A 278,943-nucleotide genomic window follows, 5' to 3' on the forward strand; every position below is an offset into this window, starting at 1 on the left:
ATAATAAATGATATGCCACCCAATTCCTAGCAACTCTGGGCAGTTATCTTCCCTCTTGGTGACATCTTCCCTTGGGATTAAATTTCGGTGTGGGAAGCCAAGGAAGCTGGAAAGATTTAGGACATAGACACATGCCCCTTGGTCGTCTTGTAGCTAAGAATTACACCAACCATCCATGAACATTTTGTTGAAATGTTCTTCCTGGGGTGGGGAGAAGCAATTTCTTTTTCATCAGATTGAATGAGGACAATTGAACAACAAAGAAGAAAATTTTAATACAGCACACTGCAGTGTTAAGTGTCTGCTTCTTGCAAACTAAAAACGTTTTCTTCTTTGCTTTAACTTTTTAAAGCAGTCAGCTCTCTCCCCAAGGAATTACAAATAGGTGCTTTGTGCATGACCCCACATCTTCAGAAGCATCTTTTTGCCCTCAAATCTGAAGTGAACCATAGCCCTAGAAATTAGTTGATTTTACTAGCAGATGCTCAGTGAACTGGCTGAAAGGGAATAGTTAAGAAAAAGTTGGGGCTGGGAGAATTCTAAACTGAACTCGGCTAGACTCTTCTTTACAAAAGGGACAACGGACATTCTTGTAACATTTAAAAGCTAACCGCTTTATCACGATATAAGCTTTCATGGATCATTATCCGCTTCATTGAATACATGGAATATTATCCTGAATGAGGAGAACAGTATAAACTTTGCTGTGGAGGAGGGAGGAATAATAAAAGGAATGTCAGAGAGAAATAAAATGTAGAAAGCACAAACAGTGCAAATAATCTACAGATAATGGCTATTAACAAAAGAATTGTTGGATGTTATAGGCATGCATTGATTAGCTATTTAATGCACAGAGTGTAATAAAAGACCTTGGTCTTTGTTTAATCCATTAGAAATGCTGTTCAATCTTCTAATACATTCTAATTTAGCTGCTTCACAATCAAAGTGGCCTTTGCCATTTTTTTGCTCAAGGGTGGCATTAGTGGCAGAATGTCCTGAGCAATTCTGATAAATCTTTGCTCAAGACCTTCTGTCTATTAGTCCATGTAATAAAGATGACACCTGTATATTCCAGTTAAAAGAAGCAGGAGCTGAGGAAGTGATGCATAGCCATAAAGACAGTATGAAGACACTGCCATATTATGCTGGCACTTATAATCTAATAGAACTCTAATATCTGGAACCAAAAGTTGTTTCTATTATTATTAAGAAGTCACACATAATGAATTTGATAATAAGACTTGATATCAAGAATGAAGGTTGATAATGGATATTGTTTCTGAGTTATTTTTATAATATTCTCCATAGATACAAATGAATGACATACACTTGCCTCCCTGTTGAAAGATCTTATCTAAAATATAACTATGTTTATATTTTACATTTAGTGAAGAAAGAAGAGAGAGACAGACATCTTTACAACAGATACAACAATGAAAACCTGTACTCAGTAATCAGTTCTTCAGGACAAGTTGATTGTGGCCGGTCGCTCCACAATCTTACCAACTGTCTACCACACTCTAGGTCCAGCTTGGAATGTCCCCAGAATATAATAATTGAGAATAATTATAAAATAAATCCCTATTTCTCCCCTCTCCCCCTAAGGTTGGTAAGTGTACCATGCATTTTGTTCTAATTAACAGTGAAGTTCTTTATCTGGCTGCACTAAAAGAGACTGCTTTATTGACCAGCAAAGGGCAGATGTTTTATATATCTTGTCAAATACTTGTCTACCTTAAAATCTTCTTAACAGGTAGTGAGCAGAAAAACACCCGTGCAAAAATAGTTAGCACCCACTCCTCCATATAAATGTAAGGCAGAATTGCATTTTTTTTTTTTTTACTGTAAATAAATTGTCATGCTGGTTCCAACCTGCAGTCATAGGAGACCAAGGTGACCCCTTTTTAGAGCAGACCTCAAGAGAAAAGGTACAGACCAGTGAGGACTTGGAAACGTTAGACTTCAAGAAAGTCCAGTACCCACTTTTCATAACTACATTCCCATTAATACCCTAAGTCTATAACTTTCAGAAATCTGAAGGGCAAATATTACATTTGGTACAGATGCATGTAACAAAGCTCTAACAGAAAGAGGCATGTTGTTATTTTCCTGTTATTTTAGATTGCCTTTTCCACAGTTTCTTAACATTAACCATGCTGGTTGGGTCCCAGGGGAGTGAAGTCCAAAGCATTTTTTTCTTATGCTTTCAAGTTACTCTTGACTCCTGGCAGCTGCCTGGAAAAGTCCCTGCAGTATTCTTGGCAATATTTGTGGAAACGGCTTGCCCTTGCCTTTTTCCTAGAGCTGAGAGAGAGTGACTGGCCCAAAGTCACCCAGCTGGTTTCATTCCTAAGGAGGGACTGGAACTCACAATCTCCCAGTTTCTAGCCTGGTGCCTTTAACCATTACACCAAACTGGCTTTCCCAAAACATCTAACATGTATTCTATTGCCTAACCCTAACTTACTACTTCGTCAGTGAAAATGTCAGGAGATTAAAACTGTTCAGACTGGGTCAGAATTCAGAAGACAGACTAGATGAAGTACACTAGTGAAATATAAGGCTCAAGGTACTTCTGCATACAGTGCTGGGGGCTGAGCTGTCTGTAACTAACCCAGAAAAGATTTCAAGGCTATAGCAGATAGTTCAGTGCAGATATCAACTCATTGTGCAGCAAGTGTAAAGAAAGGCAAATTCCATGCTAGGGAGCATTAGGGAAAGGGATTGAAAATAAAACTGCTGGCGTTGTAATACAAATCTATATCCACATCAGGAAAACTCTGTTCTAGTCACCAGATCTGAAAAAGGATATAATAGAGTGGAAAACACGCAGAAGCAGGCAACCAAACAGGCTTCTCGCAAGAAAATGCTAAAACGTTTGGGACTCTTTAGCTTGGAAAAAAGATTAGTGAGGACTTGATTGCAGTGTGTAAAATCAGATGACTGAGCAAGGCCATGACTGTAATGTATAAAATCACCCCTGGCATCAAAAAAGTGGGCAGGGAGAAGCTTTTCTCCCCCTCTTAAAACACTAGGGACAGGGTCATCCATGGAAGCTGCTTGGAAGGAGACAGACACACAGCACATAATTAATCATAGGAATTTATTACCACAAGGGAATTTGCTGAGGGCCAATAACTTGGAGAGCCACTTTGGTCTAGTGGTTAAGGCATCAGGCTAGAAACTGGAGACCCTGGGTTCTAGTCCAGTCTTAGGCACAAAGCCAGCTGGGTGACCTTGGGCCAGTCATTCTCTCTCAGCCCTAGGAAGGAGGCAATGGTGAACCACTCCCGAAATCTTGCCAAGAAAACTGCAGGGACTTCTTCAGGCAGTCACCAGGAGTCAAAACTGACTGCCTTGAAGACACAAAAAACAAAGAAGCAAAACTATCTTGGATGGCTTTAAAAGAGGGTTGGATAGATTCCTGGAGGACAGGTGCATTAAAAGCTATTTATCTTAAAGAATACCTCTGAGTTGGGGGCAGGCAGCATGCCTTCAAATAGCAAGTGAAAGGGAGTAACAATAAGAGAGGCGCATGTCAACATCTCCTGCTTGTGAGCATGGCAAAGTCTTCTGGTTGGCCACTGTGAGAAACCAAATGTTGGACCAGGATGAGCCTTGGCCTCATCCTGGAGGGCTATTTTCACATGCTTATGGAGCTCATGGGGAACACTAGGTGACTTCGAGCTGTTCAAAAATCAAAGCCTGGCACCACCTTTTTAGACTAATTAATTTTATTATAAGTCATAAGCCAATGTTAGTCTAAAAGGGGTCTGCCAGGCTCTTTCTGAATTTTGGCTACCATGGACTAACACAGCTCTCCTCCCATAATACCTGACTTGGGCCATCCGCTATGTCTCAGTCAAATTACATACCTCACAAGCTTTTTATGGCAGTAAAGTGGAGATGGCCCTGCCCGGTGCCTTTAGCTCTCAGAGGAAAGGTGAATGGCAAAGAGTGTAAATGAAATTGCAGAAGAGCGATTCCCAAAGGCAATCTAAGTAGACATGTAGACTGCCCTCCGAGGCGGCTTGTTTTCCCGAGAAAGGAGCAGGTCAGCCCCATAAATTTGCACAACGCAGCCCCACGAATCCAACGCCCTCCCACGAGTGCAGTTGCCCTTCCCGATCAGCCTCGACCACTCAAGCTTTGTCTCAACTCCGACCGTCCGCCCGCTGAATGAGACCCGTCCCAGGGATCCGCCGCCGCGGCGGAGCGCGGGGCGGGAAAGACTTGGGAGGAGACCCAGCCATTGGCCGCCCGGAGCGCCGTCGGTGAAGCGGGAGGAGGCGGCCAGCGCGCGGCAAGTTCGGGGGGAGGCGACTGGCCCCACTTGCTCCGCGTGCGCCCGGAATGGAGCGTAACTTGAGCGGCGGGCTTGGCAACGAGTCTGCTCAGGCAGCTACGGGTAACGGGGGGGAAGCGGCGGCGACCTGGGTTTTTGGCGCGGTCCTCTCTGTCATGTGTGTGGCTGGCGTGACGGGCAACGTGTACACCCTGGCGCTGCTGTGGCGCTCGGGTCGGGGTGCCCGCGGAGCACCTTTGTCCGGCTCCATTGCCAGCCTGGCGCTGGCCGACCTGCTGTACCTGTGCTCCATCCCGTTCATCGTGGGCACGTCAGTGGCGCAGGACTGGTACTTCGGCGAACTGGGCTGCCGCTTTCTGCTCAGCCTGGACCTGCTCACCATGCACGCTAGCATCTTCACGCTGACCGTAATGTGCACTGAGCGCTATCTGGCCGTCACCCGGCCCTTGGCCATGCGGTACCGGGCGCAGCGCTTCCGCAAAATCACAGCCGGCGCCGTCTGGGGCATCTCGCTGCTGCTTGCCCTGCCCATGATGCTGATGGTCACCTTGAGCCAGAGCGGCGATGGCAAGCATATTTGTGCCCCGACCTGGAGCCCCGACGCCTTTCGGCTCTACCTGACGGTGCTTTTCAGCACCAGCATCCTAGCCCCAGGGCTGCTCATTGGCTGCCTCTACGCCCGCCTGGCTGCCACTTACCTGGAGTCGCAGAAGAACCCACCGCGCAAGACGGAGCCCAAGCGCTCTCCTCGCCAGAAAGTTCTCATCCTGGTCTTCACCATTGTGCTGGTCTTCTGGGCCTGCTTCCTGCCCTTCTGGATCTGGCAGCTGGTGTCCCTCTACCACGGTCCCCTCGGGCTGCCGCTCCACATCCAGAAGTATATCAACTACCTGGTCACCTGCCTGACATATAGCAATAGTTGCATCAACCCCTTTCTTTATATCTTGCTCACTAGGAACTACCGAGAGTATCTGCGAAACCAGCATAGGAACTTCTACCGCTTCACCTCCTCCTTTTGCAAGAAGGGCTCCAACTTGCAGTGTTCTTGGAGACAATCATCCTCTTCAGGCACTCAGTGTGAGTCTGGGACAGAGGGCCTGGGCATGGCTGTGTTGAAGGACTGCAAATGAACTTTCTCTCCCTCTTGTTTGTTGGGAGCAGTTTCCAAGCACCGTCCAGGTGGGCCTGAGCAAGGTAAGGTTTCCCATGTGGATGGCCTGTTCTGAAGTTTTCCCAGAGTGAACTAAGAAAGCAATTTTATTTCCTCAGTAACAAACTTTCTTTAAAGTGGATCTTACTCCCCTGTAAAGTATACATAGGATTATGTGCTTTTTAAAATTCAAACATAAATTTTAAACATGTGTTAACTTAGAAGTGACACAGATTACATGCCATAAGACTTTGGTGTAAATTTAAGCATATAAATCAAGAAGCTCTTCTTTTATTCATTAAGATAGTTCCTAGTAAGTGTTACCGTAATATAAAAAGCTCTCAGGTTGTAGAAAATGGGAGAGAGCAACTATTATAATACCTTAATTTAGGCAGAGGTTTTTTTTTTAATACCTTGGAGTCATATGAGTCAGCACATATAAATCTTAGCAAAGAAATAACTTTTTTTTTTAATGTAGGGCCAGTCCTATCCATACACAGAGACATATTTCATCTTAAAAGGGCTGTATCACATATGTCTCAGTTTTGTTGTTTTCTTATGCATGAATGTTTTAATACAGTAGATGATTTTAAAGGTCCTTTCAGAGATAAAATAATAATAAAGATCCCCAATTTAAACTGCAATCTTATATTTAATTACTTGGGATTAAGTACTTTTGAACTCAGTGCCGTTTACTCCTAAGTATGTATGTATTAGTTGTGTAGTACAGTGCTTAACGTTTTACATGTTTGTTGATTTATTCTATAGTAATCTTTCCAAAGGGTGCACCCACCGTAGTTTTTTACTTTACAGTCAGTATTTTGAAAACAATGGCTATAATAACCTTAATGATGCAGTGACAATGGGCTAGGCAAAGTTTATTGCAGGATAAATGATTTTACTCTACAAGTGCTAGTCTTTTAGAAGAGTATTATTTCAGGAACTCAATATCTTTAGTAAACATTCTACCAAGATATACAAAAGTATCAGTTTGTTCTGGTTTTTCATCATTTATGTATAACTTGCAACAGTTCAGTTCTCCCTGTCAAGCACAACTATGGTGGCCTTTGATACATTAATTTTCACATCCATACACTTTGTTTTGTCATACAATTTAGCCAACATTTATTGTAATAATTTTAGTTCTCAGCCAGCAATATGACATCATCTGCATATGAAAGTACATGCATATTCATGTTCCCAAACAACACACCTCTAATGTCATTGCAAGTATTATTATTGGTACAGTATTAGTATTATCCTAAATCAGTTCATTGCAAGATGAAGCCCTCTTCAACTGACTATGCTAGCACAAATCACATAATAATTGTAATAGTTTAAGAGGCACAGACACCACTATGCTGCAGGGAGGAAGGTAGGCAAGCAGCAGCCCTAACTGATCCTTATGGCTCAATTTCATGCAAAGGGTCTCTCGTCCGGCTATATGTGACAGCATCCTTAAAGATCACCAGAGACTTCCAGATTACCACAGCCATGTACCCATCCCTGCCCTGGAATTGCCACTGAAATCTGGAAGGGCACATCTTCAGGGGGAGATCCCACCTCACCTCTCCAAACCCAGTCAGGTTTCAGTAATGCATGTCAGCTTGGCCCTTTCATCCATGAACAAGTCATGGATGCAGTAAGCTTTATTACTGTACAGGCTGACATAGCATTGGTTAAGCTATGATGGTGAGAGAAAGCTTCTCTGAAAACAAGTGTACAACTTTTTTAAAAGTCAAGGTCCACCTTTGGTCTTTGAGTAGCCTGCAGGGCTATATTTGATTTTTAATTACATCTAAAATAAATGATTGGAATAAATGTAATTAAAAGGTAAAGTCTCCTTCAGGATGAGCTCACCACCTTGGTGACTTCATGGATACATCCATATACTGTAGTTCCTTGGCAACAGTACAGAACTGATTTGCCATTGTCTCCTTACAGGATTTTTTTTTTTTTTCAGTTTCCCAGTTTAACTCATAGACCTGGTATTCCTTAATTATCTCCCATCCACATCCTAGCCAGGGCCAGCCTGCTTAGCTTCCCAACCTAGACAAGATTAAGCAAGTGCTGTCATGTGCTGAGATTAATGTCACTATTCTCCACATATTTGATTATTTTTCTTTTGCATTAATAATTATAACTTGGTGACAGCTTTTAAAGGGTTTTTGCAGCTGTGCTCAAGGCTTTTAGGCTGTGTGTGGCCCTGGGGGTTCTAAGGTTATCCATCCCCACCTTAAAGGAATAGGAGGCTAACAATCCTACAACTCCTTTGGAGCCTGGCTAAGGAGTCTAAGCCTTGCCTATAACACCTTTGCCCTTTGGCTAACTGTAGGCATCTTCTCTCCCCCTCATCCCAACTTTTATCTTTTTCAGCTCATTCTCAACTACCCCCCACCCTAGTTTTTCTACTTTTTTCCTATTTCTGACACTTTGCATGTTGTTTTTTTCTGCTCTACACCTTTACATGTTTACTCTTAACTTCTTCCCAGGCCTCTACCTTTTCCAGTTACACTTTTTTCTGCTTTTTTATCTGCTGCTTTTGTTCAGCCCCAAGGCCTCTGAATTCTTTGTTTATTTCCCTACCTCCTGGGATTCCTTCCTATTAACTCCAGGTTCTCCCCATCACCCAGTGCAAATGATATATGAGATCTTTTCCCCCTTTGAATTGTAACAATAGATCTCTTTACTCAGATTAAAGAATGGCAGTTCATCTTTTAAATATTAGTCATCGTTCATTGCCACTGTTTGTCCTAACTCAAAATTTCAAGTCCTCACAGACTACAGGAATACTTGAACTGTTATGAAACTGATGTTGTCCTAAGTGTCTCTGCTTCAGAAGCCACTGCCTTGCTCTTCTTCGCTAGTCCTGGTCCTTATTGAACAATCAAAGGAGAACATCTCAATCAAATCAAAGACTGTGGCTGAAGGTCTCATTCTTTGTTACCAAATGCCCATGGCTTCCACTTTCATCACCAACCAGGAGACTGCCAGGGCCCATCTGGAGCCCTCATTCATATTCCTGGACTTCTCACTCATCTTCCTGTTTCCTTCTACTCCACCCTGCCATTGCTCTTTCTGTCTGACACATACTAATTTTTAGAGGCAAGGCTTTATAGGCAAGCCTTAGACTCCATAGACCTGGAACTAGCGAAAGAATCCATGGCAGCAGTACTACCCAACACACCTGACCTAACCAAGTACACTAAGATCGAAATACCCAGGATTATGGACCTCTTCAACCTTATTCATTGTCCTAAGTGTCTCTGCTTCAGAAGCCACTGCCTTGCTCTTCTTCGCTAGTCCTGGTCCTTATTGAACAATCAAAGGAGAACATCTCAATCAAATCAAAGACTGTGGCTGAAGGTCTCATTCTTTGTTACCAAATGCCCATGGCTTCCACTTTCATCACCAACCAGGAGACTGCCAGGGCCCATCTGGAGCCCTCATTCATATTCCTGGACTTCTCACTCATCTTCCTGTTTCCTTCTACTCCACCCTGCCATTGCTCTTTCTGTCTGACACATACTAATTTTTAGAGGCAAGGCTTTATAGGCAAGCCTTAGACTCCATAGACCTGGAACTAGCGAAAGAATCCATGGCAGCAGTACTACCCAACACACCTGACCTAACCAAGTACACTAAGATCGAAATACCCAGGATTATGGACCTCTTCAACCTTTGCCTCACTACCTATTTTCAGTCTGAGGGACAAATACACCAACAAATCAGAGGAATACCCATGGGATCACCACTCTCAGGACTTATTGCAGAGATTGTAATGCAGTATCTAGAAACTATAGCTATGTATGAACGTTATTCAGATGAGCACAAACACACTGCAGCAACCCAGAACAGCAGAAAAAGGAAACAGACCACCTATATAACATTTTCCAATAAAATGGATACTCACGCAACTTTATCAGAAAGTGCCTGATCACTTAACCCACTACAACGCAACCAACACAAGCTATGAAAACAATAACACTGCCATACATCAGAAACATCTCAGAAACAACCAACAGACTATTACAACCACATGGCATCACTGTAGTACGAATTCCAACTAAAGCCCTCCGAAACATCTTAAGTAAACCAAAAGACCCAGTAGCCCAAGGAGAAAAAACAGGAGTCATCTACAACATACAGTGTAAGAATGTAACAGCCACTATGTAGGCAGAAGGCTAGCAGAGCACATCCATGAACACCAACTAGCAGTCAGAAGACACGATGAAAACTCCTTAATCTCACAACACTTGGACAGACTTAACCATAGTTTCAGCTGGGAAGCTGTCAGCATCTTAGACCAAGCTAAATCTGAAAACGTGAGGGAATTCCTGAAAGCTTGGTATTCACACAAGTCAGCCATCAACAGGCACATAGAGATAAGCAACATTTACACACTATTCAAAAGAGACAATAAAAGGGAAGCAAAAAGACCAGAACACCTCCTTGCCAGCAATCAACACCCAGATAAGCAGGGATTAACACTAGGATTAACACTGGACAAACAATCAATCAGTAAACAACAGCCTAATCAAGGAACTATCAAGGAGAAAACCACACCCCCACCTACACTGGCAGGGCAAGCTACTGTATATAAACAGAGAGCAAACCCCACTCCCTTCTAGCACTGAAAGTGTTACCTAGCTGGGTAATGAAACATCTGCAATCAAGCAACCAAGCTCAGAGAACCCCAAGGACTCCACAGTTCAGCCTTGAGCCACATATATTCTCTTCTATTGGTAACACTCTATTTTTTGTTTTTTCTCCAGTGCCCTTATCAAACAGTGGTGCTGGTTGCTTTCCTTCTTTGTTGGCTTATACTTTAAATGGTTTGTATGCTGGGCAGACCAAAGTTGTAGATGTGCTAGATATCATGGTTTTTCTGGAGACTCTAGAACACTGAGGCGCTCAAAGACAATAAAAAAAAAAGAGGTTAATAAAATACAGATTTGCGGGGAAGGGGAAAGTTGACAACAGTGACTGATACTGAGTTCCTGAAATTAGACTTAATGATGATCAGATTTGTTTCTGATATAACAGTCCTGAAGTAATTTGAAATCACTGAGTCATAGCAATATCCCTTTTCTTTTAGAGCATGCTTAATACTATACTTATTTCATAAATATCTTCTGGAGAGTTATAAGTCTTTGGACCTGTTCTTATGTGCTTATCTTTAATAATTCATCGTGTGTCTGTATTAGTGATTTCAATTGTGAAGTAATACATTTGGAAAGGATGTATAATTGCATTCCATTCCCTCCCCCTTATTTGCCACCAGCCAGCAACTGTCTGGTGAATTAAGATGGCCTTTTCCAACTAGCCCCACGCTGCTAAGCCTCGCTCTTACTGGAAACTAAGAAGAAGCTATTTAGATTTTTCTTCTCTGATGGAAGGCTGCAGCAGTCAAATGCCTGGTCTCCTGCTGATGTTCCTATATTGAAATATAGAGCCGCACGGGGCTAGATGGGAAGTGGTGAAGCTGGCTGTGAGATGTGCTCTTTAGCATGGAGTCTACATAGAGATGGTTTTGTCTATTTGGGATAAAACTGATTTTTGTGGTGAGCAGCTTTCAAAGTGTCTTACTATTACCGTGCTGGCTGGGGAATTCTGAGAGTTGAAGTCCACACATCTTAAAGTTGCCAAGGTTGAGAAACACTGCTCTAGTGTGTTGACTGTAAGTTGACACCATAAGATAAAGCTGCTACATTATATCTTCCAAGTCACTTTCATGATATGTGAAGCAGTCCTTCTTAAATGATGTAATTGGTTTGCTTATGAGGGTCACTGTATGTGACATTTCACCAAACTATGTTAAAATGGGTATAGGAAAAAAATGGGAACATCTGTGTTTGCTGTTACGCATGAAGACTGTGTACCTGCAGGAACATGACTTGGGATCCACTGATAACTAAACATTGTTTGTTTCGTGGAATCATAGAATGTAAAGGTTAGAAGGTAGCTTGGCGAACCCCTGTACAGTGCAGGAATCTATTAATATAGAGTAGAAAGATGTGATATAATTGATCTTTACTCCATCTTTCTACTGTGATGAGTGCTGCCAATAAACCTCCCCAACCTCAACGAATTTAAAAAGTTTTTTTTTACAAAATTACCATTAATGTTCATGGAATAAAATCATTTAAAAATCAAAGTCTAACAAAAAATGCATCTGTACATATTTTTTAAATGGTAAGAGGATAGGGAGGCCAAATGCATCTCCTGCAGCAATGTATTTAGTCACTTGGAAACAGTGCAAGATATGGCCAGTAAAATGGGCTTTGGACGATAGGAACAACATAGCTATTAATAGCTGGAGAAGTTCATATCAGCAGAACTGGCCCATTTGATAGTCAGGCTCTAGGACATTTAGGGCTTTACAAATCAAAATCAGCACCTTAAATTGTGCCCAGTAAGTAATTGGCAGCCAGTACAGATTTTACAGCACAGTTAACAGTCTAGCTGCTACATTTTGCACCAATCACAGCTTCTGGATACTTCTGTTGCAGTAATCAAGGAGAGGCTGTATCCTAGGTGTAGAAAACTCTTGCCAAATCCAACAGCTCCAGAAGGGTTGCAGCTGGTCTATCTGATGTACTTCTGCAAAAGTGCTCATTGGCATACAGTAGCACTGCCTGCAAATCCACTCACAGCTTAAGCTGAAGAAGTTCTCCCAGGTTGCATCTGCTCATTCAGGAGAAGTGCACGATGTTCCAGACAGTCTGAATCTCAATCCCTGAGTCCTCATGTGGTGGAAAAGAGAGAGGGGTTCAATACCTGAATGCCTGCGGCAGTTTTCTGCATCAGTGTTTGTGCGTGTAGACAAAACATAATATATTTCTTATTTCTTAAGTGTGAAGTAATAACTGGCTGTAGCAATATTTGTTTCACCTTTAAAAATAAATGGTTTGGGTGGGCTTTTTGAATTTTCATCCCCTTTTTTCCTGCATGTTCCTTTGTTGGTCTGAGATTGTTCTTTATTGCTAACTCCACTGATTTGTCCCCTATTCCATCTGAAAAGAGAAAACAAGCCCTTTTAAGTATATATGGAATATTTTATCTTGATCTTAAAAGGAGATCAGGATTAATTTTAATTTGCTGTATTTCTCCTGATGCTTTGTTTTTGTTTTTCTAAAGAAAAACAGGCAGGAGCTTTGACTTCCCTTTCCTGTTTGTTTTAAAGTAAAATACTCTATCCATAACTGAATATAGAAACTATACATTTTCAATGGCTGCATGATGCTTTAGCACTTGAAAGAAAGCATTGTGTCCATGAAGTTCTCTTGATCTGCTTGGGCCAGTTGTGACTCAGGTGCAACAACCTCCCCCTCCCCAATTATTTCCTGTTCTGGGTTTGGCCAAAACAAACCTCCAAATAGTTTGGGTGTTTTGGCATGTGGAATTGTTAGATTCAAGCCTCCTAGACAGCAAAACCTCTGGGTGACCACTAGTTGGCAGTAGAGAAACACCCAAAACTCTAACATCTTGTTGCATTCTAGTGGTTGTTTCAATACTTGCAGCCCACAACTGATAACCCTACCCTTTAAGTTTCCTTGAAATCGGAGCAGCCATTTTCCAGAAATATCATGTTTTCCTGCCATTTATGAGTGGGAGATGCAAATAAAGATATAGCTATAAGTCCTAAAATAGGCTTGATATAATTTATAAAAAAGAAGGGGCGGGGACCTCATATCCAACCGAAAACAAGAAAAAAATAATTGTTGCATACATTTTGCATCATCAACCCAGCTGGTCCATTAATATTTTTTAGTATAGCTTTGTAAATAGATCTACAAAAATTACTGGAAGACAAGCATTTATGCTAATCCACTTGGTAAGAGTGAATGATCATGTTCTTAATTAATAGCATATGAACCATGTCGTAAAGGCATTTGCTGAGTTTGTCACAGCTTCTCTGGCAGCTCTCCTAGCATTCATACAAATCCTTGTTTTCTTGCCTTGCGTATTAACTGCTTCTCTCCCCCCTTTTAAGTACTCATTGTTAATTTGATATTTGAAATTCTTCAAGAATGCAGCTCTGCAATTTCCGAACAAAGTATATTCAGTGCCATCGCCTTTATTATTTACTATGTATTTATTTGAATTATGGATATGCTGCCTTTTATGACATAAATTCTACAAAAATATCTTAGATGCAATTTCACCAAGAATAAGCAAAAGCAAAAAAAATATTTGGGGAAAAGCATTTGCAAAAACTCCAGAGATTTAACCTCCGAGGACAGGGGGTGGTAATAGTTTGTGGAAAGTAGAGAAGTGTCTAGCTCAGTGTTTCTCAACCTTAGCAACTTTAAGTTGTGTGGACCTCAACTCCCAGAATTCCTCAAGGGAGCAAGGGAGTTGTGGGAGTTGAAGTCCACACATCTTAAAGTTGCCAAGGTTGAGAAACACTGGTCTAGCTGAACAGGCTTCTGTGTTGGTTGTTTCTTGCCTAGACTACAGATGGCATGAATAGAGCGAATAGAGCTCCAGATAGTGGATTCCTTATTGCAATCCAAGATTTGAGTCTCCATGCATTCCTCAATAAAATGGACTAACCCAGGTTCTGAGCATGCATTAGAACATTCTTATCCAGCCCTTGATCATTTTTCTGGAAGTGCCCATAGGTTAAATACTTTTCAAACTTCCTTAATCTGCAGGACCTTTTTTTGTCAATCTCTTTGTCTCAAGATGTACATTAGACAGCCAGTGTGGTATAGTGGTTAAGACATTGGGCTGGGCAGGCTGACCTCTGTTGTCAGCAAAAAAGTTTACTGGGTGACTTTGTATCAGTCATACTCAGCCCAGCCTAACTCACTAGGCTGCTGCTGCAGGGAAAAATAGGAGGGATTGCTATGTATGCTGCCTAAAGTTCCCAAATAAAAGCTGGGTTGTAAATCTAATAAATGAATAAATTTGGTAAGGAGAGGAAGGCAGGAGGCTATAAAGCCTTCTGGTGCAATCCAGTGCTTGTCTACTCAGTATGAAATCCCATTGTCTTTAGCAGAATTTATTTTCTGATAACCGTGTACCCGATTGCAGGTTTATCTAACACACAGCAGAATCTCTCCACTAGATTATGTTGAATCTACCTCAAATCTGCATGAAAAAGTTCAATCAGAGCTTTACTTCCATAGCTGCAAACCCAAGCATTAAAATTCATAAAACAAAAACTGTCTTCTGGAATTATTGTTCACCCATTAGTAAATGAAGCAGGATGCTCTTAGGAAAAGATGTTTAATCTTTATTTCTATCAGGACATGAACAATAAAGCAAAATAGGAAGAGATGCACATGGCACTTCACCAGGAATGTACTTTATCTGAAGCTACTTTATTTGCATTCTTAAATTAACTGGAAGTCTGTGAATTCTTAATAGAAGAAATGGGGGGGGGAATCTCTTAAGCGGTGTGAGGTCAGGATGGCAACTTTGCAGGGGTCAAGACAGTGATGTGGTTGATGCCATTGAAAGGGGTGATTTTTCTGGGGTTAGGGAAGGTTCTTGAGGTTTTGCACATAAATAAAGCCTTCACTTCTTCTTTTTTAATCCTGCCCCAAATAATGGAAAACTGAATTCTTTTTTTTTAGCAGTTAGCCATTGAAATTGATAGCAAAATTTCTGGGAGCTGGAAAAAAAAGGCATTGAGAGCCACTTACAGCTTGCTAGTCTCAAGATGTCCACAGTAATGTAGATGCAAGCTTAGTTAAGGATAAACAAAACGTTTGCACCTTAAAAAATTCTGTCTTGTGCAAATGTCCAACACTTTCAGTACCAAACCAGCAAATTAGTACATGAGCAGTTTACCCTTTGCCTGAGCAGAAATAGCTTAGCATGAGGACCAAGACCAAAGCTGGCAGTTTTAAAAGAAAAAAATGGAATTGCATTAGTCCATTGTGTTGCATGACTCCTGTTGAGTTGTTAGATACTACTTTTCTGTCAGGTTCAGCCACACGAGAGAGTCCGGAAATCAGCTCTGCTTCTTTATTAGCTTGCACCTAACAGACAGAATCTTGCCAGACTAACTCTAATTCCCCAACGAGAGCAACAATAACCATCAAGCCCTTAGGGAGGGGCCAGACTCTTTCTCTTGACTTTCACACAGTCCAGCTGTGGGCTGAGGAGATGCTTGGAATGTCACTTCCCCCCCTCTGTAACCTTGAAGCTCCCTTCCAGAATCCTCCCCGCTCATGCCTTCCATCACATTTTCAGCCTCTACAAGGATAGCAGTATCCGCTTCTCTGGCAAGCTGCTGTAGTGACACATTGAAAAAGACAGTAGAGATTGGTTCAGGACCAATATGAGATTGATTCCATATTGATTGATAGATTGATTTTCCTTGCTTTTTTTTTTTTTTTGGAAGCTGCAGTAATGGCATAGACACATGGGAAAAATGTTACCATTTGTTGCTAAAACAGCACTGTGTCCTCTTTCTCTCTGCAGATTGAATTCAGAGATTTGTGCTTGTTAATTTCCTGGAGAGCTGTTCCTTGTTTTGGTTCCTATGCAGACATGCACAAAGCGCCCTGGTTTTGGTTTAGATAAGTTGCCAATATCTTTATTGCTTTTGTGGTGTGAAACTGACTGTAGCATGGTTCCTGTCTGCCAAGATAATAGCAAAATAGCAAACTGGACAAATAGTGCAGCACTGCTCCAGTTTCTCTGAGTGGAAATAAGGATGAGGAATGTGGGGTTGTCTCAAACGGCTGGTGGTGAAATGCATTCCAGTGGCTCCCATGCCTAGAAGCAGTACGAAGAAAGGGTGCGAAATGGGTATGACAGCCAGTCTGGACAGAAATGTACTTGTAAGACATTGCCACATCTCAGATTTGGAAGTCTTGTGGTTGTCCAGTGTCCAACAAGAATGGGCTTTCTTGTGCTGAGAGACTTGTTATACTGAATATCTGTACTAAGCAAGAAAACATATACTGCTGAAATGAAGTCAGTGAATGAATAAGTATGACCCTGTAAAGATAGTGAAAAATAATGCATGTTTCAACATAATGGAAGTAATTTCAATAATATAAATTTATGGCCTTGTAGCATAGAGGTGTATTACTAGAGGTTTCAGCCTTTCTGTCTGCCCTATGGGAGACTAAACAATCTCACAGAAGATAAACCAAATCAAAATTTATTAGAAAAAGTAAACTGTAAAAAACCTTTTTAAACTTTAAATATCCAAAATACCAACATTCAAAACAAAAAGAAAATATAATGCTCCAAGCGGATTACAGTATGGTGTTGGTCTACTGCAAATCGGAATTTTCATAGCAGAATCTTGAAAGGAATGTTGCAGGGATTTTAATTTGTTACAATTCATCATAAGGTTATGATTACAACCTCATGTTCAGCCTGAAAAATGGGTAAAGGTTGAAATTACATGGAATTAATTAGCATGTACAGAGAAATTTTAAAAATAAATAAACTTGACTTAGTGCCACGGAGAAACTTAAAAACAGTCTAAATCCTGTCCAGAAACATGTACCTTCTTCTACAGAACGAAGCATTTTTCTTAAAGGAAAAACCCTCTGATTTCTTTTAACTACCCTTCCCCTTTTCCTGGAAATTTAGAACTTTCTAAATTTCTACTTCAGAACTGAGGCTGGTATGGGAAACTGTGCTTTTCCCATCCTCTATTCACAGCTTCTGCATGAGTTCTACATCAAGATTTAAAACAACCAAACTTTTTATATTACCTCCCAGAGAGAGAGGGGGGCTGAGGGTATCTGTGTTGTGTATGGACAAAGGACATCTCTTTTTCTTGTTGAATGTGTATTGACAAATTGAGCCTGTCTAGCAAGCAAGGAAGTGTCATTCACAATAGCTAGTTTTTCCTTAACTCTTTTCATGTTTGAAGCTCTTGGACTGGAATTTCCCCCATTTCCTACAGAGAAAAAGGTAGACAGCTATAAGATGTCTTTTGACATCTTTGATAAGAAGGTTTGATAAGGAGCTGTCTGCCTAGAAACACCCCAAATTTCAATATTTAGCTTGTGCAAACTTAAAAGAAAAAAAAAAAAAAACTAGCCTTGTTACATGGCAGATAGGGTTACCTGCCCCTGGACATGTTCCAAGGCCCTGAGTTCTGATATTGCTTCTCAGGCACCAAGAAGGATAAAAGCCATATTCTAATTACACAGGAAAAGACCCCGTACAAACAACTGCTAAGTATGGTAACCTCCTACACATAAAGCCAGAACTGAAAAGTCTATTATACTATTAGTTTTGGCTCAATGCAAAACATTTTTAAACATCTGGAATGTATCAAAACATTGTGAGGAACATAGAAAATTCCTTCTTCCTTATCCTTTCTACCCACTTTGGCTATTGTGCCGGTGGCTTGCATCCAAATGAAATTCTGAGCCAATGAGACTTGGTGCCAAAGGGTTATGCCAGAATCAACAAGTGATTATGCTAAAATAGCAAAGAAAATTTACATGATTAACTTTAGTAGTATTAGAGTTTCACTGTAATTATTGTGCTGATCATAAAGACACAAATCACTCCATTAAGTCTTTTAATACTTAAAAATGTGATTATAAAAGGGACCTATTAGGCCCCATGGAAGAGAGAGAATACCGTCAAGCAACTATTACTTTTCAACAATTTTAAATGGATTATATGCAGAATGAGGTTTAAAATACTCCTGAGATGTTTTCCGTATGGGCATATATGTGAAAACATGTACAGCCATGTATATAATCATGTGTCTATTTTAGCACAGTTACACAAGTGAAATAGTCCTTGTCTTAGGCAGCATGAAAGGAGAGATGTATGGCAGTTCTGTGAGAGCAGTGAACAAGGGCAAAAAAACCCAACCCAAACCAACAACAACAACAACAAAAAACCATCCAAAGCAAGTTGTATGATTTCAACTATCTTGTTAACATTCTCATGGTGATGTAAATCAGCATTAGGCATCTAAGCAGCAAATTATCAGTGAGAACCAAATTACTGAAGGGAGTAGAACGCCTCTATTCTAATCTCCTATGGGATGTAACCTGAGCATGATAAGAGAAAGAGCTTCAGTGTGGCTCCATCATAAAAAAATAATAACCCCCCTCCTTTTTCATATGTTTTGCAACTGCTTTATAATATGGCTTTACTTTTTTAATATAAAGGGGTGCATTGATCATCTGTGACTTGGAAGCTAATTTTGATCTGTGCAACTGATTCCACTTTTAACTTAAATCGGCAGATTAGAACCTACCTTTAATGTTTACAATACATAGTATTCTTCCCAGCCACAAACCAGAAAGGCTGCTTATCATCTGAGGTCTAATTTTCCACAGACTCTCACTCTCCTTCTCCACTAGCTGTAAAGGTAAACAAGCTTTCAGCCTTGCATCTATCTAGTGTGGTAGCCCCTGTATTTTATTCTACTTGTACGTGGGGATGTGTGCTGGAGAACAGTGGGCATGCACTTGATATGTTAGGGCAAGGTCTACCTTATATAGCAGCCTTCCCCAAACAGTTGGACTACAACTCCTAGGATTCTCCACCACTATATCTTAAGGCGAGTAAGTTGGAGAAAATATAGCTTCATTTATATGTCAGAATCAACAGGAAAATGATCTGCAGATAGTCAAAGTGGACATGAATGGGGCAGCCAGCTCGGGATACAGCTTGTCACAGAAAATTAGTGCTCTCACTGTTACTGTGTTTTTCTCTCTTGGCATAGAGAGAGAAAGACGGTGAGAGATAAAGAAGCAGAGTGGAAAATGCAGAGTGGAAAATGCAGGGGAAATAACATGTAGGGAGGGGGGGCAAATCAGGAGGGGAGATAAAGGGAGCAGTTTTTCTTCCAAGTGATTAAAACAAAAGCTCAACTGACTTGAATGGAAGGGGTTCTCTCCTAGGTAAGGGGGAGGCTTTTCTTTCCAATGCAAGTAGGGAGATACTGCTTCATTCTCATTGCCAACTTAGGACTGAGCTGTTAGCATGTACTCTTACTCTCTGTATTTATCAATGACATCATGCCAGAGCTGCAGAAGACTAAGCAAATCATATGGTTGAGTGTACGTTCAAACATCCACAGTCTACTATTAAAAAAATTGCAGCATGTGGAAATAAAACTCTTAAAGTCAGCAGCATGGATGGTGGCAACATGGATGGTGAACAAAAATAAATACTTTTGCTTTCTTTACTAAATGTATTCTATAGAGCATCAGTTAAATAGTGTCAGTTAAACTATAAATAGATCTTGGAACAGTTCATTGGGGTTTGCATATGCCAAAGGAATTTATGTCAGTCAGGCATAGATGATTGTAATGATAATTATGAGACAATTTAATTCTTCTCTGGAAAGCAAATTAAATTTTGTTTAGAAAACAATTTTCTCATTAGTATTTGAGTGGAAGATCTATAGTGAAATACAAAGCCCTAATCTTGTCAGAGAATGAGAGTGCATTCAGAATATATAATGTAGATTTCCTTGCTACTTGGATGCTTTGCAACTTGCCAGAAAAAACTGGACAAACAATAAAAACTGAGAGGAAGCAAGTGGGAAGAAAAATCTCAAGTGCCAGTAAAATGTTTTCTCTAAAAGTTTGATAGGTTTTAGACAAGATCCTATATCAAGGACTCTGCAATTGCTGGCTGAAACACATTGATTAGAAGTCACTGTCTCAGACAACTACACGTTTTCTGTTTGAAGGAGGCACTATAAGCATATTCTCAAGTGGCTGCAAGAGAGAAGCCAAACACTTTTCCCTTGACTTCTCATTGACCAAAGTGAATGTTGAAGCGGTCTAGCAAATATGGAAGTATTCCTTCAGTTGCCTGTATAGTTTAACCATGAATTCCTGTTAATTAACTTGATCAGATTTTTTTGGGGGGGGGGAGAGAATAAAATAGCTAATATTGAGAATGAATGAATGAATGAATGAATGAATGAATGAATGAATGAATGAATGAACTAATTTAAGACAAGTGTCTTATAGTTCAGTGGAAATCAAATCAGGCAGCTTCTCTGGCTGGAAAAGTTAGTTGGTGGGCTGGATAAGGGTTTTTTTTTTTTTTTTTTAAAGGCATATTAGGTATTCTGTTTTCTCACAGAATGTGTGTACCTGAGATGACTTTACAGATTGTCTAGTCAAGCTCTTGCTCAGTGCAGAAATTCACCGAACCATTCTTGGCAGGTGGCCATCCAGGTCACATTTGACAAACCTCCAGTGAGCAGGAGTCTACATTCTTCTAGGCAGAGGAGGACTGTTCATGAAAGAGAAAATGTCTTGCTTCATACCTGAAACAAATCATCAGGTTCCAGAAGTTCTGCTAAACTGTTTGAGATCAGCCATGGTTCAGCAGAAAAAGACAGGATATTTTTGCTATTTCTATGTTTCAGCAAAACAAAATCCAGAGGTCTCCTGGGATGATTTTATTGAACTAGTAAGGCAATCACTCCTTCTTCCCACTTGCATGGACCACCCCCCCATCTTCCCGGTACCTTCCCTTTAGGGTTGTACAGTGCTTTGGATCCGAAGCAGAAAAAGTGCGTACATTGCACCTGTTAGCACCTCTTTTAAAAAGCCACTTCTTTTCCTGGACTGCGTGATACCTGTGAATCTCAGGAAAATACCTCTTTGAAGTAAGGAGGTACCGACTCTGAAACACTGTACATCCCTTTCTTTCTCAGCCACTGCTAATGTCCCAGGATGGCATACTGCATTTGTTCACCTAACCCCCTTCTTCCTAGCGCCTATCCTATGTCAACACTCATGTCTGTGCATCTGATATCCAAGACCCACCACCCCAGCTTTGGCTGTTTCCCACTTCCTAACCCCTTACCACTTCTGCCCACAATCTTTTGGTCTATATCTGGAACAAAACAGACATTTCATGTTGAGACCTAAACCCTGAAGTACATTTTTCAGTTTGAGCATGATCACCCCAAGCCAGCTGTTCTGTTTATGGAATGTTTTGCACATCCTTTTCCAATGTTTAACAACAAATTTGTCCTGACATTCCTGTTGGTCCTTGTCGCAACCTCAGGCCTAACAAATTATGGTGTCAAAGTGCCATCCCAGCTTCAAGATGGGGAGAAATGGGAGTAGGATTAATACAGTACTGGCAAGACAGAGTGGCCTTGGGTTCAGAAGCCAAGAATCCAATAACAAATACCGTGTTTAGTTCTCAATGGGGGTTACACTGGAACTGGCTTATAACCTGAAGGTCTTTCTGGACTCACAGCTCTTGCTTGATGAGCAGATGGTAACCATAGCCAGGAGGGCCTCTACATAGCTCTATCTTTTTTTTTTTTTATAATGTTTTTTTTATTTTTACAACAAACACAAGACAAACATAAACAAACAAAAACATAAAAAGGCATAAAAAAGCATCTTCCATTTTATACCGTGTGTCAACCAGTTAAACTCGTTGGTGCCCCTTTCATAATCTTAAATTCTCATATCATCTATTCAAAATATACTTGTATACTTATCAATTAACAATTGTTAATCATTCATAGCTAATCTATAAAATCATATATTACAAAAAATTTTAACTTTCAATAGGATTAGTAATACATCTCCATCTATCTATTATATGTGTATATATATAATAATTAATATCAAATTTCTATTATAAAATTTCCTAATCTATTACATTACTATATTTTCTCATCTAATCATTAATAAAAACAAATCCCGTGTCATATAAAATTGCTTATCTTCTTACTCTAATTTCAAATCTCAATTTAACTCATCTCTGCACATTCCATAATTTTGAATAACTTCCTCCTGCATAACAATATCAGTTACAATATCAATTACAATTCTAACCAAGTTACAGTTCTAACCAGATTTCACTACATGTTATACAATTTTTAACTATATATCTCAAATTTATACTTTATTCCAGCGCTTGCATAATTTTGAGTTCACCCTTTTCATTCAATATCCCAAAATATCTGGCTGTTCATTCCTTTTTTCTATATTATTGGATAAGAGAAAGCAATAATAAGTGTCCTTTTGAACATTCTGTTTTTGGAAGCTTCTGTCAGTTCCATCATTGTTATATTCCCCTGATTTTCTCTTTAAACATCTGCAATAGTTTCTTTCAATATTGTTTTACTTCTTCTTTTTGTACATTCTCTTAGTACGATTTTCCATTATAATCTTGTATAATCTTTTTCTCACCCTCAGTGCCAAGAACAAATCTGTCTCTCTTCATTTATCAGTTGATTAACCCTTTTAATTCTCAGTTTATAGGCCTCACAATAATTCCGTTTAATGTTTCTGATTTCTTGTACTATTTCTTCCTTTTCCAATGATCCCGTTTTATGTTTAATTAAGTCCATTTTAGCTTTAATATCTTTTTTCTTTTTTTTTTTTTTTTTTTGAGAATTTCTGCAGCTCTTCTTCCAATTTTTTATAGTCATCCTCAATAGTTTAAAGATCTTTTTCTGCATTGTGTTTCTCGTATAGTCTATTATCTTGATAAACCTTCATTGAGTCAAAGGATTCTTTATCTTTGTTCTTGCCAAAAATAAGAGAAAAAAAGAAGCAAAAGGAGAGAAAAAAAAAAGAAGGAAAAATAAAAAGAAAAGGAAAAGAAGGAAAAGGCTAAGCCTCTTTAAAAAAAAATCCATCTGGGGGGGGGAATAGAGAGCAAAGCAGAGCTTCTAGCAGAAAAAAGAGCTACTGCCACTAATCAAGGCTCTTGTGACTGGCTCAAACTTTCCATCTTAATGTTTTCAAAGTCGCTTTCAACTCCACTTTCTTATTTATAGTTACGGATGGCACCTGTATAAACATGCACATCCCACTATCTTTTTAGAAAGCACAGGGTCTTTGAGCGTGCGTCACAATGAAAAAAAGCACTAAGTCGCGCCTCTAAATGGCAGTGCAACTTTCTTTCATTTACTTTCTCTTAACTCCACTTTCCCCATTTCAAAGTCAAAAAGATATAAATTTCTTATAACAATAAAGAAATCTTAGTAAAATAAAGGCTTAAAATAAAGAGTTATTGAGTATTAAAAAGAGAAAGCCAATCCAGTTAAAAATATATTTTTTTTAAAAGAAAAACATCTTGTCAATTCCACTAAAAAGGGAAAGTTGAAAAGAAAAATTTTCTCCCCCTTCTTTTTTTTAATAGGGTTCAATCTCGCCGCTTAATCCACTTTTCTTCACTTTTAAAAATCTCTTTAAGTTACTTAAGGTGTTCTCTAAGAATAGTTGAATAGTAAAAGTCCATCTCACCCAGTTGACACCCTTCTCTTCCATCTTCCTTTGGAGCTGTCCCGGCTTTCGCAGCCATTTTTGGCTGCCTCTCCTCCGCCGGCTTCAAGAGCTTCTCCCCGGATCGATCTGGGACTTGCGGCGTCCCTGAGATCCGCGGGACGCGCCCTTTGCGTTCGCCATCTCTACGGGACGGCTTAGGTCCATCGGGACCGTCCGGGAGAGGAGATATCGGCTGCCATCCTGGGAGCCCAGGATCGCCCGCCGTATCGCCGCGACGCCAGCTCCGCCCTCCTACATAGCTCTATCTTGTTCACCAGTTACCACCTCTCCTTGAATGAGAAGCTCTACTCACAGGCATTCATGCCTCAGTGGAAGAGAATATAAGTAGCTCAGGTTTGAACTGTGGAGTTCTTGGTACTCTCTGAGCTTGGTTGTTTGCTTGCAGCACTGATATTACCTAGTTGGGTAATGAAATGCCTGCAAGCAAACAGCCAAGCTCAGAGAACACCAAAGACCCCACAATTCATGTCTCAGTCACCTCTCAACTGGACTATTGCAACATCCTACATATGGGACTGCCCTTGAAGAGCTTCTGAAAGCTACAGTTGATCTAAATAGTTACCGGGAAATTCCAACTCGCCCATTTAACACTAGTACTCCACGAGCTGCACCAATTGGTTCCAGGCACAATTCAGGATGCCTGCCATCACCTTTAATACCTCCATGGCTCAAAATGTGGATATGTGTGAGACTGCCTACTCCCAATAGTATCTGCCCATCCATTACAATCAGGTAAAATGGGCTCCCTCCACATGTCTTCACCAGGGAATGTCATCACCAGGGAACTGTGGCTTCTCAATTCCTACTCCCTTTCTATGGAACAGCAGCTTAGACAAATGGTCTTTTCCCTACTGGTTTTCCAGGCATCACTGAAACATGGTTATTCCTTCAGGCCTTAAAGATTGAAATGTTACATACATGGCTTGCAATACAAAAAACCTGTACCAGAGTTCTGTGTGTCAGATCATGCTGAATTTGTTAAACTTTGAACTTGATGAGCATTTAACATCTAATCCTTAAGAACTGTTGTGTGAAAGGTGTCTCACTGGTGTGGATAAACTTTGTAAATATGGCTTGTCCCAACTACTAGTCTGATGGAGACTGTTAAGGGTAGGATGGAGAGCTGCATTTATGTTTTCTTCACAACTTATGAGATTTTTATGCTGAGAAATGTACATTTCATATATTAAAACGTCACTCATAATATGACAGGATGCAAAATAATGCTTTCAACTTAAAGCACTTTCCTATATAACTTGATTGGAAAACATTTCCCACAGTTAAAGAATATACAATCTAGAGAAGTTCTTAAACTTTTCCTTTGGCAGAAAGGATGCCACTGAAATATTTATTCTAATAATTGCAGTACAATTTGGATGAGTCAAGCCTATTGTTTCAATTCCAAATGTTATTTTTTAAGCTCTGCCAATTTTATTTTTATGTTCAGAAAAAAAAAATCTTGAATTGTTAGAGGACTTTGAAGTTATTTTACACTACTTGATAATTGAATAACTGAGCCAGCCAAGACAGTGTTTATTCCAAGGCAAATTTTAATGGACTTTAAGATAATAAGACTAAACAAGCTGATGAGCCTTTTTTTCCCCAGGCAAATAGAGAAATTGACACACTATCAAGCACATTATTCAGTAGTTTTATTTATTCTGAACAGCATCCTCTTCCTGTTTATTATGTGAAATCATGGCTCAGATCATATACAACTGGTTTCTACAGGGATAATATTTCCAATCATCAAAGCATGTGGCTCCTTCCAAGGAGGAACATATTGCAACAAGGATTTAGAACAAAAACCTGATACTTTGCAATGTCCACAGAATTGCAGGATACTCTTGTGTAACACTGCAAATGATTAAGGCTATAAATCAGTTGTTTCATAGGTGTTCCAGTTTTTTTCCAAAATATAAATAACACCGTGGAAAGATGAAGGATTGGTGGGGTTGGGAACAAGGCATGACAAAACTCCTTCTTTGCAATATATTCCTGAGTTGATCTGTCAACATATTTCATAGGGCACCACAAATTGTGATTTTGCAAATTAATGAAAGGAATATTTGAAGTGACTACTAAATGATGGAATGATAGTATTTCCAGCCCTATTGTGCAGTACCCTAAGAAGTTGGAAAGGAAAAGCCGAATCATTTTTTATTACTAACTTATAAAAGCAATGTTATAGGAAACTTAGAAATATGGACTTTAAGGCACTGTTTTTGCAACACTTAGAAGGAAACGAAATTAAAAAGAAAAACACACACACATAGACAATTTACTTCACACAAAATTCAATGGAATTTACATGGTAATTTAAACGTTTCTTTTTCCCTCCCGCACAGTTTCTCTTGCCAATCCATCTGGCCGCTGCCTGTTACGTTAAAACAGGATCCCTGATACCATGGTCAGGATTGCAGGTAAAAGAAATGGTGATGGCATAACGAGTGCCCCAGTGGACCTTTTCAACATGATGGAGGTTCTCTGAGCCAGATGTGAAAAAGGAAACCCGGCCTGCAAAACAAGAATCTATAGTCAGGAGGGGAACAAGATGCAGATCATTTACCTGACTACTGATTCCTAGGATGCTATCATCAGCTACTCATCCAGGGACATCAACCATCCAAGATTTGACTGTTGTCTGATGGTAAAGCTACCCTGTTCCCAGATCCAAATATTGCTGTACAAGAAAGTCTGATAAGTATTTTTTTTTAAATGTGTATATGCTTAGTTCTGGAATTATTAAAAGAAAGGTTTCTTTTGCAGGACAGCAAACAAACAAACAAACCTCCTTTGAGCACAGTCTTAGTGAATAGGACTCTTGATTAGGACTCTGCATTGCTTTGGTTTTGAAGGGGAAAAGGTAACCCCTATCAACAACTCCTTAAACCAAATAGGTCTTGTCCTGGAATCAGCTGCTACAGATGGTGGTTCTGAGAAAAGATCCAGCTCTTTTAAAGAGTTGCCAACAAGTGCTAAATGAGCATTCCTGTGGACCCCAAAGCATTTTTTTTTTTCATGTACCATCTGAAGTGTTGCATGGCCTACCCCTGATTCAACTCTGTGCCTTTTCTAGAATGAAGCCTTCTAGCAGAGATTTGGTTTATCTTTTTTCTTACATTCTAGACTAAACCTACCCAACAGCTACTTTAATATGTAGAGAATCCTATCTCCCCATATTAAAATAGACTACTAGACCACTTATGTGGGCTATGTAACATGCTTGGATTGCTTGCTTATGTATTGAGCACTCTAATGGTACAATCAAAATCAATTCAGGTGTGCCTGAATCTTTAGTGGTTTTGTGAGAGCACAAGCATAGTACAGAGACAACAATGAGAAACAGACTACTGCGCCCACCCTAAACAAAGTGGCCGTTGGATGGTGCCATAAATAGATAAACGTTGCGTCACTTGGTGAAGAAAAAGAGAAGCTTGCTCTGTACACTTGATTAGGAATAAGCAGTAAAAATGTTTAAAGAGACTGAATAAAATATACGGCAATGTATGAATTTCCTGTGAAAATTATGGGTTGTATGGCACACAACTTAAATGCTGTACATGGTTCAGTGAAACTATTTAGTCAGCAGGGCACTGTCTCATTATTCAACACATAACTGAATTTGAATATACATTTTTTCCATTTGCTAGGAAATATTCAGCAAGCACAAAATAAAAATGTTGTATTTAAATTTTGCATATTGTTGCTTTGATTTCATAATATCAACCGCATTAAACAAATTGGCGGTAATATACAGCAAACGTGTGCCAAAGATTTTGGGGTAGGAAAAGAAAACTATCACATTATGAAAAGGAGATGCAATTTCTGTTACCAGAATAGAAATCAACATTCCAGTAACTGAAATTTCTGATTGTGAAACTTGCCTGTTGTTGGAGTGAATGTGATACTGAACATCAGATTCACGCTGCAATACTGAATCGGGCTGGGGGGTTAACACTATCTTCTCCCTTAGTTGCCTTACTTTCACAAGGGCATCCTTCTTCCAGAATAGCAGAAACAGCAGTTATTTGCACTGTCTTCTACACATCTTTTAAGAAGCCATGCAGATTTACAGTGTAACCCAAGAGTCAGATGCACTGCAGGTTAAGTCTCTACAGTGAGGATGTACAACTTCTGCCACCTCTAGGGTTGCAGTCCAAAAGCAGTGGGACCACTTCTAATTTATTGTATTATGGTGGAGAGGGTTATAATAGCAAAATTACAATAGCAAAAGAGGCGCCTTTTTATTCGTATGAAGACTGCTTTTTTAAAAAATGAAGAGGGAAGGTAAGGTACTTCTGGCTGTTTTTTCCTCCCCACTAGTAGAAAAGGAAGGTCTCAATATTCTAGTTTCCTCTACTAAAGGACTTATAGCCATCTTTTCTTTGGGAAGACAGTGCAGGGAAGTTGGAGTGGGAGGTCTGGGAAGGATGGGCAGAGGGAGGCTAAGGAAGCAAGGAAGGCTAGAAAGAAGCAGAGAGGCAGCAAGATAGTGGAACGGTTAGGAAGGCGGGGGAGAAGAAGCTACACACAGATCGAGAGGGCTGGAAGAAACAGCAATGGGAAGCAGCACACGGGCCGAGATACAGTTGGGGATTTCAAGAAAATGGAGGGGGCACTGCAGGCCACAGCAGACAATAGTTACGTTACACATTTTGCATTCTTTCTATGGAACACCAGCAGAAGATTCCCCAGGGAGGGATTATGTTGCTTTAATTTAACAGCTAATTAAACTATAAGTACATAAATTAACTACTTGTGAGCAGTAACATCACTCTGGTGTAAGATTTCAAGATCTTGCTATCTCCAAATGTATAGTTTCCTAAAATGACAAACTACAGATTGCTTTGCTAAATCTGCTATCAGCAACTTCTCCTTCCAGAATAATTACACATAATTCAGCTATCTGGATAATTTAAGGCACATCTCTTACACGCTGTTTGAACCGTTTGTGGCTTCTCCAAAAGGATTTCTTTTACAGTGGTAGAAGTATTTCCTGTTGCTACAGGGCCAAGCTAGTAGTAAAAAAATAATTTGGAAAGAAGTTGCTAACAACATGTAGGAAGCTATATATTTGACTACAGTTTTGCACCAGCAAGCTAGTAATTAATGTACTGCTATCTCAACAGGTGGCAGAACCTTTTGTCTTCTCTTGTCAGCTAAGCAGAAGAGCTGGGTACAAAAACTGCTAAAACATGAATATTAGTGCCTACAAATTCTAGTCCGTCAAGGTCATCCTCCTCACTCTCTATAGGCACTGCATTTTGAGTAATTCAATATTGTATGATTAGTAGGATTAAGAGTCAAGTCCAGGAACTGCCACGTCTATCCAGTTAAATAGATCGAGTTGAGGGCTCTGCTTAAAATTGGTGTCTTGAAGAATGACTAGTAGTAAAAGGCATAGGCAGGAGTTTGTGCTGGCAGTAGTGGGAGGAACACCGAGAAGTCTGGTGAGAAGAACTTCCTGGTGGGAATGAACAGCCATGGCTGAGGGTTTTTAATCCCACCTGATTCTAGTATCTGAATTTTAGGCAACTATTGTTAATGTTCTAAAATGGTTTAAATTAAGATCTATTAAAAGGAGTTTAAAAAAATACAAACGCTTTAATGTAACTGATGCCCACAGAGAAACAAAATTGCTCTTATTGTGCAAAACTGCTAATTAAAATTACTGAATACAGTGGTACCTCGGGATACGAACTTAATCCGTTCCGTGACTCTGGGCGTATCCCGAGTTGGTCGTAACCCGAAGGAAATTTCCCCATAGGGTTCAATGTAAATCCGGTTAATCCGTTCCGCCCTCTGAATTTGGTCGCACCCCGAGGCAAATTTCCCCATAGGGTTCAATGTAAATCCGGTTAATCCGTTCCGCCCTCCGCCCGAATTTGGTCGCAACCCGAGGCAATTTCCCATAAGGTTCAATGTAATTACCGTTAATCCGTTCTGGCGTCCACGGACCACACGGAAAGCGGCCGGGCGCGGCGTGGTGCAGCGCGAAAATGGCCGGGTGCAGCGTGGCGCGGCGTGAAAACGGCCCGGCGCGGCGCGAAAACGGCCCGGCCCGGCGCGAAAACGGCCCGGCGCGGCGCGAAAACGGCCCGGTGCGGCCCGGCCCGGCGCGGCGCGAAAACAGCCCGGCGCGGCGCGAAAACGGCCGCGGACCACGCGGCAGGGCCGGAAAAACAGCCGCGGACCACGTGGCACGGGCGAAAAAATGGCCGCGGACCACGTGGCACGGGCAGAAAATGGCCGCGGACCACGTGGCACGGGCGGAAAATGGCTCGTACCCCGAGGCGGAGTTCGCAAACCGAGGTAAAATTTTGGGGCCAGAGCTGGTCGTAACCCGAAAAATTCGCAAGCAGAGGCGTTCGTATCCCGAGGTATCACTGTAGTTCTTTTCTTGCCAATTGTGTAATTATTGTAAGCTTTTAAGAAAAATATATAATTAACTTTCTAATAATCTGCCACAGTTGGAAGAACCAGATTTTTCCTAACCCCAAGCTGTGTAGATGAAATCAGAGTCACTTCCTATGCATGCCCCAAAAATAAGAGGCAGCCTTCTTTCTTCTTCTGTCATCCAGGCAGCTGGAAAATGGGAAAACTGTGCATCCTAATTTTAAATATGCCAATGTAATACATAATAAGACCTTTAAAAAATAAATATGTGACTTGTATCTATCAAGGGTTACCCAGTAATTTAAAAAATGTAGCTATTTAGCCCTACTCATATCTTTAGCATTTATGGCATATGGATATGAACAGATTCTCATCTCAACCCAACATGAGAAAGAAACATACAGCAGTAGAGTTATTAACTGTAAATGTGTGCAGAAAGTTTAAATGTACAGACAAGGGATGGTACAGCTTTTATCAGGTCTGCCCCTGAATATAACTTAGATCCATTCAAGTTTCTTGAGTTCAACTGAAGGCTAAACCATTTATTTGTGTAAGAACTCACACTTTCATTTCAAAGTATATGTGGAGACTTCACTAAGAAAAACAGTTTCAAACTGCCATATTACTAAGATGTAGAACTGCTAAGGAAATTCTTTACCATCATTAACACTGAAAAAAACATTGTAGTTATGAAAAAATACTTCAGACTTTTCTCAAAAATGGGTACAGATAGTCCTTGACTCGAAGTTATGGTGCTAAAAAGTTACTCATGACCGGTTCTCACACTTATGACTATCACAGCATCCCCATGGACACGTGATCAAAATTTGGGCACTTGGCAACTGGCATGTATTTATGATAGTTGCAGTGTCCTGGGGTCACATGATACATTTGTGACCTTCCCAGGGAACTTCCAACAAGCAGTCAATGGGGGAGGCCGGATTCGTTTAAGGACCATGATTCACTTAATGACCATGGTGGTTTGCTTAACAACCATGGCAAAAAGGTCATAAATCTAGACATCCAGCCATTTCTACTGCTAAATCACTTGTAGAAGATGACTTTAATATCCACAATATGTGGAAACAGTACTGGCTAGAAAATTGCCCCCCGCAATATCGAAATTTAATCTGCATCTCAGAGTAACCACCTGGATTTGACCAGCCCAGTATGATATGTACAACATTGAACAGAATTTGCACAGGCCATGGTAGATGTGCGGATGCCCTTTATAAGTGGGGCAAAATAACATCACTGAATTGTGATTGTGGGGCTAAAAAACAATCAAACATAGTGAGTGCCAAAACAGAGCCTATAATGGAGATTTTGCTGGCTGTGACAAATGAAGTAAAAAATTATATTTGTAATCTAGACATATGTCTATAATTTTAAATTTTATATTTTATATCTTGTATTTTATCTCTTGTGCTTTTATTATATTGAATTACGATATGTGCCATACAATAAATAAAATAAGGTTGTAAAATTGGGCGCAACTCACTTAACACTGCATCACTTAGCAACGCAAGTTCTGGTTCCAATTGTGGTCGTAAGATGAGGACTACCTGTAAATTTAAGTAATACCATCTCTACTACATTGGTTGGCAGTAAGAATAAAGTTATCTATGAAAAGAAAGCATATGATTATATATGTTTGATGCTAGCTTTTATATGCTCACATCTGATTATTTATGTTTGTATGGAAGGGTTTGTTAAAATTCTGGCTTATCAAAGAATGAGCATCATAGCGTTCACCTCTCAGTGACAATGGCTATCAAACCTATGCAGCTCCTGGCACGATTCACTGCCCCATCAAAACCAAGAATATTAGTTCTACTCAGAGTAAGCAAGAGCAAAACCAAGACTGCAATATGGCTTCTGAATCTTGTTCAAAAGTTCCCAGTTTGCATAATATAACAAATAACCCAGAGATAAAACTGCCTGAATCCCTTAGCCTGTCCTTGCTACAGGGAATAATGGAACAGCATGGGCTACCATGTTGTTGTTTTTTTTTAATAAAATTTTTTATTTTTTACAACAAACACAAAACATACATAAACAAACAAAAACATACAAAAGCATAAAAAAAACATCTTCCATTTTATACCGTGTGTCAACCAGTTACCAACTCGTTGGTGCCCCTTTCATAATCTTAAATTCTCATATCATCTATTCAAAATATACTTGTGTACTTATCAATTAACAATTATTAATCATTCATAGCTAGTCTATAGAATCATTTATTACAAGAAGTTTTAACTTTCAATAGGATTAGTAGTACATTTTTATCTATCGATTATATGTGTATATACATAATAATTAATATCAAATTTCTATTGTAAAATTTCCTAATCCATTACATTACTATATTTTCTCATCCAATCATTAATAAAACAAATCCCGTGTCATATAAAATTACTTATCTTCTTACTCTAATTTCAAATCTCAATTTAACTCATCTCTGCACATTCCATAATTTTCAATAACTTCCTCCTGCATAGGTACTTTTTCATTCTTCCAATTCTTAAAAATTACAGTTCTAACCACTATCAAAACATACTTAATTCTTCACTACATGTTTCAACAAAAATGTCTCTAGTTTAAGATCTATATGTTACTATATCCAACCATGTATGAATTTTAGTCTAATCTCTTAAAACATTTGCAATCAAATACAATTTTTAACTATATATCTCAGTTTTATACTTTATTCCAGCGCTTGCATAATTTTAAGTTCACCCTTTTCATTCAATATCCCAAAACATCTAGCTGTTTATTCCTTTTTCTATATTATTGGATAAGAGAAAGCAATAATAAATGTCCTTTCAAACATTCTGCTTTTTGAAGCTTCTGTCAGTTCCATCATTGTTGTATTCCCCTCGTTTTTTCTTTAGGCATCTGGAGTAGTTTCTTTCAATATTGTTTTACTTCTTCTTTTTATGTATTCTCTTAGTACGATTTTCCATTATAATCTTGTATAATCTTTTTCTCACCCTCAGTACCAAGAACAAGTCTGTCCCTCTTCATTTATCAGTTGATTAACCCTTTTAATTCTCAGTTTATAAGCCTCAAAATAATTCTGTTTAATGTTTCTGATTTCTTGTGCTATTTCTTCCTTTTCCATTGATCCCGTTTTATGTTTAATTAAGTCCATTTTAGCTTTAATATCTTTTTTTCTTTTTTTTTGCAGGAATTTCTGCAGCTCTTCTTCCAGTTTTTTATAGTCATCCTCGATAGTTTAAAAATCTTTTTCTGCATTGTGTTTCTCGTATAGTCTATTATCTTGTATAAACCTTCATTGAGTCAACGAATTCTTTATCTTTGTTCTTGCCAAGAGAAAGAGAAAAAAAAGCAAAAGAAAAAAAAAAAGAAGAGGAGGGGAAAGGCTAGGTCTCTTTAAAAATCCAACTGAGGGGGGAATAGAGAGCAAAGCAGAGCTTCTAGCAGAAAGAAGAGCTACTGCCACTAATCAAGGCTCTTGTGACTAACTCAAACTTTCCATCTTGATATTTTCAAAGTCGCTTTCAACTCCACTTTCTTGTTTATAGTTATTCAGATGGCACCTGTATAAACATGCACATCCCACTATCTTTTTAGAAAGCCCAGGGTCCTTGAGCATACATCACAATGGAAGAAAAAAGGCACTGTGTGGAGCCTCTAGATGGCAGTGCAACTTTCTTTCATTTACTTTCTCTTAACTCCACTTTCCCCATTTCAAAATCAAAAAATATAAATTTCTTATAACAATAAAGAAATCTTAGTCAAAAAAGAAGCTTAAGATAAAGAATTATTGAATATTGAAAAGAAAAAGCCAGTCCAGTTAAAAATATATTTTTTTAAAAGAAAAACATCTTGCCAATTCCACTAAAAAGGGAAAGTTAAAAAGAAAAGATTTCCCCCCCCTTTTTTTTTTAATAAGGCTCAATCTCGCCGCTTGATCCACTTTTCTTCACTTTTAAAAATCTCTTTAAGTTACTTAAGGTGTTCTCTAAGAATAGTTGAATAGTAAAGGTCCATGTCACCCGGTTGACACCCCTCTCTTTCTTCTTCCTTTGGAGCTGTCCCGGCTTTCGCAGCCATTTTTGGCTGCCTCTCCTCCGCCGGCTTCAAGAGCTTCTCCTGGGATCAATCTGGGACTTGCGGCGTCCCTGAGATCCGCGGGACGCGCCCTTTGCGATCGCCATCTCTACGGGACGGCTTAGGTCCATCGGGACCATCCAGGGGGGGAGATATCGACTGCGATCCTGGGAGCCCAGGATCCCCCGCCGTATCGCCGCGACGCCAGCTCCGCCCTCCGGCTACCATGTTGTTTATCCTCTGGGAAGACAGAAGGCTGAGGAAATCTAGATACCCAGAAGTAAAAAGCAAATATAAATACCAATGATAAGATAAAGACCTATGCTACACATGGGGGAGGGGAAGGGGAGAATCCCAACATTGTACGCCACCAGAAGAAAAAAACTTCATTAGTTCAAAAGAGTTTGTATAATGCTTGTTCAACTATAAGAGTTGTTTCAACGAGATAGGCAGTAACAAATTTGATAAATAAATAAATAAATACTCAATCTCAGATTCTGAAATGAGAACTTTACACCATAATAGAACTGCATTTTCTACATAATTCTATCAGGGTATTTAAAATATAAATATATATATATATATATATATATATATATATATATGTGAGAAGGCAGGGAGAAGTGAGGGCCTCAAACGAACCATGTTTGCTAGGGGAGAGCGCTGTGCACCATGGGGTAGCCTTGGGGGGGTGGCAGGAGGGAGGATGGGCAGAAGGCACACTCGCACCAGAGTGGAGAGGGACGGCAGGAGGGAGGAAAGACTGCAGGCAAGAGGCACGATCGCACCAGAGTGAAGAGAAACGGCAGGGGGCGGCTGTCGGGTCAAGTGGGGATTGGAATGTGTATTGCACTGATTGGATTCGGAAAGTGGAATGTCTGCGGTTTTGCGGTTAATTAGCGGCGCTCCAGGGCAGTAAAAAAAGGTGAGATTGTGAGCCAAGCCCTCGTAGGAGGGGGAGGACAGATAGGGGGTATAAAAACCTGTCAGACCTTGCTTCGGGGTTCCTCCATTGCTGCGGGAGGGACCCACCTTTGCAAACGTGCCCAATAAAAACTTCTGTCTACTGGACAACCGAACCCGTGTCTGTCGTTTTCTGACATATATATATATATATATATATATATATATATATATATATATTTTAAAGTCCAGGCATCTCACAAAAATAAGCTACAGTAACACTGCATTACATATAAAGCTCAGGAAATCTGATGGATTCAGGCCTGGACATGAGCTTTGGGAGTTCAGCTATGCTTACTTTGAAATGAAAATTTACTTTGAAATGGATCTCAATTGACCTGGAGAAGGCTTCGTGGTTTATACACTGCTTTGAAGGCTGCTCATGGAGAACTACTCTTGTAGAATGAGTCAATCTCATGCCCTAAGACTCTACTGTAGGGACAGAGGACTCTGTTCCCTTAGCCTTACTTTCTTTCAAAACAATTCCCCCAACAAAATAAAGGAGAAAGGACTCTGCTTTGAAGGATACCCCTGGGAAATGTCTCAGATTCAGAGTGGTTTGGAAGTAAGCCATGCTATTTTCTGCTCTTTGGCACTTTAGATAATTTTTGCTTCAAGACAGGATTTATTAAGTTATGACGCTCTATAGAGATCTTTCCTGTCAAATATGTGGAGCCTTCCCCCCACCCAACCTCCTTACTGAGATCACTAAAAGCCTGTGATAATAGTTCATTACATCCTACCTAAGATCGCTGGATGGTTTATCAGCTTTGTGTAAGAAAAATTGCTACCAAAGTTCCTGCTTGTCACCAAAGATTTATAGCAGAGATTTTTAAACAAATACTGTAAAATTTAAGAGGGATGAAACATGTTCGGCAGGATTGGGTGATAGGGTTGTGCAATACAGAAAAGTGAGACCCTCCACCTGAGTGCCTCCAATCCAATCAAAACGGTCCATTCCTCTCACATGACATCTTTTCTGCACCTGCTATTGCGCAACGCTGCGTGCACAATTATTAGGCAAGTTGTATTTTTGAGGATGAATTTCATTATTGAACAACTACAGTGCTCTCGGTCAATCCAAAATGTTAATAAACCTCAAACCTGGATATTTAAGAAAGTAAAAGTGAGGTTTTGGCTTTCTTAGGAGCATATCTATGTGTGCACAATTATTGGGCAACTATTAGTGTGCAGAATTATTATGCAACTAAATGAAAAATGAAAATTCCCCCATCTCATTTATTTTCATGTTAAAGTAAGAATAATAAACAACTCAAAATTTACAAATAAACATTTCTGACATTTTAAACAAAAGATCAGTGACCAATATAGCCACCCTTCTTTGCAATAACAGTCATAAGCCTTCCATTCATGGAGTCTGTCAGTTTCTTGATCTGTTGACGATCAACTTTTTGTGCAGCAGCAACCACAGCCTCCCAGACACTGTTCAGAGAGGTGTACTGTTTTCCTTCACCGTACATCTCCTGTTTGAGAAGGGCCCACAAGTTCTCAATAGGGTTTAGGTCAGGTGAGGAAGGGGGCCATGTCATTCTTCTTTCATCTTTGAGGCCTTTACTGGCTAGCCATGCAGTGGAGTACTTCGATGCATGCGATGGAGCATTGTCCTGCATAAACATCATGTTCTTCTTGAAAGATGCAGACCTTTTCCTGTACCACCGCTCGAAGAAAGTGTCTTCTAAAAACTGGCAGTAGGTTTGGGAGTTGATTTTGAGTCCATCTTCAACCTGAAAAGGTCCAACTAGCTCATCTGTAATAATACCAGCCCATACCAGTACCCCACCTCCACCTTGCATCTGAGTCGAACTGGAGCTCTGTGCCCGTTACTGATCCAGCCACAGGCCCATCCGTCTGGTCTGTCAAGAGTCGCTCTCATCTCATCAGTCCATAAAACCTTTGAAAAATCTGTCTTCAGATATTTCTTGGCCCAGTCTTGCCGTTTCAACTTATGTGTCTTGTTCAGTGGTGGTCAAGTTTCAGCCTTCCTTACCTTGGCCATGTCTCTGAGCACTGAACACTTTGTACTTCTGGGCAGTCCAGGTAGGTTGCAGTTCTGGAATATGACAGCACTGGAAGATAATGGGTTCCTGGTAGCTTCACGTTTGATTCTTCTCAAATCTTTGGCAGTTAATTTGTGTCTTTTTTTCTCAACACGTTTCTTGCGACCCTGTTGACTATTTGCAACAAAACGTTTGATAGTTCTGTGGTCACACCCCAATATCATCAGAATCAGTTAAATCTCTTTTTTGGCCCATTTTGCCTGAGGAAAAGAAGCTGCCTAATAATTATGCACACCTTGATATAGGGTGTTGATCTCCTTAGGCCACACCCTCCCTCATTAAACAAATACACATCACCTGATATGCTTATATCCAATAAGAATTCAGATTTATACAGCTTGGAGGTGGAAAATATGCATAACAATGATATGGTCAAAATACTCACTTGCCTAATAATTGTGCACACAGTGTATAGTGGCTGCTTAAGTATTTCTGTTTCCTGTGATTCAATGAAAATTGAGTATCAAGCACTTGAAGGGAATTAAATTTCAATACATCAGACATAGAAACTTTATATAGCTACACTGTAGGTTGTCTTGCAAAAGTACTCAAAAATTCCTTAATTTTATTTTCCATATTTCCTTGTTTATATACAGTACTGTGCAAAAGTTTTAGGCAGGTATGAAAAAATGCTGTAAAGTAAGAATGCTTTCAAAAATATATATTGTAATTGTTTATGTTTATCAATTTACAAAATGCAAAGTGAGCGAACAGAAGAAAACCCCAAATCAAATCAATATTTGGTGTGACCACCCTTTGCCTTCAAAACATCAATTCTTCTAGGTATACTTGCACAGAGTTTTTGAAGGAACTCGGCAGGTAGGTTGTTCCAAACATCTTGGAGAACTAACCACAGATCTCCTGTGGATATAGGCTGCCTCAAATCCTTCTGTCTCTTCATGTAATCCCAGACAGACTTGATGATGTTGAGATCAGGGCTCTGTGGGGGCAAAACCATCACTTCCAGAACTCCTTGTTCTTCTTTATGCTGAAGATAGTTCTTAATGGCCTTGGCTGTATGTTTGGGGTTGTTGTCCTGCTGCAGAATAAATTTGGGGCCAATCACACACCTCCCTGATGGTATGGCATGATGGATAACTATCTGTGGAGTCCTTGGGGTTCTCTGAGCTTGGTTCTTTTCTTGCAAACATTTCATTACCCGGCTAGGTAACATCTTCAGTGCTAGCAGTTCTAGTAGTTCAGTGCTAGTAGTTCAGTTCTAGCACTGAAGATGTTACCTAGCCGGGTAATGAAACGTTTGCAAGAAAAGAACCAAGCTCAGAGATCCCCAAGGACTCCACAGTTCAATCCTGAGCTACACATATTTGCCTCCATTGCTACCATAAATGGGATAAGTATCTGCCTGTATTTCTCAGCATTGAAGACACCGTTGATCCTGACCAAATCTCCAACTGCATTGGCAGAAATGCAGCCCCAAACTTGCAAGGAACCTCCACCATGCTTCACTGTTGCCTGCAGACTCATTATTGTACCACTCACCAGCCCTTCGGTGAACAAACTGCCTCCTGCTACAGCCAAATATTTCAAATTTTGACTCATCAGTCCAGACCACCTGCTGCCATTTTTCTGCACCCCAGTTCCTATGTTTTTGTGCGTAGTTGAGTCGCTTAGCCTTGTTTCCACATCAGAGGTATGGCTTTTTGGCCGCAATTCTTCCATGAAGACCACTTCTGGCCAGACCTCTCTGGACAGTAGAAGGGTGTACCTGGGTCCCACTGGTTTCCACCAGTTCTGTGCTGATGGCACTGCTGGACATCTTCCAATATCAAAGGGAAGTAAGCATGATGTGTCTTTCATCTGCTGCATTCAGTTTCCTTGCCCAACCACTGCATCTACGGTCCTCAATGTTGCCTGTTTCTTTGTGCTTCTTCAAAACAGCTTGAACAGCACATCTTGAAATCCCAGTCTGCTTTGACATTTTTGCCTGGGAGAGACCTTGCTAATGCAGTATAACTACCTTGTGTCTTGTTGCTGTGCTCAGTCTTGCCATGGTGTATGATCTGTGACATGAAACTATCTTCTACGATCTCACCTTAGTAGCAGAGTTTGGCTGTTCCTCACCCAGTTTTAAGCCTCCTACAGAGCTGTTTCTGTTTCAGTTAATGACTGTGTTTCAACCTACATATGAAATTGATGATCATTAGCACTTGCTTGGTATAATTGGTTAATCATACACCTGACTCTAATCCTACAAGATCCCTGACTTTGTGCAAGTGTACTGATTGTGCAAGTGTAAAAATTGATGCTGGTTTGAAGCCAAAGGGTAGTCATACCAAATATTGATCTGATTTAGATTTTTCTTGTTTGCTCACTTTGCATTTTGTAAACTGATAAACATAAACAATTACAATATATATTTTTGAAAGCATTCTTACTTTACAGCATTTTTTCACACCTGCCTAAAACTTTTGCACAGTACTGTATTTTATTGTTTTTCCATAAAGTATAAGCAATAATACAACCATGAATGTATGCTTTAAAAGCACCTCAAATAATGAAGTCATGCCCTGATACCTAACATTCTTCAAAAACCTTGTTGAATGTTTCTTATGAAAAATTTATCAATTACAGTATGTATTTAAATACCATCTTGAAAAAATAGGATTCTTATAGTAACTGATAGTGTTATTGGAACTTAAGTTCCATATTGCAATAGAATCTCTCTTACAGTCATCTATCTGAGCAATGAAGGATCAAGATAGTAAGAAATAGTCAAGTCAGGAACAAGTATGATAAAATTGAAAAGAAAAGTATATTCCTGTTCTGAAGGATTTAAAAATTGCAATATATATTTAATATATAACTTGTAACAGAGTTAAATGTTAGCTGGAACAATATTATGATTTAACAAAAAATCTAAAACTTGATTAAAATCTATAAGCATAATTATCTGATTCACACCTAAACTAAAAATATATTAAAAACACGTAAAATATCTGGATGACCCTTAGTATGGTCATAGTAATTTATAAATATAAGATGGTTATTAAAGCATTTAATAATCTTATTTCTTTTTTAAAAATTCCTTCTGAATAATTTATTCTTTTTGAAGACTTGTTAATCAAAAATACTATACTTGTAAAAAATTTTGAATAACTGACTAACCCATCTTTTAGATCAAAGATCTTTCTCACATTGAAAAATAAATAATAAATCAGGTTTTAAATTAACCAGTTTAATAAGTATCTATCTCCTCTCAGAAGGATATCTAAGCCAATTTACATTCCAGTATACTACTAAAAATAACATGTTAAAAAACGCAGATATAAAAAACAGTAGTTTTATAAGTCAAAGAAAAAGAAAAGAATTTTCATTTAACTGGGATACCCTCTGAAGAACTAAAAAAAAGCCTGAAAAAATAAAAATAATGAAAAAGAAATATTTAAACATTTAATAAGAACATTAAAAATGTATTTAAAAAAACACCAGAAAAATGCAAGACAAAAATAAAAATATAAAAATATAAAAAATCCTAATGTTGGCACATTTCCCTCTAAACATACAGTATAACACTAGATACAAAAAAAGACTGCTACTTTTTTATTTTAATCCGTTTCAGACCAAAAACAAAGTTTATGCAGCTTCCAGTTCAAAATTTGTCACCTAGATAAGCAAAAAAAAAAAAAAAAAAAAAAGCTAGAAAAGGAAAAAAAAATCTCCTTTGGTTTTGGTCCCAAACAAGCTTTGTTCAATAGTTGTGTTTCTGAACTATTTGTGGAGGCAGAACTAGAACAATCGTTATATTTTTGCATTCCATTCCAAAGAACCCACTTGATGAAATATCACACAATCTGATTCACTATTTTAGATCTTAAAAGTCTAACCACAATAGGACTAGGTTTCTGTACTAAAGGGAAACAGAAACCCACGTGATAAGCAGTTTCAATTTCTAGCTTGTATTCTTAACTACAGTGATTTTTTTTTTTTCATAAAGAATGTTAATGATGGATCTTGCTCAGCACTGTAAAGAATGTTCAGAAAAGCAGAATGGGTCACTTCATACTGACATTATTACCTACTTTCAAGATTGTTTCCAAATCTATGGCACATTGTTTATCAGAACGTTCAAGACAGGTGATTCTTTTTTTTTTTCATGTGAGTCAATTGCTAAAGATTCTAATTCTGCCATTTTGTGATCTAGAGAACCAAGAATATACTTTGTCTTCAAAAAGTTGCTTTTAACTGAATAAATTCAGTCATTCTAAAAGATTAAATCATCAGCTAGAAGTTTTACTATGATAAGAAATTTCACATAATTTTCTTTATTAGATTGTCTTGTGAGTCAGGAATAAATTCAGCTCTTGACTGTTCCTTAATTGATATCATTTGTACTATTAGGGATGCTTAGGACAAAGTATATAATTACTGTGATGTAACAAATCAGCATTTTTAAAATGTATGTACTGAAGTTTATTATACTGAGTCAAATGCACTGAGGGAGAAATCAATCATTTTTAAAATAATCTGGTTTTTTTTAACATTATATATAACCAAGCTGTTTAGCCAGTTGCACCTTTACCTATTTAGGAATTAACACATACTATTAAATCTATGAAAAGAGGAAAGCTGTTAGTCCTGACTGCTATCTTGTCGAGTGACCTAAGGCCTTGTCTTAAACTCCTATACTGTTGGAGAATTTATTCTGATGGGTTTATTAAGTTTTTCGACTTCTGTAATAAGACTTATATAGCTGTGTTTGTGAAGACTGGCAAAGATTCAGCTGATTCAGTGACTATCACTAGGCATATACTGTGATTTCTACTTATTGATGGTATCCTAATGGTCAACATTAAAACCATTTTAGGCACAGCTAAAATGTTACTATGAGACTCTTCTGATATCATGGCAGAGACTTGGTTCCTTTTTAAATCAATTCCTTCTATTCTATTTCTAGCATTAAAAGCTTCAGGGCATATTTGGAGGAGTATCGTTTTGACTCTTATACACATGATAAACATATACTTTGGGATAACCCAGTATTTTAGCAGCATCAAAAACTCTTGAATTAATACCAGTAGTGTAATGTGTTCTGTGTGATTCCAAATCTACAGCATTTGTAAAAAAACATTTGCTAAAGAGTACTGTTAAAGTACCATATTTTTCCATCTATAAGACGATACTTTTTTCTAAAGTTGTTACACTAAAAATTGAAGGGTGTCTTATGCAAGGAAGTAAGCCGAGGAGAGAACCGCACGGTTGCGAAACTGCCCATACTTTGTCTCTCAAACAGGCTTCCTCCTATCACTAGCTTTCAATCACGAGTGAAATAGCTTGTCTCTGCAAACAGACTTCCTCCAATCACGAGCCTTATGTAACTGACGTCAGCTAATACTGAACAAACCAATTGGAGGAAGTCTGTTTGCAGAGACAAGCTACTGGCAGTTTCACTCGTGATTGAATGTAATCAGTTATGCAAAAGAGCATGGAAATAGAGCTGCAGAGAGACGGTTTGGACCTCCTCCCACTGAGTGCTTCATGTAAATGTTACTTAATTACTAAATAAAAATGTGTTCTGCTTTATCTTTAAAATATTGATTTCTTAATTTTGAGTTGGAAAAGTGGGGGTCATCTTATACATGAGGGGGTCTTATAGATGGAAAAATACGGTAGCTATTGGTTACCTGCAAGAATTTTGGATTAAAATTATCCCATATTAACAAATCAAAAGTTAAATATCTTAAAGAATAATATGTGTATTTCTTATTATCTTAAGATGTGGTTAACTCAACAAAAGATTTTTTTTTTCCATGTTGATTGAGGACCTTCAGACAATGTTGAAGGGTTATGTTCATGCACCTCAGACAATGCTGCCTGCCAAATGCATTATTCTGGAAATGTAAAAGGATGGAGGAAACACTTAGGCATATCATATAGACTTGCCCCATTATCATCCTGTTTTGCTTTAACGTTAGTAGAGTTTGGGGAAGAGTAATATGGTTGAAAGACGTGAAAATGATTATCAGTTATATACCCAATGTCTGGAGTCCATCTCTATATGAAGAACTGTGCAGCTTAGCAAAAGTATTATTTTTTTACAAGGGAAAGACAAGGCCATTCTGAATGTACAGAATGCTGTCCAAAGCCAGCAACAGCTTTGTGCCAAAACTGCTTTGCTGTGAGTTACAGAAGTGGGGTACGGCTTGGTTTATAAAGCCACATCCAAAGGGCATTTGTTCAAGGCTTGACTGAAGTGAAACACCCCTTTGAGATTTCACTTAAGCCTAGTGTGCTCATCTTTAAAACCTTAATTAAATGTATTTAATCCAGCTTCAAATAAGAGAACAGTGGAGAAATTATGAGCTTCTTCCAGGTACCACCTGACAAAAAGAGGCCTTGCTGATCACACATCTGAGTCTTCCTAAGGTCTTGTTCTAAAGAGACAGAATAAGGAGCTTCAAATTATTAGGAAGGGGGCCCTGTACCTGACCTGTCATGTGTCCTGTAATGCTCTGTATGTCATCCTTTCAGCACAAAAAAGTTTTCCCACTAGTAAAGAAAGATTTTACTTTATTAAAATCATGCTCAGGAAAAAAAGGACCTGATTAATTAGAAACTTGTTCGTAAAGGAAATGTAAGCATGGAGAAAAGCCATTATATCCAGCAAAGGGCATAGTTTCAAAAGACCAAAGGACCAATTACTGAAATTCCTTCTGTGAGAAAATTATGAATTTATTTGACTGCATATCGTAGACCATGATTATGGTGATTTAAGAGTTTTTCACTGCACCTACTTCCTTCCCTGCTTCTTTCTTTTTTCCATTTCATTTCCCCCCTACAGTGAAAAATTACATCATTTTTCTGGACATTTTCCTCTGTTTAACCTACCACCAACATCTGCCAATTTTATCAAGCTATTAATGCTTTTAGGTATTGCCACAATACATTATAGTCCCCTTTGTTTAAAAAAATACATTGTTAAAAGTTAACAATATAGAGCTAATTGAAATGTCAAAATATACATATTAGGATGCCTGCATGGGGACTGTGATTGTGCTAAAAAGGTAACACATGAAGCTATACAAATGTCGACACCATTCTAACACTGATGCCTCTAAATCAGGGATTTAGAGATTCTCAGGGATCCCTAAGAGATATTGGCTGTAATTTACCCCAAAATTACCCCTAAACTTAGATGTCCACATTTCAAGAACAAGCAGAACCCCAGAGCTTAAGTGGGCTCCTAGTGCTTCTTTCTGCAGAACAGTTCAGAGAAGGGCGAGCAGGAATTTGTCTGCAGCTTTTTCCCTTTCTCTTTTTTTCTTTCATGCTCTTTGAGCCTGTAAGAGGGTTTAAGGGAAAGGCAGAGCTTTATCTCACTTATCTCATAGAAATTAGGGGAAAGGGAAGCTTGGAGACATTTTGTTACATACATTCAAGAGAAAACAGAGTCCTTTTCTTGAACCCTCCCCAAGGCAAAGAGCTCAAAAAAGAGGCTGAGGTAGCAGTAGTGGAAAAAATCCTACACTCTTTAGTGAAAGGCAGTTCTTTTTCTTCCTTTGTAACAGTCTGGTTAAAAAAGAAGAACAGCAGCAGAAGAGCTCCAGCTACTTCTTGGAATCTCAGATTGTAGTGCAAGTAAAAGAAATCCATGCCTTCCTATTTGTCTGCATACTTGGGAAAAGTTTCTCCTATGAAATGTTTTTCAAGTAAAATGTATATTAAGCCCTAAGTAATGAAGAAATGATGGTTTTTTGGGGGGTGGAGGTATCAGTCTTGACTCCTGGTGATGGTCTGGAGAAGTCCCTGCAGTCTTCTTGGCAAGGTTTTTCAGAAGCGGTTTGCCCTTGCCTGCTTCCTAGGGCGGAGAGAGAGAGAGACTGGCCCAAGGTCACCCGGCTGGGTGAAATAACCTAGATTGGCTTTCCATAACGCAGGAACCTCCAGATATCCTGAGTTCGCAACCGCCAAAATGCCAAGCCAGTCTGGCCAATGGAATGTATCTAAAGGACACCAGGCTGGGGAAGGATAGACTAGATGACCTATGGACTCTTTGTAGCGCTACATTATTATGAAGTTTCAGCAGGATAGTGAAACTTCAGTGGAAGGCTATCATGGCTGAGTCATTTTGAAAACTATGAAGTCAAAACAGATAGAGGTTTAACTATTTGCATGTTCAGTCTGTATATTTCATGCGCAATATTTCTAAGCATACCACCCCAAGATTATCTGAGTATCCCTCTTTATATTTCAACCTCCATTTCTACCATCAACAAAATTGTCTGAAAACTAACAATTCACAAATCATGCTTATTTATTTATTTATGAAAAATTATTGTTGTTCTTCAAAACCATGTAATGTAAGTAAGTTACAATATCTATTTGCCTCTCATTTATTCTTGCAATAGATGGGAAGTAGAAATCACAGTTCTACTTGTATAACATCTGGATGATAAAAAGTATAATACCACCAAAGACTATTGTAAGAGAAAAGCAGTCATGTAGTAGATATTGATGGAGATAACTCTAGATAACTCTTAAGTCAGAAGCTGTCAGTTTTATCTGTACTTATTTCTACTGCACTTCTAATTTATTTGTTAAGTATATTTCTACCCTGAAGATACTGGTACACAATTCAGGGAGTTGTGTTCAAAGGATGATATTAAAAACACAGCATGAACTAGTAGGATCTGCAGAGCAAAGAAAGTTCTACCTGCTCGAGGTTCTACAGTCCTATTTGCACCTTCATCCATAAAGACAAACCGTCCACCAGCAAAGTCTTCTGTATAGTCTGAGAGGTAAAGCAGTGATGTGTAATCAAAGGAACCATAGGTCACCTACAAAGGAAAAATAAAGTACTGAATATCATAGGGAATTCTTTGTACAAGCATGGGGGTTGTAGTGGATCTGCAGTTGTCATGAACACCTTGCTATTTGCCCATATAACTTTGAGAGCTGTACTGGTTACCAGTTAGTTTTCAAATGCAATTCAAGATGCTGGTTATCACCTTTAAAGTTCTTCATGGCTCAGAACGTGGGTATTTTGATCAGGAAGAGTAGGTCCTCCATGTCCTTTCCTTACAGAATGCCATCAACAAGGATCACCTCCTCCGTCACCGCCCACCTTCAATAATAAAGCATTTGCCCTGCGATTTGACTGGCCCCAACCCTTGTGAGATTTAGAAAGACCATTAACATTTGCCTGTTCCAGCAGGGCTGGGGGATGGATATAGTTTGAATTAGCTTCTCCTGTAGTGGGACTGTCTATTTATTTGATTGTTATTGGCACAAATAATGCAATAGTTTATTTCTGTTTCACTGCTAGTCTGTGTTTCAACCCTATTTACATACGTTACTGAGAGTCGGCACTAACTGGAGCAGCATATGCAGCTAGTGAGTGAGTAAATAAATAAATATGTATATATTTTTTTAAAATTGTTTACTATAATTTCCATGCTGCTCTGTTCCTGCAGGCTCTAAATGTAGTACAATCAAAAAGAAAAAAAAATTAAAAGTTTAAGCTAGAATATAAATAAAGCTGAATGATTATATTCTGTGATTTCAATATTTTACTTTTGTTATTGCAACTTCAGATTCAATCAGAATTTGCTTTTTTTCACAGCCACATCACATTGCTGACTCATATTCAATTTGCAGTCAGCTACTAGTCCAACATTTTGTTCATAAACACTATTACTAAACCAAGTATTTCCACCTTGTATCTTTGTATTTGATTTTTTACTTCCTGAAGCACTTTGTATCTGTCTCTGTTAAATTTCATTCTGTAACTTTCAACTGATTTATGGAACTTCTCCTACAATATTAGCTATTTTCATTCTCATTCCTAAAGAGGAGCTATTGATGAGCACTGTTTGAATAGGATTTTTAAGCCAATTAGGCATCCGCTTAATTATCATACCATCCGTCCAACATTTAATTTGCTGATCAGAATATTATGAGATCCTTGGTCAAATGGTTTACTGAAATGTAGATAAATCACATCTGCAGCATTTTCACAATCTAATAAAGTAACTGAATTTAAAAAAAAAGTAAAGTTATTCTAGTAAGACTTATTCTTGACACATATATGCTTACTTTCAGTAATTACCACATTACTTTCAAGGTAATAGAGATCAGCCTTCCCACATAAAATCACTGACTGGTGGATAGTTTCTTGGATAGCCTCTTCCCCCTTTTTGAAGATAGGAACAACATTTGTTCACTTTCAATCATATGGAGAACTGGTGAAATGTCATATGATTGAAAGTGAACAAATGTTGTTCCTATCTTCAAAAATAATGCATAAGGGTTTGCCAGACCATCAGCTACTTCTTTCAGTATCCAAGGATGCAACTCATCTGGCCTTGAAGACTTAAGATTCACTTAAAGAAAAGAGGTATCCTCTCACCATGTTTTTTAAATTGTAGTTCTGTCCCTTCATCCTGCTCTTCATAATTTCCTTAGACAACACACAGATCCTTATTGGAGAAAACTGAACCAAAACAGCAGGTAAACAGTACTGCCTTTTCTTGTTTCCTGTTAGCCTTTTGCCAACTGCATTAGGCAGCTAATATATTAATTTGTAGGGTTTTTTTCCTATTATGTTGAACATATCTAAATAAAGTTTTCTTATACTTATTCCACTAACAGTAAATAGGATTTTCTCCATTTGTTTTAAAAACAGAACACAGTATATCCATGCCAAATACTCATATTATGTACAATCTCTTTTCAGAAGGAGAACTGTTATGTACCACATGTTTCAAACAAGAATAATTTTCTTCCAAAAATTAATGCTATCCTTCAGCAGCTTGTTTCAAGAATGAAAGAACATGATGAGACAGTAGCGTATACCAGTGAAAATATCTTTGCAGAGAGTTAGTCAATTGCTTGGCCAAAGTTGTTTCGCATAATTTCCCAATTATTTATGAAAGACCCAAGCGAGCCTTCCAGTGTATTGTTACTTTTATTCTAGCTGCTGCAACCATAAATTAATTTGTATAGTAACGGTAAATAGAACTGCCCTCAAATATGTGGTTTGAGATGTCTGTCTTAAAGTCCTTTGTAAGAGAAGCTCAAATGAAGTCAATACATTGCAACCATTTTCAGCACCATTTGACCTCTGTTGACAAGTGCAAATGAATTCCAACAACACAAAAAACATCCATACGCTTATGTCAGCAATCCACAAACTCCTCAAAAAAAAAATAGAGTGAAATGTCCATATGGTTTTTCAAATCCAATTGTCCATAAATTACTGAATAATCAGTATGTCTAATCTTACAGCTTTGAGAAACAATTCTATTTCTTACTTGATGATCACAATTATCTTACAAATAAATGTAATCTTTAAAATAACGTGGAACCTTCTTTTCAGAAAAGGTGTTCTTTCATCCTACTTTTTTTTATCTACTACAGTTCAGTTTTATAGATCACTGTGATCTAAATTGCAAAATGTGTGGCAGAATGTTAAGCTCAATGTTTTAGTGCCACACTGTCACTCACAACCAGTCAAGTGGAAAATAATAAATTATTCTCTTCCAATCACCATAAAGGTCTAGGCAAAGGTCTTGGCTGGATCAAGAAGAGAATTGCTCAGTCTTCTCCTGATGAATGTAACTTCAGAATCATAATGAGCCTACGACTTCCAGGGAAGAAATGGCAGAATGTGAAAAGGCTGTGAAAAGGCTGAAAATGGCTCCATGAAAAGTGGAGCTGATGACCATCGTGGAATGAAGAGTAAGCAAGTAGACCGGCTCTTCGATAATTCCTCTGGACAAGGAGGGGGCTTGAGGTCACCCACAAGTGCTCCAGACAGATGTTCCTCATAAAGAGACTGCAAGACAGCAGTCTCCAGCGGGTTTAGAGCACTGGGAGGGAATAGCCATCTTGCTCAAACTGCAGTTGGTGCCTTTGAAAGGACACTAGGTTTACATACTTCCTTTTCTAAACGCTTTCAGAAATTGCTTGTTAACTGCTTTTCAGCTATTAGGAACCCTTGGATTGACAGATTTTATAGCACCAGGTGAGTTTCCTTCAATCCTTAGCAAAATAAGTTTTAACTACAAGTTCAAGAACTTAAAAAAACTTTTTTTTGGAATAAACAGCAAAGGGGTGATTAAAACTTTGATTTTAGAAAGGTACAAATGGACTAAGGGTCCAGATAAATCTCAAATAAGATTTTGGAATTAATTATAAAGAACCCTTCCCATGGGAAAATGCTTTTGTTTGGAATATATATATATATATATATATATATATATATATATAATATGCTAATAACTTTAAAAAATGGACACTAGAGGGAACTAAAGATTATAATTAAAGAAGAAGAATACTCAAACTTGACTTGTAATTACAGAATGAAGCAAAATATTGGGCACTGGACATATTGAAGGATATTTTTGAACAATAAACCCAGAGGTTAATTTTAATAGTGTCTGCCTCTATAGCTAGACTTTGTTTAAAATAAGTTATGGAAGAGGAACAAGTTCTGCCTGACAAGATCGAAACTGATTTGAAAGTGGATTTAAAAATGACAGGCTACAAAAATGACATGCAAAAAGATGTTACACTGGACATATGAAAGAAACCAGCGGATGTCTTAATAATTAAAAGGGATATACAAATAACAAACCAAGAGAGTGACTTGGATAATTTTCTTATATTGGATTTACAGAAGTGGCTTGTTAAAGCTTTGAAGACTTTTGTGAGAAGGGACAAAGAAAAAATGAAAAGAAATTAAGTTCTATGACATTATTTGAAGGGACTAAAGATCAAGATTGCTAGAAGTAAAAGGAAAGAATATAGAGTTGGTTTTTTTGATTAAGGTTAAAATAGACTAGTTGTTTTTTCTGGTAACCCTTAATGGACTTTTGCTGATGTCAGGCTGAAATGATGAGGCTTTAAGGATTTGTTTATAAATAAGAGATGGAATATGGGAAGAAGAAATCATTTGTTGTATTTTAAGAGGTGATAAGTTACTAAAATTGTTTATACCTGTTGTGATAAAGGTTGGAAGTCACTTTATATATTTCTTTTCTTTTTCTTTACTGTATTCTTATTTTTCTTTCTTTTCTATTTCTCTTTCTATTTTTTCTTTCTTTTCTGCACCTTCTATTTTTTCTTTTTATTCTTTTCTCTCTTTGCATTAGTTTTTACTATTGTAATTGTAATCTTTAATAAAATTACCATTAAAAAATAATTATTATGAGCCTACAAGGGCTGAATGAATTAACCTACTTTAATAACATAGGTATTTATTGCAGGCACTTGGCCTGCTGGCCTTTCTCAGCTAATCTCTAGGATTGGAAAACAGAACTATCTATAATTAATAGAAGCTGTTATCTCAAAAGAAGATGTATTTTTTTGATTTAACCAGGTTTATCATGTGAAAAACAAAAGTTCTACAATATAGGAAAATATATTGAACAAGGATTAATTATTAATGCATTTCATGTGGTTAGGCTGAATGATCAATCTGTGATGGCTATTTCTGAAGGTATAAAGAGAGACCTCATTATTGTTAAGATACATATTTTGTGAATAGTAATGACAATTGGAAACCGGCCTCTTGTCAATATTTTTTCAGCTACAAACAAAGGCAACTAGGACGTCTTTAAAAATGGGAAGCAATACATATGATAGAGAGCTGGGTGATAGATGGATGCTGTATAGGATATACTAATCCAAAACAAAGATAATTTGTATCCTTTTCATATATTTAAAGCTGAAAATTTGTATTTTTATATGTGTTTCATAAGGGGACGTGGTGGCGCAGCAGCTTAATGACGGTGAAAGTTGCTGGCCAGAAATGGTTGACACTTCAGCAGTTCGAGCCCAGCTTTCGCGCAGCAGAGTGAGCTCATGCTTCCTCCCCCAGCTCCTGTCAACCCAGCAGATCAAAAACTTACGTGAGTAGATAAATGGGTACTCTCACTCTGGTGAGAAGAAAAATGCTGGCGGCGCCTTGCAAAAGGAGTCGGGAGCAGTTGCCAGTAGCGCGGAAGCCGCGCACGCCCGAAAAAGGCGCGAAGCAACGGAAACCCCACCTCCTGCGCTCGCCAGCTGGGCTCTGCTCTAGGAAGGAGGCACTGGCAAACCACTTCCGAAACACCTTGCCTTGAAAAGTGCAGGGACTCGTCCAGGCAGTCACCGCAGAGTTGGCAACGACTGAGTGCGGATTAAAAAAAAAAAGTGTTTCATAAGCATTGTGCTACGAGCTAGCCTGCTTTTTTAATGCTTTTCATTCCAGGAATTAAGTTTGCATATTTATCCTTTTAATTTTGTAGCATTTCTCATGACTGATTTAATTTTAATATTCTTTTTCAATTGAGCAACATTTACTAACTGCAAAGTACACTCAAAATTCCTGTTAAAGCAAGCTTGGAATCATTCTAAGAAAGACAATCCATTCATTTTACTATTAAAATAGTATTTTCAAATCCTCTGCAGATTTTCTCTGGGAGAATACTCTGTAATCTGTCATTTATGATTATCCAATCCTGTGTTCTCTTTCAAAGCCTCTGAGCACAACATATATTAAAAAGCAAATAGTGTTTCCTTTTTGAAATTAATTTTGCTCTCGCTTGGGTTACAGTTTAGTATTTCAAGTATGAAATGACCTTTTGAATGTGACTGCAACAGTATAAGAAGACTTTTTATTGCTCACTAAAAATTAAACAGGAACCTCCATGCCAAGAGTTAGAATTCTAGACTAAGGATTTGCATTTTCTCTTTAAAGAAAAAACAATTAAAGAATTATTCTATCACAGTTTTAAGAGAATCGTTAAGTTTGATCCAAGGAATGCAAAAGCATATTGATACAAAGAGACTCTGATCAAGAAACAAAACCATGCATACAATTCCCAGTTCCTTCTAAAATAGCAAAAATAAGGAAGAGAGCATAATGAAACAGACAATGCACCAGATGAAAGTTCAAATGATAGGAAACCCTATCCCCTTAAAAACACTTTCATTTCTTTCTTTCATTTTTCCAGAGAGTTATAATGCAAATCATTAAGTAACACCTTACTGGTGTACAGCAAGATGTAAAGAATATTGACACTTTTGAACTTTGGTACTGGGGAATACCATGGACAGCCAAGAAAACAAACAAATGGATCATCAAACAAATCAACCCAGAGTTTTCATTCAAGGCACAAATGACCAGGCTACTTCACACACATTATGCAAAGACCCAGCTCTCTGGAGAAGGCTCTAATGCTGAGAAAAGTGGAAGGAAAGAGAAGAAGATGACCAGCAGCAAGGTGGATGGACTCTGTTATAATGGCACCAGTGGAAGACCTGAAAGACCACGTTTAGGGACAGATCAACATGTAGAAAAATGTATCTATGTGGTCAAAAAGAGTGACACCAACTTGATGGCATATAATCAATCTAGTTTTAGCTATTTGCTCTGTTGCAATTCTAACTCAGACAGGAGATCCTATAATTGTCATTTGGCTTAGAAACAAAACCTGTATTTATGCCGTGTGAGTATGTGTGTGCATATGCACATGCAAACACACATATGTATAAAAAAGGACACACACACACACACACACATTCTGTTAACTTGATATGTTAACATAATTTAAGGGAATAAATAAAGCTAAGCATCAGAATCATCCTATGATCTTAGTATTCAGTAAAGAATCATATTACTAAGGTGTTAGATTCATGTTCTCAACAGGACTTAGGACATTTGAGAGTTATGAACTGCTGCTATTTTTTCTAAATTTTCTATTGTAGCTTCAAAAACTGTTGTCTACTAGGATTACTGTTTTACAACTTTTATCTTTACTTTTTATGTTTTATTGATTTTATTGTAATTTCTTTGTTGTGAGACACCCAGAGTCACTGAGTGTTGGGCAGCAAACAAGTTTAATATTATTATTATTATTAAGAGCTATGTTCAATTCAATAAAATAAGATGGATGAAATGATTTAATTTTTTTTTTACTTGGAACTGCCAAGATAGCAACAAATCTAGAAGAGATAAGGAAAAGAAACAATTTCCTCAACTAAAATTAAGCAAAATAATACCTAAAAAAATTAACTTAAAATGTGGAAAATAAATTATAATCCAACTTTTTAATGAAATTATATTATTTGCTGGAATCAATCATATTGGATCAAATTGTATTATCTCTATCATATTATTAGATCAGGAATGACAACTTGTAAAGAAAAGGAGCAAAAAGCGGTAGATTTTCTGTTTACTGTATGAACAGATCGAGGAAAGTGTCACAGGTACTCTCAATAACCTCATTCCAACAGTAAAAAATAAATTGGAATATTATTGTCTCTAAACTTATATTGTAAGTATTGCCTATTAGTGAAACATGCGTTATTTCATACATACAAAACGCAGCATTTTTGGAAACCAAAAAGTGAAAAAGACTGGCTTTTAGTGTGAAAGCTACTTAATTAAAAAATTAAGGTATTTCATTAGCAAAATAAAAATGTTTATGAAACCTTTGTACTGTTTGAGTGAGGAAGGCATTTGAGGCATACTAAATCTGATACACTCTATTTATGCACATCTTGATGATCATTTTAAGAATCTCCCTCCCACTGAAAGCAACAAAACTTACTTTCTTTCTTTCTTTCTTTCTTTCTTTCTTTCTTTCTTTCTTTCTTTCTTCCTTTCTTTCTTCCTTTCTTTCTTCCTTCCTTCCTTCCTTCCTTCCTCCCTTCCTCCCTTCCCTTCCCTTCCCTTCCCTTCCCTTCCCTTCCCTTCCCTTCCCTCCTTCCCTCTCACTCTCTCTCCTTTCTTTCTCTCTCTCCTTTCTTTCTCTCTCTCTCTCTCTCTCTCTTTCTCTCCCTCCCTCCCCTCTCTCTCTAGTATGGGAAGGCTGGAATAAACATACTAAGTTAAAAACCATTCCTTTCCTGTTTAAATGCCAGCAAAGGATTCTAGGTTGGGGACTGCAACTTTTTTCTTGATAGGACAGCAGGCTACAGGAGGCCTTGCAATGCCATGGTAACACCAATGGAAATAGTAGCAATGGTTTTTTCAACCATTATTTTTAAATTATTTGCAGGGTTTAGGAGATTTTAATGGGGGGAATAGGAGGAACATGTCTCCCAAAGGCCTTCTGTTTCCATTCCCATCATTATTTTAAAAAAACTGGCCATTTTGCTGCCCATGTTCAGAGACAAATAGGTTGCTGGTGGAAGATGCATGTGGGGCAATGCTTTGCAACTGTCAACCTTTAAATTAATTGTAGATTAACCATGCAAGGACAGGGTCACTCCTACATAATTATACAATAGTTTAGTTTTGGTTTTGAACTTTTCACTTTGTTTGTTTTTTTTTAACAACTACAACCAGAAAACTATGGTAAGTTTTAACTATTTGTGTATTATTTTACAAGAATGTAAAAATGCCAACATGAAAGCTTACTACAACATATTTTCATCTATAATGTATAATATTTATTAGCAAATGTATGTAATATATATTCAGGTAGTCCCCAATTTAAGAACGAGTTCCATTCCCAGGGTCTGTCTTTAAGTCAAATTAGTATGTAAGCCAGAACAGTATTATTGTAGAATACTGTAAAGTTTTTTTTTTTTAATGTGTTCAATCGTGTCCGATTCTTGGAGACTGCCTGGAGAAGTCCCTGCAGTTTTCTTGGCAAGGTTTTTGAGAAGTGCTTTGCCATTGCCTCCTTCCTAGGGCTGAGAGAAAGTGACTGGTCCAAGGTCACCCAGCTGGCTTCGTGCCTAAGACTGGACTAGAACTAATAGTCTCCCAGTTTGTAGCCTGATGCCTTAATCACTGCACCAGACTGGGTCTCTACTATGTAAGTAGCATTGTGCAATGACCTCGAACCAATGTGTATTTAACTTGAATTTTGTCAAAATAGGCTCCATTCTTAATTATGGGTCGTCCCTAAACCAGGCGTTCTTAACTCGAGGACTACCTGTAATTTCATTTGCATTTTATAGAGCATTTAACATGTTTTTATATATATATATATATATATATATATATATACACACACACACACACACACACACACACATTATGAAATACAAGAAATATACTTATTTATAAGATCCCTATAGAATAGGTTTTCTGGGTGTACATTTATTATAAAAATAGGAGACTACAATAAAATATTTAAGTATTGTATTTCATTTTTACTATCACCTCCTTGAGTACTTTTCTGAGCAGAAAAGCAGAATGTAAACTGTATAAATAATGTATTACATAGTACAAATACAAAAGTCAATAGAAAGCCAACACGATAAAAAAAAATAAATAAATAAGAAACTAAAACTACCCAAAAATAAGATCCTCAAAGTCATATATAAAAAATATTTTAGTCTTATCAAGATAAGAAAATCCTCCTAGTGAACCAAGTGCTAACAGATGCTGATACTCAGTTCCCAGATTTTCCTAATATCTAGCAGAATGTAACTTATGAAGCTCATAAGCAATAAGAATCATCAGCCTGGCCAGACTGGTTATTTAATTTAACAGAAAACAACCCTAGGTTTTTAACTTCTGAGTTCTGGCTCACCAAAAAGAGAGCAGCAGCAATTTAAAAGGGATTCTACCCACATTTATTTATGAGTATGTTTTATTAAGCTTAGCAGGAGTTACATCTGAGAAAGCATGCATGGTGCTTAAATGCAAAAATTACATCAGAGCACTGTGACTCTTTAATTAGAGTGCTAGTACTTATACACACAGAACACTAACACTGAAGGTAGATATTCAAAAGAAATAAGGAAAATACTATTTCAATATCTCATTTACCTTGTCAATATGAGGATGCCAATATTCATCATGGGTTGTCTTTGCTTCTGAGTTATTTATTCTAGAGAAGAAAGTTGGTTTCGTCAAATACATGGAAGATGAGCTGATACCAAAAGCAAGGGCTACTTTTTGTTGAATTCTTTGCCTCACATCACTGCAAATAAGAAGAGAGCACCTGGACTGAGTGAAACTATGCAAAAAGCACTGGCTTTATTTTAAATATACTCTTTTGCTTCACAATAATATCTAACATTTATACACAGAATATTAAAATAAGTCCATGCACATTATCCCAGGAATTCTATGTCATGATGTATAGCACAATTAATTATAATGCATCATAGACAGTGACCTAGAGAGTATAGCTTGCATTAAAGCCATAAATCAGATTTATAAATCACAATGGGTGAATTCAATGTTGTCATTCCACTTGTGGAACAGCTTTTGATCCAGCAAACATCTCTATTAATGGAAGAGGAGGGAAAGAAATATTCTGTTACATTTTGGTGGAAGGCCTGAAACAGGCATAGTGGGAACCAGTGGTTCCCAGACTTGACAGAACTGTTATCTAAAAACTGGACAGTTATTTCCCACTTCCAAGGCTCAGAAGAGAATGGGCAAAATATGATTAATTCAAACAGATGGAAGGAAAAGACCTAGAATCTAAGCCTTAATCAGACTTATATATAAAACTTGATTGTTGTGTTCTGAAATAGACTGATCTACCTACCTACCTACCTACCTACCTACCTACCTACCTACCTACCTACCTACCTACCTATGGCTTCTATCTTATCTGCAATAAAACAGCTCATTCATATCTGTGAAGCAACTGCTTAAATAAGTTCCTAGATATAGGTCTGACTATCTGGAGAATCAATATTTATTGCCTTAGCTGTAGTGAAGTTTCACATTTGGGCTGGTGGAGAGAAGAGGAAGCTGTAGCTGTAGAATTAAAGCAGTATTACAATGTCACAAGAAACATTAATTTTCACTCCTAATTTTTCTTTTCAATACTATAAAACTATAGGTAGTCCTTGAGTTATGACCATTCGTTCGGTGACCATTTGAAGTTAGAGCAGTGCTGAACAAACGGTACTTAGACTTGGTTCCCGAAATTATGGATGTTGCAGCACCCCTGCGGTCACGTGATCAAAATTTGGGTGCTTGGCAGTCTGCCTGCACTTACAGCCGCTGGGGCACTTCAACTCCGCCCACCCGCCTATCTCCCCCCATCTCTGTCCTTTTGGCCCCCTGCACTCCACAGCCCTGCTGACCTGCGTTCTGCTGCTCCCAGCTGACCTTCGCTGTCTTCTTACTCTCACTGCTGATCAAGCACACCCAGCCTGGCTCTTCATAAGGCAGCTGCTGGCTGCACAAGGCCTTCTTCCCTAGGTTGTACACAGTGTTTTTCTCACAAGACCTCAAGAAGAAGGCCTCGCATGGCCAGCAGCTGCCTTGTGGAGGGCCAGGCCGGGCACACCTCATCAGGAGTGGGAGCAAGAAGATGGCAAAGGTCAGCTGGGGCGCAGCACAGGGCGTTGAGGTTGGCTGCAGCTTTGTGCTGTGCAGCTGGGCTGGGGCGACTGTGCTGAGGCAGCTGCAGCTTCATGCTGTGCTGTTGGGCTGGGGCAGCTGCAGTTTCCTGGGATGGCTGCGGCTTTGCACCGTGCAGCTGAGCTGGGGCAGCTGCAGCTCAGGGACTTCTTGAAGTCCCAGAGCCGCAGCGCACCAAGAAGGCCCTGAGCCACAGTGCAGCAAGCAGCCCCAGAGCTGCGCAGTTCTGGGGCTGTTTGTCGCCCTACAAGGCAGGGTGCAGGACAGCCAAAAGGGCAGAGATGGGGGGAATGGGTGGTTGGGGGGAGTTGAAGGGGAGGCAGTCCTTTACCTTGGAAAAACTGAGGCTCAGGGCTGGGAAGGACCAAGCTGGGAATGGCATGGATTGGGTGGGTTCTTGGCTAATGATCAATGGCAACAGAGAGTGCCAGGATTGCTGTTGCTAAGCGATGCATTCACGTGACATCATGCTTTATGACCACATCGCTTAGCGATGGAAATTCTGGTTCTGACTGCCGTTGTAACTCGAGGACTACCTGTATATTACAAACAAGAGCATTGTTCAAAAGTACAAGAACACAGGCTTTATGAATTCCCACAAAAAGCAGTAGATGTTGCATTTGTGCTTTGATTAGCAAAAATTATAGCAAGCAAGATATTTTTAAAAAAGAACAATCTCATATTAGCTTCCTTTTTTGCTTTATACACATATGCATCATACTAAGGATATTTTTTAATAATTCTACTTCTTGGGCCATTTTATTGTGATTTTTATTGCAACCTAGCATTCTGTGTTTTTAACTTGCAATGGCAACTGCTAAGGCTCCAGAGGCACCTTTATATCAGTGGTTCTTAAAATGTGGTCTGGGGAGACCTGAGACCCTTTCAGGGGGTCTGCAAAGTCAAATATACAAATACTGCAAAATTTCTCTGTTTCAGTTTCTAATACAGCAAATATCGGCAGATATAACCCACATAAATCAAAGGTCTTTGGGGTCCTCAATCTTTTAAGAATATAGAGGGGCCCTGAGACCAAAACGTTTGAGAATCATTGCTTTACACTATCAGGATGGTTTATAAGCAGCAGTGATTTCCATTTTCAGTGCCACCAGTGCAGATGTCCAGACACTTATACTGCAGCAACTAATCTATCAGTGAGCCAAGAGAACCCTGTTCACTTTATAGATCTGTGGACTCTGGGTTGGCTTTTCAGCTTGAGTTACTTGTCCCAGAGCAGCAGACTGAGTTCTGCTTCTCTACCTGCTTTGTAATTTGCTCAGCCATTTTGGAACCACCTTTTGACCTCCAAACCAAATAGGAATTCTACACATTATTTGAGATTGATTTGACTGAGTTATGCTAAGATGCTTTTTACAAAATCAATTTGTTGTGATGGAGTGAGATTCTGGTCACCTTAGAATCACATTGGCAATTTGATGCTAAAGGGGTCTTCTGCAGAGGATGCTCAAGTACTAAAAACGGGATCTGACTTGAATGATTAAACGCTGAAAAAAAAGAGGATGAGATAAGGAAGGAATAAAGATGAGATAAGGAAGGAATGCTTTGCCTTTCAGCACACTAAATTTGCTGAATTTTAAATTCCAAGAATGCCAATAGACTTGCACAGCTTCCATTGTCTGTCTTTGTATGCAGATATATTACATCTGGAATACTTTTGTCTGTCATGATTCTGAAACTGACAAACATGCACTGATTCGACGTCTGAAATGTGTCTCCACATCTATATGACAGACACCAATGTCCATATTCTCATCACCTCTAGCAGATTTAAAATAAAAGAGATTGTCTATCTAACAGCACATACTTGCACATTACACAAATGTTGTTTTCCTTCATTATCCTCAATGCTTCTTTTCTGTATCTCAGATCTACTAGCTTTTTTTTTTTAAAAAAAAAGTTCATTCAGAAGGAAACTTATTTTATCCAAGCAAATCAGTCTGAAGGTCTCATCTATTTTCTTTCAGTAAACTTTGCCCATCATTTACAAATCTTGCTCAATAACTATAGTTTCTATTCACGTAGTCTATTTGACAAAAATCAATCCAGCCATTCAAGTAGACAATAAGGCTTTTCTTCAGCTATTCTCTTGAGCTGTCATTCTGAAGGCCATCCACATACTGAATTGTACCGAAAAATCCTTTAAGTATTTCTTCTGTGCTCTCTGACACAATAGTTGTGATTAGATCTAAAAGGAATCAGATACTCTTTAATACAGACCCACGATCAGAGACGATAATCCAAAATGAAAGGTTATTTAACATCAACCCACCATTTAGACTTGTATTTATCTGCCTATTCAGAATGAATCTTCTACCTAGAACCTGATATATTAGAGGCAGTATCCAGTAAAAGAAGCAAATACACAATATAACCTGAATTGCAAGCATAACACCTATATAGGCAGAATTCATTCATTAATCAGATTAAAATAATTAAGACTAAATCATCCTTTTCTGGTTCAAAATACCACATGTCAATACAGTTAGCCCTTCCCACACAATCAGCCTGCCTCATCTTCCAAGAAAAAGAACTGAAAAAAACAGATATAAAAAGCACAATCACCATTTTGAATTTCTCTGCCAGGTTCTTTATCGGCTGCTGAATATATCTCCTTAGCACCCACTAGGTGCCAGATATGAATGCACAAGCATGCATATCCTGGTGAAGCTACATGCAGGTATGTCTCTTGCAAGCATTTATACCCAAAATGAAATTAATTTGGGAAAAGAATCCCTCAGCAAGGTCTAATGTGCCTAAGAGTCTCAATTAATCTCCTATATCCAACATGCACCCAAAAGTAAAAACATCACCTCTCTGAGAGAAACAGAGCCATGGCTCCCAAGAGCCAAAATACCTCCAAGCATATCTCTGGGAATGATGTCCCTGGCTGCTAGCCTTAAATAGGAAGATTACTCCATCTCCTACAGCCACAGCTACTATTCCATGTGCTCGAAATGAGCAAAGCAAGTCATTTTGCTCTCCATTCCCAGGGACAAAGCTTCAATATCCCTATAAGCACTTACACATATCCTCCAGGCAAGCCCAAAGCAGAAATTACACCCATCGCATGCAGCCAGAAGGAGCCACTTAGACTGAGAACAGCCTCAAGTAAGACTCCTACACAGCCCTCAAGATATCAGGGACAGAGCACCAGGAACACCCCAAATCCCATGGAACATCCCTTTTCAATATCAGAGCACTCATAATACCCAGCCATATATTGAACAAGAATCAGGACACAGAGGAACACCATCACCATCATTGTAATTCACAAAGAGCACTATGTTGGGTCAGAATGCACACTTCTATCAGTATCCACATAGCATTCCACACCAGTGAGAGGTATAAGAGACATACACAATCCATGAAAGAATTTGTCATAATGATCTAGATAAGGGAAATGAATGAGAAAGGCATGAACTCCACCTACCAAACCCATGAAGAATGAGTTGGCAAAGGTCTTCATCCACAATAAAAGAGCTGGGTTGCACAACAAATCCCACATGCCCCATTACAAACAGTTGGCTACCTCCCTCCTGGAGCACAGAGACGAACTTTTAACAAATACCATTAGCAGCTGGATCTCATTGAATAACAGAGGCATTAGTAGTCCAGCAAGTCAGCCTGGCTTGAAAAATCCTGTTTGTAAAGTACACTCCATTTCTGCCCAGGAGCCACAGATGTGCACTAGTGTCAGGTTTTCCTAAAGAGTCACAGAGCTGTCAAGTAAACCCTGAAACAGCTGCCACTGCCAGCAGCAACCCAAAAGACCAGGAGCAGAAACCCAATGCCAATGAAACAGTGTCTGCTTTGAAACAAACCAACGGTCCTTGTGAACAAGGGATGCATGCCCAAGGAGGTTTCCAGGTTTGAATGCTCCCACAGCTCCTAACAGTTATCTACCACCACCACCATCCAGTGTAAATAGAGCATTGAAGATGTGTTCAACCCAGAAGAAAGGAAGGAAGGAGAAAGAAGTGGCATGCAGATTCCCCTGACAAACAATAGGTCCAGAACACTCTCACTGAAGCCTTTTAGACTTCTACTCAAGCATCATCCCACAGTCCTTCTCAAGGTACCTCCAATGGCAATGAACAGCTGATACCAGCTGAGAACCAAGGTGGTGTAGTGGTTAAGATGCTGGACTAGAAGCAGTGAGATGCAAGTTCTAGTCCACCATCAGCCACAGAAGCACACTGGTTGATTTTGGGACAGACACTCTCTCCCAGCCCAACCTACCTCTCAAGGTTACTGCTGTGGGGAAAAACAAGATGCCACCTTGACCTCCTGAATGAAGAATATATATATTTAACAAATAAATAAATACCTGAATTCATAGGCTCAAAGAAAGTGGAGAAAAACCTGTAATGTGGCCCTATAAGCAGAAAGCAGGTACAAGCTTCACAGGTAATTGTTTGATTAAGTACCATCAAGTTGGAGTAAAATAATAATAATAATAACAATACAGTAATAACAGCAGCAGCAGCAGCAGCAGCATCAGCATACAAAGCCAGAATTAAGAAGACAGCAACAGACAGCAAATGCCACCTCTGCAAAGAAGCTGAGGAAACAGTGGGCCACCCAGTTAGCTGCTGCAAGAAGATTGCACAGACTGACTACAAACAACAGCATGACAAAGTAGCAACAAGGGTGCCTCGGAATATCTGAAAGAGATACATTTGCCTGCAAGCAAGAACTGCTGGGACCACAAAACAGACAAAGTAATAGAAAACGAAGAAGCTAAAGTGCTTGGGGACTTTAAAATTCAAACAGACAAGCACCTGCCACACAACACCCCAGACTTAACAATTGTTGGTAAGAAAGACAAAAAAGTCTGGATAGTGGACATTGCAGTACCTGGAGACAGCAGAACAGAAAAGAAAGAACTGGAGACAATCACAAAATACAAAGACCTGCAAATAGAAATAGAACGACTGTGGGAGAAGAAAGCAAAGATAGTACCAATAATAATAGGCGCCTTGGATGCAATCCCAAAACATCTGGAGTACCACTTGAAGGCCATCAGCATTGACAAAATCACCATCAGTCAATTGCAAAAGGCAGCTTTACTTGGAACAGCTTATATCCTGCGATGATACCTTTAACACCATCAAACAACATCTGCTAGGTCCTTCGGAAGGACTCAATAGGTGGACAAAAATGTCAAATCCAATCTAAACGTTTGGCTGACTGTGCGACCAGCAACAATAATAATATAAAGAAGTAGATGGCAGGCTTTTATTTAGAGAGGCTGAGGTGGAATGCTGTCTAACACTTTCTATTACAGGCTCCGATGTCTTGGTTGAAGAAACATAAAAGAGAGATGAGGAATGGATGTTCAGCTGTTCACACCTGTAACTGTCAGTTTAAAATCTGTTCTTACAGGTTTAAAAGAAATGGGTGTCTTTAAGAAAACTGGAGCAGAGCACTACTACACAAATTCAGGAAACAAGTTTTTCACGTTGTTTCTGATAGTACTTCAATTCTGTAAATATTTTTTTGCTTCAGAAACGACTACTCAAATGCAAAGAACTAAATGCGCAGGCATTGCATGAAAGGTATTTGTTCATATGCTCTTTTTTTTCTGCTCTGCCCTCTTAAACAGCCATAGATACAGACATAATGCTGGCTTGCTATAAAATAAATTGGGAAACAACCCCAGAAAACAAGCTTTCTTCTCCCCAGGGTAAATTGCCATTCATTCATCACTGAAAAGTATGACTCTTATCCCTGAGTTTACATTTCACATTTAAAGACCAATATGTGTTGCTAACCAACATAAGCCAAATGGTGTCTGGTCAGAAAAAGATCATTTATACATCTCAACTGTCTGAACAGGGAAGCCACCATAAAACGTGCAATATTTCGAATATGGCATTTTGAATATGTTATCTAGTTTTGGTCACAGTAGAGTCAAGAAGTTTGTACTTTTCAAAAAAAGATGGATAAAATGGCAAACAATTTGAGAATTTTAGAAAACTTGGCATATAGTTTAGGGAAAAAAAGTTTAAGGGGATATATGGGATTCCTCAAATATAGAGATGGTAAAACAAAAGTGGCAACCCCCTCCCCCCCATTACTAGTTACATGAAATTTTGTTACAAATTAGGAAAAAAATGCCTTCTATTATATATCTGGTTTCGACATACACTTCTTAGAATAATAGTGAAGGTACAGAACTAGGCTCTAAACTAAGTTGAGCAACTCTTATGATATTACCAACTAACTATATCACTAGCAAGCAGTACGTAGAGTATGATTAATTCCACCTCTCCTTACCTCCTAGAAGCAAGGACTAGCAGTACCAAGTATTACCAGTCTTTAAAAAGAAAACTGCACAAGGGACTCTCTCCTTTTTTTGCCATTTAAGTAGTGGATTGTACTAAAATCATAATGGTGGGACTAAATAAAACTCAGTCTAGAATGCCTTATGCTACATCTAACCAAGTTCTTTCTGTTCTCTACCCCTCCATCCATAGTGTAAAACAACAGTGATGCCATGAAGATTCTTCCCTTCAAGCTGTTAAAATGTTTGCTGAACTACTAATATTGTTACTTTTTCTACAATGCAAAATGAACAACTCTTCTGTGCTACATAACAAATTAAGACACCCCATCGACAATTCAAAAATTATGCTGCAATGTAATTTTTCTCAAATGCAGTAATAAACTGTCTATGGGTACTGTGTCACCATAAAGTTATACTAGAAGGCTGACTGGAAAAGGCAAAAATTAAATTTAAAATGATTGGATTTTCTTACCGGTATAACTGAAAATCCTCTTCTGTGAAGATGTCATGGATTTTATCATTAAAGTATCTGGAAGGAAAAGAAATAAGTGAACATATGAAACCAATTCGCAGACAAGTCAAATTAAATCTTTGTACCAACCAATTGCTTTCAAGATTCTTACAACTAAAGTGTCTACTCAGATCACATTTTTAATATTCAATTATTTTTAAAGTTTCAGAACACTACTTATTAAGACTAGTACACAAGATCAATTCTAGTGAATACAAAATTACTATGGAAAACTGACAGCTAGCTTAAAAAATGATTCTAAAATGAACCAGGGTCTACTTCTATATCCAAAGCCCCCAAAACAGTTATCACATATTCTTTTCTAAATGCAGAGAAACTGCTAAAAACAGAGTAACTTGTGTCTTTATACATCTCTAACACATTCTGAAAGCCAAAAGAACAAAGATCAGCCATTCTAAGGTGAACGTATTAAAATGCAATTCTACATTTACCTGTACATATTAACAAAATGCTTCCCCAAAGAAAGGGCTCCAGAGTGTAAATCTAGAATTGAAGCCTGGAATAGGAATAAATAAATAAATAAAGTCAGTACATAAATAGAGACAATAGAAAATATTGAAGGCACGTTGCTTTCTTTAAAAAGGGGATAGATTAGTCTGTTTGGAAGTTATATTCCTATTCTACAATATCTCAGAACTTAAAATTGTGTTGATTGTAAATATTTCCCAGGAATCAAGGAAAATCAAACTTACCCTGGGTTACTTCCCCAAGAATTCATTGCCTATGCATGTCAAGATTTGATATCATAATTCACCTACAATGGTTACCTAGTACAAATACAGCTGACCTTTACCACTATTTCTGGAGGGGGAAAAGTTAATGAACTTTCAAGTAGAGTGGATTTGATTTAAATTGTGATCTAAACCATGATAGAAATTACTAGTAAGGAACAAGTTAATGATTTAAATCACAATTTATTCAATAACTAGAAATATTTTATAATAATCATTTCTAGCAAAAGTGCATTCTTGTTGTTTAATGTAATCTGAATACATATTCTTCAGTACTCAGACATGTGGATGTTACTTTCAGAAGCAACATACCATATAAAGTAATTTTTTGTTCAATGAAATTATGATCTTACTTCATGCAAGATGAAATTAGGAGTTGAAGTAGCTCTATTCAATTTAATATTGTGGATTTTTAGAGGGTATTTTTGCTATGATGTGCTAGGACCAACATCAGCTTTAAAATTGTAGCTCAATTCAACTAGTCACAAACAGGGGTCTCTTTTAGTACTTGGTGCCATGATTAGGTTCTGTTCAATAAATAGAAAGTATACTTCAGGACCAGAAACTTGTTCTCCAGGACCTCAGAATTGCAGGAATGTGTTCTTCTCATTATCCAATCACTTTCTATGCCTTTCCTTTATCCTGTGTATTTATAACCAGACTCTTCCTCCTTGCTCAAATCTACTTCATTAACTTATCTCTCAACATCATATTAGCAAATAAAATAAAGTTAGAAGTTACATTCATAGTTATATTTTTGAGCTACTGAATGTTTTTCCTTTACAAAATAATTGAAACTTTTAAAACTCTAGTAGCATTTTAAAACTCCCATTTACATGTAAAAATCCATGTTTAATATTTTTTTAAAAATCGCTGATTTTTTTTCTCCCCTGCTTTCAAGTATAAGAACTTCCAAGATTTTTATCCTGACTTGTAACCATCACAGCCCAACATACTTTCACATCCTCATGCAATTTGAACCAGTTTCCATTTCAACATCAAGCAGCAATTTAAAAAGCTTTTGCAGTGCCACAAAATAACAACCACCACCACCACCACCACAATGGACATTGTAAATAGTAAATATAAACTGGGATAGGAGAGAAACAACTTTTGGGCATGAAAAATACAAGATACCATTTATTAAAAAGGTAGGGATGATTTCTTTTAGTTAGTTTTCCTGGAGAGAAGTCAAGTATCAAGACTTTGGCAAAGAGAAACCAAACCCAAAACTAATCAAAAGATGCTGGATACTTTTCAAGACCATACTATACTCCTTGGAAATATAATCTACAGGATAGCAGAAGAAGCTATATACCGAAGGTGTCTCAGTTTCTAATGAAGATTTCTGCATTGTCACTGCTGCTTGAAATTTTTTTTAGAAAGAGACCATTCAGGCTTCCAGTGATCCAGAATGGAGCTTCATGTCTTGCAAGATACAGTTTTCCTACTGTATGAAATTGGCACTGATTTGTATCTAGTTCCTTTGGGGGCAGTCAAACCAAAGCCTGCATGCAGCTCTAAAGATATCTTTTTGAGGTCCCCTGAGTCCCTCCAAGACTTAGCCAACTGAAGTGGTTCTAGATTATTGTGCAAATAGCATGTATCTCTCCACTTCTATCTGGGTAAAATGAACATGCAAACTAAATTCTACAGCAGGAATGGGCAACTTGTCCACTCCCCCCCGCCCCCAAAAAAACTTTTTACTGAATTGTGATTTTGTATGTGACACATGGGAAGTGATTGTATGAATTATAATTAGGTAGGTTTGAATTTTTTCCTGGCCTCAGTTTTTTTCAGAATAAGCCCCCAGACAGAAAAAGATATACCTGTTTTAGAGCAGTCCTCTAAAGTGGTCCCATGTTGCAATAAAGAGCAGTACATTAGTATCTTGCAGAAGAGATCCAGAAATAATCAGACTTAAGAATACATCACCTAAAAAAATTGCTTGTCACTAGATTTGTATTTAAGCCACATTTATATATGAACTAAAATGCAAACAAAGGGTTTTTTTTAAAATTCCTATTCTTTTTTTACTAAGGTAAGGCCATTATATGTTTTTTTTATTCAGGAGCCAGTTTTTCATATTCTCCATAAAACACCTCATTTAATATTTTGAATTAACATTAGGAGCAACAACAGTACTATTCTCTTTCATGACCATGATCAGATTGTATAGGCATCTGTTCAGGTAATAGCCAAGGCTAGCTATGCTGGCAAAGTAACCAGTCATTAAGACGAAGCTTTTAGTTTCTACAAAAACATGTTGAGTGACTCACTGTACAAAGGGCACTAATAGAAACAAAATGTCAGAAAAGACATTCATTCCAATTCTTCATCTCTTAGCGGTGAGAATCTGCTCACCAACATAAATAAAAAATGGTGAAAGGATCTGCATGAAAGGCACACATTCTTGTTGTACAGCTGAATATTATGGTCCTTAATCTGCAGTAATGGCAAAGGAGTTTCTAAGTGATACAGATCACAAATGCACACAAAGTTGTCATAAATAACCCATACTACCAATTTTAAAGCATCAAACAACCACCCTTCATCAGCTCCACTCAGTTTGGTTGGACTATGATGCCAGGAATAAAAGCTTATTTCTGATAACACAGGATTATAGAAATATCCACTTGGGCAAGTAGGACTAACTCTCATGTTCCTGCAACCGCTGGGTGAGATCATCCGCCACCATGGGATGAGGTATCATCAGTATGCTGATTACACAATTATACATCGCCATCCCAGGTGAAGTAAGTGATGCTGTGACTGCCCTTTCTCAGTGTCTGGAGGCTGTAAGGGTCTGGATGGGGAACAATAGGCTTCGGCTGAACCCTGGTAAGACGGAGTGGCTGTGGGTTATTGGCTCCTCTGTATCCGGGACTTTGTAATCTTTGGTGCTCGATGGGGTGGCACTACCCCAGACAGACTCACTGCGTAATCTGGGGGTCCTCCTAGACTCATGGCTCCTGCTTGAAGAGTAGGTGGCAGCCGTGGCTGGGAGGGCTTTTGCACAGCTTCAGGTTGTGCATCAGTTATGCCCTTTCCTGGATCGGGATGCCCTTCGAACAGTCACTCATGCCCTTGTTATCTCCCAGATAGACTACTGCAATGCGCTCTACATGGGGCTACCCTTGAAGACTATCTGGAAGCTACAGCTGGTCCAGAATGCGGCTGTGTGGGCTATTTTTGGAGCCCCAAGAAAGGCCCATGTAACACCGTTGCTCCGCGAGCTGCACTGGGTACCAGTTTGCTTCCGGGTCCAATTCAAGGTGTTGGTTATCACCTTTAAAGCCCTACATGGCATGGGACCAGGTTACCTAAGGGACCGCCTCTCCCCTATGTCTTCAACCCGTCCCACCCGATCACACAGAGGGGGCATGCTTTGGACCCCCTCAGTAAAAGAATTCCATCTAGCGGGGTCCAGAAGGCGGGCCTTCTCTGCAGTAGCCCCCGCTCTTTGGAACATTCTGCCCCCGGAGGTGCGACTGGCCCCCTCACTCCTGGCCTTCCGAAGGGCCTTGAAGACCTGGTTCTGCCACATGGCCTGGGGTGGGGAGAGAATACTTCAAGCAGGGGGATGGCTAGTCCCGTAGTGGCCAGCTCTCCGCAGCCTGATTTTCCATCTGCTTGGATCTTCCTTTCTTTAGTATTGTTTTAAATTTTGGATGTTTTATGTGTTTTAGATGTATTTACAGTTTTAATGTTTTTTGTAAGTCGCCCAGAGTCCCCTGTTGTGGGGGAAATGGGCGGCGGAGAAATCCAATTAAATAAATAAACTATGAGAGGCTAGTAAAATATTTATGAGAGGGTTGTTCATCTCTCTTGCATCAAACAGAAGGAAAGTCATGCAAAAGCAGAAATATTCTTACTGAATGATCTGAAACAACTGGAAATAAGTCATATATTAAATTCAACTTAGGATTTAGAGAAAAAGATAAAAGCAATACTGAATCAACTTGATTTATTGGAAGTAAATAAAACTTATAAAAAGTTGAATCTTACCAGACAGAAATACAGTGGGGCAAAAAAGTATTTAGTCAGCCACCAATTGTGCAAGTTCTCCCACTTAAAAAGATGAGAGAGGCCTGTAATTTTCATCATAGGTATACCTCAACTATGAGAGACAAAATGGGGGGGAAAATCCAGAAAATCACATTGTCTGATTTTTAAAGAACTTATTTGCAAATCATGGTGGAAAATAAGTATTTGGTCAATATCAAAAGTTCATCTCAATACTTTGTTATATATCCTTTGTTGGCAATGACAGAGGTCAAACGTTTTCTGTAAGTCTTCACAAGGTTTTCACACACTGTTGCTGGTATTTTGGCTCATTCCTCCATGCAGATCTCCTCTAGAGCAGTGATGTTTTGGGGCTGTCGCTGGGCAACACGGACTTTCAACTCCCTCCAAAGGTTTTCCATAGGGTTGAGATCTAGAGACTGGCTAGGCCACTCCAGGACCTTGAAATGCTTCTTACGAAGCCATTCCTTCGTTGCCCGGGCGGTGTGTTTGGAATCATTGTCATCCTGAAAGACCCAGCCACGGTTCATCTTCAATGCCCTTGCTGATGGAAGGAGGTGTTCACTCAAAATCTCACGATACATGGCCCCATTCATTCTTTCCTTTACACGGATCAGTCGTCCTGGTCCCTTTGCAGAAAAACAGCCCCAAAGCATGATGTTTCCACCCCCATGCTTCACAGTAGGTATGGTGTTCTTTGGATGCAACTCAGCATTCTTTCTCCTCCAAACACGAGTTGAGTTTAGACCAAAACGTTCTACTTTGGTTTCATCTGACCATATGACATTCTCCCAATCCTCTTCTGGATCATCCAAATGCTCTCTAGCAAACTTCAGACAGGCCCGGACATGTACTGGCTTAAGCAGGGGGACACGTCTGGCACTGCAGGATTTGAGTCCCTGGCGGCGTAGTGTGTTACTGATGGTAGCCTTTGTTACTTTGGTCCCAGCTCTCTGCAGGTCATTCACTAGGTCCCCCCGTGTGGTTCTGGGATTTTTGCTCACCGTTCTTGTGATCATTTTGACCCCACGGGGTGAGATCTTGCGTGGAGCCCCAGATCAAGGGAGATTATCAGTGGTCTTATATGTCTTCCATTTTCTAATTATTGTTCCCACAGTTGATTTCTTCACACCAAGCTGCTTGCCTAGTGCAGATTCAGTCTTCCCAGCCTGGTGCAGGTCTACAATTTTGTTTCTGGTGTCCTTCCACAGCTCTTTGGTCTTGGCCATAGTGGAGTTTGAAGTGTGACTGTTTGAGGTTGTGGACAGGTGTCTTTTATACTGATAACAAGGTCAAACAGGTGCCATTACTACAGGTAACGAGTGGAGGACAGAGGAGCCTCTTAAAGAAGTAGTTACAGGTCTGTGAGAGCCAGACATCTTGCTTGTTTGTAGGTGACCAAATACTTATTTTCCACCATGATTTGCAAATAAATTCTTTAAAAATCAGACAATGTGATTTTCTGGATTTTTTCCCCCATTTTGTCTCTCATAGTTGAGGTATACCTATGATGAAAATTACAGGCCTCTCTCATCTTTTTAAGTGGGAGAACTTGCACAATTGGTGGCTGACTAAATACTTTTTTGCCCCACTGTACTTTAAAAAGGGAACAGACCAAACACATTGTTAGCTTATCAATTACAGAAAGAATGAAATAAAAGAAAGATAACTTCTATTTGGGATGGAACCAAATACGTCTAGACAACAAAATACATTACTCAGCAATTCAACGATTATTTTTTGGAATTGTACAGCAAATAGCAATCCGATCCAGCAAAAGTGGAAGAATATTTGAATGGAATATTATTTTAAAAATTACTAACCAACAAAAAGAAGCTCTTAATCTGTAACAGAAGACAAAACTAAAGAAGCAATTAAAAAGTTAAATATGAATAAAACTCCAAGGCTCGATAGTATTTCAACAATATATTAGAAGATTTTTCAAGAAATTCTGACTAAAACTTCAACTCAAGGAATAAACAAGATGCAGTATGTGAAGAATTCCCCTCATCATGGAAATAGGTTTTTATTTCCTTGATTTAGAAAGAAGTAAAGGATTTGATTCATTCTGAATCATGTAGACCTATTTTGTACTAAATGTGGATAATAACTCTTCACAGCAATTCTTGCTAAGAGGATAAATGGTTTTTTAACTGAGATAATACATTCTGACCAGATGGGCTTTGCCCTGAAGAGATAGATGACAGATAATATCAGATATAGTTTAAAGGTGATTGATAAGATAAATTAGAAAGACCAAAGGTTGGTCATGATTTTCCTTGATGCTGAAAAAGCCATTGGCAATCTGGAATAGTCATGTTTTGTTTGCAATTCTTAAAAAAATAAAGAAAATTAGCTGTAGGCCAAACTTTTTACATGGATGCAAAATATTTATAAAGCACAAAAAGCTAAAATTATTGTGAATAGTCATATTTCACAGCAATGCACTATGTTGAAGGGAACAAAACATGGAGGTCCTCTCTGTCCTTCTTTATTTTTACTGGCATTAGAACCCTCGGCAATCCAAAAACACTACGGAAACAGAATCCTAGGAGGTAAAGTAGTTGTGCAACAACTTAAATTGAAATGATTTGCTGATGATATTGTACTAACAATTGCTCAACCCAGGATTTCTGATGATGTTGTACTTACAGTTCTCAACTAAAAGACTCCCTAGAATCAACAAGGAACATATAGAGCACTATGGTTTGGTATCAGGAAATCAGATTAACCAGAATGAGACACAAAGGATTATGTGGAATCTATCAGAAGAAAGGTTTAATATTACTGTTAAACCAATTAAATAACTGGGAATTTACTTAGCAAAATATAACAAAGACTTATTTAAGAATAATTACTCACAGATTTGGAAAAACATAATGTCAGATATTTTAATAGTAGAGAATGTTAAACTTGTCCTGGTTAGGAAGCATATTTGCAGTAAAAATGAATATGCTTCCTAACCAGGACAAGTTTAACATTCTCTAGTAACATATTCTTTAGAATATGAATTCTAAAGAATTTAACATATTCTTAACAAAAATGAATATTTTATTATTTATTGAATAATTAATATATATTATTTTTATTTATTGAAACTTTCAATTTCAAGTAATTCCAATGAGAATTGAAGAAAAGGTACTAAATGAGTATCAGAGACAAATAATCAATTTTATTTCATCAAATAAAAGACTGGGGATAAAATTTAAGATTTTGAAAGATGTGAAAGAATGAGATAGATTGGCAGTACGAAACCTTAAACTATATTATTACACCAGTTGTAATCCTAATCCCTTCCTTCAATATTAAATGTTCATTTTCTTGAAGGTAAATTACAAAAATTATGACCAGTGGAGAAATAACAATTCATATAGATAAAACAAAGATGAAATCTTTTTAGATTCTCTCCTTCGAATGGTCAGAAATGCCTCACTGGTTTCAAGATCTCCAAACAGGTAGTATAGTTCAAAAGGAATTACAAAAACAAGGCGAAATACCCAGAGACTTGACTGCATTTGAAAAACTTGTAACACAAAACTCAAAACATCTGTTTGGGCTTATTTATAAGTTGTTACTGAAATATGAACCTGAACCTGAGCAAGTTAAGGACTGTATTGCTGAAGCCCAAAATCAGTAACATTAGCTAGTTATTGATTAGAAGCAGACTAAGTTGTGGACTATGCATCAATGTCAAAATTAACTTTGTATTTAAAAATAATTCTGAATTTAACTTGAAAACTCTTTATGAACTATTATTCTGTACACATATCCAAATGTTAGGTTTCTTTTAATATAAGGTTCTAAAATACTAAATCTTCTCTGTTTTGTCTAACAAGGACAAATTTTCTAAATTTGACAAAAAAGTTAATACAATTTATTCTGATTGATGATTCTTATTTTTATTAATTATTGACCTGTGATTTGATTCCAGTAAGCTAAGATTACTTTATATGTAATAATAACCTTATGTTATTTTGAACATTTTTGCTCAATTTTATACTGTATTTATTATTCTTTTTTTCCTTCTTTTATCATGATTGTGCTAGTAATATGTTACAATTTAAACATACACACAAATACAATTCATTTATTGAAGAAAGCATCTAACAAAACCAGTCAAGTTCAATCATGTGATCATTAGCGCCTTTAAAATTCTGTGTTTCAAGACATTTTGCCTAATAGAAAATGAGCATGTTGGCATAACTAACTAATATATCCTAGTGGAAACATATTTGACAGACATTGGGCAATGTATAGTTCTAACAGAACAGAAAGGCAGACTGTAAGTGGGTCCTTCTCATTATACCCCATCAAAAGACCTTGCAGCTTTCAAACTACAGCAAGGATATATTGATTTCTTACTATGCTGTACATTTCCCAATAAAAAAGACACTAAGTATTTACTGTACAAATATTTATCTTGGTCCTTGATTATGTATTCCATCTCCCTTATATGTAGATTACATGTTTGGTCAACCTTCACAATCTATTAAAAATATTGATGAAAGTGAGGACTGGCACGTTAATTATCCACCCAAACTTCTTCAAACTAGCCATTTTTTTCTCAAGGTGTTACTTTTATCCTCTGAAACAATCAGAGAAAGCATACTAATGCAGATCTTTTTTCCTTCGATATCTGAGGCATTTTTCACTGCCTTTTTCTGAAAAATAAAAGAGAGAAGCTGGGCTAATGTTGTTGTTGTTATTTAGTCGTTAAGTCGTGTCCGACTCTTCGTGACCCCATGAACCATATTGCGCCAGGCGTTCCTGTCCTTCACTGCCTCCGAGTTTGCTCAGTTTATGCTCATTGCTTCAGTGATGCTATCTAACCATCTCATCCTCTGCCATCCTCTTCTCCTTTTGCCTTCAATCTTTCCCAGCATCAGGGTCTTTTCCAAAGAGTCCTCTCTTCGCATTAGGTGACCAAAGTATCTGAGCTTGAGCTTCATTATCGATCCTTTCAATGAGCAATCAGGGTTGATTTCCTTTAAGATTGACTGGTTTGACCTCCTAGCAGTCCAGGGGACTCTCAAGAGTCTTCTCCAGCACCACAGTTCAAAGGCATCAATTCTTCGGTGCTCAGCCTTCTTTATGGTCCAGCTCTCAAAGCCATACAGTATTAGCCATACTGGGCTAATAGCCAGTCGTTTTCTAGAAGACTACCGTGTATAGTGCTGAATCTAGGTCTCCTCATCAGTTCAATATTTGATTCATTATGCTGCATAGAAGCAAATATACCTTATAATCACAGAAAGGGAGAGAAAGATTTGGATGCAAAGAGTAACAAAGATCCCCTCAATGACACACTGATGCAGATATGATTTGATGAATATTCTTACTCTATACCTCATTTGCATTGCCTCGGGGGTTTTTTTCCCTTCTCCTCCCCAAATTCAGCTTTTGCAATCAGAAAGAATAACATTTCCATTAATGCCATACACATCATCATGGCAGACTGCAGATAATATGTGGCACAGATCGGATAACAAAATCTGGGTTTTGTCATTATTGGATCACAGACAGTTGTAATACCTATCAGTAACTAAATTGAACATTTTGCTAAATGAAGATCAGAGTGGACTCCCATTTCTGTCTGGCTGATACTTCTCCCCAAAAGACAGTGTAAAGCATAATCTGAAGAATCTTGCCTGAACACCAGAAGAATGTAAAAAAGTAACAGGACACTGCTCACCCCTCCATCCGATCCTCCCAGGGACAGTCCCCTCTCTGCTATTCTGTGGATAAAACAACAATCTCAAAAAATAGATTTTACCCCAGTTGTTTACAGATGCTTTTCAAATACATCTCGCCACCCTTGATATAGAAGGAACAGGAAAGGCAAGCCTGCTTGGATTCACAGCAGGTAAATCAGCATACAGGTGGCCCTCATTATCTGTGAGGTTCATTCTCAAGGGCCGTGGATAACAAAACTGCAGATGAAACCTTAAAATGCATACTTTATGCATGTGCAAAAGCTATCCAGAATTTTGCGCTCATGTAAAGAAAAAAAAGTCCAAACCACAGTTATGTAAAAATCTCTGCATGATCTGGACTCAGTTTAGCAATTACATAAATAAAAGACTGTAGATGATGAGGGCCACCTATGCCACACACAATACTCAGAGGCAAAGCATTTGCTATTAAAAATGGCAAAATCCAAACTCAACTCTTACCCAGTCATGTCCAGGCAGGATTACTGGGAAAAAGCCTCAGCTACTATTGTGTTTCTTGCTCCAAAGGTCAGGAACAAATTTCGAATTACAAGTGACCAAAGGATAGGAAAATGTAGTTCATTATCAATGAAATATTGTTGCATGGGAAAACAGGAGTCTATAAGCTGAACAGAGGAGCTCAACAATGCAGTGGAGGTATCTGATACAATGAAAAGAGAGCAGCGGAGGTACCTTCTGTGATGAAAAGAGCTGCCCAACTTTATTGCAAAAAATGAAAAAGCACCTAATTAAAGCTTTCAGTTCTTTCTGCGTTTACTGCCAAACACTAACACTATGGCTGGTCAAGGTGTACTTTTCCAGGCTTACTCAGGTAAAGTTTAGCAGCTGAAAACAAATGCTCCCTCCTTGCCTTATTAACACATGAATCCCTATTAGCTTTAACATACTATTCCCAGGTCTGTCAGAATTGGGGAAATGGGACTTAATAGTTATTAATCATGAACTTAAATCCATAAGTTCTGTGTGGGTTAGCATCTCATAAGTAACCTAGGTTTTTATCACACTTCTAGATTTCATATATAGGAATTAACAACAATTTAGGCTATCCAGGATATAGGGCTGGCAAGGGAGAAAGAAGCGCATGCGACTCATATTCGCAGAAGCTAAATTTTATGCTGGGTTGGTTAATCAACATCCCACAGGAATATCATATTCTGAAACAGGCATATAGTGCAGAGAATAAAACTGCATATACTTGAAACAAGTATTCATATTTATATACACAAATGCACATACTTATTAACAGACATCTGTCTCCATGGGACATGTGTGTCTATAATGAACGAACTACTCTAGATAGGCTCTCTGGATTTCAGGATCCAAATTCCAAAATATGATAATACACTGGAGAATGGACCACAAGATTTGGAAACCTGGTTTTAAATTATGGCCAGTCTCAAACTCATTTAGTATCACTGCCAGTGAACAAGTTAGTACAGTTAGAAAGGTGGTAAAATCTCATGTTTTAAAAAGGAAGCATTTGATCCTTTGGTTTTCCCAACCTTAATTCTGTACCTGTTAAATAGGAATAATAATGGCAACCTACCACACAAGGATGTTTGAATGTAAATACAATGCAGATCAAAAAGTACTTTTCATGTTAAAAGCTTTAAATCAGGGGAAGGGATCTAAGACTCACTAGATGCTATTGAACAACAATCCCCAGAATGTTTCAGCAGTGGTCTTCTTGACTAGGACTGGGAAAATTATTGGAATGTGGAGTCCTTGGCTCTATCTGAGCTTGGTTGTTTGCTTGCAGATCTTTCATTACCCAACTAGGTAACACCAGTACGAGTGAGTGTGGAGTTTGCTCCCTGTTTATATACAGTAGCTTCCCCTGATGGTTTTGGTGGGGGTGGGGGTTTCTCCTTGGTAGTTCCTTGATTAGGGTGCTGTTTTTTGCTTGATTGTTTGCCTGGTGTTAATCCCTGCTTATCTGGGTGCTGGCTGGTGGAGAGGATGTATTCTGGTTTTTTTGTTTCCTTCTTAGCTTTTTTTATTCTCTCTTTTGAATGGTATATAAATATGGTTTATTTCTATTGTCTATTGATGGCTGATTTGTCTGAATGCCAAGCTTCCAGAAATTCCTTCACATTTTTGGATTTAGCTTGGTCTAGGATGCTCACAGTTTCCCAGCTGAAACTATGGGTGAGTCTGTCCAAGTTTTGTGAGATTAAGTTGAGATTAAGGAGTTTTCATTGTGTCTCCTGACTGCTAGTTGGAGTTCATGGATGCGCTCTGCTAGTCTTCTGCCTGTCTGTCCTACATAGTGGCTGTTACAGTCCTTACACTGTATGTTGTGGATGACTCCTGTTTTTTTCCTCTTGGGCTACTGGGTCTTTTGGATTACTAACTCTTAAGTAAGTTTACTGCTTGAGAAGGTAGAAGGTAGAGCAGGCCTTGGAAAAAGGAACATTTCCCAAATGTCCCTTTCCCCCTCTTTAATTTCATCCCTTCAGTCCTTTTCTGTGCCTACACCCTTAGGAATTAATGACACAAAGCCATTCTATTACATTTTGATGGGGAGTCTTCCCTAGCCAGGTATCTTCCATGTGCTCAGCTTTCTTTTTTAACAAATTATCTCAATCTGGGGTTGGTTTCAATAAGCCATTGAAACTCATTCCCAAGGCAACATACTTATTAAGAATTTTCTAACTAGTTAATACCCATGAAGGAGAGAAAAGGAAGATTCATATCCAGGCCACTTTTCTATCTTATGCAGGAAGTTTTATGAAGTGTACAAGTAGTCCACGTTTAACAACACTAACTGGGACCACAAGCTCTGTCGTTAAGTAACACGGTCATAAGTTGAAAAACTATGTGACCGCACCACTTAGCGACAGCGGTTCCAGCACTCCTAGTTGTTGTTGTTAAACAAGGAGTGCACGGGTCGTTAAGTGAGGACCTCACATGACCATGACTTCCAGCATCCTGCTAGCTTCCCTACTGTCTTTGCTCGTGGGAAGCCAGCAGGGAAGATTGTAAATCACAATCATGTGACCATGGGGATGCTGTACCAGCCATAAGTATGAGGTCCGGTTGTAACTACCACTCATTCAGCGCCATCATAAATTCAAACAGTTGCTGAACAAGTGGTTGTTAAACAAGGACTACCTGTACACTTTTTATAAAACAAACAGAAAACACCACCACCACACTATTCTGAAACTTTTAACAAGGACATTCTGTGTCTGAAAAAAACAAAATATTTACCTACGGATTCGCTCAGCTTCCTCCCTGTTAATTATGGCATCTGTTATCCCTCTTCCACACTTCCGAGGGGTACAGCCTAGATAATGCACACAAAGAGAAAGAAGAAAGTGTTAAATATTTTTCCCTGCTTTCCTTGTCTTTACATGTATTACAGACAGCTTTATTGGTTGATTTGATTGATCCATCAATAATAAGAACCTGAGAACCACCTATACATTACTATCATTATACCTCATACTTTCACTTAATTTGCACAATGATTATTATATCTCATTGAAAAAAACAACTATCCATTTCAATTTGCTCTGCCATTTTTCTAGATCTTATACATAAGCAAAAGAATCTGACATTCTAGACTGTACAATTTTCAAAAAGCAGAATATACAAATTATTGTTAAAATGTCTGTATTTCTTTTTTCCACAAACTACCTTGCTGTAATAATAAAAACTGTAACAAATCTAAGTAACTTCTTTTGCTTAATCCATCAAAAGAGTTATGGTTTATTTGGAAGAATCCACTGATGGCTGTAAATGCCAATTTTTAATGTCTCAGATTCTGACAGAATAAGAATCTCTGGTAAAATTATGGGCTACTCAGATTTCTAGCAAAAAGGAATTCTGTATAGAATCTGAAAATGATGTTCCAAATTTAAATAAGTTCTTTAGTCAGAGTTGAAATGAATTCTTCAATATTGAATACCAGAGTCTAGAAATAAAAATAGAAGATGACCATAGAACCTCAGAATTCTAGTTTTTCCTAAATATCCAGCCCAAATTTATGTTTTTTGATTGTAAAAGACAGCCATCTCTAACTTCGTAAATCTTCATATTTTTGTTAGTACTTCAAGTAGCTGTTCAGCTGGTTTTAGTTCTTGGACATTTACAACTCTAACCCATTTCAGGTAGTACCTGGAGAAGAACTATTGATTCAACTTCTTCAAGTGAAATAAACAAACACTGAGTTACAAGCTTGACCTTAAATTAGGCTCTTGAGATCAACCTTTTTGCACTCTTAAAAGATAAAAATGACAGGAGAAAACAAACGACCTATTTTCAGTGGAAACTGCAGTCATGATACTTTAAGAAAAAAGTATTTTGAAATATATATTACAGGACTCTGCATCATTTTGTATTAGATTCTAAAAAGATGCTGGGGGTGCAAACATAGTACAGTCTGCAATCTAGGCAGCTTAAATAAGATCAAAAACAAAAACAGAAAAAGACCAACAAGATAAAACAACAGAAAACACAATACAGTTGAGGCTGAAATCACAACCATAAGATGGGCTCATCCAGTCCCATGGCCTAATGCCTGGAGAAGAACCAGGTTTTCAAGGCTTTATGAAAGGATTGGGGTCATCTGAATCAAGTGGAGAGTGGGCATGCTGTTCCATACAGCAGGCACTATGGGACAGAAAACACAATTCCTATCAGATGGTATTGATTCATGGAGGGGACCCAAAGCAAGTCCATCCTGTCATATCTTGTGGGACAAGCAGAAACAATTGAAGATAGGCAGTCTCATTTATAATCCGGATCTGTACCATAAAGAACTTTATAAGTAGTAACTAGCACCTTGAATTGTATCTAGAAGTCTAACAGGAGCAAGTACATCTTGCAAAATAGACTATGACTACCTATGGTTCTGCATTCAAGACCAGTTGTAGTTTCCTGATGGTCTTCAAGGGCAGCCCCATGTACAGCATAGTGCAATACTCCAAACAGGAAGTGACCAAGGCACAAGTGACCATAAGCAGGGCCTTCCAATCCAGGAAGGGGTATAACTGGTGCACAAGATGGATTTATGGAAAAGTCCTCCTGGCCATGGCTGCCATCTGCTCTTCAAGCAGGAGCTGAAAGTCCAAGAGGAGCCCAAAAATGTACACCAGTTCTATTAGGGGAAATGCAACCCCAACCAGAACTAAAGGGAGGTCCCAGGATCCAGAGGCCCCTAAAGCCCACAGCCACTCAATCTTTTCTTTTCAAATCTGTTCTTCCCCATCCAGGTTCCCACAGCCTCCAGATACTGGGAAAGAAAACATCACTTGATTGGCCCTGGGTTGAGATGCACAGATCAGTATCATCAGCATATGTTGGTACTTAACCTGATGACAACAGATGACCCCACCTAGCGAGTTCATATAGATGTTAAATAGGAACAAATAGTATGCAGATCCCTGAGGAATCCTAGATAGAGTTATAGAAATAGGCAGACTTCTCAAAACTAAAGCAGATGAAGCATTGCAGCATTACACCAGGTTTAAGAAGGAATACTATTACAGTAAATTACCAAAGCAGCAGGTAAATCCTGAAAAAGGCTAGAGATAAATTACAGCTTCCAGGATTCTCATCAAGAGTATAGTTAGCTCTGATCTAGGCAAGCATCAAACTGAATTTTGTTATATTTAAGGAACTTTGCTGCCAGGTTACAGAATAGGGAATATTGTCAGATGCAACCCACGGGTGCCCTCAAGTGGAAACTCGGTAATATGACAACTTTACAACAGAAATGTAACAAAACAGCAGCCATTCTGGAACAGACCAAACTGATCCAGCAGAGCATGATCACAATACATTCATTTAAGAATAAATATTTGTATATGTTTTAAATTCCACTTTTCTGGATGGCAGAATAGATCAAAATAAAATATTTTTAAAAATTAAAGGACTTTAAAATTAAATTCATTTTCATTATTGAAAAATACAAACCTTTTTTTCAAAGCATGTTAAAATTCAAAGCATGTTAAAATTGTACTTTCACCTTCAAAAACCAATTAAGTCTCAATAAAAGTTGGATCCCAAAAATTAAAAAAAAAATTAATCTAAAAGCATTATCCACAAAACCAAGGACACAACACATCTAACAAGCAGAAAAATACAACAGGATATACATCCTCATGATATTATTTCATTCTATATGAAATCAATGTTAATTAGATAAAAACTGCCTCCACAGATAAAAGCACTAATTACTATTTTTGCTTCCAATTTTTAATTCTAATTCCAACTTGGTGATTCTGAAGGTACAAAATCACGAATATGAGTAATGAACTGTTAAGAAACCTCAGAGTTTTTATAGAAGATGAACTTTTAAAACAGATATTGGCACATGCAGACAGCTATAAGAACCATGGGACCTGCTTTTCAGAGAGGTATCATTACACAAAAATATGGATCCAGGACATGGATTGTTGTGGAACTTTATAATTTATATATTTATTTTATGGGAAAGCTCCCCCATACAACCATAAAATCCCATTTTTAGATTCAAGTTTGTTTTATAGATTTCCCATTTTATGCCACAGCAGCATTGACTGCATAGTTTTTCTTCTGCATCCTTTAGATATAGATGTAGTCTGTGAGTTGACAATGCTTTAGGAGAATCTCTTGTAAAATCCAGAAAAAAATGTAAGGCTCTAGGCCTTGAGATCCAGGTTTCTGCACTTAAGTATTGCTAACAGTACTTTATTTTTATGGTAATATCTCTGTGTGTGGATACATCCTATGACTCTAAGAACTCCAAAGGGAACACTAAGAAGTCAGAAAGGAGAAGGTCCTCTCCCACACACTGGGGGGGGGGGGGCGGGGAGGGGAACAGCCTCTGAAGTCCTATAAAAGCCAGAGGAGCCACAGCTTAAAACAGTTACAATGACGATTGTTCTTTATGGAGTTTTTTTTTGTAAAAATCAAGAGGATTCATGTGTTATGGCACAGCATGGATGAGAGTCTATGATTTCATAAAAGGAGTATAATTTTGTGCCATATTTGCAATGTAAAGTATACACTGTGAGATTTTTATAACTTGGTTTAAGGATATGAACATACTATGTGATTTGTCCATGCCTGAATGAATAAGATTCATGAACATCAGTGAATCAGAGTTATGAAGTTTTTGCCTCATAGAAGCACAGATATGGAAGTGATTTGTAACTTAATGGATATTTTGAGTGGAATCTTCTGTAAAAATATAGAGGATCCATGCTTCATACCAGTATTTTGTAACAACAGATCAGCAATTCTATCTGTGTAGTTTATAGACAGAAATGTACCTAATGATTTGGTGTGTGGGCCATCTCATACCTTAATCCAGAGTATTGACATCAATCCATGGCTCAACATCATAATAGTATTATGAAGTTAAATTTCAGGTTTTGTGATTCTTATACTTATTCTGTCCCTGTATGTGCTTTCTTACTTTCCTTTATGGATCTCATAGACTCTACCTTTGGACACGTAAAGATCTCATAGACTCTACCTTTGGACTTTAGTGGTACCTAGAAACATTATGTGTTTTTTAGAAGTCTCTGAACCTGGATATGATTCCTGGGTGTAAGGTGGGGTATTGTGTAGAAATCATGAAAATGTATATGTATCTTATTTTATAAAAATGTATTTGTGCCACTGTAATAGAGTGGATTACTGGATCTAAGATTTTTATAATTCAGTCTGTGGTTGCAGATGTCATCTGTGATTTGATGGTCATTTGGAAAGAATATTTGTACCAACCCACAAAGTTCCATAAAGAGTCCATGCCCTGCTGTGTAATGTACTGCATTTACAACTTAGCACTGGCAATGAATATTACATACTATTTTCTGATCATAAAAAATATCTAAGATTATGGAAAATACCCCTCACTGATGTAAAATGCTGCAATGTGTTGTAAATTTACATATTTTAATGATCTGATTTACAGGATGGTTTAAGAAATATGCAATGACTCCATATTCTAATAATGTAGAAGAAAGAGAAGAGCTTCTGGATATCCAGGGTGTTTTCTCTATATAGTACAGGATTAATCCCCTAAAAGCTCAAATGAAAGGAAAAAGATAACAACAAAAGGCCTACAACAAGAAATACTTCTACAGTATCAAGAGATTGGAAAGGATTAAAAGTTATCCTTTGCTACTTTGGGAGCTAGGTTACTTCAAAAACATTGATGCAGGTGCTTCCAGGGAAGAAATGGCAGACTGAAGACAGTGACTGTGGCAGAATGAAGAGCAGGCAAGTAGACCAGCTCTTCGATAATTCCCCTCCAGACAAAGAGAGGACTTGAGATCACCCACAAGTGCTCCAGACAGTTGCTCCTTGCAAGGAGACCACAAGACAGTAGTCTCTGGTGGGTTTAGAGCTCTGGGAGATGAGGAAATAGTCATCTTTCTCAAACTGCAGTCGGTGTCTTTGAAAGGATAGTGTTCTCATACTTCTGTGGGGAAATTTTCTAATCACTTTTCTAATCACTTTCAGAAATTGCTTGTTAACTGCTTTTCAGCTATTAGGAACCTTTGGATTGACAGGTTTTATAGCACCGGGTGAGTTTTTTTCAATTCTTAGTGAAAGAAGTTTTAAATACAAGTTTAAGGACTTTAAAATATATAGGAATAAACAGCAAAAGGGTGATTAAAATGTTGATTTTAGAAAGTTACAAATAGACTAAGGGTCAAAAGAAATTCGAAATAAGATTTTGGAATTAATTATAAAGAATCCTTCCCATGGGAAAATGGTTTTGTTTTGAATTCTTAAAAAAAAAAAGATTTTAAAAATTGGACACTAGAGGGAACAAGAAGGAACTAAAGATTACAATTAAAGGAGAAGAACACTCAAACTCAACTTACAAATACAGAATGAAGCAAAATATTCTAACATTAGACATACTGAAGGATATTTTTGAACAATGGACCCAGAAGTTAATTTTAAGACTGTCTGCCTCTATAGATAGGCTGTGTTTAAAAGAAGTTATGGAAGAGGAACAAGTTTTACCTGACCAGATCGAGACTGATTTGAAAGTGGAAAAAGATGTTACACTGGACAGACAAAAGAAACCAGCTGATGTCTTAATAATTAAAAGGGATATACAAATAACAAACCAAGAGAGTGACTTGGATAATTTTCTTATATTGGATTTACAGAAGTGGCTTGTTAAAGCTTTGAAGAATTTTGTGAGAAGGGACAAAGAAAAAATGAAAAGAAATCAGGTTCTAGGACATTATGTGAAGGGATTAAAGATCAAGATTGTTAGAAGTAAAAGGAAAGAATATAGAGTTGGTTTATTTGATCAAGGTTACAATAGACAAGTTGTTTTTTCTGGTAACCCTTAATGGACTTTTGCTGATGTCAGAACTGAAATGATGAGTCTGTAAGGATTTGTTTCTAAATAAGAGATGGAATATGGGAAGAAGAGATCATTTGTTATATTTTAAGAGAAGGTGATAAGCTACTTAACTTAGTTACACTTGTGATGAAGGGGGAAGTCATTTCTTTATATATATCTTTTTTCCTTTACTATATTATTTTTTTCTTTTCTATTTTTCTTTTCTATTTTCTTCTGCACCTATTTTTTCTTTTTTTTAGTTTGTATTAGTTTTTATCTTTATAATTTTAATTTTTAATAAAATACTATTTAAAAAAAGTATTGATGTAGGTCATAATATACAATACCTTCAAACCGTTTATGGCTGTCATAATCCTCTGAGCAAGGTACCTCAATGAATTTGTCTGGGACGCTTTCACCATGATAGGCCAATACTTCTGTAACCCCATCTTCACTGAGCAAGTAGCTTCCACTCAAAAGATAACCCAGCATGGCAGATGAGACAAGGAAAGCTGCTGTCAACCATTTCCGCCGTGAATCTTTCTGAGCATTATCTTTCATGCCACTGAAAACAAAACAAGATGCTTTTATTCTCTCCTTTAATAAATTAATATTTTTATTTTAGATGTTACAATGAAGTTTTCAAACCTATGTCTGTTCTTCATACTTTTACTGTGTATTATTTTTTCATCATTATTTTAATTTTAAAATGTCTGTCTTGTGATTTAATATACTATCAGCTGATCTGGGAAAATACTATATTCAAAGGCAGAACATGTATTTTAAAAAGCAATAAATATAATTCATACAATTTGCACTTATTTAAATACAAAACTAGATAGAGTGAGTGGAATACACTTGTACTCAATAACATGGGCCCAATGAATGCATCTTTAATACACAGGCCTCATTCACATCAAGTAACAAACATATCATCCAATCTCAGGCATGGGAAAAAAACAGCCTCTGGCTATTAAAATTAAATCCTATTAAAACTGACAATGTACTCTGAACAACTTACTAAAAATAAATGTTTTCTTGAACATTAAGGAGTATTTGAATACCTGCATTCTACTTCTGTTCTCTTTAAACTCAGTGGTTTGTAGGAAGTTTCAGGAAGTATTTGTATGAACTTCCACAGAAAGCTAGCGTAGTGTGGGGTTTAGGTCTTGGAGTTGGATCAGACAAAGCCAGGCTCAAGTTCCACACAAAGAGAATTCACTGGTTGACCTTGGGGACAGTCAGTCTCTCTTACCCAACCTACCTCAAAGGATCGTTGTGAAGATAAAATGTGCAGATGCTCCCCCATAAGATGCCTTGACATCTTACAGAAAAAGCAGATTATCATAATTGCACTTATTACTTTTTTTTTTTATCCAGCTATTCCCCCACAGCCTTCCCTATCTATATCCTCACAAGGACTTACAAATAAAGATTAAGTTGATTGCACACAAGTAGTTCAAAATTATCCAGAAAGCTCTGTGGCTAAGTGAGGACATAAACCCACAGTATTTCTGGCCTAAATCCAGTGCTCTGCTAGTACAGTAAAGGATACTAGGCAGAAGTCATTAAGCCAATTCATTTGGGAAAAGGAACACCATGATCCAGAGGAAATGTAAAGGGATAATACTGGCCAAGTAGCAACACAAGCATCAAGCCCAAAAAGGAAGCAGAACTTATTTTAATAAACTTAACAAACTGTCCCATAAAGAGCTAGCTAGCTATTTATTTATTAAATCTATATGGGCACCCATCTCATGAATATGACTCTTTCATGTGTATTCACCTGGAGTGCACAAATATTGTCCTATAATTTCCCCTACTTTTCCTACAGCGTAGGTATTCTCAGCGTGGGAGCTCCTATAAGGTTGGGTTGTCCATTCATTATCCAGCTATCAATATTTCCTTAAACGAAGGAAAAGGAGAAACCCTCTTTCTTACAACCAGATTCCAACCTGTCACATTGTTGCACGAATCCAGCTCAGTACAATTAGAAATGATTAAGAGCTGCTCTGTATCTGCTTCCAGGTTTATCATGCCAGTAGAAGTCCTGGGACTTGCCATACAAAACACCCCAAACTGATGCCCCCTGGATATGCCTGACTACACCGCCGCCCCAACCCCACCCCAAGACCTTCTAACCGGTACAGCCAGCTCTGTCCTGGGTGGACATTCTGGAAAGGGTTTTCCACATTGGGACGGCGCCAGATTGGACAAAGCGCTACAGAGGGGTGAGAGAAGCCAGGGTGAACGGAAGCCTGGCGGGATGAGGGAGATGAAGCGCAGAGAGCCACCGCCTCCTCCTCCCACGCGCAGCATTGAGCCGTGGTGGGCAGCTATCAGCACCCAGTCTCCCAGACGTCGCTGGCGCCTTCGTACCTGCTGAAACGACGACGCTCTTCCGCCCGAACCGCCGCACCTGCGCCGCTACTCTCCGGAGCCCTTCCGGCCGCCCGTCGCTGCGGAGCCATAGCTTCAATTGAGCGGCTGTACCTGGACGTCAGGACGCTGCCTTCGAGCGCCCGGGAGGGGGCGGAGGGAGGCAGCGACCAATAGGCTTTCACAGAGCCCGAGCCGGAAGCTCAGGGAGGCGCAACCGATCTCAGAGAACGCGAGCAGTCAGGCATGCTCAATCGAGCCGAGAGCAGCCGAACTCCAGCCGGCGGAGGTGGACGCTGCGCAGTTGCTGGAAAAGGTGCGTCGGGATACGGTGATGGGGAGGCAGGTGTAGAGCTTAAAAGAAGAGATCGCAGGATAGCGGGTGGGGCTTGAGCGGTGAGCAATATATACAAGAGGTTGCCAATTACTCTGTTTATTTTTCCTGTGCCGACTTCTGCTGGGGCTGGTCTGCTGCCTCTAAGGAAGTGTGGCCCTGCGAAGGGGTGAATTCAGGACGCCACTTTACTCTTGGGGAGAGGCATGGAGGTTTTCCTGGTCCGAGTTGCAGCTATCCCGGCATTGAGTCACCTGCAATTCTGCAATATTGATACACCGAATCTTACGTAGACATTTCGCCCTGTTACCTTAACACGCGTAACACGCAAAGTCCTTGAGGGTCAGATTTATTTGTTGTATTTATGATTCCCGTTTGTGACCTGCTCTTAATTTTAACAAGTTCCAAAGATCCGTTTGACTCCCACCCTGAGGATGTACGAAGTCTTTAAAAACCTGGTTACTGCATTCTCTCAGGCCTTGCGGGTGGTGTTTGATGCACAGATCGTCCGGATACTTCGGCTCTTTTTTAATTGTTTTTCTATTTCAAGTGTAAGTCGCCCAGAGTCATTCTGGCATTGGGTGACTTCTAAATCTACTAAATAAATAAAAATACATTCTAAAGTAAGTGTATCCAGAAACAGGTTTATTGAATAGGGTTTTCCCCAATATATATCCAAATAATTCGTTGCATACTGCATATTATATAACTGCAGTATATACAATATGCTTTGTGTGCAGAATATCCCAGGTTGAATCCCTGGCATCGCTAGATAGGGCTGAGAGAGCAGCAAGCTGCTTCAGTTAACATGGTACCTTCCAGATGTTTTGAGCTACAGCCTTTTGCCCTTGGCCAGGTTCTTGGCTGATTCTCAAAACATTAAGCAGGACCAGATCTAGTTAATGCTTGGGTGGGAGACCATTAGGGTTGTGGGCTAGATTGGGAAGTTGAAAACATCCTAGAAGAAGGTTGTAGCAAACCAGTTCAGCAATACTGCCAAGAGAATTACATGGATATGTCCGTGAAGTCACCAGAAATTGAACTCAACTCAAAGAAGAGTTTGGGTTGCCTGGATAAGATGAGAGTTAAAATCAAAGCATACTGAGCTATTAAAAACCAGTGCTCTGAATCTGGCGAAAAGCAGTTTCCTGTGTTGACAATCAAATATCCTCATTTATTGATGGCTGTGTATTGTAAACTATTGGGAAGGTTTTGCACTGCAGAAGACCCCAATACAGGACTAGGGCACAACAGGGCTAAATAGTCTTTCAGCAGCATTATTTTCAGATTACTGTCTTTTTATTATTGTGTAAGCTGCTCTGGGAGCTTTTCATCATTGTGAATTATTATTTTCCCCAAAAGTATTATTATTACCGTATTATCTTTATTACATGTTTATCCTGTCTTTCCTCCAGGAACTCACAGGGGCACACACAAGATTTCCTTTCATTTTTTCCAACACAACAGAATTGTGAGGTCAGTTGGACAGAGAGTGGAGTGACTGGCCCAAGGTGATCTAGTGAGCTTTATGGTGTGATAGGAACCAACATGGAGTGGAGCCCCCCCCCCCCAGTCCTAATCCAGGACTTTAATAGTGGGTCCAGAAATACTATACTGACTCTCTTCAGGCTGAAGCAGCAGGATACAAATAATTTTAAAAATCAGTCAATAAGCACACATTTATTCTGGAATTAAGTCTAAATCATTGTAACATACTTCCAAATAAATCTACTTTCTAAGAAAATGGAAGGCTTTAAATATCCTTCTTGTTTACCAGTTCCATACTTGATAGTCATAGTTCTACATGTCAGTAGAAGAGAAGCCATTTGTGAAGTTCCTTCTCATTTTAATCACAATTATATTCATCATAGCTATTGTAAATTAAAAAAAAATTGTTTCTAAACATACAGTGTACATCTACCAGTGACCTCTTTCCAACCAGGACTCTCTGATGCAAGGTTACATCATTTAAGTAGAAAGGCAGGGTGTAAATTAACAGCAGCAGTATTATCTCAAATTTAAAAATATTAGTATAGCTATTTCCCTAATATCTATTTTCTACTAAATTTTTATAAAGCATCTCAGTAACATTTAAATTTTCATGGAATGTTAATGGATAAAATTAAGCTATAAGGTAGCAACCCTTACTTGGAGGAAAGTCTCTTTGAATGCAATGGAGCTTTTTTCAAATAAACATACATACAAAGATTTCAGTTGTAATGGAAAATTGATATAGTCCCATACTGACCTGAGTGACAAATTTGGTGCTTGAGATGAATGAGGCTTATGGATTGAAAATGAGAAAGAAATGGGAATATATGTGAAACCAATAGAAGCGAATATGTGTAGCTCAGGGTTGAACTGTGGAGTCCTTGGTGTTCTCTGAGCTTGGTTCTTTTCAGTGTTGGTGGGGGATAAGCAGATATTACTACCAGGCATACAATCAAGCAGTAAACAATACCCTAACAGAGGAACTACCAGAGGAAAAAATAAAACAAAACCCACGCCCCCACCAACACTGGCAGGGCAAGCTACTGTATATAAACAGAAAGCAAACCCCACTCCCTTCTAGCACTGAAGGTGTTACCTAGCTGGTAAACGTTTGCAGGAGAAGAACCAAGCTCAGAGAACATCAAGGACTCTACATATATGGGAAAGGTTGCAGCTCAGAAAATTTAGGCGCATAACAGGAGGTTGAACCATTTTTTCCAGAAAGGACAGCTTCAAAACATCAGTCTCTCATGGGAGCAAACAGCATCATTGGAGTGAAGAGCTTTATGTAACTAAATGTCAGCCTTCAGGCTTCCCCCAAACCAACACTGAAACAAGAATGCTTATAGGCAGAGGTTCAGGGGCATAAGACACTTGCATTACAGACTTTTTAAGAATAAAAAAAACTAGTGATTGCTAACAATAAGACTCAAGCCATATATATTGCAAATCCAAGGTTCAATTTAAGATTTCTTTCTCCTACCTTTGCATCGTAACAGAGTGCTATTCATTTCCCAGCAGGAGCAGGAGCTGATACCTATGCACTATTACTGTATTGTAATGGACCAGTCTGGTCTTGGATCCTTAGCTTCTGACCTTGCACACACTAGCCCTCACAGCTAGACCTGGGATGTGCAGATCCAGTCACTAGCAATTTAAATCTTCCTCACAGGGCTGTTGTAAGGGTAAAGTGATTGGAAGTATAAAAGTGAGACTGTTTCCAGCATTAAGGAGCATGCTTCCACTTGTATAATAAGATGGTCACCAATGGTATTTGGTTTGATTAAAGCCATGAGGAAAATAGGATGTGTTGCTTGTTTTGATATCCTGCATTCCTATAAGAACAAGGACTTGCTTAAATGTTGTTTTGTGGAAACTTTCCGTTATCCTATTTAATGATGTGGGGAAATGAGGCAGCTGGTAATGCTACCGCTCTTTTCCAGTATATAATTTGGTTTACTGCTGACAGCGAAGACAGAAGAAAATACAATAATGGTTTCATCTCCATTTGAATTGCACCTGGTGCATCTCGATCTCAAGGGGGCTCCTCCCAAAGTCTCCTACCTGGCAGAGGTAACATAGTCTTTTTCTGTATAATCTGGGAATTGATTTGTAGCTCCACCCAGCTCAAAAAAATAGTCTTCATTCTATAAATTGCATAATTGCTGATGAGAATCCAATGGGAATGTGGTGGGATATAAATGTTATTAATCAGTCAATCAATTAGAAAACATTCCGAGGAGCTGCAATGTTACTAGAATTCAGTTAACTGTGCATTTAAGTACAGTGACCTGGAAATAATACTTTAGAAATAATAGTTTCTAAATCAGCAACAACTCTGAAATGTGACTTTAGGGAGAACTGAAGAAATGTTGTGCTGGATTAGGCTAGTCCATCTGTCTAGGACCACAGTGAACAAGTAAATGTCTCTGGCAGCATAGAAGCACTTCCCACCTGTTTTCCCCAGCAACTTATTGTCTTAAATACTGGTAGTACTATGAAACCATCATGGCTATTAGTCATTATCTTCTATGAATTTATCTAATCCCCCTACCTTGAGACCATCAGTTTTCCAACCATCACCCTTCCATTGCAAAGTTAAATATGTGCTGTGTATTGTTCCTATTAGTTGTCCTGAATCTCCCACATTCAGTTAACCCAGATGAGCCTGGGTTCTAGCATTTTGAAAGAAAAAAGCTTCTTATCCACTTTTTGTACTGTATGCATAATGTTTATAATTTCTCCATAAGGAAGGAGAACACCAAGGAAGATTCTGCTCTATGCTTGCTGCATGTTTTGTACAGGGCGAAAAGAAGGGAGCTAAAGCAAGCTATCTCACCAGATCTAAGGGTAGCAAACAATATACCCAGGAGGCATTTCCTAAGGCCATTGTTAACTTATAAAATTAAATGTAGCAGTTCACCACTGACTAGAGATTTGAGATGTTTTATGCAACCAACAGATCTTCCCATTGCTCCATGTCCTGGGTGCAAATGGTATTCTCCTTGAATATGAGGATATGTACCCTTATGATGGAGAACTGAAGCCTCTCCGAGCAAATGATGCATACAGGTATGTTAGCTGTCTGGCCTTCTCAGAAGAGCCAACATTGAGATGTAGTCTCTGGTTCTCTTGTCTCACTTAAATCCCAGGTTGTATAGAGCTGTGCCAAGCCATTGTAACTGATGTAAATTTACTGCTGAGGGGCAAACTCTTTATTTTTTGAATATCCTCAAAACTGTCCGCATCCAGTGCTGATTTCTTCTGTTTGCTCGGCACTGGGTAGTGGGTTAGAGTCTAGAGTATCTAATATTTAGAAACTTTAGTTTATTTCAATTTGCTGCAGGTATGGACATGTAAAGTAGATGCAATCCATCCATTAGGTGAAGCAAACACACCCATGAAAGATGGAATTCTAAATAAAAAACATGGAATTAAATGTGTAATTGACAATGAATGTCTGTCTGTCTCTTTTTCTAGTCCCTCTGAGGTTAAAGAGATTTTAAAGCTGGCAAAGTTGCATGATTTAGAGGTTATCCCCTTAATACAGACTTTTGGACATATGGAGGTAAGTGCTGGCTTCTAGATAGGGAGGTGGCAACCCACAGCCCATGAAATAACTGCTCATGATTGTTGAGAGGAAGGACTAGACCTTCCATTTTCACCTGTCAATCAGATTCAGAAATGGTGTTTTGTTATAGAAAGAATCAGTGGCCAACCCTCCAGATAGTTAGGAGGAGGAGCAGCATATTTGTCTTCCCATCCCTCTCTCCCATAAATTCTGTTTAAGATCATGGGAGTGAGAGGAAGAGATGAGTATGTGAAAGAATGAATAGGTACATAGATATGTGAATGGATACATATGGTATGTTAATTGTATATGCATTAGAGTGGAATCACTGGATTCAGTGGGACTTCCGAGTAAATGTAGAAATTTCAGCCGTGAAAACAAAAAACTAAGAAAAAAAAGATGCTACCAAAGAGAGAGAGAGAGAGAATAGTATCAAAAGTGGCATGAATTGCTACTGAAAAGTGGGACAATTTCCTTGCTTCTTCTGTCCTCCTCTGTCTCCTGTTCCACCACTGTTTTCTGTAGTTCTGAGATGTTTTATTGATAGGTTTGCTTATATAGACAGCATTTCTGCATTTGTAGCTATACAATTTTCTGGATTGCTATGTTTGCTTTGGTTTGTGGATTACTGTCTCTGGTTCTTGCTTCTCCTACAGTTTGTTCTGAAACACAAAGAATTCTGCCACCTTCGGGAAGTGGCAATGTTCCCCAACACAGTGAACCCCCATAAAGAGGATTCCTTGAAGTTGGTTAGCACAATGATAGAGCAAGTGATTGCACTGCATGATGATCTCCAGTGGTTTCACCTTGGCTGTGATGAGGTAATGTTTGGAAGCACGGACCTGAATTTGTTCAGGGGAGACAGTGCCATTTAGCAGTAGTCATATTCTGTTGGCACATTATGATGTTTCCTCGTGGTTTTAATGTTTCCCTTGATGCCAACTTCCATGGGATCATTCTGATCAGCTTTCATTATGCATCAACCATTTACACCTTTCCATCTTTCATTTTAGCCGCCTGTTATTACTTTCTGTTAGTTTGATTGTACCCTCATGTTACAGCTATGTAAGGAAGATGAAGAAACCTCCTTGCAAGACAAGGATGAAAACACACAAAACACATCTTTCAGTTAGCTCCATTCCTAAAACAAAATATACATGTTTCAGTTGTTTTGGTCCATACAAAAAAAAACCAAAACCAAAAAAAAAGCTGCTTTGTCCCAGATACTGACTGAAAAGCGTTTTTCTGGGCATAAGTGGGAGTGGATTTTTGCAGTAGCAGCAGCTCAGGGGAGGAAGGGAAAGCACTGGTAAAGATTGTGAGGGTGGATAGGCCAGTGGGATATGCCAAGTTGGGACATTGGCAGCAGATCTGGCTGAGGGGACAAAGGAAAGGGGAGGCAGTACAAAAATGGACAAACAGGCCAGCACAAAATCCATGCAGAGGAAAGGGGACAGCACACAGTTGCATTGCCGTACTCACCCTGTAAAATCACTACAGATTTCCACTGGGTTTTGCTTCAGCCAATACCCAGAGTAGCCCAAATAGTTCATGGTTTATTTCCACCAAACACTGGCTGATCCAAAATTATTTCAGAACTTTTGGAACATGATGGTTTGCTCTATGTTTGAAATAAAACATATTTTCCATTGTGTTCACACCTGCACTTGGATTCATTATAACATTTTTTGCCCATCCATCCTTGGTACTATCCTGCAATTATCTGATATCATCAGATATTTTCTTACAAAAAACACAGTATAATTAAGCTTTACTAACTCATAAACATGGAGTAGAATTAATAATGCCTGCAGGAATCCATCAGGTTTCCCGGTGTGGGAAATGACAGATCTCTTAGTCACTTTAAAGTTGAGCCTGACTCCTCACCAGGATTTGGCTGAAGATTCTCAGACATGGCTTTGCTAAATTAGAATCTTTATTGCTGACAAAAATGAAGCCGCACAGAGTAGTTGATTGCCTGCTGTTAGTGCAAAGTTGTAAAAGAATTTTATACCTGGGGTGTGTTAAATGTAGGTTTCTTCCTTTGATTCCTCCCACCTCAACTTTTCTAGATTCAGAATTTTGTGTTTTATTGGTTCTTCATATTTGTTAGCCCACTTTAATATGACCTGACTTTATTTATTAAATGGATTTATATCTTGTCTTTTGTCCAAGAGCTCAAGGAGGCCTACATGAGACTTGAGTGTTTCCACATGACACAGTAACACAGAAGTTGCCTGAAAGAAAAGTAGCACTGAACAAAAGTTTTGATTTTATATATTCAGGTGTATTACCTTGGTGAAGGGGAAGAGTCCAAGGAATGGCTGCAGCAAGAAGAAAATACTGTTGAAAAGTTGTGCCTAGCCCACATGAAAGCAGTGGCCAGTCATGTAGCCTCAGCCCATCCCACAGTAAAGCCAATTGTGTGGGATGACATGCTGAGGAAAATGAGTGAAGAAACCCTGAGAGGTAGGTAGTCACTTCTGCAGAATTCCAGTTGCAGCTTTGGAATATTTGAGCAAGGTCAATAATTTTTGAGAGGCCACCATTCATCAGCCTCATTTGCACTATATAATAAGCCATAAGGTTTGTTTAGTGTGAAGATGCCTGCCGACCCAAGCTGCATGGCTACCAGATCTCCTATCTGCATTTGTTTACGGTCCCACACACACTATCTCCACCTGAAATTATCTGTATGAAATAGTCATAAATAAGTTATGGCTAGTGTCTATGGCTAAATTGGGCAGGAAGGAGCATGCATCCTGCATTTGGACAAGATTAGCTGTGAAGAAACCATAGATGGACATTTGGAATTGTGTTGCTTGGAAACAAGAGCCAGTGCACTCACAGATATTAACCAAACATTCTTATTATGTATTGGGAATATACGCATTCTAATCCCATAGCCTCTCAAGCATCTTGAGGTACTCCTGCAGAAGTAAGACCAATTTATAATAATAATAAAGGAAATTTTCCCTTCTTTCTTTTCATGGTGGAGATAGTAATTCTGAATGCATAAAGAAGCTCTTTGATCATTTGGAGAAGCCTGTTGCATTTTTCATAAAAGTTATGTTTGTTCAGTAGCTGTTTCTACCAACTATGCCATAGTTTGGAGTCTGAACATCATAAAAAAGTAAGCACGTGAACCTAATAATTTTTTAAAAGCTGCACAAAGCCAAATTGCTATGCTGTTTGAAGTGCAGTTCTTCTGGGAACACTAAAAGTACATACACAAAATACACAATTAAAACATGTAAACCTATAATCATTACAATTAGCACTGAAAAGAATGTCTATTGTGAACAGTTAAACATTTTAAAAATAAAAATCCAAAAATATACAAATGCTGCCGCTTCACATGATAGGAAATGATTTGAAAATATGGAAGCACCTTAATGAAATGAATTGGATTAGTACATAAAGATATTGTTGAATTAGAGGTAAATAATGTTCTGATTCAGTACTGAACTGAGGGATTGACAGTATCTTCTTCAGTCTTGCCCACACAAACCATATTTGGGGTTAGGGTCAAGAATATGATGTATACCTCCACATTACCCATAATTCTCCAAAACTGGTTTAAAATTAGAATAGTTTAAAACTCTTAAAAAGGCAACAGTATTGTGAGATCACCACATCTTGTGTGATTTCATGAGTGAATGCTAAAATCACTTGTTTTGTTAATCTTTATTACTGGCTTCATTAATCCACTCCAGGAGAGGCAGGAATTTTCAGAGTTTTAGCCACTGTTCTCTAAATTACAGAAATAGGAATTGTTCGTACAAACCTGAGAACAAACATCACAAAAGTATTATAATCGTTTGTATTTCTGTTTCTTTCCAGATTCTGGGTTAGCACAACTGACAGAGCTGATGATTTGGGACTACACTCCTGATCTTGATGTGGAAAGTAAAGGTTTGTACGTTGATGTTTTTCATTTGAAAAAGTGTAACTAAAATACATAGTCATGATTCTCAGAGTAAGTATAACTTCACATAGCACTGCATTCAGCAGATAGTAGGTTATCCTAGAACTGGGATTAAATTTCCATATAGTCATGAAGGGTAATGGATGTTGTCAGACTAAACACAGAGTATGCTTGTTTAGAATCAGTCCCCTTTTGCTCAAGTTTTTAACAACAGTAACAACAACAAACCAGCAATGGCCTGGTTGGGGATGGAGGCTTATCTGCTCTTTATCCCCTTTGTGCTTGTGACTCACATAGAAACATACATACAGTATAGAATGAAACCAAGGTAGGAGCAGCAGAAATGCTGCTACAGAAGCAACCTTGTTTATTGGTATCTATGCCTTCTTTGCTCTTTTCCCAAAATATTATATGTAATCCTCGACTTTCAGCAATAATTGGGACTGGAATTTCCATTGCTAAGCGATATGGTAGTAAGCATGACCGCATCACTTAGTGACAGCAATCCCTGCAGTCCTGATTGCATTAAGTGAATCCCACAGGTGAGGCAACTTCCTGCCAGCTTCCCACAACCAAAGTCAGTAGGAAAGCTGACAAAAAGTTGCAAGTCCCAGGCCCGCAGGCAGGCAACTGGGTGCTGCCAGGTGGGAAAGGGAGTGAGGGGTGTGTGTGGTGCAAGGGTGTGCGAGATGCACTGTGGGGGTCAGGGAAAGTGTGTGTGGCAGTGTGCAAGAGGCACCCTGCTAGTCAGGAGGGTGAATGGGGGTGCGTGAGGTGCTGCATGGGTCAGGGAGGGGCTGTGGGGCTGTGGGAGGGTGCAGAGGGTCTGGGGAGGGTGCATGGATGGGGGAGAGTTACCCCAGCAACTTGCAACCTTCCCTGCCAGCTTCCCCATTGACTGGGGAAGCCGGCAGGGAAGGTTGCAAATAGCAATCACATGATTATGGGTGGCTTTGCAACTGGTCGTAAGTGCAAACAGGTCGCCAAGCTTACAGATCACAATCACATGACCACGGGAGAGCTGGGATGGTGGTAACTCTGAGGACTGTAACTGCCATTGTTCAGCACCATCGTAACTTCAAACAATTGAAGGAATGGTCATAAGTCGAGGACTACCTATAATGGCTTCTAACTATAAGCTAGCCATTTATTTGCTTGGGATAAGATATGGATCAAGTCATGATTACAGATTTTGATTAAGGTCTGACTTACAGTCTGGATTTGCACAATGTGCTAAGCCAATGACTGCATGACTCAGCATGTGTGAACCATGTTGATTCTGTCATCTTAACAAAACTCAGAGTTTTTGTCATGGACAAGATATACAAGAAATGAAAAGCTGATTTCCATTTGTTGGCATATGTTAAGGTTAAGAAATAATTAGCCCTTTGCCTCCTAGGCCTTCTTTATAGCTTCATTTCAACAGGTACAATTTGTACACTTATTCTTAAAAAGATCTTGGAAATATTTTAATAATAAACCTATCAATGCAAAGAAAAAACTTTCACTTTGATGGAAAGCCCCACTCATTTAAATTTCAAAACAATTCCTAGATAGTTAAAGGAATACAGAGTATTGGGTGTTAAATGATAATTAGTACTTGGGGCACTTTTAAAAAGAGGTTAATATTATGCAAGTGCAGATCCTACATGTTTTACTAATTGAGCTTAATCAGTTGTGTGAACAGAGCCTTAGAATCACTATCTTTTATTACTTTATTACTAATCTGCAATTAGTTTCTGCTTCTTGGAAATCAGCTGTATCCACAGAAGAGGGCTTTACATCCAAAACTTACATAAATTTTGCCTATAAATGATGGACTTTCCCCTCACATTTTAATAGTTCATGCAACAGGTGTTATTTCTGTCTCTTTTGTATCCAGCAAGTCTCATTGAAAAGTACCAGAAGTGTAACTTTTCAAAATTCTGGTTTGCTAGCGCCTTTAAAGGAGCCACTGGAGTAAACCAGTGCTTGACACTCATTGGACATCATCTTAAAAACCATGAGCAATGGCTGAAAGTAGTTGGGAGCAGTCCTGTTGGTATCATAAGAGGGATCGCTCTGACTGGCTGGCAAAGGTAACTAAATTGTATGCAGATCAGTAGAAAATATAGTATTATTAATATACTGCAAATTTTAAGAGCACTCTTAAAATTGCCCTAAGGGAACTGTGTCATACTAAGTCATTATACATAAGCATGTAGTCCTAGCTTAAAAAAACAAATTCCTTGTAGTACTGGAGCTATAACTTGAGACAAAATTCCCACTTTCACCATTAAATTTGATGATTCTCTCCAACTGAGTCTAAAATTCTGCAGCATCTTCTGTTTGTATCACCCAATGACTTTCACAACTACCTCTTTTTCTGAATTTCCTAAGATCTAAGGTTTCCTTTCCGTTGCATCTCCTAATAATTGTATTGCATAAAAATGTTCAGTTTTGCAAATGTATCAAGTACACACGCATCATTTGTTCAGATTGGTTTTGTTGTAGTTATAGACACGCTGTAAAAGAACATGCAGATATATTATGGGTCATTTTTGTTAGCTGAAGAGGCATAGCTTCCTAAAGTTCTTGCATTCTCTGACACTGCTGCTGCGCTGCCTTAATAGGCCTGCATTTTCTTCTTTAGGTATGACCACTTCTCTGTTTTGTGTGAACTTCTGCCTGCGGGAATTCCATCCTTAGCCATATGTCTCCGGGCATTAAAGAATGGTATAGTATGATTCTTTCTTCAGTCAATTAAACCACACGCTCAGCGTCTATCAGCCCTTCAAGGTAGTCCAGGCAGGAAACCCCAACCATGAATACTAACACTATCTTTACTGTAGGGTTACAATAACAGTATCTTGCAAGTCTGAAAGTGCTTACCCCCTCCTCTGCCTTTACTTTCCAGAGAACTAGGGAGGCTCTCATCTCAGATGCTTTCTTCCCCCCCATTCCTTTTGTGGGCTAAGATACCTCCTGTCTGACCATTGCCCTGGCTGCAGCTCTTCCTCCTGTCTCCCAAGTTTATTCTCATAGCCCGTTACAGCATCACACATACAAAAAAACCTTTTTATTTAATTTTATTACAAGTTTTTTTTAAAAAAATACACAAAATTAAAAAAACCCACCAAACTACAAAAAATAAGGAAAAATAAAAATAAAAGAACATAATTAACAACAAATAATAAAAAGAAAAAATATGGACAATTTAGGCATATCATCTGTGTATCAAATTTTAAACAATGTATGAACATTTCACATTAAAAAAAAAGACTCTATTATTGTAAAATGTCTTGAAATCTGTGCCAAAGGAAACATTGTATCTTTTTTATTAATAGAAAGAAACACCTTTTCAAAAATGAATAAATTACACATGACGTGACTTCAGCCTTAATATCGATTATATTAAGGTGCTTTTCCAATTTCTCAAAATAATGCTCCTAGCAATTTCCCATGCTGGATTTTACAATAAAATTTCACATTTTTGGAACATTATATATATTAAAATATTGTTCTAAAAGATGCCGATAACTCACAAGATCAAATCATACCAGCATCATAAAAAAGCTTCAGGATTACTAATACCATAATGTCGGCATTCCTTGAAATAGTCTCTTTTTCTCTTCTAATTTTACCCATACATTTTATGTTTGTAACCTATAATGAGCAGCAGTGTCCTTTGACTACATTTAGTATCTCATATAGCTAATTGTGGTTAACAATATGTTAACTGGAAACTGAGGCAGTGATAATGTGGCCTGTAACTCCAGGGAAATACTGCCCTTACATATTTGAGCCCAATCCTAGATACTCCCTGTATCACATCAAATAGGAAGGATTATCTGATGATTTTAAGGTATTTACAAATTTACTCAGAACTGTGGCTTTTACACATCTAACCTGAAGGAGATTATGGATCCTAAATGTTAAAGTATCTGTAGCACTCAACATCATTTGAGCAACAGAAGAGGGGTGGGCAGAGACTTATCCAGAGAACTGACACAGTGACATGTCCAACTGAGGAACTTCTGAACAGGACTTTTATTGCTATTATCACCTACATGAAATGATGCAGCAGGAGCATGTCTAAATTCTAAAGACATATTTTTGGCATTCCTCCTTGATTTTTCATTGCCATAGTAATAAATCATTGTACAAGATAACTATCCAATTTTGTGTCCCTTTCCAAATTTTATGCTTAAAAAAACCCTCTCTTTGGATCTTCAAGGTGGCTATTCAGAAAAAGTGAAAGAAGATGTAGAAAAATTACTGGGGCTGTCCCATTTGGAAATAGACACTTTCATGAGGTAAACGTCCCAAGTTCTCCATTATTATTGAATTGTTATTACAAATTAGATCTGCTATAACTCATCTTCAAAGTAAGGATTTGGGAATGGAACATTTTGGAGAACTCCAGAACATTCTGTTCTGCCTTAGAACCATGCCCAAACTCCACGAGCATGTCATTCCAGGGACAGTTCAGCTGTTTCTGGAAATAATCTTCCAAAATGGAAGTGGCTTGAGATACAACTCCAAAAACTCTTGAACTACCCTCAGAATGGCATGGTTTGAGGTGAAATGTTCCAGATTTCTCTGAAATATTCCATTCCTAAGTTAGTGAGCTTTGCACATCCTTTCTTCTAAATTAGGGGTAAGCAAAGCTGCATAATACGTTTTTTAAATTACTTGGGGGGGGGGATTTCCAAGGATAATAGCATCTTGGAGGGAAGCAGAGGCCATTGAAAGAGGAACTATAGGGCCACAAGTTGGCATCCCTCTCTTAAATATTTAACATTTGAACCAAGATTAATTAAATTACAGGTAGACCTCAGGTTATGTCCATTTGTTCAGTGACCATTCAAAGTTACAATGGCACTGAACAAATGGTACTTACAATGGGTCCTTGTAGTTCCAGCCATCACAGCGTCCCCATCATTGTGATCGCGATCCAGGCACTTGCCAACTGGCCCAGATTTCCATCTGTTGCAGCATCCCACGGTCACGTGATCATGATTTGCGACCTTCCCTTCCCTTCCACTTTACCACAAGCAAAGTCAACAGGGAAGCCAGCAGGAAGTTGGAAGCAGTCACGTGAGGTCCTCGCTTAATGACTCCAAAAGGGACTGATGGAATTGCCATCACTAAGCCACGCAATCATGTGGCATCATGCTTTACAAGTGTGTCACTCAGCAATAGCAATTCTAGTCCTAATTGCCACTGTAACCTGAGGACTACCTGTATAGCTTGATAAAAGTCTGTCCATTGTCACTGGATAGAAAGCTGCCAGTCATTTCTGCTTTAACAACTGCTTTATTCAGGCTTTAGTACTCATTCATTCCCCTTCAAGGATGTACTAATGAATCTTATTAGCAGAGACATCAGCAAATACAGCAAGGACACCTGTCCCAAGTGGGGCTTTTTCTACTGAAGTCCTTAACTGTGAGGAAGTCAACAACTATATGCATAAATGTTTTCCTTCTACAAAGTTTGATCCCTCTACTGATTAGAAATCTCAAGAGAAGACCAGGGTTCATCCTCTTCCCTCATATAATGGGTACCTGAGTAGGGCTCAGGCATCATCCAAAAAGGCCTAAATGTGTTATGGGGAAGTTAATTCTTTACCCAATATTTTTTTAACATTTTTAAAATTCCATTTTAAAAAGGCTGCGCAGGGTGATTCACAATCAACTGAACAATATTATCTAGTCACTTATTATGAATAAAATGTTTTATTTTAGCCACTTATTATGAAGGCTGATGCAGATTCTCTTCTTGAACAGTGACATCACAGGGACTTTCCCAGGAAATGAAATTCTCTCACTTGTGACCCAAATTGCATTCTACCTCAAACCCTCAGTAGATGAACTTCTGGAAAACAACAGGTGGGAACTCCCCCTCCCCCCACAAAAAAAGGAGCTGATTCTTGAAGCACTTCTAATATATAATTAACTTTATACCTGTATAAAATACAGTATCCTTTTGCTATGTATTAAATCACCCAATAAACACCTCTTGGTCTCATAAAGTGAGACAGGGGCTTCAATCCTATAGAAGCTCCGATGAACATAAGCCCCATTAAACTCAGTGATGTTTATTTCTGAGTATGGTAGCTAGCATTGCAGTGGGAGACAACTCTGATTTATTTCAAAATAAATAAAAACATCAATTTCATCTCTTTCATCACTGACCCAAATATCACATCATGATTACATGGCATTAAGGAGTATCAATGTTGTGTTAAATAGCATTGAATAAATGTCTTCTAAATTTTAAATCCAATAATTGGACTTAGGTGATGTCTCTCAACTCAGTTTTTTTTTCATTCACATCAGTCTGTATTTTTAGATATGTTACAGGATGGTTTAGTCCCTATCACAGAAGAAGAAAGAAGATCCATCCCATAATGATTCATCACTTTCAACCAGATGCCCTAAGGTAATTCAAGACTTGTGATCTCTCGCAATATCGGCATTTTTAAAACTAGTTTGGGACAGATGGCCGTAGATTTGCACTCTTGTTCAAACCCATCAACATAGGCAGTTCCATGCTGAGACTTAGGTGATGTTTTCTATGGATTCAATCTTGACTTAATCAGGTTCAGAGCCAAAGTTAATGGGACTTATATCAGTTGTAGCAAACGTATCTCATTGATTTCAGTGCATCTGCTCAAGTACAATTATGCATGTTATTGTAAATTTTGATCAGCTGACAGAGTCCATATTTACTCAAATTCAGAAATGGAGAAATATTTCAGAAATTACCTTATTATAGAAGTAAATTATTCACTGATCCACTTATTCTTTATATAAAATATGTATATATGTATATATCAAATAAATGATAAAACTGATAAAAGCATAAAAGTACAGAGGTGACTAAAAACAAAAATCTCTGTACTGCCTATCACCTGTTTTTGAACCTCCTCCAACTACTGACTGAACTGCTGGGAAGTTCAGCAGCTCAGTCAGTAATTTTTCAGTAGTTTCGTGGATATTTAAACTGCTGACTTAAAAGGCTTAGGAAAATAATATTAACAAAATGCTGGTCTTTTGTGAGATGTGAAAGGTGAATTTAGCTAGGCGGGTATCATAATATTTAGAGGTAAGAGAATTAGTGGAAGGCTGACACATAACTAAAAATATGGAATGGGACTGGATATTAGAGCTGTGTCAGAAAATGATAAGAGATTGAATTGCTAGAGAAAGAAACAGGCATAGCATCCGAAGAAAGAAGCATGCTAAGGAGCAGAATCTTGAATACACAGGAGAGAAAATAGGATTATGCAAGAATTAGAAACATGAGAAACTTCAGAGATGGGAAACATGGTGAAATACAGTAGGGCAAAAAAGTATTTAGTCAGCCACCAATTGCGCAAGTTCTCCCACTTAAAAAGATGAGAGAGGCCTGTAATTTTCATCATAGGTATACCTCAACTATGAGGGACAAAATGAGAAAAAAAATCCAGAAAATCACATTGTCTGATTTTTAAAGAATTTATTTGCAAATCATGGTGGAAAATAAGTATTTGGTCACCTACAAACAAGCAAGATGTCTGGCTCTCACAGACCTGTAACTACTTCTTTAAGAGGCTCCTCTGTCCTCCACTCGTTACCTGTAGTAATGGCACCTGTTTGACCTTGTTATCAGTATAAAAGACACCTGTCCACAACCTCAAACAGTCACACTCCAAATTCCACTATGGCCAAGACCAAAGAGCTGTGGAAGGACACCAGAAACAAAATTGTAGACCTGCACCAGGCTGGGAAGACTGAATCTGCACTAGGCAAGCAGCTTGGTGTGAAGAAATCAACTGTGGGAACAATAATTAGAAAATGGAAGACATACAAGACCACTGATAATCTCCCTTGATCTGGGGCTCCATGCAAGATCTCACCCCGTGGGGTCAAAATGATCACAAGAACGGTGAGCAAAAATCCCAGAACCACACGGGGGGACCTAGTGAATGAGCTGCAGAGAGCTGGGACCAAAGTAACAAAGGCTACCATCAGTAACACACTACGCCGCCAGGGACTCAAATCCCTGATGAAGATGAACCGTGGCTGGGTCTTTCAGCATGACAATGATCCCAAACACACCGCCCGGGCAACGAAGGAGTGGCTTCGTAAGAAGCATTTCAAGATCCTGGAGTGGCCTAGCCAGTCTCCAGATCTCAACCCCATGGAAAACCTTTGGAGGGAGTTGAAAGTCCATGTTGCCCAGCGACAGCCCCAAAACATCACTGCTCTAGAGGAGATCTGCATGGAGGAATGGGCCAAAATACCAGCAAAAGTGTGTGAAAACCTTGTGAAGACTAACAGAAAACGTTTGATCTCTGTCATTGCCAACAAAGGATATATAACAAAGTATTGAGATGAACTTTTGATATTGACCAAATACTTATTTTCCACCATGATTTGCAAATAAATTCTTTAAAAATCAGACAATGTGATTTTCTGGATTTTTCCCCCCATTTTGTCTCTCATAGTTGAGGTATATCTATGATGAAAATTACAGGCCTCTCTCATCTTTTTAAATGGGAGAACTTGCACAATTGGTGGCTGACTACATACTTTTTTGCCCCACTGTATCTTGTATTGAATCAGATCACTGGCCCATTTAGGCAGTGTTATCTATACCAACTGCAGTAGTTCTCAACATGTCTTTAGAGCAAGGTAGAAAGTAGGGACCAGCAAATCTTGCACAGTCCAAAGGAGACAAGGATCGTATAACTGAAGAAATAGAGTTGGCAAGACATTGTAAGAAGGAAGCTTAAGTGGGAAGGGAATACATTGAACTAAAAAGTAACGGGAAAACCAATGTTTTAGTGCCAGTCTTCCATATATGCCTAATTAGTAATTGCAAAGTATGATCTGCACTCAAAAGGTCATGCTGGCATTAGGTGCAGAACACAACACTCTTAACAGGTATATGCAGTCTGTGCCATACCATAAAAATACTGAATATGTAATTAACTATAACTGATTTTTCACTACTTACTTTTTTTAAAAAATAGTCATTTAATCTTCAGAGCGTTACATAATGTTCTGTCCAATGCTGGCTATCAACTAGAGAATGAAAACTTTTGGCAGAAGTTATTCCCCTTACTTCTTGCATCTTCTCCTGTGTGCATGTTCTTTGTGGTACAATCGGTAAACCAAGGTATTTTCTTCAACATATGGCATCACTTTTTTTGCTTAGGCTTCTGACCAAATGGACTATTCTGACCCAAGAGTTGCAAACAGCCATGAAAAGGGTTTTCTACACCTCTGCTGTAGAAGAATGGATAGAAGAGAATGTCCAGCCAAGCCTTCAGAGACTTCAAGGAACAGTAGATGATCTGAATTGTGCAATACAGGCACTGTCATAGCATTCTGATATATGGCTTTGCTAATCAGAAACCCAATTTACAGTTAGAATCAAGCAGATAAATAAGGGGGATGTCCAGATGAATTTTAACAAGCTTGGCATTATGATGAAAGTTTGAAGTTATAACAGATTTGAGTCTTCTTCCTCTCATGGTTCTACAAGTTCTTCTGTGTAAAGGTAAACACAGTTTAAAACCTGTGTCTTTTAGGGCTAATTTAGACTTTCCAAATTAAATAAATCATGCAGACATTTTATCTTTTAAATAAATCTTTAAACATGTTGCACAGTCCACCTATTAGTATGCTTAGAATACTTCCCCTGAAGTGTGAGAAAGGTGAGTATAACCTTTTTCTCTCTTAATACTAGAATGGTCAGGCTTCTTCTAATTAAACTTAGTGGTGGGACATTCAGGACAGAGCAAAGGGAGTATGTCTTCACACAACCAAGAATTTAAAGGAATTCATAAAAAATATGATAGTGAGGATTATCATAGAGATAACTTAAAAATGGGCTTGTACAAATTAACAAAGCAGAGGACTATCACTGACTACATAGCATCAAGATAGAGAGATATCTTCCATTTAACTAAGACTTATATATTTACAATTATATCGGCAAGTCTAAAATGCTGATAGTAGAAGTTGCTACTGAGCAAACCTTGCATCTGCTTTTACACAGCTTCTGGAAGCTGAACCTTTAGTGATTTGAGCATGTAAAGTACCAACTTTTCCTTTTTTGCCAGACATTTAATACAGAAAAAAAAAATTGCAATTTTGTTAAAGTCATACTTCTCACAGAACTCCAAATAGGCATCTTTCCAATTTAAGTATTAAGGTTTATCCCAGCAAGGACTTTAATAGTGCTTTCCAATAAATTAAAATGTCTGGCCGAGGTTGGTTTACAACCCAAATGTTTATTTTTAGAAATAAATGTTGAACCTAGACTTTGTTCAGAAGTATATATAAGAACAGTGGCCTGCCTGATCCTGGGCAGAGATAGCAATCACATTTCCAAGAGTTTCTCAGATTACTTCCAACAGAATCTCTTAATATTGACCCAGAATAACCATCTGTAGTTGAGTTCTGAGATGAATGATGAGCATTAGGTTCCCATGTACCAGAACAGGTGACAGCCTTATGCCTCAATTTCCAGATGCAGCTCAGGTTCCCTGACCATCTCAACGTCACAAGCCTGTGTTGGATGCTCTTTGATATGGAATCATTTGCTATTTTAATTTTCTAACTATAATCTAGTTTGGATGGATATTTCTTCTACTCCGTCAATCTCAGTGAATTGTGAATGATTATCCAGTTTTTTAAAAACTTAATTTTACTTAATTTTGCAGGAAAAATTTTTTCATTTATAATGCCCTAACTCCAATAAACAAGTACTTATAGAATGGAGGTTACAACTTTTCCTAAACCATTGTTATTTTTTAAAAGCCAGAGGTTATTTTAAAAAGGAAACATTAAAAATGTTTTACTATAGTATTTGAATATCTGACAAGAAATATCAATACTGAATACGAAACAGTGCAATAATTTTTGAAGTATACAACAATTGAAAAACCACTTTATAAAGCAGAACCACTTTCCAACTGACATCTTAACACCTCTTAAATTACAGGATTTATCTGAACAAACACGTCTTTTTGACAAATATTTACACTGTTCTGGTCCAAGATACTTAGAAAATGATTAAAATAAAAATTGTTCAAGACAATCAATATACTTTAAGAATTTCTAGAATATGATGTATCTACTTTTTAAATCTGGAAACCAGGGAAAGACCCTAACACCTTTTTTAGTTTAATAAAACGTACTGGATAAATCATTTTGATATTTATTATTTATCTTTAAAAAAAATTCTAAACAGGCTGATCTCTGACATACGCAATTTTTCCCAATTTTTAAAATAAAAATCCATAATTTAAGTATCTATTTAGACTGGATGTTTCCTTTGAACTGTGGTAAAATAAAAATGAAATAGGGACATTATTGGTACTTGGCCACAGTAGAAAATGAAATATAATCACCATCAAACTAATGTTAGAAAAAATGTATATAATAATGTGAATCATGAGCTGAAGACACACACATAGGGACACATACACACACATACATACAAGCTTTCCTTGTGCTTATCAGTTTTAAGGATGCAATATCAAACGTGGTTCCTATGGGCAGGCTAAAAATAACATACCACAATCAATCAAGCCAAAGATGTGTTTTTGAAAAGCTGGATTCCAAACATTTGATTTTTGCTCTCTACCTTTTGGAATTTACCATAGTCATTGACTATCATTACAGACTCACGTCACCTCTGTGGGCAGTGATTAGAGAGCTAGCTCTGGTTGGAATCCCAGTTATGTCCTTTTCTAGACAGGGACAACCTAGCTGTACTGTTGATCACACAACAGTAACTACAACTTTAATTAACTACAAGTGGGAGCCAAGTTTTGTTTTGAACAACTTCGGACCAGGACAAATTTCACTTGCAATTACAGACCTTGTCAATCAGATAAGATAATTGAAAGAGGTCCTGCTGTATGTAACATGTCTATAGCTTGTCAACTGGTAATTACGTGCAGGTGGGTCTTCTCTGGAGTTGTTCTTGCTCTCTGAATGTTCTCCCCCTTTTGTTTAGGTCCAAATCTGGGTGTAACGCAAAACTAGTTTGCTCTGAGATATAAGCAGAAGCTTTTATACTGCTCCTCCTGCAGAAGTGCAGTTGTTGAGAAACAGCACGCTCCACATCTGAAGTCTATGAACCAATACTCTCTCTGGAAGATCTATTTTACTGAAATTTAAAAACAATCAAAATGAGCACAGAAGGGGAAAGAAATAGCTGGGCTCAAAACGCATCAGGAATTAGATAAACATTTAAATGATGTCCAAACCGTATTCCCTCTGGTTACTCTGAAATCACATTTGAGAAAATTTCAGTTAAAAGATCCATTGGGCTAGAACATATGGAAGACTTTTAAACTCCTTCCTAAGTGTTGCAAATCTCTCTCTGCTTAACATTATATACAGGAAGCTAACAATTAAAAAGTAATTTCTAGAACCTAAGAAGGGTTCAAGTTTTATACCATTCAGAGAAGGTTTGGTTTCCATGTCTTGGACTTCATGCAACTATTTGTCCTTGGCTTGATCTTCGTAATCACTAACATCTGTTTCACTACTGTTATCAAGGCATTCTTCAATCGGCAACTCATTCAGTTCAAGGAAGCCAATAATGAGGTTGGCCACAGCTTCGACATCACTAGGAAAGAAAAAAATAGGCAAGATTTAATGAATCCAGTGCCTGCTTCAGCTGATCATGAAAGTATGCAACTTTCAGCATCCATCTAGTAAAGGCAAAACATTTGGAAGTATAGCAAAATCTCTTGTTTGTTTGAAAGGATATCACAGGGTTTTGTTATTAACTTTTGCTTTCAAACTAGATTAAGTTTCGATCAGATATCACAAAATTATTTTAAGCAATAATGAGTTAATTGTATGGGTTTAAGATACCACTTGGCTTCCTGATGTATAATTAAGAAGTATTACATTAGTTTACTTGAAGCACTATGCCTTTCCTGCTAATCTACCAATGTAATGGCTAATAAAGCAGCTGGATGGGAAATAAAAGGTGTGAAAAAGTGGTAGAACAATTTCAGAAATGTGTGTCTTTATTTCTCTGCAGATATATATATAAGGTTTTTAAAAAGTGCCTGCATGCTAAGCTACATGTTCCATAGCAGACATAATAAAACCTAAACTCATTTTAATTGAAGAATTGAAAACATTAACTACATATTTCTGACATTTACACTTACAAATTCCAAAATAAAGTACCCTTAACAAGTTCATTCTGGAATATATTACAGTCATGAAAATGCCATCAGATTTTGCTAAATAACTTTAACCAGAATATGTAAGTTAGTACACAATTGAAGAATTTGAAAAGAACAATAATAACAAAAGAATAGGTTTTTGAGAATGTGATTTCCCATCTCAGGTTAAATGATGCCTCCTGACAAATTCTAATTAATCACAAAGGGGAAAGTTCATACTATACCTTCTGCAGTTTATCACTGCACTCTGTGTCAGAGGGTGTGAAAATCCAGTGCCAAATCGCAATACAATTAGGTATCCCTTCCCAAAGTAACGAACCTTCTCTTCTTCCACATTCACAGCTTGTATTTCTTCCAATGGAACAACCACTACTTGCAAGGAACAAACACTGAATTGTCAGTAAAATAATGCCAAGCAATACTAGGTACAATTCCACACCAAAACTTAGTAAAAACCATCTGGATCCTCTCTCATGCCATCAACTGCCTCCTATTAATCTTAGGGCCAAAAGAGCTAACAAGGATTGACCCTAGGTAGGACAGTTTCCAAGCCCTTCATCAGAAAATAGTGGCATAAATTCTCTTCCCCCTCCTGCAACTCAGGTTTCTCCTCCCAGCACATTTGTATGATGGTTTGTAGATTTCGTGGCAAGAACAGAATTCATTATTCATGCTGTGAGAATCTTTTGTAAAACAACAACAGACTCCAAGATCCCTCAAAGGATATATCCTATAATCATGCATTTAGTTTCTGTAGTTGCCCTTTCATACCAAAATGATTACTAGCTTAGAAACATGCCATTTTGATGTTAATATTTGTTCTTTGGGAATCAGATGAATGTTTTCTTTCATTTCAGTTTTGAGGTTTTGTTAACATTAAAAGAACAGAGGAGTTGTCTAGTTCCACCCCAACTATTACACAAGGAATTCTATAGTTTAAAGATTTAAATATGTGTGTCATCAAAATCCTGTGAAAATCTACACTGTTGTATAGTAAAATTTCACTGCTTTCTTGTGCACTGCTTGACAGCAATATAAAGCAAATATGGTCTTAGTAGCTGTAAGCAATCTGTGGGCTGAAAACATGTGCAACCATTCTGGTACTCTTGCAATCACTACATAAAGACTGTTTCAAGTTGAGTTCAACTTCTGGTGCCTACAAGGGCGTATTGATGGCGTTTTCTTGGCAACGGTATGAAAGTGGCTTGACAGTGCTTTCTAGGATGTTTCTTCTTCAACATTCTTATCTAGCTGATAACTGTAGGGTCCCCTTCCAAGTACTAACTAGGTCTAATTCCGCTTAGTTTTTTTCAAAGTCAACCAAGGTGATACAGGTGCTGCCCCACCATACAAGGACAAAATGAGTAGTGGTCTAACTCCAAAGTCTCAGCAACCATTGGAAACAAACAAACAAAATACCAGTCATTATGATAGCAAGAATATTTAATCTCAAAACCAAACAGAACACTGAACAGAGATTTCTGACAATCTGAATTTGGTTTTCGCAGGATTATGAAGAAATCATAATTTTCTTTAGGTTTAGCAAAAGCAAAATTTTAACCTGCCTAAGCAAATAGGTTAAAGAATCACAGTTATGGGCACAGCTAAATATTCTTTACTACAATATGCATACATGCTCAGGAGTCAAGAAAATACCTTATTTACTTTCTTTCTCTAAAACATGCACCATACTAACAGAAACACTTGTTGTTTTACCTTGTTCATGGCCAGCTCTTGAAAAGGTCAGCAGCTTTTTGTAAAGGCTGAATGACTTTAAGTAAACTTTTCCTGCATCTTTCTGAAATATAGCTTCCTATTTAAAATAAATAAATCACCTTATGAAGCCATTTATTGGTTGAGAGGAAAATAATTGCTTTTTTCAGACAAGTGTAAACGTACCATTGTTTTTCTATAACAATTAGTGTCAACAATTTAAATAGTAAATATATAACAGCTATATAATGACAGATAATCACTCCAAACCTCTGGATTATGTAAATAAATTTACTCTCAGATTCTCTTCAAAAAGTACAATCTACTGAATCTCATACTTTCCACCAAACTTTTTTATCTCCCACTTTCAGAAAAACGGGGGGAAAATAAACTCTGATTGTTAGTTGCTCATTCTGCTTACTTTCTGAAGGATGAAGTTTGTGTTCTTCAGTTACTAGATCAGAAAATCCAGTGGATTGATTTTTAGAAGGTGGATCCTCATGGCCAGTCCTGCCTTTTCTAATCTATGAGAAGGCGTTGTAGATTCAAAAATTGCCACATGTGTTGCTGTATGGAAATCCCTCCCTCCCTCCAATGGTGAAGATTCCCAATACCCATCTTTTTACCTTCCGCTGGAGGCTGCCAGCTGCTGTGCTTTTGCAAAAATGTGGTTGGACTCAACTGAACTAAAGGCTACTTGAGGTCATAAGATCAAATTCTGGTTTCTTTATCTTTGCAACCATTTGCTTTGAGCTTCTGGACTCAGATACTACTGTTTCTTTTGATTCAGGCATATACTATTTTGATTAGCTGTAGTCAGTTCTACCTGTGGGGATCCACTGGGCATCATACACCACTGATCTGAACCATGAAAAAGTTACATAAGTTTCTTGAACATCTGTATTGCCTCACTCAAACCTCCAGGTATTTCAGAAGACACCAAAGATGAGTTCCAAAGAGAAATTCATTCATTCAAAAATACAATCCTGCACACACACAGAAATTATCGAGAAATACAGGCTGCATTAACTAGAAACCTTGGATGAACAGTATTCCCACTGAGTTGTATAAAATATTTTATGGAATATCTGAACCTCAAACTGGGTTGCTCCAATCTTGGAATGGCTATTTCCTACTTGTTTTGAGTCTGAAATAAGCCTTTCTGATATATTGAATCACTTCCAGAGCAACTGGAATAGCTTTTTTCAAAGCCAGAAGCACTTTTCGGTCAGACAAGTTTGAGAACAATCGATTCTGGATTCAGCACATTCCATTATTGAACATTTTGTCTTTCCCCAATTTAAATCTGGCCAACAAAACCAACTTTCTTTGTAACACATTACAGTACTTACCTCCCACTCCTCCAGATTTTGCACAGCTACAAAGAGACAGCCAGCAAGATAAAAAAGTTTCCATCCCAAGCTATCTGAATAACATGAAATAATACTTCAAATTAGGAATGCATTTCTAAATTATGTTTCGTTTAAATTATTTACAGGCTTTAAAGTATGGCTGAAGGTAAAAAATAATTAACAGTAACATAAAACTAAAAGCAGAACGTGTAAGAGTAAAGACTAATTTAAAGCCAGCCAATATTAAGATCAATAACAAACTGCTTTTAGCAGCTCACTAAACATTCCTTAATGCAAGGCTGATGAGAATAAATGTATGTTTCAAAAAGGTTGTAATGGTAGAAGCTGATGCGTTCTAGCTGGTAATAATGTTTGAAACTGGCAATACACAGACAAGAAGAAAACAATGGAGGAAACTGTTGTGCAAGGTCTATCGAAGCAAATACCATGAGCTGCCATGTAAGAGAGAATTGGAAGAGGAAGGCAAAGACACCATCAAGACTTGCTCTTACATTAACAAGGAATTGGTCCTTTTGCCTGTAACGTTTTTAGAAGAAACTAATAAGGTGAGCTGTTCATTGAAATCAACATTTTAACATTTCCCCCTTTCCTCTCTTCCTGTAGGTCCAGGAATGTGTTTTATGACGGGTTGTCTAGGAAAAAATGGGAATATATACAGTACAGAGTTTAGAACTGCAGCTAATTCTTCTTGAGCCTGCTGAATAGGGCACAACACAAATCAGAACACAATAAATTTAAAGAATGGCAGAGAAAAATGTGTGTTTTTTTAAAGATATCATTAACAAGGAACTAAATTTTTCTAATGAATCTACCTTCGCTATAATAAGCAGCAGCCAAGCCAACAGAGGAAATTCCTATAGAGAAAAAAAAGAATTAATTTACAATTTAAATCTACTACTTAAATATCCTCAACGTTAAACTATATAAAAATATAAGATTATGTTTGCACTGAGCGATTTTAATTAAATTAACTTTAAAAGAACAATCAAAGAAAATAATTTATTTTAGCTATACTCTTGAACTCAATACAATGACTGCTATTTAGGTACAAAGATACAAAGCATGCTGGATATCTAAATGACTAAAACATATCTGGTGCTTTAGAGCTAGCTAACATAAAATATACACACCACCTTCAGAGTTAGCCCAGTTCCATATATCCATTTGATTACGCATCTGACTCATTCTAATATTTTAGAGACTAGTGAAATCTTTAACGTTTTAAAGATTTCATTACACCTGTTCTAGAAGAAAGACACTGAAATTCTCTCTCTGACCTGAATCTCCCACTATTTTTCCCTGCTAAGAGGATTCGGCAAAGGATTAAAATATAATAATGGAAGGACAGTTAGAAATGGATAGTGCCAACCATTGCATTATCTTGCTTGTATAGATATAATCTTGATTATACTGTAAAGCCTTCCTGAATCAACTCAAATAACTGTTTGCCAGTAATAGAATGATTCTATGGAAGTCATATTAGAATAGCGAGGGATTCTCAATAAATACATCTCAGGTTAATGTATTGTCGAAGGCTTTCACGGCCGGAATACAATGGCTGATGTGGGTCTTCTGGGCTGTATGGCCGTGTTCTGGAAGTTTTGGTTCCTAACGTTTCGCCAGCATCTGTGACTGGCATCTTCAGAGGACAGGAGCACAGAGAGAGCACAGAGAGGACCGCTCCTGTCCTCTGAAGATGCCGGTCACAGATGCTGGCGAAACGTTAGGAACCAAAACCTCCAGAACACGGCCACACAGCCTGGAAGACCCACATCAGACATCTCAGGTTAATTAATTAATTTATTTATATATCGAATTCGTCACCACCCATCTCGTTAAACAACTTAATGACTTGCAGTCAAAGTTCTGATTAACATTACAATCAACATACAAAATCCAATTCCGCCTATTCAAACTGTTGCCCAGGATATGAGAACAAGCAATCCTTACTATACTTGCTGCAGAGTCTCCAGCCGGGAATAAGGGAGTAATAAATGGCAAAGTTGACTCTTTTCTTTTATGGACATGTCATTTGAGCTTTGTTTTAGAAGTCTGGGAGAAACAGGCTGATGATGTCTTACCTACAAGGACAGACCAAGATCTGATGCCAGGGAATCTCTTCAAGTGAAGGAGTGAGTTTGAATGACTTTCGACCTGCATATACATCTTTGGCAGTGGGTAGGGATCTACAGTGCCACAAAGCGCTCACAAAATCTAAAGAATAACAAGGCAGGAAACCAACTTAAGTCATTGTTTTCGAGCAAACTGCAGTTTGGCAGAAACGATTCTCCACACAACTGCTCATGCTTCCAGCATTTTCTGCTATATGAACCAAATGCATTGTTTTTTGGAATACGAACAGCACCAAAGCCCTCCGTCCCTACCCTCCAAGCCAACAGCAAATTGAAAAACTGCGTTATATTTCTTTTCTGCTTAGGGCAGAACTTGTCCCTCCAGCACCGACATTTCCTTTTAGAAGGCACGTGCGTTTTGAAAGTGCAGTTGGCAAACGGGAAGTAAGGACAGTGGGTTTTCTTCCTCCCTTCACCGTTCGTGCTGCACCGCCAGCAGTCCATTCTAGGCAGTACAGTACAATCCTGAAGAGCCGAAGTGGTCCAGCGCCCTTCTCTCGCTCCCTGTGCAGCCTTCAGACGTTACTCTTCCGTGCACGCCCTAGCCCCTCAGCCTCAGCCCCGCGAGCTTCCCCCTCTTGGTCCTCCCGTCCCTTCCGCTGCAGTTCGGAGGGCTGCGCTGCACCGGGTCTCTCCGTCCCGCGGGCGCCCGCATCCTCGCCAAGCTCACCGAAGTCACCGCCCAGCGCGTTCCCGAAGTCTTCCGGGCGACAAACGCGATGCTGGGGAATCATAGAGTTAAGTCAGGCAGATCGCTACAGTCCGCTGTAGAGCGTGTTTTCAAACGTAGGCTGCGCCTCAAGTTCTATAGAAGTACGCAAGATAGAGTCGCACACAACGCTCACTTCCTTTTCTGATTAGGGGTTTCTAAATGCCAGGCAGGAATTGCAGAAGCTCTAAGAAGGCAGAAGAGCTGAGAGAATATAGGAAAGACTCGAAGCAAGCGTGACCATCGCTCGCTGCCTTGTTTCCTACACGGCTTTGAGTCCTCACACGTTAGGCAAACGAGTAAGGAGGGCACGGTGGAGCGATTTTATCAAGGGAGACTGATAATTTTAGATTTTGTATTTATATGTTGTTTCTTTGTTTTTAGTTTTGTGTTTCTTTTTAATTTATTGTGTGTTTATGTTGTACGCCACTCAGTCTGTTGGGCAGCCTTATAAATCTTTAAATAAATAAGTTAGTTCTTGGCGCATCTGCTGTAAATTAGGAGGCATTCATAGTACATTATGCTAAGTTAATGTAGCTTGGTTGATTTTTCACTTTATGCAGTGTATTAACTTCCCAGTTTTGGCTCATGGAAGAAACAAATCCTCTCAATTGGGCACAGTTGTACAGATGGCAGAGTCAGAAACCATCCTCAAATGCCTGTGATTTGATGCTGATTTTGATGCTCTCATTCCTTTTTTGCCCATCAAAATGTTTTCACTTTAGCCCAATGAGTTTGGGCTAAATATTTCTGGCAAAAACTTGTTGAACAAGAGATTTTATCACTAGTGTCATGCAAAACAGGGAAAGAGACAAATTTCATATTTAAAAAATGCAAAGTCAAGAATATTCTTTTATTATGTGGAACAGACTTTTTTTAAAAGAATTCATCCGTTGGCAAGAAAGAAGATGATTTAACCATGCAGTGAATTTATCCCATAGTTATTTCTGGGCTTGAGTGAAAATTTTGGGACAAATGTTATATATGAAGGACATAAATGGAAGCATATAAAACCTTCTATGAAATAACATAGTAGAGTGTTTATGGTTACAATATAGCTACATCTTTAACACAGATTAATATGCACATTGTGACCAAAGGTATATCATTCATTCCATCCCAGACCTCAAAATTCCCAGTGATCTATACAATTCCAGTCCCTTTGTTCCTCAGAGCTAATTAGTTATATCACAAACATGAAATTTTCAGTCTGACAGATGTAAGTATTGGTACACTTATTTGTTTGTTCACATAGTGTATTTACTGCTTCAGTCCACGTGGTTTTAAGACAGTGTACAGGTACTACTAATAAAACAATACAATTGTAATAATAATGAATACTATAAGCAATAAAACTATTTGATGCTAATGATACACTATCAGTCCCAAAGGCCTTCCAGAGGAGCCAGGTTTTTACCACCTTCTACAAGGTCATAAGAGTGGGGTAATGAATGGAGACTCATGGAGTAGATGGTTCAAAAAGAGAGGAACCCCCAAAGAAAATGCCCACCAACAAGCCCCCTCCTGTCAATCTCTTGATAGGAGGGGACTCTAAGGAGGTACTCTTTAACCAGGTTAGGTAGGCAGACTGCATCTGGAAAAGGTGGTCTCTTTGATTCCCAGGCCCCAAGCCATATAGGGCTTTGTAGCTAGCAATCAGCATAGTATTGCACTTGGAAACACAGTTGCCAGTGAAGCTCCTGAAACAGCTGTGTAAAAGGGCAGTACTGTGACCAACCAGTGAACACCTGGGCCAGTGCACTCTGGTCCAACTGAAGTTTCTGGGTGGTCTTCAAGGGCTGTCTCCCATAGAATAAATTACAGCAGTCTAGTCAAGAGTTGACAAGGCATGAGTGACTGTCCTTAACATGTCCTGTTCCAGGCAAGACTGCACTTGACATACCAGCTGGAGCTGGAACAAAGCCTCCTAGCCAGATCTTCCACCTGCGCTTTTAGCAGTAGCCATGGAGGATCTCCAAATTGCAAGCTTGTCCTGTAGGGGAGTATAACCATGAAACCTCCCTTGGTGTCAAGGGAAGATCATTCTGCTGTCTTGACAGCAAACTTTTTTTTACTGTAAACCTTCCTTAAAGCCGTGGTTTCTCTTTAGACCTGCAAACAATTATTAAATAGGGCCTGATTCAGTATCTTGCACACCTCAATCCAACTGCATAGATATATTTGCCCAACAGGAACATAAGCTGAAGTATATTGTAACACATCATAAGGCAAACAACAAAGAGTTCAAAGTACATGCAGGTACTGATGGAACAAAGGTTACATTTAAAAGCTCACATATCCAAACTTCCCAAACAAATTAACTTTGAGACATCCTAAGGGCAAAAATAAGGAATGTTCTCCTATCAATCTAGTTTGAGGAATGTGAATTTCTTTTCAACATTTTAATAGTTGTTGTTATTTAGCTTTATAGAGATGCCAAACCAAAAAGACTAAAGAAGAGTACAGAGTTACAAATATCATAAAAAATACATGAGCCAATTCAGAAAACTAGCATATTGGGGAAATTCCAATCACCCATTGTTGACCTGGCAGGATCCCAAATTGCCGCAGCCTCCAGCCTATTCGAAAAGTAACATTTTTGAAGCTTTTTATAAGGATAGTAGAGTCAGGGGCAAATGATCCTTGGAAGGAATGGTATTCCAGAGGGCAGGGACAGCAGCAAAGAAGGCACACCTCTGGGCTTCCAAAAGATGGCAAGAGTTTTATTTATTTATATTTCAAATTTGGACACGGCCCATCTCACAAGTTTAGCTGATAGAACAAGTGGAAACAATTGGAGAAAAGGCGGTCCTGTAAATTACCAGATCCTGAGCCAAGAAGGGTTTTATAGATGATACCCAGCACCTTGAACTGCATCCAGAAACCAGCTGATGACCAGTGCAGCTCATGAAGTAGATAGATCACATTTGCATACTGAGGAACACCCATAACTAGTTGTGCAACCGCATTCTGGTCTAGCTGTAGTTTCCAAGCAGTCTTCAAGGGCAGCCCCACATACAGCACATTGCAGTAGTCCAAATTTTTAAAGCTGATTCTTAGCAGTTATCTGAAGACCATGATCTTTTGTTTAGAGAAATCCAGGCTGTTTTAGCTATTTTCTTTTGCCAGTTTCCTCCACCTTTCTCAGAAATTAGGAGCTCCTCAACCCTAATGTACTATTTTCTAGGCTGCTTTATTCAGTGATAAAAGGCAAAAAGCATTCAGTCTCCTGGGGGTGTTTGCCATGTAATAAAGTGCAGCATGTTCTAAATAAACAAGCTAAAGGAACCAAGGAAACAAAGCCACAAAAATCCAGAGAAAAAGCTAACACATATCAATGTATGCCTAGCACATCACATGCACATTAATGGATTCATTGTAGAGATTAAAAATATTTCAGATATGGATTCTAAAATTTGAGTAGCCCTTTAACCCTTGCCGGAAAATGATATTTTGATTCAGTATTATGAAAGACAAATTCATTTGCCCAGTACTTGGTTACAAGCCATCTTTTTATCACATACCCAAGGAAGAACACTTTTAGCCTTGCTTATGTGTGCGATATGAAATTGTGCATTGACCATAACGAGGAATTAGCTTTTCTGAAGAGCAAGAAGAACTAAAGCAAAGAATAAATGTCATCTTCCCAAACATACAGTACATCTTTTCAGTTTTGTTGGGACTACAGTGCCCAGTATCTCCAGTAACCAGGAAATGTAATATTTACATTTGCAAACTGGTTACAACGGCATACTGCAATTGTATGACTTCTGGAGCTCCATTAAGCCAAGTGTATGGAACATTCCAATGTTACCATCACTCTTCGGCAGGAGGCCCATTTCTTTTTCAGCCCAAGCAAGTTTTTAGAATTTGTTCCAGATAAACTCAGAAAAAGGGAAAGGCAAGAAAACTGTAAGCTTATGATGGTTGGTAAGTCCCTTAGTCCAGTGCCTTGACCTGGACAAGATCTGGGCCCCCACAACATCCAACAAGGGCAAAAGGCTGTGCAAATTAGATTGGAGGATTGGTTTGAAGACACAAGAAAAATACCCCTAAAAGAGACAACTAGAAATCATGAATAAGCCAGAAGGGAGAAGTCAGACTCGATCTCTTAGTGTCTCAGGGATTGGGGGAAATGTAATTGTGGATAGAACCTGTATTCTCCCAGTGCTGCCTCTTGTTCTCCAAGTGCACTATTAAAAAAAATCATCATCACATCATCACCACCACCATCATCATGGCGAGGTGATTTTCGCCTTTCTGACGCAAGGGGGCGCTGGTCCTTGCTTGCCACGCCAGTGCCCGGAGTACGTGACAGCTCTCAGGTCTACAATGAACGCCGGCGAGCGGCGGGGGAAGAGGGAGGACCAGCGAGACTATCTCAAAAATAGGAGAAAAAAAGAAGAGCGGTTTGCATCGCGTTTACTGTCATTTCAGGACGCCCCCGCCCTCCGCCCGTGCCCCGTTCCACCCCCCTTCTCCTCTGACCATAGCAGTCCGCAGCGGGGGCTCGCGCTAAGTCCTCCTAGGCATGCCCTTTGTGACTTAAGGGGATTAACCGCAAGGTACTGTGCCTGCTTTTGTTTCCTCCCCTCCCCTCCCCTCCCCTCCCCTCCCCTGCATGCGGGGGTGTCCTTTTTCTGCCGCGGCGGGCACAGGCGTCGCTTCCCCGCCCGGGCTTCTGCTCTGGCGGGCGACGAGTACGGACCGGCGACGGCCAGCGGAAGGAGGTTCCTCACTGCAGGGTTTGCGCGGCATTGGCAGCAGCCGAGGGCGCCGCTCATCCCGCCACCCGCGTCGCGTGTAATCCCCGAGATGAAATGCACCACCTGGGTTGGTCCTGTTAATGGGAGAGAGACGGTATTAAATGCTTAAGCGGGGAAGACCTCACAGAAGAGAACTACTATTATGGGTTTGGTATTAGGAGGGGGGGGAGAGGCAGGTGAAGGGAGCCAACCCGCGCTTCAAGCCAGCGGAGCTAAACCCTCATGAACCTCTGCACGTTTTTGCTGGAGGAGCTAGAGGCGCAAGAGTCAGTGTGTCAGTTGTGTAAGCTGAAGAGTCATGCACATTGCCGAATCTCTCTCGCAGCATCCCCTGCTCTTACACACCCTTGGCATTTGCCACTGTAAGGGTGGGCTGACCAAAAGCTCTCAGCTACTGTGGAATCAGGTGCACCTCAGTTGTTGTAAATCAATTTGCTCTGCTTCTGTAAAAATGCAAGCTGTACCTAAATCCTGGGATGCTGGGCACTTGCTTGTGTGCATCCTGCTTGGTCAGTTGATAGGGATTATGCACAGTCAGGGGTCACAAATGACCCTTACTTGCAACTGAGTCCTGCTGTTTGACCTTCAGAATTCGGATGGGATCAGGCATGTTTTGTGGAGCTGTGATCTGATGTAAGGTTGTTGTAGGAACACCTGTGGCCAGGTAGCATCGGACTCTGGCTTCTCTCAGCACCACCCAGAAAGCAAGATTGTTGAGGATTGTAGTCCAGCAACATGATTGGTATGGCCACAGGCTCCACACTCTCAGCATAAAAAAAGTTGGGACCTGGAGGGTATCAGGGGTGAGACGATGTCCTGTGGATCTGTCATATAGCATTAGGGCTGTCTTGAAGTACTCTTCTTCCATTAGTAGCAGAATGTCTCAGTGTTGATAAAGTGTTTAAAAGAAGCTGGCTGTCTTGTGCTTTGGTTACTTGGTGGACAGTCCCACTGTTGTGCCACATGCAAGAGTGACTTATACTTCCATGTACAATACTGTTTTCATGTCTGACATTTGAAAGGCAGTCATATTCATTCCTGTGAAGAAGAGTTTGCTAAAGTCCTTCTGCTCTATGAGTGAATCGTCAAAAGTGCCTGACACATTTAGTTTACACACCTGCACACAACTTCATTTGTCATCTCATGGTCATCCTTGGCATGCTATTAAATAAAAGTTGGTGGAAAGTTTTCCCTCCTTGCCTTTTGCCCACTCCTCTCTGGGCTTGAAAAATACATCTGGCTGTAAAGCCAACCATTTGCTCAGGTTCCCATAGCAAAGAAGCAAAATGTTGTGCTTGTGTTCACGAAGCAATAAAATCGTGTATCCTGGAGCTAATCATTGACAGGAAACGAAAGGTATTTTAGTTTGACAGATTTTCCACATCACGAGAGTTGAGAAGGCAGTTGTTGTTGTTTTCGTTAGTTCTGCAAAGAGAGGATTAAAAACTTCCACTTTTCAGCACAGATGGGACTGGCAGCTGAGCAGTCAAGTGGTCCCTCCTTCAAAGTTTCTTATTGGCCCTAGAAAGTCTCATTCAAAAGAAAGTGTAGTTAAAATACGGCTGAAAAACTGGGATAAGAATGAGGGAAATCCTCTACAGCTCTTCTGCTGTTTTTTATCGTTCCAGACAGGTGGAAAGCAGGAGCATTGGCTTCTTTATCTAAAGACAACTGGCATTTCAAGAGAGACCCAAATTTGCCATATAAAAAATACCAAAGAAAGACCTACCAATGAAGTGTGAAAATTGCACCAAAAAGGTGAGTCTTTTTTTAATGATTTATATCATGCTACAGTCCCAATGCACAACTACTGGGGAAGTAACCTTGAGCCAGTCATTGTCTCTCAGGCCTCTCAAGGTGGGTATAGTGGGGAAAAATAGGAGAGAGCACTAAATATGCTGCCTTGAACTCCTGAATGAATGGCAGGGTGTAAATCTAATACATACATACATAAAGAAACCTGTGTAGCTTCTGCAAACAAGCCCCATGGAACTTCCTGAAACACATTTGCAAATAGACATATGAAGCTTTCAGCTGTTGTTGTCATCGTTATTCCTCCTACTTTTCTGCCCAGAAAGTAATCGGTAGTGATAATTAAAAGTAGCCTATCTAGACAGAGAAGATTTGCTTTTAATTTCTAAAACTTGGTTTACAAATTGGAGAAAAAGCACATAATTGTTGGTTGGGATGAGGAGTGCTATAAAATAATTTATCTCAGAATTTCAGTAGATTAAACCAAAGGTATTATGGAACCTTTTACTTATCACTACTATGGTGTACATGTTGAAATCACAAAAATAGATTGCTTTTCAACTCTGTACAGCTGTCTTCCCCATACTGTGCCTTCCAAGTGTCTTGGACTTCAACGTGGTCATACTGGCTGGAAATTACAGAAAGATTTGGAGGATACCAGCTTAAGGGAAACTGTATACATTTATAGTTTCTGTATAAGTAAGAAATAAATGGGATCAGTGCTTCAGCTGTTTAACTTCAGAATCTCCATGAATTGCATAAGTTAATTTCTTACTTTCTATAGTGTTCAGAATTTTAATTGACCAGAACAATAGTCTTTTTTGATGTTAGGCCCCTGTGAATGTAGGAATGATAATGCTGTAAGAAATTTGGAACCTTTTCTCCTATTAAGTGGGAACAGGATGGGACAGGCTCAGCTCCTACATGTATATTGTATGCTGACCTTGGATTTTGTAGTTCTAGCTACTTGTAGTTTATCACAAATGGTATTTCTTCACAGTCTCACCACTTGTGTGGATGGGCTCTTATCATCTTGCCCAGGTTGTTAAAAAAGCCCTTCCCTCTCCCTGCCGTTTTATAACCTCTTTTTGCCCTATGTGATTGGGACATATTATTAGAAATAGTTAATATATAGTAAGTTATTATTATTTATCAGGATGAAAGTGGAAAAGGTACATAAACCAATAGATCAAGTTTGAAATTTGGTTTCTGCAGTTATTAAAAATACCTTAGAAAACAACCAGCACGCAGACTCTGTTTTCATTGCTTTCCTTAAAAACAATTTGTGCCACACCAAATGTAGATCTTTCAATTCTTTTAATATAATACTATAAATCCATAATATTAATATAATGTAATATATTAAATTACAGAAAGGTGACACATTCCAGTTACTCTGACATAAGTTTTTTTTAAAGAACCATATATACAACATTAATTGAGCTAGAACTAAGAGCAATAGGAATACTTTTGGAAGAGTAGGGCAATATAAATAGTTTCATTTCCTTTCTTTTTCGGACTTCTCTTGTATTCAGTATTGTTATTTGCTCTGGATGTAATTTAGATAGGGAAAGAGGTTATTGGGAGAATACTAAACAAACATTCAGAAAAGTATTGGAGGAGACTATTAATTAAAACAATAACACTGAGAATATGACCTGATTCCAGAAGGTACAGATTTTTATTCTGTTTCTTGCAGAAGATGGGGTTGCTGAAGCCCCTCAACTAGTTGAAGTCTTCAACCCTTCAGCAAGGGCTGAAAACTTCAACTAGTTTAAGCATGTGTTGTATGCAGTGGATATACCATACATGCATTTTCTTTGTACAGGTTTCAGTACAAATACATCTGTGCTCCCTTCCGCTGAAGATCTTTCAGTTCTGCCGGTCCCTTTTTTTTTTTTTTTTTGAATGACTTATTAAATTGTTTTGGTCTCTGAACTCTTGAGTTTATACTTTAGAAATAACCGTCATTTTTGACATTTACATTCTGCTGTAATATCCGCTTTTCTAATTTTACTTTTGAGACAGTCCTGAGGGCTAGCTAGTTATTTGGGCAAAGGCAGAAGCTAAGGAGCTTCATGTTTTGAAATCAGCAGGTTGTACACCTCCCAAAGACCTTATGGGACTTTTGTTATAGTGGCTGCTAACTGGAAACCTTGTATATTGGAGTTACTGGTTCTAGACCTCATTATTCTTATTTACTGCCCTTTGAGATAGAAAAGTATTTAGTCTACTCGCCATCTGCTAATTTTTCTTCCTTTCATTTTTGCCCTCTGTTACCATCTCTTTGGGATGGCAAGCCCTTTCTTTTATTCCTTACGGATTGCTCTGAAGCTAAGCAAGGTCAAGCCTGGTTAGTACTTAGACAGGAGACCACCACTGAATTCCAGGCCAGTGGAAAACATTCCAAAAGGCAGTAATAAACCATTCCATGATGCTGCCAGGAAAACTGCAAGGTTGCATCCAAGAAGCACCAAAAGTTGAGTTCAACTTGAAGGCATCTTTGCCTTTAGTGGTGTTACATAAATTATCAGCCACGTATAATCTGATTGGTTAAGTTCTGCTAGATGTATAGAATTCCCATTGGGTGGTCTCATGCACAAAATTATTCGCTCCACTCTTGTTCTACCTCAGGCAGCTTCGATCAGTGATTGTGTTGCTTCTGAACAACTGATGTTTTATGCTGTGTTTCAGGAATGTAGTAAAAAACAGAAGAATGATGATCCACAAAATACACCAGTTGATGTTCTCAGTTCAAATGATGAAAACAAAGAGGTAAATTCCTTTTAGGAATCTCTAAATCTCATTGCTCCCAAGCCAGTTTAAATTAGTCCTGACTAAGTACTTCTGAAGGCAGCTGGCATGAAGATAACCTCCTTCTTCCATTATTTTCAGCATTTAGTTGCAACTTACTCTTGTGGTTTCCAGCCAGCGTGTTTTTCTTTTCTTGTTCAGTTTCATAAATTCTAGTGCAGCAGATGGATTTCTGAGTGCCAGAATATTGAAAGGATTCTAATTCTGAAGAATTCCCATCATGTTACAATCCTGATTTTCCTGATCATACATTCCACTCTAATATCTATCTGAGGATTAACAAAATGATTCTGCATTTTAAAGTAAGCTCTTTGAAAGAAAGCATGTCCAGAATCCCATGGCAATATTTAATTCAGTACAAGTAATCATTCTTAATTACTTAACTTAATTCTCAAAGTACGTAAGTAGATCTTTAAAATCACAGGAATTTGTTTCAGCTCACTATTAAAATCTTTCAGAATCTAAATATCATTTCAATCAGAATATTTCACAGAAATATTTCAGTGTTGTGGAGAAGTATGTAACCAAGTGACCTAAGTAAATGCTTTCTTGCTGCCTTGCCCCAGTTACATCTAGCCATGATCCAAATGTATGCCAACTACATCTTTGGTCTGGCTTGGCGCCAGGATGTTGCGTTGATCTTGCCTCTAGCCCCAGTGTGAAATAATGTTACATCCTCCTTAGCTGTATGAGGGTTAAAGTAGTCTTTTGCAAGGTCAGCCTCAACTTGGGTAAAGTTGGCGTGGCTTTGTCCTCCATTATCTTGGAGGGAAGTCAGGTGATTGGCAGTGACTGGGAACAAAATCCACAGAGGCAGGATAGGGATTGGTAACAGAGACAGCCAATTTCATGCCAGTGGAGTATAAATTGAATTGAATTGAACAAATTAAATTAATTTAGGCTTTCTACCCATTCAAGGATGTGGGGGGAGGGGGGGCGGAGAATTAACTTGTCAGTAGGGAAAAGCTGTTAGGATTCTCTTTAAACCAGACTTGGATTATTCAGTGGGGAGAGGATTCCTTCAAATAAGGAACTAACCTAGTAAAGTGAGGTACACTGCTGTCTTCATCTGAATAATAGCATTCAAATTATAGGGGTGGGAGTAGGGTGAAACTTTGCCACTTTGCTTTTCTTTCAACCAGCTACTTTTTTCCAAAGGCTGGGGGGAACCTCTGATTGATCAAAATGGAGGGGGTAAAATTAGGGGACCTACAGGTTTAATTAAGGGCTGTGCATTTTCCTCCATAATTCAAGTGTAATACACAGAGCTCTTACCTATTGTATAGCACCTAGTAGTTCATTACTTATTATTTCTATATTACTGCACTAGATTTTTTTTTGTCATCACATTTTCTTGATGGATTTTTTTTTAATGTATTCATTTCCAGAAAAGTGAATTCCATAAGTTGGCTAATGCTAAAATATTCCTTAGTGACTGCCTAGCTTGTGACAGTTGCATTACAGCAGAGGAAGCAGTCAGAGTTTTCCAGCAGAATCAGAATGAGCTCTTCCGTGTTCTAAACCTTAATAAGGTAAAGGGGGTGGTGTTTATATGCCTATACATGTCCAGAAAGTTTTCTGCACTAACATGTCACTTTGAAACAGCCTGGTACATCCAATCTCTTGTTCCCCTTATTTTGCCTTCTCTGTTTCCCTGTTTTCAGGCTTTATCCTCTGAGATCTTTCCTTAAAGCTGTTCTCAATTCTCCATTACTTCTTCCCATACTCATGCTATAGCCAAACATCTGTTACTTGTTCCTTATATCACCAACTCTTCAAAGCCATTGTTTCTAATTAGTGACTTCTCAGTCCCTGAAAAACAATGTTGTTGATGACGATCATCGTTTTCCCAGGGATATGATTTGAATGGTATTTTTTAAAATTCTTCCCTTCTTTTTTAATTCCACAGATCCAGTTTATCGCTAAATCTCTTGGCATCAAATTTTGAATAATTCTAATGCTTGCCTTTTTATCTCACTGCCACGATTCTGGTTCTCCATTTCTTTCTGAGTTACTGGAACAGACTTACAGTTGATCTCATTTGAAATCTTTTCCTCTCTTTCTAATTGTTATTGCATACCATTTTGCTTTCCTTTTTAGCCTTTGCCCTGCATCCTTCTCGCTTCCTGCATGCAATGTGGACAGCCTCACCCATTCAAAGCTTTTCATTTGCTTACTCTGCCCTACCTTTCTTCTTTCATTCAACACACCCACTTATTTGCTTCTATCATTAATCTTCCTCCTACTCCTCCTTTTCTTTTCTAATCAAAAAAATTCCTTCCCACCCCCACATTGGATAAATTTTTTCTTTGGCCCTATTTTAGTTTTGGAACTTTTCCCCACCTGATATTCAGAAAGCTCCTTTGATTAACCTTGTTAAATAAATGTTTATTTAGGATTGAGGGGGGAAAACCCTATTTTCACTTTACTCCTTGATTTTTTTTCTCCCATTTCCTTCTGGTCTCTTTCCTATTGTTTTCTGTTTATTGTTTAAACGTGAATCTGTGAGCAGGCTTTTGCTTGTGAATGTATCTTCTGGATATTTTATGTTACACCTTCAAACGCTGGGATTTTATCTTTGTTTTCTATTGTTATTTTTTGTTTTTTATATTGTCCTGATTTAGCTATTTATTAAAATGGGGGATGTTTTGTTTTTTCCTAATGTTATATGCCACCCAGAGTCCTTTAAGATTGGGGCAGGTTATAAGCATTGTAAAATATATAAATACTGTAAAATACATACATGCAAGCAAAGGATCAGTGCAACCCAAGTCATAGTAGGCATATCCATTGAAGAAATAATTCAGCATGGACTTCATGATAAATCTGAGTTTGTTGCTACAAATTCTGTAAATTATCTTTTACTAGATTTTGTTTCTCCTGAAAAAGAAAAGTCCCAAACTGCTCACATTCTGTGTTGAAGAATCAGTAGATGTTCAACATATTTTGACCAAAGTGTAACTCTAGAGATTTTTAAGCAGAGTATAATGTGAGACAGCATAACTCAACTGCAGAACACTTTTTTGAGTTCAGATGTGTCAGAGGTTATTTCGACATCATATTCCCTACATTGGCTGCCTTTACAAGCCGCAGTGGAATCAAAATTCATGTCATGACATCCATTGCAGATGCGTAAGTTGTGTCGTTTGTGTATTGGTGAACACACCTGCGGACACCAATGGCTCCCTGATTAAATATTCTATTTGCCGTCATAGGAGAACAGTTCTTCAGTAAATAACTGAGATAGAATCTGTACCTTTTGTTCTCCTCTTGCTCTTCCTTACTGCCACAGGAATTGTCTTCCTGGTTCTTCATTTTTTTTTTCTTTCTACATATTATCTAAGGGGATGTGCTTGGAGAAAATGCAGTTTAGATCTTTGATCACCAAATTTACAATTCCACAAAGCAGTTTGCCCCTAATTCTTAAGTATGGGAAAGCAGGAGACCTTGGCTGAGCTAAATTGCAAAAACAGAGCCAAAAAGTCTTTTGTTTGTTTTACATTATAGGTCTCTGGCTTTGGGTTTAAGCGAAAGGTGGTAGCTGAGGGCTGTTTTTTAATTTCTCAAATTAAAATTTAATTAAATTTTATTTTAATTATTTAATTTAATTTAATTTAAAATTAAATTAAAATATCCCAAAATAGTGGGAGCATTGTGAAAACTAAAATATCTACAACTGCTTCTCCCAATCAGGGTTGCTGAGGCACTAAGGTAGTCATCCAGGCTGGTGTGCCTTCCTGTGGCTCTTGACAGATGTCCAGAGGAGCTGATGCAGACCCAAAGGAAGGCCAGTAGCCACTAGAAGCTACCATTTTTCTTTCACTGCCTGAAGAAATAAACTGTAGTATGATGGCCAGTTCAATTTCGTCCTCCCTCTCTTTTTCTTGCCTTAATGAGGGAGAGAAGACAGCAGAAACACCAACTCTTTAACCCAGGGCTTTATTTGCCTTAGTAGGAATTGGCACCAGGATGTGAAAAGCCAAGTTCATTTCTGTGTGAAGCAACATTGTTTAATGTGAGAAAGCCATCTCTTGCATAAGCTAGGCTCTAAACCGTTGCACTTAATGCACTCATCTGTTTTATTTTGTTTTCCAGAAGTGTGATACCTCAAAACACAAAATATTGGCAGTATCTATATGTCCTCAGTCCTTGCCTTATTTTGCTGCCAAATTCAATCTCTCAGTAACAGAAGCAGCTAGGAGGCTTTGTGGTTTCCTCAAAAGTCTTGGTAAGTTTGCTGTTAAAGGGAGAAAAGAAAAGAAAGCTGAAGACAGCATTAAAAAAGTTTTTTTGGTTTTTTTTTTGCATTGTTGCTTCCTAGGCAGATTTTTACGGCATGTGTGTCAGGGTACAGGCAAGGGTTGCAAAATGGTTGAGATAAGTGAGTTGTTTATGGACATGACCACAAATGTTATAAATGAGGATATAATTGGGCAGTTAAGGCAATACAGCCAAGGCAAGATCACATAAAACCTTTTCGTTATGTTTTTTTTTTTTCACAATTAGACATCTAAAAGTTCATTGTGCTGTTGGCAAAAAATAAAAATGTCTAGTACAAAGTTTTAAATCTTTCCAAGATTTGTACATCCCCTGGAGATAATCAGCTGCCATGAAGAGGTTTAGAGGGAAAGACCAGGATTGTATCTGTTGGCCCTACCTCCTCTCCTTATCCAAAGGTTTAGGCATCTGGGCTGACATCTGGGAAGAGAACTACATGCTTCCGCCTGGATTGTACGATCCTTGCCCACTGCTTTTGCTGGGGAGAGATGATATAATTACAACCTCTTCTTGTGGAAGTAGACATCATTTTGAATGCAAGAACAGAAGTGAACCTGATGTCATACACATATATTCCTTTACATCAATCAGTAGTTTCCTCAACTAAAGTATCAATATAACAGTTGATACTAAATTGATACATAACAATACCCAGTACACCGCTTGAAGGAAAAATAACAGGGGAAGGCTATTGTTAGTTCAGCTATAAGCTGATATCTTAGAAAGCTGTGGCACAGGAAAAAGAGAAGTTGTTATGCAGCTGAAGATGTCTTCAACGCTTGTGTTGTTTTCACATTTCATCCTGTGGATGGATCACTATTTCTTTTAAAATTACCTTGCCAGTGAAGTTATAAGATCACCTATTAAACCTTCTTATCCTCTTCCCTGCCCATGCTGTGGATAACCCAAAGGGCTGCCTTAGAAATCATACAGACCTGATCTGGGTTTTCAGCAGCCAGAGATGGGCATCTACCTCTCCTACAGCCTGATTCCCATTTTCCTCAGTATTTGAATGGAGAAGATATAGTACAGCCACAAGCACATCTCCATTTAAAAGGATCTCAAGAGATAATTGGAAACGTTCTGCTCAAGTGCTGCTGTCAGGCAAAACATAATACTGGGCACTAAATGCACAATTTATAGTGTGTACTTTGTCCCAGGGCAGCTTCCAGATGTTTCCTGTGGTTTTGTATTGCCCTTCAGAACAGAGCAAGCCTTGCTTACTTTAGAGAAGCGCTTAATTCATGGACCTCCAGAAAAGTTGCCCATGTCCTTTACATTTGAAAGTAGATCTGGTGATCCATATGTATTCTCCATCTTCAAGTCTTGTTCTTTTTCACCCTCCGCTGCCCTAATGAATGATGAAGAATCCAAATAGGGAAGGGATAGTAGGAAGGACAGTAGGACAGCAGGAAGGATAGTAGGATAGTAGGCTGCAGGGACAAAAGGTTTGAAGATCTGATCAAATTTCTCAGCAGGAAGGAAGGTCTGTTAGCATATCCTATAGAATCAGCAAATAGATTGCAGGTGGATTAGAGATTATCTTTTAAATTGCTTCCTGGGTGGGTGGATGGAGGGGTTCCATTTTTTAAATGTTCTCCGCATGAAAAGTTTCTGCAAATAAAGGTTGAAGAATGCATAGGACACGTGCAAGAAACAGCATAGCCCAGGAGAAAAAAGTAATTCAGTTCTGTAATTGACCTGTTCTCTAGGAGTACATTATGTCTTTGACACCACAATAGCTGCTGATTTTAGTCTTCTGGAGAGCCAGAAGGAATTTGTGCAACGGTACCGCCAGCAGAACCAGGAAGAACACGCCTTGCCAATGTTTTCTTCCGCCTGTCCAGGTGAGAAATCCAAATACAGACCTAATTTACTTTTCCAGTGTTCACTGTAATGAGGGATGAGTTCCTTTAATAATGATGAAGATGGTGGGTTTCCTGAAGTTTGATTTTCTCAGTTGGCTGTCTTAGAGTTTCATCTATGTGTTGGGAAATTAGATTTTATTTAAAAAAAACATAGCAGCTAAGAAAATTCTGTTTTTCCATTCAGAAGGTTGGTACCAGTTTCACTTCTGTAATACTCCTTTGCAGTTGGTAATATGCAGCACTACATTCTCACAGAAGAGACATCCTGTTTTGGTTTGTTTTTCCCATTCCTCTCTCATAATGTTACTCTTTCACATTGCTAACAATATAGTTTATATCAGGTCAACTTACCCCAGCTTTCTTGTAATGGAGCATTCAAGGAGTGTGGTTCAAATGCTCTGATTTCCTGCCACTTCCCTAGGGTTTTCTTCTCATTTTTTAAAAAAGCATTATTTTTCAATCCTCTGCATCATATTTGTCTCACTGATGTTGGCAAAGCAGTTCAAACAAACAATGTTACAGAATAACATAATGCAGAAATAATTTTTAGCATATGGACAGAAACCAGTATCTGTTTCATCTGGAGAAACATAAGTTTAAAAGTTACTTATTTTCATCTGTGTCCCACATTCCAGTATGTAGATGAACTACTGTATACTAATTTTCAGCCACGTGTCTTTGGATATCACAACCAGTAAGGGAGAGAGAGGAAGGAAGGAAGGATGGACGGATGTTAGTTTAAAACATATATTGTAAATGTATTCTAGGTAAATGTGTTCTAGGTAAATCTGGAGCCAAGACAGAATGGACAAAGAAATTGTGGAAGAAGGCCCAACAATTTTATGAGTTATATTTACTGGGAGTCAATTTTAATAGAAATAAAAAGAAACATAAACTGAACATATATGTTTTATTGCTGTAGTCCAGGTTTATAAGTAGAGAGAGCTGACTGGCCACATACATAGCTGGATTCTTTTATCTCCATTGCATTTTACTTCCAAGTAAACTCATAACAAATAGGCAGTAGCGCCAAAACTCATAGACCCTTGCACATTTTGTTGTTTTATTTTAATATAGAAATTTATAAGACCACCCAACTCTACAAGACTCTGGGTGACATACAGTAAAAGCAACCATAAAATGCAGTTAGTTGTAAAATTCAATTGTATTCTGCCTTACAGCTTGTCTGGCAAGTAAAAAGGAGTTGCTAAAGTTTTGGACAGATGAAAATTGATACTTCAGGCATTACTACTGCAAAGCCTCCTATAATTTCAACTGGACACATGTAAAATGTTTGGCTGAAATGTTCAACTTTTGGACACTCCTACAGAATCTTATCATGATTGTAATGTGTTCAGCAGAGGGTTCAGCTGAATTTTCAGTCTTAGCTATAAGACTGTTACCAGAAAACCTGAAATCTCTGTGCCATGACTCTTCTTTCCTCCTCTTCCACTCCCACGTTAGCATTGGGGCTTCTCACCCTTTTCTCAGCCAGCTCTTCTCCATTTGGACTGAAGCACAACCTTGGTTGGGAAGAATGAATGGCAGCTTTAGTCCAAGACACACAGGGCACAGGGCTGTGAATGGCTAATATAGACTGTCAGCAGTGTTTCTGTAATGAGGAAGTGCTCTGGGTCTGGGCTTCAGCTTTTCTCTAACCATATTTCTGGAGTCCAGCCTTGGAGCTGACTATGCAGAAAGGGCTTGGGTGCTTGTATCAATGAAGATAAACCCCTTCTGGAGCCTGCTGCTTATACACCAAGACAGTGTGCATTATCATGCAATGGCAAATGTGAAATTGCAAGGCTAATACGTTAATACGCTGAATTCTGCTTTTCTTCCTATCAGAACAAATACTTGGAGGTCACTCAGCTTACATAGTGACTCATGCTATAAACCGGTTCTCGGCTTAGCTCATTACACTTTGCTGAGACTTGTTTGATCAGAAATTATGAGACTCAGAGGCTCTGGAAACTCACCTTCGATGTATAGCATGGAGATGAGTCATTGCAATTACTTTTGGAGACCTCCATCTTTCTTTCAGGGAGTCACAGCTGTATTGCACGTTGTATTTTCTTTACATAACCTGTAACATGTGTTTCAAAAGGGAACCAACCAGTGTATTACAGCAAGCTCATTATTTTCAATTTAAAACACCCTCCCAATGTAAAACATAATGCCTCTTTTTCACTCTTTCTCTCGCTATTGGAAGCTTTCTATCTGCAAATGTGAAAGGACCAGAAATTCATTTATGTGTAGATATGAGGGTGAAGCCAAGGAAGACGAGGAGGGAGGATAAGGAAAAGCAAGTGCACGCTCAGATAAGTTGGACAGAAGTGTCAGCTGGCTGCTATTGCTTGTCCTAGGCTTTCAAGAGGGAACGGAGAAGACTTGCAAATAGGGAAGAAAAAAATTACATTTGTTTTTCTAGATGGATTCAAAGCATCTTTGTGGCTTCTTCTGAACTAACCTAAAGAAGAGCCTTTTTATATGCATTGACAGAAGAAAGAAGCACATCCACTAAGAGTCTTTTTTGGATGTGATGACTGAAGAAAAATGTGTTGATTGAGACTTTGCTCCCCCAATTAAAGCCCTGGGAACTCAGCCAGTCTAGAATATACAGTTCTTCCTATGTGTCCTGCCCTAAGAGGAATTCTCAGTGGGATGCCATTCAGTGTAGTGGAGAACGCATGCCTCTGGCAGTTTATGTTGCTTTTGCCCCCTTTTTTAAAGAGTTGTTAAAATACGATACTTCAGCACTGACCAACATCCGGCAGCCATCTTGGCTTTCCCACAGGGCCTTGCATATTTTTATTTACTTATTTATTTCCCAACTCTAGGCAGCTCACACAATAGGATTAAAACATCAATTAAAAATAAAAAATACTAAGTCATTCTAGAACATTATGGGAGGAATAATGATTGCTATTGCAAAATACTGTTGAAGTGTCATTCTAATTTTAAAGAGGGCCCAGTACAGGTATTCAGGCTGGCTCCTCCTAGGATTTTTGAGGCCAAAGATCTGCCTGACTAACTCAGAATGTTGGCAGCCATTTATGCAGTCCAAAATAATTTCTCATTAAAAGAAATCTCAAAGCAGTTTAAAATCAAAAATTGCAATTGCAATTTAAAAAATGGGTTTCTAATTAAAAACCTTGAATGAAACATATGTCAAGATATTTTTGATTGATGCCTAAATTCTGTTTCATTAACATCACCATAGTTCACAGTAGCAAGGCAGGGAGTTTCAGTCCAGTTCTTCTGAGGTTCGTGCTTTCCTTCACCTATCCAGACATGCAGTAGCTGTTGTTTGCTCTCTGTGATGCCATCAAGTAGTCAAATGCGATTGGAAACGTAGTGTCATCACATTGTTATGTTCATTATATAGTCCCTACTTGGATAATGTTATGTAGGAAGAGGAAAAAAATCTAAAAATGGTGTTGCAGGAGTTTCAGATCTTGGCTATAAAAAGACTTGAAAAAATGTGAAAAATCATATTTCTGGGGAATCTTATTGTACCTCATCCAAATGTTCTTGCAGCCCTGAAATATTTGCAGAAAACATTTGGCACTGCAAAAGCAAAATATTGTAGCCTTACTGATAGCTTCAGCCCATCTTCTGCATATTTTCCTTTTTCATACATGCATAGCCTTGTGTGTGGCCTTGTATTGTTGAGGCTGCTAAATCCAGGCACCCAACTTGGTACCTTCTGGCCTATAATTTCAGCAACGGCAGGATGCTTATTACTGGCATTGAAGAAGAAGATATCCTTGCTGAAAATGTATGGAAATAAGTTGGATTTGCTGAACATCAAGCCTGGAAATAATATTGGAAATGTAAAATTTTCCTGTGAATCTGGCATTCACTCCTGAAGCAACCACACTGGCTCAATTCTCATGTAACAATCCAAGTCTTGGGAATTTTCTCAAAGGCCTAATGTCTGCAGGCTGATGGTCCCTAGGAAGGCTGTTCAATGCTGAGATTCCAGAGAGCAAACTAATTACATCCACATGGCTTGCTGAACAATTTCTTTCTTCATTATCAATTCACCATCACAGTGACACAAGTGTACAGTATTTTTGAAACATGGCTTTGTGTTTGTCTTTTTCATGTAATTAAATTTTAACTTCTTCAGTTAGGAATATTCCACCCACTTCAATCCCTCTTTTACTAATTCTGTTTGTTCCTTCTAGGTTGGATCCAGTATGCAGAGAGAGTCCTGCCCAGCATGGTAATTCCACATATTTGCACTGCGAAGTCACCACAGCAGATCATGGGTTCCCTTGTGAAGGGTTATTTTGCCAGACAGCAGGTACTGGTTTGTAGTTTCTGATTTGGGGGATTTAACTGTGTTTGAGAGCAAAATGGTCTTTTCAAATCCTGGTCTTTGATGCTCGTTCCTGGGATCATTTTAAAAAGGGTTTTATCAAAGTTAGAGTCTGCTTCTAGTAAATACGAGCTTTATAAAAGCATTCAGCCAACTTGGAATCTTCTCTGACATCAACTTGTGCTCCTGGGCAATGCGGGCAGGCTTTTGCTAGCACTTATCCCTTGCTACTAGGACACCTTGTTGTTAAATGAAGGGCTAGAGTGTGTATGTGAAATCTTCCTGATAAAGGGCAGCACAGTATGTTTATTCACTGGTTTCAGTGATTTGCCAGTTCTTATCTGCTGTATTTTGGCTCCTTGGAAGGTTTTGGTGCCAGCATTCCAGGATCCCCATGTCCCATATGAGCAAAGACCATGGAACTATAATGTTGTCCTGGCAGTGCCCAGACAATTACATTATATCCTGTAATGCCAAGGTCTGCATTGCAGGACAGGGACAGGTAACGACACGTCTCCCTTGATGACCCTTCCTATTCTGTCTTCAATTTAGAGCAAAATTTAGAGTGCTAGATTGCTATTATTTAAAAGATTTATGTGGCCTCTCATCTTAGAGCACAACTCTGGGCAGCTCACAACAATAATAAAAACTACAATCCGTAAATTGTTCTGGGTCACCATTGCTGTAGTCCAGCGCACCAGCCCCTGCAGGGGGGATTTCATTTAATCACTTTTCCATATATACACTGCCTCTCCAATGTAGATGGTTCACCAAGCAAGCCACATATTAAAAAACATAGGGAAACAAATATGAAGGCCGACCAGGACAGACTAAGGGAGTCTAATTTCCAACCTAATAAAATCTAAATTCCAATAGAAGAGAATATCTGATGATGTTACCTAGTTGGGTAATGAAATGTCTGCAAGCGAACAACCAAGCTCAGAGAGTACCAAGAACTCCACCAAATCCAAATTCTGTAAGAAACGCTTTGTGAAAAAATGTCGCTGTGTATATGTGTAATGTATTTTCTTTTTTCTTTTTCCATCAGAATCTATCCCCTGATAAAATTTTCCATATCATTGTGGCCCCTTGTTATGACAAAAAGTTAGAGGCATTACGAGAAGACTTTTATACCCATTTGTATAACTCTCAAGATGTAGATTGCGTTTTAACATCAGGTAGGTATCTTCTTTACAATATACTGCAATTGTATTTTATTCATTTTAAAAATTTATTTTAACAAGGACATTGATGGGGGCATACAGTCATGTAGCAATAAGGCTGGCTCTGTAAATATGATTGGGCATTTTAAGAGAAAGAGAGAAGGATTGGCAGGTGGGATGGGATGGTAGTTTACATTTTGAAATATTGTGATAATGCTCACATTTTTCAGCTTTGACATTCTATTGGATTATTTTTGTGTCTGGACATATATGGGGACAGGAGATCCTTCTAGTAAGATCTGTCCTGATCATATATAAAACAGGCAATGGGGGATGCACTTTTAATAGCAAAAGGATACATAGATGCTAAATTCTCTCCCCACCTATAACTTAACTTCCCAGAATCTTTCTTCATGTGCATTTGACATTCAAACTGAGACTGGCTGGGAGAAATGTATCAGAGTGAAGTAAGCTGTGATTGAGAAGACTGTTATGCTTCTGTCCTTTATATTCTTTAAAGTGAAACATGCCAGGGCCAGCCCTGTCATTGGGGAAAAGGTTGAATGTCCAAGGGCAGCATAAGGTTTCCAACTAGTTTATTATTCTTCTAGTTTTAAGAAATTGAGAGCTGAAGAGAGGTCTTGTATAATTTTTATCTCAAATGCCAAATGATTGTCTTCCAGTACTAATGAATCTTGATTTGTTATTGGGGACAAGGAGATCATAATTTTCAGTTTCACAGGGACAATAAAAATGTATTTGGCTACCGCATCTTAGTTAGGTTTTTAGCACTAAGTGTGCATAATAAATGGGAGAATGCCCATCTTGGCCTTGAAGTACAAGAAGAAGGTGAAAGCACAAGGTATCAGCCAACATCATGCAAGAGCATGTTTGATGATAAGAGGGGTAACCAAACAAACAAAAAAAATGACTAACCAGCATCAGCAGCTACATTTCACTCTGTTGCTGGATTGCCCAATACTAACTCAGTGCCCCTCGTTTCCACCCGTGGATGTGGCACTTAAAGAGAAGGGACAGAACCCCTTTCTCTCTGCAGTTACCAAGCAGCATTCCACCACACTGCCCTTGGCTGACTTCCCCGGAAGCCCATTTGTCTCTTCTGACATAATGAGAGCTTAGAGGATTCAAGATGAAGCAGGACATTTTGATGGAAGGGAATAGATCCCAAAAGCTAAAAGTAAATCTGGACTGGACCTTGACTGGACCATGCCATTGATTTTAAAGTCAAAGTCCTTTGAACGTTAGTTATTCTGCAGTACGTTGTGCTAGACCCCTGTCTTTTACCCTGCAGCCACATTTCCTTGCCATTTATATATTGAGTTCATTGAATGAGAAAAATACATTTGTTGCTGTCATGGGCAGGAAAGGTAGTATAAACTGCAACAGGAAGCAGATGAAGTGCAAGAACCAAATAGCAAATGAAATACAACTCAAGTAAAAAAGCATGCAGATCGGGACAAACAAATGTGTGCAACCAAGAAAAAGAGATGTTTAAAGTTACAGTGAGTAACTCTGTGAAAACATCCAAGTGGAATCCAGAAACAGTGAAAAATGGGAAATTCCTTGCCCAAGGATTGAAAAAAGGATTGAAAATTGTAGTAATTTCTTGATACAGCTTTATGGTGTGACCACAGTGTGGCTGCCCCATCTCAGAAGGGGTTTTACAGCTTTGAAAAGATACAGAAAAAGGTAGTTCTAAGGATCAAAGGGATCCTTTTGAAGTTCTTCTCTATTAAAAAAAAAATGGAAACATTTGAGATTTTTTTAAGGAGTAATGCTTTGGAAATGTGAAAAAACTCTGCCCCCCCCCCTTTATTTTTATAATACTAGGGTCACCCAGTGAAACTGGCTGGTGGTAGATTCATGACAGATCAAAGAAAATACTTTTTCACATTATGAAATTTACTACCTCAGTGGGCTTCTCCAAATTATCAGATTTATCGTGACCAGAAACGAGATGCTGGGCTAGATGATTCTTTGTTCTTCTCATGTCCTGAACAGTATAAAAAAGACCTTAGCAGATAGTAACTCAGTAACTAGCTGAATTTGGCTGATTTCTGAAGCTAACTAAGGTCAGACCTAGTTAATATTTGGATGGAAGCCCTCCGGAGACTCCAAAAGCTGTCGTCTAGATAGAAGGGTTTGAAAAAAAAACTGTCTAAGAGAAAGAAGAATGTAATAAAGTGCTTCTCTGGAAGATTCATTTTCATCCACTCTTAGTGGTCTTGTTATGTATTTAAGAATGTTTTCTTCCTACAGGAGAAGTCTTCCAAATGATAGAGCAAAGAAAAATATCACTGAATGAAATAAGTGAGGTGCCCTTTGATACCTTGTAAGTAGCTTTGATAAGCTTTTCTTTTGATGATTTTCCTGAAAAGAATCACCTTTATGCATCTCCATCAGATGAAAGCATTTCAGAAGCACAAGTATGAATTACTATGGCCTTCACATTTCGACACTATGTAATGCTGTGATCCTGTTAGGAGTTGGCTTGTTTCAGCATGCCACCCTTGTAAAACTCAGTTGCATATCCAGAGATCCTGATCGAGCTTGGGTAGCTTTGGACTATACTGACTCCCACCCCCATCACCTCTGTTGTCTGCTGTCCTTTAGCTCCCCTTGGCAGAACTAAAGTATTATCCAGCTTCCTTCTCCCCTTCGTCTTCTTTATCAGCAGACACAAGAAGAAAGGGATTGAGGCAGCCAGCAGCTCCTCCCTCCCTCCCGCAACACATGTGTAGGCGACACTGGAACAGCATGATTGCTCAGCAGCTCCCATCCAAGCAAAATATTGACGCTGCCAGATAGGTTGGCTTCTGCTAATGTGAGCTTCTACATCCCCTGACAGTTACACTCCAATATGCACTCACTCACAGTGCGAAAGCAAGAGCTACTGCTGGGCTACTGTAGAGGTGATGGAGTGCCGTGCCTAGAATGCAGCACTGGGACACAGTCTTTGCTAGGTTGGGCTGATGCTGGGCCTACATGCCCATCCTGGAGATGCACTTGCTATAGAAGCGTGGAATGTTTATCATAGCACATAAGTGGGATACCTCCTCATTGCAGGATGTTGTATGGTTTGGAAGTAGTAACACCTACTCTTTCAGAAGGCAAACTGCTACTTTACTGTGGCACAAATGCCATTTTTAAAGCATTGGGTGTTGCCTTAAAATCTAAGAATTATATTATGGTGCAGGTCTTCATAGCCCACTGCCCGTTTTATTAGATACGTTGTCTTTGGCAATATTTGTAAATATATGTATTTTAGTCTACCAGAAACCAAGCAGCCAGGGAAGACGAGATGTGCTTACAAGATCAAATATACAGTCAGGTCCAGAAATATTGGGACATCGACACAATTCTAACATCTTTGGCTCTATACACCACTACAATGGATTTGGAATGAAACAAACACAATGTGCCTTAACTGCAGGCTGTCAGCTTTAATTTGAGGATATGTACATCCAACTCAGGTGAATGGTGTAGGAATTACAACAGTTTGCATATGTGCCTCCCACTTGTTAAGGGACCAAAAGTAATGGGACAATTGGCTTCTCAGCTGTTCCATGGACAGGCGTGTGATATTCCCTCAGTACCCCAATTACAATGTGCAGATAAAAGGCCCAGAGTTCATTTCAAGTGTGCTAGTTGCATTTGGAATCTGTTGCTGTCAACTCTCAAGATGAGATCCAAAGAGCTGTCACTATCAGTGAAGCAAGCCATCATTAGGCTGAAGAAACAAAACAAACCCATCAGAGAGATAGCAAGAACATTAGGCGTGGCCAAAACAACTGTTTGGACCATTCTCAAAAAGAAGGAATGCACCGGTGAGCTCAGCAACACCAAAAGACCCGGGAGACAATGGAAAACAACTGTGGTGGATGACCGAAGAATCCTTTCCCTGGTGAAGAAAACACCCTCCACAACAGTTGGCCAGATCAAGAACACTCTCCAGGAGGTAGGTGTATGTGTGTCAAAGTCAACAATCAAAAGAAGACTTCACCAGAGTGAATACAGAGGGTTCACCACAAGATGTAAACCACTGGTGAGCCTCAAAAACAGGAAGGCCAGATTAGAGTTTGCCAAACGACATCTAAAAAAGCCTTCACAGTTCTAGAACAACATCCTATGGACAGATGAGACCAAGATCAACTTGTACCAGAGTGATGGGAAGAGAAGAGTATGGAGAAGGAAAGGAACTGCTCATGATCCTAAGCATACCACCTCAGTGAAGCATGGTGGTGGTAGTGTCATGGCGTGGGCATGTATGGCTGCCAATGGAACTGGTTCTCTTGTATTTATTGATGATGTGACTGCTGACAAAAGCAGCAGGATGAATTCTGCAGTGTTTCGGGCAATATTATCTGCTCACATTCAGCCAAATGCTGCAGAACTCATTGGACGGCGCTTCACAGTACAGATGGACAATGACCCAAAGCATACTGCAAAAGCAACCAAAGAGTTTTTGAAGGGACAGAAGTGGAATTTTATGCAATGGCCAAGTCAATCACCTGACCTGAATCCCATTGAGCATGCATTTCACTTGCTGAAGACAAAACTGAAGGGAAAATGCCCCAAGAACAAGCAGGAACTGAAGACAGTTGCAGTAGAGGCCTGGCAGGGCATCACCAGGGATGAAACCCAGCGTCTGGTGATGTCTATGCGTTCCAGGCTTCAGGCTGTGATTGATTGCAACGGATTTGCAACCAAGTATTAAAAAGGGAAAGTTTGATGTATGATTATTATTCTGTCCCATTACTTTTGGTCCCTTAACAAGTGGGAGGCACATATGCAAACTGTTGTAATTCCTACACCATTCACCTGAGTTGGATGTACATACCCTCAAATTAAAGCTGACAGTCTGCAGTTAAGGCACATTGTGTTTGTTTCATTCCAAATCCATTGTGGTGGTGTATAGAGCCAAAGATGTTAGAATTGTGTTGATGTCCCAATATTTCTGGACCTGACTGTATGCAAGATAACCATTCATAGCTGCAGTTATCGTTGATCACTATTTCTTCATTGTTTTTCATATATGTGCGCTGTCCTTCCAAATTTGATTTGGTCGTGCATATATAACAATTGTTTATTCCTATCAAAGGGCTAAATAAATACACATATCCATGTAATATGACCATGGGTGGCAGAGTTTTTGGTTCCCTGACTATGGTTAAGTGGCATGTGTACAGTGCATCCTTCCCCAATCTAGAACTCTCCCAAAACACTGCACTACAGCTCCCACAATTCTCAGCCAGCAACAGCCATGCCTGAGATGGCTGGGAATTACAGAGATTATAATCAGGCATATTTAAGGGGCCCTGAGTTGAGAAAGGCCAGGACTGGCATTTATACAAGTGATCTTAGTCTTCCACCTCTTGATCCTTCCCTTATTACTTACCAGGTTTGGTGGCATAAAAGAAGATGAGCTAAATAGGCATGATGGAAGGAGATCAGATGGTTACCTAGAGCACGTATTTAAACACGCTGCCAAGGAGCTGTTTGACACTGAAGTGAAGGAGATCACGTACAAAGTATTAAAGTAAGTTGCGTAACTAAAAGTAGGTGGCCTTAAACAGAAACAGAAAATAGCTACTTTTCAAGCCACCCATATGTTTATGAAGAAAATTAATTGAAAACCAAGTAAAACACATCCATAGTCTTTCCTCAGCCCAGCAGGCAGGACATACACAGAGCACTGTATTTGGGGGGTTGGGGCAAAGAGATCTGAAGCACCTTTCTGTTTTTCCTAGAGCTGGACAGAAAGGAGAACCTCTTAGCAGAAGAATTTAAAACTCCCCAGGCAGCCAGCCAGCCAACCAAAGATATGTCAGAAATTAAGTCTGCATGGTGGCAGCCTCTCATAATTAGTTCTTCCTAGGGAACCCTTGGAAAAAGGTGTTGGCCAGTGAGATTTTGCTCTCAAGATCCCTTCCCACTTTTAAAAATTATGGAGGACCCCAAAAGAGCTTTTATTTGTATGAGTTATATTTGTCAGTATTTATCATATTAAAAATTAAAATTGATGCATTTGTAGAATATTTCTTTATTGAATCGTGTAAAAATAACAATATTAAACCTATTAGATATTAACATAAATAAAATATTTTCCATGAAAACCCCCCATATATTTTTAACAAGTAAAAAAAAATAATGAAAAGAGTGATATTGTTTTAAATTTTTGCAAATATCTTTAATATCTAGCAAATACTTTTGATTTCACAGGTCCCTGAGAGGTCTTGGGAGACCCCCAAGGGTCTTCAGACCACACTTTGAGAAACGCTGGTTTAAGCTAAAGTTTAGATGGGAAAAGACCATGGTTTTCATTTCCTGATCTAGCAGCTTAAATAAAATCAAAACCAGCTAGGCAGCTTTGTTGGCAATAAAATTTTCCTGTGGCCTTGACCAACCTTATTTACATGTTTGTTTTGTATACAAGCCTTCACTTCATGGTTCCAGGGTCAGTATTAGATTGTTTATAAAACACTGTGCAGAAAGCATGCAACTGTTTATCAACCATTGCTTATTTCTGTTCTCTAAATCAATGTTTAAGAGGTCCTATGAGCCTTGGAAGGCTGTGACCCTCGAGCTGTAGAGGCTTTCACGAATAGGCTTTCCAAACAGGAAGCCAGCCCAGAAGGCCATTTTCTGCGCCTTCGGAGCCTGGCCTCTTTGCCTGGATGGTAAAACTGCGCTGAATTAGAGAGACAAAGTCTGTTCCTTGCTATAAAAGACCAAGACTGCAAATGCTCTTTAAGGTCAGTTATTAGCTTCTCTTTAGGAAGACTAGATTTATATAAATAAAATTAATCATAGTAAAATCAATCATAATAAAGCCACGGTCAAGTTTCTATTTGGGAAAAAGGTAGAACGTTTCATTTGCATAAGAACGTATAAAAACAGCACCTTGGATTAAGCTGAAAGGAGCACCAAGAACCAGTGCAGGGCCAGGCAGTAAAGAATTGGTATCACTGCACTGCCGGCATTCCCTGTTTTTTCAGAGAACAACTACACGTTATTTTACCAGCTCAGCTACTGAGGGCATCAGCCATCAATAGGAAGTCCTAAATCAGTAAAAATACCCCCCAAACCCTGTATCTATGTTTATATGTATTTTTAACTTTTGTATATTGCTTTCCAAAAAAATCTTGAAGCAGTTTGGAGAGCGTGATTATATTTCATCCAAAAATGAGCAACAAAAGGTGGCTTTATACCAGCAGACAGAATTGGTGGAAAGCATTTCTGGCCAACGGGTACAGAGGCTGAAATAGAAAATCCTATTCCTATCCCTTCGCTCGCTCGCTTTGTGGAGGACCAGCCAGAAATCTTTTCTCCCTGTCTTTTCAGAAACAAAGACTTCCAAGAGGTTACCCTAGAAAAGGATGGCGAGACAGTGCTACGTTTTGCAGCAGCGTATGGCTTTCGAAACATCCAGAATATGATTCTGAAGTTGAAAAAGGGGAAATGTTCTTACCACTTCGTGGAAGTTTTAGCCTGTCCTGGAGGTAACCACTAAACCTGAGACTTCTTCTGCATCTCCCAGTACAATTAAAAGGCTGGAGGCATAATTAATCCCTCTGATGTTGCCAGTGCTGACTCCAGATAACTGAGATGATCCATTCCCCCCCTTCTCCACAAAAGCAGCTTTATTATACATACATGTCCTTCAGTAAAATACTCTGTGTAGAGTGTTCCTATCCAGGGCTCTAACTGGCCATGTCTTTTTCAGAATATTCCAGTGCAGCCTTTCCCAACCTGGTGCCATCTGGATGCGTTGGGCTATAACGCCTAACATCACCAGCCAGTGTGGTCAGTGGGAGTTGCAGTCTAATGTATCTGATGGCAGCGACAGGCTGAGGAAGGCAGTTCTATAACATTTCCCACCTCCCCCCCACCCCCAGCGATGTTCAGTATTCTGGGGTCACTGAGCATCTTCAGTCCTCACTGAGCTGGTTTGGGGGAAAGGGAGGGGAGAAAGACTTCTTTGTTTGGTTTACAAGTAAAGGTTTTTTCTTCCCCCCATTTCTCCAAAGTTTGGTTTATACCCTCATCATACTGCCCCATTTCTAATCATATTAACACCTCCATTCTGAAATGCTCAGGTCTGGCTTTATACATAACATCGAGTCATACATCATAGAGTCACTTGATTGTGAGATGGGCAGCTATATAAATATGATGAATGAATAAATAACCATCACCATAATTCAGCCGCTGTCATTACTATTTGTGTACATTATTATGTTTTTGCTCTTTGTCTTGCATTGATTTTTTAGCATGGCACAATTCAGTGAACTCATCACCTTGACACAGACTTCTTATAGCTTCTTTTTAGAGGATCTTATTATATTCCAGGATTGAATTTCCATGTAAAAGTTACTGGGCTTCCAGCAAATGATGCTGGAAAAGTGAAAAAGAGAATGGTCTTGTGGGAAAGAATAGACAGATAAGGGTAAAGGAAGGAAATCAAGATAGGAAACTTTCTTTACGTAGTGCACTGCTGCTAATACGGAATCAGTGCCATTCTGCATTTAATAAAGCTTAGTGTCTCCAAGAATGTGTTATGCCAGTCCAGTTCACAGAGTCATCGGACTACAATGCTCAGACAGCCCTGCCCCTTCAGGTTTAAATTTTGCAGCCTTAAGGTCTGAAGAGGATACATCTGAATTTGAGAAGAACCCTTTGTTGCAACTGTGCATCCTACTTTATTTTATCAGCAATCACAGACTGGTTTACCCCTTCCACATCCAGGTGAGAATGACTGAACAGGGTTGGTGTTAAAACCTTAAGAGGCTGAATTGTATCTATACATGGTAGAGAATGAAAGCATGCTCTCCTTACCCATCTTACCTAGTACACTTGTCCTTCCTCAAACACTGTGTGAAGATGTCATGTTTAATTAGATATGGCATAAAATTCAGGGCACATATAACATGCGGTTGATTTATAGATTTTAGAAATTAACAACAGCACAGTCCGGAACTGCACACACCAGATTTTAGGTGGGGAGACTCTGTTTGTTCATGATATTCATGTGGACATCCAGGGAGGTCAGAGGCAAGGTAAATGAATGTGGAGATGTAAAGGTCACATGCATATAGACCATACAGGATCATGGGGGATAACCCCACTCAATGATTTTCTCTGTTTAAGTAAACTAATTTTTTCTCTTGTTTTGGCCACGGATTCTCAGGTTGTTTAAATGGAAATGGTCAAGCCCAGACTGAAGATGGAAAACCAGATAAAGCCCTGCTCAAGCAAATGGAGGATGTATACGCCACAGTTCCTGTCCAGGTTCCTGAAACCAATGGGCATGTGCAGAAGCTTTATCAGGAATGGCTAGAGGGGGTGGACTCCATTAAAGCCCAGGAATCATTGCATACTAAATACAGCATGGAAAAACCAGCTGCCAACAATTACGATATCAAATGGTGACCAGTCAGATTATAAGACCTGCATCAGGGTTGATGGACCTGCAGCAGTGGGACAACTATGCTATGCAACTGAGATTGGAGGCACAAAAAGTGAAGCGTGCTCAGAACTGGAACTGCTCTTGTTCCCCCACTGGGGTTGTGCAGAGTCAAAATGCAGCTGGCCTCAGTGTAAATGTGGTGAATCATTATTTAATCATAACCTTAACCTGATCATCTTTTAGGAAACAGTGAGTGTCCCACTGTTTCCTGTTAAGGTATACTGGAAAGAAAATCAGGGCATGCTACAAAGTGCTTCACTGCTGACCCTTAGGTACTCAAGGCCTGTGTGCCAAGAATCCAGTGCCATGGATGTGCTCAGAATGATGTCATGTTAAAGTGTATTACTTATTTAAGACTTCATATTATTACCAAACATAGTAAGCCACCAAAATATGATAAAAGCCACCTACTCGCCATGTAGTGTCTACAATATCAGGCCTATTTTCTTAATTATGGTAGAATGCCTGTGAGCTTGAATTAGTTTGAGAGAACAGTAGGAACATCGCCCTCTGCTGGAAATGAATGCTCATTCAGTCAGCTTTATTTAGCTTATTCAACTCCTCTGAGAACAGGGTCCTTTGCTCCTACTACTGGCATTGCTTGAATGTTGGGACCCTGGCCCTTAAGACAACTTGGTAAAATCCTCTAGGTTCAAGAGTATATTTGGGAGATCTGCGTCATCAGCAACAGTGCTGGGTGAATTGGTGAATCTTGAGTAGGCAAAGAGTACTGTAAGGCAGCAGCAAGTCCAGATAGATCACTAAGTCCAATGTACAGAAGAGAAGCTAGAATAAAGATGGAGACGAACATGATAAAGCCAGAATATTTGAAACAGAGGGTTGACCTGATTTAAGAAGTAGATGTATCATAATACTTTAAGTCTGCCTAATGTTGAAGTTCTGTGTGATGTTTTAAGAAAGGATGATTCAGTGACTCCTTCCTAGAAACGCTCATTAATTTTTAGGGCTTTCTGGGACTTGTTGGATTTTAATCCTGATAGCAGAGTCTGTGCAGATCAGTCACTGATAATCTCTCTAAAGAAAGTAGATACGAGAGAGATGCCTTAACATGTGGAGGTTGCAGTTCTGTTCATCACTTATGGAGAGTTCCATTCACAACTGGTCACTCTGTGCTGGAGCAGGCAAAGACCAGATGTTAATCTCATCTTACTCCGGCATCACACTGCCAATGACATTGGAAGAAATCAGCACTTTGGAGCAGAATTGCTAGAAGGGGAACAAGGATAAGACTTCTCTCCACTGATCATATGCTGAATGTGTGTGTGTGTGTCATCAGCATGTGATATCATACCCTAGTAGTTCATGCAGCACTTGGCCAAGAAGATTGCTCTCCCTGGGAGCAATTCTCAGTGAACTCAGAATTTCTAGTAGACATCATAGGATTGTATTTTAAGAGCTGTCTACACAATATTGGGACGCATGAATGTTCAGTACATGCTCAGTGAAAGGAATGATCAGCAGTTCTTATGCCTCAACATTGTAATGTTAATCCATTTTTCCCCTATTCTGAATCGCATCTCTCTCAAACCACAAATATACAAGAATATCCTCTTGAATGCTCTGCTCAGGAAGAAAAACAGTGCCACAAAGATTGGTGATTCTTTTGTTCCATTGTGTTGCTCTTTTGTTTTGTCAAATGCTTTTAAACTCTGCTGGCTTTGGCCTGTCCCATGTTTTCTTTTTCATTAGACTTTTCTTACCTTAACATGGGTAAGCTTGGATGTGATTTCACTGAGAATCCCAAATTCTTGAGTGTTCTTAAATTACCATTATATGAATACATACAATTGGGGTATCAAGACTTGTATGTTGTCCGTTTGAAAACCTAACCTTCAGTTTTAGAGGTTCAGTAGTATCCCAGCTCCCAACAAAGGCATTGGATTTTTACCCAGGAGTAGCTGAATAGTAAAGAGATATAGGAAATCAAGTGATCATAAAGAGAGTTGCTTTTTGGCATAGAGGTAATAGGTAGAGGAGGTGCATTTTATGTACTGTACATAGGGATTGGGCTACAAAACTGCATGCCTGAATTAATCATGTCTTTGTAATGAGAAAAAAGTAACATAAAATGGATACCAGAGTAAAAATACGTACTAAAACATATCTGCATGGAGGAAAGGAATTTAAAATAGCTGAAGTATGTGTGGGCGTGGTGCTGCATTCAAATAAAAAAGTACATTCTGATGTTACTTTTTTAGAGTGTTTGGTGTCCCAGTACGTCAGCCCATTAAGGTATCAAAGATGGGCCTCCACATTACACAGTTAGCTTTGTTTTTTATCACAAGAACATTCTTCTGGGCGTGAAAGATGTTGGTCTTTTCTAGGTATACATTCCCAGTTATGCAATTGAAAAGGAAATTTTGTATGAATGTACCCAAGGGTGCCTAAATCTCTGAAGCAAGGCAAAAGCATAGAAGCACAGTTTTCAGTATCTTCAATGTAATTTATTTTAATTGGGGGAGGGAGGGTGGTTCATTGAGTTGCCCTGGACATTTTTTTCAATTCTAGCTTTTTTATTCTGTTCTTCAGTGTTTGTGTATACAAATGGACAACATCTTATGTTAAATACTAGGGCTATATACACTCTGACAGTAGTTCAGAATAAATGTTTTGGAACTTGTAAAAGTTCAGCATCTCCCTGCTATTCATTAAAATAGCCATATCACTAATGCAGGCTTTTGCATGAGCCAAAAAAAATTGTGGGTCTTTTAAGAATCTTTTTAATAGTGCAATTGGTTTAATGCATCTTTTTTTCAGGCTCATTTAGAAACCTGAGTAAAGACATGGCTGCTTTAATAAATAGTAGAGAAGTGCTATGCTCATGCAAAGTCTAAAGCATGTTCTCTGGATCATTTTCAAAGCATGCACAGCCCTTATGACATAATTTAACTTGGTGTTACACATATTTTAATTGCTTGTAATGTACATGCATGGTAGGCTTTGAAAAATATGCATATCCATAAAGATTTTTAAATAAACAGGACCAGTGTTCAAACTTCTCTGCCAGCATGAGTTACCATATACTGTGTTTTGCTATGGTTGGACAACAAAATGCTTTTTGGTGCCAAAATGGAGCTGTTCAGTGTAAATCAAGAGTTATAGAAAAGTCCTATCACTGATCAAGCAAATTGTTATTGTATGTCACTTTCATGGCACTGCAGTCTGCCAATTTTGCCCCTTGCCCTGGTTGATCAGCCACCACAGAAACAACAGATGAATTTAAAAGCCTCACCTCCTAGGGTTATTTGGATCTTTCTGCCCTCATTGCAGGGTATCTAGTTACCCAACAAAGATAGTACAGAGTAATTCCCAAAGATTCAAGTTTTTCCTGATAGGAAATGGTACATGCTGGACAAAGCTTGTTTCCTGTGCAGGACATGAACATGATGGCTTTCTGTGATGGAAAAAATGGATGGCGTCATCCCTTTTTGCATCTCAAAAAGATATCAACACTCATGAAAAAAAGTCCATAGATATGAAATGTTGTCAATATGCTGGATCTTTGGCTAAGCAAAGTATGAGCTGTAGGAGGTCATGACTACAAAATCTGTTACACATATCAGTTATTTACACCATAATCCTATTAACCATAATGGTTTACACAATTGTCAGCAAATACTCGTAAAGAGAGAGCTTCTTAAATTAAGTTCATCTAGATCAGAAGCATTGGAAGCATATTCTTATTTTAGATTGGAACTTACTTGAAATAGTTCTTTTTCTGATCATTGCATTATTACAAAATATTTAAGTTCAAGATTACAGTCTATTAAAAATATTTATCATTTGTCACCTGTGGATTTGATCGATTACAACCACTGTTCCTAATTTGCTGTGATGACACCTTTGTGGAAGACATGAGTACTGAACTGTCCCCAGTAGACATATCCTGTCGTTTTCTGGAAATTAATAGATAGATCTATGCTAGAAGTAAATGAATGAATAGAGGCAGTTGGGGGAAGAATGCTTGGAGGACCATTTAGCTTCACCTTCAGCTTAAATGGTGACTCATATTTAGGCATTTCCTAATTTTATTTTTAAAAAAGTCTCAAGATTTTTCTATGTTGCCACTTTTTAGTTTTATCATAGGGTGCTTAAAAGCTGAAAGTTTTCATCTGTGAGACAGTCTATGAGTTCCTTGATGGACCTGGTGTCCCGCCATATGTTGCTGAGCTACAACTTCCAACAGCCTCCCCCAGTGTGGCCACAGATGTAGTTTGTAGTTCAGCAACATTTGCAGGGCTACAGATTGCCCACTCCTGTGAAACAACCACTGCCTGTCCTTTCCTAGGAACTGGTAATGTTTCAACAGAGCTCCATCCGTGCCATAGTGCTTTACTTCTCATTTGAATATTGTTTGGGGACCATTGATTTTTTGATGCATGTGTATATGAGCTTTTAAAGGAAAACCAAAAAGTTTAAAACATAGTTTACCACCAACTTTTTAAAAAATGTGTAAACCACTTAGAGTCCAGCTGGATTGCAGCAATGTATACATTTCATAAATAAATGAATAAATAAACGACTCCATTGTAGTGTATTCAAGTCTACATGGGTACAACCATAATAAGTTAGCAGACTTGGCTGTAGGTCTTTGAAATCTTGAGCAGGGGTCACTGGACAGCCCCCCTTAAAGAGCCTCCCTAATGCCGTTTGTGCCTTCAAGCCCCCCCAAAACCACCACCACCACGCAAGTTCCTCTAAATGGCATCACTGCTGCAACCATCAACCTTGGTGGCTCTTGTGTGAATGGGCATAGTCAGCAAGGGTCCTCTACCCACCAATTCTGGGAGCTGAAATCCACACATCTTAAAGTTGCCACGGTTGAGAAACAGTGGCATGGTCAATGCACATAAAACACAGATGGAGCTTAGATCACATCACGCCATTATGGACACCATGCCGATTTTTTTTGACACTCCCCTGTAGACACGTACACACAGATGAGATCTAATATCTGAACCTCACGATTACTAGAGTTTTCCTTTCAATTTAGCAGGAAAATCCAGAGATCCAGTGCAACCCTTCCTCTCTCTGACCAGCTCATTAAGTGGGCTCCTTAACAGAGGTGCCAGCGAAAGAAATCCGGGCTGCATTTTGGTCAAGTTTGGGCTGCTACTATTCATATGGGTGCTCTTGACCAGTAAGCAACTAGCCCAGTTTCTGGGAGTTAAAGGCAGAAGCTTAGTCAAGCTTCCCAAGCTTGAATTAATTCCACATCAACGGATTGTCTCTGGAGAAGGTTAACAGAGACGCGTATCTTTCCTTCCCGGTGGTCTCTGCTCAGTCATCACTTTAGCCGAGTGCAAGTTTCTCCTTGCACTAAAGAAACATTTTAAAGAAAACAAGGTTTTTTTTTTAAATCCACCCTAATCCTGCTCATAATTACAGTTATATCAGAAGATTTCCAAATCGTTCTTAATAGCATACACACATCTACTTCCTAACCGCAGGTTTCATCACGAGGATTCCTGCGGCGAGGGCGTTACGCCGGACCTGCTTCTTTTAAGGCGCCATCGCGCGAGCAGAAGATCGTTGCTCGCCTCGTGAAAATCCCTGTCCTGTGAAAATCAAGCAGCCAAGAAGTCCGGAGGAAATCAGGTTACCCTTCAGATTTTTGTCTGCCGAAAGCCAATCCTGAATCGATATCAGAGCAAATTTCCCCGCTGGATAGTTTTCATGAGACCCCGGCTGCGCGTAGTTTATACTTTTAGCACCCAGCAATGACATTGCCTTTAATTTAACAAGGGAAGCGGTGGCTAGCAGATAACCGAACCCTCTAAGATAGTACGTTTTTCGCAATGGTCTTTTAAAAGGCACATTTCCATATTCTCAAGTAATAACTGTCATCTAAAAAGAAAACCGCTTTTTTAAAACACCCCACTTTACGCTTAGGTTCTACCGAGATTTGAACTCGGATCGCTGGATTCAAAGTCCAGAGTGCTAACCATTACACCATAGAACCACGAGGTGAGCGGTGTTTTGGAAAAGTCCTCCATTAGCACGTCCTTCTCGTTCCCCTTGAAATCTGGGCTGCTTTCCGCTCTGTTGCATTTTGTACGAGAAAGCATTTTCACATTCATAAGCTTTCGATCGAGCAACAAAACTTTGAGATATTACATGGAAAAACCATTCCCTTTCTTCTAAAAAGCATAAATCAAAATCCCTTTAAACAAACGACGGGGATACACCATGTTTTTTCGAATATTTCCATTATGGAAAAGTCAAAATGAAGGCATATTGTCCTTTGTCCTGACATTCGATTTCAGATATATTTTTTCTTAATTCTTCCTTTTTTTCTTCCCTCCATAAAATAGAATCCAGAACTACTTCAAAAATATCCACCCGACAGGTTCCACCGAGATTTGAACTCGGATCGCTGGATTCAGAGTCCAGAGTGCTAACCATTACACCATGGAACCACGATGCAAAATTTTCCGATCGTCCATACTTATTCCGGTTGCAAATTACCCTGTAGCGTCCTTCTCCCGGCGGTTTTCAGATTAGGCTGATCTTATTTCAACTCAAAAAAATCGAATTTCTTACTTATACCAAACTTCTTCCATTCTAAAAACAGCCTCTCCAGTCCCTAGGGCAAAGCAGAAGACTGAATTTAATGAGAAGTGGCTAGAGGAATCTAATGCAATTCATAAATAACGCGGAAGACAGTTGCAAATGCAACCTAGGAGCAAATGACATTATTATGACTGGTCACACAGTCAGCCAGATGTTTAGACTGGATTTGGCATTTTTGTCCACCTATTGAGCCCTTCCCAAGGACCTGGGATAAAAATGGCAAATCCAGTCTAAACATCTGGCTGACTGTGCGATCAACCATTATCATAATCATCATCATCATTATCATCATCATCGTCACCATTTTTCATATAATTATATTAAAAGTTTTTTAAAAGAAGATACAAACTAATATAAGAAGAAAAGAAAGGGAAAAAAATCAGAAAGAAAGCTCAAAGTGGAAGAAAGGAAAAAAGAGGAAAAAAATAGAAAAGAAAGGAAAAGAAGTACAAATAAGTACAAAGTCACAACTTGGCCATCGGGCACCATTGGTCTGCCTCAATGGCAGGACCTCTCCCAATCTTTTCATGCCCTCTCCCAATTGCTTTCTACTTGCTTGTGGCTTCTCTGCACCTTGCTTCCCACACTCAGTGGAGAAGGACAGCCTGAGCTCTCTTTTGAAAACACGCTTGAAAAGCTTTTGGAGGAAACAAATTCTACAAACAATCTCTTACTCTTTCCCAGCAGGAAGAACCTAACGGAATCGATCGTCAGGTTGCTACCCCCACAGGACACTCACTTCTTAGACCCCCCCCCAACACAGAAGCTCTTTTACTTTCTCTTTCCCCTTAGGCCTTAGTCCTTCACCTAGTGGAAGGACTCAGCAATGCAGAAAGGTCACAGATTTGTGTATTGTCTAGACATGGGGGCAATACTTATCTTCTCTATATCCTTCCAATGTGACTATGTTTCTCACAGAAAACTGTGTAACCCCACGACCTGTGAGAAGGATTTATATAGTAGTTAATCAGTATGGGGTTCACATAACACAGTAAGCCAGCAACCAGAATTAAACTTGCCAAGTTTAATATGTCATGTGAATGGAGCTGCTGAGTTTGAAACTGACAAGGTTAGCATGTCGTGTGAATTCAGTTAGACATCTTCTGTTACAGTGAGGAAGAAAGGGGGCGGTGCCTGGGAAAGAGGCCTGCTTTTTGGCTTACCTCAGGCCTCTGCTTTCTCCCAGTCATCTTTTGCTCAATAGAGCACATGCTGGTAATTCTTTCTGTTAGCAGGGGAATAAAAAGCAAGGTTCAACAAAGACTGATGGGATAAACCTGTCTGACAGATGTAGACAATAGTTGCTGGGAGACAGCCTTGTAGAGACTTTCCCAGCCAAAGGCATCTGCAGGGCTAGAGGTTTTTGTCAAAATGACAATGCCATTGTCTTTTTGTATGTGTGACATCACAAAACAAGTGCAAAAGGGGCAGAGCTTACAGCAGTGGTTCTTAAACTGTTTGTCCCAATTACTCCTTTTCCCAGTCTCAAATAATATAATTACTCACACGAAAACACACACACACACAGACTCTGCTGTCTCAGCAGCTGCAGTCCCACACTGGATCCTCGACTCACAAGCAAGCAATTACAAATTGCTCCATTAACCCCAGAATATGCCCAAATCACCCCCTTTGAGGTAATTACCCCCAGTTTAAGAGCCACTGGCTTACAGCATGACACTGCTTTCAGTAAGGATTTGCCCACACAACAGTCTAGGGTATTGTTCATCCATTCAACTGTCTCTCGGAGATCCAGGGAAGGGCAATGTTCGGTTGGGAGCTACACCTTCTGAAGGATTATGGAAGCCCATTCAGTAATGCTGTAATACCACCATTTGGGGGATTGGTTTATGGCTCCTCAAGAGTTTTAAGAGGGGATGGGAGTGTTTGTCTTTCTGATCTTAAAACCATGCTGAAACTGGGTTGATATTCTGCCCTTTGGCCGCCACATTTGTGCAGGAATTTCACTAAATTTCAACAAAATCATCTGGATGAGCAGGACAGCAGATTGGAAATGAGTTGATTAAAAAGAGTTTGAAGGTTGCTGTTTGTGATAAAAACAGTACATTTTTAGATATATGGGAACTAGAAAGAGTAATAATATGATAATGTTCTCTTTTTTCCTTCTTTGAATTTCTTTTGGATTACTTTTTGGAAAGCAGCATTATATCAGTTTTATTCTATTCCCTTTTAAACATTCATCTTGTTTTTAGTGAAGATTTTTTAGAGCAGACGATGAGATACATAAACAAAATCAGTGAAATATGTATCCTTTTTTTTTCCATTTTCCTTTTTGTTTAAACACATACTCATTCTCTGTTTATTTGTTGCACTGTCTCTTAGGTTTCATAGCATTTGTATTCTTCACCAAGCACTGTGGCTAAAAGGCATTGGAAGTTTTGAGAACTTTATTACAAGTTTTTCAGATCTATGCCTGATATCCTCTTGTAGGGGTATATACAGAACACTAGATTTGATTTCTCTCTATGTTTAGTGATTCAGAAAATAACTCAGTTCATCATGGATTATTTGGAACTCTTCCCTTCTTCAACTTGGGATCCAAATTACAATCTAGGTTTAGATATTGTTCCAATTCAACAAAAAGAAGAACATTTATCCTGCTTGGCATAATTGGATGAAAGTGCAGATGACAAAACTCTAATGTTATGAGAGAAACAAAAATTATTTTTATCCACTGTCTCCATACTATACAACCTTAATCATGCCTTCTTTCAACATAATTCAGGCATTATTTCCTCAAATAATTAATTTCGGCTACTAACCATACACTGGAGACCTGCTTGTAGATAGGAAGTTGGAAAAATCTACTTAATTCTGCCCAGAATAGAGAGGGAAATTTTCTCATCTTGTGTCTATGCATGTTTCACCTAAACTAAAAGGCCCCCAGTGCATTTGTCTTTTGTCTTAGAAAATTTGTCTCTTCCTTTTTCTGATTTTCAGGTATTATGGTATAGTTTTTGAGATGGGATAGCTAGATCTTTGGACACTGTTGAATATAGCTACGCTGTATTGTGTGAATTGATGAATTAAGTGTAAGTCAGGCACTTATTCTGAACCTCAGGATCAGTTTATACATTGTTCTCTAGAATTATTTAGCAATTTTGTCAGATTTTAGAAGGTATTTAATAGCAGACACAAATCTTGATATTACCAGGATTATATGGTAGGAGAGGAGATGTTGGCTTGATGGCTGTTCCCTTGTGGGTGCTGCAGAGATTGGTCCTCTCCCCACTACTGTTTTAATATACTGGTGATACTCAGCTTTACATCTCTACTTCAGCCATACGGCTATACTGTTGAGTCTTGCCCTGGTGCCGAGAAGTTGTGAAGGTCTGGATGTGAGAATACAGTCTAAAATTAAGTCCTACTAAAATGGAGTTACAGTTTTTCCATCATGATTCTTGGGTAGCTCCAGTGGTGTCTCTAGATAACGTAGCACTACCCATGAAGGAGCAGTGACTTGGGGATCTATCTGAATTGTAGTTCTTGCTGAAACAACAGGTAGAAGCCATGGTTAAGGAGGACCTCACCCAGCTCCAGTTGAGATCCTAGGTACAGTGACCCATGCCTTCTTTACAACTCACTTAGACTGCTGCAATGCCCTCTACACGGGGCTGCCTTTAAAAATCACTTGGAAGCTTCAATTGGTTCAAAATGCAGCAGCCCATGTTGTGCTCACCAGTGGGAACATGTTACACCTACAAGCCCTGCACTGGCTTTCCTTAGGCTTCCAGGTACAATTTAAAATGCTTATGTTAATCTATAAAGCCCTTTATGGCTTGGCACCAAGTTACCTTCAGTACTATATTTGTCCACTAGAATTAGCCCAACCAATTTGATTTTGCAGCTGATGGTTCTCCATGCCTAGGAATTGTGGGGGGCTGAGTCTCAGAGGCACTGATTTTCTTTGGCAGTGCCAGCCTTCTGGAATGGCTGTCCTTTCGAGCTTAGGTTAGCTCCAACTTTAGCTGCTTTCTTTGCTATTTTGGGAACCACTCAGTTTAAAAGAGGAAGAGTAAATGAAAACACCCCTGAGACACTGTACTAGAAGTGGCCACATTTGCCTGACAATGGCAGAAATGCAACCTTTAGCAGAGGACAAGAAAATGAACTACTGGACATCGTTCAAACAGGAGCTTTATTTATGTCACCTCAAGGCAAGGTTGTTGGCCCTGACATCTGGAAGAAAAGGGATCACAACTTCTATCTTCTTGTCAAGTATGTTAATCCAATGTTTCCCTCATGGCTGTTTCTAAATCAGTGAATGTGTTCTCAGAAGTATAAATTGCTTTTATTGATGAGAATAACAAAATGTCAGGTGGTGATTGGGAGAGAAATAAAGAGACAGGCAGTGGAGTCCAGGAAGATTTTAGAGCTTGTTCCCCTCCCCTATACCTGGAACAAGAACACATCTCCCTAGTGCGCAATATTGGGGAACCAACGTTACAAAATGTTGCAACAAATAAAGACCTAACAGCAGCCATCTTTCAGTTCAGTCCCCACCTCCTCTCATAAGGCACATTAACAACACTTTCACAAAGAGTACACTCTCTCCTATTTACTTCACATTCTTTTTCACTAATAATGGACATCTCCACACTCATAGAGGTGTGCACAGTCTTTCTACAAACCATATTCATATAGTAAGAATATAAACACTCTTCCTTCTGTGATGGGCAGATCACCTTTCCCAACCTGGTGCCCTCCAGATGAACCTCCCATACAGTTGCTACATAAAACAGTTGAACCAAGCTAGTGCTAATTTTCTCCAGTTTAGTGCCAGAAAACGTAGCCTCTCTCTATAAAACTCTCAACTCCGCTTGTCTGCCTTCACTTCTCAGCCTCAGCCTTCTCCTAACTTTAGACCCTGCACGATCACACTTATCACTCCTGGCTAATACTATCACTTATCACACTGACTGGGAATGACAAGAGTTGTAGTTTGACCTGTGTGTATGTGTGTGGGGGGAGGGGAAACAGCAGACTGAGAAACACTTAGGTAGAGAAGAGCTGCTTTAAGGACAAATGCATGTTGAACGACCCCCAGAACACATTACACTGTACACTGCAGGAGTACCCTAGTTTGGGCTCCAAAAATTCAAATAACCACTAGATGGCAACAAAGACGTACAGCGAACACTAACACTTTGTGACTTTCTAGAGCTCATCTTGATTTTTTGCAGTCCAGATGTGGTGGCCTGACTGGAGGTGCATCACAACAAATATCGCTCTAGAATTTAAAGCCCAAGTAACTGTATAGCTTGACCATCTGATTGATAAAAGTTCGTATCACCTGGTAGCCATAACCAGGGAATATAGATAATGGAGGTTTAGCTAAGTACTGAATCCTACTATAGCTAGTCTTATCAGAGTAATCCACTCACAGTCTATTATGGTGGGAAAAGTTAGAGAACACTTAAAATTTGTGATCCCCGTCTCTAATTCCAAATTTAAGGTGGAGTACTTTCCTTCAGTAATTTGAGCCCTGCTGCCGCCTCTGTACTATCACTATAATGGCACAGCGAAGCTTAAAATGTTAAGGAAAACAATTACTTCTGTGTTTAGAGCTGTGATGTCCTTTAAATTCTGAGACTTCTGTGAAGCTGTAGCATTGCATGGGGAAAAGGAGGCAGTGTGAGAGGATCAGTGCCAATATTTATCAAAGGCATGCATCTGCCAGTGCTGGTCAGTTGTCAGCAGCAAGCCAGGGTTGTGTAAAAATGACAGCACACATGGTGACATTATGATATATACTTCATCCTTACATATTTGTGTCCTGATGTCTCACACTAGCAGGTAAGCCATGAGGATGTGCATCATAACATCATGATACACATTTCATCATATGCTCCCCACCACCATCTTGCAAACGTTTGTCTTTTAAAGGTTATTCAGTTGCCCAAAACTGGACATATGTACCAATGTGGAATGGAACCCTTGCAACATTTTGAAACATTGAATGTTTCATCTCCACCCTAGGCGTTTGCTTAATTCTTTGTAACTAAAAGCTATAAAAACCAAGCACTACTACAGATTTGAAAGGTTCACTTAATCACACAAAAAAGCAAAGGCTAGGAAACCTTCTTCTGTTTCCTTTGAGAACTTCCTATATGTCAAACCAATTTACCTTCTAAGATCCAAGCACTCTGGTATGAAACCAGAACCACACACTCTTCCTATACTCTCAATTTCTTTTCCATACATCCAGCACTCATATTCTCCCTGATTCCTGAGATTCCCCATTTTTTCAATATCAGTTTACAATTCTCTTGACCTCCACAGCTGCTCTGAGAACTTCACCCAACACCCAGACAACTCATACTTTCTATTAACTCTCTTGAAATGGCAGTTTCCAGGGAGTCCGTGGGCCCATTTCTGATGACTCACTTGGCACCCTGGAAAATGTCCTTTGATCTCTCCCATAGCCCACAGTGCAACTTTAATGATAGATGAAAAGACCGTACCCTATTCCACTGCCTCCAGATCCTCAAATACAACATATTTTTGTTTCACTTGGATTTGTACAATATTCTTCCATGGTGCCTATCTCTAGCTCTGCAAGAGAGAACTGGCACAACCCTTCTACCAAGGAAGATGAGCTTGATGCAATCAGTTTTCAAGTTTGATTTTCTGTTTTTCTTTCACTCCAGCAGCAACCACAGCAAAAAATAATTCTGGGAGGAAAGTGCGAGTATAGACGGCTGCCTTTGCAATGGGGTTCGCCATAAACACCTCCTGCTTCTTTCTGCTCACTGTCCGTAGAATTTCTTCTGCTACCTCCATTGGGCGGACACCATAAGCTGGCTTTCTGAAGAAGTCTGGGAATTGGGCAAACAGCAAAATGTTAAAAAAGGTACCTTGCTGCTGTGTCAAGGTCTTACCTCATTTCAAGACAACATGAAGCTCAATGGGTAGTTTAGTCCATTTACCTGGGACTGAGTTGTGGGGGGAGTAAAAAGAAAAAAACCATTTTGGAAGAGTGAAGGGGAGATGCTATCTCAAAGAAAAAAGATAAGGAATAATGCTGAAAGCAATCTTAAAATGATGAAATGTTGCTCTGGGGGAATAGTCAGCCAGGTTAATGTTTGTTGCTTTTAGCAGACTACATGATAAAAAGGAGACCCAAAACTTTTAAAAAAATGCTAAAAACTGCTCCAATATTGCAAAACAAGGGACATATTGTCCTTTACTTTTAACTCTACATTTTAAAGGCAGGATTTCATTTTTTCTTTAAAGGGCTAGTGGCCATGTTAGGAAGGGATCTGCATTATTTATCACAAGGATGTCAGAAACACTCACTTTTTGATAGTTATGATAGCTGTTTGTGGTCAATGTATTGTTCACTGGGCTAGGAGCAAGTAGTAATGCCTTTTCTAAGTACTTTATAACTGGTTTGCCCATATCCATTAATAGGACAGAAAAAATATGTATGAATGGTGATAGTTAACACTAACATTCCCTACTTTTGAAAAAAGAAAGTATATTTCTAGTAAAGGGATTTGAATGTGTTGTCTTACATTCCAATTACAAACCATCAGTCATGGTTCTGAAACATCTAAGCTTGATAATACTAGATTCTTTAGAGGAAATATATCCCAAGCCTTTGTCTCAAAAGACTGGGACTTTTGAATTTTGTCAACAAGTTATTTGTCTAAGTCATCTTTTTTTTCAGCCTTGGGCATTTTTATCTTTTAGTTCTGCTTGTGTTCTGTTGCTCATCCCAGTGTGAACAACTTACATTTCCATGTGGAGGCTTCCCAGTTCTTAGGCTGTAGTTGAATAGGATCAGAACGTATAAAACTTGGAGTCACAGTACTGACACAAACACCAAATTCCTGCAGTTCTGCCCTCAGGCAATCAAAGAAACCCAGAGCAGCATGCTTTGAAGCAGCATCTAGGTGCAAAACAGAGAGAGGGAGAGATTCAAGTAAGGAACATAATATGATATTATAATATATCCATCCTTCCATCCATCCATGTTAGCTCTTCTAATGGTCAGATTCAGTGTCACCTAGCCCTATACGAAGAAAAGAAATAAAATATAAGCCATTATTCTAGGTGTTTCCTCACTTTCCTCTAATATGCCATGAACATGCCTTGGAATTTTTTTTTTCCTGCCATATCTTCATCTCATCTCCAGCCCATATCTGAGGCAGCTTAATGTTGTCCTTTACTGTACTAGTTTCAAAGTAGTGTTTTCTCTTGTCTCCTGAAACAATTTTTGTCTTGGATACAATCTGGCACAGCTCACTGGTGATGAGGTTGCTGACACAGTAAGCAATTGGGATCTGCCTGGTTCTTACTGGATTCTTTAGGCTGCTTCAAGCAGGCTCCCCCTTCTCCAGTTGCTGGAAACTGCCCTCCAGGTCCATTTCGGCTTCTGCTGCAGAAGAGGCCAGATACTTGGCTTCCAGCAAAACATCTGCCTCCATAAGGCCTAACCAGTGCTTGCCTTAGCACTTGTCTTATGCTGGATCCTTAAAAACACAGGTTTAGCACTTTTCTGAAAGAATGCTCAACCTGTGTTTTAAAATACAGAAATCGTGCTCTCTAAAAAAGTCCTAGCCCTCTGCCACATAGAAGGTCAGTGTAAAGCAGGAAAGAGAACAGGCTTCTGCCAGTTGGGTATCACTAGTTCATGTAGTCATTCTTTTCCTAAATTTACTACTTTTACTTTTGAGGACCTCCACACAAGTGCTACAACTATCATCTGACCATTCAGTGTCTTCAGAACTGCAGCAGCAATTCCAGTGGTTGTGCAGTTCACTACTGTTATTTATAATACTTGAGGGGAGTATGATGGCGTTTTGCCTGCTCCATTCCATTTGGGCAATACTAGATGTCATAGTAATGTCTGTTGTTATACACAGGCCAATCACAATATCCCATTGGCTGCTTCTGTGGGGCTGCTGGCCACAAACTCAATACTGGTCTTCTTGGTCACTTGTCAAGAGTAGTGACATTCCCTCGCAGCACTATAATGATACAGCATGCTCATCACCAATTATTCCCTCCTGCACCCCACTCTCCTCTACTCCTGTGACCTGTCAGCTAGGCAATTTTTGAAAATGAGTTTAGAGGAATGTTAGACGCATGTTCAGAAATAGCCCAACTGATGGTCCAGAGGTTTGGAGGAGGTGCTGCACTTAGCAGGAGCTTCATGAAAGCTTTCTCCTTCTTCACCTGGTGCCCTTCCCAGTGTCATCAGATGTCAGCTGGATAGTCTGACAGATGGCTAAACCTCCTGTTCCAAGCATCTGCTTACAATAATTAAACTCTGCCCCATCCCACATTAAGAAGAATGATTCTTTTTCCCATCAATGGGTAACATTGGATGGGAGGGAAAATGAAGCCAGGGGAATCTACCAATCTCTTTTCTTATTTTAACTTACATTAAGTAAGAACAATACATTTGCCAGTCTGTGGCAGAATTGGATTCATTAGTGGGAGAAGCACAATTTAAGCCGATATATTTTACTGCTGGGCTTGCAGACAGCACCTTAATTAGGCTGTCCACAAGCCCTTTATTGATTCTTTAATCCATCCATCCAAGTCATTTCAGCAAAAAAACAAAATGATCTGATAACCTACACAATCAAAAGTATCAGCAGATACCAGTTTATTATGAACTTCTTAAAAGATGAAGTCGCAATTCGGACAGAAAGTAATAGAAGGTAATGACAAGGTTCACACATCATGCCGCACTATGATGTGTATAATCAGGGTTCATTGAATAAGCCATAATTGACTGAGTTTGCACCATACCCTAAATTATAGCTTATAGCTATACTTAATCAAAATCAGGCAAATTGCATGTTGCCTTCATCCAAAGTGGGCACACAGATGACTGAAATGACTGTTCAATGGCATTTTGTCTGTAATACATGGAGGAATACATGGATTCAGTGATCAGGTCCATCTACTGTATATCTTCTGATAAATATGGAAGAACTCTGAGGATAGCATGTGGCAGAACTGAGGGCTGCTCTTACGTGGTGAAATTAAAGCTTTTGCCTTTCTCTGAATAACAGCTGGAGCCAGGGAAGCTCAAATGTATTCAGGGTTCTCCAAGTGTTTTGGGCTCTAATACTGCAGTTCCTTGCCATTTGCTATACTAGCCCAATTAATAAGTTCAGAACATTTGGAGGGCCCCAAGTTTCATATTCTTCTAATTGCCCAGAAATAAAAAAGTTAGATTCATAAACTTACAGGCTGCACGAAAGGGAACACCCAATTTTCCCTGGATATTACTGACTAGCACAATTTGACCAGTTCTCCTGGAGATCATGTTGGGAAGAAAAGCTGGAGAGCAAAATGTGAGAGAAAATAAGTTTTGATTAACAGCAACAAAAATACAAATCCCTGATCCACTAAACCAATAACAAATGAAAGGATCACAGTAAAATATCAGTTTATAGAATACTATGTACAATTATGAAACGGTAAGCATTAGTGCAATACACAATTATACAAAGAAGTGAAAGTTGAGGGGGTGGTTACCGTTGCCTGGGCTTAGGAAAAGACATGTTTGGGTTAAGGAGGCATTGAGGAGCCAGTGATAGGATATGATCACGTGTTGTCTCCTGTTACTGCCTTAAGGCTTTCTTAAGTGAAACATGTTTTCCTGAATGTGGGGAACTTCTGTGCATCCCGAGGGAAAAACCCACCTACTTTAAGGAACAGCTGACAAGTAGAAGCAAGGATGCTCATGCCAGTTCTGAAGCACCCTTGTTCACTTCGTATCCTAATATTGTACTTCTCTACTTGTGAGAATCTTTAGGCAACCATTAGAGTAATTCCATTACTATGGAGGGGTCTCTTATTTAAATCTCCATCTTTTTTTCTCTATTGCCTTTATGTTATCTATGTTTTATGGACCATCAAGAATCAGAACCACATAACCAGTTTCATAGGGTGTCTAGAACAGTATTTCTGGGTAAAGGAACAAAGCTGCAACATAGGATAATACTGTAATTGATGTGTGTAGCATGAGTCACCACCACACAGCTGCTCAATGTTACTTCTGTTATTTGTTGTGTGTTTGTGTGCTGTTGGATTTTTTTTTTTACCAATAGGAAGTTACTACATTACCTCAAATCAGATACCTACAACTAGCTTAATATGGCTTACCACAGTATTTCTTAAATTTTTCAAGGTCAAAGAACATATCAGCATCCATCTTTTTAACAAGGGATAAAGCTCATGTTCTCTGTGAATTTTCATCCAAAAGACTGCTAGTATCTTGCTGAAGATTTTTAAGTTGTTTGGGGAATGCTGGTTAGAGATACCAGGTGACCACTAGATGGCAGCAAAGAGATGCCAAACAGTCTAGTTCTTTGTTGCCATCTAGTGGCTGTCTGCATTTTCACAGCCCATACATGGTACCCCTAACCCTAGTCTTCTACAGTACATAATTAAGGGAAGACTGGTTTACACTGACTGGCAGCAGGGCTGAGACTGGAGTCTTTTGCAGGGATTAAAACTGGAACTTGCTGTGTGCAAAGCAAAGGTTCTATGCAGCTCATCTTGGAAAAACTAGCAAACATTCTCCATGTAGCACAAATGCTGTTTTGCAAAAGGGGTGAGGAGAAATGGATCTTTGGGTACTGTCTGGCACTCACTTCGTTGATCAGTCACTTCTTTTTTAAGCAAACCTAATATAACTTCTGCATCACATACCTTTTATATTACACTAATGATGTTTACACTGGAATTGCATGCTTGTTTCTGAAACTGCAGGTATTTGTGTCTGTGTGTGTGTGGTTGCCCATTTAATAATAATTCTAAAAACCTAATCAGTTTCAAAAAACTGCTTTGCAATATCTAGTATTACTAGCAATTAGCAGCTTGGCCAGCAAGTCTACAAAATAGGTAGAGGTGACCTTGAGAAATTAGTGTACTGTACTATATAATTGGGGGATCCTCAGTAGTATGGTAAAAAAAAAAAAAAGTCAAGATGTGGGTACAATGCTGTAATTGTTTTTATATACATTACATGTAAAAAACAGGTGGAGCTTTGATCACACCGTTGCGGCCACCAACTTAACTTTTTTTTTACTATACCTCGTGGATACGCCTGCTAGGTGTACTTTTTCAGTGGGTAAACACAGGATCCAGACAATATTTTTTTCTACCTGTAGCTAAAATCCTCAGGAACTGAAAGCCAAAAAAACCTGTCCAAATCCTAAAATAGCAATTGATAATTGTGCCTGAGATGAAGAAAAAGGCATCGGTGATCAATACAGATTAGGCAGAGATGTTTCTGATCAGTTAAAAGGCAGTTAAGTAATTGCTAATTACCTTGAACATTGTTTGGGGAGGAAAGGAAGAGCATAAATCTGATAAAGAAATAAATAACTTCCTTGGTTTCCTTTATCAACGCAATGTCAATTCACCTAATTTCTTCTAGGTGACCCACAAGAGATTTGTGGATAGAGTTCTTTACCACATGAGACAAGATACTAACTTCTAAGCAGCCACACACCAAATTTCTTCAACACCCAGATTTTCTCAAAGGGAGAAGAGGCCCCATCCAGGAGGTAAGAGAAGAAAATTTGCTGCCTTGTTAAACACTGCCACTATTTACCCTAGCAACTTCTCTAATCCTCAGTAAAATACTCTGCTGCAGCTTAGTATATCAGCTGTCAGAGACCTAAATAGGCTTGGACTATACTACGATGGGAAGCTACCAGGAAATTCCATGGCCATAGGCTAGATTAGGAAATAGATAATAGAAACAGAACAAGGCAGTGGCAAATTATTTCCGTATCCATGCTTTGAAAACTACATGGATACTGTATGTCCGTGTAGTTACCAGAGCTCAACTCGAGGGAGTCTTTGCTTTGTACTACAGTTCATTTCAGCTATCCCACTGCATTTCCCTTAAAAAGAAAAGCACACCAGACACCTGAATAACAGTCCTGGATAACTCTGCAGGAAACTGTACACCACTTCTCCCTGCCTGCAAGATGGGCATAATAATACTAGGTTATCTGGCAGGGCTGACATACCTCACACTCACTCAGCCATTCGCCATCCAGATAACAATGATAGAATTCATCTGTATGCATTTTTAATACCTTAGCAATTAAACAACAAACTTTTTTTTAAATGACAGTTCTTGTTTTCGTTTCAGTCTTTTTTTTTTTTGGATTAAGATTAGCGTCTTAATCACAGCCACATCAAAAGTCTGCATTTCTGAATTAGTTTTTTTTTTTTAGGTAGCAGCAATTGCTTCCCACTCAGAAAGATTTTTTTTTCTATTGCTGAAAATGCTTTCAGCATACTACTGTACATGCTGCCTGCAGATAAGCTACCTACAGTTTTTTTCTCCCCGTATTTTCTTTCACATAGAGCAAATAGTTATGCAATCAACCATATATGCACCCCTCAGTTTGGCCATGCCCATCGAAATTGCAAGCGATTCCCACTACATGCTACATCCAGTCCACTTCTCCTTTGCATTCTTCTTGCCAGCTGCAAATCACAGACCCTTTCAGCCAATTATTGGTGAATGGCAAGGTACATGATGGGCATATTCTACCCAATGCATAAGTACAGGAAGGAGGAAATGACTGTCTTTCCAAGATTGCAAACCTGGTGGAACTTTTTCTTCCTATCTGTGCATCAGCAGTGGTTGGCAACTGGCACCATGCAGCTGTTAAGGTTATGTCCTGTAGCAGACAAAAGGTATAACCTTTGCATGGAAACTCCATATCATTTCTCATGTTAGAAACTCATCGCTGAGCACTATAATTGTTCCAGGTAGAGGATTCCTATCACTAGTAGTTAAAAAATGGTGTACTCATCTTGTGTTTACCTTTTTAATAGATTTTCTACAGTGGGAAGAAAGATGAAGATGCAGTAGAGAAAACACAGGAGGATTGCAAACGGAAGACTGGATACTCAATACAATTTTGTGAATATATTATGAAATGAACAATAAACCCATTTTGAAATAAACCATGGGAATGTGCTATGATCTCAATTTGAGTCAGATCCATATGATCTGGAAGCACATTTTTAATCTGGCAGGACATGCATACATGATATAATCTGAAACTGGCAGGATGTAATCCAAGAACAAACAGAATTCAAAAGGAGAGTACTACCGTATGATTTCCAACAGCTATGAATGAGTTTATGTATTCACCATATTCATCAGTGTATAACATGCACTTTTTTCCTAAAATTTGGGGCTGAAATCCTAGCTGTGTGTTATACGCTGATATGCCCTGCGGCTTCTCACCTCAAGTGGCAGGGCTGGGAGAGCAAAGCGCCGGGTGGCCGGGAGAGCATTTCTTTTTTGGCAGCTGCCGCAACCCAGCGCTACCGCTCCAGATGGCCGCAGAGGGAGGCGCAGAGCCCGGCCGCCCCAGGAGGGAATTGGCACTCCTTCGAAGGCTGCACCATGCCGTTGGGAGACAGGAGTTCTCCAGCACTCAGTGTCAGAGCAAAGCGCAAAGAGCAGATCTGCAGCAGCTCCTCAGTTTGCTAAACTGGCGGGGGAGGCAGGGAGCCGCACGCCACCCATTCCCCGGGCCTCCAACTTTGCAAACCAACCGCTGTCTTGGGACCTGGGGTTTCAGTCTGGGAAGATTGATGTCAGCCCTAGCCCAAGGAACTCCAAAAGACAATGCAAAATCAGTTCAGCTATGTTTATTAGCTACAACCTCTAGCAAGAATCTTCCCAGACTGAAACCCCAGGTCCCAAGTCAGCCAGCCACAACAATGTAAATTCCTCAGGGAGGTGTCAGTCTCATCCTCTTGTAGTTCCCACACTCCTGCGGCGAGCTAAGAAAATGCTTATCTCCCTGAGCCTGGCCTTCATAATCCCATTCCATCATAGTACCAGACTGCACGGGTGATGTCACTAAAGACTGCAAACAGAGGAGGCATACCCTAATAATAAATGACTGTACCTCCCAATTCACTCGGACCACCAGGGATTTTTAGCCCCTACTGATCCACCAGAGATCTTGCCTGCCTGCCTGCTGCAGACGGGTAAGCAGGAAGGGAGGGAATAAGTACCAGTATGGTAATAAACAGATTACCATTACCACACAATACACACAGCTAACAAACACTAATGGTACATACACACTACACACAGCCAGCCTACAACATACAAAAGAGGTGCTTTTTCTTTCATATTACGTATTTACTTTATAAGTGGTATAAATATTAATAAACAAAAAGTTCAGAGCTCCCTTTATTTTGCTTCCAAGTCATTTATTTTAAATTTAAGTTTTTTTACCCAAACTTCCTTCTTAAAGTTAAGGTGCATGTTATATGCCTGTGCATGTTATACGCCAATAAATACGGTACTCATTCTTTTATTTTTCCATGATAAACCAAATCTTCATATTCTTGATTGTACCACACATCTGAGATATTGTTTCCAAAACCACGATGAGTAGTAATTATTTCTGGTGTCTATATTTAGTATTCCCTTCAAACTTTTTTGAGGACCTCAGAAGCAGGACGTAAAGCAATAATGAAATCATCCATAGAGAGTTGTTTGTAAAAAATTAATAAGCAAACACAGTAGATGGGATTAACCTCCTCCTGGACTCTAAATAAGTTCCCAAGAGTCAGACTCTTGCTGCAGAGATTAGTTCATAGCAATAAATATTTGAGGCATATGGCAAATGGAGTAGTATTGGGGAAGGTATAATGTGCTAAAAGTAGTTACGGGGATGAGGAATTACAACAAAGAGTACATAGAATCAATCCTAGCTTTAGAACTGGCATATTCAGACATTCTTCTTATACTTCACAAAAGTCTATAAACTAGAGCCTATGGAAATCTGCCCCCAGTGTCCCACAAATGATGCAGCCTGTTCTGTAGGTGATCATGTGTACAATAGGGACTTTTTGAGAGAAGGGAAGCTTCACTTCTATAGCTGGGTGCAGGTACCTCCAATGTGTCCAGTACCATGTGCTATTTGGCTTCTGGAACACATGGGAGTCTCAGAAAGTAGACATGGGATGACTTCCTTGCAAAACTCTGTGGATGCCTAGGGCAGGGGCAATGTTGCCTACATAATGATAATGATTGTATTTTTAGTGCACATAAATCCCTTTGCATGTTCTTTTTTATAGTAACTAATACATCCCCAGAAACAGCTAATATTAGAGTTGGAGGGTCTGTCAAAGAGCTGTGGATTATCAATCAATCAACAATTGAATCAGTTGTTGAGTGGCTTGGATTGATTTTATGGTCAAAGACCAAAGCAGCTGCAGCTATCACCAGAGAAAGGATAAGATGGCAGACATTCTTCCATACAGTCCACAGGAGTCAGGGCTGACTCAGTGGCATCTAACCAACAACAGTAAACACCTTGATTAAGGCTGAGCGCAACAAGTGAGTCGTTACATAAATATACTATTAGAGGAAAATGCTATATAAGCAAGCAATATTCTGCCAAAGCCCCTTCATTAATAAACCTCTCCTCAAACTCAGCAAGTCCTTGGAATAATTCCACAATGCACCTAAGTCTGCAATCAAGGCAGATGTAAGCAGAAGTTACTAAAATCACTGCATCATTTTTTCTTTATTTAACCCACCTCCATTTCTTTCTCCTTCCTCCTCTTTTCTATGTGAGTAAGTAGGGGTGTTCAAAGTACTTACACACCACTGAGTCAAATCTAGTAAGAGCTGAAAGAGCTATTAGAAATTAAAGCGTATTGTCCTACAGGTACAGGTTTTATTCTCTCCAGGGAGCCTTAGGCAATTGGATTTGCATGCAGCCCTCCATCTTGTAGGATTATCTGGGGAAAGCCATGACAGTTAAACTGGCATAAAATTGAGATAGGTATGCATAAAATGTACTAATGATTCTTCCCTTTCAAGGGCAAAAATATAGCCTTCCTGAAAGAGAAATAACAAGATAACAGAGGCAGTCTTCCATATACCTTTGGTGAGTGTTATAGGTCCAAAGTAGTTGGCATCCATGATCTTTTTGTCAAGTTCCAGTGACATGTTCTGAACTGTCCCCTTGGCTGTTGTGCTAGCAGTGTGAATGAGTACATCAACGCATCCGTAACAATCCAGGATTTCTTTAGCTACATCTTGGATACAGTTTACATCAGCAAGATCTAAAAGGATAAGCTTCGGTGTAAATGTCTACAAAAGAAGCAGGGTTTTTTTGTTACCGCACTATGTCGCTTGTAATACAGAGATATCTTAGTAGTTTTTGAAGTACAATACTTAACAAAAAAAGAGCTAATTCCCGTATGAGACAATAAAGCACCTTCCCCAATTTGCATACTTTTGGATGTAGTGCTCCCAGAATTCCCAGTCAGCCTAGCTGACGGTAGAAGAAATGGGGTTTATCAGATGAGCACAACCATGTAGAAGGAAATCAGATCCAAAGATCAACATAAAGTAGAATCAGTACATTAAAGGTATAATTAGTAGCAGTTCCTTTGATAGAAGTGTCACTTTAGAAGATTTGGTAGTCCTCCTGCTGATTAAATCCAGGATCACCTATGTGTCTCTTTATATAATTTTCTGACCTCATATTTGGAAATAACTGGTTGTGATTATATGGGGAAAAAAATGTGTATCATGTACACTACCTCTTTACTATAAAGCAGCATCATTCATTCATCAATTAAAAACAACCAAACTAGACTGGTCTTAATTTTGATATTTTCCAGTAATGCATAATAATATAAATTAAACAGTGTTATCATTCATCCTATAAGATAATACTGAGAGACAACAAAATCATAAAATTGCAAAGAGAGGCAATAAAACTAATTTTAAAATGTCTTGGGAAATAAGTTTGTCTTGATCGAATGCTAAAAATATTGCAGGGTTTATACTGTATGCACTGCATACTGTTTGAAATGTTGAGTGATCATCTATATTTTTCTGAAACTACATCTTACAGCCTGTGGTCTATTGCCATCTTTTATCAAACTAATTATCCACAGGTTCAGAATGAATAATTAACCTGTAGATAATTAGTTTGTTGGCAAGCAATTTTTAATTCAGACATACTAAAAAAAACACAAAACCCTGGCCATTCTATATCAAGTGTCTCTTTTGTTGCCTTTATATAGTTCTTTAAAGATATGCAATACAAGGGACTTACTGCAGTAGGATCAGCCACACTGTTTAAAGCATCATAGAGAGCTTCTAATTTGTCCAGGTGTTTCCCACACAAAATCAGCCTTGCTCCTCCTGTATGAAATACTCGTGAACATTCTGGAAGATAAACCAAGGGATAATTCAAGTTAATTGGAATAGTAATACTGTATCTCTGTTCTTGCTCATTCAACCCTAACAACAGAAAAAATATTCTTCTCACCTCAGCGTTACCACACAGATGGACCCCCCCCCACACACACACTCAACTGTTTATGCTTCAAATACAGATCTTATGGATGGTTAAACAAATGCGCTGTACCCTCAAGCTATAATCCGTACATTTCCAAACAAACATATTTGTACCTCCGTTTGCTTACAAATGGATTCTATGAAGTCTTGTGCAAAGCATTGGGTGCAACAAGTAGAACCCAGGACCACTGCAGTTGGGCTACAGTACTGAAAACGCAAAGACGTCATGATGTTTCCAGTGAGCAGATCCTCTGCAGTGAGAGGCGTATGCAAAGAAGTTAAGTGAAATCATCAGAAATCATCAACCAAGAAATACCGTTCATGTAGGGGGCCTGTGGACATAGGAGCTCAGGGTCCATTTCTCTCAGATCACCATAAATGCATCCATGTTGCTAGAGCAAGGTCAGGAGCCTGCTGCATGTCTATGCTGAGTGAGGTAAAAAGCAGCTTATTTAATACTCCTCATTCAATGTAGAAATGTAGAGGGATACCAGAGCAGGATTTTTGCTTTGTCTCTGATTCTTGGCGTCATCCACACAGGATGTGGTGGAAGAGATGTATCTTCCTCTGTTACCAGCTTGGAAATGAATTGCTGGAAATATCTTCCATAGAAAGTCACCACTGGGGCAGTTGTAGTGTGCAGTGGTGATGATGCCTTCCAAAGGTCTCCCCTCCCCATCCTGGAAAGGTAAGCCTGGGAACTCTGGGCAGCCAACACTTCATGAGCTTCAACAACGTACAGTATGTCAGTGGCAAGAGTGCCCAAGAGAGAATTGGCTGCTGATAGTCACTGTGGCTGTCACCTTGTGATAGAAAAAAGAAAGAATTCTACCCCTGGACATCCTCACAAGAAATAGCCTAGGATACACAGAGCATGCTCAGTAGCTGCAGCATGGAATGCCAGATGGAAGAGAAAACCAGAAAATACAGTGTTAGCAGGGAAAGAGACAAAATGGCAGCTTGGAAGGAGCAAATGGTTTTTTGGCCAAAACCCAGAGTAAAATCATTAACTGAATCAAACTTTATTGAATTAACTTGATTTCTTGGGTTTATACAACACAGAGTTAAAAATTAAGCCACCACATTTTAGATTAGTGAGATGCATGAACTCAACCACAGTATGCATCTCTCTCTATGTGAAAATAAGGACAAAATATTTAAAATAGGTGAACAGCATTCTCCTTTTCATAAAAACATACCACAATCTTCTTGTAGGATACCCTATATAAGAGAAATCTGGCAATATGATTAAGCAACGTTATAGAACAGAAGAACACAGCTATCTACAATTTGGAATAATCTCTACCTATTTAACAAGAGATTTCTTACATCTTCCACACTCTGTTCTGGTCCAGCTCCAGTAAACACAAGAGTTCTGCAAAATTCACTACTTGGGGATGAAATGTATATCTGTATAATGTTGTCTTGTTCTGTCACTTGATGCATTTTTCCTAGTATGTTTGCCAATGGTGCACATGACCCCAATGATTTCTCAGTTGATGTCTCCTGTTTCCTCCCTCCTGACTGGCAGCAGAGCAGCAAGCTTCCTGCATACTTCTGAAAGGGATCATTTTCTATTCCCCTGACATTTCTGTAGCTATGAGCTTCATTCATTCACCAAACCATGGCTGCAGGTTCAAGGTCTTTGCTCCAAGGTCTGCAAATAATTTTGCTTCAAGATAACCCTTTGTATCTCAACTGCTTGATCCTGGACCTTAAAACTCACCACTGGTGCATAATTTAGGGATTACAGAAATAAGCTATTTATATCACACTGCTGCCACTTCATACGTCCTGTATGCGCAAATGGTTCTCACCACTACAGTGCAGCCAGCCAACTATAAATAGATTTTTTTTTCTCCTAAGGCATACAGTTTGTAGAGGCAGTTTTTCCAACTAATTGTGGATCTAAGTGCTGTTCTTCCTAACCCACATTTCAGTAGTTGCATTGTAAGAGATATTGGTGGATGCAAATCTCTAAATAAATACAATTAAGTTTTTATTGCTGCTTACAGTTTGTGCAAAATATTATTATTTTTAACCACATTGAATTCTGAAAGTTGGCGCCAAACAAAACAACAAAGCAATGCATGATCAGATTTCTTGCAAAATCATACTACCTGTAGATCTATTGTTATACATTTATACTGTCAATGCAGAGTTCAGTCCCTTTTTTACCCCCCTTCCCCCGTCTTCATACCCCATGGATTATGTTTAGCTTCTCTGATTTATGTAAGCTGCAATATTTGGAATTCGGGATTCTGCAGACAATGTAATTTGTTCCAAGGTGTTATAATAGGTACAGAATGCATATGGACCATTAGAAGGCAATATTTCAGATTGGGCACAGAACATAGATTATATTCTGTAGGAAGAAATGTATAGGTGAATAGGAATAAACAGAGTAATTTGGAGAAACTCCTCTGCGAATGTGCTCACTTGAAAAGGCCCACTCTGCTCCAATACACTATTTGCATGGCTTCCCTATTGATTTACGGGGCTGAAGCCTCGATCGCTGGTCCAGTTTCTAGTTTTTGAGTATTTAATGCTTCTTGTATTTCTAGGTTTTCCTTTATAATCACAAGGCTTACATTTCCCTATTTCAGTGTTTCTCAATCTTAGCAACTTTAAGATGGCTGGAGTCCAGCTCCCAGAATTCCCTAGCCAACACTGAAGTCCAGATTTCTTAAAGTTGTTAAGGTTGAGAAACAGGGCACTATTTCTTTTAAATGAATGCTGAAGGTCTTAGAATCCTGGATGTGTCACGCATCAAATAGCTAGATTCCAGGAGGCAAACTGCAGTCATAGAAATGTTTACTTTTGCAACCTGTGTACGTTTGTGTGGTTACACTATAGAATATAAGTCACTTGCTGCGCTGCTTACCCTTGCCCAAGCCAGAGAGAGCATCACTGATTATTACAACTTTGCTCCGCATAGCAGACTTCGACATCAGCTGAGTAACCATCCGATAAATGTATACAATCCCACTGATTCCAACCACAAGCAGTGGGAGGATTAGTATCGCCAAAATACCCATCGTCACCTAGCGAAAAAGGTAAATTGAAGTCACAGAGAAGATCCATCAAAATTGCCACAAAGATTCATTTTTCTTTTGAAAATATACTTAAGCAAAGATCAGTGAGCAGGAGAACAGGTAATCTATTGCATATCCTGACCCAACCCCATAATTAAGATAGAACATTATTTATTCAGCATCTCTCAGTACATATGGAGATTTTCAAAAGTGCACAAAGCCTATTGTTTTGTTTTTGCTTTGGAAATGCAGAGCATTTTTTTTCTTCTTCAAATGAACCCATGCTATATATTTTTATCTTGTAAAATCAAGACTGTGACACAAATCCATTTAAATCCATTTCCTTATTGCCTACTATATATTATAAACAGCTGTGTGCAGCAATCCATTTATTTATTGCAGTGCAAAAAAAAAAAAAAAGGAAAGGAGTAGAGGAAAAAAAAAACTTAAGTATTTCCTCTTAAAATTATAAAGACCAAACAGCAAATTACGTCAGACATTAATCCCATGTGACATCCAACTACAGTTCTGCAATAAAGCTAATAACTTACTTGGAAGGCAAGCGGTCAGTCTGCTGATAAGGTGATGTCTCTTGCCAACAGGTTTATTCCAGAAGTTTAATTAAACTCGCAGACATTTTTGGAAAGGGAAAGCAGTCCACCAGCTGTAGACTTGTCCTTGGAGCAAAAGCAGCTATGTTTAGTGCCCAGCTGCATCCCAGACTTTAAAAAAGTAAATATAGTATCTGTGGTCTCAGCCACATACCTGACCTATTTTGTTTCACAGGGCTTCCACGTCCTTCTATAGCCTGATACAGAATGTTAGAAAGAAAGTCTCTTCATTTATTTGTTTGCTCTCAGAATCTGTAGTTACACGAGGCAAGGAAATCATTTTTAGGAGCCCATCCTGCATTCGCATGGTTTCTGGCCCCATTTGCAATAGTACACGATGGAAAGCTCACTTTCCACAATCCTTATGTGGTGGGAATGCCACTAGAAACTGACTATAACATTTCTATATGTAGATAAGAATATTTTTTTTAAGTATTAATATATTCTAGTTTACCACGTAGTGTTTCCTCCCAGTTTGGTGTGCCACTGTGTCTCTTTAAGTGTTATCGCTTTGGGTGTTTCTAATTAGTTAGAAGAGGAATAGTACCAGTAAATAATATGGCTCTTGTGCAGGTTAAAAGTTTGCCATGGCAGAGTTAGTTCCCACACTTAATTTAGAGCTAGGCACAAATGACATTTTGAAATGATTAAGGCTGAGCCCAGCGGACCTCTGGGGAAGTAATGGCAAACTGAAGATGGCTTCACTTTCAGCGGAGCCGACAACTGTGGCATAATGAGGAACCAGTGAAGGAGCAAAACCTAGAAATTGCTCCAACTTTCATCTTATAATGAGCTATGTCTGACTCCATGGGATGTGATGCTGCATGACAGCTTGATCAGTCCATTTGTGCCTGATACCTGAAAGATGAAGTACCTCTGGCAGTGAAATCTCTGGGTCTCATGAAGACTCTATACCTGGAAAACCAAAATAATGCAAGTAAATTCATACTTGGGCTCAGTATGTTTTGTGTATTAAATTTTTTTTAGGCATGGTTTGAACATTTGATAGTCTGGTTAATAGTTCAGACAATGGGTATTATTTAGTGGACTCTTGAGGATTTTGAAATGACAGATACCTTTCACTGTAATAGGACTGCGAGTCTTGGATCTTAATGAAAATATACTTTTTCTTTGCATAGCACATACAGTGTTGATTTAAACATGTTTTTAATAAGAATAAAGGAGTTTGTTTTTACTAATCATAAAGCAAAGTCCAGAGCTTAAGGTTTCTGAAAACCTTGGTGATAGACTCTAAAGTCCTTTCAAATGTTGCCAGTATTTTATGTGCCAGTAGAAGGAAAATATTTGATATGTGAGAGTAATCATATTAACTGGATGTAATTAATTTAAGACAAATTCATTTTGTCCTGGTATGCGATTAAAAGTTCTACTGTGATTTTTCTGAAAAACAGTTGTTGCTATAAAATGTATACATTCTCTGTCAAATGTGATTTCACTTATTTCTCCCAGTCATTGTTAAGAAAGTGATTATAACATTTGGGAAATGGAAAATAGAGCAGATAGTAATTTTTACAAATCAGGCATTCTCTGATTCATTCAGCGGCATATTTGTTCCCATCAACGTGAAGGTCAATTTCATATGTGATCTTTTAGTAGTAGCAGACTTGCAATTTACAGCTGAGAGAGGAGTGGATGTCAGTATACCTTACTAAAAGACATCTAGACAAGGGGACTACAATCATTCTGTCGATGATCATACCATGTTTTAAGTGCCAAAGAAAAGCATGTAATTCTTGAGATTCTCAACTCTCATTTTGAAAACATCCCAGGCTTCTAAGTTTTATATCTGGAGGGGATTGGGGAACTGATCCATGGGCACAGTATGAGATTCAGAAAACAAAAGGGCAACAGTGTAGCTGTTACCCAAATCAGATGATCAAATATTTCAGTGTTGACTAAATTTCTGATCTCCAATATTAAACATAGTTTGCTTCCAATGCTGTATTGTATTATGCTTCCTCTAGAAACTGGTTGCTCAAATAAATAAAAGGGATTTGCAAAAGTCCAGATTTTGCAGTGCAACGAATAAAAATCATCATATTGTTGTGATCTGTGCAGTTCGGTGGCACTGCAAAAGGCAGGTTCCTGATTTTTTAAATCTCTCCCTCTCAGCAAAATGCCATCCATCTCTCGGCTTGTAGCAAAAGAAAAATAGCATTTATTTGGAAGCATATTGGCCTAAATCAGATGTTAAGGCAGACTTCTGCAAATGAAATTACTCACTGTTACCTTAAAAATAGTGGACATAGAATTTGGATTGGAATTTCGTAGAGTTATGATCAGGGAAAATGATGACAAGAGCCAAACCTTTTCCCCACATTCTATAGTAGCCTCAATGAAACTATTACCTGCAGGGGAAAAAATGTGAAGAGGCACAAAAATATATCAATAAGTTTCCCCTTCTCTATGAACAACTTTGGAGAGGGAGCTCTAGTCAGAAAGCAACATCTTTATCCCATTTCCCTACCCAGAACTGAAATCTGGTAATTATGGAGTGTCTGGTTATAATGAAATAAACAATTTTAGAAATTAAAAGGAAAGAATACTAAAATGCAATTGAAATTTAGGTCTTTATATCAAACTATGCAGACCTGTATTTGAAAATCTGTGCCCAGTTCTGATCATTGAACCTCAAAAAGAATAGGGCAGAAAATGGAAGGAGGTTTCCCATGGCTTAATATTTTTACTACAAGGAAAAGTTAACACAATTGAGTGAAAGTAGTGGTGGGATGATGATGATGATGGTGATGATGATGATGATGATGATGATGATGACGACGATGGTGGTGGTGGTGGTGGTGAGATGGGTGGGAAGATGGGAGGTATTTATGTACTCAGTGTGTAGAAAGTAGCTAGAAATCACAATTTTGTCTTCCTCTCTCTCACAATGGTAGATTTCCCGATGGCATTCATGAAGAGGAGGTAAAAGATAAATAAAAGAATAACTGCATACCGTACATCCTGATATATTAGCTTTTAATAGTACTACACACTATGTTACAGAACTCACTGTTACAAGATGCAGTAGCAAGAAGTATTTAATGGGAATTACATCCATTCACAGAGGCTAGGTTAGCTGTAATTGCTGGGTTGGGGGAATAAAGGGGAAAGATTATTGCCTTTATTCCATGACTGTAGACTTCACTGAGACATCTAATGGCCATTATGGTTTGGACACCTGGGCACACCTGTAGTCTGTTCTGGAAAGGATTTCACCTTTCCTATATTCCAGCTGTCATTGCCTGACTTCTAGAATTCAGCTGTTCAGGTAAGTGTTTGGCTGTTTTGACTGCATCTTCCATTAGCTCCAGCCAACATAGCTAGACACGGGGGAGGGAGTGTTGGGGGTGGGGTGAGAATTGTAATCGGTATATATCAGATTGGCTATCTGTAGTGTAGGTCTTCAAGGAGAAAGCCATGGAAGTCTCCAGAAAAGAGAGGCAAAGCTCTCTTTTGGTCTGAACTGACCCAAACAACTGCCCCCCTCCCACACTGGGCCATTCTCAGGATGCAACAAACTTTCCCATTGTATGTTTTACTCCCAGGCAAAGCAGATCGTCTTTTGCTATTGCAATTCACCAAATAATTGCTAGGAAAGTTCTCCTTTTGCCACATCCATGCAGAGAGTATCAGTCATGTGAGAAGCACTAAGCAGAAGAACACGCAAAGAGGTGATCTGTAAAGATCTCCTGCAAAATCAAGAGAGCCCACATTGACTATTTTGCTAATATATGGAGAGCAGTCCCCATCATTTGGACTGAGGAACTGTGCTATTTCACATATATCCAGAAGATATACCCAGAGGGCTTGCTTAGAGCTAGAAGGTAATAGATTGATCAACTTCAAGATGAGTGGGCAACTAGGTACCTTCCAGATGTTTTGAATACAGCTCCTTTAACCTCTTGCCTTATCTGAAACTGATGGATCTGGAGGGTAGCCAGCTGCCTGTCCCTGCTTGCTTTACCAGGGCATTGATATACAACAGTATCAATGAGTTTGCCCTTGCAGTTCTGGGCTTATATTCTAAAGCAAAGGCATTACTTGTTACAGTACGCTGAAGCACCTTTAGATGTCTCTCTGAATATATTGTGTTTGGGGGAAAAAAAAGGAGTGCAGGCGGAAAAATTGTTTGTCTGCAGCTGTTTCCTTAAATAAATTATCTTGTGGCTTGGGTTGTGACAGAAATCAATAACAGCAAGCAATTGCCCAGCCAACATTTTTGGTAAAAAATTGAACATGCAAAGATGGTGCATAGCCAGACTGAGTAGGGGGAAGATGGCTTGTAGCTGTAAAGCTGTGGGCAGAATTACATGTGGAAAGCAGCAAGCATAATTTCTCCTATATCACACCATTGTAATGCCAGATCCTGTGTGTTTAGTATAAACAAAATAGGAACCAAGTAAATCTCTGGATGAGTGAGTTGTGTCCTCCGCTGGTGGCTGGAACGAGAAGCAATACCATCTTTTACATTAACTTCAAGAGGTTGAGTGGGGGAAGCAACTATTTGCTTGACCCCCATTCTGGAGCCACCCCAGGGAAAAACACTGTGCAAGTATGTGACCTAACTAGTGCGTCTTTGTGCAGAATTTGTGAGTATTGGGAGCAGTGATACAACTTCCTTCTGACTCTTCTTCTTCTTCCTGTTTCAGTTCCTCAGGGGCGGCCTGGCTGGCACATCTGATGGAGCAGTGCAATCAGAGTTCCGTGACTGAGTTCATCCTCCTGGGCCTGGCAGAGGGGGCCCTGTCAGAAACCATGCTTTTCGTTCTCTTTTTGGCCATGTACTTAGTTACCCTAGTAGGCAACTGCATGATGGTCATGTTGATTGGGGCTGAGCATCGCCTACACACGCCAATGTACTTCTTCCTCCTCCATTTGTCTCTGCTGGACCTCTGCTACTCCTCAGTTACCATCCCACAGATGTTAGCACACCTCCTCTCCAGAGATAAAGCCATATCCTTTGCCCGATGTGCCTTCCAGATGTACATTTTCACGGTGTTTGGTATGGCAGAATGTGTGCTGTTGGGTCTTATGGCCTATGACCGCTACGTGGCAATTTGCCATCCCTTACATTATACCACTATCCTGAACTGGCACTTCTGTAGCTGGACAGCAGGAGCTGCCTGGTTGAGTGGCTTCCTCAACTCCCTCATTGTCAATGCCTTTGCTCTGCACCTGCCCTACTGTGCCCAAAATCACATCAATCAGTTCTTCTGTGAGTTACCGGTTGTGATGAAGCTGGCATCTGCTGACTCTTCGGAGGCGGAGGTAGTTTTGTTTGTCCTTGGTTTCTTTCTTCTGCTTCTGCCTTTCATCCTCATCACTGCCTCCTATGGCCGCATTGTGATTGCCGTCTTGCGCATCCGTTCGGCTGAGGGTCGGCGCCGAGCGGCTTCAACCTGTGTTTCGCATCTCCTGGTGGTGAGCCTTTTCTATGGCACAGCCATCTTTGCCTACATGAGGCCTAGCTTCGTCAGCTCTGCCACAGGTCAGAATAAGGATGTCTCTGTTTTGTACACTGTGGTCACCCCCATGATGAACCCACTCATCTATAGCCTTAGAAACAAGGAGGTGAAGGGTGCTCTGAGGAAATTATTAAGCAAGAAAAAATCCTCACCAGAGACATGACTCTGGAGCTGCCTTCAGCTCTGTTCAGAAACTGATGGTGAGGGTCCATATTTTATCTTTAGCCAGCCAGGAAAACTTAACATTTTATTGGTAAAGGAGAGGATCTTTGAGAGTTCTTGTAAAGATTCCTCTTTAGTCCTTTATAAACAAATCTTGTCCAAGCATTATTGGACCCCTACAGAGGCTTCTGGTCAGTTTATCAGTACTGTATTTACTGGAAAGGAAGACTAGATTTTTTCTTCCCAGATAAGTTATCTTTACAATTAGAGGATCATCTTAGATCAGCTGAGAATAATGCAACAGCAGAGGCAGATGAATTTTCCATATCTAAGTTTCCCTTTTCAAGGGATCATTCAAGACCAGTTTCCATTTGGCTGAGTATGATGTTTTCTTCTTACTATTAAATTCTTTGCAAATGCCTTGAGGAACAATTAGTCCTGTGTGAATAAAATCTATACAGTACAAGCCTGCATACTCTGTGTCCTAAGGATCTTTTGCCCAATTTATATTATGCTTTCTGTAACTAAGGAGAGTGGGAATGCCTTTTGAGTAAGTTACAAGTAGCTGAAGGTCTGTGTCCGAGGAAGAACCAAAGAACTAATCCATTAGAGTTTTTATCAACATATATCAGCATATATCAGCTGATTTCCCAAACTAGAGTAGACTAGTGAGAAACGTGGTCTCGAGAAGCACCTTTTGCCTGAGCAAGAGAGCCAATAAGAGGTTAGAGAAAGACAAATGCTTCTTTAGGATGATTCCTGAAAGGCCTTTGAAAGACCTGATCCCAGAGGAAAGGGGAGGCAGAAATTCATTGGCAGCATCCATTCAGGCTGCTCTGTGCAAGTCTTCTTTTCCCCAACCCAAGCACTGGCACACCTGTTCAATCTCAGCACTAACTTATACATTGAGCTTCCTACAGGTGGAAGAATAGGAATAGAATAGGCTTATATCTTATGTAATGCTTTGATCAATTTAATTCCTTTTAACACTCGTTTTCTGCTCAGAAAAAAAAAACACAGAAAACTCAGCATCCTCTTGCATCAGTTCTCTGAACTTGCTGGAAGTGTGGGATTTGTACTAGTTTCTCCATTGTTGATCTAATGGCCAGGCTGGTAGTGGATGGAGTGGGTGGTCTTTTGCCAAGCCATGAAGGGCTGCATATGTCAAAGCCAGGACCTTAAGTTTATCTGGAAGCCATTCAGCAACCAATGTAGGATCTGCAAAGCCAGTGTTACAGGCTCCCAATGCAGGGAGTCAGAACGTTTGCAATAAAAGTTGCATCAACAAGGATGGATTCAAATTCCTCTGAAACTGTGCATTTTTAGTTCACACTGGACTCAGTGAAGCAAATCTTTATTTTGAGGGAGGGAGGGAGGGAGGGAGGGGGATTATTTGGTAGTAATCCGAAAAGAACCTGATGACTGTGTTAACAGAACACACTTAACATTGTTACTGAATTGTGTTTTAATGTATTCATTTTAATCAATTTATATGGCTGCCCATCTTGCAACTTTAGCAATTCTTGGGGGCTAACAAAGTTAAAAACTCAGGAACACAACCAAAACAACAACAATAAATATACATATAATGGCAGCCAAGGACAACAACAGTCTCAACAATAAAAACAAAAAGCACATCTCACAGGTCCCATTACTCCCCATCTCTGGGGAATTAATATAGGTTTGCACAGTACCTCAGAACACAGAATAACTTTGTAATCTGGCTTGCACAACACACTAACCTTGCCTTCCCAAACTAAACAAGCTGAGAAGATTATGTGAATCCAGCTAGTGGTTTTGTAACTGACGTGGTTATATGCGTTATAAAACACAGCCAGAGGGACTTATTCCCAAGCCAGCAGGGTTACATGGAATTTGCAACGAGATAACTTTATGTATTGACGATGCTCATTTGTCACAACTGAAGCTCCAACTCTGTCTTAGCTGAACATGCGACGCTCAGTATGACAGCCTTTCTCAACCCTGCATCTTCTGGATATTTTGGACTATAAGTCCCATATCACCAGTCAACACAACAGCATAGTGCAATATTTTTGTATCTCTCAGCTAGCATCCCAGCATCCTGTCTGGGGATTCTGGAAGATTTAATCTCAAGCCTTCTGGAATGGACCAGGTTGATATAGTGCCTCGCAGCTTCTCGTGAGCATGTAAATTCTGGAAGTTGTCCGCTTAGAGAAATCAAGTCTGAAAACACCATTGCAGCTCGAGGGATAAGGAAACCACTCTCCAGAATACAGGGATTCAGCATATCTATACTGTGCCAGCCCCAAGAAGTTTCAGTGTTGCCACACTTTGCATTCAGTAAGTCGAAGTAATCCTTGTAGAGACATGAGAAATCAAGGTCAGTGGAACTTTCACGTTCTGTGCTTTCTACTGAGGCATATAGGCAGCATCACTCTCATGGGGGGGGGCGGTGTCCCACACAGAGACAATCAGTGGTCCTCTGGCATAAGCTATAAGGGCCTCGTGGAACTGGTAGCTCTGGAGTCATGCTTATAATCAAATTATGAAAGCACTGTTACTGCTTTGATGGAGCAGAAAACCAGAGGAGGAGAAGAAGCAGGAGCCACAAGCCACAATATACAGGTTTTGTTCTGCTCTGCCAACCAGAACTTTTTCATATGTAGAGGCACACGCTTGCATGCTGGTTATAGTCAGACTGTAGTATCCCTTCTAACTGGCAAGTAATGTATGATGTCCTATTTAAATGGTTGACAATATTTAGAAGGATGGATGGATGGATGGATGGATGGATGGATGGATGGATGGATGGATGGATGGATGGATGATAATAGATGATTAGATAGAAGATAGAAGATAGATAGATAGATAGATAGATAGATAGATAGATAGATAGATAGATAGATAGATAGATAGATAGATACTGCAGTACATCAGGGCACCTTTAGATGTCTCTCCATGTATGTTATTATGAATAAAAGTATCTGTTTGAATTCTGAAGTTTTCTCTGCTGCTGTTTTAAGTAAACAATCTTTTACTTGGGAGGTTTGACAGAAGTCAATAACCTTCTGGTGAGGCAGGCTTTCTTGGCCCAGGGAAATAGTGCAAATGGGTTGGAGAATCCAGTTAAGGGATGACCGCTTGGGGTTGTAAATCTACGAACAGTTACTTTGGCAAAGCCACTTCTTTTTTAATAAATTCTTTTTCTTTCTCTCTCTCAACTTCTTTCTATTTTTCTATCATCATTATCTAGGCTGATCCTCTTGGCCTAAGCTGAGAACTGTATAACCATCAGGATAAACATGCACCAGGAAAAAGGCTGTTGCTTTTACCTCCCTGGTAGTGATATCTTCTCCCAGTGGATGGATACATAATGATTATTAGTCAGGATGGTTAAACAGCTGCTGCTCTATTCACTCACATTCAAGATAGGAAAGGGAATATTGCTGTGAAAACAAATTAAATGGCCACATGTGTACGTGCTGTATGAACACTCGTCCAGCTTCTCAGATAGTTATAAAGCCATTATGCTGTTAAGGCTGCTTCCAGCACTGGATCTTGGTATTCATTCCCACGGGACCTATGCAAAAGTCCTTTCAGCCATCATAGTGAAAACATGTCCTCTTGTGAATGGAATGATGGGACATTGAAGGCAGATGCAATTTTCCCCTCATTTCAGCACAATATGACTTGGGTGATTTCATGGGGAACCAGGTTATTAGCCATGATGGCTATGTGTCACTCTCTACATACAGTAAAAGGTAATGTGCTTCTGAATACCATTTCCTGAGGTGCACAAGGTAGAAGGTACTAGCGTGCTGATATCCTGGCTTCCTGGTTGACCAGCATCAGAAAACAGATGCTGAACCAGATGGGCTGTATTAGATTAATCCAGCAGAGCATTTTTTTAAAATTTGTTTTGTTCTGGGGTCTGTTCCACCTACATGGTTTGGCTAGAAATCCAGAGCTTAAATGAAAAATTGCATGTCCATTTTCATTTACTAAGCATGTTTCTAGTATTTGGAGAAAAATCTGAACATTTTTAGAAAAGGCCCAGTGATGATGCTGTCAGCTATTTAATTACAGCTTGGTGTCCAATATAAGTGAAAAGAAAATGAAACTAAAGGCTATCTTCCCATTAATTCTTTTCACTGGATGCTTCTGTACTTACACTGGGGTATCTCAACACATTCTTTTATCCCTTATATTTTATCTACACTGACCTGCTGGAAAAGATTCTTAGAGTCTTGGGATTGTCTGTCAACAATATGACACCTAGATCTCTTCCCCCCTCCCCCTCTTTCTTTCTTTCAGCTCATGCTATAGCTGGGATTAGGAAAGTTAATCACCATTATCTGGATCCAGTGTTGGATTAAATATGGATGTGAAATATTGTTCATTATGTTATTTTTTTTTTGAATATCTAGTCCCTTAGATAATTAAATATTTGTTCTCATATATTGACCTACACATTATTACTTTATTTCAGTCAATGACAGATCAACCATATACCTTGCTGCAGCCCGCATCCTTTTCTTTCAAAAATTGGATATGAATTTTTGCAAGTTCAAGGTGATTGACAATTTTTAGTGAAGTGGGGAGGAGAGACTGGTTGAAATGACAACAGGTGACATGATAGCATTTATCCAATTTTTACATTTCACTTCACTTCACTGTAGGACTCAGGATGCAATCCAAGAACTAGCACAATTCAAAAGGTGAGTGTTACTGTATGATTTCCAACAGCTATGAATGAAATATGTATTTATTCGTTCTTTTATTTTTCCCTGATAAACCAAATCTCCATAGTCTTGATTGTACCACATATCTGAGATACTTTTTCTAAAAACACACGAGTAGTAAATATTTTTGGTGTCTACATTTAATATTCTCTTCAAACCTTTTTGAGGATCTCAGAAGCAGGACATAAAGGCATTATGAAATCATCCATAGAGAATTACTGGTGAAAAATTAATGAGCAAACCCAGTAGATGGGATTAACCTCCCCCTGGACTCCAAATAAGGTTCTCAGGAGATTAGTTCATAGCACATAAATATTTGAGGCATGTGACAAATGGAGTAGTATTGGAGAAGTTGTTGTTGTTTAGTCGTTAAGTCATGTCCGACTCTTCGTGACCCCATGAACCATATTGCGCCAGGCCTTCCTGTCCTTCACTGCCTCCCTGAGTTTGCTCAGTTTCATGCTCATTGCTTCAGTGATGCTATCTAACCATCTCATCCTCTGCCGTCCTCTTCTCCTTTTGCCTTCAATCTTTCCCAGCATCAGGGTCTTCTCCAAAGAGATCTCTCTTCGCATTAGGTGACCAAAATATCTGAGCTTGAGCTTCATTATCGATCCTTCCAATGAGCAATCAGGGTTGATTTCCTTTAAGATTGACTGGTTTGACCTCCTAGCAGTCCAGGGGACTCTCAAGAGTCTTCTCCAGCACCACAGTTCAAAGGCATCAATTCTTCGGCGCTCAGCCTTCTTTATGCTCCAGCTCTCACAGCCATGCATTACTACTGGAAAAACCATAGCTTTGACTATGCGGATCTTTGTCGGCAAGGTGACGTCTCTGCTTTTTAATATGCTATCTAGGCTTGCCATAGCTTTCCTCCCAAGGAGCAAGCGTCTTTTAATTTCATGGCTGCAGTCTCCGTCTGCAGTGATCTTGGAGCCCAAATAAATGAAGTCTGTTACTGCTTCCATTTCTACCCCTTCTATTTGCCAGGAATTGATGGGTCCAGATGCCATGATCTTAGTTTTTATGTTGAGTTTCAAGCCAGCTTTTGCACTCTCCTCTTTCACCCTCATCAAGAGGCTCTTTAGTTCTTCTTCACTTTCTGCCATTAGGGTGGTATCGTCCGCATATCTGAGGTTGTTGATGATTCTCCCTGCAATCTTAATTCCGGCTTGTGATTCTTCCAGCCTGGCATTTCTCATGATGTACTCTGCATATAGGTTAAATAAGCAGGGTGACAGTATACAGCCTTGTCGTACACCTTTCCCTATTTTGAACCAATCGGTTGTTCCATGACCGGTTCTAACTGTTGCTTCTTGGCCCGCATACAGATTTCTCAGGAGACAGGTAAGGTGGTCTGGTACTCCCATCTCTTTAAGAATTTGCCACAGTTTGTTGTGATCCACACAATCAAAGGCTTTTGCATAGTCAATGAAGCAGAAGTAGATATTTTTCTGGAACTCTTGTGCTTTCTCCATGATCCAGCGAATGTTGGTGATTTGATCTCTAGTTCCTCTGCCTCTTCGAAACCCAGCTTGTACATCCAGTAGTTCTCGGTTCGATGAGGAATTACAACAAAGAGTACATAGAATCAATCCTAGCTTTAGAACTGGTATATTCAGACATTCTTCTTATACTTCACAAAAGTCTATAAACTAGAGCCTATGGAAATCTGCCCCCAGTGTCCCACAAATGATGCAGCCTGTTCTGTAGGTGATCATGTGTACAATAGGGACTTTTTGAGAGAAGGGAAGCTTCACTTCTATAGCTGGGTGCAGGTACCTCCAATGTGTCCAGTACCATGTGCTATTTGGCTTCTGGAACACATGGGAGTCTCAGAAAGTAGACATGGGATGACTTCCTTGCAAAACTCTGTGGATGCCTAGGGCAGGGGCAATGTTGCCTACATAATGATAATGATTGTATTTTTAGTGCACATAAATCCCTTTGCATGTTCTTTTTTATAGTAACTAATACATCCCCAGAAACAGCTAATATTAGAGTTGGAGGGTCTGTCAAAGAGCTGTGGATTATCAATCAATCAACAATTGAATCAGTTGTTGAGTGGCTTGGATTGATTTTATGGTCAAAGACCAAAGCAGCTGCAGCTATTGCCAGAGAAAGGTTAAGATGGCAGACATTCTTCCATACAGTCCACAGGAGTCAGGGCTGACTCAGTGGCATCTAACCAACTACAGTAAACACCTCTGGTAAGGGTGAGCCCAGCGGACCTCTGGGGAAGTAATGGCAAGCTGAAGATGGCTTCACTTTCAGTGGAGCTGACAACTGTGGCATAATGAGGAACCAATGAAGGAGCAAAACCTAGAAATTGCTCCGTGGACATCCTCACAAGAAATAGCCTAGGATACACAAAGCATGCTCAGTAGCTGCAGTGTGGAATGTCAGACGGAAGAGAAAAGCAGAAAATACAGTGTTAGCAGGGAAAGAGACAAAATGGCAGCTTGGAAGGAGCAAATGGTTTTCTGGACAAAACCCAGAGTAAAATCATTAACTGAATCAAACTTTACTGAATTAACTTGATTTCTTGGGTTTATACCACACAGGGTTAAAAATTAAGCTACCACATTTTAAATTAGTGAAATGCATGAACTCAACCACAATATGCATCTCTCTCTATGTGAAAATAAGGACAAAATATTGAAAATAAATGAATAGCGTTCTCCCTTTCATAAAAACTTATCACAGTCTTCTTGTATGATGTGCTATTTGGGAGATACCTGGTGATAAAGTTAAACTATGTTACAGAACAAAAGAGGATGGTTATTTACAATTTGGAATAATCTCTACCTTTGTAACAAGAGATTTCTTACATCTTCCATTCTCCATCTTGGTCCAACTCCAGTAAACACAAGAGTTCTGCAAAATTCACTACTTGGGGATAAAATGTATATCTGTATAATGTTGTCTGGTTCTGTCACTTGATGCATTTTTCCTTCTAGAGCCTGGAACAGTGGACCAACTGAATGTTAGAAAGAAATTCTCTTCATTTATTTGTTTGCTCTCAGAATTTGTAGTTACACGAGGCAAGGAAATCATTTTTAGGAGCCCATAGTGCATTAGCATGGTTTCTGGCCTCATTTGCAATAGTAGAAGATGGAATTGCTCACTTTACACAGTCCTTATGTAGTGGGAATGCCACTAGAAATTGACTACAATATTTTTATATTTAGATAAGATTTTTTTAAAAAATATTAATATATTTTAGTTTACCATTCAGCATTTACTGCCAATCTGGTGTGCAGCTGTGTCTCTGTGTTATCACTTTGGTTTTTTTAAAAAATAGTTGGAATAGGAATTGTGCAAATAAATAATATGGCTCTTGTGCAAGTTAAACGATGGAAACTTTACGAAAGTGCCATGGCAGAGTTAGGTCCCATACTTTTTAACTTAGAGCTAGGCACAAATGACATTGTCCTGTCCCAGCCCACAGAATTTACAGACACGCATGTAAGTCTTATATCTTTACTAAAAAGGTTTTCTAAGAGAACTCTAATGGCAAAAAGATTTGAACAATCAATCATAGTCCCTTATCCCCAAAATACCCAGACCACAAAAAAACTCAAGCAGCTTAAATTAGAGGCAAGAGGGAGTTCAAATTGTTAATAAGGTGCTAGAGGGTCAAACAAACATGGTATGAGCTTTTAAGATCATTACTTGAGAAGGCAGGTTAGGGAGTGAAGGAACACAATGGTGAGGTAAATGGAGAGTTGTCACCAATGGATCTGTGAGGCGCTCCGCTCTCCTTATATAGGGGTGTCATGACCCGGATTTGTTCCTTTTGCAGGGTGGTTTTTTTTCTGGCCAATAGTCTTGCTGTGGGCTTTGTTCAGCCTTCCTTCCTTTGCGGCGGGTCCTTGCATTGGGGGGAGATGTTAGCTCCACCTCTTCATCTTCAGAGGCCAGTGATGGTTGCCTCTCCTAGTTGCTAGGCAACGCTGCTTTCGCGACCTGCAACTCTTCCAGCTGAATCCCTTCAGACTGATGATCCTCCTCCAATTCCCCTTGATCTTCTGAGTCTGAGCTGGCCATGACAGACATTTTGAACTTTTCTGTCAAATTTGTGGTAAAAGGAATCAGGTAGATGACTTCAACCAATTTCTGTTAAACAATATCTATTAACCAATATCTTCTCCAAGTCAGAACCCATCTGCAACAGCAACGCTATAGAAAAGCCCCAATGGGAGGCTTTTCTCAAGCCTTTTCCCTTGGAATTGATGGAAGGGGTGGCTGCAGTGCCCTGGAAAGGAATGTGCACAGTGACAGAGAGAAAGTTCTCACCCATTCCTTAGTGACCAACTACAGTAACTGAATGAGCACAGTAATGCCACACACCACCCAAGAGAGTTTAATTGATTTTTTCTTCTGATTTCAACTAATTTGTAAAGTAAATTTTCCTTTAATCAAAGTGAATGAGAGCTGCTAGGAGAGAAGGCAGAATTTCCATTCTAATCATCCCATAGTATGCAATACAAAGAATGCAGTTTACAAACACGTAATTGCTGGCATGGGCTGTTTTCACAAATGTAACACCAGTGAGGCTGTTTGCACTGAGGCAAATGAGGTGAGCATTCAGCATCCCAACTCAAAAAGTGGATGGGGCTAAAAGAGGCAGGGACAGAAAAAAATAGCCCCCCAAAATATGCCTTTTCTACTTATTGTTCGCTATGGAATAAACCTATTCAGTGTCACTAAGTTAATTCAAGTGTCCCTGAGTATGGGTAAACTACTATTCAAGTGAAATGCAACAGCACCTTTTTTGTGAGCTTCAGCAGCTCCAGAATTGGATTCTGTGGTTTAAACCCAGTGATGGCAAACCAGTGGCTCATTGGTATGCATTAAACCTTCCTCCCCATCTTTTTTAACATCAGAACAAACTTTGTTGGAATTCAAGTCAGCTGCAAAGGTGGAGTTGATATTGCCCTTTAGATATGCTGCTTGAGAATTCTGGGAATTAGTTCCACATATCTGGAAGATACCAAGTAAGGAACGCTGTCTTATTAGAACCTGCTATTCTATTAGAACTTCATCCGTGGACAAGGTTGTTTTGGGAGGTGAAATGCTCTCCTTTGCTAGAAGTATTTAAGTAGAAACCAGATATCCACTGGTCAAGAATGCTATGGACTCTACTTTGCCAACTTATTATTGAACAGGAATTGTGTTCGAGACCTTCTGGTTTTCTCATTCTACAATTCTATAGGCTTTTGGTTTGTTTGGGGTAACAGTTACATTTATGTACACATATGAAGGTTGAGATACATTGAGGCATCAGAGGTGGAAAAAACATGCTGGAGATTTCTAGAATTGGTGTAGAAATGACAATGTAATAGTGGTTAAGATATGAAAAAATAGACTAAAAATCCTTCCAAGAAATGTATCTGTTGAAACAAATCATATCAACAAGAGTAACTCTGGGCAAAAACATTACATCATGAAAGTGAAAGAGTCCTTTTCCAGAACTCATGTGAAAAGATCCCATTTCAAGCAACCCCTTATAGAGTCCAAAATAGCTTGTCATCACTATTAGCTATGGAAGTGAATCAAAGGCATGACAGGGTTCATGCTTCTTTGTGCCTGCTGTATAGTCCCCAGGAGATACTTTGGTCCTTCAGCTCATGACAAAGATATCTGTGCACTTTGGGGCTTCCTGACTAGCATTTCCATCTTATAATGGGCTATGTCTGACACCATGGGACTTGATGCTACATGACAGCTTGATCACTCCATTTGTGCCTGATACCTGAAAGATGAAGTACCTTTGGCAGTGAAATCTCTGGGTCTCATGAAGACTCTATACCTGGAAAACCAAAATAATGCAAGTAAATTCATACTTGGGCTCAAAATGTTTTGTGTATTAATTTTCTTTAGGCATGGTTAGAGCATTGGATTGTCTGGTTAATAGTTCAGACAATGGGTATTATTTAATGGACTCTTGATGAGACATGCACTTTTTCCACAAAGCTTCCCAAATAGATTCAGTAGAATCCCTAAGAATTTTCTTCCTTTTAAAATTTCCCCAACCAAAAATGATCCTAAAGTTGTAAAAATTAAAAATCCTATAGATTTGTAACATAATTTTTCTGAAAAAGCTTTTCTTTGCATAGCACGTACAGCATCGATTTAAACAAGTTTTTACTAAGAATAAAGCAGTTTGTTTTTACTAATCATAAAGCAAAGGTGCAGAGGGGAGCCCAGAAAGATGGCATTGTTGTTGTTGTTAGGAGCTCCTTCTAAAGTGATTTTTTAATTTTTAACTAGCTCTTTTGTTTTTATTTATTTTTATTTTATTTTTATTTTTATTCTTGTTCTGCTGGAGATCTGTTTTTATTATTTTTACTATGAGGAAAAGAAAGAGGAGGCAGCATTCACATTCTGCTTCCCAGACTTCACTCAAGTCTACCAAACAGCTCTAAGTTGAAAGATATCTAAAAAGCAAACAGCTACTTGCCGTAAGTAATCAACCCTCCCCCACCCCTTACCCTTCCTGATAGCCTCTCCAATAGATATGATTCCTGGAATGAGATCTACAAGTGGAGCTAGAGAGCTCCCAACTTTTAAAACTTTCCACTTCTAACCCTGAGGAGACTCCCCCCTTACAGATTGCAGCCATTTGTCCAACGACTTTCAAGGCTTATACAACTAGGGGATGAGGACTTAAAAAATGAAAATGTTACTGACTTTTTAACCAGACAATGCCTACTGACGGCAGAAACAGTATTGTCAATTTTTGAGTTTCTAACTACAGTTAACAAAAAAGCAAAGGTGCAGAGCTTCAGGTTTCTGGAAACTTTGGTGATAGACTCTCAAGTCCTTTCAAAAGTTGGCATAAATCTGTATATTTCAAGTAATAGGAGAAAAGTATTTTATATGTGGGAGTAACCGTATTAATTGGATGTAATTAGTTTCAGACAAATTCATTAAAAGTTCTACTGTGGGTTTTCTGAAAAACAGTTGTTCCTTCTTGCTATAAAATGTACACATTCTCTGCCAAATCCTATTTCATTTATTTCGCCGAGTCATTGTTAAGAAAGTGATTATTACATTTGGGAAATGGAAAATAGAGCAGATAGTAATTTTTACAAATCAGGCATTCTCTGATTCATTCAGCGGCATATTTGTTCCCATCAACGTGAAGGTCAATTTCATATGTGATCTTTTAGTAGTAGCAGACTTGCAATTTACAGCTGAGAGAGGAGTGGATGTCAGTATACCTTACTAAAAGACATCTAGACAAGGGGACTACAATCATTCTGTCGATGATCATACCATGTTTTAAGTGCCAAAGAAAAGCATGTAATTCTTGAGATTCTCAACTCTCATTTTGAAAACATCCCAGGCTTCTAAGTTTTATATCTGGAGGGGATTGGGGAACTGATCCATGGGCACAGTATGAGATTCAGAAAACAAAAGGGCGACAGTGTAGCTGTTACCCAAATCAGATGATCAAATATTTCAGTGTTGACTAAATTTCTGATCTCCAATATTAAACATAGTTTGCTTCCAATGCTGTATTGTATTATGCTTCCTCTAGAAACTGATTGCTCAAATAAATATAAGGGATTTGCAAAAGTCCAGATTTTGCAGTGCAACGAATAAAAATCATCATATTGTTGTGATCTGTGCAGTTCGGTGGCACTGCAAAAGGCAGGTTCCTGATTTTTTTAATCTCTCTCTCTCAGCAAAATGCCATCCATCTCTCGGCTTATAGCAAAAGAAAAATAGCATTTATTTGGAAGCATATTGGCCTAAATCAGATGTTAAGGCAGACTTCTGCAAATGAAATTACTCACCGTTACCTTAAAGATAGTGGACATAGAATTTGGATTGGAATTTCGTAGAGTTATGATCAGGAAAATGATGACAAGAGCCAAACCTTTTCCCCACATTCTATAGTAGCCTCAATGAAACTATTACCTGCAGGGGAAAAAATGTGAAGCGGCACAAAAGTATATCAATAAGTTTCCCCTTCTCTATGAACAACTTTGGAGAGGGAGCTCTAATCAGAAAGCAACATCTTTATCCCGTTTCCCTACCCAGAACTGAAATCTGGGAATTATGGAGTGTCTGGTTATAATGAAATAAACAATTTTAGAAATTAAAAGGAAAGAATACTAAAATGCAATTGAAATTTAGGTCTTTATATCAAACTATGCAGACCTGTATTTGAAAATCTGTGCCCAGTTCTGATCATTGAACCTCAAAAAGAATAGGGCAGAAAATGGAAGGAGGTTTCCCATGGCTTAATATTTTTACTACAAGGAAAAGTCAACACAATTGAGTGAAAGTAGTGGTGGGATGATGATGATGATGATGATGATGATGATGATGATGATGATGATGATGATGACGATGGTGGTGGTGGTGGTGGTGGTGAGATGGGTGGGAAGATGGGAGGTATTTATGTACCCAGTGTGGAGAAAGTAGCTAGAAATCACAGTTTTGTCTTCCTCTCTCTCATAATCGTAGACTTTGAGATTTTCCGATGGCATTCATGAAGGGGAGGTACAAGATAAATAAAAGAGTAACTGCATACCGTACATCCTGATATATTAGGTTTTCATAGTACTACACACTATGTTACAGAACTCACTGTTACAAGATGCAGTAGCAAGAAGTATTTAATGGGAATTACATCCATTCACAGAGGCTAGGTTAGCTGTAATTGCTGGGTTGGGGGAATAAAGGGGAAAGATTATTGCCTTTATTCCATGACTGTAGACTTCACTGAGACATCTAATGGCCATTATGGTTTGGACACCTGGGCACACCTGTAGTCTGTTCTGGAAAGGATTTCACCTTTCCTATATTCCAGCTGTCATTGCCTGACTTCTAGAATTCAGCTGTTCAGGTAAGTGTTTGGCTGTTTTGACTGCATCTTCCATTAGCTCCAGCCAACATAGCTAGACACGGGGGAGGGAGTGTTGGGGGTGGGGTGAGAATTGTAATCGGTATATATCAGATTGGCTATCTGTAGTGTAGGTCTTCAAGGAGAAAGCCATGGAAGTCTCCAGAAAAGAGAGGCAAAGCTCTCTCTTTTGGTCTGAACTGACCCAAACAACTGCCCCCCTCCCACACTGGGCCATTCTCAGGATGCAACAAACTTTCCCATTGTATGTTTTGCTCCCAGGCAAAGCAGATCGTCTTTTGCTATTGCAATTCACCAAATAATTGCTAGGAAAGTTCTCCTTTTGCCACATCCATGCAGAGAGTATCAGTCATGTGAGAAGCACTAAGCAGAAGAACACGCAAAGAGGTGATCTGTAAAAGATCTCCTGCAAAATCAAGAGAGCCCACATTGACTATTTTGCTAATATATGGAGAGCAGTCCCCATCATTTGGACTGAGGAACTGTGCTATTTCACATATATCCAGAAGATATACCCAGAGGGCTTGCTTAGAGCTAGAAGGTAATAGATTGATCAACTTCAAGATGAGTGGGCAACTAGGTACCTTCCAGATGTTTTGAATACAGCTCCTTTAACCTCTTGCCTTATCTGAAACTGATGGATCTGGAGGGTAGCCAGCTGCCTGTCCCTGCTTGCTTTACCAGGGCATTGATATACAACAGTATCAATGAGTTTGCCCTTGCAGTTCTGGGCTTATATTCTAAAGCAAAGGCATTACTTGTTACAGTACGCTGAAGCACCTTTAGATGTCTCTCTGAATATATTGTGTTTGGGGGAAAAAAAAGGAGTGCAGGCAGAAAAATTGTTTGTCTGCAGCTGTTTCCTTAAATAAATTATCTTGTGGCTTGGGTTGTGACAGAAATCAATAACAGCAAGCAATTGCCCAGCCAACATTTTTGGTAAAAAATTGAACATGCAAAGATGGTGCATAGCCAGACTGAGTAGGGGGAAGATGGCTTGTAGCTGTAAAGCTGTGGGCAGAATTACATGTGGAAAGCAGCAAGCATAATTTCTCCTATATCACACCATTGTAATGCCAGATCCTGTGTGTTTAGTATAAACAAAATAGGAACCAAGTAAATCTCTGGATGAGTGAGTTGTGTCCTCCGCTGGTGGCTGGAACGAGAAGCAATACCATCTTTTACATTAACTTCAAGAGGTTGAGTGGGGGAAGCAACTATTTGCTTGACCCCCATTCTGGAGCCACCCCAGGGAAAAACACTGTGCAAGTATGTGACCTAACTAGTGCGTCTTTGTGCAGAATTTGTGAGTATTGGGAGCAGTGATACAACTTCCTTCTGACTCTTCTTCTTCTTCCTGTTTCAGTTCCTCAGGGGCGGCCTGGCTGGCACATCTGATGGAGCAGTGCAATCAGAGTTCCGTGACTGAGTTCATCCTCCTGGGCCTGGCAGAGGGGGCCCTGTCAGAAACCATGCTTTTCGTTCTCTTTTTGGCCATGTACTTAGTTACCCTAGTAGGCAACTGCATGATGGTCATGTTGATTGGGGCTGAGCATCGCCTACACACGCCAATGTACTTCTTCCTCCTCCATTTGTCTCTGCTGGACCTCTGCTACTCCTCAGTTACCATCCCACAGATGTTAGCACACCTCCTCTCCAGAGATAAAGCCATATCCTTTGCCCGATGTGCCTTCCAGATGTACATTTTCACGGTGTTTGGTATGGCAGAATGTGTGCTGTTGGGTCTTATGGCCTATGACCGCTACCTGGCAATTTGCCATCCCTTACATTATACCACTATCCTGAACTGGCACTTCTGTAGCTGGACAGCAGGAGCTGCCTGGTTGAGCGGCTTCCTCAACTCCCTCATTGTCAATGCCTTTGCTCTGCACCTGCCCTACTGTGCCCAAAATCACATCAATCAGTTCTTCTGTGAGTTACCGGTTGTGATGAAGCTGGCATCTGCTGACTCTTCGGAGGCGGAGGTAGTTTTGTTTGTCCTTGGTTTCTTTCTTCTGCTTCTGCCTTTCATCCTCATCACTGCCTCCTATGGCCGCATTGTGATTGCCGTCTTGCGCATCCGTTCGGCTGAGGGTCGGCGCCGAGCGGCTTCAACCTGTGTTTCGCATCTCCTGGTGGTGAGCCTTTTCTATGGCACAGCCATCTTTGCCTACATGAGGCCTAGCTTCGTCAGCTCTGCCACAGGTCAGAATAAGGATGTCTCTGTTTTGTACACTGTGGTCACCCCCATGATGAACCCACTCATCTATAGCCTTAGAAACAAGGAGGTGAAGGGTGCTCTGAGGAAATTATTAAGCAAGAAAAAATCCTCACCAGAGACATGACTCTGGAGCTGCCTTCAGCTCTGTTCAGAAACTGATGGTGAGGGTCCATATTTTATCTTTAGCCAGCCAGGAAAACTTAACATTTTATTGGTAAAGGAGAGGATCTTTGAGAGTTCTTGTAAAGATTCCTCTTTAGTCCTTTATAAACAAATCTTGTCCAAGCATTATTGGACCCCTACAGAGGCTTCTGGTCAGTTTATCAGTACTGTATTTACTGGAAAGGAAGACTAGATTTTTTCTTCCCAGATAAGTTATCTTTACAATTAGAGGATCATCTTAGATCAGCTGAGAATAATGCAACAGCAGAGGCAGATGAATTTTCCATATCTAAGTTTCCCTTTTCAAGGGATCATTCAAGACCAGTTTCCATTTGGCTGAGTATGATGTTTTCTTCTTACTATTAAATTCTTTGCAAATGCCTTGAGGAACAATTAGTCCTGTGTGAATAAAATCTATACAGTACAAGCCTGCATACTCTGTGTCCTAAGGATCTTTTGCCCAATTTATATTATGCTTTCTGTAACTAAGGAGAGTGGGAATGCCTTTTGAGTAAGTTACAAGTAGCTGAAGGTCTGTGTCCGAGGAAGAACCAAAGAACTAATCCATTAGAGTTTTTATCAGCATTTATCAGGATATGTGCTGATTCCCCAAACAGGCTTGTCTCTGCAAGTGTTCTTTTCCCCAACCCAAGCATTGGCACACCTGTTCCATCTCAGCACTGACCTATACACTGAGCCTCCTACAGATGGAAGAGTAAGAACAGAATAGGCTATTCCTTATGTAATGCTTTGATCCATTTAATTTCTTTTAATACACATTTTCTGCTATTGATACACCACTCAGAAAAAAAAACCTCACACACAAAATTCAGCATCCTCTTGCATCAGTTCTCTGAACTTGCTGGAAGTGTGGGTTTTGTACTAGTTTCTCCATTGTTGATCTAATGGCCAGGCTGGTAGTGGATGGAGTGGGTGGTCTTTTGCCAAGCCATGAAGGGCTGCATATGTCAAAGCCAGGACCTTAAGTTTATCTGGAAGCCATTCAGCAACCAATGTAGGATCTGCAAAGCCAGTGTTACAGGCTCCCAATGCAGGGAGTCAGAACGTTTGCAATAATAGTTGCATCAACAAGAATGGATTCAAGTTCCTCTGAAACTGTGCACTTATAGTTCACACTGGACTCAGTGAAGCAAATCTTTATTTTGAGGAAGGAAGGAAGGAAGGAAGGAAGGAAGGAAGGAAGGAAGGAAGGAAGGAAGGAAGGAAGGAAGGAAGGAAGGAAGGAAGGAAGGATTGTGTTTTAATGTATTCATTTTAATCAATTTATATGGCTGCCCATCTTGCAACTTTAGCAATTCTTGGGGGCTAACAAAGTTAAAAACTCAGGAACACAACCAAAACAACAACAATAAATATAATATAATGGCAGCCAAGGACAACAACAGTCTCAACAATAAAAACAAAAAGCACATCTCACAGGTCCCATTACTCCCCATCTCTGGGGAATTAATATAGGTTTGCACAGTACCTCAGAACACAGAATAACTTTGTAATCTGGCTTGCACAACACACTAACCTTGCCTTCCCAAACTAAACAAGCTGAGAAGATTATGTGAATCCAGCTAGTGGTTTTGTAACTGACGTGGTTATATGCGTTATAAAACACAGCCAGAGGGACTTATTCCCAAGCCAGCAGGGTTACATGGAATTTGCAACGAGATAACTTTATGTATTGACGATGCTCATTTGTCACAACTGAAGCTCCAACTCTGTCTTAGCTGAACATGCGACGCTCAGTATGACAGCCTTTCTCAACCCTGCATCTTCTGGATATTTTGGACTATAAGTCCCATATCACCAGTCAACACAACAGCATAGTGCAATATTTTTGTATCTCTCAGCTAGCATCCCAGCATCCTGTCTGGGGATTCTGGAAGATTTAATCTCAAGCCTTCTGGAATGGACCAGGTTGATATAGTGCCTCGCAGCTTCTCGTGAGCATGTAAATTCTGGAAGTTGTCCGCTTAGAGAAATCAAGTCTGAAAACACCATTGCAGCTCAAGGGATAAGGAAACCACTCTCCAGAATACAGGGATTCAGCATATCTATACTGTGCCAGCCCCAAGAAGTTTCAGTGTTGCCACACTTTGCATTCAGTAAGTCGAAGTAATCCTTGTAGAGACATGAGAAATCAAGGTCAGTGGAACTTTCACGTTCTGTGCTTTCTACTGAGGCATATAGGCAGCATCACTCTCATGGGGGGGGGGCGGTGTCCCACACAGAGACAATCAGTGGTCCTCTGGCATAAGCTATAAGGGCCTCGTGGAACTGGTAGCTTTGGAGTCATGCTTATAATCAAATTATGAAAGCACTGTTACTGCTTTGATGGAGCAGAAAACCAGAGGAGGAGAAGAAGCAGGAGCCACAAGCCACAATATACAGGTTTTGTTCTGCTCTGCCAACCAGAACTTTTTCATATGTAGAGGCACGCGCTTGCATGCTGGTTATAGTCAGACTGCAGTATCCCTTCTAACTGGCAAGTAATGTATGATGTCCTATTTAAATGGTTGACAATATTTAGAAGGATGGATGGATGGATGGATGGATGGATGGATGGATGGATGATGATAGATAGATAGATAGATAGATAGATAGATAGATAGATAGATAGATAGATAGATAGATAGATAGATATTGTATTTATTTATTCATTAAATTTGTCAACCGCCCTTCTCCCCCCAATGGGGGAACTCTGTGCGACTAACAACAAACACTAATATATATATATATATATATAAATACATAAAACATCAGTTAAAAACATTACTAAAAAGGGGAAGGAGAGTCCAAGAAGATGAAAAATCTGAAGCTGAAGACAGAAGGCAGCTAGCTAGCCATCCCCATGCTTGAGGTATTCCCTCAATAGATAGATAGATAGATAGATAGATAGATAGATAGATAGATAGATAGATAGATAGATAGATAGATAGATAGATAGATAGATACTGCAGTACATCAGGGCACCTTTAGATGTCTCTCCATGTATGTTATTATGAATAAAAGTATCTGTTTGAATTCTGAAGTTTTCTCTGCTGCTGTTTTAAGTAAACAATCTTTTACTTGGGAGGTTTGACAGAAGTCAATAACCTTCTGGTGAGGCAGGCTTTCTTGGCCCAGGGAAATAGTGCAAATGGGTTGGAGAATCCAGTTACGGGGCAAGCGCTTGGGGTTGTAAATCTACGAATAGTTACTTTGGCAAAGCAACTTCTTTTTCAATAAGTTCTTTCTTTTTCTCTCTCTCAGCTGCTTTCTCTTTTTCTACCATCATTATGGTAGTGATATCTTCTCCCAGTGGATGGATTCATAATGATTATTAGCCAGGATGGTTAAACAGCTGCTGCTCTATTCACTCACATTCAAGATAGGAAAGGGAATATTGCTGTGAAAACAAATTAAATGGCCACATGTGTACGTGCTGTATGAACACTCGTCCAGCTTCTCAGATAGTTATAAAGCCATTATGCTGTTAAGGCTGCTTCCAGCACTGGATCTTGGTATTCATTCCCACGGGACCTATGCAAAAGTCCTTTCAGCCATCATAGTGAAAACATGTCTTCTTGTGAATGGAATGATGGGACATTGAGGGCAGATGCAATTTTCCCCTCATTTCAGCACAAGATGACTTGGGTGATTTCATGGGGAACCAGGTTATTAGCCATGATGGCTATGTGTCACTCTCCACATACAGTAAAAGGTAATGTGCTTCTGAATACCATTTGCTGAGGTGCACAAGGTAGAAGGTACTAGTGTGCTGATATCCTGGCTTCCTGGTTGACCAGCATCAGAAAGCAGATGCTGAACCAGATGGGCTGTATTAGATTAATCCAGCAGAGCATTTTTTTAAAATTTGTTTTGTTCTGGGGTCTGTTCCACCTACATGGTTTGGCTAGAAATCCAGAGCTTAAATGAAAAATTGCATGTCCATTTTCATTTACTAAGCATGTTTCTAGTATTTGGAGAAAAATCTGAACATTTTTAGAAAAGGCCCAGTGATGATGCTGTCAGCTATTTAATTACAGCTTGGTGTCCAATATAAGTGAAAAGAAAATGAAACTAAAGGCTATCTTCCCATTAATTCTTTTCACTGGATGCTTCTGTACTTACACTGGGGTATCTCAACACATTCTTTTATCCCTTATATTTTATCTACACTGACCTGCTGGAAAAGATTCTTAGAGTCTTGGGGTTGTCTGTCAACAATATGACACACAGATCTCCTCCCCCCCCCCCTTTTTGTTTCAGCTCATGCTAATGCAAAATAAGAATTGGTTTAAGCCCATATTCTTTGTAGAAAGTTGTACATCAATTACAGTAATCTTGTGAGGCTTTGCAATGGATGTTCCACTCAAAAATATGTTTACTTGTTTTGATCATGGAGTAGATCCCTTTTTCTGCAAACATTTTGTTGGAATAGCCACCCAAGAAAAGTTGGAATGCCTCCATCACTGATCATTTTTTCATGGGCACTAAGTGGTCTATTCTCCTGGTTTTTAGGGATCTTAAGAACTGAAGATCTAATTTCTCTGTCGATTTTCAGTCTTTGCTCCTAACTTTGGTATTTTGTTATTTAAATTATTTTTGCATTTGTTGTTGGTTTTAATGTTATTGGAAACATATCAGGGGAGGGGGAGGGACCTTGATAGAGCCAAAAGGTGACATAGAAATGTTCTTATAAATAAGGAAAAACTGAGGCATTTGGATAGTAATTAAAGAAGTAACTCTCCACGGCTTTTCACTTTTCATGTAGCATATCCTGTGGTAGCAGGTTGTCTCTTTCTGTCACATTTGGGGCCTAGCATATTCTTCCATTTTCATATTCTTCCATTTCCACTTAGCATATTGTTCCATTTTTTTCTTTAGGAAGGATGTGGAAAACAACTTTTCATAATAGGTCTCACTGTATTTCTCCAGTTGCATCCATTTTTCAACAATTGGAACTGAATTTTTGCAAGTTCAAGGTGACTGACAATTTTTAATGAAAACAAAAATGTCTCTGCTTTTGCGGGGAGGAGAGACTTGTTGAAATGACAACAGGTGACATGATAGCATTGATCCAAGTTTTACATTTCACTTCACTTCACTGTAGGGTTGCTGCAAAACTGCCAACTTCTGGATATGGCAAGGAACCTTTATGCTGTGAAGGGAAAGCCACTGCTTTGAAAAAGGAAAACGGCTGCACAGAAATGACCACCATATGATCCAGCCAAATTACTTGCATGAGTTGTGAGAGAAATTTTAAAGGTTACCCCAGGCCACAAAATGTTTGGGGTGGGTGGAGTAAGGACTGTAATGGCCAGGATAGAATTTGGGAGAGGGAGATGGTAATTTTTTCCTCTGTTGACTTATTTTTAGTCTTTCACTATTGTCTTCATGATGCATTTTCCACCACAAAATGGGAAGAAACTGGACCACTGATTTTAATGCCACCAAGATTTTGCAATGCAACTAAAGAAGCTCCACAAGAAGCAGCAATAGCAATAGCAATAACGGAAGGGAGGGAGGGAGGATGGACGGACGGACGGACGGACTTTGGAAGTTGCATGTGGTCTTGGAACCACAGATTTCCCATCCCTGAAGTAACTGGTTGAAGAACAATTTGCAAGATACTGGCATGACACCCCTTTCCAGTGACATGCTGTAGTACTCAGAATTTAACATAATGTGCAAATGCCCAAATGATTACAATCTGATAGAGAACAAGGGTAAGTAGGAAGTCTCTGTACATGGTTTCAGGCTTCCCAACATTGCCCCAGTAGCAGGGGAACAAGCTTCAGGAAGTAGTTTTGCCACCACTCTGGTAGGTGGGTAAGTAGGAATCTAACTTGAGCAGGTGAAGAAGTTTACTGTAGAGTATCAGCCTCCAGCAAAAGGGATGTGATTGTCCTAAAGGGACAACAAAATGCTTCATGATGGTTTCTCATGCAAAATGCTCATTAACATTACTGCTAATATAAACTAAAATAAAGCTAGAAAGAAAAAAGAACCGGGGGAAAAAAAGATTGAACAAACATCTGACGTACATTTTGTCCTTAATGGATGGGGTAGAATATAAATATCCAACCTTCCAAGAGATGAGCATAGCTATTCTCCACCCATCCTGATCTGTTATTCCTCCTGATATCACTGCAGTTGTTTCCATCAAGAAATGCGTGTTATCTTCAACACTGAATTTATTCCAGGGAGCTTTTCACTTGAATAACAGGAAAACAATGAACAGAGTACTGTTATTATTATTATCCCATAATATCTCCTCTATCTCTATCTCTCTCTCTCTGTCTCAAGACAATGTAAACATACCTAATACTCCTGCCTCCTATTTTCCCCACAACAATAGGACATTTCTGGTTAAGATAATTAAAGCTGATGTCACTTTATCTCACCTCATATAGACACACAAAGAATTCTGAGAGGAGAATAGCATCTATAGGAAAGATGGATTTCTCCAGTTCTTCAATAATGGAAGATGACTGAAGCTTAGTGCACTTCTTATGCACAGTGGGACATCATACTACCCTGTTGCAAGGTTTGAAAAGATTTCAGAAGCAAAACATACTGTACTATATAGTTTCTACATTCATGGCAAACTAAAAAATAGATTGCACAATTTTAAGAGCATTACTAGACAACCCATGACCCATTGAATCATTGTTTCAGAGATATTTCTTTACCTAAACAGAGAAACAGAATGACCAAGGGCCAAAAAGCAGTGGGAGTAGGAGTGACTTGTGACTTACTGCTGGTTTCCCGATTGACTTTGCTTGTGGGAAGCTAGCAGGGAACATCAGAAATCTTCCTTCCTTCCTTCCTTCCTTCCTTCCTTCCTTCCTTCCTTCCTTCCTTCCTTCCTTCCTTCCTTCCTCCCTCCCTCCCTCCCTCCCTCCCTCCTGTCCTTTCCACATATAATATAGGCTTGCGCCATTTGCTCTCCCCTCATGACCCTCAGGAGAGACCCAGTGAAACCTCCTTCTCCTCATTAGCTCACCCGCAGAACTGCCTGCCACTTTGCCAGGGGGAGGTAGAACAAAGGGAGCCACAGACCATGAGGAAAACTGCACTCCTGCTCCCCATTCTGGCATGTCCCCAAGGGCCCCCTCCCTCAAGGAAGAGGGCTCACCCATCAACCACTGGCACCCCTCAGCCAGCCCTTCCTCCCCAGCAGGCATCCAAGTTGCTCTCTCATCCTTCCCTCAGTGCACACAGCCATTAAGAGATTTCAGATTTCTGCCTTGTTTCCAAAGCAGTCAATCACCATTCACCTGTCAGACCTTGCCGCCAGCCAATTGGGCGCAGGGGCTAGAGAGGGGCAGGAAAGAGGTTGGGGATATGCCCATGACAATCATGTGACCTGGGCTGACCATGGTGGTGTAACAGCAGAGCAGTGCTGAAACGACCACAAATTACCCAAATTTCAATCCCATGGGAGTAATGGGTCCTGGATTTTGAACGCATTTTGTAAGTTATCCCATTTGAGGTAACTTGGTTCAAAACCTTTTGCCCTGTGATGTACCATTTCACCGAGTTGAAGGCTACAGACACAAGAGTTTTAGTACTATACACTGTAGATGCACAGAAGCAGATGACTGACATTTCCAAATTGCAAAAATTACTGAAATATTGAACTTATCACCAGTAGAGAAGGGAAAATAATTGGAAATGGGGGGGGGCATGGAGGGCTGCTTTGTGCTATCCATCTCTAACTTGCTGTTCCTCAGGTATTATGGGACTACATGTTCCCAAATTCCCACTAGGAATACTTCTGGAGGGCACCAGCTTGCAGAAGATCACTCCGTCCATCCCTCCCCTATGTTCTACAAAGCTGTCCCAGAACTATTGTGGATTCCTTACCAATAGTAACCAGAAAAATAAAAAGAATTTATCTGCTTCCTGTTAAAAATCTCATACTACTACCAGTCAAGACATTTATCCAACTACCAATCATTCATCCATCCAGCCATCCTCTCCCCTTTTATGGACTTCATTTGATAAAGAACAAGATAAAACACATGGTGGTGAAGCCCAGTTTCCAAATGGAAGAGTATAAGATGTGAACAGACACTTGGAACCTTTTTACACACTGTCACCAGAAGAGTTTGCCAACCTCAATCTTACCCGATATCCTCAGCCATGATTTATACTTTTTTAGGGCAATGTTTCCAAACTGCAAAACAACTACCAATTTCAAACCCCAAGAAGAGTCCAGAGAATTAGGACAAGGCATTGTTAGAGTGGCAGCTCTTTTTATTACACAGCAAGGACCAAATTCTACTAAGTGAAGAAAGGTTTTTACACTTGTAAAAAGACAATACAGGGGGAAGACATGATAAAAGCTTAATCTGAAAGCACACCCATCATAATTTAATGACAATTTGAATTCAAGTGACAAATTCAGTTTAAGTGAACATGGGCCTTTCCTAAGCCTTTCCAATTATTTCAGAGATCCAGTTAAAGGAAAGATGTGGGAAACTGAATATGGATGGTAGGGGGAGGAATTTTGCAGATCAAACACATTTTTTTTCCCCCAACATTCATAACAGAAGTTTTACATTGTGCCTTGAAGACAGACAAACATGACTTTTTGAAGCAGAACTCACAGTGATGTCTTCTTTTAAATATCAATGTCTTCTGGAATTATATGCTCACCAACATTTCTACAAGCTCTGTACAGTTAATTGTATACATACTTATCTGACAGCAAAGCCCACTTAATGATTCAGATTATATCTGTTTGTCAGTTTGCTACACATCTTTTATAAATCTGGGGACATACAATATTTCTTCTAAGCTACATTTGGACTGACATCTGGATTTTAGAACACTGTAGTCCGATTATACAAGTTGCGTTATAGGAATTTTGATTGCATTTAAATAAAACAGAAATAGGATCCTAAGTGTAATGTATCAGCCTCCTTCTTGTATCTTGTGGACCAATGGTTTCTTTGGCATTCTGTACATCATTTGTTGATCCAGGCTGAGGGATTGCAAAAGGGTGTGGCATCTGATGCACGTGGTGCACCCACATAGCAGTAAGAGTATAATACAATAAACAGTTCTCTTACCCTGTCTAATGCAAGGATGGGCAAACTGTACTCATAGGTGAGATTCAGACCATGAATCTTTCTTTTCTGACCTCTGAAATCCATTAGAGGATGTTTCCTGAAGCTCTACCCCTTCTCCCAAACCCATGGAGAAGTGGCCTGGTCACAAATTAAAAAAAAAAAAAACCGCTCGTCCTTTATGGTCAAACCACTGTTTTCTCTGCACTGTATACTAAGTGATAATGGAAAGGGCACCCCTGTGACCAGGCTCCAGGAAGAGAAGCTTAAGTTCTAGAAGATTTTATCTTGTGGTAAGAAGACCTTGGATGTTTTGGTAAAGTTTGATGATTGATGATTTTGCCCTACTTTCCAAATGATGCATGTTGCTTTAACTGTCACAACAAAAATTACAGAATTCCTTATCAAAGGCCAAGAACGGCATCCAGAAGATTGAGCTGTTAAATACTTTATAATTGCTTCCTTTGTTTATTCACCTTTGCCTGCAGCCAAAAGTATAAAACCCAGCTGGTGAGATTCACTTGTCAGATAATAATTACCTGCTCAAGGGATCTCTTGGCACCTGAAAGTTAAAATATGAAAGTTTCCTTAATTACTCACTGGAAGGAAACTTTTGCAGGTGCCTCTGTGGGCATTATTAAAAGTGCATGGAGGTTTGGGGAGTGAAACTCCATTCTGAATTATAAAACTTCACTTCTAATAGAGAGGTCTACTGAAGTTTCATACAGCTGAAATCTCTAAAGACATCTTAAGGAAAAAAGGACAGATCAAAACAAGACAAAACAAAACACAAAATTCATCTCAGCTCCGTATTTAGCTTCATCAAACTTATGAATAATCATAGAAGTAATTTTTCTCTTCTATCCTTTTTGAAATATATAGTACACTCTCAACGTTATTAACTGCCAGTATAAATATTCACACACCAGATATATTAGCTGCAAGTTTGCGATATCATGGCGTGATCCAGTCAAAGTAAAGTGCCATTGTCCATAGAGGAATTAACTGTAAAGATGCTAGACTCACTAACCGAGAATAAGGGCTTTTCTACATTATAGCCTTAAGCTGCCTGACTCACATGCATAAACTGGTTGAAATGAAGCTGGCTTAAAACATTCTGTTCTAGATTTCAACCTTTTCCTCCAATTTGGTCCCAGTGGTGGCCTGGTATAAACCATGCTTACGGGCCCGCAGCTGGCAGAGTTTCCTGCTTCTTTATCTGTCCCACCCATGCCAAGAAATCAAACATCAATTGCTTTCTTTCCTGCAGGCAGATCTTTGAGGACATGAGTTTTCCATTGAGAGTTGTTTTGTATGAGCTCCCTTCTGCTACTCCCCCCTTATAATTGACACTTTCCCATCTGGTATGTCCATCAGTGAACCAGTAAAAAAATTAAACAAGACAAGTCAAACAAGACAAACCAACCCTATTTTACTACTTTTCCCAAGTGACTACTTGGGCTAGGAGGGGAAGCTGGCAGAACAGTTCTGTCAATTTTATCTGGTTAAAAAAGAAAGACAAAAAAGAAAGGTTTACCATTTCATAGTCCCATCAGTGATCTTGTAAAAAAAAAAGAAAGGGGGGGAGCCCACGTTTTACTGGACCACTGATGAAATGAATAAAAACAAAACAAAAACCCCACAGGTTTACTGATTGAGGTCCCTTCAGAAGTATATTGATAGCCTGGCACAAAATGGCCACGAAAGGCAGTAACAATGACCAGATGGAAAGAAGTGTTCCTGCTATAAACACTACTTTTGATGCATAGCAGGGAAAGACAGGCAGAGGTTACCTACCTGGTGGGCTGGTGTGGGTAGAGGATGATATCAGCTGACCTTGCCTTCAGGAAATGGTTGCTGATCCATACTCATGTTGGGGCAACCTGGCTGTACAGATGAGCCCTAAATCCCACTGGAATCAGTGGGATTTTCTTCTGAGGATACCTGCGCAGGGTTATACTATCAATCTCTCTCCCTACCCAACTAGTGCTGTCAAAGCAAAAGAGAAGGGAACACCCAAAATTAGAAAGAAGACTTTTCCGCTAAGTGTTTCCTTTGTAAGTCACCACCATGGTTTTTAGCTGCAATGTTGATTCTTAACATACAAAAGAAAAATGCATCACATATACACTGGCACTTTCCAAAACGCAAAACAAAATCAGAAATCCTGGGTCTCCTTCTTAGCAATATTCTTCACAATGTGCTGCAGGAATATTATTTAACTCTACAAATCCCATAGGAACGGATGGGTTGTGAATGTCTGTTAGGGGATGGATGAAGTCCTCAGTTGTGCTCTGGAGGGTGTCAATGTACATCTTCCATGCCTTTCCTGGAACAGGAGCCTTGGATTTAGCTTTTAGACTTCTCTCTAGTTTTTTCTGTTTATACTTAAATTCCAAAATAGTTTTTGTGTATCTGTTCATTGTGGTCACAGAGGAAGCCATGCAGCAGGCAAAGGAAACCCACGCCAGACTGTCATTTTGAGAAAAAAAGTGAAGAAAATGGCAGAGGATATAGCCATACACACTCCCACGCCCAGACTGAACAGCCCACAGATCTCTTATAAAGTCATTTCATTTTTAACAGGCCTATCTGTTAAAACATTTTCCAACATATAAGAGCATCCTTTTTGACATGTTTTGCATTCAAACTCACTGTGATTTCACACTTGTGCGTTTATATTTTATTGTTTCTAAAGCTGGGCTGAATGATCACACATGAATATTTCAACAGGAAATTCTGCCCACATTTTTTTTCCCATGCCACTTACCACTTCATTAGTGACATGTTTGTCATTTAGTAACATTTCTTTTTAATTCACCACAGGCCACCCGACTAATGAAAGATCATGCATCAAATGAGATGATTTTATGATATTTCAGCCACCGATCAGTAGCAATGTCACTGAATGCAACTTAATGCTGATTAAGAAGGACAGTAATCTTTCTTTTGCCAATCCCACGGGGGATTCCAAGCTTAACACTAAGGTGGTTGCACAGACAAATACATTTCCCCCATTTATCAATAGTACGTGGGGGAAAAAGGTTACTGAGCAGCTAATACTTCTTTTATAGGTTCTGAACATATTTGTAAAGTATATCCCTTTCAGCAGAGCTCTTATTGGCTTGGCTGCTAAAGGAAGAAAGCTTACGTAGATGGAAGATGTCTCATTTTCTCATCTCCTTCAGCCACTTCCACAACAGTTTTTGTTTTGGGCAACTTTATGAAATTGCTGGGGTCAATATCTGTGTGGGAAGGAATCATTCTTCTCTTGTAAAACCTCACTGACAGCAGAAAGATCACTTCAGAGTTCTCTGTGCTAAGAGTAAGAGGAGCTATTTTCTCCTAGCATCTTAGTTCTTCACACACAACTGTTACTGTTAAGATGTCACCATTAATATTAAGCACCTCTTTGCTACATTTGAGGAGCAAACCTGCAAGGTCTTATGGCTCTGTTCTCAGACGCAGCTACAGCACTTGTCATTGAGATAAGAAATTAAAAAAAAAAAAAAAGTCTGACATACAGTTTTAAATTTAATGGATCCATCAGAATGACTTGACTCATGCCCAGCTCTTTGTGATACTCTTTGCTTCAAAACTTACCAGTAAGACCAGCCATAATCCCACATCTGAGGCCTCCAGTCCTCTGGACCAAAATTGACCGTCATTTGAAATACGGTTGTATACATCATGTGAGCCACCATTCCAAGGAGACCTGAAACAGTTGATCATAGTTTCAACAAATTATTCCTTGCTGAATTGGTCATATGGCATGCAAAGTGCTGGGTGAATTTCCCAGGGGAAAAAAAGATGTGTCTGAAAATGTATCTTGCAGATTGTATCTGCTGGGGATGAAAGATAAATAAGCAGAAGGTGACAAGCAGAGAACTAATCCATCCACCTTGATGTCTTTGGCATGAGAAATTGTACTAACTGGAGATGAACTCGAAACCTTCTGCATTCAACCCAGCTGCTCTATCTGGTTTGGATTTTCTGCCCATTCCTTGACTGCCATTGCAGCCACTTCTTCCCAGGGGCCTTCTTTTTCTTTCCTGAAAGGGCTGGCAGTTTTTCTCACACAAAAACTCCTCTTCATGTGGAGAGTTTGAGTACCAGCGGCAAAAGCTCTTAGAACAAGGTGACTCTTCCCATCATTAAGAGCTGATCTTTCTATGTCAAGCCAAATATAATTTCTTTATCCCAATCATTTCTTCCTTTGGCTTACTTTAACTGTCAGAGAAAGTATTACCAAGCTGTACCTGCTAAAACAGTGAATATTGCAGCAAATGCATCAAGCTTCAGCCCATCGAGGGCATGGACAGAATGACAGATTTCAATCAGCATGAGAGTGATACCCATCAGGAGTAAAATAATATAGAGGATCTCTGCTGCAACGGACAACCATAGAACTCCTGGAACACACAAACAAAAAACTCATAGCAAGAAGACCATTTTTAAGAAACATTTTGTTTCTACAAACCAACAATAGAGCTACACACACGGTTATAAAACTTGATTTCTTTTTGGAGGAGCTGGCAATCGATTTTAAGGATGGGAGAGGAGAAACTTAATTTTTTAAAATCATTTGTAGCCACTTTTCCCAATCTAGGACTCTTCAGATGTCCAGCTGGCCATCAATCTGCCGTGAGGCTGAAACTGAGCCTGCAGAAGGGTCTTGCTTTTCCTGCTTTCAAATTAGGAAGCCAGGTTGGGCTTCTTTAAGATTTATCTAAGCTGGCATATGCACTGACTGCATGGAGAATGAAGGGCTGTCTCATCCATGCCCAAATTTGACATTCAGCAAAAATTCTGGCCTGGCACAATATGGTTCACGGGGTCACGATGAGTCAGACATGACGTAACGACTTAAAAACAACAACAAAAATTCTGAACTTCTATCTGAGGCAGCGTATGTTTCATAAAAACTAGATATGTGCGGGTGTGTTAAAAGATTGTTTCCCCCATGATTCAGAACACTGGATATAAATATAGAAAGAACTTGAAACAGTGACAATATATAATTACCTTGAACTGCTGGGGGTGTCAGGCTGATGAAACTTCTGCATTTCTCACCTATAAGGCACATAAAATGAGCACTTAAAAATTAGGGATTAAAAAAAAGAACAACCCACAAGTGTCGTATTTGCCTGCTTAGGTTCTTATCTTCCTAACATTTATAGGAACAAGAGCCTCCCACAAGCATCAAGCGGCAGATGGTGGGGAAGCCAGAAGCACTGAGGTAAAACGTTCCAGTCCTGTTACACTTGGAATGCAAATCCCAGGGGAAGTCATCTTTTTAAAAAGCATCCATCCACCTGGTTTCATATGTCGTATTTTGCTATTTGTTTATGGTACCAGAGTGCAAATGTATCCAGGCAGCCTTTGATTTGGAGTGTTTCTTCTCACTTGTGCTACTTGTACTTTTACCAAAAAAAAAAAAAAAAAAGGTGGGGGAGGGTGGGGAGGGGATAATCCATCAGCACTTGTATATTTATTCTTAGATGCCAGGGTAACATTATCTCATCAGAAACTCCCCTGAGGCAGCCATTATATCACCCAGTAGCACAAACTTTCCAAATAACCAATTGTATCTCCTATTTATGGAAACAGAGAGCGTTATACCTAAACATGCACCATCTTCAGAGACAGAACTCTGTGGATAAATACTGAATAACCCTGGAATGGTTCAATATTATTTTCTAGCCTTTAGGAGAACCTTCCCCAACCTGATGGGTTGCATCAAATTCCCGTCACAGTGAGACAGATGGAAAAGATTGTCTTAGGTGCTCTGGCCAGAGAGATGGCAGCCTCTTTATCACTGGATGTGTTTATTCAAAGGCTAGACAACCACTTGTTGTGGGTGCTTCCACAGAGTAGGTTTCAGAGTTCAGGGGTGAAACTCTTCCAACTCTAAAGAGTTCATCTTCCAGTTCCTTTGTTCTTATTTGAATCCCCATTTTCTAATTTTCTCAGTTACTTTCCCTCCCTAGACACCTTACTGCAATCCTAAACCCCCTCCCTTCCCCTAGAGCTCTTCAAGTTCTCCTAGCCATTTCCTTTGTCTTCTGTCTTCACAGCTGAATATACTGTAACTGTTGCCAAAGATTACTCCAGAATCTGGGAATGAAACCTTTTTTCACTCCATGATTTGGTCAGATTTCTCTCGCCCACCCCTACCCCCTTACTACGACATCTCCCTCTATAGCTGTCTTCTCTCATCATCTATGATAATTGGAGCTGCTCTGCCATTAGATAAGATGAGCTGATGGATGGTATTGAAGGGGGTGCAGCAGTCAGTCTTCTGAAGGACAAAGCTATGTGTTACCTCTGCAGTAGGTGGTTTCTAAGCCTATTGTCCTTCTGTGAAGGACAATTTTGAAAGCCTGTCCATAACCTTTGGTGCCCCCCTTTTAAGAACAACAAGGTCAAGGCAGGGCTGTTCTGAGTCTCATGCTTTCTATCTTATCAGAGCTCAGTAATGGTTTCACCCCACCCCTCCCACCCCATTCTCAAGGCCAGAGCTAAATTCCTCTGCACTTGAAGCATCTCCTGTACCTATGGTATTGTTCAAGCAGGTACAAAAATACAAAGCACTTCTTTGAAGAATAAAGAAACTGTTAAATGTGTTGCATTTTCACAATGATTGCTATATCTCCCAAATGCGTGATGCAACTTACATGTTTGGAGTCAAAGAAATAAGAGCTGATATATGGATGGGTGCTCAACTTGTCACCAGCAGGCATTTGCAGAAGCAGACAGCTGACTGAGTGTTTTGGTGTAATAATTCACCATCCTGGTGAAAAGCAGATCTAATGAAGAGTATCCGGAAGCTACAGCTGGTCCAGAATGCAGCTGTGTGGGCTATTTTTAGAGCCCCAAGGAGGGCCCATGTAACGCCACTGCTCTGTGAGCTGCATTGGGTACCAGTTTGCTTCTGGGTCCAATTCAAGGTGTTGGTTATCACCTTTAAAGCCCTACATGGCATGGGACCAGGTTACCTATGGGACCGCCTCTCCCCTATGACTTCAACCTGTCCCACCCAATCACACAGAGGGGGCTTTGGACCCCCTCAGTGAAAGAACTTCAATTAGTGGGGTCCAGAAGGCGGGCCTTCTCTGCGGTAGCCCCCGCTCTTTGAAACATTTTGCCCCTGGAGGTGCGATTGGCCCCTCACTCCTGGCCTTCTGAAGGGCTTTGAAGACCTGGTTCTGCCACTTGGCCTGGGGTGGGGAGGGAATACCTTAAGCATGGGGATGGCTAGCCCCATGGAGGCCTCCTGTCTTCAGTCCCAGATTTTTCATTTTCTTGGACTCTCCTTTCCCTTTTTTTAGAAATGTTTTTAAATTGATGTTTTATGTATTTATATATATATATTTATGTTTTTAATGTTCTGTGTGAGTCGCCCAGAGTTCCCCCATTGGGGGGAGATGGGCGGGGGAGTAAATAAATAAATAAATGTATGTATGTATGTATGTATGTATGTATGTATGTATGTATGTTAAAAAAGACAACGAAACTGGGAAGCTGTTGGGATCCACAGCCAGAAGACCAAGTGGCAAGATTAGCAACACCAATAGTGAGATGCATCTCCCATCTTCAGCCATGAAATAAGGGCTGAGTGAAAGCTGGCAGAGAGAGAATCAACCCTCAGGGCAGAGACCAGCAACTGGCTTCCAGCACCTCATTTGTGACCCACAGAATTGTCTCAGGAGTGGGTGGAGCCAAAACCCTCAGCATCTTCTCTTATTTGTGGGAGTCTGGGGGACCTCTGGAGCACCATGACTAGGATGTGTTTGCCACATATTTATTCAGCAAGGGGGGGGCAGCTTTTTGAGAGTGGGGGTGAGAGGCACAGAGGGCTGGAAAATGAAGTAAAGTGAGGACAGGCACATCATATTTGTAGGGACAGGATTCTCCTTTTTCTTTTGGTTTGAGGGGGAGAGATTTGAGGATTTTGTTTATTCTAAACTATGGTCAGGGATTACCCTGGAGTTCTTTTATTGCTACAAGCTTGAAAATGGCAGGAAACCACACTGCCAGTCAGCACTGTCTCCTGAGGCTACCCTTTGGTCATGAACTCAGGGAGCAAAACCATATTTATTTTATTCAATTACTTAAAAATGTAGAACCTCTTTTCATTAAAGGTAACCACAGAGGAAGATTTATTTCACCTCCCTCCTACAATAAGCAATGCACAGCATTCATAAGAGCACATTCCCAGGGCTTAGTGCCCTTTAACATCATTTCCTTAGGAATCTCAGTACTGCCATCCTGTAAAACAGACCAGTTTCCTCCAGCAGGGCTGATGCTGATAGAGGAAGACTTCCCAGAGACCACCTAGCAAGTGTATGGTTAAGCAAGAGATGACTAAGGGACTTTGTGGCTCACAGCCTTTGCTTTTAGGGTGGAAGAATATGCCAAGTCAGCAAAAGGCAGTTCCCAAACGTTTGGAAACATGGATCTACTTCTCAGGTTAATATCAATGGCAAGGGTGGGAGCTGAGAAAGTTTTCAAAGAAAAAGCAGCCTGAAAACTCCCCCAAGCCTAATTTTCATCTACACGCGTGCTCTTCTCTCCCCCACACGTCCCCAGTAAACAGACTTATTCTTGCTCAGGAAAAACAATTACGGGTGACTAAAAGGGTGTCGTGTGACAATTGCAGTGGCTGTTATAGTTTAATGTCTTGCACTCAACATCTCTTTGGAGAGAAAAGAAAGGTTTGGAAATCCCACACTTGATCTGCAACATTAATTCTGTCCTTGGCTGCCTACTCAGGCTTAATGTTCTGCTCAGTTATAATTTGAATCATTCTGCTAATATTTTGGTAAATGTATAGAGTCTGAAGAATCCATATACCTAATAAAAGCTATCATATTCTTCATGTATTAAAACATGAGGAATAATGTCAAAAAATCCCTTTTATTTACTAATACAGATAAAAGGCAATTACCCTGATTCCCCCAGAACTCATGTTCTTTACTGGTGGTCCCAAACTCTCCTGAGTAAGAAAAATGGAATAAGATTTTCTCTCCTTTTCAGTCAAAGTCATCATTTTAAAGCTTTCTCCCCAGTTTATGTGTTCCACAGACCTGGCACCATATAAAACTGTGTATGTTGTGTGTGTCCTAAAATTGTAATCAAAGCTAACAAATTTCTATCCCACTTCTTTTAAACACTTTCCCACTGATTTTATAAATGGGGTGAAAGAGATAACATTATGAGTTCCAATCATATCTTTTCCACCCCAAATACTGTTCATTTCAATGTTAACTTTGCTGTATTCTTTGAAAATTATGGGGTGTTTCATGGCCCTTTAAAGTCTAAACATTGATTATGTCTGGCGTTTAAGGCTCCATATGGTTTCTGCCACATCAGGCAATGGGCCTGTTTCTCCCCAAATAGCATTCTATGGTGTCCCTTCTTATATTGAATCAGGAGACCATGGGACAAATTATCATAACCCTTATAATCCTTTCTCCCTTTCCAACCTCATATTAGAGTAGCAAGAGAATTTTGATGTGTGAGTTGCCAAAATGGGTGAGAAATAATTATCAACACAGCTTTGGGGAATAACTTTGTAACAGATGCCATCGGGTAACAGATTGTATCCTCCCTTAAAGCATTTCATAGCCCATGAAGATTATTTTGGAATTGGTTGGATTTGTGCTAAGCCATGGTTTGTTTTATCCATGGTTTATTGATCAAATCACCATGGCTACATTCACATGTGTTAACACATAAACCATGGCTTACAAACCATATATTGGAACATGTTAAGCCAAACCAAAGCAAATCACATTATAGACTAACATGATGTGTGTAATTCAATATTTATGAATGGGATGTAGGTCAGAGGTAAAGAAATGTTTCCATTATACAGATGGGAAGAGTAAGGCTAAAAGAAAGTCAGTGATACAGCTGAAATCTGAATATTGCTTTCACCAGGTAGAAACACCTAGCTGACAATGGCGGATCCTGAAAAATCAAGCAGCATCAGATCTGATTATTATTTGGGTGGGAGGCCACCAGGAAATCATAAACCATACTGCTGAGTAAAAAAAAAAAAAAACATTCCAGAAGAAGGCAATACAAAACTACACAGACCTATCTAGGGAGTCACCAGGAGTCAAGCTTGATTCGAGGGAGTCCTTACGTCTCCCACTTGTAACCTTGATAGCACCACAGCCACTGTAATGACGTTCTTCACCCAGACCCAGCCAAAACGTGAAAGAAATGACACAACTATCTTCTCTCTCAAAGAAAATCAGGATGAGGAAGACTGTTTGCCAGAACAGCACTCACCTTTTCCATTGATCATCTCTTCACAGGAATGCCAAATACCGGCATGAAACTTTCGATCGACAAACTTGTCATCCCCCGTCTCCCAGATGTACTGAACCACGCTGCTGTCATTCGCACCTGAGCTGTTAATGCGAATGCAGTGGGTCCCACCAGCAAGTTCATTGCAGAACGGTTTGGCTACCTTCTGGGTTCCTTCGCACCAGTAGCTGCTGCTGAAGGCTGTGATAGAGAAGATTAAAGAGATTGAGCTGAGCGAGAGGGCTGCCGAGGCTCGCTGCCGCCTGTCCACCCCCATTGCCTGAGAGCTGCCTTCTTGTAGAGGCAGCAGGAGGCAGCCTTCAAGGATGCTGGAAACACCCACTGCTGATGCTCTCTGCTGCACATCCACTGAAAAGCCCCTCTCTGAATTTTCCCCACCAGCCACTGAGGCATCACGGCAATCCTGAAGTTAAGAGGTGCCTACACACCCCAGGGACTAGGTGATCTGAGCCTGACTTTGCCGCAGCTGATCCCTGAAAGCTGGGAGCTGCGCTCCAAAGCTCCTATCACTGCTGACAGGGATCAGCTTAAGAAGTTCAGAACCTGGCAATCACCACTGGAAGCATACAGGGGTAGCCACAGACTGCCGCCCCCCCATCCACACCTCAGGAAAGGTGCTCGGATCAGACAAGACAAGTGACAGGCAGACGGGCTCTGTCTCAGCACAGCTGTCTCTGAACCGGTCACTGCCCAGCAAATCCTAGCCTCAAAAGTTAGCACCAGGGAGCCCTAGGTCTGCTCAGGCTAGGAGAAGGTTAGAAATGAAATGAAAGCCCAAAGGGAAAGAGCATTCATTCACATGCACCCATACCTCTGTTGAGACCTAGGAATTGGATTAAGTCCCAGGCAAACACAGGAAATAAAAGAGTTCCTAACTAGATATTAGAGAGCCAGTGTGACGGAGTGCAGTGTTTCTCAACCATCACAACTTTAAGATGTGTGGAGTTTGACTCCCAGAATTCCCCAGCCGGCATTCTGGGCATCAAAATCCAAGGTTGAGAAACACTGGTGTAGTGGTCAAGGCACCAGGCTAGAAATTGGGACTGTGAGTTCTAGTCCTGCCTTAGGCACAGAACCAGCTGGGTCACCTTGGGCCAGCCACTCTCTCTCTCACCCCAAGGAAGAAGGCCAGGGCAAACCACTTCTTGCCTGGAAAACTGCAGGGATTAGGTGCATTTTTTCTGTGATTCCCTAGACTGAGACCTAGAAAGTTAGAGAATATCCTGGAAAAAAGTTCCCATCCATTTTCTCCTCAGTCAAACCTTGCCAGCCACATGGACCATCAAGGACCAGCCCACCTCCATCAATCTTGGCTGCAAAGCTCAAAATAGCTTCAAGCGTCTTTTAGATCTCTGCAGGCCAAGTGTGGGAAAGGTGCCTCTGCAAGGGAACTTCCACTTAACTGAAAGCAAGAACAGACTCCCTGATTTTCCTTAATCTGCATCTATACCCTGAGATTGCAATCTTTTAGCAAGAAACCTGAGCTGTGTGCTGGAAGTCCCTGGTTCGGTCTCACCACAGCAGTGGCCTTACAGGGCAGGTAAGCCAGGAAGCCCCAACCTGCAACTAACCTACTTTGCAGTCCTCTTGCAAGGAGCACTATGGAGATGCTTTTGGTTGCAACATTGTCATTAGAAGCTTGATGTCCTCTCCACTGGCAAATGACTTTTACTGGTTGATTCTCTATTGTGAGAAATATGGGTGAGTGTCCCTGTTGTGATTCTCCAACAGGGATAATCTGGCCACCTTTACCTATGCCTTGTCAGTTTCTTGGCTGAACCTGCTGCAATTTGTTTCAGACAGAGCTTCCACTGAAAATGTTTTGAAAGCCTCAGAATTATAGAATTGGGAGAGTCACTACAGAAATCCAAACAAAAGCATGATGCTGTACAGGAAACCAGAATAAAAGCCTGGGGCAAAAGACTGCTCTGGGATTTTAAGTGATGCTGTTCTCTCACACTCAAAAGCTTCACCGTCTATCCAGGCTGAGTTCAAACTTCAAAGCCATGCATTTCTAAAAAGCTTGGACCTGATGGGAAATCTACTTCCCTATCAACCACCTAAGCTATAAAACCATCCTGCCTGTCTCTGAGTGTTTCCTCCTTCTGAAACTTCAGGAAGAGCAGTCACGTTGGACTCCTGAAGCAAAACCAAACAAGAGCCTGGTAATACCATAAAGATTTACCATAAACATACCATAAACATTCATTGTAGCCTAAACTAGGCTTTTGTGGGTCACTTCATTAGATCCCCTTAAAAGTGAGGCAGATGTCAGCTAACGATTTCAGTTTCCTAGAATTAACTTTAAGCAATATCTCTGTGTATATGAGAAAGAAATACATATGCATATGCTATGTGTACAATTAGCCTTTGCACACCTATATAAACTGAGAACATAGTCCCAATAATGTCTGTATGAAGGAATGCCATGAGTGATGGATTTATTGGTGAGCAAGCATCCTGAATCCCATTTTTTATATTTGCAACCTTGTTTTTCCTCCTTTCCTGATCACAGAAAATCTGCTAAAGATGGAAAGATAAAATAGTGTCTTTGGATCTGCAATACTAAGAGCTTTCCACCCCAAATATTCAGTGCCTCCTCCCATGCAAACTCTATTCAGCCAGGTTAGTCCTACTTGTTAACCTACTTCCTTCAACCTGGTGCCCTCTAAGGGACTTCAATTCCCATAATGCTCCAGAGAACATCATTGGGGGACATCTGACGCAGACATGCCTGGAGGCTCATGGAAGTCATCCCCCAGGTTGAGGTATGGCACTGCAGAGCTCTTTTTCTGGTCACCCCCCTTGCAGAATACAGTATACAAGGGCAGTTGCTATGCCTGTGTAACTTTATCAAGAGCTTCCAAACTGCGGTTAGAGAGTCTTCCTTGGTAGTTTGAGATTTTTTTAAAGAAACACTGAACAGTGATGGTAGGTACTGATTGTACCAGCCACCACTCTGCATGTGGGCTGGAAAGAATCAGAATGTTTTAGCCAGAAGTAGGCCAAGAAAGAGGGGAAGAAGTGTCAAAGGACAAGTTAGTAGGAATGAAAGGAACATTGACTAAGAGCCAGGGGAAGGAATAAAACAATTTTAAAACCTGAAGAGCATGTCTTCTCACCAAAATCATAAGGACTAGAAAACCAGACTTTTTATTCATTCCACCTCAGTTCTGTAAAGGGTGTCAGGATTCTGGACTGTAATTCTCCCAGAGCGGAACAGAACAAGATCAAATTTGCTGTGGTAGGGAGAAGCCAGCAAATGGGCCTGATCTGGTTGGAAGTTGCCATCTGGATCCATCTGTTGGAAGTTGCCATTTGTCTGTGGGAGGGGCAACTGAGCAATGGCTTGGAATGTTAGCAGCTGCTCCATTCTAAGCCCTTGCCCACCTGGTCACATGACCAGGAGTGGAGGGTCTCCCAGTGGCTCTATACTTCGTAATGCATGTTTGTACATAAAAACACACAGACACAAGGTTAGGGGAGAGTAGAAAAATACATATACAGAGGACACCTAGAAGAAAGTACAGATGCCTCCTACAGCCACTGTTAGTCAAACCTGGGAAATGAAGCCCACTAGTGAATTAAGGAGAATAAAAGATGAATCCCATCCATTACAGCAGCTTTTGCACTTTTGGGTTATCGAGAACAAATGTTATATAAGAAATGATAGAAAAATGTGCTTTTTTAAAGGGTGCCAAGTGCAGGCAGAAGAGCCAAGCAGCTGCTTCCTGTCAAGAGTGCAAAAAGCATCCTGAACAAGCCAGCCACCAACCAAGGATGGATCTGAGCTGGACAAATCAAAGCAGGTGATTATTTTCACTTTGTGCTAATGCTGCCAGCTGCTAACTTAAGTGGGTGAAAGGCTGGGGAGATATACAAAAGGAGGGGAGCATACCTGATTTTAAGAGCTCTGGAGAACTTTTCCATCACCACTTTCTGGCAGTTCAGCAGATGTGCAGACAGTTTCTTGAAAGACACTAAATCAGACATGGAGCCTCTGCTCCTGAAATACACATCTGAAACTTGAAGCAGGGTTTTGGATCAGGTTTTGTCTTTGCTCCAAACATGAACAGTCCTTTAGACATCTAAATTTTGCAGACAGATGCATCAGTTAATTTGTCTTATACATGCTCAGGAGGTATGTGCTGTCTCCCCAAAGAAATCAGTGGGAATCTCTCTTAAGTAATCATACCGAGGAGTTTAGATTACATAAAGTGGAGGTAGGCAATTTCGGGAGGCTGGGAAGCACACTGGGGATTTTGATCACATGCGTTCTCACAAAACGACTACTCTGGGAGGGGGACTGCCTATTCACAAAATAGTTGTCAAAGGGCCACTGCCAGTCACAACTCACTACTGTAATTTACCAGAGGGCAAACTAATGACTAATCCCCACCAGTCCCTCTAGCTTCTTGGTTTTATTTATCAAACGTGTATGCCACCCAAACTCCATGACTCATGCTGGCTTATGGCATACTAAAATACACTAAAAATATCCAGGGAATAATAAAACATTAAAACCTAATACTTAATAGCAATCATTATACACTCAATAAAAAATAGATGTCCAAGAAGTAACAATTGCAATCATTCCATAAAGGCCCTCTGGAAAAGTTCAGTCTTTCAAAGCTTCTAGAAAGCCATCGCTGAGGGGGGCAGCCTAATTTCTAGAGGGAGGGAGGCTGTTCCGTGATGTAGGCACCCAGTTGGCAAAGCAATACCTTATAGCATCAATCCCCTTCACCTCATAGAAGTAGGGTACCACAAGCAGCTTCTTCTGGGAGGACCTCCTTTGTCAGGCTGAATCCTATGGTAGCAAACAGTCCTGGAAACATCTAGGTGCCAAGTCAGATAGGGTTTTACAAGTCAAAACTAGCTGTTTGAATTGCATCTCATAGCCTGTTGGCAATCAATGCAGGGCAGGCAAACTGCATGTAAGAAGGTCATAGCAATTAGTACTATTCAACAAGCAGGCTGCTGCAGTTTAAACCAACTGCAGTTTTCAAGTGGCTTTCAAAGGCAGCTGCATGCAAAGTGCATTACAAAAATCTAATCAGGTGGTGGTACGTCATGAGACACTGTAGCCAGATTCCACCACTCCAGGAAGTGGGCAAAGAGGAAACTGGGTAAAGGCCCTTCTGGCCATGGCCTCCACCTGCTCATCCAGGAGTAGCAATGAGTCCAGGAGGACCCCTGATCTCAGGGGCAATGCAACCCCTTTGAGAGACAACATTGGAGCTGGCTGAGAACCACGATAAACAAACATTAATCTTGTCTTGCTTGGGTTTAGTTTAATCTGTTTCATCCCATCCAGACTCCAACAGCCTCTGGACAGAACTTTGACAGCATCTTCAGCTGAGCCCAGGGTGGCAATATAAAATTCAGCATCATCATCAGGAGTCAACACTTTGGTGAGCCTGAGCAACTTTGTTGGACAAATGCTAGGCAAAGTAGTCACCGCAGCCAGGTGGGAAGTTTTCCTGCTTATCCTCCCCTAAAAAGAAATTTACTACCCTACAAATGGCCAGCAGCACAGGAGAAGTAACAGTACTTTGCCTCCCTTGCTGCCATGGTGGAGGACCAAACTCTGGATCATATCTACTGTATGTTCAGTCACATTTACTTTGGACCTCCCTCCATGGACATTCTAGGCATCCATTCTGATGCTTCATCACCCACAATTCCTCAGTAAAAAAAACAAGCAAAACAGCATACATGGCCAACTGCTATTAATGGTGACTTAGGGTTAGTAAACCAAGAGATACCCCAAGATTTGTATAGACAGAGAAGCTGCTCAGGGTACATTTCTTCAAGAACAGATCACATTTTGCTGCCAGAAGCTAAGCAGACCCTCAATAGAACTGCCTGATACATCACTTTTCCCCCAGAACCCCCCTGAATTCCTCAGGGACCTGGCACAAACCCTCCTAATGGGGTCAGCCCAGCAGAAGTCCCAGGGGGCAATTAATCTTAATTGGACCAGGAAATGATCTGAGCATGTACAAAATGCACACAAATTTTAGCCTACTAGCTCAAACTACACATTTCTAAAAGTACTCTGAAGTTCAACAAGTCTTAACAGTGGATACAGAGTGCACCAATGTCAAGCTTAACAAATTAACCCACCAACCAAAGCAACACAGTGCCAATAGCCTGTCTGTCTGTCTGTCTATCATCCATCCACCCCTCCACACACACACGACCTCAGCAGCATTAGCAACACTCTGTGTGAAGGACAATAGTGCACACACAAACTTTGCATGATGTGCCTTTAAAGTAAAGCACAACACAATCCACCTGCAATCCACCTACATGAATTCTAACTTTCCTATAGCAAAGGGTTTTGTTTGAACAGCAATAATGTACTGTTCTTTTTCTACTTGGGTATGTGTTTAATTTTCAGTTCTCTACTCCCACATCAACCCTTCCAATTTAAACTGATAGCAGCACATTAAGAGTTGGTCCTTGCTGGTGCACAGCCCAGGAAGGCTGGAAAAATTCTGGAAAAAAAAGCAAATTGGTCACAAGCCACAAAATCACTATCACAATGCACAAAACAGTTGGAACATTCAACAGAGCCAAGTTTTGTTTCACACTTAGGATAACTGAAACAGCCAATTTGAACTCAGAACATTGTCAAAATGTTTTGCTGCCCTTATTCATACATTCTTCAAAACAAAACCTCCTTTTTCAGATTCATGTATCTATCTCTTTTGCTGCTTACATCAATCATTCTTTTTCTGATGTTCATCCTTCTCCAGGGAAGCTCTTTGGGTGACTTTGCACCAATCATTTTTTCTTAGCTTAACCTACTTCACAGGGATGTTGTGATGGGAAAAAATAGAGGCAGGAATGGTATATGCCCCCTTGCAAAATGTGACATCCTGTTTGACTATTGTGGGTGTATTAGGGCTACCAGATCTGGACTGCAAAAATCCCGATAGCATTGAAACGCCATTATTTTTCTGCTGCCATCTAATGGTCATCCAGATGTTTCTGTGTGCGGGTGTGCAGATGTTATTTTTTAAATGGACCATCTGGGAAATAGAAACAAAAGACATCTCTCTTTTTCTCCTGCCATCTTTTCCACTTAGGTCACTTAACTTAGGTAATGGAAGTTCGCTAAAAATAACCAAGCAAAATAAGGGAATGTAGGACAGAGACACATCTTTGCCTCCTCCTCCCTGCTCCATGTGACATTAAAAGTAGATTTCCCCCACCCTCCATTTATAGCCAAATGGACGGTGCTTCTATCACAACACTATTTAAAGGTTAGAGAGGCTTAAGAGAGGCCTGCAACAGAGGAAGAGAAAGCGAATGGAAGCTAGGTTGTACTTATGGGGACATTGCACAGCTAAGTTAGGGTGCACCAGCACTCGGGCATAATGCCACAAAAGTCACAAGCTGGGCCAATCTGACATATTTTAACAGCTTATCAAGGGGAGTGGAAGAACATCCCAGTTTTCATAAAACTCCTGTTTGTTCACCTGGCAGCATTTTTTACCTATTAAAGCTAACAAGGGAGTGGTTCTTTACAAACTTGATTTTGGTTCATTTGAACCGGCTACTGAAGATGCAACAGTGGTTTGAAAATGCTGATGCTGCAGCATTGGCTGAAAATAAGGGAGCTGTCAACCTGATCTGTCTCAGTAGCTCTATTTGCAGGAGATGCTTACCTGTAGTCAATGATGGTTTATTCAACCCAATTTTGGGGATTGCGCAACATATTGAACTACAAATCAGTGCATGAACGGAGTGACACAGCATGCAAATCTACATGTTGTCCGGCTTGTTGGTTAGAATTGGGGCTGCAAAACCTGGGCTACAAAAATCTAATGACCACTAAGTGGCAGCAGGAAGATACAGAGAAATAATTTGCTGTCATCTAATGGCTGTCTAGATTTTTGCAGCCCAAATCAGGTCATTTTGTTCAGTGTGTCATGCAAACAGCTAGAAACTACATGACTGATTCAGTCAAAGGGGGTTCAGTCAATCATAAGCCATCAATATACACCTTTGGCCTCCACAATTTTGTATAAATAAATAGTTCCAAAAAGGCATTGAAGAGCCCTTCTGTTATGGAAATTATGAGTATCCAACAGCCATACTTCCTATAGTTGATGGGAATTGTAGTTCAATATGTTTGGAGGACACTGAGTTGAAGCCACAAATATACATCTGGTTGACCCCCTTCCAACCCTCATCCCCCCCACAAAACTCCATCCCATAGCTTAACATAGATACTTGGAAATCAGCAATATTTTCTGCCTGGTTTATGAAACTGAATTTAGCTGCTGAGCTATTATATCATGCTAAGTCATGACTTGTTTTAACAAACCATAATCACTTGGTCCATATACAACTCTATGCCAAAATTATGGCTTATAATCAAGAACTGATTGTGTTCAGATTCAGATTGTGTACAGATTCTAAGACAGAATCAAATAAACCATGTTAGAGCTTAGAGAAGTGTATGAACTCAGAGTCTAAAAATCCCAGTGCTGCTGAGGGTCTGAATTTACAGCCAGGGATCATACGTTGCCTTAGCCATAATGTACTTTGCACTGCACATGATATATGAACAAGGCTTATGTGGATTATTCAGTAAAATATGCTTAAAACAAACGGCAGCTTCATGCAATGTCTGAACTCAGGCACCACATGACGTTAGCGCAGAGGATACCTCGGTGTCTGTGTGCCGACATAAATAGGGGGCGATTTGCTGCATTTGATTAACTAAACCCTGGTATATTGGAGAATGGGGTGTCTACATACCTGATGCAACTCCTTGGCACGGTTTTTCATCCTTCTCTAATGTGCCTTCAAAAATTCCATTACCTGATGCCAAGAATTCTTGCTAATTGCAATTCAGGTTATGCCTGCACTTTGCTTTTTTTTCTGTGACTTTTTATAATTATAAAATGCCTAGTAGTGCCACATTAGTCTCTTTTTCTATTCCCCTTTCATTCTTTCCAGTGCATAAAGCTTGTTCGTGTCTGTGTCTTTAATACAGACTCATTAAGACGCTGCTTTCCTTGGGTGCTTTTTTTCATTGCTTCTTTTCCCCAGCCATCACCTGGGCCAGACAAAAGAGCTGTTTGGAGTAAGGTGGGACCGGTCATGTTGATCCCTCAGATCAACTTGCCCCCTTAGATTTCTGTAAGCAAATCATTGCTGAATATCCCTTGGGGTAGATCTCTTGAGATCAAGGAAGACAGTTCATAGTCAGAAATATAGGAGCTAAAGTGGCCTAGGAAATGCAGGAGATGGATGGAGATGGCCAATCTTGCTTCCTCTACCAAACCAGCCAAGGGATCGAGCAGACTCTTTACGTGCACAGCAGGAAATTAATTCAGGCTGAGAATATACAGGGCTGGATCTCAAAAGGAGACAGAGGGCTGACTTTGTTCTTTGTAGGATACCCTTAGAAATCTGAAGGAAACAGATACTGTATGTGCTGTACTGTATATGTAACCAGCCTTCATTTTTCATTCAGCTGGTAAAAGTAAGATTACTCATTGAGTTTGACTCTTGGTGACACATTCATGTGTTTTTCTTGGCAACAGAATAGAAATGGTTTGCCACTGGCTTCCTCTGAGAAGTTCAAGGCTGGCTAGGTGTTGCAGCCTGTGTATATATGTTAAAGTTGTATAAGCATAAAAACACAATCTGTCTTCAGTTACTTCTTTCTGAGGAAAGTGAGTTGTAGGGGTACACACTGAACCCTCCTGAAATTAATTGGAGTGGGGAAATACAACTCTTTACGTGTTCCAGATCTGTCTTTCAGAAACTGCCTACTAGCCCATAGTGAATGCCAGCTCAGATCCCCTTCAGCTGATGTACAATTTGAATCAAATAAAGTACACAGTCCTCAGAATGAAGGCACACCTTTCTCAAAATTATGGGAAGCTGCAGGTCAAAAGTGCTCTAAGTTGAGGAACATCAAATATTGACTCACAAAAAGTTTTCTTCTGCCCCATACCTTGTCCCCTTCAAGAAAGCATGGGAAAGTCCTGCTTCAGAGTCCTGCAATCATCTTGAAAGCAGTATTTCATGGGTGAGGAGCAAGTAGAGATGGCAGAGGGGGACTGGTCTGAAATCCCACAGGCTGGGTGGTATAGTCTGGTTTGGTTCTCCAAATTTGGCCTATGGACTGGAGGATCTCCATTCTTGCTACTAAGCAGTAAATGGTTCCACTTACTACTGGGTCCATAAACACCACTGAGTTCAGTGAGAATTACTTTAAGTAGGTACTTTTAGGATTATATTGTGAGTCAGGAAAAATGCGAGTAGCTGAGTAAAGGGGGAGATCATGTAACTATTCAGGTATTGAACACAAGTATGGCCATCAGACAGAGGTGATAGCAGTTTTAGCCTAACAGCATCTGAAGGACTATAGTTCACCAAGCCTGCAGTTGGCAAAACATCGCATGTTGTACCACTGCCATCTTACTGCTGACTCCCCAGGCTAGCCTGCATCTTTCCAATATAAGTACCACTACCTGCATGGCTAGAGGGGAAAAAATCCATCCACTCTATATTTTGGAGCTGCCATTCAATTCCCAAAATTAATTATTGCAGAGGCATTGTGGGTTCTGCGCTATACAGCAGAAAGGGAGAAAAAGAAGATCGAACATAGTGGGGTTCCTCAACATGCTGCCCTCCACATGTGTTGGATTACAACTTCCATCAACATCGCCCATTGGGGTCTTGCTTGTGAGCTGAAGGTGATGGGATAGTTGAACAGATTCAACAACTTCCATCTTAGAAAAGACAAATGTTTTGAAATTCGAACATCATTCCAACTTCACTGAAATCTCTTTCTTGACTCCTTTGTTCCTATTCTTTTTTCTTTGGAAAACTTGGATAATTAATGTTTTCTCCTGCTTTGCCACTCATCCTCCATTTTCAACCAATTCAGCGTGATTAATCAACATCAGTGCTAAAATAGCTTCTATGTAATTACTTCCTCCACCTTTTGGAGCAAAAAGTTAAAGCTATGACACACATAGTGGAGCATAACTGGGCTGTATTAGCCTTGCTACAGCTATATGGGAAGCTAATAAATGCTCTTGAATTCCCTGCAGGACTTCCTCCACTTTTTCATCCCCACCAAGCCTAAAACTAAAGCCAGATTTCACTATACCAATCACATAACCTTTATGCAGATTCACTTACTTTGCAAATGTTAAAGGTTCTTCCAATCAATTCTGGAATGTCTTGGGGGTAGATTAATGTCCTGTTCTGTTTGACCAGAGAGCTTGGATTCAGTCTCGTTACAAATGATTATAATGAATTGATGTCTTGATCTGGGCTTCTTTAGCAAGTCTTTCACTATTGGCCCACAGCAGATTTCTAGTCCTCCAAATACCATAAGGAGTTTAGAGGTTGGGTTATGCATGAAGGGACGGTGTACAATTGTGTCTGAATGAAATGCTATAAAAGTAAATACATTCTCAAGTCAAGCTCAGCTGCTGGTTAATTCATCTGTGCAGTTTTCTTGCTAATGTTACAAAAGTGGTTTGCCATTGTCTTCTGGGATATTTTTTGACCCATTTTAGCCAACAGTTCTCTAATTTCAAGTTGTCCACCATCCAAGTCCTAACCAGGGCTAAACTATCTTAGTTGTTACAATCAGACAAGCTTGGCTAGGTGCTCTCATGGATGAGGCCTAAGTCTAATACTTCATGACACTTCTTTGTCTCTTTATAGACAAAGAGACCCACCCATACATATTGTAGCATTGAACTCAGGATGCATTAACCATCATGATCCCAAACCCTTTTCTTGATTGTTGCTTTACAGGATCCATTCAGTGTAAATAATCAAAAATTGCCAGGGTATGGAAGGAAAAAAAAACCACCTCATTTTACTGGTCTGATCATAATGCAAGCAAGTCAGTAGAATGTAGTCCTATGTTCTACTCCTTCAGCCCAAGGGGGATGCAGAAAATGGCCCATAATCTCTTCTTGCTTTCGGTTACTGATATATTTCAAGTCCCTGTCCAGCCACCTCAGGGACAGAGTTAAAGAACATTGCTCAGCTGCCTGTGCCTTGGCAACAGGCCAGGACCAGCCTTGATGTGTCAGAGTCTTGCAGAAAGAGGCGGTCTCTCTTCTGCCCCTGTTCACTTACTCGTCTACCTTTTAAGCAACTGTTTTCCAGAGACAGCCTCTTGGTGACAAATGTCCCATCCAAGTCAGTGGCCACCAGAACAAAACTTCCAACTCTGAGTGCTGTCTAATGCTTTTCTCACTCCTCATTGGCCAAGAAGAGAAAACAACAAAAAACAGATGTGCTGGTAAAGTTTACAGTAAATTCTCCCTGCCTCTCTCCCTGCTTCATTCTTTCAACAGAGAAGAAGCCAAACCCAAACGAAGCCCGATGCTAAGACGCCTGCAGGTTGTTGGAGCAACTTGGTTATCTGCTACCCTTGTGAGAACCAGGGAATATTCCAAGTGGGAGAAGGTCTGTGTCATAAAGTAGTGATATATATTTCTTTTTTACTGAGAAAAGAAGGTGTCTGAAGGTGCTCACAAGCAAATTGGGCTGAAGGGATCAGTTTTGGAGTTTATCATTTTGGATTACACTGAACGCTCACCCTTCTCTCCACCATGTTACAGTGCTGCGGGGCACGTCCTGGATCATTCCTTACAATTACAATGTTGTTTCTATTCAGACAGGTAAGAAAATATGTCACTTTCAGAATTATCAGTTTCCAAACATGATCATTCCATTGGGCTTATTTTTCAGCATTTGCACTCAGTGGCACATGGTCACAAGTAGGGCTTCTTTAACTGAATGATGTGCAATTTGTAGATGGTTACTTTTATATGATTTGGCATGGTGCGCTCTATAATCCCCTGATATTTTTGCAAATCAGCTGTGGCTTTTCTTTTCAATTGCAGTCAGAGTCAGTCTGATTCAGATTTCCTATAGTAGTTCATTTATTTGAACTGGTCAGCTTTTTAAATGTTTTTATCTGCTTCTTTCCCTTTTGCTGCTTTCAACATTACACACGCATACTTAGACTTCATATAACTGTTAAAGATGAGTCATTAGAATACAAATATTTTATATTTTGTGTTCGCTACTAAAACCTTTGCAGTGATTCACTCCCAGAGTCCATTATAATCCAGCCATTTGTTCAGACTTTCAGAAATGCATGCAGATAATTTCGTGATCTTTTTACCAAGTAACTGTCTTTTTTCCCTAGATGTGTACTTTTACTTAAACTCAAAGACTTAACCCACTTTGTGACTGTTGACTTATTCAGATAACACAAATTTAATTTTCAAACTTCTAAAAAGTTTGGGGTTTTTTTTTTTCACCCTTAGAATGGATAGCTTAGCTGATCTGAAAGCCTGGGTTGTAGTCAGATCTATGCCTAGAAAAAAAGTTTCAGTGTGGAGGATACAAAACCTTCTTCATGTTTGGGAAGGTGTTTAAGATGTTATTGTAAAAGACCCCCCACCCTTGAAACACCTTGTTATTAGATATCAGTTGATTGAAAGGAAAGCAATCTATTGAGGATGATTTGGTGCAATTCTCTGACTTACTGTCCTGGCAAATGAGTATTAATATGGCAAGCAGTGACTGCCATGCCAACCCCACTTGATCTATGAGGTCACCCTGATAGCATGAGTTATTCGCAAGATGTCCTTGTGCAGCAATACGTGATTGTTGGCATTGTTATACTGGCAACAACTACTATCACCAAGTAGCAATGGCCTTGTATTATTACAGGTTTTGCTGTTCTTTTGTGTTATTATGCCAGTCAACTCTTTCTTTGTTCCTGTGTGTTGTGATACACAGAACACAGAACATGTTATACAGTAACTGGCTTAGTAGCCCACCTTGAGGGTTTAGGGCCTATACCTTGAAGAGCTCGGCTCAGTTTGACGCCATTAGAGCTGAGTGGATTTTTGAGATTTATGCTCATACCACCACATTTTCACAATACATGGTGAACAATAGATGCTTATTTAGCCTATTTGAATAAGTTATTCCTGCCTTTAAGAAACAGGCTGAAAATGGCACTTTGTACAATTTGAGCAAAAGATAACTAAAATCCTATTTTTTGCAGGTTGGCATCTTTGAGAGGGGCTGCTATTGCTCGGCCACATTTCCTACTCAGAAAGGGATTCATTCTGCATTCAGTGCTATTGTGTAGACTTTACATTTAGAGTGTAAAAGTGGGACTGAGCTATAGGCAAAATCTGGATTCTCCCATCCTCCATATATTTCTTCATCTAGCTTCAAAGAGCTAATATTCCCTTTTGATTTTAGCTGGGAGCTAGCAATACAAGAGATATCAAGATCAGATGCAGAACCAAATTATCAGTAGTATTAGGACATTTATCTTTTTTTGTTCTGATTAATAGAAAATTCTTTTTAAAGCAAACTTTTATCCCAAGACCACAACTCTTTCAAATCAGCAGGATTTATATTTATTTATAGAGCATCCCATATCCACAGATCTCTGAATAAGATCAATGAACAGAAAACTGTAAATCAACAGTAAATGAAAGAAAACATGGTTGACCTCACAGAACTATCATATAGTATAATCAATAGATACAAAAAGACTGAATAAGTGGATTTTAACTTAAAGCTTGAGTATCAGGGGGGATGTGCAAATAATGTAAAATCCCATTTGAATTATTGGTTCAATAAATCAGTCCAATTCAATTTGACAGTTCAAATTGATTCAGAAAAGCAATTAGATTCAAACACTGAATTTGCTTTGTCAGATTGAATTGATTTGCTCCAGTATTCAGAAGCTTAGTTACTGAGCAGAAGCAACCAAAATAATCCAAACTGATTCAGAGGCATCTGATTTAACTTGACTTAACTTGACTTTCTGACTCAATTTGGAAAGTTGATTTGAATTGCCTTCAGACTGAATCTCCAAATTAAATATTTCCACAGACCTAAACAGCAATGCCTGACACTCCAAGAATAGGACACCACAACCGAGAAATTCTTGTAGTTCCATGTAACATATTGTTTTCAACAATAAGATGTAGAAATGACACCCCCCACCCCAATTCCAAGCTGCTTAGGGCTTGAAATGTTTTCATTACCCTTCTCAACTTGGAATAGGATAGTCTTCCTCAACCACTCCCCACCCTCACTGCCAACTACATGGACTGAAGCTTCCAGAATATTTAACAATAGGCATGCAGCCTGGGAATTCTGGGATTATAAATCCACACCTCTGGAGGAGGCCCTGGCCAGGGAAGGTTGGAATAAAACCATCTTGGGAGCCTCCAGAATTCCCTGTAAACTTTATATTATATGGTCTCTATGTGCTGTTTATAACTGGTATTTATAGTATTGTGCATGCTTTGAAAATGATTTGGGAGAGGTGCTTGGGACTTCATGTGAGTGCAAGATAGCATCTTTCTGCTCTTTGTGAAAGCAACCTAACTCATTAAACCTAAGGCAATTCTTAAAGCAGCAGCACCTTTTTTCTTCAGGCTCATGTGAAAACCTAGAAAAAGTTGGGCTGCCTTAATGACCAGCACAGCCAGCCCAAAAATTTAGTCATCTGTCTGCATTATTATAGCTTCTTGGTTACCTTTGTGGAAAATGTCCTGTCAAGTACACTGCAGTGTTCTAGATCAGAATTAATCTGATCACGACTTTCCAAAACAGTTGGAAGAAGCAAAAGACCAGCTCAAGCTGTTTGAACAAATTTTGGGCCACCAAGGCTATGAATGAAGGAATATTCCCAGCCTTGTAGCTGTTCTTTCAGAAAGACTGTATTACTGTCAGGAGTTGTATTATTTTATTTATATTCTACCTTGTTTCCAGGAGCTCAAGGTGCCTTATGTTGGGGTCTCTATTTTATCTCCACAACAACCTGATACTGAATCCAAAGTTTTCATAATTAAGTGTAGACATGAATCTGGGTCTCCCCAATCCTAGTCCAACATCTTAACCTCTGCATCATAGTAGCTCTTTAGTTCCTGGATGTAGGGAACCCAGTGATCTTGGTGTCTCATTGGGTTTTAGTCTTAATTTATTGCCCTCATCCAGACAGTGATCCAGTACCTGCACAATCTCATCTGATTCTCACATGCTTTGGGGCAAACTCCAGTGCTGAATGGATTGTTATGGATGAAGTTCAGAGAACAGAGACCAGACCAGGCTCACTCCATTGGAAGTACAGTCCTTATGTTAAGAATGTCTGGTTTAATGACAACCCATAGTTAAGAACTGAGCCTATTGTAGCAAAATTTGAGTTAAATACACAGTGATTCAAGGTAAATACACAATGGTTTGAGTTCATTACACAATACTACTTATACAGCATTACACAATAATAGTGTTCCAGCTTACATATAAATTTGACTTAAGGACAGTCCTTGGGAACGGAACTCGTTCTTAAACTGGGACTACCTGTATTTGTTCTACCTTTTATATTTCAGGATGAGGAAAAAGAGCCTGGAAAACAGTAATCTATATTTAATTGAGAATTAAATGGCGGAAATTTATCATCCAACAGGACTAGTCCAACTGTAGCTATCACACTCAGTGAACCACTATGCAGGATGAGACTAAGATTAAGTTTAATCGTATTTTAGCAATACTGCTTATTTTGGCACCTTGGAATATTCTGAATTCTAACATTTTTCCCTTTTTCACATTCACTAACAATTCTAGTTAAATGGGCATTAAAGGAATCAGGGGTGTCCAAAGTGTGGGTGTGTCAAAATCTACAAGATTGTAGACATTGTGTTGCAACTGAAGCCCCCCCCCCCCCCCCCGCTTTTGTATGTGCATCCTTTAAAGAGCCCTGAAAACAGAACAATACAATGGCACAAGTAAGTGAAGACATGGTTGGCTTGATTGCGAAGCTCAGTATATTGCATGAATCAAAACAATTGGGGTGATTCAGGATAACATAGTACAGTTATGCATAGGTCAGTATGTTGTGTGAACACAGCCTTAGAGAGGAGCATGTAGGTAGGATAGAATATCTACTACAGTGTTTCTCAACCTTGGCAACTTTAAGATGTGTAGACTTCAACTCCCAGAACTGAAGCCAGCCATGCTGGCTGGGGAATTCTGGGAGTTGAAATCCACACATCTTAAAGTTGCCAAGTTTGAGAAACACTGACCTACTGGCAAGCAGGACTTTTCAGCCTGCATTGCCTTGGATTATTAAGGTACAGTTGTATAAATTTGCACACTTTGTCTTCCCTTCTTCAAGGGACCAGCAGGCTCCCAGCATTAACCTGGGACCCAGAAGGGATTCATGCAAGGTTCATAGTTGGCCCCTAGCCTTGAGTTGGTAAAGCTTACTGAGTACAAGCTGTTGGATGGGGAAAAAGTCTCTGTAGGAAGCTCAGAGTTGGGGGAACTTGAAAACAGAGGAGGGAAGGCTGTGTAATTATTCTATCTAATTTTCTTACTCAGTTGTATCTATTAATCTTAGCAAAGTTGAAAGGTTTACTTTTCTAGATATGTTTGTTTGCCATTCTGACGGACCTTGTTTGTCTAATACAGAAACACTCTTAATTCAAACATGGCATATTGTTCCAGAATGCAACTTGGAAATTCTCCTGTAACTTTTGGTTTGTGGCTAAGCTGGGAGATGAGATTGCCACACTTTTCTCCCATCTTGTTCACCAGCCCCCTTGTCCTCAGGGAACAAGTGGCAAATTCAGCAACACGGTGGCTGAGTTCACATAACATGCTTAGACATAGTTGACCATAGTTTATGAAATTAACTCAGTTTTCTTGGGTTGAATCATAAACCAACCACACCGGCTAGGCTTGAACAACTTCCTGGGCTATAGTATGGGTGGCTCCTTCTGGTTCAGTGTGCTGTATAAATACAGCCACTTAAAGATACTAGCTTGAGTAAGGTTACCATTTTTTTTTCTGGATTGAAAACAAGTAAATTAATCTACCAGGAAACTCTGTTTCAAAGGGTCTCTGCACACTTTCCCCCACAAAGGAAAAGCAGCTGAGGGCAGGAGGTGGGAAGTACTTTAAGCAGGCTGACCAGCAGAGAAAAGAGCTAAAAACCCACACTTCTAAGTGATCTTTCTGCTCTGAACTGAAACCACCATTACATTTTGTAAAAAACAAAAAACAAAAGCCGTTGGGGAAGGGGGAAAACCCCCCTACAAATGACTGATGAATCTCACATATAGCATGTGCAAATAAGCTGAGGTCCATGACTGACAGCATTTTCTGAGTTTCCCTTTCAAGGTCCCCACTATTTAAAGCCAGGTTGTGCTGTAAGTTTAGTGCATTTCTTAAAACAACAACAATAGCAATGGACATGCGTAACCTCCATTCCTCCGAAGATAAGGTTCATTGACCAGCAAAACTCTTATCATTGCTTACATTGAGAAGGAACAAGCAGAAAGAGGAGGAAGAACCAAGTGATTCCAGCCTCTAGAGAAGGATTCCTTTCTCACGGCTCATGTAAACAACTGTGTACCATCGCCCACATAACTGCGCTGTTGATGAACAACGGACCCACCATGTGGATTGACCCCCCTCCCCCCATCAACTAATAATACTAAGGATTGATAAGTTGCCAGAACGGATGCAGAAGAGACTGGAATCCTTCTTTGACTGGAGATGTGCTGCTGCCTGCTTCATCTGCCCAGATGGGATGGCAGAAAAACGAACATGAAACAAGAGCAGCAAAAGGGATAGAAGGGCCTCTAGAAGCAATCTAGAAAAGAAAGCTTTGATCTGGGGAGTCCCATCAAAGGCTGAGAAGAGTTATTAACAGGCAGTGGCTTTTCTGACTAGGGAATAAGATAAGATGTAGCCCAACTCACCTGGAGGCCGCAGGTTGGTGAAGGATGTGATAGACCTTCCATGTGAAGTATTTGCCTTGTGCTTTATTGTGTGTACCTGCAGAAACAGATGATATGTTTGCCCTCCAGAATTAATTTCCACCCAATAAAGAGCACCCCATAAAGCTGGAAACAGTTGGCCAAAGGGGTTAGAAGTTCATGATACAAAGCTTGGAGAATGTTTGGGTGGGAAAAAAATGGGAAAGAGAATTCAACTAATACTCTGCGATTCTCATGAAGAATTTCACAGCCAGTTCAGGAACAGAGATTTCTGCCTTGCTGAAGCAAAGGCAGGCATTTGCTCATATTTCTTGCCAGTATATGGGATTTTGGCCAAGTTGCTAACAATTCACATGATGGCAAGGGCATTAACTCAGCTAAGTGACAAATGACTCTACTCTGGAATGGTTTTATGTATGGACAGTCGCTAAAGACAACTTAGGAGCTTTGGCTTCTATTCCAAAGGCTGACCTGACAACTTAGGCCCCTGTCAAGAAGCAACCAATCTTCCATTTTTGGTTAACATAATATGGATTTTTTTGTGGATAATTCTAGCTCCTATATTGATATTGTGAAGTAATCACTATGATGTATGAAATCAACCCAGAGATCACGTGTGTTTTTCAATGGCAGATCAAAACCTTTCTGCTCTCCCAGGCTTTGAAAGATTCTGTTTTATTCTGTTTTGTTTTGTTTTTGTCCCCACAGTGCACTTTATGGTACTTTAGGTTTTTGGATTCCTATATTTTTATGCAGGGTTGATGTCGTCATATTGGGTCTTTTTATTCTGATTTCATTATCTTTTAATGATACTCTCTAAATAACATTGTAATTGTCTACAGCCATCTGTCAAAATAAATGGCAGTGGAATCCAGAACCTGATGAAGGAGAAATCTTACTTAATTCACAGGAAAGTGCCATGCTAACAGGGGGCTTTAATGCTGACATCATGCCTGCCATCTTGCAGATTTTGTCCTCTCCCCTAAGATAGTCCTGCTTGTAAATGAGCAGTTTTCTCCATAAGGGGAAATAAGAAGTGGAGTCTGTCAGAAAACTGGGTTGGTCCTTTTAAATTTGTTCATAAATTATCTAAATTTAAGGGTAAGCAGTGAGCTGGCCAAGTTTGTATTGGATACCTAACTATTCAGATCAATGGTAAAAACAAAATAAGATTGTGAGGTGCTCTAGAAGGATCTCTTTAAATTGGGTGAATCTGGTTGATTAATCAAATGGCAAATTCAATTCAACTTAAGTTTAAAGTAATGCACATTGGAGTCAAAATGCCTATTTCACATATATACTAATGAGATCTGAGTTGTCTGCAACTAACCAAGAAAAAGTTCTTGGGGTCAACTCAATGTGCAGTAACTGTGAAAAAGGCAAATTCTGTGCTGGGGATCATTAGGAAAGGCAATAAAAATCAAACGGCCAACACTTTAATGCCTTCTCTCCCTCCCTCTCTCTCTGCATGCATGTATGCACATGTATGTATGTATACAGAGAGAGAGAGAGAGAGAGACAGACAGACATCTGGATATAATAAAGGTAGAAAATTGCATAGACAAAATCAAAATGTTTAGGGGGCTCAGACACCTTCCTTGTGAGAAAAGGGAGCAAAAAGGGACTACGTTTGGAACTTAATGGCAACTGAGAGACATGATCAAGATGTAGAAAATCACTCAAGGCATGGAGGAAGTATGCAGAGAGTTTTTCTCTGCCTCTCAAAAACTGAGGCCAAAGGTCCTCCAAAGAAGCTGATTGGAATGAAATAGAGAACAGTCAGAAGAAAGTACTTCTTCACACGGCATATAATTAATCTGTGAAAATCATTGTTACCAGACATGGTGATTGCAACTTATATGGATGGCTTGAAAAGATGGTTGGGTAAATTCACGGAACACAGTTCTATCAACAGCTAATAGTCTTGAAGTTTCAGTATCGCTCCTAGTTGTGGGCAGCAGGCCACCAAATACCTATTGCAGGGGAACAAAAGTGGGAGTCTCCATCTCTTACTTTTATGTATTATGTATCCTCTAGTTGGCCACTCTGAAAAATAAAATGTTTGACTTCTTTGTTTTTTGGAAGGATCCTTCTCTATAATGTTGTCCTTAGTGTTTGTTCCACTTGGTAGCAGGTTCTTTGGTACTGCACCCACCTAGTTCATATGGCAAAGCTATCAATGCATGATACAGCAAAGTTTTTTTGTGTTGCTGCCAGCTTATCACAGAGCCTGATACTGACTAGGGCTGAGAGGGTATGGCTGGCCTAAGGCCATTTAGCTGGCGCCCGGGCCTAAGAGAGGACTAAAACCTGGATCTTCCTTCTCCTAGGGCAGTACCTTAGCTCCTAACACCATGCTGTCTCTCTGAAGGGCTCTTATCTATATAATGCAAAATAGTAGTTGACTGAAGTAGATACAGACCTTTAACCAAGGTAGTTCATTTTTACTCAGTAAAAATCCACAAAATATCTTAGGAAAAAGTCACAAGTGTTAAATCAATTTATTACACTGGAATGTAGATATCTGTTACTTACTTTTTACTAAAATATGTTTCCTTACCAGATTGCATCTCAGACACTAGTCTGTAGCCCAGGTAGTGACAATTTGTCATATGCCATTATTTAAAACCAGAGGTTATAGCAGGCAGCCTCGTATAACAAACAACACAGATGGAGACGTTTGACCAAAAACATCACTCATCAACTCTTCAAAACTGCTACTGTCACAAAACACAGATCATATATTATGTTGATTATAAATAACTAGTTTCCATTCCTTCTATTAAGTGGGACTGCTATATTTATGTCACATCTTGATTTATTCATTTTCCATGTCAACAGCACAAAAAGTGAAATACCAGAAAAAAGTATGGTCTCTCAAATCAATCTATTTGATTGTATGGTTCATTCTGTTTTAAAAGTAGGGCCTCGATTTGTATATTATCTAACCATTGATATCCATGCCTACCTTTCAGACTTAAGTCAGTTTAAAATTATAACAGATCTTTATCATGGAAATGCCAAAGTTGGGGGGGAGGTGTCATAAGTGTTTTACCAGACTACATGTTTTAATTTGGTGTTCTCTACACATAACTCTTAGAAGCTGAACCTTGTGAAACTGATACCTGTTTAAACATACATCATTTAGTCCGCTGATCAGAAGGGCATTCATATTAACTTAGTTTAGTGTTTTAAAACGTTTTTTCCATTACCACCACCCTAAGGAGTCTTTTTAGACACTCTTTTTCCTAATCACCCGCCCATGAAATTTGAATATCATAGATGTGCATCTGTTTATGTCCTATATCTACTGTATATCTGTGCTTTGTACGTTGATTGATTGATTGATTATGTGCCATCAACTTGGTGTCAAGTCTTAGTGACCACATAAATTTTCTTCATGATTATCTGTCCCTAACTTGGTCCTTCAGGTCTTCCAATGGTGCACCTGTTGCCAGTGTAACTGAGTCCATCCAACTTGCTGCTAGACAACCTCTTTTTCTCTTTTCTTCCACCTTTCTCAGCATTAGAGCCTTCTCCAGAGAGCTGGGTCTTCACATAATGTGTCTGAAGTAGGATCATTTAAGCCTGGTTATTTGTGCCTTGAGTGGGAAATTTGGGTTGATTTCTTCGATGATCCATTTGTTTGATTTGTTGGCTGTCCATGGTATTCTCAGGAGTCTTCTCCAACACCAAAGTTCAAAGGCATCAATACTCTTCCTATCCTGCTTCTTCATAGAGCATCACAGGGAATACTATGGCTTGCATTATTCTGATCTTTGTAGCTACAGACGCATCACAACATCTGAATATCTTTTCCAAGGCCTTCATGTCTGTTCTATCAAGTGCTAGTCTCCAACATATTTCTTGACTACTTGTTATTTTACTGTTGAGCTTTATACATACTTACTCTTTTTATTCAATGCAGGGTTAAGAATGACTAAATAAAAATTTTAAGTTAAAAGTTAAACATTAAAAAGTTATTAAGCTTTAATTTAACTTTATAACTGTATTTGCTTGGTAATGTAATTTATTTACTTATATAAATTGTAGTGTATCAAATTACATATTCAAATTAGCACTTTATATAAATACATAGTAATAGCAACATAATCAATTTTTTAAACAAATCATTCAAAACTCTTATTTTTCCAGCAAAAGTAAAACAATTGAAAAATTAAATTAATTTCTTAAAAATAATTTTTAGTGAACTTTTAACTTTTGCTTGATATGAGAAAATAACATTTAAATTAACTGGTTTACAAAAGAAAGTTACATACCCAAGAACGATTCAATGGGATTCCCAAGCCTGATGTTTTTTAACTAAAAGTTCAATGTTCGGTATGATGTTAGTAAGTTTAATTCTAATGTCTCCTCTTGAACATGTATCAATTCTGTGTCTTTCCTTTGTTAATATATTATTTACTCAGTTAAAAACACTTTCAACCATGCAAGATGTTGGAAAACAAAGAAGTATTTTTGTCATTTCAGACCACAATAAACAACATCTATAAGGCAGCCTGTGGGAACCAATAAGCACCGACAGGCTACCTCTTGCAATATGACTTTGAGATTGGGCAATCAATTGAAAATCCTCCAATCACAACTATCTATTCATTGTAATTTTGTACTGCTGACTTTACATACATCTGGTGTATCTTTCATGAACCCGATGTTGCAGCAATGTCAATGCTACTCATGTGATACCCAAGAAACCCAACAAAATGAATTAAATACTAAGAAATAAGATTTTGTTGAGTAGGGTTGAGCTTTGGAGGGCCACAAACTATTGTAATATCTAAGATTTTTTTTGCCCTCCAAAAACCATTTTTGCCCCCTTGGGGGGTAGTGTCACTCCCACTGAGAATACAGAACTTAGTTCAATGGTTCTGTGTATCCTTATTACACTAAATGGAGATTCTACTTTTTCAGGAGCTAGTATTTACATAGCTCCCATAGGCTGCCTTGCTTCGTAGGACTTAGAAAATTATATTTATACTGAGGATGTTTTAAAAGTTTATTTTCTGCATAATTCTGTTGCATCCAAAAGCTGATGGTCACCAACATCAGTTTTGATGTATTTAAAAGAGGCAAAATAAATTAATGGAATATAACATTATCTATACCTACCTATCACAACATAAGCAGGTTCATACTGCATACTAAGGCATAAATATGATTTGTTTGTGGTTGTTTTAGCATCATATATGAATGGAATAGTGAATAAACCACAATTTGTGTTAATCTTAATTGCAGTAATTCCCTGTTTAAATATATTTTTGTTGCAATGTTGGCATGGTTTGAGTCTGGTTTCCTGCCTAATTTCTGGTTTGACTTTGTCCCCAGTCATCTTACCACATTATATAAATGTGAGTAGTTGAATGTATTTTATTTTATTTATTCTGTTTTTTAGTATTTATAGACTATCCCACTCTGAAAGGACTCTGGGTGGCATACAACATCAACCAAAAGAAAACCCCAATAAATAAACAGTAAATCAGTACAATGTCCAAACCCAAAAATAAAATCATAAAAGCAAAGGTAAAACGGCAAGACGGGCACCCAGAGCCAATCCGCTGGGGCTGAAAGCACACTTTGAAATAAGACTATTTTAACCTGTCTCTGAAACTGCAGCAAGGTGGAGCTGCACGTTCTTCTGGGATGAAAGATTCCATAAGGTGGTGGCTGTTGCAGAGAAGGTTTGCCATCTCAGCCCCACCAGTGGACTTCTCTAGGGAAGGGAAATTTCCACAGGCCCTCTCTGGATGACCAAACTGGAATTTGATCGATACAGGCAGTCCTTGCTTAACATCCACTCGTTCAGCAACTGTACGAAGTTATGCCGGTACTAAATGAGGGGTACTTATGACCGGTCTTCATAGTTGTGGCCATTGCGATTTGGGCACTCAGCAACCGGTTTCCAATTACAACATTGCAGCGTCCCACAGTCACATAATCACCATTTGTGGCCTTCATTGCCGGCTTCCAACAAGCAAAGTCAATGGGGAAGCTGGCAGGAGGTCACCAATGGCAATCACATGACTGTGGAATGCTGAGACCATGTGGGATTCACTTAATGATGGCACCTGGGACTGCCAGAACTGCTGTCGTAAGTCAGTGTGGTCACATATGTCACGCCTTATGACTGCGTCACTTAGCAATAAAGTTCCCGGTCCCAGTTACTGCACTTCCGTTTTCTGGGCAGGAAATATACTTTAATACTTGTGGGCTTCTCAGAGACATCCAGTTGACCACGGTGCAAAACAAGCAGCAGCTTCCCTATGCCCACCCCCTATTGACAGTGTTCAAACAAGTCCCTTGAAGAAAGGTTGGGATGAAATGACATTGCCGGTAAATCAAAGAGGAAGATACGGAGGTGGCAGCAGAAGTTTAATCTCTTGAGCTGCCTGGCCATATTGACAATGTGTCATCTCAAAGAGTATTGGATGGCAAAGAGAGGTATGTTTGAACTGTGCAAATACTGCAGACACTGTCTCATTTAAGCTTAGCCTCTCCACTTTAGCTGTCTCAATCTGTCATGCTGTAATGTTCTGTTTCATGTCAGATGTTAAAAGTCAGCCATTTTGATAAGCTGCCCTAGTGTCTAATGGGAAATGCAAAGCTTGTATGTCAAAAATTCAGCAGCTGGCAATTAACATGTCCTGCTTGCTTCATTGTTCAAAGGTTGCAGGGGTAAATCTTTTCACAGTAGCATAGCGGAGAACTGAAGGTTGTGATTGTGGATACTCAAAACTTCTTTTAACAGGCAATTGGCAGGATCCTGTCCTGACATGCCAGGTCCTAAATATGTTTTCTTTACTTTCAGGTCAAAGGAAATTTTGAGCAAACCAAAACTAACTGGCTTAAGTATAAAGACACATGTTTGAAGAGGCTTAACGAATCTACCATCAGCACGGGTAAGGCAGAAATCCATCTTCCACTGCCACACTGACCATAGGAATGTAAGAGCTTCAGGCTTTCAGTGGTCTCCACACATTGAGGCAGTGGGTTTCAGAAGTCAGTCAGCTCAGCTGGGACTCCAGAGCAAATGTAGAGAAGACAGATTTGTTGTTGTTTTCCTCTTCACCTGCAGGGTGAGCGGTTTCCCTCTTGCTGGGAACATCGGCCTTGACACCTCCTGGTGCCTTGGATTTCTCTCCCCTCTTGTAGGAAAGCTATTGTGGAACTCTGCGGCCATTGACCCATTGCTTCCTAGCTTGCTACTCTGGGTGGGGGTAATTTTTTCTTTGTTTCTTTTCTCCTCACTGCCAAAAGTACATATGGAGAGAAAAGAACAAGTGGGTGGGGGGTGGGGAGGTTTTGATGTTGGGTGGCTTTGCGGGGGGGGGGGGACCCATATTAACCAACAGGAGAAGATGCTGTTGCTGGTTCAAGGCAGGAAAAATGAGCCCAAATTGCAAAGCATCACAGAAGCATGAAAAAACTACCAGTGGTTATTATCACTGGTGAATCTGGCAGTGACATGGAAGGGATGTAAGACTGGAAGCAGTCTGTTATGAGGCTGATAGATGCTTTCCTATGCAATGGAATGGAAACAGCTCAGTTGTAGCATATACAGTATGTCTTGTATGTAAAAATGCCAGCTTCAGCAGCCAGTGCTGTCGGTAGCCTAAAAGATGGATCAAGGTACATGATAATGTAATATTATAATGCCCTTTATCAATTAGATCAAGCTATCTGAAGTTGCCAGATAAGGTGAACTATAGCTCAATAGCTTGTGTGCTCCTATGTGTAACTGTCTTGCAAATGAACATAGTCTTGGGGTCAAGGAGCTCAGGCCGTATTGCTCCTGAAGCAGGCTTGGGCAGGGCTGACCTGTTTTTCCTCTTCAACTAAACCATGTCATGTGGGGAGCATGACAAACCCTGTGTTACTGAGACAGCAGACAGAATCTTGGAATAGTTTACAAGCTGGCTTTTCTGACACGTTTTATGAGTTGGCTTGAATGAATAGTTTTTCCTTCGGTTCAGTTTTAAACCAATCCTCTCTGTGACCTCCGAATGATCTCAAGTTTTCCTCAAATCACTAATCTGAATTAGAATTGCCACATCATTCTGTAGTTCTTCAGACATCAAAGTTCTTTAACTTTTCACTCCTTTTCAGTCAGTGGGCATCTCCTGTCCATCCAGTTAAACATTGTCACCTAAAATAAGGACTTCCAGTATCATCATAAATATCTTCAAACCAGCCAGGATTTGGAAATATAGCAAAAGATTGAGTGCAGGGTAGCAGATGGATCTCATGTAGTGAAATGCTCTCTAAAAAATATGTGAACATTTCCACTAGTACATTTTTTAACTTGCCCATTGCTTTATTTGATTCTATGTCACTTCCATTCTACACTTCCATTATTTTGTTCTTATTATCCATTATTATCCATTATTATCCATTATTATCCTGCACTCGTTGCTTTGTCTTCTTTATATTGTGAATCAGAAGCCTGTTTGAGATCCTGCACACACCCTCTTTTCTTCCACTAAATGCATCTTCTATACTGGGACTTCTGGGGGAGGTATGGCAAACTGAAGACAGCTCTGCAAAAGCAGAACCAACAACTGCAGCAAAGACCAAGGAACTGGTGAGTAGACCGGTTCCTTGGAACCTCTCCAGATAAGGAGAGGTTGAGATTCCCCCGAGGAGACTGCAGGACAGTGGTTTTCTGCAGGTTTAAGCACTGGGAGACAATGGGATTAGCCATCTTGCTTGCAATCTCAGCAGAGACTTTTAAAGGACGCTAAGTTCGCAAACCTCACTTTCTAATCTCTTTTGGAAATTGCTCATTAACTATTTCTAAGCTATTAGAGATCTTTGGAATAACAAGTTTGAAAATGCCAGGTGAGTCTGCTTTTAATCCTGAACGAAAGGAAATTTTAATAATAAGCTTAAGAATTTAAAGAATCCGAAATAAATGGCAAAAAGCTAAATAAGATTTTGATCCTAGAAAGTTATAAATGGACTAAGGGTCCAAATAAAATTAGAATATTGAAACTTTTACAATAAGATTTTGGAATTAATTATAAAGTACAAGAAGCTTCTTGTGGAAAATAGATCCTGTTTTAGTTTTTACAAGACATAGATAAAGAATTTCATGATTTCAAAAACTGGATACTAGAGGAGACTAAAGATTTTAGGTAGAGGAAAGATATACAGGCCTGCAAAATGGTGAAAACATTCTAACAATAAAAATACTGAAGGAGACTTTTGAAGAATGGAATCAGAAAATAGTAGCCATAATATCAACAATGTCAGTAATGATAGCTGCTTCTATGGATAGACTATGTCCAAAAGATGTTATCAAGGAAATGTCAGAACAAATTTTACCTGACAAGATGGAGATGGTATTGAAAGTGGATTTACAACAGACAGGCCAAGAGAATGATTTGGAGAAGGATGTTTCACTGGATCTACAAAAGAAATTGGCTAAGGTTTTAAAATTTAAAAGGGAAATACAAATGATAAACCAAGAGAGTGACCTGGATAATTTTTTCCTACTGGATTTACAAAGGAGCCTTGTTAAAACCTTGAAGAACATTGTGCAATGGGACAAAGAAGAAATGAAGAGAAATCAAATCCAACAATAATGTTTGAATTAACTAAAGATTAAGACTGTTAGAAGTAAGAGGAAGGAATATAAAGTTGGTTTATTTGATCAAGATTAAAATAAGCTATATATTACTTCTGGCTACCCTTTATGGACTTTCTGCTGACACCAGGGCTGAAAAGATTATGCTTTATGGATTTGTTAATAGATAAGAAGTGGGATATGGGATGAAGAGATAAATGTTTGTAACTTCAGAGAGGATGAAGAGTTACTAAATTTGTTTATACTTCTTGTGATGAAATTTGGAAGTCATTTCTTTATATCTTTCTTTTTTTTATTATATTCTTACTTTTCCTTTTCTTCTCTTTTTTCTTTCTTTTTTTCCTGTACTTTTTACTCCTTCTCTCTATTCCCTTTTCTTTCTTTCTTTCTTTCTTTCTTTCTTTCTTTCTTTCTTTCTTTCTTTCTTTCTTTCTTTTTGTATTAGATTTTACTATTATAATCAAAATTCTTAATAAACATTAGATATAGATATAACTTTTACACTGTTTCTTAAGGGATGTCTGCCCTACATCCTTCAGCTGCTCCTGTCTTATGCTCATGGCTCTAAGATAATTAGGAAAATCCTGTTCAGACTGAAATGCTTTGGCAACTGTTTGCAAAGTATTCAGTCCAGACCACAGTTTACAATGTCTTCTCCTTGGACAATTCCCCTGCTGATGTCCCCTTCCACTTTTATGTTCCAGGAAAACAATTGCCTATTGCTTTCCTTCCTATGAAAAACTAAATACACATGCTGGGCATACATGGTTTTATGTGTGCGTGTATGCAAAGTTCAATTCAATTTATATATACAAAATTAAAGCATCAAAATGTACATATATGCAGGCACAACAATTAGCTTTAAAATAAAAAACCCTTTCTTGTATTTTCTCTGCTTTTTTTGAATAACAGAAAAAATAGATTCAAAAACTACAGATTTTTTTCCCCAAATTACTATTTTTCTTTCTCTGAGCTACCGACTTTTCTGCTTTTTTAAAAAATAAGTCAACAGAGGCAGGAAAACAATACTTTGAACATGAAGCAGCAGGAAAACACACGCAGAGATTGCATTTGAAGTAAGTGAGTTGCTGGCCTGTCCTGACATCAGAATAACCTGGCAGGGCTGATATGCCCTGGGAGGTACTTCACCTTTCCATTCTCTAGATTCCTATTTTACTGTTTCACTCTTCTCCACTCTTGGTTTCTTAGCCTTCTGAGCTGTTGATATACTTCGCATCCCATCCCCAATATTTCAGAGAGAGAGATTAAATCAAACCCAGATCAAAAGGGTTTCTGACTGGCTTCTAAAGGTGAGATTCTTCTTTGTCAGTCTCCTGCCTCACAGCCTGCACCATTCAGAAGGGTCCCCTGGGCTTCCGTTGCTGCAGATGGAAAGGGTGCCATAGATAGAGTGTAGTCTTGTCTTCATTTCTGTTAGATTTACATCCATTACTTCCTGGAGGAACACAGTGCTCCCACTATCTCACAACAAGCACCCTGGGAGGTCTTTGAAGCTGAGAGAGTGACTGGAATGAAGTCCTCCAGTGAGCTTCTATGGCCGAGGGAGGACTTGAACTTGAATCTCTTCAGTCTTAGTCCAACACCTTCACCACTATACCACACTGGCTTTGTTTCTATTGGCCCCGCTGCACATGCCTAAATCTGGGTCCAGTCCAGATTTGTTGACTTCCCAGCCAACAAAGTGATGCAATTGGTATGTTGTACACAAGCTGGAGTGTCAGCCAAAGAATGATTGGTTCAAATATAATTTCAATCAAGTGGTCTTAGGAAAGTTGCTATTCTTTCTATTTTTAATAAAATGTATGGGTGTTATCTAAATTAGACAATGTTCTGATTCTGACTATAACTTCTTTACTTTTAAAACCGTTTGATATAAGAAATATCAAAGTAGTTAATCAAGATGTACCGATATGGATAACTAAGACTTATTGAATAAACCACATTTGGCTGGGTTCACAAAGCCATATATAGTCGCCCAGAGTCCCCTATTGTGGGTGAGATGGGAGGCGGAGAAATCCAATAAAATAAAAATAAATAAATAAATAAAAAATAAATATACCTTAGTCTGTGTGAATCCAAAATCCATTGCATTACTTCCCTTCAGAAGAGCCCCAAGAAAGACTGTTTCTTTCTTGCACCCTGGACTTCCTTAGCTGGCAGTACTGTGCCTGGGTCCCAATCCAGGGGACCTCTTTATTCAGCCTTCTGGTGTCTCCTCCTTCTCCAGCTTGGCTGGCCTGCTGAACTTTCATCCTGCATCTTGCCTAGCAGAGAACTAAACTAGCCTTGTTTGCAAGCCACAGTAGTGCATGCACTAACAGCAGTCGTGGCTATAGAGGAGGGAGCCTGTAGGGGCCTAGGCAGTGAGAGTGGGGAGATGAGCCCAGCCCAGAGGAAGAGGAAGAACTTAAGGACCCATTGGCATGAACCAAACCTACCTGGTTAGATAATACTCCTGATAAAATGGGAAAATAAACCAGCCTACTTATTTAGAAAACCCAGCTCTCTGGAAAAGGCTGTAATGCTGGGAAATGGAAGGAAAGAGAAGAAGAAGAAGGCCAGCAGCCAGGTAGATAGATTCAGTTATAGTGACAATGAGTGCACTGTTGGGAGACTTGAAAGAGCAGGTAAGGGATAGACCATCCTGGGGAAAATCTGTCTATGTGGTTGCTAGGAGCCGAAAATGACTTGATGGCACATAATCAATCAATCAATCAATCAATCAATCAATCACTTAGATAGTGACCTTTGCTGAACTTGGGGAAAACAAACTAAACAGTGTTGGAGCTGGTTAGTATTTGGATGAGAGACTACTAGAAAATCTCATGGCTGTAGACTTAAAAATACACCCAGAAAGAAGGCACTAGAGAAGCGCTATCCCATTGCTAAAAGGAGGGCAATGCAATTGCCAGAATTCAAGCTCCTTTTGAGGCAGATTTTGCTTACTCTATACAGGTTTTTACAGAGGTAGCTCACGAGCTGTCGGTGCTGCTTTCACGTTTTGAACCATTTACTAATTTCTCTCTTTGTTTCCTCTCGCTCATCTTTATATCTTGTTGACATATAACAAGATGTTGTAACCTGGCCAAGACAATAAGTAGCTGAAATATTATCTATCTACCTTTTCTGAATGCAGGTTGTTACTCATTTCTAAACTTTCTGACTAACCCTTTGGCCTCTTGAGATCAATTTGATTTATTTTCTCTGGCTCACCATAATGTACTTCCTTTTAGTGTGTGGCAAAACAAATTCTGAAAATGAAAAACAAAACAAAAAGTGCATACATATATTTTTTTTAATGTAACATTCAAAATGTATATAAAGAGAAAAAAAGGATAAAGAGAAGATAAAGAGAGGAAAAGCAAAAATTGGGGGCTGGAAATTTATTTTATATTTACGCTTCCACTCCTGCTAAATTCGATTATTTCGTCAAAATCACAATCTGCCAGTTTGTACTTAGTTTGATTGTTCGTTGTTGGTTTAATAAGCTGAGTGTCCCAAACTAAATCACCATTTCTATCTACCTGGAATCTCAGCCAACCATGCTGGTTGGCAAGATGGCATAGTGTTACGTGTAGAAAACAGCAGCAGAGTAAGTCTGCAATAAAGAAATAAAAAGTGAGATGGCTTCATTTAAAAATCGGCTGGTCTCAGTGATATCTGTTTGGTTTTCAAAAACGAAAGAAAAACAGGTTGGCTTCCTAGTGCACTTAAAATACTACTTATGGTTAGCATATTAACTTGTTTTCAGAAAGGTAACTTAGTTACAAATAGTAATTTTATGTAAACACTACAGTACCAAATATACAAAGTTACATATTGCTAATGTAATTTCTGTGCAGCTTAGTTTAGACGTACTGCATTCCTTGGTGATCAATGACTGGTAACCTTTAGTTAACCTTAAAATGTATTCTCTCTCTCCTTCTTCCTCACAGGAATATATTGTAATGGAAGTTTTGATCAGTTTGTTTGCTGGCCTCATTCACCACCAGGAAATGTCTCCGTTGCTTGTCCATTTTATTTACCGTGGCTAAAAAGTGGTAATGCAAACTTGGAAATTGCCCAATTGTAATCCACTATGCTATTTCTCTTCCCTTTTAGAGTTTTATATTGGGTATGCCATGACCTAAAATGAAGTTTTTCTGTACTAATAGTGTCTGGTAGCTTTTGGAGAAATATCTAAATCACAGTCTGATTCTGCTACAATCAGTACAGAGTGTGACAAGTAGAGAAGCAGTGATACTAAGATCTGAAACTTGATTACCCTCCTACATTTGCAACAGTCCCTAAAGCTGAACATCCAAGCCCATAGATTAAGGATGGGGCACTGACTTTCCAGATGTGCTAACTGTGGCCCCCATTATCCTTCACCACTAGTCATGCTAGTTTAAGTGGGTGGAATTCAACAATCTCTGGAAGTTCCACATCCATATCTCTTGTGACAGGAGAGATTGTGTTAATTCTTAGCCAGTGCAAACAAGAGATCTGGCATTCTGTTAATTTATTGGCATATCTATACCAGTGCAAAGTTCTTTCCACCAAGTAGTTCCGTATGCTTAACATTGCAAATCTGGCATGATTTTCTTAGGAGATAAGCTAATATACAACAAGGCCAAATGGGAAGACATCCCACCCCGAAGAAGCAGAGTATAGGATTGATATATGTTCACATTTTTATTTCTAGTCAAAAGGAACATCAGTAACAGAACTACTAAGGCTTATGTTGGCTAAATGAAAGATCGGTCGGCTGTGTTTATACAAGCATGTTCATCACAAAATGATTGCAACATCAACTGATGGAAACAATATGAAACAATCTAAAAACCAAGCCCCCCAGAGAAAATGTTCATATATCTTCAAATATAATTGTTTTTTTGGGAGAACTGTTCACGTTCAGCTGGGCTTAGGAAAGAGATACATTTGAAATTGAGGAAGGATGGATACCTTAAGAGATGCAAGGACATTACATCAAAAGAAAGTGGAGATGGAGAGACCCACTTGATCAGAGGTCTATTTCCAAGAGAGAAAGTCCCTAATTATGTTGAATTAACTATTGCTTGGTAACCTCAAGTGCAATTCATTTAAAGCACAAAAAAGATATTAAAAGCTATTTAAAGAAATGCAGCCTTATCCCATGGGTTTAAACTTTAAAAATATTTAAAAATAGGGAATTAAGCAAATTTGACAGTGTTAATCCACTGATAAATATTAAGCTTTCTACAGTTACCTCCCAAATAAACAGACATTGCAAAGAGCTGCCTACACTAAGCCAAGTCTCCTTTTTTCTGGGCTTTCCAGGCATGCAATGAAAGGGTGACAGCAATAAACCATGTCTGAAAAATGAAATGTGTGGCTTGACTTTTGAGCTTGTGTCTGTTTACTTTTAGGAAGTGCAAGGAAAGTATACAGAGTCTGCTTGGACCAAGGGATTTGGCAAAGGATTGAAAACACAACAGAGATTTGGAGTAACCGTTCAGAATGCCTTGAGGACAATAACTTCAAAGTAAAAGTGAGCAGGGTTATCTTTTAAGGGAGGAACACATTGACTATTTAATCTTCTCTGGAAATCCTTTTCTGACCTACTGAGTATCTCATTTGCTACTGTGATTGCAATTCATCCGCGATGCAACTTACCCAGCATGAAAATGGGTAGCATTTGTTTAGCAGTGAGGGTCAGCATGATTCAGGTTGGGGGCTTAAGGGAGTACCCTCTCCCTCTGGGCTTTGGGATTCCAGACTGCAGAGTTTATTCAAAGGAAGCACGGAGAACACATCAAACCGATCAGAGGGGCATGCCCTAAGTACACTCAGCAAGGTTTCACATTTGATTTGGTTTCCTTGTCTACCATACAGCCTCCTTTGAGAATCTGCATACTGTGTGGGATTGTTCCAAGTACCCAAAAGAACCCTGCGTTGTAGTGAACTTTCACAAGAACCGTTCAGGAGTATAGTTTTAACAATGTTCTAGCTAGCAGGTACAAAATATAGGCAGAAGTGAGATGCGTACAGTTTTTAAAACACTCAGGAACCTGCATATTGATTAGGTAGCACATATGACCTATTTTCCACAATGGTCCTATGTAAAGCAAGAGGGAAAGTCAATACAGAATGGAACTTTTGCTAATAAAACAATATAATCAGATTTCTCTTACACAGACCCAGATACAGTCACACACATACCCAAAGAATATATTGCTTTTTTACGATAGAGACATTTTCTTTCAGTCGCCACACCATAATCCTTACTGCCCACTACAGATTTTTTGCAGAGCAGGTTTTAATGCCTTCTCCTCTGCAGTTATGGATGGCAGATATAATGGAACGCCTCTAGTACTTAAACAAAGTCCTTGTTCCTCTGCTGAACCTGAAACCCTAGAATATGCTTTTCTAAGGCATAAATTATACGTGGAACTGCATTTTCAGTTAATTTGCCCTTGAATGGAAAGTCTGCCTAGCCATCCCAAAGTTTTCTTAAATGACGGGTGTCCTGAATCACCTTTTTAATTGCTAGGTTTTGTGCCTTAGCCATAAAACGACATCATCTTCAGCTTTGTTAATAGAAACACCATGCATTAAACCGTTATAATGTTGTTATATTTTTGGATTATACTTGGGTTGTTTTAACTTACAGTTGTAGTGGTCTTGGACCATCATAAAGATTGATTGACTGCTACTAGCTGCTGCTTTTGAGTTTCTCCTGGCCTGGCAATTGGAGCACATAAGGCTCTCATTGGAGAGGCAATAATCAAATTTAACATTCTGTTTCAAATACTGGCTGCTAAGTGCTTCTCTAAGTTAATAAATATGGCATGGAATATTTACCTCCTTGCTTGTTTGTAACATTAGGCAATCAGGTTTGTTTCTGAACATGACATCTCTGATAATTTTTTTTTTTTTAAATCCTATTGGGAGAGAAGCCCATGAATTAAAAAAGGTAGAGAGACAAAGTAAAATATATACACTGCCTCAGTCTAGGTGGACTCCAAGTGATTTACAACACAGATAATAAACCAGAGGTATCACAGTTGAAATTTCTGAGCGGTCTTCAAGGGAAGCTCCATGTAGAGTGAATTACAGTAATCTAAATGAGAGATGAAAAGGGTGACTGTTCTCACTCATATAGTTTGATCAGGGGTGCCTAAAATTTTGCAGTCAACTGTTTGTGTCAACATAGCAGTAGCTGTATTGGGAAGCAGACATATATATCCGATATTTATGGATCTATCTCCCCCAGGAAGACTTGACTACATTAACTATGTTGTTTCTTTGCTGTTTCCAGGAAGAAGAACTTACTTTGTTTGGTGTGTTCGAAAAACTTTCTACTGTGGGATATTCTATTTCTCTTGTTTTCCTTGTCTTAGCACTATTCATACTGCTGTTATTTAGGTCAGTAAAAACATTTTCTTTTTCAGTAGAATATGGTCTGTGTAAACTATTCAGTAGAATATTTTATTTATTTGATTTATGCACCACCTCAATTATGCATTATGGTACATGGCATAATACATACGTATTGTGGCACATGTTAGAATGGAGAAAGGGATGACATCAGACCTCAAAGGATTTCTCTTGGTCACAGACTATCAAATATCCAAAGAAGTAAAAAAAAAAAAATGTCCTTCTACAATGGCCAAATTAGATATTACCAAAGGAAAAAGAGGCAAGGGGCCCTTGCAGGAGGAAATTAGGAAGTATGACAGGAATGAACCACAAAATTATAGATTTAACTTGAAGGATGAAAAAATATGTATTTTTAATATCTCATGACCTTAGTAAAATGATTGGTCTCAGTGACTATCAATAACATCAATTACTGAAAATAATTGAAATACATCTTACCCCATCACCCAAAAAAGTAGTTTTGGCCTGCAGTACTTGGATTAGAATTGAATAATCCTTCCTCAAGGAGGACTGTGACACCTGTGACTAGTTTGGATGTCCAGCTATAGAGAATCAATATTGAAGTCAAAGGAATTGCTGAGGGATCACTCCATCCATCCATCCATCCATCTATCTTTTAGTTATCTATTTATAATTAAAATTTATAGACCACCCAACTCATAATCACACTGAGCCACTTATAAATTAAGAACAGATCAAATGCAATAAAAATGAAAAGAAGGTGATAACCCAGGGACTCATAAATCCAGCATTAACAACATTCCCACCAGGGCACATACTTCCTAACCCAGCATCAGGGGAAGGAGCCAGGTCTCCAAGACCCATTTAAAGGATGGCAGGTTCAGGGGAAAACTAAGTCCAGAGGGCAGGTGCTGCAACATACAGTAGAAGGCCAACAATTGAACTATAGTGTTTGCACAAGCTGATGGTTGAACTCTGCATATGATAGAATGGATTTCTCAGATGAGTCAAGAAATCAAGTTAGATGTGGAAGCTACCAGAGGCTGAAGAAATTATCAGAACCTAAAAGGATATTCCTGCAAACGAATACAAAATTATAAGGTGAATCAATATATATAAAAGTGTGCACATAGATTGAACATGGTTATGTGACAAAGCAACATTACGATGTCTTCATTTCAGATATCATACATTAATTGGATGATTATTCTATTAAATTCTATTTAAGTATTGAAAGAAGGGAGTTGGAAATTGCACCTTGAATTCTTACAAACTTTAATTCCCCAGAGTTATGCATAGGGCAGAATCTACTACTGTTGCTTTTATCCATGGTACATTTAAAAAAAATGTCCTACTTTTCATCAAATCAGCTACTGTTTATGAATACTTTGAAAACAGATTGGACAATGAGCTTTAGAAGGATGCCAGTGGAACTTGCCATTGAAGAAACAGTTGATCAAGTACACAAATGCTAATTGGCATAAAAGGCTTTAATTCCTGAAAACAGTTGCTGAGAGTTATATTACATAAGACAAAAGATGATTGCTATTATAAACAAATATCTAGCAAGCCAGCCAGACATATTCTAAAGTTTGATGAGCTAGAATGGAGTAGTCTTACCCAGGTCAGCTTGGTTACCAGTTATTCTCAGTGACACTTTAAATGCAAAGAACTCTAGAGAAAAACCTTACAGCAAGTTCAAGAAGGAAGATTGTCAGATAAATCCATATGTAAATAGAATAACAGGATTCTTAAATTACAACTGAAATTTTACTACCAAGAATAGAACAGTATGAATTATAGTGAAAGGAGGGGAGAGGACAAATTCTGCTCAGATAAATCATTTTGACTGAACAGAATTATAACTGACCATGAAAAATGTCCTGGACCTCATGTACTTGGTTCAATTCCATAGTAATTTGCATTGTATGATTTTATGTTCACACATAAAAGCAATGAAATACATCAACTGCTGAGCTTGAGAAACTAGAATAACCTGCAGAAATTTGCCTAGAAGGTTCAATATGCTTACTTGATGGCAGGAACATTATTTTAAAAAATGAAGTGTGACCATGTTAAATATTACAGTGTACTTTAATGTGTTGAGAAGGTTTTACAAAGTCATCAAAGCAACATGGGAAGTCATCCAGGCTACCAGATTCAGGTTGTGTTTGAAGGATGCCACACCATATCAATAGAGAATGTGTGGAAGTAATAATAGGCTCACAATTCAATAACATTAATAAGCTGACACAAGATAAAGCTGTAGCAAAGACTTTAATGAGAGGTCTCCTAATGTAATGAACCCTATGGTCTCTATGGAGAACAGAAACAGAAAGAACAGGGGAAAATTAGAAGAAATCTTTATAGTTCCATATGGGGCTTGGTTTGTCTTGGTGCCTCTCAGCCAATCTTGATTTCAGGTGGCTGCCTAGACAAGTCCCTGCAGTGGTCTTGGCAATATTTTCAGAAGTGGTTTGCCCTTGCCTTCTTCCTAGGGATGGGAGAGAGAGACTGGCCCAAGGTCAACCAACTGGCTTCATGCCTAAGGCAGGACTAGAACTCACAGTCTCCTGGCTTCCAGCCTGGTGCCTTTAATCACTACATCAAACTGGCTTTTGTATGAAAATTATTGCTACAATATTGGGAAAATCAAAGAGTTTCTAACCAACTGGAAGACCCAAATAGGGCTATGTGTGCAGGAAAACTACAAGGAAACCATAATGCTTCTAAGCCCTTAGCATTTAACTAATTATTTGGGAAAACTTTTGGTCTTGGTTTCCGCTCATTCCCAGTTCAGTTGGCTAAGAGTTGAAGACGACAATATATTTGCTATGCTCAGACCAGTTATATATCAGATACAAAGAATGCTGTGCAGGATTCACGTGCACTTGTATGAAAAGATGGTTCCCCATGTCATGATTTCAACTGATCTGCTGAAGACCAATATGAATGAGAATGTGATCTTGATGAACAATTGGGTAAAATATGAGAAAACTTTGTACAGGTGTGGCATAATAAAATAATAAAAATATGCCATGGAATTGAGTTCTCTTCTACCTTTCTCCAATGCTTATTTTTTTCCCCTTAAAAATGTGTGCACACTCACAACTCCTGCTGCATTGGAAGCAGACAAGAGGGGATTGCAATGGAAGAAAGTTTGAGCAGGCAGGGGCAGGATTGTGGGCATCTGAGTACATCCTGTCAAGATCTGATCACTGGGGTGAACAGTGTACTGTGGGATTATTTTTTTGCAATGGAACCTTTGAACAGAAGTGAATTTGTGCAGCAACTGGGAACTGGTTACGTTGGGAGAACACAACATAGGGGGAATGAAAGCTCGTACTCCAAATGCAGTGGAGCTCTGTCCAGTGTGGCACAAGACAAATGCCAGGAATTTGCTCTTTCAGCAGACATCTGCGTAACATCATATACAGTTTCATATGCCACACAACTAGCTAAGAAAACAGTCTGGTGGAACTCTTCATGGCCAAGCCACCCTCATCCCCAAAGAATATAATTTCTCACTCATGGCAGGAAAGGAACACATTGCTATTCAGATAAGGCTATAGCTAACTTTGGTATATTCTTACAGATTTTGCTTCTCTTCCCCTTCAGGAAATTGCATTGCACGAGAAACTACATCCATATGAATCTCTTTGCTTCGTTTATCCTACGAGCTGCAGGAGTTCTCATAAAAGACTGCATAACACACAGTACTTACGAATTTCTTTCTTTAGAGTCAGAAAAGCCAGCTGATGAAAAGGGATGGATTTCTTCCCTGAGTCCAGAGGTACTGCAGCAGGCACTCTCAGTGTTAATATTAAGTGACTGAAGTAGCAAGAGTGATGCCTGTTTTCCCTACATGCATTTCTAAATTCAGTAGCAGTAAAACTTGCAGGAACTCTCTTTCTGACTAAATTCATTCACAGTATTTATGTATATGATGCTCATCTGTTGCTTACCACCTCTGAGGACAAGTGCCTATTTTTAAACAACAATCATTGATATACAAATGGAAAGTCAGGAAGCACATTAGATAAATAGTTTTTATCTATTTATAACATTTATGGACTACTGTTCTGTGAACCCCCGAAAAACTAACAAATTAAAGCATGATATCCAAAAACAAGGCAAACAGTTATAAAAAGAAGTGGGGTGGGGGTGGGGGTGGAGACAAACAAAGCTCAAACACTAAACTTCTGAATCCAGTTTTGATACATCTGCTTAATCATAGCAATTCTTTGCTCCATGACCTTGAAATAAGTAACATGTATACTTGCAGCCAATAAAGGCCAAAATAGGTTAATCCCTATTGGGATTCTGTACAGTGTCGTTAATAATTCTTTTTGTTTCACCTTTGCAGAAGCTAGCTTTATGCAGGATGGCTCCTCTTTTCATGCATTATGTTGTTGGAGCAAATTTTTACTGGCTTTTAGTGGAAGGAATTTACCTCTATCGGTTATTAGTAGCTACTGTGCTGTCTGAGAGACATCAGCTGCTGAGATACATCTTCATTGGATGGGGTAAGCTTGACTTTTTTTCAAGGAGGAGGACTTGATTTATAAATGGATAGGTTTCTCTCTTTCAGTCAGTTTTATGATTTGTTCAGCTATTCAGATGGAATGGGTCAAAATGAATCTTCTGTTTATTACCACTGTTCCTGCTGTTGAGAAGATTTCAGTCACCACCTGATCAAGGAACCTAAACTTGCTCTTGATTTTTACATCAAATTATTAGGAAGATGCAGTTCTTGAAGTTTGCTGCTGCCATTATTTGCTTGGAGACTTTCAAAGCACCCACAAACCAGAAGGCAAATATCTATGAACATATTTGTTGAGTGAAAAAAAGCAGGTTTTTACAAGGAATAAGCTGTGAGGAAGCAAAGTTATTGAGATCATTAGCCTTTCCTTTATTCACATAATCAGTGATAATCCACCATCCCTACATATTAGCTATCCTTGGTATATTGATTTAGTTATATATATTAGACTGTGAAGGTGAAAAAAAAATTAGAAGGCAATAGTCAACCAAGCAAACTAGAAGAACTGAGTTTAACTCAAAGGACTCTATACCCTCAGAAACTATATTAAGCACTGTCATGCCACAGTATCCACCTCTGCTTTTCCTTTCAGGTTTTCCAGTTTTGTTTGTAACTCCTTGGGGAATAATAAAATACCAATTGGAGCATGAAGGGTAAGTTACTGTCTTAAATGCTCCCTTAATTTGCTTCATTGTGTCTTTTCATGCCTATTTTGTGCCAATAGAAAGTGAAGCCTTTTGTTTATTTTCCCAGAATGTTTAGACGAAATATGGACAATAATCATTTGTTGTGGAGGCTGCATTGCCAGGCAATAAGGTCAATTTTGCAACCTCCTAAACAAATGTTTTAATAACCTATTCTTGATTAAAGGCATAATTTTAACTTTTAAAAAGACGCTAGCTAGAAGGATTAGGATGAAGCCCAAATTACTTCTATGGCCTGCTCCAGATGGAAAGAGGAGCCCCCAAAAAGCTCAGAAAAGAGGGAAAGGCAAGAAATGACAGAGAGTTTCATCGTGTCCAAATGGAAATCAGATTGCAAAGATGCATATGATACTGACACAAAGCTACCTTAGGCTGTGATCATCCTAAACAAATGGCAACACAATGAGTTTACAGTCAGTACGTATTTATCCAGCCCCATGACAGCTTAGCTGGGCTTTGGCCATTTTGGTATTTAGAGTTGGGCTGTAACACCAAATGTGATAAGATCATTCTTGTGAATGGTAAGGATGCTTGTAGAAGTTGAGTGGGCCTGGTTTCAATGGAACGATACTGGGAGCTTGCTTGATATATAGTATTCTGAGTGTTTTAAAGGAAGGGAAGAATATAACCAATGGCTGTTAGATCACAGATAATTCCTAATGTTAAACCACTACTGACTCCAGGGATAGGCGACCTTTGGCACCCCAGCTATTGTGAACAACTCCCAACATCCCATGGAAATATGGCTACTGGTGAAAAATGTGGGGAATTGCAATTCAGCACCATCTGGAAAAGCAAGATTGCCTACCTGTGTCCTTTCCTAAGAATTTAAGGTTGCGATTCTGTACTGTTTTTATCTCGAAGTAGACTCCACTGCAGTTAATGTGGCTTATTTCTAAGTAGGCATTCATGGAATCTTAAAGTTTAGAAATACCCAATGGAACAGAGATTTTATTATGTTATCATTATTTTCACTTAATCCTTCATTAGCAACCTCCATTCCCATTATAAATAAGAAATTGCACTGGAGGCTGCTACAGCCAAGATGATCAGAGACATGTTTTTTTCTTTAAGGCTAAAAAGGAGAGGGGAGGTTAGGAATCAAGTATTGCTAGTGCTGATTGTGGAAAAAAGTATGCAGTCCAATTATCCTTCCTTGCAAAGCCTCTGTAGCTTCCTACCAAGTTTAGTTTTATTTTCTAAATTATTGTAGAATTGAGGGCAAGTTTTGGCTCTAAAGTGTGCTAAAGATAGAATACATTTACATCCTCTTCCTTGTGAAGTCTAGTGGTATAAATGTCCTGATGCTACTTTTTATATTGAAAAGTATGCCATGAACAATGCTCATGAAAGGGAGGCCAGTCCATTGCTGGATTTTGAATATTTTGAAGAGCTCCATGCAGATGAGTCTTAAGGGATTTCCTGCCTCTTCTTCTCTGATGTTCTGATCCATAACACTAAAGTCCTTTCCACCAGAAGAGTGATGGATGGTTACCACAATCTGAAATCAGACTTTGGAGATTCAGAATCATTTCTAACCTAGGTGATTTTCACATCCATCTCCAATGAATAAGTGAATTCAATTTCAGAAGTTCTGAAGGAATCCCAGGAGGAAGGCTGGAGTGCTAAGTTTCTTTTTAAACTTTGGTGGCCATGTGGGAGAAAAAGTATATTATCCTTACAATGGATTATTTTCCTAAAGAACAAAATAATATGGCCTTGGAGGAGGGATGAGAAGGATGAGATCCTGCATAGAACAGCGGCCTTGCTGGAAAAAAAAGTCCTGGGATCTCTGTTAGAAAATGCATGGACCAGAATCCTCCCTGAAGCTTTTAAAACTTTTCATATGATTTGTGATACTGCTTCTATAATTCACCAGTTCTAATTATAGAGTCTGTTTAAATAATAATATAACTGTGGCTTATCATTTGTGATTACATGACAGAATAAAATTTAACTTGCTTTCTAGATGCTGGACAAGAAATGAGAATATGACAGTCTGGTGGATCATTCGAGGGCCCCTATTATTTTCCATTGTTGTAAGGATCATTGTAAAATTGCTTATTGTATTCTACAGAGAGTCTAATATAATATTGCTTTCATTTCCCTATATTTTAGTAGATAGGCAAAGACAAAAAATGCAGGTCTTCCGGGCTGTGTGGCCATGTTCTGGAAGTTTTGTTTCCTAACATTTCGCCAGCACCTGTGACCAGCATCTTCAGAGTGCAGGAGCACAGACAGGAGCAGTTCTCTCTGTGCCCAGGGTGATGTGACCCTTTTGTGGGTATTTATAGAGATCTGAGGGGGGTGGGGAAAGGGGGGACTTGGGGGGGTGGGGGGGGCTTGGGTTACTGAGTGGCTGCTAACCCAAGCCCCCCACCCCCAAGTCCCCCTTTCCCCACCCCCCTCAGATCTCTATAAATACCCACAAAAGGGCCACATCACCCTGGTGCACAGAGAGAACTGCTCCTGTCTGTGCTCCTGCACTCTGAAGATGCCGGTCACAGGTGCTGGCGAAACGTTAGGAAACAAAACTTCCAGAACACGGCCACACAGCCCGGAAGACCCACACCAGCCATCGTATGCCGGCCATGAAAGCCTTCGACAATACAAAAAATGCACCTTAAATAATTTACAGAATTCAATGAGCTGTAATGGTAGCAGAAGGAAAAGGATGGTTGGGCGTTGTAATCTGATCTATTAGGGGTACCCTGGGTTGGGAAAGACTGCACTGTATGTTGTGATTAACAATCGAATCAGTGATGTACAACAGCTTTCAAACTGTGAGTTGGAGTCCAACATCTAGAAACAACTCATTTACAAATCACAAATAACATCAGGTCTTCAGTCCACATACAGTTGCCTTTCCAATGTTGAAAGGCACATCTGTTCCCAGTAAGAAGGGCATGGAGAATTTCTGTTGTCTTGCCATCCATTTTTATGTTGTAGGTATGTAGTTCAAAAGACTGAAATTTGAAAATATGATACCTTATTTCAAAGTAAAGTTATAATTACTCCTTAACAGAAGCCCAAAGTTGCCAAACAGCAGTGGGATCTGTGTCCAGTAATTACTATCATCATCAGTCAGTAGGAGAAGTCATACATGTGCTTTTATTATTTTGGGGGCACCACAACATTTGAAAACCCCTGATGTTTAAGAATATTTTGTGTGTATATTTCTCCTGTAGCAGCCACTTAGCCACTACTGCTAAACCTCAGTATTTTTCTCTTCTGTTTTGTCCACTTCTACCCTCTTTCCTCCACCCAACTCTAATTACTTTTAGTAAGCTTGGACCTTTCAAAATTAAATGCAGGGCAGAGCAACAACATTTGATAGGAAATACCTGAAAGCAGTGTCTCTATACAGTACATTAAAAGGATAAATGGCAGTGTGAAGGGTGTTTCTCGCAGTTGTCTTGCCCTTAGGAAATCCCTATTGGAAGTGATTATGTAGAACAACATTCATTGTATTTGGAGAAACCAACCCTGATGTGTGTTTTCTAAGGTTAACTTCTGCATTTTCCTGAACATTCTGAAACTGTTACTTTCCAAACTTAAAGCCCAGCAAATGACCTTTCGTGACTATAAATTCAGGTATGTATTATTTTCCCATAATTTTCTGCACCATTCTTTAAAAACACACACATAGATAGTTTTGACTCCCAGCCATATGGGAGTCAAAAAATTTGTCCAACATTATAATATATATTTGCCCGACATTTAATTCACCAGATAATGTAAATAATAATCTACAAAGATTTATACCTTGCGAAATGCATTTGTCTTTAAAAGTCCACAAGAATCTTTGCTGTTTCTGCAAGGAGAATGTGACACTTTTAAAGTAACTGAAATCGCAATAAAATGGATATTAATTTTAAAGAAAAAAATGAGACAATATGCTCCATCAATCATGTTTTGGTTTGTTTGGGATAGGAAGTTATGGATTCTCACAACTTTGAACAGAATGCAGGATGCAGGATGCAATAAATGTCAGATTCGTTCTCCAAGTTCAAATAAATCCACAATTACAAAATGTACATAACTTGGTAAATATATGTCAGGAAGAAGGTTAAAATAGAAACTGTAAAGTACAAGGATTAAGAAACAGCCCTAAGGAAAAGTAGGAATATTCTAATCCTGGAGTATGCCACTAAACCTATACCGCCTGTATGTCATCAGGATAGAAATAGAAGAACCATATTCACTCTTCTTTGTTTTGGGTATTTTAAAACAGAAACAAATTCTTCCCATTGCCTGAAGGGAAATGTATTTACTCCCCAAGCCCCTTCTCTTCCTTCCTTCAAGCCTCACTAGGTTCCTTTGGAGAACTTTCCAAGTTTAGATTTTTCCAAATATTGCAAAGCCCCAGTTTTGGGGTCTAATGTCAGATTCCTTCTCCAAGATCAAAGCTCTGTCTCTGACCTTGGAAGGGAGAAATAAATTGGTCCTACAGTCACTAAGACATTGTTCCAAGGATCACAAGGCTGCAGCCTTAGTATAGGATTAGCACGAGAATGCTTAAAGCTCATTGACATCCTAATTTAAAGCTAATCCCAAATCAATGCCTCAAGGAACTGGCTGTCAAATTCCATTATGTATTTCTTGTTGAGTTTTGTTTCAAGGATTTAATTCATGTTGATGATTGTTTTCATTTTAAGATTGGCAAGGTCAACCCTTGTGTTAATACCTTTACTTGGAATTCATGAGATTGTTTTTACTTTCATCATGGATGATCATGTTGATGAATTCTCCAGGCATATCAAAACTTTCATCCAACTGACCATCGGCTCCTTCCATGTAAGTTTGGGACTGTGGTGGAGGTGGGTTAAACAAATTTAATACCAACTCCACAGACTGCAGATGAGAAAAAAATCAATATCTCATTATCATAGATAAAGTACACAATAAAGAAATCTTTAAAATGTAACTTAAAAACATATTTTTAAAACAGGACTTGATATAAACATTAAACGTCTACTACTAAATAAACAATACCTAGCATACCATAAAAATACTAGCATCTCATAAAATTGTTTGTCTGGAATTCTTTCCAACCCTAATATGATTTTTCAGTACTGTCATGTCAATTATTTGCTAGAACTTCTCCAAACAATCTTTAAGTATAGGAGTGGTTGCCAAATTCATTTATTGTCATATTTACCTTGTTACAGATACAGAGATAGATAATACAGAGATAGTCTAATTTTCTATTTTTCCTCACAAGTTAGAGGAACAGATATGGCTAATAGATATAATGATAATTCTTAATTAGCAATATCTTCAATAAACAGAATCTTTGCTACTTACAAAAAAAAAACACAACAAAAAACCCTAGTTTGTCATTGCTACCAAATAAGAATAAAAATCTCCTGAAGAAAAATCACACATGTAGTATTTGTCTTAGCCTTATTTATATTTATGTTTTTCTTTCTGTTAAATTTAACTTGATTGCTATTGGAGACTTAGTTCAATTAAAACAATTCAGTGAAGAACTTTTAGTTATTAGGAACAACATTCTCAAGACAGTTGTTACCCTATTTTTCTGTCCTAATCTACAAATATAATAGACCTGAACATATTTTACAGTCTGTTGATTATATAATACTAAAACATGTTTTAAATTTTCTTGGAGACTGTTAGCCCCAAAGAACGAGGCATTTGAAGTCAACTCAATGTTTGCTGGAAGCAATGTATCACTTTCCAGGCTTCTTAAATCTGCCTATTTGAGTCTTAGAAGTCCATGCATTCCAACCAACAGCCAGAAACTCCATGCAAGAAAATTAGATTTATATCAGTCCGATATGGGTAGTTCTGAAAATTTAGTAATAGATTTAACATTAATTTTAAAATATGTACATAATAAATGGGGCAGCAGAATGAACTTATCTTTTGGAAAACTTGTTAAATTTAATGCTCACCTTTCAAGATTCCACAGCAGCATTCTAAAAGAGTTAATTCTACAGACATAAATGTAATTTGCCCTAAACTTTAGACTACAGTCTTTGCTGCACAGTCTAAAGTGAAAAACTCTGATTAGGGGAAAATTATATATTTTATTGGAACCAGCCATAGTGACTTAAAACGGCAAGCCAGACACTTCCTCTAACAAAACATTCAAAGTAAATTTAAGCAGATTACTGGGTATGGATACAGGTTGGAACCCTTATCACATGATTGTTAAGAGGCAAAGAAGAAGTTAGTTGCATTAATGTTCAATTTGGCAGCTTGATGGCTCATGTTTCAGGTGATTTTTAGGAATAGGATTCTCTGATTATGTAAACTCCAAGTTAAATTGTACTTTGGCAAATTTTCCTCAAATCTAATTTGCTTTTTCTCTCTCTTCCAGGGTTTTTTCGTAGCACTTTTATATTGCTTTTCTAATGGTGAGGTACATTATCTTTTTATTTTCTCATTCTTCCCCCTTGCCCGCCCCCCAGTTGCTCAGGACACACTGGCTTATGGTTCTTGGTGGTCATCTGGATTCAGTTATGGAAAATTTGATTAAAGAATTATTAAATTTTCCATCTTACTTCTTGTAATAGTTGGAAAGACACTGCTTGATGCAGCAAGTTGGCTACCTACCTGAGAACAGATGAACTTGTGACAAGCATGCACGGTCTGGCATGCTAAGCAATAAGCCAAAGGCCTGCCTAGGAGGGCCTCTGTTTGTGGAGATAGGCTTCAGCCTGCCGATTCCTCCAGCAGAGTAGATCAGATGTAATCCAAATTGAAGGAGCAGATTCAAGAATTCTTTCCCTTCTGCTTTTCAGTGATTTTTTAATGCCCCTTTGCAAAATGGTGTGAAATGGTTTGTAGTGATATTGGGGGTGTTGGGAGGAAATGCATTCCTATTTCTACATCAGCTGGTCAGATGTCTTTCACTTGTCACGGGGAATTATTGAGGCAAGATGCAGACATGATTGAGAGATTCAGATGAATATGGGACTATATAATTTGGTGGATGTACTTACATTTAGATGTAGAGAGACAGAAATCAGTCATTCAGTAATCAGCCAATTGCCATGCTATTTTAGAACTATGGTAGCTGAACTCCAGCACATTTAGAAGGTACCCAGTTGGGAAAGGCCACTATAGTCCCAACTGTCAACTTCTTTTCCCTTTTTTTCCAGGTAAAGGCTGAATTACGCAAGCAGTGGTCCCGTTTCTTACTAGCATACCCCTTTGTCTGTATGCCCTGCTTTCTTGGAAAGAACATCAAACACCTGAGGAAATGTCCAAACAAACAGCATTTGAGCAATAACTCTTTCTCCCTTGAGGGGACGCAACCTTCGAAGAAGCAAGTGGCCAAGATGAGAACATGCTGTAATGTGGAACGAAGCCCTACAATAAAGCACAATCTCAGAGCAAGCATTTCCGACAGCAGCGAAGAAGAAATTGCAAATGGGGAGACCATTGAAGAGGCCCTGGAAGACAATGAGATTTAGAACATTAAGTGAAAAATGGATTCATTGGGATCTTAGATAATCTTTTGCGTGGAAGCCACTGGAATTAAAGATCCTATTGAAAGGGCAAGATGAAAACACTCTGGCACATTTTTTTCCAGCCATTTTGTCAGTAAAACAAATATTGGCATAAGCTGGGAACTGTACCAGATCACTTCTCTTGGTTCTGAGGAGCTGGATATGGTATCAAAATTACATGGGATAGATTGATCACACATACAGTAAGCGCCTGCCAGTTCCTCTGAAACTCCCAGTATTAAGTCCACCAGAGGCTAAATGCTGCTCTAACTGAACCAGGGATCGGATCCCATAAGGCCACACTTCAGGACTACAACACTTTTTATGATGCCACTGAAACGAGTAGTTAAATCCACCAAGTGAATAAAGGAACTGGTCTGAGAGTCAGTTTACTCACCATACATTTAGGTGCTTGCATGTATATATCTGAGAATATATTTTTCAGCCTTTGCTCAAATAATAGTTAAATCAGAGCTATCTGGTTTTAGGACACAGTTATTAATGCTTCACCTTTCAAGATACTTTGCAGACCTAATTTCTGTTATCCTACCGACATATCTATAAAGCAAATCATTATTACTTCCACTATACAGATAGAAAATTAGTTTGACTTACCCAGAGCAGAAAAATCTGAGAAGTTTAAAACTGCTGGATGAAAAGACAAAAAAAATGTGGGGGTGGTGGGGGGGTGGGGGTGGGGGGGAGACAGAGAGATAGGAGGTTCAGAGACTGCTGCTTGAACACATCTACTTCTCAAATAATCAAACAAGCTGAGATATAACTTAAAAAGGCAAGATGAGCAAGCAATCAAAGAAATTGGCAAGTGATTGGAAAGGGTCTAGTTAGGAATGTGTATTTGTTCTTAATGTTTTTGTTTTAAGGAAATAGGACCAAAGCTCTTACCTCTTTCATCTCTGCCTGTTTCTTCTCCAAGTTGTCCTCAACTGTATTTCTTCTCAGAAGAGACAAAATAGAGAAACTCCAAGCCCTAAACTAGCCCCAAGCTGCTGCATTCTGTCCCTGGGTTCATGAGCAAGGCTAGGTTTCCTCCTCCACCACCCTTGGTTCTGGGCTACTTTCAGTTCCTGTTTTTATTTTAGAAATGGGCCAGTAGATAGATGCTGCAGTGTTTTCCTTCCTTGCCAGTTGATGGCTTTTGCACTTGTTCCAAAGATTAGGTTTATCTAATAAGTGTGGAAACCATGGACATGACCGTTTTGTTAATTAAGGTGGGAACATTGCACATGACCCTTAGTTTAATCATAAGAATTAATCTCCATATCTCAGGTATCTATCATATTAAGATTTACACTATCTCATATAGTCATTGTAAAACAGGCATTTTACCCTTGGGAAGTTCAAAGACACCCCAACTTTGCCCATTCTCGTGATGCGAAGGTTTTTGTTTTTTTTTAATGGCAGGAATGAAGGAATCCAAAGTTAGTGTTTCATTAGCAGTAGAAAAGGGAGTGTGGTGAAATGAAAATGTTTACTCCTAATTAATAGAAGACTGCTGTTCCCAAAACAGAAAGAAAAGGAGGAAAAAGTTGCATTAGTGCATTTACCTTGATTCAAGAGAAAAAGCAAGGAATTAAATAAGATCAGAATCTGGAAAAAGGGCTAGAAACGGTCAATGTTCTAGACATGCTTGATTTAAGTGGAGAGAACAAGGCATGAAAAAAGAGAAAAGAATATGACAGGAATGGATGCTAAAATAGCTGTTGGATAATTTAATAGTCTGCAGAAGGGGTTGAAACCTGACTGAGCACAAGCTGCTTACTATGACATCCATGAGTATATAAGACCAAGGACTCTTGATAGACACTGACTAGATACACCCTTGGGCTAAGCTGTAATGTATGATTTATGAATGAATCTCCTATGGCTTAGTATTATGTATGAATGGGGTGGTTGTGGCTTATTCAAAATCTTGTGTATCCTATGTATCCTGCAAATAAGTTATAGATCAGATAAAAATATTTTTAGGAAATCTGTCTACTTTCACCTGTAAACTTTTGTAGCTGATTGTGGGATTCTAGAACTCTACAAAAGTTTTTGGGTTTTTTTGGGGGGGGGGGTGTTTCTCTTTTTTAACTTTAATTGCCTTGCACCAATTTTCCAGACTGTCATGAGTCTTGCCGTTTTTTCTCATCTCTTAGCACCAAGTATTGGTAAGGAAAAACATTATGTCATCATAGTTGATGAACCCCAAATGGCCATCTGAATTGCAAACACTGGGTGTATTCCAGAGAAACTTCATTCAAGCCCTACTGAAATTAATGGAACTTATTTCCATGTATCTCCATTTACAAGCATGCAGCCAACATGCTAAAAACATCAGCTCCTCTGAGACAAGCTTGTGCACTCTGGGATTCATCTCCTTGTTGAAATGCTGAAGTAATGTTTATACAAGGGAAGTTGGAGAAAATCCAACTCATCTCTGTTCTATATCATTATTCTGGTCAGATGAATCCTCAGATAATAAGCAAAAGTCTCCCTATAGTCAAGGAGGAATGAGTGGTTTGTACACAAAGTCCTTTAGCAGAGTTGCTACAAGCACTCTCTATTAAGTCAGGTAGTCAGAATATCGCCCAGCAGACTGTTACTTGTCTGTATGCATATGAAGGGAATGATAGTTTTAATTATCACCTGAAAGACACAGAATAAGTAAATATGCCATTGCTTTAGATCTACTTTGTTTGAAGTCCTGCAGAAAATTATTTTTCTATCATTAAATGTTCAAATAAAATAATTCAAAGCAAAATTGTTCTTAACATGATGAATACTGAATTTCATGTTACACATTGACTGTACACCATTCTACAGATACTAGCATGCCCAGATGTCTTTAATCTTTCATATGGAGAGAGAGAGAGAAAGAGATTATATTTCTGAAGTCGTCTCCTGATATTTTTTCTTTTGAAGTGAAAGCAATCTGACTTCCACTCAAGCTCAGACTCAGAAATTGTCAGAATCAAGCAGCTGCTGGAATCTATGCCGGACACTCTGTCTCCAGCATGTTGTCTGCCACTAATATTACTACTTGCCATTCCAGTAAGCAGGCTGAGAATCACAGTAAGAAAAGCTGCAGATGTTTGGAGAAACTTTCCAGATTGTGGAATTGTTCATAGGATCAAATTCTGTCTTCTAAACTGTGTTAATTTTTTTTTTGCAGAACTCACAATTTATCACCTACTTTGCCCTCTAGCCACAAAGGTGGATGGTCCTTGTTTTTCCAAAAGGTGCAACCTATTAAGGCTTCATTTAGCAACCTTTCCAAGCTGATACAAAAACTACCAGAAAAATTATCTGCTGAGATCTCTGACTGCAGCAATCTTCAGTCTCTGGCCTCTGTTGCCTCTTCCCAATATGTTTGCCAGTATGTTTCTTCTGTCGTGTGTGTGTGTGTGTGTGTTTATGTGAATATGTTTGTTGGATGTCCTTTGTTGCATACATGTGCCTAAAATGGAAAGGCATATCGATATGGCTCGCATACTGTATTATATACAGAGGATGTGTTTCTAAGAAAGAAGCATACAGAAGGAACTGAAATTCTTTTGCCTGAAAACCTGGAGCTGGGAAATGTAGATAATTCTCATCTCTGAAATGATAGAACCAATCCTAGTAAGTACTGCACGGTGATATTGCAATAATCATAAAATCCAAGATTTTTATAGTACAAAGAAGTACTATAAAACAAACTTTTTTTGTTTTTGTTTATAAATGTTATTAAAAGTTTTAAAGAGAACAAAAACTAACACAAACTAATACAGAATAAAGAGAACGAAGAAGGAAAGACAAAGAAAAAACAAAAGTGCAGAAAGAAAGAATAAAAAGAAATAGAAGGAAGACACTTCTGATTTCTTTTGCAGCAAATCCAGGTATGATTACAAAGTTATCTCTTACTCTATGATTACCAAAAAAAAAAAAAAAGCTCACTCTTTTCTATTATCCATTTTTTTTTCTAATCATCAGAACCACAAGTCATAAGTGCATTTTTTTCCCATTGCATGCAAAAAGTCTATAAGGGGTTTCCAGTTAGCCATAAATGTAGATATTGCCTTTTCTCTAATCAAGGACATTAATTTAGCCATCTCTGCAAGTTCCATCAGCTTCACCAACCATTCCTCCATTGTGGGTAGCGGTATAAGCATCCATTGTAACCACAGGGATGACAACATCTGTGTCGTAATGTCATGATGCCAGCTCCACCTTTTTGTACTTGTGTTGCAACATAGTACAACAGTCCATAAACAGTGGAGTTTGTGTTGCAATGGACGCTCCAACCCTTAGATGGGTGAGTGTTTTCTGTTGGAGGTTGCAACTCAAACTTAGAAGTGACGAAATGGTTGCAGGAGGCCTTCCCGTTACACAATGACATTTCCAAGGGTGGGGTTGGGGTTGGCAACTGGCCTGTTTGGAGAGATTGGTGGGGTGGGGGGCATCTGGGAGCATTAGGATGATTTTAAGAGCCCACCCTTATTTTCATAGGTTGGGGCCAAAAAAGATGTTGCTACAATACAATCTAGCCATTTTCCTATCAAATTTCAGTGACACGCTTTCAGTGTGCTTTGGGGGCCATATGTGGCCCATGAGTGGTGGTTGACTACTCCTTCACCATACTAATTTAGTTTTAAAGCTAAACTAATTTAATTATTATGAAAAAATGTCCACCCACATAAAAAACAAAGCAAAACAAATTCAGAAAGAAACTCACCCTGCTGTTTTATTATATGTGCAGGATATATTTGTTACTTCATGTCTGTATGTTTATTGGGGACAAATGTAAGTTCAAAGAAATGTGGATGTGTCCTGCAACCACTGATTGGCTGAAATTAATTTCTTAAAAAAGCTGTTAATGCTACATATTTACAGAAAGATTATGCAGTGTTATACAACTTTGGGTCCTCTTGCAATTTTGGGCTACAACTACCACAATCTCTTGTCATTGGCCTGCTGGTTGGGATTGATGGAAACTGTAGTCTAAAACATAAGAGTTAGAAGAGGCCATTAGATCAACAAGTCCAACCCTCTGCTGAGTTCGGGAATCCAAATTAAAGCAACCAAAGATGGTTATCCAGCTTCCATCTGAATATCTCCACAGCATGGAATCCCACCGCCTCTGGGGGGTTGTACTTTGAACTGCTCTTATAAACAAGTTTTTTCTAACATTCAATCTGAATTTGGCTTCCTGCAACTGAAATTCATTCCTGTCCTGTGTTCTGGAACGAGAGAGAGCAAGTCTTGAGATTCTTCTTTGCAAATCCTTTCAGTATTTCAAGTTATTTTGGCCCCCCTCAGTTTTCTCTCCTTAAGGCTAAACATGCCCGGTTCTTCAACCTTTCTTCATGGGATTTCCTCTCCAATCCCCAGAGTAAAGAGGAACAATTACTTCCTGTAATATGGAAACCCTTGATGCATCTTAAAATTGCATGTGCCCTCCTGTAACTCTATCATGCTGTTTGAAATCAACTACTCTTTCACAATCATTTTCTTAAATATTACCAAGCCAGATAGCTCCCATTTAATATCTCCACATCTGAGTTCTATTTCCTAACCGAAGAACTGCACTTATCTTTGTTAAATTTCCTTCTGTTATTTTCAGCTTATTTTTCTAACTTAACAAGTTGGTTTTGAATTTTACTTCTATCTTCAAGAGTATATTAGTCATCCCACCCAATTTTGTGTCATCTGCAAATTTGATAAACATTTTCTCTATTTCTTTATTCAAATCTTTAATAAAAATATTGAAACACACAGGTCCCAGAACTGAATCTTTTGGCTCCTTACTTAATACCTCTCTCCAGTTCAGTGAGGAATCAATGATGAGCATTTTTTCAGTAAGATTTTTGAGCCATTTAATGTATACACTTTAGTTATATACTAAAGTGGTATACACTTTAGGTATCCACTTAATTTCATGGCATTTAACTCATATTTGATTTAGTCGACTAATCAGAATGAGATGGGATACTTTGTCAAATAAACTGCTGAAATCAGAAATATGTTAGAACATCACTACAATCTAAAAGATTAGCATGACAATATTCATGCTAACTTAATTTCTGCAGTGTTTACAAAACTCACCAGGCCAAACATAGTCCTGGTGAGGTGCAGACCATTTCTGATTCCAGAAATCAAATTTCTCCCATCGACATCATCTACATAATCAGTTATTCACCTGGAGTATTTTTCTTTCCTTTTCCATGGACTAAAAGGACAAGAAAAGTTTTCTTCCTTCAAAACCTAGGGTGAACCACTCCTAACTATTATTTGTGCCCATACAGAATAACAGGAAGGGACAATTGTCACTGGGCTTAATAAGCCTCAGGAGGAGTCCTCTCACATCCCTGTTCCTTGCTTCAGGCAAACAGCATGCTTCACAAGTCAGTGGGTTCACGTATTTGCTTTATTCATATCATAGTAGTGAGTCACCAAATATTAAGATTCTTCTCTTTGTTTTCTTACAGAATACAGCTGCATCCCCTGTGCCCTTCAGGGATCGACTGACCTATGTCATGTTCTCAGTGTCACTTTCTGTTTCTCCTGTGAGGCTTAAAAACTATTCTTGGTTTCAGCAATGCTGAATATATTCAACATCTCTTCTGGTTGTTATTGAGCTTGTCCCTCTTTAGGTTCTTTTCCTTATAGAAAGTTGCTTTTTGCAAGCACTGCTCCAAACTTGTAGTTCCTGAAAGTATATGTCAGATTCTTCTTAGTCAGGACACAAACATGCCATAAGCATTGCATATCATGACTGCAGATTCCTGTCCATTCATTTTCATTTTTGTTTCTCAAAGTTCCACTAGTAGAAAGCTTCTTTTTCATCTTGCTCCCTTCACAGGACTCCTCTGAACTTTAATGGCTAGTTTCTGTTTGCGTTCCCTGTTCGGGAACCCTCAATGATGCTCGGGAGGACACCAAGTTGCTAAACCTGGTACTTTTCTTTTTGCTAATTTATTATGAAATAAGAACAAAGTTGGGGGGTGGGATGGGAATGGGGAGGATTGTGTGACTGCCAGGCACTGTGTGTGAAAGCATTTTCTATGGGCTCATGGAAATTGTAAAAGTGGGGTGAAATAGTGCCTGCCTTCCAGGAAAAGTAATAAAATGTAAATTACATGGGATTAAAAGATTTAGCTCTTCAGTTATAGGTTGTATCAACAGATTATTTTCTTGCAGAATATTGAAACTAAATCCAGAGGAGGAAATAGTATGGCCTAAAATCAGCACTGTTGGCCTTGCAGCTCTAATGAGAAGATTTTCTGGTTGATGTTTCAAATCAAATTAGAATATATAAGAATTCTGAAAGGAGATTTGATCATTTGGAAATAAGATATCTGACACAGTAGGTAGAAAGTATGTGGCAAAACTGTCAGTCTGATTAAAATACCAATGAAAGAGCTGGGACAGGATGCAGGTACTAAATAAACATTTAAAATGTAAGTCCAGAAAGTCTTTCTTTTTCCTTCTCCTTTTGGATGCCAATTATTTTTTATTTCTATAAACCTCCCCCTACATTAAAAATTGAGGGATAGGGTGAAATTGATTATCTGTCGGTTCACGGAAGAAAACAGAAAGTACTTTTGCCAGCAGAAATAATCCACAGGGTTTGCTACACATGATGAGGAGATTGCAAGTAGCTAAGATGTCTTTAAAAGGAGATCAAGCAAATGCCTGGAGGAGGATCTTTTCATCTAAGGCTCTTAGCCATGATGGTGGAGTAGACCATCTATCTTCAGCTGCATGATGTCACAGAAAACTTGTTGCCTGAAGGCAAAGGAATGGGAGATCGCAAGAGTGAAGGTCTCTTAATGTATACTCTATTGATGGGCAAAATAGAAGGAACCCCCCCAAAAAGAAGAACACAGAGTGTCAGCAGGAGCAGTTATGCTGCAGCTAACAACAGGAATAATAAGCATACTTTTAGCTTTCAAGAAAATTTAGAACTGAGAACAAATAATTAGGATCATGAGTTGAGTATCTGCAAAAAAATTCTTAAATGCCTTCCAGGAGCATGCAGAACTTCACAATCAAATAGCCTTTTATATTTTCCAATAAGGGTTACTGTTATCAGTCTTCCCTGCATGGTAATCATGATCTTATTATTTGGCAAATAAAATAAAATATCTAATCAGTAATCATAGCCAGTGAAAATGCAGTATTCTAAGCAAATACAATTTTTACATCTTTTTGACATGTGTAACCATCACCACGTTAAATCTGGCTACCTTAAAAACTGTTTAGAGAAGGAACCACAATATTCTCATTGAATTTGCTTCAAGTGAATTAGATGGCCTTTACTATTCTTTTGGCACTTTAGATATTTCATTGCAACAAGTCTAAGCATAATCTATTAAGATCACCACTACAAAATGCAAAATGTTGGCTTCCTTTCACAAGTAAGTTTTTTGAAGTAAGAGAATGAATATATCTCTAGGGTCAAACGGAAGTCACGATACTATAAGCAAATAAACCCAAAAGATCCAATTTATAGTGAATATTCAAAAGATGAAAAATCTGATTTGCACTGTTTGGAATACACATTTTCAGTGACATGTATGGTAAAAGTAAAGATATAGACAGAAAAGTCCTTAGCAAATGCCACAGGAATCTGTGGGTTTGGTGTAAATGTATTCAAAGAGCAGTTTTCAGAAATGTAGAAGCTACCTCAGTTTGCAACTGTAAATGAAAACAAATTTTGCTATTTTGGAGGGGAGAGGTGTAATATATTTCTAATAATACATCTAGGAAGATATATCTAATTGTTTTATATAGAGAGAATGAGCCTATGCACTCAAAATGATTAGTGCAGACTAATTTTCAATACTTTTTCCATCCAGTTTAAGTTAAGAAAAGTGCTGAAATTTCTGACAGTGCTTGCTCTCTGCTGGTTAGAAGTCCCCATTCTATTCTTTTTTTTTCTTTTTTCTTTAGTTAAAAAGTAGCTTTTACATAATGCAGCTAACACTGTGCAGTACACTAAGCCCAAGCAAGCTTTCAGAAACAAGGTAGTCCTTTCAACAACATACTTCTATATGTTTAAAATTGAAAATAAAAGGCATTGGATCTTTGTTTTGAGACATTTTGTAAGAACTAGGAAGCATTGAAAGTTAAAGTATGTCTCAAATCTATGTATGGCATTAGATATTAGATCCTAATAGAATGAGGGCTATAATAGTTTGGTTTTTTTTAATTAAAAATAACTAAATTTCATGGGTTATAATTCTCATCACCCCTTGGTATTGTGCAATGTTGTCTGTTAAACATCAACAATTTTTCCAGTGTTTGTCTCCCATTTTCTTTGTTACCAGATAACTTGGGAGGTCTCTCTTCGCACAGAGATAGGAAAGTGAGCTGGGGTGGAAGGGCTGCTAAATTCAACTGTCTGCTACTTGGAACTTGAGAACATTTCCTCTCAAGCTTTCATTCCTTTCCCCAAGCTTCAGAAGATTCATCAAGAAATCACTTGAATTTAAGCCAGACTAAATTCCACAGCAGACTTGATGAAAACTAGAGCAAAACTGCACTTCTTCTGACATTCAGTCCTCAAATGATACCTATAACAGATCATCATGCTCCAAGCTGGAGACTAGTTCTGCCTGTCAGGAAGCTATCTTTGACCTTGTACATCAAGAGGAGAGCCTTCGTATTCCTAGCAATATACAGGTAGTCCCCAGGTTAAGAACACCCAGGTTATAGATGGCCCATAATTAAGTACAGAACCTACTGTAGCAAAATTCGAGTTAAATACACAATGATTCCAGTTAAATACACAACGGTTCGAGTTCATTACGCAGTACCACTTATACAGTATTATAAATAATACTGTTCTGGCTTAGATACCAATTCGACTTAAGGACAGACCTTGGGAATGGACCTGATTCTTAAACTGGGGACTACCAGCAAAATTTCCACGTGAATCACAGCCATCTGAAAAATGAGTTCTCCCTCCCTTGCTGCCAGCCACTCCACTCCACGATGGCTCCCAAATGCACAGGGAATTGAAAGACACAAAATGGCCATTGCATGGGAAATTCACAGTGAGAGGACCAATTCCCTCATAGATATATCATCCTGAACACCAGCAATTTCCAGGTTTGGAAGGAGAAAGCAATTTCTTCCTCAAACTTTCTTTTCAGCACCTCCTCCCAAATGCAGACTTGTCTGAAAAATCTGTTTGAGTATTTGGAATAATACCATTTGAAATCCTTGTTCATGCCCGAAGCATGACAATAACCATTTAGAATCCTTGTTTATCCCCAGGAATGCATGCCCAGAAAAAAGAAGAGGAAGATTGAGAGAAAGGCCAGGTTAGCCTCCTCTCCCCCCTTCCCAGTTTCTCTTATTGAATTCTGGAAGGAGAACAGCTGCCACATTCCCCACAGTTTCTCCCCTCCTTGGGATTCCAAACATAACTGCTGGGCTGACATGCAATTCTTTTTAAAGAAACTTCTAGATGTTGCTAAACCACAATTCTAAGCAGGTCTGGCCAACATGATCCATGGTGAGGCAAGTTAGTAGTTGTAGCTTAGCAATAGCTGGAGGACCTTCTACTTTCCATCTCTATACAAAAAGGGGAATAGGGATTGGGAAAGAAATTCATTGCTGAGGCCACATGTGTGTGTTGAGGCAGAGGCTGATGACCAGAACTATCCTTTGTATGCTGAACAAGCCCTGACAGGGACAATTACCGGGGGGGGGGGGGGGGGCAACTTCATTCATTTCTAATATTTCTATGGTTCTGTCCTCCATAACTGCTTCAAGCAGAGTATGACAGAAGTAGAAGTTAAAAATATTAAGATAGTGACAATTAATATGTATTGCAGCAGCAACAACCAGCAGAGGCTGATCATAAATGAAAACCTAACAACTGCCAAATGTTAGTTTTTTCAGAAATTCAGTTGGGAGGAGGTGGTACTTATATGTTGGGATAGGCTTTTCCACAGAAGGGACATCCCCACTGAAAAGACCTTGCGGCAAGGTCTCCATAAGTGGAATTGCTTTGGAAATAGGGCCCTTCAAAGAGGGGCTCCCAGTTACTCTAGGATAAGCAGATTCACTTTGGAGCAAGGAGACCTGGAGGTAGCCAGTCCTGGAGCCATGTTGCCCTTAAAAGGTGATAACCAGCAAATTCATCTGCCACAGACACTTTAATTTGGATTCCTGCACTAAGCAGAAGGTTGGAGTAGATAGTCTAAAGGACCCTTCCATGGTTCTCCAGCCAACCAAATCCTTATTATCCATTTGGAGGGCATAATGAATAGCTTGGAGGAAGTAGAATTGCATGTCCCTATCATTCACTCAGGGGCCATTTCTAAAGTGACACCCTGTCAGTTCTAATCCTGCAGACCACAATTCAGTTGTATTTATTACATATTTAATGATGACCTGTTTTATTTCAGAGAGGGCCAAGTTTTAATTCTGCATTTTGTTTGAAGGGAGGCAAATTGTTGAAGATAATGGATAGCATCTAGCAAAGAGGAATAACTGGCATTTGGTTCTGGTTTGCTTTTTATGGATATCAGTTGTATTTTAGGAGTTCTGCCTTTAAAATGTGTTTACAGGTAGTCCTCACTTAATGTCCATTAAGCGGCATTCGTCCGTTCAGCAGCCATTTGAAGTTACTTACACTGAAAAAATGGAGTCTGTATATTGCAGTCCCCCATGGTCATGTGATAAAAATTTGAGCTAACCTGCATTTATGACTGCTTCCTCTGCCACTCTCGCCACCTCCCAGCTGACCTTCATCGCCTTTGTCTGCCTCCCCTCTGCTGGGCTTCCCATCCTGGCCATGTGCGGGGAGGCGCTGCAGCTCTGGGGCTGCTTGCACCCTTGCACACACCCCACACCTGGCAGCAGCCACCCCCAGCCCTGTCATGCCTCACCAGCCACTCATGCACCCTCTCCCACCTGGCAGCAGCCACTTACCTACCTGCCTGCCTGCGAGCCACTTGGGACTTGCAACTACCTGCTGGCTTCCCCAATGACTTTGCTTGTTGGAAGCCACCTTTTCAGGAACTGCACTGCCAAAATTCCAGTTGTGTTGGTGGCTCAGAAACTGCCAACACCCAAAATAAAAATGGTTTTCACAGCCTGCGTGTAGCCCCTAAGTTGGGGTACCCACTCTTGTATTCTTTATTAACACATAGAAAGGGGTAGCTATGTTTGCTTCTCGTGTTTGCAGACATACTTCAAGTCTTTGGTGGCTAACAGCCTGACTTCTATGTGCCAAGTTTATTTTACCAGGATTTTCTGAGGCTTCAAGTAGGTCTAAACCAGGATTTTCTTGAAATTTCATCCCTCAGATGATTACTTCTGCTGAGACAACAAAGACTGGAGAGCAAACAGATTGCGACAGGTGCCAATGAATAGATGTCTCTTCACCTTAAGGCAAAGACTTGTGACTTTAAGCAAAGAGAGAACCTGCCCGCAAGATTAAAGCTCAGGAAAATGTAACCTGACAACTTCCTCAAAGATGAACCATGTTCAGCTTTTGGTAAGTTATTCCAAAACATCTTGAAGGTAAATTACTTTTGTTGCAGCATATGTTTTTTGCAGGGAACAGCCTATCTGCACAGAAAATAAATTTGGTGCAAATGAAAAAGAGAATCTGTATCATACTACACAACTCCAAAGCATCACTTTTCTCATTAGTCAGGAAATAAAACTAAGCCAGGTCTTGTATACCAAAAAAAGAGCAATTGCTGAACAGTAAAACTGTAGTTCATCAGTAGTACAGCGATCCTGAGTTGAACGCTCTGCTTACAGTCTTTCTGTAGGATTAGTTCAGATTACTCAACTCCTTCGTAGAACCCAGGGATTCCAGAAAGCACCTCTAAGTCTTTGGGGTGAAGTGTGCTGTAAATCAAAATAATATGTGCTACATAGAAAAGTGTATCTATACCTTTAAGACAATTGTGAAGTGAGCCAGCATGGTATAATGGTTACAATGCTGGGCTAGGATCAGGGAGATCCACCCACATTCAACAGGGGCAGCAGAGTCCACAGGCATTAGAAAGGGTCAATTCCCTCTTGATCTGCCAAGGAGGAAGAACTAGAACATCCCAATGGATTGACTGAACAGGATTTATAGATTCTCTTTGGAGGACCCAAGCCATATAGGGCTTTTTTTTTTTTTTGGTAGTAACGACTAGTATCTTGAATCTGACCCAGAAACAAACTGCTAGCCAATGCAACTCCTGTAATATTGGTGTAGTACTGGCATGCAGCTCTCACCCAACATATGGGCCACCACATTTTGCACTAGTTGAAGTTTCTGAGTATTCTTCAAGGACAGCCACCCCAAGTTGAGAGCTTTGGAGTATTTCAATTTTGAAGGAATAAGAATGAGATATTCTTACTAAAGCTTCCCACTATGAAAAAAGAAACAAAACCCACATCCAGCCCACTAGCTGAAGCATAGCTTCTGCCTGAAGAAGCCATGAGCAGGAGGATCCCTAAATTATGGACTTGTTCCTTCAAGAAGAGTACAATGCCATCCAGAGTTAAAGTAAGAACTACCAGAGAATCTGCTGATTTCTGGAGAAACAGCTACTCTGTCTTGTGGTAATTCATTTACAGTCTATTTTGTCCCATCCAAATCCTTTACTCATCAGGTCAGAACATCTGCATACATCTGCCAAATAGCTCAAAATGGAGGTGTATAACTGAATATCATCTGCATATTGATCCTACCTCACTTCAAACCAATGAATGACCTCTCCCAGTAGATTTATATAGATGTTAAACAGCATGGGAAAGAGCACTGTGCCTTATAGCACCCCATATTGGAGTGGCAATAAGCTCAACCATTCCTTCCCCACTAATATCACCTGGAGCAGCCCACTCAGAAAAAAAGCAGAAATATTATAAAACAGTGACTCCAACTCCTTACCCTTGCAGGCCCTCCAGAAAGATACCCTTGTTGATGGTATCCAGCACCACTGTTTGGACTGGGTGAAAGTTGTCTATCAATACCGAATAGAGAAATGTCCTCTTCAAGTGGAGGCACACCATTGTCTTTTTCACTATCCCTCCCTCAAAAAGGCATTAATCATCTCCTGAATCCACCCACTCTCTGGCTGCCTGAAGGAGCCAAATGGGGTAAAGATTCAACCCAGGGATGGCCAAGATCATGCTGCAGAAGACTCTGTCCACTTCATCAGATTCTACAAGCTTGAGAATCCTAATTACTTCTTTTGATTCTGCCCATGTGAAGTCAAGATCTGAACAAATGTGAATGATTTCATTAGTGAAATATTTAACAAACCTGTTGCAGCAGCCTGAAGGAAGGTCTTCCAGCTCACCTTTCCCACACAGATACAGGTCACCTGCTGCAGAATGTCATTCTACTGGTGCAATAAAGGTGAAGTAGTGATGTCTTGCCACCCTTATCCTTACAGTGTAGAAAAAAGCTTGTGCCTAGAGTATATGAAAGAAGATTATCATGTAAGCTGCCCAGATGTCCTGCAGAAAAGATTTTATTTTTAAGAAATAAAATCAACTGTAACAGAAACCAGTATTATGAAGGCAACTGGAAATGAGCAGACAAGCCAGGTGACCAGTCCATGAACCCTGACCAGAGTCAGTAATATTACCTGTTTCTGTGTATATCATAACACTGAAAAAGGTTAATGTGAAGAATGATGCCCACTGAAGACAACCATAGGAAGTAGACAGACTCAGTCAGTGAAATCCAGATACTCTGCACCACGAGTTGGTAGCTTGGCTTCCTTTGTGCTCTACCGCCACCACTACAAATGGTCAACAATAGTACTACAACAACTAACTCTCCAAGATATCAGTACAAATAAAGTTCCATTAATTCAAATAATGTCTCTCTGTATTGCCTTTTGGTTCTTAGTAATATTTTTTCTGTAAAGTATACTGTACTCATATTGAAACCTTATGAAAAAGGGCTCTCAGTTTCTCTCATCTTTATTTCCTTACATTTGGAAGCCAAAGGGATGACAAGGAAAATGATGTTCATGAACCTTCACACATTTCTCTCATTTCTGTTATTGTTGAAAGACATTGGGCAGGCATTCTGTGTCCTTAAGTGTCGAGGCCATAAAGATATGGGAGGAAGTGACCCCAATCTGCTAGCCTTCAGAACACCGTTTAGCTGCTCTGCTGATACCTCTGCATTCCATGAAACAATAAATATCAGAAGATCAAAGGGGGTGCCCCGAACTCTGACTAGCAACCAGTAGGTCATGGGAAGATACATTTCCCCCAATAATGAGGAGGATCCCAAATTTATGCCAATTTTAGCCAATCAATTTGTTAATTGCTGTATCTCTGTGTAAGAA

At 39.3% G+C, this 278,943-nt stretch overlaps 10 protein-coding genes, 2 long non-coding RNA genes and 2 other non-coding genes across 31 annotated transcripts; 7 read left to right on the forward strand and 7 right to left on the reverse strand.

Moving 5' to 3' along the window:
- Positions 1-4,203: 4,203 nt before the first annotated feature.
- Positions 4,204-26,196, forward strand: LOC103058014 (urotensin-2 receptor-like). Its single transcript, XM_025173954.2, has 2 exons — positions 4,204-5,500; positions 26,044-26,196. The coding sequence occupies exon 1, from the start codon at positions 4,354-4,356 to the stop codon at positions 5,434-5,436; it is 1,083 nt and encodes a 360-aa protein (XP_025029722.1). The 5' UTR covers positions 4,204-4,353; the 3' UTR covers positions 5,437-5,500; positions 26,044-26,196.
- OGFOD3 (2-oxoglutarate and iron dependent oxygenase domain containing 3) lies at positions 25,217-86,671 on the reverse strand. Of its 3 annotated transcripts, none has more exons than XM_088133429.1 (9): positions 86,517-86,671; positions 84,485-84,702; positions 78,047-78,122; positions 74,794-74,836; positions 64,776-64,840; positions 64,285-64,341; positions 55,946-56,099; positions 45,884-46,007; positions 25,217-26,212 (listed from the first exon to the last, which is right to left on the reverse strand). In XM_088133429.1, the coding sequence occupies exons 1-9, from the start codon at positions 86,606-86,608 to the stop codon at positions 26,076-26,078; spliced, it is 966 nt and encodes a 321-aa protein (XP_087989555.1). In that variant the 5' UTR covers positions 86,609-86,671; the 3' UTR covers positions 25,217-26,075. The 3 variants fall into 3 exon arrangements, with proteins under 3 accessions (XP_087989555.1, XP_025028331.2, XP_087989554.1); XM_025172563.2 differs by lacking the exon at positions 25,217-26,212 and adding an exon at positions 30,094-34,437 and having other exon boundaries at positions 55,946-56,006; XM_088133428.1 differs by lacking the exon at positions 25,217-26,212 and adding an exon at positions 30,094-34,437.
- An 83-nt stretch (positions 86,672-86,754) lies between these two features.
- Positions 86,755-105,195, forward strand: HEXD (hexosaminidase D). 4 transcript variants are annotated; one of them, XM_088133430.1, is made up of 14 exons: positions 86,785-86,832; positions 88,266-88,326; positions 90,285-90,414; positions 91,304-91,413; positions 91,822-91,909; positions 92,569-92,733; positions 94,198-94,381; positions 95,756-95,827; positions 97,723-97,918; positions 98,473-98,555; positions 100,057-100,135; positions 101,609-101,710; positions 102,174-102,263; positions 105,027-105,195. In XM_088133430.1, exons 3-14 carry the CDS (start codon positions 90,334-90,336, stop codon positions 105,193-105,195), a joined length of 1,419 nt encoding a protein of 472 aa, XP_087989556.1. In that variant the 5' UTR covers positions 86,785-86,832; positions 88,266-88,326; positions 90,285-90,333. The 4 variants fall into 4 exon arrangements, with proteins under 4 accessions (XP_007437304.1, XP_087989556.1, XP_025028329.1 ...); XM_007437242.3 differs by lacking the exon at positions 88,266-88,326 and having other exon boundaries at positions 86,755-86,832; XM_025172561.2 differs by lacking the exon at positions 88,266-88,326 and having other exon boundaries at positions 86,827-86,912.
- A 2,660-nt stretch (positions 105,196-107,855) lies between these two features.
- CYBC1 (cytochrome b-245 chaperone 1) lies at positions 107,856-115,051 on the reverse strand. 5 transcript variants are annotated; one of them, XM_015889655.3, is made up of 7 exons: positions 114,200-114,914; positions 112,931-112,972; positions 112,098-112,171; positions 110,749-110,845; positions 109,257-109,404; positions 108,286-108,458; positions 107,856-107,993 (listed from the first exon to the last, which is right to left on the reverse strand). In XM_015889655.3, the coding sequence occupies exons 1-6, from the start codon at positions 114,282-114,284 to the stop codon at positions 108,329-108,331; spliced, it is 576 nt and encodes a 191-aa protein (XP_015745141.1). In that variant the 5' UTR covers positions 114,285-114,914; the 3' UTR covers positions 107,856-107,993; positions 108,286-108,328. The 5 variants fall into 5 exon arrangements, with proteins under 5 accessions (XP_015745141.1, XP_007437299.1, XP_025028330.1 ...); XM_007437237.3 differs by lacking the exon at positions 107,856-107,993 and adding an exon at positions 114,921-115,051 and having other exon boundaries at positions 108,322-108,458; positions 114,200-114,332; XM_025172562.2 differs by lacking the exon at positions 107,856-107,993 and having other exon boundaries at positions 108,322-108,458; positions 114,200-114,332; positions 114,667-114,914.
- A 4,199-nt stretch (positions 115,052-119,250) lies between these two features.
- Positions 119,251-148,437, forward strand: NARF (nuclear prelamin A recognition factor). 8 transcript variants are annotated; one of them, XM_025172559.2, is made up of 13 exons: positions 119,251-119,524; positions 121,354-121,483; positions 124,172-124,252; positions 125,680-125,823; positions 128,387-128,519; positions 130,282-130,416; positions 134,631-134,749; positions 135,813-135,942; positions 138,208-138,280; positions 141,350-141,487; positions 143,293-143,450; positions 144,569-144,696; positions 145,139-145,281. In XM_025172559.2, exons 2-13 carry the CDS (start codon positions 121,457-121,459, stop codon positions 145,145-145,147), a joined length of 1,275 nt encoding a protein of 424 aa, XP_025028327.1. In that variant the 5' UTR covers positions 119,251-119,524; positions 121,354-121,456; the 3' UTR covers positions 145,148-145,281. The 8 variants fall into 8 exon arrangements, with proteins under 8 accessions (XP_025028327.1, XP_025028328.1, XP_007437296.1 ...); XM_025172560.2 differs by having other exon boundaries at positions 144,584-144,696; XM_007437234.4 differs by lacking the exon at positions 144,569-144,696 and having other exon boundaries at positions 145,139-148,437.
- Positions 148,438-151,242: 2,805 nt separating this feature from the next.
- LOC148216607 (uncharacterized) lies at positions 151,243-152,755 on the reverse strand. Its single transcript, XR_015794685.1, has 2 exons — positions 152,686-152,755; positions 151,243-152,024 (listed from the first exon to the last, which is right to left on the reverse strand). It is a non-coding gene; the product is annotated as an uncharacterized LOC148216607 (long non-coding RNA).
- On the reverse strand, positions 151,329-151,400 carry TRNAQ-UUG (transfer RNA glutamine (anticodon UUG)). The gene has a single exon. It is a non-coding gene; the product is annotated as a tRNA-Gln (tRNA).
- On the reverse strand, positions 151,786-151,857 carry TRNAQ-CUG (transfer RNA glutamine (anticodon CUG)). The gene has a single exon. It is a non-coding gene; the product is annotated as a tRNA-Gln (tRNA).
- Positions 152,756-156,152: 3,397 nt separating the features above from the next.
- DHRS7C (dehydrogenase/reductase 7C) lies at positions 156,153-174,178 on the reverse strand. The gene is made up of 7 exons (XM_088133435.1): positions 173,968-174,178; positions 173,266-173,425; positions 170,137-170,249; positions 168,950-169,160; positions 162,242-162,334; positions 159,771-159,926; positions 156,153-158,850 (listed from the first exon to the last, which is right to left on the reverse strand). Exons 2-7 carry the CDS (start codon positions 173,417-173,419, stop codon positions 158,642-158,644), a joined length of 936 nt encoding a protein of 311 aa, XP_087989561.1. The 5' UTR covers positions 173,420-173,425; positions 173,968-174,178; the 3' UTR covers positions 156,153-158,641.
- Positions 158,754-168,934, forward strand: LOC148216608 (uncharacterized). The gene is made up of 3 exons (XR_015794686.1): positions 158,754-158,885; positions 164,442-164,571; positions 165,863-168,934. It is a non-coding gene; the product is annotated as an uncharacterized LOC148216608 (long non-coding RNA).
- A 4,550-nt stretch (positions 174,179-178,728) lies between the features above and the next one.
- Positions 178,729-179,676, forward strand: LOC103051419 (olfactory receptor 2D2-like). Its single transcript, XM_007429525.2, has one exon. It carries the CDS (start codon positions 178,729-178,731, stop codon positions 179,674-179,676), a length of 948 nt encoding a protein of 315 aa, XP_007429587.1.
- A 15,004-nt stretch (positions 179,677-194,680) lies between these two features.
- LOC148216609 (olfactory receptor 2D2-like) lies at positions 194,681-195,628 on the forward strand. Its single transcript, XM_088133624.1, has one exon. It carries the CDS (start codon positions 194,681-194,683, stop codon positions 195,626-195,628), a length of 948 nt encoding a protein of 315 aa, XP_087989750.1.
- An 8,292-nt stretch (positions 195,629-203,920) lies between these two features.
- GSG1L2 (GSG1 like 2) lies at positions 203,921-215,337 on the reverse strand. The gene is made up of 5 exons (XM_007429526.2): positions 215,043-215,337; positions 209,766-209,813; positions 209,000-209,152; positions 208,344-208,455; positions 203,921-207,212 (listed from the first exon to the last, which is right to left on the reverse strand). Exons 1-5 carry the CDS (start codon positions 215,335-215,337, stop codon positions 206,921-206,923), a joined length of 900 nt encoding a protein of 299 aa, XP_007429588.1. The 3' UTR covers positions 203,921-206,920.
- Positions 215,338-227,205: 11,868 nt separating this feature from the next.
- GLP2R (glucagon like peptide 2 receptor) lies at positions 227,206-265,899 on the forward strand. Of its 2 annotated transcripts, none has more exons than XM_088133436.1 (13): positions 227,206-227,552; positions 240,741-240,831; positions 247,475-247,579; positions 248,927-249,048; positions 250,819-250,925; positions 254,520-254,694; positions 255,268-255,427; positions 256,037-256,097; positions 258,118-258,187; positions 259,654-259,742; positions 260,807-260,945; positions 262,495-262,536; positions 263,279-265,899. In XM_088133436.1, exons 1-13 carry the CDS (start codon positions 227,328-227,330, stop codon positions 263,591-263,593), a joined length of 1,701 nt encoding a protein of 566 aa, XP_087989562.1. In that variant the 5' UTR covers positions 227,206-227,327; the 3' UTR covers positions 263,594-265,899. The 2 variants fall into 2 exon arrangements, with proteins under 2 accessions (XP_087989562.1, XP_007429585.2); XM_007429523.4 differs by having other exon boundaries at positions 227,207-227,767.
- The last annotated feature ends 13,044 nt before the right edge of the window (positions 265,900-278,943 follow it).

The sequence above is a fragment of the Python bivittatus genome, unplaced genomic scaffold (assembly GCF_059951505.1).
Source record: "Python bivittatus isolate LINGU-HERP-01145 unplaced genomic scaffold, Pbiv_v1 ctg000080_np1212, whole genome shotgun sequence".
Classification (NCBI taxonomy): domain Eukaryota; kingdom Metazoa; phylum Chordata; class Lepidosauria; order Squamata; family Pythonidae; genus Python; species Python bivittatus.

Coding starts and splice junctions, on each gene's coding strand:
- LOC103058014 (XM_025173954.2), top strand. CDS start 4,354: ATGGAGCGTAACTTGAGCGGCGGGCTTGGCAACGAGTCTGCTCAGGCA.
- OGFOD3 (XM_088133428.1), bottom strand. CDS start 86,608: ATGGCTCCGCAGCGACGGGCGGCCGGAAGGGCTCCGGAGAGTAGCGGC. Junction 84,703..86,516: donor GAGCGTCGTCGTTTCAGCAG/GTACGAAGGCGC, acceptor TTTTGTTTTCAG/TGGCATGAAAGATAATGCTC. Junction 64,841..74,793: donor TGGGAGGATCGGATGGAGGG/GTGAGCAGTGTC, acceptor TTCCTATTCCAG/GCTTCAATTCTAGATTTACA.
- HEXD (XM_007437242.3), top strand. CDS start 90,334: ATGGTTTCATCTCCATTTGAATTGCACCTGGTGCATCTCGATCTCAAG. Junction 91,910..92,568: donor AGACTTTTGGACATATGGAG/GTAAGTGCTGGC, acceptor CTTCTCCTACAG/TTTGTTCTGAAACACAAAGA. Junction 100,136..101,608: donor GAAATAGACACTTTCATGAG/GTAAACGTCCCA, acceptor CTTCTTGAACAG/TGACATCACAGGGACTTTCC.
- CYBC1 (XM_015889655.3), bottom strand. CDS start 114,284: ATGTATATGCAGGTCGAAAGTCATTCAAACTCACTCCTTCACTTGAAG. Junction 109,405..110,748: donor AAGAGCTGGCCATGAACAAG/GTAAAACAACAA, acceptor GTTCCTTGCAAG/TAGTGGTTGTTCCATTGGAA. Junction 108,459..109,256: donor GCAGTGATAAACTGCAGAAG/GTATAGTATGAA, acceptor TTTCTTTCCTAG/TGATGTCGAAGCTGTGGCCA.
- NARF (XM_007437234.4), top strand. CDS start 121,457: ATGAAGTGTGAAAATTGCACCAAAAAG. Junction 134,750..135,812: donor GTTATTTTGCCAGACAGCAG/GTACTGGTTTGT, acceptor TTTTTCCATCAG/AATCTATCCCCTGATAAAAT. Junction 143,451..145,138: donor AGTTTTAGCCTGTCCTGGAG/GTAACCACTAAA, acceptor ACGGATTCTCAG/GTTGTTTAAATGGAAATGGT.
- DHRS7C (XM_088133435.1), bottom strand. CDS start 173,419: ATGGGTATTTTGGCGATACTAATCCTCCCACTGCTTGTGGTTGGAATC. Junction 169,161..170,136: donor GTGTGGCTGATCCTACTGCA/GTAAGTCCCTTG, acceptor CTTCTTTTGTAG/ACATTTACACCGAAGCTTAT. Junction 162,335..168,949: donor ACCTATAACACTCACCAAAG/GTATATGGAAGA, acceptor TTTGCTCTCCAG/CTTTTCTTCCCAACATGATC.
- LOC103051419 (XM_007429525.2), top strand. CDS start 178,729: ATGGAGCAGTGCAATCAGAGTTCCGTGACTGAGTTCATCCTCCTGGGC.
- LOC148216609 (XM_088133624.1), top strand. CDS start 194,681: ATGGAGCAGTGCAATCAGAGTTCCGTGACTGAGTTCATCCTCCTGGGC.
- GSG1L2 (XM_007429526.2), bottom strand. CDS start 215,337: ATGGGGGTGGACAGGCGGCAGCGAGCCTCGGCAGCCCTCTCGCTCAGC. Junction 209,814..215,042: donor AGAGATGATCAATGGAAAAG/GTGAGTGCTGTT, acceptor TGTGCCTTATAG/GTGAGAAATGCAGAAGTTTC. Junction 208,456..208,999: donor AATATTCACTGTTTTAGCAG/GTACAGCTTGGT, acceptor CAACTGTTTCAG/GTCTCCTTGGAATGGTGGCT.
- GLP2R (XM_088133436.1), top strand. CDS start 227,328: ATGCTTTTCTCACTCCTCATTGGCCAAGAAGAGAAAACAACAAAAAAC. Junction 258,188..259,653: donor CCCTATTATTTTCCATTGTT/GTAAGGATCATT, acceptor GTGTTTTCTAAG/GTTAACTTCTGCATTTTCCT. Junction 260,946..262,494: donor TGACCATCGGCTCCTTCCAT/GTAAGTTTGGGA, acceptor TCTCTCTTCCAG/GGTTTTTTCGTAGCACTTTT.